Here is a 288,358-nt window from a genome sequence, read left to right as displayed (position 1 = left end):
TTTAATAATTATTATTTGTTTATTTTTTACAATAAATAATTTCTGTAACACATTTTAAATAAGGCTCTATATAGCATTTGTTAATGCATTAGGTATTATGTACTAACAAAGCTTTTTTACAGCATTTATTAATTTATTAAAATACTATTTCATTAAAATACTGTTCTTTATTTCATTATGTTAGTTCATAGTGCATTAACTAATGTTAACATATACAACTTTTAATGTAAAAAAATTTATTTGTAAATGTACAAAATAATATTAACCAATATTAATAAATGCTGTGAAAGTATTGTTCATTGTTATTTCATGTTAACTAATGTGTTGACTAATGTTAACAAATACAACCTTATTGTAAAGAGTTACCATAATTTCTTTAAATGGATGAGTTGAACCGCATATTTAAGGAGCCAAGCATCTTGCATTCATGAGACATTTCCTATTTAAAATAAATGGAAAGACACATTTCAAGTGGATACCTCATGGATTTGCTTCAGATAATGACACTTTGCAGAACTGAAATTTTGGCAAAGGCTGGCTACATTGAAGCTAAAATATAAAAGAGTATTAATTTTTTTTTTTTTTTTTTTTTGGTCACTACATCATTTCCATTTGTGTAATTTCATAGTTTCAAAGACTTTACTATTTTTCTGAAATGTGGAAAATAGAAAATAATTAAATATGAATTGGTGTCCAAACTTTTGACAAGTAGTTTTTTGTTTGTAAACTCCAATAATGAACTGTAATATTTTGCATTTTTTTGTATATGTGTCTGGGTGTGCAATTAGTCTACTTTGTATTATATGTTACATTAAAAACAAGAGCTTGCATTGGTTTGATGTTGATATAAATAATATCCACCCATCAATCAAATCAAGACATAGGCCTATAGCTTCTAAAGAGTGCTGTCAGATCTGAGTCTATTGTTTTAAGGACAAACAAAGTGCTATTATTCCCACTGGGCAACAGAGAGAACACACTGGGTTTTACAGCAAGAATAAGACACATTGTGGCATTTTATGATGGACCATCTTGTGCTACCTCAGTGAAGACAATGAACTATTGATCATTGAGAGTAGGGGGATGGATCTGTCACAACAGTGTCCACACCAACAGTCAATCCAAGTGAGGACGACACTTCAACGAACAGTTTAATTTTAAAGTGTGAAGGATGTCCACTAGAAACTGAACAAGTGTTGACAGAAAAGGTGGAGGTCATGAGGTCACAATGATTTCAGGAGGTCGAAAGTGTTTGCAAAAAACGTATTTGTGTGATCCAAAGAAGAGAGCTGAGCTTTATCTCATTTTAGACAAGGAGATGAAAAGGTCTATACTTCTCTACACAATAGCTGAACTTAATAGAAGACACTGGATTGAAACACTGATTAGTAAATATAAGATTTATATGTGTTCTTGGTCAGTGCAACTTACCCTTTTACCCATTGCGAGGTTAACAGCTTATATGTTGATTATGGACCAAGGATTACAGGACAACTTCTTGAAATGCTGTTAAATTAAGTGAAATTCACCACTGAACTTAGTAGTAAAAAAATCTAGGAAATAGTAAAGTAGCATAACCAGTGAGTCAGCCTTACTGTCAGACAAAGAACAACTCTTTGTAATGTTGAATTATCTCATGAGGTTATGCATTTAACATCTTTATTTTCATCATATACATTTAACAAAGAGTGGTAAAATTTCAAGACAGCTAGACAAATATGTAATGCCTTTCTGAATGCATTATTTGGCACTGACCCATGGTGACCTAAATCACATCTCTGTATTGATTAGATCTTGGAATGCCTGACATTGTTTCCCTTGGTTAAAAGGTCCTCCCTTCACCAACATCTTTATCAGGGAAAGCCTGAACTTGATGACAGCAGACCCGGTTCTACGGGGGTGCTTGAGGGTGCTAAGCACCCTCAATTGTAGACCAGGGCAAACTACTGCCCTTGGGTCGATTTATCATGAACATTTTTTATTAGATCTTTCATTTATCGGGCTTTGGGACCTTTTGCGCATCCACAAGCTTGTAATATGCTCAGGAATGTAGATAATAGATGCACCACCCCAATCAGAGATTTATAAATGCACAAATAGGAAATATTTCACCTTATGTCACACTTAATTTATGCAATATGGCAACCATTCATGCGAGTGCGTGCGCTTTCTCCTCTTCGAAAAAAAAAACCTTAGTGCTCAATAATGCAATATTCTGCTCAAAGAAAAGTGTGATGTAGCCACTCCGTGTCCATTCGTGAGGCTGCATGTGCTGCTTAGTGCGAAGTCTGCGAGCAAATCTTTTTAGTGATGAACTTTAGTAAAATCCCAATAGATCTTTGCATCATTCACACATGGAGGGGACATGTCAGCAAAACCAAGTGAGAGAGGAATGTGTTTGTTCTTTGTGAAATTATGAAGTCCCTCACACCTGTATGCGAATGTTACTCTGACAGTTATCATTTATCAGTGTCATGCAGCCTGTTTTATTCAGTTGTGTACTGAATGGGATGCCAAACAAACCATTGACATGACCCACATCATGACCCATAAGCATGTAAACAGGTTTGATAATGCTTTCAGAATAAAACAAGTAAACGGGTCCACTTTGCGGCCAACTTTAAAATAAGCTTTCAGAATCTATAATTTCAGAATATTTTATTTTATTATTAAACCAGACTCCTGATGTAGAGTGTTAAATTGAATACTAAATTACCATTGCATTGAAGGATGGTAAAATAAACAATTAATAATTATACTCGGTCTTTATTCAGTTTTACTAACACATGATAGAAAATTAGCAGCAAAACTTCAAGCAATCACAGAATGGTCCCATCAGTATGCACTTCAGAAAATTGTGCATCTTTCATACTTCTGGGCTTAAAAGATACAGCTATGCAGAAATTTGTATCTTCTCTCTTACATGTTCTACTTAACGGCTGATGTGCCCCCTGTACCAAAATAACTGCACACACACCTGCTCAATCGAATATGTAAGACTAATACTGTAAATTGGCAAGCAGATTTCCTTGAATCCCAGCAAACACAAAAATCTCTGCATTTTGTGAACACACACAGTACAGTACAGTACTGTGCAAAAGTCTTAGGCACATAAGATGTTTCACAAAAGCATTTGTCTTAAGATGGTTATTTATATCTTCAGCTTTAGTGTGTCAATAGGAAATATAAATGTTAGACTCCCAAACATTAGTTTTGCAAATAGAAAAGATTAGAATAGAAGAACAGGGAGCCCTGCCACAGATGTCATGGCTCCCACAAAACCCCCAACTGAACATCGAGTCAGTCTGAGATTACATGAAGAGACAGAAGCAATTGAGACAGCCTAAATAGATAGAAGAACTGTGGCAAGTTCTCCAAGAAGCTTGGAACATCCTTTCTGCCAACAACCAAGAAAAACTGTGTCCAGGTGTACCTAGGAGAATTGGTGCTGTGTTAAATGCAAAGGTGGTCACACCGAATATTGATTTAGCTTTTTTATGTTTACTGGACTTTGTATGACATTAAGTGATAAATGAAAACTATTTATGGCATTATTTTTGAAGACATCCTCACTATGCCAAATTTTTCACAAGTGCTTAAAACTTTTGCACAGTAATGTATGTCCTAATCTGCAGGTGCAGCATTTTGCTGTCATTTTCAGCGACAGATCATGTGAGAAAAAAATAAAAATAAAAACAAAATGAAGCAATAAATGTTTTGTACATGAAAAACTGTTCTTTACGTTGTTTTAGTAGAATTTAAACATGATTCAATCTATTAAAAAATGTGTAATTACGATACATCTCCACTTTATACAGAGCACCCCCACTATTTTCACAAGCACCCTCAGTGATTTTGATCTGGAACCAGGCCTGGATGACAGTCATGCATGACAGGTCAAAATGCAGATAACAAACGGCCCTCACCCTCTGACTGTGAATGTGTAGCCTGTGTTTGTGAGTGGCAACAGCAGCTGATGTCGTCTTTACATACACACATACCCTCAAACTATCACATGGCCAGAATAAACGCCCTCTGTTAGTTCACACTCCAACTTTAACCCTGATCTATGACCTCAGTGGCCAGGAATATGCCAAGTGACTAAGCTTGCTAAGAATAAAGCAAGCAGCATTAAAATACCTTGGTTTCTTTTTAGGTATCAGCTTCCTGTTCACTCGCATGATTGTTTAAAAGATGATCTTATCGTATTTTAAATAACTTTACAATAACAAAGCAGTGACAACCAAGTAAAAAATAATTGGAGATAATTTCCTAAAGGCATAATTACAGCTTTCTCCAGTGCATTCATGTGTTTGCTCTTAAAGTGATATCTGAGCTCATGGAAGTATTGGATTTAAGAATTGTATTACTCACTGGCATGCATAGATATCTATTATGAACACATTGCCTATCAGGAATTTACAGGCCAACAGATAAGAGAGTTGAATCACATGCACAATCTTACACCGACTACGCGTCACGTAAACACATAAAATGGCTTGTCTTTATCGAAGTAAGGTCATAAATGGCTTAAGTAAAAACCGTTCAGCACATGATTTTTGCCCATTAGCCTGCCCCAATTTCGGCTTGCATGTAAACATCTTTAACTATCAAGCCACTGAATATCAAAACCTCCTCCCTGTTTAACATCTCTATAAATGATTTTATCCAGTATCCCTGGCCTTGCTCTACATGACACTGAGTTCTGTTGTATTGTCTGATGTATACAGATGATTTAGTCCTGCTGTCTCCCACAGCAGAGGGTCTTCAGCAGAGCTTGTCCCTGCTGGAAGAGTACTGTCAGGAGTGGGCTCTTACAGTCAACCTGGACAAAACAGAGTCATGGTGTTCCAGAAGAAGGCCAGATATCAGGGAAACAAATACCAGTTCACCTACAGAGGAGAGGTCCTACAGCACAGCACCAGCTACAGTTATCTGGGCATTGAAATCGATGTATCTGGGGGGTTTGGTCTGGCTGTAAAAGCATTGAGTAAAAAGGCTCAGAGGGCATTTTATGCAATTAAATCACATTTCGGCCATATGAAATTACCAATTAAAACATGGATTCAATTATACAACTCAATCATTTAAGCAATTACATGGGTGTGAAATTTGGGGACCAGTCTTACATTTTCAAAATTGGGATAAAACTGCAGTAGAAACAATTCAGTTGTAATTTGCAAAGAATATTTTGGGGTACATAGAGGCACATCAAAGAACAGCTGCAGGTTCAGTTTACCTCTGCGTGTGTTGGAAAAAACATTTACAGCGACAGAAAAAAAACACCTCACTAACATTTTCAAGTAAATACTTTTTGTGCTCCCACACATTACGTAATCCATTTTGATTGACTCTTCTTAGTATCTGTAATTCAAACAGGAAGTTAGATGACAAAATTCAGAAGAGCGGAGCACGGAAAAGGGGAGGGGCTGAATAAGGTGAATATGTGGGTTGATATTGTGAGGGGGCTTTAGCAGATCTAAATGTTCCTCCTCAGTTTTCATAATTTGTAATACATTTTTTTTTTTTTTTTTTAAAAAGCCCAAAAATGATAAAATGATTATTGTTTTATTTTTAAAAATAAATTTGATAAAAAATGATTTCTTAGTTAAGAACAAGTTCTTATGAAGGAATTTATGAACAGACCTTAAAACTTGATAAGTAAATACAGTATAACCTGTGACTATTTTAATATAAATAAACACACAGTATTAAGGGTGTTTAAGTAACGTTACTTGCGATGAAATTGCTAGCTAAGCTGAAAATGGAAATAATTTTGGCCCCCCCGCCAAGTTTTCATCTGGATAATCTGGCCCACGCAAGAAAGCAGTTGAAGAGCCCAGAACTAATGACATATCGCTACATATTAAGATGGGATAGGAGAAAGTATTTCAAAATCGAAAAAAATTACATCAGCTCATTTTTGATAAGTATCTACCAATGATATATCTGTAAATGCAAAAACAAAATACCGCAGTCGATGCCCGCGAAAAACATTTTTACACTTGTAATTTTTATTGTTTTTTCTTCAAGATTACAGATTATTGCTCATCTACCATCACTTGCAATATTTAAACAGTTTTGACAACTCATCATTAGAGACTTTCTTATTCATAGTGAAGATTTACAACAATAAATACAGACATTGTAGTTCCTTAATGTCAATGCTCATTCTCAACAAGAGGTGCTGGTGTTGATTCCATATGCTCCATGTCGCCACATTGTTAACTGCGATACAGCAACGAAACCCAGGCCTCCAAAGGCATCCGTTTTTGCACACATGAGCCTCTTTAAACACACTAACATGCACACATTTATCCTTGCGCACCAGTTTAAACAAAAATTAAGACAATGGGTTTAACATTTAAACCAGATGTACACTAACTAGTGTGCTTCAGAACAGGGACTGTGTGTTAAAAGTTAGCAGATAAAGACAATGATTGAAAAAAAGATGAGGGATATTGTGGGGATATTGGGTGTCAATATATTTACATTAACACTAATGTAGACTCTGGACACAAACCTAACAACGTAATAAGAACAATAATTTAACACGCTTTGTGTTTGCAGAGAAAGTTTAAAATGCTGTAGACTAAGTTTAGGACATCTTGAGCAGACCAGGTAGTCTCGTGAAAAAATGCAACACTGATATATGCCTTTAGGGTTTTGTTAAAGGGATAGTTCACCCAAAAATGAAAATTATATCATTTACTCACTTTCATGCCATCTCAGACGTGTAGACGTGTTGGTCCATACGATGCAAGTGAATGGTAACCAGACCTGTCAAACTCCAAAACTCACATTAAGGCAGCATAAAAGTAATCTATACGACTTCAGTGGTTTATGTCTTCTGAAGCGATGCAATCACTTTGGGTGAGAAACAGATAAATATTGTAGTCCTTTTTTATTTTAAATCTCCACTTTAACTTTCAGAATTTGAAAATGTGAAAGTGAAAGTGGGGATTGATCATAAAAAAGTACTTAAGTATTCATCTGTTTCTCACCCACACCTATTATATCGCTTCTGAAGATATAGATTTAACAACTGGAATAATATGGATTAACTTTATGCTGTCTTTATGTGATTTATGGAGCTTGAAAGGTCTGGTCACCATTCACTGGCAATGTATGGACCAACAGAGCTGAGATATTCTTCTAAAAATCTTTGTCTTCTGCAGTAGAAAATCATACACACCTGGGACCGCATGAGGGTGAGAAAATAATGAGAGAATTTTCATTTATGGGTGAAATTTACCTTCAAGTTAAAATAAGTAGCCCATAGTTTGAAAGGGTGTCGGTAACTGTACTGTAATGTGTTATGCTACAAAGGGACCATGAGTGCTATCATAACTCAAAAGAACTTTGCTTTGCAGGCATTCCTTGGGCTAATTCACATTTTACCAACACGACAGAGAAATTCCTGAGCAAAGGAAAGTGACACCACATTAAAAAACAAATGGAGAGTCATTTTGATTCCCTTTATGACAAGCACAGACGACAAAGAGGGGATAAATATCTGCCATAGAGGCGTTTAGAAATATAGTAAAACAAAGGTCCCAATTTTATTATATTTGAATATCCCAGTAACAAAGGCAGCTTTTGCTCCACAGGCCTGCATAAAGCAAAACCACAGCACTTCCTTCAAGATCTTTCCTTCTAATCTCTAAAATGAGTACACAGTTGGTCTTGGCATTAGTTAACATGCACATATTTTTCCCATTGTGTTCCAGACTCAATCTGCGGAGGACCTGGAAAAAACTTGGTACCGGATTAATTGTACATTTGGTATCTCATTGATATAAGCTCTACTTCACAGTATATAAAACAAGGGTTTCAAGAAATGTAATATTACACTAGAGAATCATAACATTTCATTGCTTATTTTATAATGACAAAAGATTGGAGTTCATAAGAACAAAAATTAATGGCAGAAGATTAAAAAAAAAAAAAACATTTGTATAAATATCTTAATATACACCCCTGTGATTACACAGCATTGTTTCAGCAATAATGTGGATAGATTGAGAGCTTCAATTTCTAACAAGAATACTGGCATCATTTTAGCAGTTGAAAACAGTGTTGAAAGAGCAAGTTGCATTTGGGAGGAAGAGTTTTGTTGCTGATGCCTGAGCCAATGAGGCGATTAGTTTCCAGTCTGAGTGAACGGAGGAGATAAGCCCCGCCCCCGAATCGTTCACAATCCAGTTAAATGTCTGCTTTTATTTAGAACCAAGAGCATTTAGAATGCAAAATGTTAAAATTTGTTTGTAAAAATTAATACAAGTTTTAAAAAACAATCAGGAAAAGAATTTTGAATAGTGTGCTCAACTAAAAGAAAACAACAATTTGAACCCCTGCGCCCAACTGTTATTCTGTCCCACCCACCATTTCGTATAAAGGAAAAAAAACAAAAAAAACAAATCACATGTAGAAAATAAAAACAGGACCTGTGGCATGTCCATGACTGAATCATCAGGTATAATCACGCATTTTTAGTTTAGTTATTTTTTTTGTTTTTTTCTGCCACATCTTAATAAAGGTTAAACAATAAAAGATCTCTAAATGAATTGCGTACAACTGACACATGAAGCTAAGAAAAGATGAAACATTGAAATCTCCATGGAAACGTCGCTAAGTTGCACCACTGGCAGTAGCAGCTCGTTAAATGTTAGCCATGTTATTCTAGCGTAAAATAAATAAATACTGCCGTAGCACTAATTAGCCATGCCTTCACCCCCAACCAATCAGCTCAGAGCTTCTACTTCCCCTCCAAAGGCAGACTCTAACACAGGTCTAACTCGCCTTAGTCTGTATGGATTATGGAGTCTTGGTAATTTCTTTAGTCTTCGTTTCCCATCCGTGAATGGGTTTAGTACCTACAACAAAATATTACAACCATTTTTAAACAAAATATTAAAGACAGACTGAGGAGTTTTTTTTTTTAAACAACTTTAACGTGATGGTTTATCAAACAGCTTCTGACCTGTAGTAGTTTGGCTTAAAGGGTCCGTTCTTGTTCAGGCCGAGGTATTTGGCCTGTTCATCAGTCAGTTCAGTCAAGTGTGCATCAAATGTATGGAGATGAAGGCTAGCCACATATTCATCTGCAGAAACAACAGTTTAACATTTATTCTTTGCTTAGTGGACAACTACTCTTTTGCAGGGTATTACTACAAATCACACACCAGGAGAAAAGTCACACCACCTTGAAAAAGGTTAAATGTGCACAGAAACTACAGAATTTGCTCTTCACTGATGTCATTTATATTTCAAAAGGTCACATTTAAAAAGACAAAAGTGTGATTGTTCTATCTAATGGTACAAATAGTTGTAAAATAGTTTTTAAAAAAACAAACAGCAAAATAATTATTTGGATAGTGTGATCAACAAAGAAAAAAACTATTTGAACCCCTGCGCTCAACCGAGAACTAAAGAATTTGCACTTAACTGTTCATACAGATGTTATGCATAATTCAGAGATCACATTTAGAAGACAAAAGCTATCCTAAACAGTGTATTTGGAATATCTAAAAGTCTATGAGGATTCATTAATGTATAGTTGGTATAATTAGTCCCCCAAATTCATGTGGAAATTATCCAGTGCACTTTTTATCTAGCTTTAAATACAATACCATCCTGGAAAGTTAACTTCTGGCCTATTTAAAATTGCTTATAAATCTCTCATTATGCTATATTATTACCAAATATTGGATTAGATCATTTTGTCAACTTTTCTTTCAATTACCACAGGTTTTGTATTTCTATTTAGAACATACTAATCGTAGGCCTCCTTGACCTGAGCTTACGCACCTACTTTTGAGTGAAAAAAATCATTATTTGTGGATAATTTTGGCATTATTAAATAAAATATGAAAACGTGCTGTACTATATATCACACTAGTGTGCTTTAAATGTTTAATCAGGAAGTTTGTTTTAAAATGCTTTTATTTTGTACAAAATGGCACAAAGTCACACTTGTGGTGTTCCCGGTCAAAAATGACCGGCCACTGAAAATTGGGGAGATCAAAATAAGAAAATAAATTAAGTGTTCAGGAGCATGCTCATCCATTAGATGAGCACATATGTGCATGTGTGCTTGCAAACAAAGGCCTTGGACTTTCATTCACAAACACACATTCACAAACCACAAAAACCAACTCACCTGAACTTTCTTTGCCCCACAGTGACCCCTCTCCAGTAGAATCTTGGGTAATACTTTCTATGTAGCCCATATTTATAATGCATTGTAAAGCATTATACATGCATTATACTGTATTCATAATGTCTCGTAATACACCTTATAATAAGTTATTACTTCTCATAAATAATTAGAACTACAGTTATAATACATTATAAGACTTTCCCTATTCATAGTTATAATTTAGAGTATAATACACTATAACACAAGCAAAATCCAATTTTAACACAGCAGAAGTTAAGAGTTAATTGTATAAGTGCGGTATAGTGTAAACAGTCCAAAGGCTTTCTGACGTGATCATATTATATGGGGTATTTGCCTGCTTTAAGTTACAAAATCAATCTTCTTATAAACGGCCATAACATAAACTTGTAACATACAATACATTACAAGTCAAACATATACATTGGATGATTTTTATAAAATAAGCCTCCAAATAAGATGCACAAACATAATGTATTGAATAGTCCAGAATAGATTCAGAATCAATATACTTTTATTTATTATTCTTGGGTGTGTTTACACCCAAGATTGACTACATGTGTGATTAACATAAAAAAAAATGTTCTCAAGAGTTTCTGATGTATTTTAACCTTTTCAAGTGTTACATTTAATGTGTGTTATTTTGTATTTTGTGCATGTGTAATGTACAGGTGCATCTCAATAAATTAGAATGTCGTGGAAAAGTTCATTTATTTCAGTAATTCAACTCAAATTGTGAAACTTGTGTATTAAATAAATTCACTGCACACAGACTGAAGTAGTTTAAGTCTTTGGTTCTTTTAATTGTGATGATTTTGGCTCACATTTAACAAAAACCCACCAATTCACTATCTCAACAAATTAGAATATGGTGACATGCCAATGAGCTAATCAACTCAAAACACCTGCAAAGGTTTCCTGAGCCTTCAAAATGGTCTCTCAGTTTGGTTCACTAGGCTACACAATCATGGGGAAGACTGCTGATCTGACAGTTGTCCAGAAGACAATTATTGACACCCTTCACAAGGAGGGTAAGCCACAAACATTCATTGCCAAAGAAGGTGACTGTTCACAGAGTGCTGTATCCAAGCATGTTAACAGAAAGTTGAGTGGAAGGAAAAAGTGTGGAAGAAAAAGATGCACAACCAACCGAGAGAACCGCAGCCTTATGAGGATTGTCAAGCAAAATCGATTCAAGAATTTGGGTGAACTTCACAAGGAATGGACTGAGGCTGGGGTCAAGGCATCAAGAGCCACCACGTGTCAAGGAATTTGGCTACAGTTGTCGTATTCCTCTTGTTAAGCCACTCCTGAACCACAGACAACGTCAGAGGCGTCTTACCTGGGCTAAAGTCCTCTTTTCAGATGAGAGCAAGTTTTGTATTTCATTTGGAAACCAAGGTCCTAGAGTCTGGAGGAAGGGTGGAGAAGCTCATAGCCCAAGTTGCTTGAATGTGATGATTTGGGGTGCAATGTCATCTGCTGGTGTTGGTCCATTGTGTTTTTTGAAAACCAAAGTCACTGCACCCGTTTACCAAGAAATTTTGGAGCACTTCATGCTTCCTTCTGCTGACCAGCTTTTTAAAGATGCTGATTTCATTTTCCAGCAGGATTTGGCACCTGCCCACACTGCCAAAAGCACCAAAAGTTGGTTAAATGACCATGGTGTTGGTGTGCTTGACTGGCCAGCAAACTCACCAGACCTGAACCCCATAGAGAATCTATGGGGTATTGTCAAGAGGAAAATGAGAAACAATAGACCAAAAAAATGCAGGTGAGCTGAAGGCCACTGTCAAAGAAACAGTGGCAGTGCCACAAACTGATCACCTCCATGCCACGCTGAATTGAGGCAGTAATTAAAGCAAAAGGAGCCCCTACCAAGTATTGAGTACATATACGGTAAATGAACATACTTTCCAGAAGGCCAACAATTCACTAAAAATGTTTTTTTTATTGGTCTTATGATGTATTCTAATTTGTTGAGATAGTGAATTGGTGGGTTTTTGTTAAATGTGAGCCAAAATCATCACAATTAAAAGAACCAAAGACTTAAACTACTTCAGTCTGTGTGCACTGAATTTATTTAATACACAAGTTTCACAATCTGAGTTGAATTACTGAAATAAATGAACTTTTCCACGACATTCTAATTTATTGAGATGCACCTGTATATAATTTCCAGAATGACTTGTAATGTCTTATAACCACTGTTGTTTATAAGACATGGCTTTTGTCATTTTCCTTAAAAGCATACCTATTATATATATATTACAAATATATATAATGCATTATAACCTCTGGAGATAAAATTGGATGTTGCTTGTGTTATAATGCATTATACTCTAAGGTATAACTATGAATAGGTAAGTATTATAATGAATTATAATTGTGGTTACGATTATTTATGAGAAGTTATAACATATTATATGGTGTATTATTAGACATTACTAATGCGTTATAATGCATTTTAAATATGGGCTTCATAAAGTGTTACCAAATCTTTCTTTCATCGCACCTTTCAGACAAAATATTATGACAATGTGTTTTGGAATTTTCATGCTCTTACAAAGAAGCAGATCAATAGCTGCTTTTCCTCTATCGGGCCTTTGCAAGCCAGGGCTATCAACTGGCCAGCCGGCGCCAGTAGCTGGTGCCAATGTCACACTTCGCCCATTTCACAAGCAAGGGGAGCTCAAGCTGAGGTATCATGTTATCTAGTTATCTAGAATATTGAGTTTATATCGAATGTAAACATTTGCTAGCTAGCAAGATAAATTAGCGATAAAAACTCATCGACTATAACTGCCATGTCCTGTGTGGTCTCTCCACTAACAGCGGGACTATTTCCCAGCACACCATTTATTAAAGTTCACTGAACCATGGAAAGTCATTTCACTGGGCACTGCTTTGTCCATTGTGCATTTCAATGGATTTGTACTGTAACTGAATTTTATTTTATTTATTTTATGTACCGTTGTGCGCTGGATACACATCCTGACAAGTTCGGCAAAATTCCGCCTTTGACATTGTACCTGCCTTAATGCCCCGTTGGCCTTATTTGGCACAAGGGTAATCGGCAGGCCAAATGCCATTGGCCCCAAGAAACCCTCAAGCAGGCACGATAAAGCCCCAGAAGTGACAGTGGGAACGCAACTAGCCCTGGCACGCACTAGCACGCCCTCATTTGGCCTGATAGTGGAAACACGGCTAATGTTTACTAATATACCGAAGCTTTCCCACAGCTAAGGTATATAAATACTCATAGGGCCTTGCTCATCATTCACTCTGTGGCAGCACAATAGCCAAGCAGTTCTCTGTGCATGAGGCTCTTGATCATATCCTTGATCATGACACTAGACCACTTGCCCTGGTTCATTTCAAAATAAAAGTCTTGTTTTTTGTGATCTTCCCCATTCATTTTCAGTGGCCAGTCATTTTTGACCGGGAACACTACAAGTATGACTTTCTGGCATTTACAAAATAAAAGTGCATCAAAACAAACTTTCCTGTTAAAGCACAAACATTTCCTGTTATATAGTGTGATATATAGTACAGAATGTTTTCATATTTTATTTAATATTGCCAAAATTATCCACAAATAATGCTTTTTATTTTTGCTCAAAAAGTAGGTGCATAAGCTCATGTCAGTGAGGCCTACGATCAGCAAATTCCAAAAAGAAATACAAAACCTGTGCTAATTGAAAGAAAACAAGTTGACCAAAAAGATCTAATCCAATTTTTGGTGATAATATAGCATAATGATTTTAACAGGCTGGTCAATTTTGACCGGGAAGACATCCTGACAAGGAAAAAAGGTAAAAAAAAAAATGTAAACACAGCACAAGGGTTAAATATACAGTGCTGTGAAAGTATTTCTTCTATTTTTGTGTATTTTTCATACTAAATTATTTTAAAGCTTCAAACGAGATAACATAAAACAAAGGCAACCTCAGTAAATACAAAATATATATATTTTTTATTGAAGCTAAAAAGTTATCCAACTTCTATATCACCCATGTGAAAAACTAACTGCCCCCTTAAACTTAAAGCAACAACAACAACGAAGCGCTTCCGATAACTGGAGATCAGTCTTTCACAACGCAGTGGTGGAATTTTGATCCAATCTTCTTTGCAGAACTGCTTTAGTTCAGCCACATTGGAGGGTTTGAGCATGAACAGCCCGTTTAAGGTCCTGCCACAGCATCTCAATCGGGTTCAAGTCAGGACTTTGACTAGGCCACTCCAAAACTTTACTTTTGCTACTTTTGAGCCATTTAGAGGTAGACTTACTACTATGTTTTGGATCATTGACTTGCTGCATAATCCAGTTGCACTTGAGCTTTAAATCACAGACTGATGACCAGACGTTCTCCTTTAGGATTTTCAGGTAGAGAGCAGAATTCATGTTTTCCTCAATTACTGAAAGTCACACTAGCCCTGAAACAGCAAAGCATCCCCACACCATCACACTACCACCACCATGCTTGACCGTAGGTATGATATTCTTCTTGTGGAATTCTGTGTTTGATTTACGCCAGATGTAATGGGACCCCTGTCCTCCAAACAGTTCCACTTTCGACTCAGTCCATAGAACATTCTCCCAAAAGGTTTGAGGATCTTCAAGCTGTTTTAGTAAAATTCAGACGAGCTTTAATGTTCTTCTGGGTTAGCAGTGGTTTTCGCCTCGCCACTCTTCCGTGGATGGCATATTTGGCCAGTGTCTTTCTGATTGTGGAGTCATGAACAGTGACCTTTATTGATGCGAGAGAGGCCTGCAGTTCCTTGGATGCTGTCCTTGGCTTTTTTATGACTTTCTGGATGAGTCATCGCTGTGCTCTTGGAGGAATTTTGGAAGGTTGGCCACTTCTGGGAAGGTTCACTACTGTTCCGAGTTTTCTCCATTTGGAGATAATGGCTCTCGCTGTTGTTCTTTGGAGTCCCAGAGCCTTTGAAATAGCTTTGTAACCCTTCCCAGACTGACGTATTTCAATCATCTTTTTCCTCGTCATTTCTGGAATTTCTTTCAACCTTGGCATAGTGTGCTCTATTGGGTGAGACCTTTTAGCCAACTTCATGCTGCTGAAAAAGTTCTATTTAGGTGATGATTTGATTAAAGAGGGCTGGCAGTAATCAGGCCTGGGTGTGTCTAGTAGATTTGGGGATTTAGTAACTAAGGGGGCAAATACTTTTTGACACAGGCCCAGTTGGTATTGGATAACTTTTTTCCTTCAATAAATAACATTATCATTTAAAACCTGTATTTTGTGTTTACTCAGATTGCCTTTGTTTTATGTTAGATTTTGTTTGAACACAAAAAAAAAACAAAAAAAAATCAGGTGTTTGTAAAGGTGAACTGCAGGTTTGATAGGAAAAATCAAGAGGTATGGAGAGGAAAGTGACAGAATGATGCAGTCTGCAGAGAAAAGTGGCAGCCGTTTGTGACAGCATGACCTATTTTCAGCTGTCTCTCTCACCCCTCAGGGTCTGTGCAGGATCCCACAAGGATAAACTCTACACTGTGGCGCAGAAAACTAAAACTAAATATTTCAACAGGCTGTAGCCCACTGAAACCAAGCTTTCACGGTGCAGACTAAACCAATTACAGCAATTACATTCCTAGACAAATAGCCATGATATAACACAACATTTAAGGATTTGAGTGTGTTATTGTGTTTACTGCATGTGAAACTTGTCTTAGTGAAAGATAAGCACAAGAGAACTAGTTAAAAAATGTAAATGGTCTAAAATTCGTATGTTTAAATGAATAGGTTAATTTATTGCAGTTAATTATATAAAAAAAAAAAGATGCACATTTACTTACACCCCCTGATTCATACATAAATTCCATCATAAGGAATTTTCCTAAACAGCTGTTCAGTTAGCCGCGGTTGGAAATGGCCTTTTTTTTTTTTGTAAGTGTATGTGCACACATGAATTTATATAAATAGGGTCTATATCATACCCATTTTCTTGGGCAGCAGGTACACGTCCTGCTTGTAGCGGCCTTCAGGAGCATTGTACAGCTCTATCAGAGCCAGAGCCTGGGGGACAAAGAGCAAGAAATCAGTCACCATGACAACAGCAAGGCTGTGACACACACAAAATGCCTGGGGTTCATACACACTCGCTTAACAAACAGACAGAAAAAGCAACCCAGTCTCTGATAGGATCATTGAGTCAAATTGCACCCAAATAAAAGTATATATTATAATAATTGTTTTAAAAAAAAGGCTTGATCTTTCTTTCTTTTCTCACCTGGGTAGTAGCAGTGATGGACAGCACAAAGGTAGGAACAGTGGAGCAGCTCAGATTGAGAAGGCGACCCTGGAGAGAAATATATAGTCATTTTCATGTATATGCACCAATATAACAATACATTGTAATAAACAACAATATTTACATAAATATATTTTTACTAAAACACTTTAATATATGAAAAATGTCATCATCCTGAGACTTCTGTGAACGTTTTTGCCTCTTGACACAAAAGAATAATTGAATCAGAGTTTGATTCACTGAAATGGACCATTTGAACTGATTCACAGAAATGAATTAAACTTAACAACTCTAACACCATTTTTGTGACTGAAGTTTAAAATCAGTAACGCATTAAAAACATCTTAACACTCTCATACTTGTGAAACTAGTCTAATGACGTGGTCGTTAGAAAAATTAATTGCTTTAAAAAAAAATAAGTGCATTAAAATCCTTATCCAATAGGCACAATTTTGCTTAATTTTTTTACTTTGTTAATCCCCGAGGGGCAATTCAGTTCAAGAACAAAACAACAGACAAGACAAACAATAACTATACATTAAAACAAATTAGTGACGTGATTATGTGAAAATATGTACTTAAATTACAATACTTTCTATATTAAAGATCCGTATAATGGGTAAAATGGATAAATGGGTCAATATACACAATAGAATTGTAAATATGTGACCTTTCCAAAATTACACAATTCTCAATTCCAAATGACTATTACAAAGTTAAATTTAAATTCTTTTCAGTACAGTCTTCCTGATTTCCTGGCAAAATGAGAACCAGTATTGCCAGCAAAATTATCACAAATATACCCATTTATTATCCAAAGTTAGTTATTAAAAACATACAATAAAAACATACATAAAAACATATTTTTACTTCACTTTAATTGAGTTTCAACTTATTGCTATTCATTTTTTGATTCTTTCCTAATTTATGTAATTTTATATTAACTACATTGTAACTACAATGTAAATACAATGTAATTACATTTCAAGACATTAGTATGTACTTCGTACAGCAGAATTACCAGAACAGTCACATCTCTGATATTATTTTTTGAGAGCAATCTCTAACCTCTGCCAGCAGCACTATTCTCTTTCCATCTGGCCAGATTACATGGTCCACTTGCGACCTCACTCGCTCCCACGTCAGTTCAGGGGTCCGGAGACTGGCCTGAAACATTTGAAGATGCATTGAAGAACACACACACACACACAATCTAAAAACGTATGCACACTACTATTCAGTAAACAGTGACTATGTGCACTGTCATACTTCTTTTTACAGATACACACACACACACACACACACACACACACACACACACACACAAATTTGCTTTGACACTCTTAAAGACAGCTGGATAATTATGAGGTTTGCTCACCACGTCAATCTCAGTGTTGGAGTGGCCCATGTTGCAGACGATACAGCCGTTTTTCATGCGGTCCATGTACTCTCTTACCACCACGTTCTTATTGCCTAAGGACACCACAAACACAAATGAGAACCAGTGCACTGATATCAGTCCTCTAAAAGGCTTCTTGGTTTAGATGATTAGAGAAATATCAGACAGATATTGATATTGCCTTCTGGCCGATGCTTCAGAGCTCTGAGCACCAGAACCGTCAGGCACAGGAACAGTTTTTTCCCCTCAGGCTATCCATCTCATGAACAGTTAAAACTGCCCCACTGAGCAATAATTATGTGTAATTCACAGTCTAGTCTTTTTATATTTATCCAACACATCCAACCTCTTCTGCCATCACATTCCCTTGCAATGTATATATTTGTATTTAAATTTGCACTATGTATGTGTATGTGTCTGTGTGTGTATATGTGTGTGTGTGTGTATATATATATATATATATATATATATATATATATATATATATATATATATATATATATATGTCTTATTGTATATTCTATATATACTTTATTTTCTATTCAATATATTTTTTTTAAATTTGTAATTCTTTTTTATTATTATCTTTGTCTTGTTGCTGTTTTGTATTGTTGTACACCGGAAGCTCCTGTCACCAAGACAAATTCCTTGTATTTGTAAGCATACTTGGCAATAAAGCTCATTCTGATTTGAAACTGCTCTGAGAGCGCCACAAAATCAGGCAGTCATATCACTTATTCTCCATTCTCTCTCTTTTTTCCCCACTGAACAACTATAAATCAAATGTCCAAAGTAGTTACTTTATCATCAGTCAACAGTTATCACTCCAGATACAGTAAGTTTATCTGTACCAGCAAATAAACCTTCAAACAAAAACAAAACGTGATTTTTAAACAACCTGTCTTCTAGTTCTTTACTGCAATAGTGTATATGTGTTGAACACTGTTCTTGTAATATTCAGACACAATCAGAACTGTTATCAAACTGCATTTAATTGAAATTCAAGACAGACTGCAGCTCAGGAGAAACTCTGCAACAGGCATAATAATCTGACAAATGTATGAGTCTGAAATGTAATTGACATTAGGGAGAACAATCTATGCAAAAATCACTACAAATGTATTTCTGTGTGCTAAGCAGTTTACGGTCTCCTCATTGTGCAATGAATGTCAACTTCAAAGTCAACTAAAAAAGGAAAGTTTGTTAAGACAAACTTTAAACGTTGGCTTGACCAAAACTGCTTAAAAACAAAGCCATCAAGTCTAAGAGTTCACAGGCATTATGTAGTTTTAAGGTATTATGTTGCATAAGCTGTTGCATATCCACTGTAGTAGTTGCTAGGTTGTTCTGGATGGTTGGTAGGGATGCTGCTTGGGTGTTGCTCATGGTTGCTAGGCAGTTGCTTAAGTATTTAAGATTGCGATGGATCGATAGATGGATGGATTTAATTTTCATAATGTCAAAGCTTTCAAACTACATAATGCCTATAAAACTGTCAGACTGTTTGGATAGAACAACAGATGGATGGATGCTGGGTGGGTGGGTGGATTTAATTCTCATACTGTATAAGCTTTCAAACTACATAACGTCTATAATACTCTCAGACTGGATGGATGGACAGAACAATAGATGGATGGATGGATTTAATTTTCATACCGTCAAAGCTTTCAAACTACATAATGCCTATAAAGCTCTCAGAATGGATGGATGGATAAACAGATGGATGGATGGATAGAATAAGAGATGGATGGATGGATAGAACAAGAGATGGATGGATGGATAGATGAATGGATAGAACATCAGACGGATGGATGGACAGATGGAAGGCAGTGCATTCAGTCTTGTAAATATTGAAGTAAATTCACCTGTGCAGGTGATGACGATGTCAGCCTGTCTGATGACTTCGTTGAGTTTAACTAGCCTGAAGCCGTCCATGCTGTGTGGGAGGAAAAAAGAAAAAAAATGAATGAATGGTGTGGCATCAGAGGTAACAGAACTACTGACAAACGTTATCTGTAATGACATAATGCTGTTGTTGAGGAAATGCAGATTCAGTGAAAGTGGCAAAGGGCTCACCAGGCCTGTAGGGCACAGATAGGGTCAATCTCAGTGACGTAGACGATGGAGCCCATCGCTTTGAGAGCAGCAGAGCAGCCTTTCCCAACCTAATAACACACACAACAAATATGTAAAACACATATAGGTCCAACATGATTACACAAACAGTGTTCCACATCCAGATCGTTTGATTTCCCCAAATTCATATAAAACATTTTCCTGAAGTACAGAGACCTCTAGCGGTTGTATCTGGTATCTACCCAATAATGCAGTAATGCAGCAGTACAGTGGAGGTGTGGTCAACAAGAGTGATTGACAGTATCTCACTAATACTGTAGCAATATAATAAACAGCTATGAAAACAAAACCAGGGAAATAAAAAGGGTCCTAAAATGGGCAGAGCTTAGCAGCTCAGATGTTGTTTTAACTGGTCAGCCACAATGGGTCTACACTATTATGTGTTTTCAATTAAGTTTAATCAAAGGCTATTAAAGTTTCTCAGTGTCATTCTAGTGTAAGTTATTGTCCAGACTGCTGCAGAAGCAGCAAATAGACGGTGATGCCTTTATTTTGCCATCTCCAGTCAGGATGGACCAATGAACAGTTTATTACTACTACATAAGGTTTTCTTTAAAAATCATTTAATTAATTTTGCGTGGCCAGGTGTACAGATATATGTCTGACCGACACTCTTGTTAATCTGTGTCTATGTCCGAAATCTTCGTAATTGATATATTTAAACAGCTATACTTTTTGGTATACAGCTCCAGTAAGATCAAGACCGTTCTAGGATTTAAATGGCAAATGAAGCAAGACAACAGTTGTTAGAAAACAACTTTTACCGCCTAATGATCTCACCTCTCCATATCCACACACCACCACCTGCTTTCCACCGAACATCACGTCTGTGGTTCTCTTTAGACTAAAACACAAAACACGTTTAGTAAAAAAAATATTCAAAACTATATATACTATATAATTGAAAATCCGTTGCACTGGACTTCTACTTTATAGTCCATCAACCATATTGACTGTTGTTGGAAAAACTATTAAGTGTGTACAGTTTTCCTATGGATTTTTCAGGAAAAAGCCATTACGATTGACATACCCATCCAAGATGGACTCCCGGCAACAGTACAGGTTATCAAATTTCTGCTTGGTCACGGAGTCATTAACGTTCATTGCGGGCACACACAACTTGCCTGCCTTGGACAGCTGGTATAGCCTGGGAAAACAAATAATTACTATTATGAGATAAACTAAATAGTACAATTGATCTATGCTCACCATAACACGTACTGAAATAACTTTAAAGTTTACACCAGTCAATATGTACTATTTTAAACAGAACTTGCTTGTCTGAATATCATCACATGTGCCAATTCCACTACTTGCCACTAGATGGAGAAATGCTCATATGATATGGAAAAATAAGACCGATACCTCTAAATTATTGTCCAGCAATTACAGTCAATAAATGCAGAATATTGCACATTTTCAATTTAATGCAAAACAACTGAAGTGATCTTGACTGTTACAGAGAACAAATACAGCACTGGGGAAGGCATTAAATTTTTTTTTTAAACGTAATTCTATATCACTAACACCACCAAATGAAATTGCAGAAATAAACATTGTTTTCAAAACAGCTTTCTGAAAACACCCCCGCCTGCCATTGATCAAACAAAAAGATAGCACCGGCTACAACTCACACCATTGGTTGAGTCAATGTTGTGTCTGATGAGACGGGTCGCTCAAAACAGACAAAAAAATGTTCATAGGGCCTCAGAGACACAGTGTTTACAGTGTCTCTGCATATTAAGCTGTGATAGGAGGAAGTACTATTTTAACACAGAAAAAGTTAATACTTCAGTGTTAAAATTTCAGATTTCTCACCTGTGAACTCCAGTCACACTCTCCTCTACGATGCCTTTGATCTTCTTGAACATGTTGGGATATTTTTTATAAATCCAATGGGTCAAATCTCCTCCATCATCTAAAATCTACAAGACACAATATATAAGGATACTGAAAGGTCATAATATTTCGCTTAAATCAAGTCTATCAATGTAAAAGTAGAGGAAACAGGTCCGGTTTTGTTACCATGTTGGGTTGCCAGCCCTCCACATTAACACATCGATCAATACACCACCAGAAATCATCCTCTGACTCCCCCTTCCAGGCGAATACTGAGAAACCTGCCAGAGAGATTACAGAGGGGTTAACCAGGGAAAAAAATAAAGAGATGGAATGAGTGGATGAGAATGGGAACAAAGGAGACAGACGTACCTCCCTCAGCCAGGGCAGCTGCTACCTCGTTTTGGGTGGAGTAGATGTTACAGGCAGCCCACCTACACTGAGCGCCCAGAGCAGAGAGGGTTTCCATCAACACCTAGAAAAGAAAAAAAAAAGAAAAAAAAACACAAGCTTGACCATTTACTTCAGAAATATAAGGGTGCTTCTTCAACTTCGGGCACTTCCAGCACCGTGGAGAGTCTCGTTAACATTTTTCATCTCTAACTAGTTTAGTTAATTTGTCTACTAACAATATACAACAGTGTATGTACATGCATCACAGCAGATTCGTGTCATTTGTCATTTTTTCTGAAAGTCATAAAAACATACCACCACAATGTAATTTCCAGCACATCTCCAATTTTGTATTGTGTTCAATAGAATTCTGTGGTGGAAATGACGGTGATGGAAATTACATTTTTAACGTTCTTGAAATAAAATTGCTGATTCCTTTGCCTTGCTATGGCTAATTCCACAGATAACATTTTATGTATCGTAAAAACGCACAATTTTTGAAACATTTGGTAAAATTACAGCTTGATTGGATAGCTGCTCATGGGTGATATTTACCTTGATTTTTCTTTGTTTTCCACAAACATCACTTGTTTCATATTTCATCTCAAGCATGTTCTTCACTGACACTTTTGTCGACTTGGTTAACAAGTACACTAACTTGCTAAAACTTTATTAGGGGCAAACGTGGTGTGGGACAGACAAATAATTTTCAGATGATAAATGTTGAAATGTTATATGTTTATTTCAGATTATCTTAGATTATCATAGTTTTAAAGTTTAAACATAATAATTTTTATACTGGATTTTCATATTTTGATACTGAATGTCTGGGTCTAGGCACCAAAATAAATGATGAAGGCCTGGTGAAAAGCAAGACTGAAAGTCTGTTTTAATGTGATATATTTATATAACAAAAAGGATCTGTTAGTTTGAATTAAAATCAACCCCTGGGACCAGGAAAAACCCAAAGTTGAAGATGTCAGGAGACATTTATGCATGTTTGTGCGTACTTGAGAGGGTCACATTTCCTCCAAATTTCTCACAAATATAGTAAAACCTCTAAAACTGACTTGTGTGGTCCTCACCAGTAAACAAAGTTCATAAATAGGCTAAATAATGTCTTAATTATAATGTAAAAATGCAAAAAGGTTTCTGTTAGAGGTAGCATTAAGATGTTGGAATTATATAGTAATGTAATTAAATTAAATTTAGCTTAATTTAAGAATAACACATGAAGAGGAGGTACTCACAAGTATGTATGCATGCTTCAGTGTGTGTGTGTGTGTGTAGGACACTCACAGCGGTCTGTGCAGTGATGTGGGTGCAGCCCACAATTTTGGCTCCAGCCAATGGCTTCTCTCCCTGAGCTCTCTTCCTCAATGCCATGAGAGCAGGCATCTCTGCAGAGCACAAACACACACACACACACACACACACACACACACACACACACACACACACACATCATTAAAACATGCCTGTAATAACAAATGCCTGTTAACAAACAAATTTACATAGTGATTTTCTCTCGAAAGCCCATGAAAGAGTCATAAACCTCATAAACATAGAAAAGCAGGGTAACTTTGAGCTGAAAGTGGCATATAGGCAGGCTGACAGTGTATGAGTGTACAGTGAATTTATGGCTATGTGGTTATGAGGGGCTGAAGGGGCCGCCCTGCTGTCTCACAGTGCACATTGAACATATGGCCCCTCAGCAGCACAGGAAACCATCAAAACATGCCTCGCTCAATTTCACTCACACTTTTACTTAACACAAACAAACACCAGTGGCTCAATCTGTTGACATGCCTGCAGACAATGCAAAATCAGCTGACACACTCAAAAAGATTTATAGCTTGTTGGCTAAACAGGGCCCTTCTCACCTTGCTCTGCGATCTCGATCTCTCTGCGTCCGAAATCGGCCTGTTTGATGTTCTTGATGCAGAAATCTCCGTTGCCCTTGGAGTTCTTCTGCTGCTTGTCGCGGGGAGAGGTCTCATCATCAGAGCTGTCAGTATACGAGGCAGCTGGGGAATTTAATAAAAAAAATTTTTTTAAAAACATGTAAAACAAAGAGTGGTATGAATAGGGATATGTAAAACTACATATTTTAAAAATCAACTAGTTGGTGAGTTGCCAGAATGACTAGTCAACTAACTGGTCTTAAAGAAGCCCTGTATAATTATACTTGTTTTGGGGTCACCAGACCTCGATTATACACTTTTCTTAAGGGGAGTTCACAAAGGACATATTCTTGTGTTCAATAAAACTAGTAGTGCACCAATCAGGAAATGCGAGGCCGATACCGAACTAACATTATAATTAATAAAGGCTGTAAAAATGTATTGTTCATTCATGATACCCAATGCATTAACTAATATTAACGAATTGATCCTTTTTATAAAGTTACCAAAACTGCATTAAAATTACATTGAATGTGAATTGCTAACATTTATTTGTTTGGAAACAGTTATGAATAGTTCTTTTGTCAATATCAAAAGATCATTGTGACAGACTGGTAAGCAGTAAAAACCACGAGAGCATCACACACACAAAAATATATCCATTACAAGCTCTAAAACTGCTCCAGTGAGAAATCATTAATATCTATGATTTGTTTACTGTCTTTGGTGTTTTGCTTTAACACAAATCACGAACTATTAAGCAAATGCGTGAAGACCCATTTATGGTTAAAATGTAATTGCTGTGATTAGTGGTCATGTGACCATTAATCTGATTTAAATTGGGATCCTCACAGAATAGCACTGAGATGAGTGACTGATGAGATATTGAGAGCAACTGAAGAGCGTGCATGTTTGATTGACACCACGAGTGAGCATATCGAAGGAAGTGAAGCTGAAAGTGCTCATGATCTCTCAAACAGTCTCTATCGCTAAACACAACGTCTGATTGTCACGACTAACGTTACATCACATGTACTAAGATTTGTATACGCATGTTTATTTGTTGTTTAATTCGTTTTTATACCCGTTTGCAGTCTCTTTATCCTCTCCGTGCTCACAGTGCAGCGAGTCAGAATTACTACCGTAATGACTCTAGAAATTGGGCAACTTAATATTCATCCAGGTGTAATTCTTACACATTTTTAAAAACAAACCTGCAGATTCATCTGAATAACAGCATGTCTGAAAGTTTAAATTTGTGAATAATTAGAATTGCCAACAATTCACCCACCAGAGGCCACCCTGTCATGCATCAAGGGCTGAGAAAGTGCTCATTCATTACAGTAGCAGTGTATGTGTGATTCCCTGCGTGCTGCAAAAAAGATCGGCCCTGATTCTAGGCACAATCGGCTGATCGCCGATCACAGACTTAAAGGCCGTGACACACCAAGCCGACAGTCGGCCAATGTCGGGCCGTCATTGAACGTCTGTCGGCCTAGTTTTTGTGGTGTGTTTCGCACCGTTGATACCAGTCGGACCCCCGTTGGACCACCGTCGGCGGCTTTTCGGCCAATTGAACATGCTGAATCGGTGGCAGAGCCAGTCGGTGAGACAGATCAGTCTGATTGGCTGTTCAGCTTAGCGAACCAGTGCACGAGAAGAAAAACGGAAGTGACAAAAGCAAGCAAATGACGAAGTCAAGAGGGCACACACACAGAAGGCTCTTCTCATTTTAAATCTTCATCTCATCGGAGTATTCGTCTGTGGTGAACAAGATTGGTGTGAAAATGGTAAGCAAGCGCTGCTTTGTTTACAGTTTGTATATCCACAGTCCTAGCTCTCCCGGTTTCTCTTTTTGAATGACAAATACAGACTACTGCCACCTGCTGGTATGGAGAGTTATTTCCTCTTACGCAGGTGCAGAACATATGTGCTAGTTGGCCGTTGGGTTTAGTCTTTGCGGTATGTTCAAGAGCAACTTTTTGGCCCAGACGCAGGTGACGTGAGGTGACACGAGGTGACACCACAGTCGGCTTTTGTCGCCGCTAGTTCTTTGATGTCAGTTTGGTGTGCCATGGCCTTAAGATGAAGATTGGCCAATTTAGATTGGTGGCCGATCGATCAGTGCACCCCTAAATAAAACCTAGACAGAGTATAACTTAATTGAACAGAATGCAGCGGTTCTAAAAGTTGAAGTATTTTTAACTTGACACAATGTCTTAAAAAGCTGCAACAAACAAACCTCCTGCAGGAATGTAAATTTTCTGGCCCCTAGTGAGGTCTGTTCTGCTGTGTCAATGTAATCCTCTTAAAGAGGCCTGCCAGAGAACCTGCATGCACACAGGAAACCCTTTGTTCACATGACTCACCTGACCACTCTACATTAGAACCTTGATGTACTGTACTAACCTAGCCCACCTGACTCAAGTTTGACGGGGTGTTTGCAATGACCTCTAATGTCTCCTGTGCAATTCTTTCTTAAGAAATGTCACAAACATTTAAAGCCATCGAATGCAGAAGAATTAATTTTCAATTAATTTATTACAAGGCCTCTGGATTATTTAGTTTTTTACTTGGCTGTTTATTACAGTTTAGGTAGAAATGCTGTTTGAATACTTATTACTGAATGCTTATATGAAAATGAGCTAAAACTAAAAATATACATTACAAATATGCATATTGCAAATAGCAAAAATATAAGTGTTTCAGGATGATAGTTATTTGTCATTTATCTAGAGGCCAGACATTAATGTCTTATATTCTAGAGGAAAAACCCAAGTTAACTTTTGTTGAGAACCCATTTGTTATGCTGCGACTACAATTTGTTTTCATGATCTCTAGAAAGCTAGAGTCAAAATAAGATTGTATGGCCTCTGTGGGTTTCCATATGCAAGGCCGTAACAAGGTAATCTGGGCCTGCTGACTGTAAATTGCTCTGGGCCCCTTTCCTATTAAAACATTGTTTAGAATTTGTTATGGGGCCCCCTGGAACTTTGGACCCCTAGAATTGTTACCACCTTCCACCCCACTAGCTACAGCCCTGTCCATATGTACGGAAAAACTCATTTTTTGTAAATCAGTTAGGTGCTTCGATAAACTTGAAATCTCTTTACTGTTAAATCTGTATCATGTATTTAACCAGTGCTGTGTATTTCCATGCAAAAGATTTCCCCTACAACTTCATTTCCTTACTGAGAATCAATGAAAATATGGATGGACTCCAATTGAAACACTGCCTATTCCTTCAGCTGTGATTTAAGAAATCTCTAGCTTTTGTCAAAGCACTTTAAGTAAGCCTTTTGCATATTTTTTTTTTCATGACTCTGTGTGTTCACCGATGTTCCCAACTGCTGCACATACAATGCCATACCTGAGCTGTAGCTGTCTGTAGACGACTGTGAGATAGAGCGAGACAGAGATCTGCGGCCGATCTTGGTGGGACGTTTGTTGAACTCCTGCTTCTGGTCTGCAAACTGGATCTGCAGAGAAAAAGGGTGGAGAGAGAGAAGAACAGAGTGAGACACCTTAAAAAAGGTATTGTGCAGAGTTGAGATTGGATTACAAAAGAGCCCTTCTGTAAGCCCTTCAAAATAGCCAAATAATCTTTGAACTGTTCTACGATTGCCTGAGCTGTAATACTCAGAGATCATGTTCAACAGCCCTCCTACTACCAAGTGTCAAAATACCAAGAATTGAAAAGCCTTTAAGTATGTAAACAATGACCAGCTCAAACACAATGCTACTATTCACATATTAAACCAAATACAGCAAACTACGCAGGAATAAGCCTTCCGATGCTTTACTCAGAAAGTGAGATGGAAATCATTTAAAACCAAGATCCTGCACTCCGTAATCTTTAACTAAACTTGAACTGTTAGGTAGGAACTTCCTTTTTCCCCACAGATAAGGTGCGGTCAATTTAGGCTTTGAGCATGCAAAATGTGTTTGGACATTGCAACAAATATGGGCAAGAAGTTCTGCTGTAAATAAATAATAAAATAATAATAATAAATTCAAACTACTAAAACATACAATGAACCACACAGCTCTGAAGTTCGTTGTATTCAGCCAAGAGGTCAATCAGTGTTGTTCAGATTGTCGATTGGTCAAATGTTTTTAATATACAAATTTATAGCTCAGAATTCACCAAACTAGAAATTTAAAATGCAGTGGAAGACGGACATTCTTGGTATATGCTTGCATTTCTGCCATATCGCATAAAAATGCATATAGACAGAAGTGAATGAAGCACAAATTCAAGTGTCTGCGTTATCATAATGAAATCTACTACATCAGCATCCTTTGAGCGTTGTCACCCACTACAGTGCACCTATGCATACTGTAAGTCTCGATCAGCAGTGGAAACCATTTAGAGCTTGTTGTGAAGCAATCATAGATGTGCCGGTAAACTGCTGCAACAATTAATGGGACAGCAGCTGTTGCCAGCAATAAGGAACAGGCTGTGTAAACCGTGAGAGAATTACGGCATGGTGCCCTGCCGACGTTAACTGACGTGCCCCGCTGGGGGATTTGAGTCAACAGCAGGAATCAAATCTCACAGCTCCATCAATTCCATCATTTTAAAAGCACCACTCTTACATAATGCTGTGACATATCGGAGACCAATCAACCTCATTTCGAGTGATCGCAGCGATTAATCTTTGGGCTTTAGGTTTAAGCTATAAGAAGAGATGCTTTCAGCAACGTTGGATGGTTAGATTTTAGAACACACAATCACGCAGATGAGTGTATGGCCCTGACTCAGTCTCTCACAGACCTCGAATCACACAGGCGTGTCACTGCGCCCCGAGCTGAAAGAACTTGCGCGTGACTGTCACTCAGTGGGGTTTTGCAACAATAGCAGTACAGAGAGGCCTTGAATCATTTTGGGGAAGAAAACACCCACGGCCTCTGAACTTAAATCTGGCACCTCTTTATCTCTTATCGTTTGACACAAAAGGGCTGAAGGACTGAATGTTTCAATGTACAGGAAACACACACACACACACACACACACACACACACACACACGTTCTCACACCAGATATTGTATGTGTTCACAGAAACAAATGAATGATAAACTGATAAGAGAAACTTTGTGACACACTTAGATTCAGTAAGAAATGTGGTACAAAACCACAATAGCAAGATACACATCCAATTCTAGTGAGCTACCTTCTTAGGCATATTGGTTCCAAAGGTGTTTTTCCCCCATTCATTTCTTCCATTGGGATTTCATAAAATCCTTCATAAGAGTTCTAAGCCATGAACCAAACTAACCAGCTCTGAGGTGAATGAGAAGATTACAAATCTTGATTTGAAACAAAAAAGTATTTGAAATGGGACAAAAGGTACAAGACTTTGTACTTCATGACTTTAATGAAGGAATGAACAACAATCTCAAATTGTAATCAACATAAAAATATAGATTTTTATGTTTTAAGTTTACTGGACTTTATGACATTAATTGATAAATGAAAACTATTTATGGCATTATTCTTGAAGACATCCTCACTATGCAAAATTTTTCCCAAGTGCCTAAAACTTTTGCACAGTACTGTATATACAAGTGTAGTGTATGGAGAGTGTCAAAGTGCATCATGTAAGTGGGCTTTTGCTGCTGAGCTCATTTGCTGCGGTTTGTTGGTCCCCATTCTTTGATTGGTGAATTTTTCTCTGCATGGGTAGCGTAGTTCTACACCAGGAATTCTGCTAACATGTATGGCTTCAACTGATGCATACTGATGGCTTCAACAGAAGCATATACCATCAATTAACAACCTAACAGCTCACAGTAGGTCTTTCTTTAAAGGTTTATAAGTTATCATTAACAATCAATTCGCCTTTGGAAAAAACTAGACAGTTGCACTCTATATGAATAAAAATACGCAGTACACAAAAATAACACTGGATAAAATAGTCAATTGCAGTATACAATGCACATAATCATCATTCTTCCAGAGCTTTGCATCTGTGCTATGCTCATTAAGACACTGAACTTGCACCTTCCTTACAGATCTGACCTCATAGAGGTCAATGATGCTGGAAAGAGATTGTGTTGGAAAATCTATGGAAGGAACCCCTCTCTCTCTCTCTCTCTCTCTCTCTCTCTCTCTGCAGCCCCCTGTTAATCCATGCTGAGCACACAGATGGCTCGGGGTCTATTTTCATTCCAGAAGGTTAAGCATACAGCCCTCGGGAAAGCCTGGAGTGCATCTCAACAGCCAGGAGCCTGAAGACCACCCAATCGCGGTCTTCACTCTTACCTTCTTAACAGAGGGCTCAGAAATCACTCCATCCTTCTTTTCCTTCAGCATCACAGAGATGGAAGTGAAGAGTGGCAGAGGGAGAAACTGAGCTAAAAGGAGAACGGAACGCCGCAGGGCAACTGAACTTTAATTATACCAGCTTTACACGTGACCAGTTCGAACTGATCCCATGGCCCGTGTAGCACAATGCTGGACTGTTTTTCTTTGCGGCTTTATTGTCCATCTCTCTTTTAATTGTTAATTCTTTTGAGTCTGGAATGCTTCTGGTCAGTGTTGGCAAAATGTGTATGATTTAAGCTTTGAGGGTGGTGATTTGTGTCACATGTACAAGATAATGAAACATGCCAAGGACACATAGACATGCACACAGTTCACCAATGACCCTGACAAAGAGCGCTTTGTGCCTCATATTCCGAGACCTATGACCAGGAGACAGATCTCATGTACCAGTTAAGACAATTTACTCGAGTGTTCTAGAGTTCATTAACCCCACATTTATGGCCAACTTCAAGTTAAACTGCAAGTATGACACTGTTGGCTTCTCACTAGTAAAATGTGCCAAGACTTTGACTGTTATTTCAATATTGTAAAAGAGACATAATACTGATAAATGTTTTATGATGGCCCATACACTGTATGAAAATAGAGCCAAAAGAAAGAGTAAATGAGTTGGAGAGTCTCCACTTCTTGTCTATTCAAGCTCTGGAGTGTTGGTTTGAAAACTTCCTCCCAGTAGGACTGTACACTTTCCCCGTAGAACTGGATGATTATTTGATTCACTTAAAAAAAAAAATAAATAAAAAAATAAAAAAAAAAAATATAATAATAATAAATATTATTATTTCTCACCTAAAGAGCATTTTAAACAGGCGACAGAGCGCAACAGTGCCGGCACACTTTCAGCCACCTTTGTTCAGGAAATACATTTTCAAATTTCATTCATTTTTTCTATAGGGATTTCATAAAATCTTATCTAAAAGTTCTAATCCATGAACCAAGCCAACCAGCTCTGAGGTGAATCACAACATTACAAACTTTGATTTGATGCAAAAAAGTATTTAAAATCTGAAAAAAGACAAAAGGTACAAGATTGCGTAATTTACGTCTTTCATGAGGGAATGATGGAATTAACTGAAAATGATAGAAACTTTTCAAACTATTGATTTAGAGCTGTTGATTTTAAGTATAGAAACAATACATTCTAAGTTTTTTTGAAAATAAGCTGATATATATATGTATTAGTATTTTAAGAGTGTAGGGGAGACCATTTCCACAGCGCGTCATGGGAGCGAGCGGACACTGCAGAGCTCTTTTGGCGCACTTTGTTTGCCGCGATTCTCTGATTGTTGAATCTTTCTCATCAGGATCATGGTTGGTGTAGTTCATCAAAATTTGTTCAAAAACATTTTTAAACAATGAAATTGAAATAACTTGGAGAAGCTTAAGCAGAAGCATATACCATTGATTAACCACCTCGGAGCTCACAGTAAGTCCGTCTTTAAAAGGTTTATCTTTCAAATCAATTAGCCAAGCTTATGGAGAAAATGAATGGGGTTTTTACGTCCAGAACTCGGATACGGTTTCCTTCAAATGTCTGTGCCATTAAACTAGACATATTATTCACGAAGCTAGCTATAAACATATCAATGTTAATGAACTTGCTAAATTTTTTTTCAAAATGTTGCTCCGCCATGACAGTAGTTCATCTGAAAGAGAAAACTGACTGTAGGAGACGACAGTTCAAAATAATGCCGCAGGAACAACTCTTGTGGCAAGGCTGAGAATGCAACACGTACTTGAATTGCATAATTAATTGTGGTCTGGCAAATGATGCAAGAAATCCAGCTAGAAGCATTTGTGTTTACATACTTGCATGAAGAACGTTTTGGGCATAAAAATGCAGGTGCTTGTTTAATGAAGGCTGGTCAGGTGCGGTCAGGGACAGAAGATTACAGACCTGGGGTTGCTTACTTTGAACTGTCTTAGCAGACTTGGTCCTGTGCAAAGATGTGGCAGATGTACAAACACATACAAACTTCATTGTACTGTCTTGAAGTACATTGCACTCCTAATCATAGATGCCAGCACACTCTTAAGTTCACTGTAAGGACAGCAAGCTTATTTAGGGAAAAATAACAACTCCATAAATCGCACCAAAAATAGGGTAGTTCCCATATGGTTTTATGAATATCTAAGAAAAGCAGCAATGCATCTAAAAAATTCTGCAAACACACAGGTCATCGTCCAAAAAGGACTAGGTTTTAGATGAGGATAATCATATCTAGGCTGAGACAGAGACATGTGCCATTTTGTTCTCTTTCTTAACACTGAACATCGTGTCAGAAGAGAATTAGGTATTTTAATCTTCCAGAGGTAATATGAATTGATTTATCGTGGAGTTAACGGGGAAAACGAGAGGCGGTGGAACATGCTTTTACGTCAATGAAAGTTGGTGTACAGATGTAACAATGTTAAAGAAGTTTTAGGATGTGCTGTCCCAATTTGGAAGCACTCTTTATTACCTGTAAGCCTTTCTACTCGCCGCAGGAGTTTTCCTCGTTTATTCTGGTGAGTGTGTATATCGCACCAAACGCGTGTTTGAATGCCGCGCCGCAACAGCTGGCTGATCAAATCACAGACATGGAACAACAATACCCGGACTCAGTTATTTTTATATAAAAATAATGCCAGGGATGTGTGCTCTCCCCACTACTCTTCTCTCTCTACACCAACGACTGCATCGCCAAGGACCCCTCTGTCAAGCTCCTGAAGTTTTCAGATGACACCACTGTCATCGGCCTCACCCGAGGTGATGATGAGTCTGCATACAGAAGGGAGGTTAAACAGCTGGCTGTCTGGAGATGATTGTGGACTTTAGGAGGAACCCCCCAACACTGTCCCCCCTCACCATTCTAAACAGCACTGTAGCAGCAGTGGAGTCATTCAGGTTCCTGGGCACTACTATCTCACAGGACCTGAAGTGGGAGACCCACATTGACTCCATTGCGAAAAAGGCCCAGCAGAGGTTGTACTTCCTTCGCCAGTTGAAAGAATGTGCCGCTCTCAGGAGCTCAGTGAATTCCAGCGTGGTACTGTGATAGGATGCCACCTGTGCAACAAGTCCAGTCGTGAAATTTCCTCGCTACTAAATATTCCACAGTCAACTGTCAGTGGTATTATAACAAAGTGGAAGCGATTGGGAATGACAGCAACTCAGCCACGAAGTGGTAGGCCACGAAAAATGACAGAGCGTGGTCAGCGGATGCTGAGGCGCATAGTGCGCAGAGGTCGCCAACTTTCTGCAGAGTCAATCGCTACAGACCTCCAAAGTTCATGTGGCCTTCAGATTAGCTCAAGAACAGTGCGTAGAGAGCTTCATGGAATGGGTTTCCATGGCCGAGCAGCTGCATCCAAGCCATACATCACCAAGTGCAATGCAAAGCGTCGGATGCAGTGGTGTAAAGCACGCCGCCACTGGACTCTAGAGCAGTGGAGACGCGTTCTCTGGAGTGACGAATCACGCTTCTCCATCTGGCAATCTGATGGACGAGTCTGGGTTTGGTGGTTGCCAGGAGAACGGTACTTGTCTGACTGCATTGTGCCAACTGTGAAGTTTGGTGGAGGGGGGATTATGGTGTGGGGTTGTTTTTCAGGAGCTGGGCTTGGCCCCTTAGTTCCAGTGAAAGGATCTCTGAATGCTTCAGCATACCAAGAGATTTTGGACAATTCCATGCTCCCAACTTTGTGGGAACAGTTTGGGGATGGCCCCTTCCTGTTCCAACATGACTGCGCACCAGTGCACAAAGCAAGGTCCATAAAGACATGGATGAGCGAGTTTGGTGTGGAAGAACTTGACTGGCCTGCACAGAGTCCTGACCTCAACCCGATAGAGCACCTTTGGGATGAATTAGAGCGAAGACTGCGAGCCAGGCCTTCTCGTCCAACATCAGTGTCTGACCTCACAAATGCGCTTCTGGAAGAATGGTCAAAAATTCCCATAAACACACTCCTAAACCTTGTGGAAAGCCTTCCCAGAAAAGTTGAAGCTGTTATAGCTGCAAAGGGTGGGCCGACGTCATATTAAACCCTATGGATTAAGAATGGGATGTCACTTAAGTTCATATGCATCTAAAGGCAGATGAGCGAATACTTTTGGCAATATAGTGTATATATATATATATGTCTAATGTGTATTCTATATATACTTTTTTCTTTTCAACAATTATTTTTTATTCAATTTTAATTATTTTTTTAAAAGTCTTGTTGCTGTTTTTGTATTGTTGTGTACTGGAAGCTCCTGTCACCAAGACAAATTCCTTGTATGTGTAAGCATACTTGGCAATAAAGCTCATTCTGATTCTGATTTATGCATTAAAAAAAGATGCAAAAAGCTCAATTTCTGAGAATGACACAAAGGCCATATGTTATGTAGGAAAGATTCAGGCCACATGAGCAGCACATCCATGAAAAAGATGCCTTACTTAAAAGAGAGAAAGACAGACACTTGCAGCACATAAAGTGTATTTCAAAGCTCCTATTTAGAGCTGCAATGATTATAGAACACAAAAGGGTGAAATAATCACATTTCCTGTGAGCTGAGGTCTGTGTTCACAGCCCAGCTCTTGCATGTTTTTCACTTCAAGCTTCTGCATTGTGAACAAGCACATTTCAAGCTGCAGGGTGCAGATGACTTAATTAGTGATTTGATAAAAGGCTGACTCCTTTTGTGATGTTCCTCAAGGATAATCATTAGATTGTGTCTCTATTTCAAACCCTAATGAACTGACAACCAAGACCACGGTATGAAATTAGCATCAGCCACCCGCCAAATGCAGATATTTCATGCCACTGTGGCGGGCGACCTGTAGACATCTCAGAGTGACAAGAAAGGCTGTTAGACACAATGATGTGTGTTTGAAGAAGCACACTTGATTATATTTTGAAGAACAGATGACAGAAAAGCAGGCATCTGATTCGCTGTGTTCAGAGGATTATTGGCACATTATATATAATGAGGTCTCACTATTTCTTCCCCGTCAGTCATCTGGGAACAATTTGTAAGAATAGTGTCGTCTATGAGAATGCTGCAAATTATCTCATGACCATCTCAGAATGCAACAACATTTTGACTACAGGTGAATTCTCGTATGTGTCATAATTATATATATATATATATATATATATATATATATATATATATATATATATATATATTTTTACACACTGTGCCACTGTGGCTGGTGGGCAAAAAAGTTAATTTCATAACCTAAACAAGACTATAACTTTATTATAAAGGTGAATTAATGCAGTGATGTAGTAGTAATGTTGTTTTGTTATTAACAATAAAGCTGCACTTTGATCTATTTTGGCATTGAGCGTTGCCATAGTAACAAATCCTCAAGGGTTATTATAGTAATTCCGATGAGACATGAACACAGCATAAATATTAGGTTCCACTTCAGTTAGGATGGTACCTTGGGCCATGTTTATGGCGGGTATTAAGATGTGTTTTGGGCAATCTGTTTGAAATGGGACGACGCTAAAGGCAGTTGTAAATGGGGCCCAAAAAGTTGAGATTTGTCCACTTCAACCACTTTCGGAGGTAGCCGAAAACACGTGACCACATAAGGCTCATTGTGTAAATTATGACTATTAATATGACCACATATTATGACGGTTTACACCTAACGTGTGTGTCTCGCTTGTCCACTTGTGATCGGATCACCCAAAATTCATCAGTGTAAACAGGGTCTTAGAAGGTACATAGACAGTAGAAAACAAGTCAGCTACACACAGTTTGAAACAAAGCCGAGGACTGATCCATGACTGACTCTGTAGAACAATAATAATTTGAGTTCTGTTCCACACATTACTTTAACTGTACTGAATGTACATCACAGTAAAACATTCTATAACGTGCACCAACATAGAGTTATTAGGTCTGTCTCTCACTCTTGGAGCGGTCTACAGTGTTTACAGACAGCCACAGTATAATCGTTTCCCCGACTAGCATCTGCATTATCTTACTGTTTTATACATTATGGATGTGTGCTAATTTTGAAACAAATGAAAAATGAATAATGAAAGCAACGCTACACGAAGTGTCGGCTTACATCATCGGTTCCAATCCTGATGAGTTGTGGGTGCAGAACAGAGGTCAAAATAGAAACTGACTTATCCCTGACCCCGCAGCGACTCTTTTAGATTGCTGTCATGGTGATGAAAGCCACGGCTGGTGTGCCAGGGGGATTGTTTATTTAGGATGCAGTGGAGCAAGTTGGTAATTGTACTGGCATAATGGTGGCACTGGGCGGCAGTGTGTTCAAAGAAGCATCCAGAAAGGGTCTCATCTACTGCTTGGCTTAGATCTTGCAAAGTTCTTTTCTTATGGGCACAGCTACAGACAGGAGATGAGACTTGGCAAAGGAACAGTTTGCCTAAAAATGACATTTCTGTCATAATCACCCTCAAGTTGTAAACCTATAAGCCTTTATTTTCCCATGAAATATAGCTATTGTTAAAAACAATTCTAGTTATGCAGCTCTTGTTATATGACAGTTCATAGTCACCAGGGGCTGTTAAGGTCCAAAAATGACAAAACACCATAAAAGTAGTCCATATGACAAGTGCACTATACACTATATTAAGGCTAGGATATACTTTGTATTTCCGCATGCAGTTCCATCTCGCACTGTCAAACACTCAGCATTTCAAAGTATACCCTACTTTTGACTATGAGCCTATACAAACGCATTTGACACATGTGCACTATGACTATTTTGTGATAGACTCTTAGCACAGCAATGCAAAAGAATCTTCAAAATTTCTTCTTCTGTGTTCTATTGAAAAAATAAAAGCATACGGCTTGTGATCACCAAAATTGTCATTTTTAGGTGAACTATTACTTCAACCCTACATTAATAACTGCAATTAGTGTCTGCAGGCTAGAGCTGCAGGCTGGAGCTGTACAGCAACTCCAGAAAAAAATTATAAAAAAAAACACATTACCATCCAGCCGAGCTCAGAGATAATAAACAAGGACATTTCAAAGGGAAAATTCATGAGATATGATAGTTTGGAATTTACTCCAGGACAAAAGGTTCCACATGCGCAAAATTCTTACATAATCACGGTAAGAAACAAGGAAATGTTTCAGCAGGGATGTCATGACTGATGGACATGTTCAGTGCAGATCCCAAGCCAATAGGAGAGGAGAAACTAGCATTACTGCTGGCTTATAGCAGGTGAATGGAGAATAACTGCACAGGAAAGTAACAATGCTGAAAAAAAAAATGAAAAAAAGAAACAGGCTTCAGAATCGAGAAACCATACAAAAATAGCAGAGCATTCTTCCTCTGACTAGGCCAAAGCATAGAAAAATGTATCATGTGCCTGTGATGAGAGCTATTGCTTCTGTAATGGAGCCACTTGTGTCAGAAATCGAAAAAATTGATGGAAAGCTTTTCCTGCAGAAGTCAGCGATGAGGGCTATCTCTCCTGAGAAAAAACATGATGCTTTATGATTCACCTGTCATTTTTTTTTTATCCAGCAGGAAAATGATCCATGTCACACAGCTAGGTCAATCAAGACGTGGATGGAGGACCACTGGATAAAGACCCTGTTCATGGCCAGCCCAATCTCCAGACCTGAACCCCATTGAAAACCTCTGGAATGTGATCAAGAGGAAGATGGATGGCCACAAGCCATCAAATAAAGCTGAGCTGCTTGAATTTTTGTTATATAAAATATAAATAAAAAAAAAAAAATAATAAAATATATATATATATATATATATATATATATATATATATATATAACAATCTTTTTACATTTGTTAAAATATTGCCTTAGTCTTTCTCTACGGTCACCGGATGGCCCAGACACAGACTACAAGAGTGCAAATTGAATGAAATCCCAAATGCAGTTTTTTGTGCTACTCCAATCCTAATTGATAATTACCAGAAGAAAAAAAAGTGGTACACAATACAGGACTTTTTATTATAAAGAAGCCCGAAATACACTTAGGACTCTTATTTTGAAATGTCTGCGCTCCCAGTTGTGAGCTCACTGATGGCTGATTCATTGAGAAAGTGAATCTGATTCAAACTGCTAACCTGAGCTCCTGAGTTCAAACTCTGTTCTTTTCGAGTGATTCATGAAAAAGACCCAGTTCAAGAGTAATTTGTTCATGACGCTCTCGCTCTGGGTTTGTTGTTGTGTGCGGCGCAGCGAGGTCGTCATCACAACAGAACGGGTGTAAAGTGGCGCGAGACACACTGGTGCACGCTCTAAAGATGTATTCAATAACTCACAAGATGATATCTGACGAAACCACATATGAACACACAACTCGATTGTCGCAAATGGCAACTTAGTTTTATATTATTAATTTTTTTATCCCCTTTTCTCCCCAATTTGGAATGCCCAATTCCCACTACTTAGTAGGTCCTCATGGTGGCGCGGTTACTCACCTCAATCCGGGTAGGGGAGGACAAGTCTCAGTTGCCTCCGATTCTGAAACAGTCAATCCGCGCATCTCATCACGTGGCACGTTGTGCATGATACCGCGGAGACTCCCAGCTACTCTTCGCATTCCACACACAACTTACCACGTACCCCACTGAGAGCGAGAACCACTAATCGCGACCACGAGGAGGTTACCCCATGTGACTCTACCCTACCTAGCAACGGGACAATTTGGTTGCTTAGGAGACCTGACCAGAGTCACTCAGCACACCCTAGATTCGAACTTGCGACTACAGGTGTGGTAGTGATGAGCTACCCAGGCCCCCCTGTTTGTTATATTTAATGTAAAACCATAATTGAGGTTTCAATGTTCAATAGCAGCAGATATATTGAATAGTAAAAAAAAAAAACTTGTATCAAAAAGTTCTTTATAGCACTATTGAGGTTCTATATAGCACTTTCAAAGGAAGGTTCTTTATGGGACCTTTAAAAAAGGGTTCTATTTAGCTCCAAAAAGGGTTCTGCTATTGTTACAAGTCTAAGAACCCTTATCTGGTACTATTTTAAAAAAAAATTCGAGAGTAGGCTATAAAAACCTTCATTTGGTAAATATGAAATATATAGCATTGTAACGGATCCAAGTCTCCGTAATTTCAAAATAAGAGTCCACGGTGTGATTCGGGCTTATTTTTAAAAGTCCCATGTTATGTACTCAATATTCTTTTTTTCTGATTATTATTGGGATTTTGGTAAAACAAACTACATCTGGAATTGTATTCATTTTTGACTCTGTGGACTCATTTTAGAATCTGGCCTCAATGTTTGTGCCGACTAAGAAAATTTTTTAACATTCTATAAATCAATTTGAAAAACTACTGGCTGATTAATCGGTTATCGGCCTATTCCACCAACCTTAGTTATCGGTATATGCAAAATCCACTATCGGTCGACCTGAGAGAGAGAGAGAGAGAGAGAGAACCATCCAAAAGCACAAAAAGTCCAATCTATAGCTATATTGTCCAACCCACGTGTTAGCTCATAGTTTTGCAATAAATCTAAAGACGTAATTTTGCTTTCGGTGAGGGAGTTGCCGTCATGAACCACTGCGTCACAAAAAACAAGCTGAATGAACATGAGTCAATATTCCTTTTGTATAGGTTTCAACTGTTAAAAGCTTAGGACATTTAACTTAGGCTTTAATTTGACATACTCCGATATCTCTGTGCTCTCTCACTATAAAAAGTTCACAGATGGTTTCATTACAAGCCATAAAGGACGCTTACAGCGACATCACTTTTTATAGTCGGATCAGACAGGGTTTTGGGTATGATGAGTAGCGTGGGTAATGTGATACAAAACGGTGAGCCGCTCTGACTAATGATGGCAACAGAAATAAGAGAGCCTGGTGGAACAGACACTGAAGATCATCTCAGGACGCTTAACCTGAGAAAGAGCTTTCAAGCATACACATGGCTCAGCTAGTAAACCAAACAAATTAGCACTCCGCTTGAGTCAAAGTGGTAAGCATGGGCACATAGGAATATTCTTCAACCAAATATTTAATTAAAAGACACTGCATAGGATTAATGCATGAGTATTAAGATAGATTGATATATAGAATATTCATGATTTCAATGAGCTTTTAATTTTAATAAAGTTTCATAAAGCCTGTGAAATCTTGCAACTCACAAGTATGAGAGCATTTAGACATGAAGAGACTGTTTAATATAGTCTTTGATTTAAACTTCAGTTACAAAAGCGGTGCGGAGTTGGTAAGTTTGATTTATTTGTGAATCCGTTCAAACTGTCCTTTTCAATAAATCGATTTAAAACCCTCAATCTTCAATGCTTTATTGGCGTCATCACACAAAAATGTTCATGGACTCCAAGTGTCATTCTAGTGTTCACTTAGTGAAAAACAGTCTCGAAAATGTAATACATTTATTTTACTTCTTCCATTAAGCACTTTGAATCTCTCTTCCAACAATGGCTTCGCTGATTTAAAAACAGCAATCAACAACTTTAAGCCATTTTATGTCAAACACATTAAAAAGGCTGAAAAACAGAGATTAGGGCTGAATGATTAAATTGGAATAAAATGTCCGGTTTTACAATAACATCAATAATAATGATTTTTGTAGTAGTTATTGTTGTTGGTTGTTTCTAGTATTAAGTGGGCTGAGACCCTATCACAAAATGAACAAAAACAGATACACAGTGAACAGATACAATATGAAGGTGAAGTTAATTTATTACTTTTTCCCCCATCTACGTTTCACTGTATTTTGTATTTATTTAGTCTGATTCTTTTAAGAGGACTCAAGTGTGAATACCCTTTCTTAAACAATATTTCAATTGGCAGTAGAGCATGTTTGCTATTTGTTAGCTATATCGCCCACCTCTAACAGTTATACAAACATGATCCAAAATACAATAATGCAACTAAAGGGACTAATTAAACACTAGCAATTGTGTGACAAAGAACACTAGAAGGTGTGACAGGTAATTTGTTTCTTGCTCGGTTGACAGATCACATTGCAGGACATGTGCACTCAAGTGAAACATGTAACGTACCTGACAGATTTGATTACTATTTCTCGAAATTCAGCCCTTCCTTTTTTCTCTGTAACCTTCAGCAACAAAATAATAGGATTTTATTCCTACAAGGGCAATTTATCACTGGGCTTGGCAAGGAGTTTGACCTTTCCAACAATGAAGTGTTGAAAAGCACTCATGCAGTGCAAAGCATCTGAACTTTGATGTGTTTTTTTCCACTCTGAGGCACAGAGGTTCGCCGTATTTGAAGTGTCGGTTCAAACTTTGCCAGTATTGGTAAACAGAAGTCAATCCAATAGATTGTAATGGAAATTCAATGAATAGTTACCAGGCTCCATGCCAAGCTGTTTTAATTCTATTACAATTATTAATGAGTTTCTGTATCATGAGTAAAATGTCCAGATGTGTTACGGTTGGTGGTAAAATGTGTCCTGAAAATGTCACAATGCAAAAAATCTTTATGGTCCTAAATGTAGGCTATTTTATATATATACAGTGCATCTGGAAAGTATTCACAGTGCTTCACTTTTTCCACATTTTGTTATGTTACAGCCTTATTCCAAAATTGATTAAATTCATTATTTTCCTCAAAATTCTACAAACAATACCCCATAATGATAATGTGAAAGAAGTTTGTTTGAAATCTTTGCAAACTTATTAAAAATAAAATACGAAAAAAAAAAAAATCACATGTACATAAGTATTCTAAGCCTTTGCCATGACACTCAAAATTGAGCTCAGGTGCATCCTGTTTCCACTGATCATCCTTGAGATGTTTCTACAACTTGATTGGAGTCCACCTGTGGTAAATTCAGTTGATTGGACATGATATAATGTCTATATAAGGTTGCACAGTTAACAGTGCATGTCAGAGCACAAACCAAGCCATGAAGTCCAAGGAATTGTCTGTAGACCTCCGAGACAGGATTGTATTGAGGCACAGATCTGGGGAAGGGTACAGAAAAATTTCTGCAGCATTGAAGGTCCCAATGAGCACAGTGGCCTCAAGAAGTTTGGAACCACCAGGACTCTTCCTAGAGCTGGCCGCCTGGCCAAACTGAGCGATCGGGGGAGAAGGGCCTTAGTCAGGGAGGTGACCAAGAACCCGATGGTCACTCTGACAGAGCTCCAGCATTTCTCTGTGGAGAGAGGAGAAACTTCCAGAAGAACAAACATCTCTGCAGCACTCCACCAATCAGGCCTGTATGGTAGAGTGGCCAGACGGAAGCCACTCCTCAGTAAAAGGCACATGACAGGCCGCCTGGAGTTTGCCAAAAGGCACCTGAAGGACTCTCAGACCATGAGAAACAAAGATTGAACTCTTTGGCCTGAATGGCAAGCATTATGTCTGGAGGAAATCAGGCACCACTCATCACCTGGCCAATACCATCCCTACAGTGAAGCATGGTGGTGGCAGCATCATGCTGTGGGGATGTTTTTCAGCAGTAGAAACTGGGAGACTAGTCAGGATCGAGGGAAAGATGAATGCAGCAATGTACAGAGACATCCTTGATGAAAACCTGCTCCAGAGCACTCTGGACCTCAGACTGGGGCAAAGGTTCATCTTCCAACAGGACAACGACCCTAAGCACACAACCAAGATAACAAAGGAGTGGCTCCGGGACAACTCTGTGAATGTCCTTGAGTGGCCCAGCCAGAGCCTAGACTTGAACCCGATTGAACATCTCTGGAGAGACCTGAAAATGGCGGTGCACCGACACTCCCCATCCAACCTAATGGAGCTTGAGAGGTCCTGCAAAGAACAATGGGAGAAACTGCCCAAAAATAGGTGTGCCAAGCTTGTTGCATCATACTCAAAAAGATATGAGGCTGTAATTGGTGCCAAAGGTGCTTCAACAAAATATTGAGCAAAGGCTGTGAATACTTATGTACATGTGATTTTTTTCGTTTTTTATTTTTAATAAATTTGCAAAGATTTCAAACAAACTTCTTTCACGTTGTCATTATGGGGTATTGTTTGTAGAATTTTGAGGAAAATAATGAATTTAATCAATTTTGGAATAAGGCTGTAACATAACAAAATGTGGAAAAAGTGAAGCGCTGTGAATACTTTCCGGATGCACTGTATATATTTCACATTTGAGGTTAAATATCACCAGCACAGGGTCCTGGGTAGCTCAGTGGTAAAATACACTGGCTACCACCCCTGGAGTTCGCTAGTTCGAATCCCTGGGTGTGCCGAGTGACTCCAAATTGAAACCAAATTGACCCGGTTGCTAGGGAGGGTAGAGTCACATGGGGTAACCTCCTTGTGGTCGCTATAATGTGGTTCGTTCTCGGTGGGGCGCGTGGTGAGTTGAGCGCGGATGCCGCGGTGGATGACGTGAAGCCTCCACACGTGCTATGTCTCAGTGGCAATGCGCTCAACAAGCCACGTGATAAGATGCGCGGGCTGATGGTCTCAGACGCGGAGGAAACTGGGATTCGTCCTCCGCCATCCGGATTGAGGCGAATTACTACGTGACCATGAGGACTTAAAAGTGCACTGGGAATTGGGCATTCCAAACTGGGTGGAAAAAATAAATAAAAAAATATCACCAGCACAAATTAAATAAAAAATATTAAGGCATGTTTTCCATCACTGTTTTTCACCAAATGAACAAGGAAGAATTATATTTAATCATTTTCATTTATATGCACAAATATAATAACACATAAGCAGCAATATTTACCTAAATATTTTTACAAAATATACAACATTTTACTAAAAAACAAATTAATAAATGTGAGATGCCACACAAAGTCTTAAGAGAACAAATCACAAATTATTTGTCTAAACAGTTTGGAACATATTTAAGAAAATTAATCAAACTCACCAAATCTAAAAAGGCGGTCAAGCTGCCAAATTGCCAAATTCAAATTCTTTTTGGACAAGCCATTCAAACCATTGTTAAAAACCTAGTCCTGAGACAGGTGCCTTCCATAGCTTCAGCTGTACTAGAGGAGGAAAAAAATGCCAAAAAGTCAAAAACAGTGAACAAGATGTACTGCTTTTGGGCCTTCTGAACTGGTCTCTAAAAACCCCAGCAATCAAAGTTGTGGTTGCAACTGTGGACCCAAAAGGGTGGTTGCAGAGAACACACCCTCACAGACACAGCACTGTAATACAAACCAAACCCCCATAAAATGTGGGGCAATACACATGGACCCCATACTAAAAGCTGGTGTACATTAGGGCTGCAACTAACAATTATTTTGATAATCGATTAATCTAACAATTATTAGAATGATTATTCGACTATTCTGCGATTATTGCACCGATTAATCATTAGCTCTTAACCTATTATTTAGCTTGTGCCCCGACTTAAAAGGTTTTATTAAATTTGCTTACTAACAATAAAGAGGACAAAATCATCTTTTAAAAATACCTAAAAAAATACTGTTTAATTCAGTAAAGAAATTCACTGCAAATAATCCCATTGTTATCAAGTGTTTTTGTCTTGTTTTCCATTTAAAATTGTCTAAAAATCCTTAAAAAAAAAAAAAAAAAAAAAAAAAAAAAAACATTTACTTGAGAAGCAACATGTAAGATATTTAGACTTGCTTTAAGAGAATGTATCTTAAATATAAGTGTATTTTGTATATAAGTGTATTTTTTCACTTGGTTACACTTACACAGTAAAAACAAACTATACTTATATTCAAGATCTGTTCTCTAAAAGAACGCTCCCTCTCTCACTTTGTTCACTTCAATCCATCTTTAACTCACAAAAAAAACAAACTCTCTCTTATTAATAAAGCTGCGTATTGCCTATTTTCTTCACGATAAGAAATGCACAGTGACACATAAATTATGATTCAATAAGTCGTGAGCTATCACGTTATAATCTAGCTGCATTAAACGTGCACGCTCGAGGGATAAGCGTCCCAGTGACAGAGTGTACACCAGCCGGTTGCAGTTTCAATCTCTCCCCCTTAGATCGGGACATTTGCGCAACTCATAGAAGAGGCGCTGACCGCACAGAGAAATGCCAGTTTCGGAGTTTGTAGTGATTTACATGACCTGCTTCCTTATATCTGAACTTTAATAAAGCTACAACACATTAAATATAACTGCATTTAAGATGCAACACCGGGGAGTTTCCTTTAAAGAGCTCCGGCTCCACTAATTCCACAACGAGAATGCTTCTGTATTTACTTATTTTGTATTTTTGCATTATAATTCCCTCATACTTTGTGATCTACATCACCTGAAGCTGTTTGGAAAGTTTAGAGTGCATCTGGACTGTGAGCTGTGTAATTCTTCCTCTCCTCAATCAGGGACGAACTGCATTGCTGCTCTCATGCGTCATCAAAGTTTAATGTGATCTCATTTTACGTTAAATGAGATCAAACGACTATGACAATGAAAATTTTTGTAGACAATTTTTTATTGTCGACGTTGTCGATAACGTCGACTAATCGTTTCAGCCCTAGTGTACATTCAGCAGGTCTTAATGGGAGGCGATGGATATTTCTGTTTTGTATGTATGCCTTTGGTCTTACAGATGAATGCGTGAAGGAGAGCAGACTGTATACGACAGTCTGGAACACCAAGGTGGATCTTGAAAGGAGATCATATCAAAATAACAGGTTGCCCACTTGAAGGTCTTACATCCAGGCGTAAGCGACAGAGACCACCATCACTCAGAGTGTTCCCCCACCAGTATGAACCTGTTCATGCAAGCCCATTCTGGAAACGTCCCTGTTCTTTTGGCAGTGCTGTGCGCCAATCATTGTCTTGAGGTCTTTGGATAAAAGGCTTCCATTTATGTGCCAGATGGTGGTGTTCTGACTAAGCACAAAACAGAGTGTGAGTGCGATGTTCTCTCCGATCTCTTCATATTTGGGTTTACCACAGATGCCCAACATGTTCTTTCACAGTTTGCTTATTCAGTACATGTGACGGGAAAAGAAATCAACCCACAAGAGAAACATCTTCAATAAAAGAGCACTGCTGTGGGCTTAAGAGGCAATAAAAGGGGTAGACCAAAATGTTTATACATGTGGTAATTTACCAAACAGTTGCTGCATCCAGATTATTTGCCAGCCTTGTCATTGAATTAATTTTCCTCTGTAGAATTCCAAGAAAACTGCAAAGAGAATTAGGGATGTCCATGAGTTAAACTAATCGACTCGTTCTGCACCAGCTAGTTGACTATTAAAAACACTACTTGAATATCGTAAATTGATTTTTTTGTGTGCATTTTCCTGTTGTGAGCAACGCTGAATATCTGAGTTACAATTGAGTCCACTGGGGGGGCGCTGTGGATATATGTCATCGAGGTGTTGGATGAGATAAGATGATATGATGGCATTGGTGCTTTTGAAAGCAAATCTTATGCTGCATCTGAAAACATAAGCAGCTGATTGCTGCCTTTTCAGGTAATGGCTTAACCAACAGCATTTTTGAATGAATGGAACTCTTCAGGAAACTGGTCTCAGAACAGTTATAAAAGCAACTTATTTTCATCCTACCTCCATACCCAGCCTCCAAAGGCAGCTTTTATTAGTTTTCAGACCAAAAACTAGTTTTCGCTTCTTGTTGGAGTTATGCAAACCAACAGACGAGGATCTACTGTTATGATGTGAAGAAACTGTGAATCGGTACGAGAAACTCGGAAGATTATAAATACCAGTGTGTGTGTATGGGCGATAAATCTCTTTATACGGGCAGACCGCATTTGATAAAAAGCAAACTTGTTTTCTGAATAATAACATGTGAAATGATAAAAATGTGATGGCCTTAATGTAGACTCAGTTTATATATGTGCATTACCCTAATGCCGTCAGCATTGGTTTCAATGTTTCTAAGCTCAGGGTGAGCACAAATGTTTTTTTACTTGTACTTTTTTTATAAACTTAAATTTCACGTATACGAACTTGTATTTTAATTCACGAGTAACCGATCACTTGTTTTTTGTGGGTTAGAGTACTCGTCTACAAAATGCCCATCCCTAATGAGAATCAGGTGAACTTCAAGGTGCTATGAGAGGCCTTTGAAAAACATGAGATGTCTAAATCCATAATGAGTATGTTTGGATTTTCTCAGTGGCACAAACCATATTATCTGTTATCCCTGAATTTAATATTGTTGCCGCAACAAAATGGTTCACTCCATTTCTTTGTTGTTGGCCAAACAAAGAATGTATAAGATACATTTCACCATACAGGCACTATGCCCTTATTGTTATCTGTTGCATAAATACAGAGCAAGAGAAATAGGTGAAAGAGAAATAATTCAATAAGTCTATAATGGCTGAGATAACCATCTACCAGTCTGCTTTCTTCACCAACAACCATAAATGAAACAAATAGAGGTCCCCTCGACCACTGTCAGCAAACTGCATCAGTTTGAATTTGGTGAACACAAATACAGACACACACTTCCACTTTGAGCTAGTAAGATATTCTACTCATCCTGTTAAACTTATCCTAAATGGAGTGCATCATTAACTACAGCAGGTTTGGGAAAAACAAGTGTTCCACGACTTATTTTCTACACATGATCTTACAATATTATTATGATCTTAAATTAATTTTGTGTCTCTATCCGGTCAACATTGTGATTTAAGGCTATACAAACTAAAATACGTCAATTGCCTGTTTCACAACGGTTCATATAACAGTTAAGGCCAAACAGGATGGGGCTTGGGTGACTCTTTCCATGAGCACATGGAATATTGGGTGTAGCATAAGATAACTGAGATCCTATTGTGAAAAAAAAAAAAAAAAAAAAAAAAAAACATACATGGGCTCTCTAATTTTACTATGAGGTCAAATGAAAAGTAATGTTAACCCTTTGAGCTCAACTGCATATTTTGGCTGCCGCCTGCAATTTTTCACACCCAAATTTAAAAGCTTACCTTCATGAAGTGGACTAATTGCAAAATAATGTTCTCATTTTACAGAAACCCCCCAAATAAAAATAAAACAAAGATTCCAATAATTCAATCTTATGACGAACATTATTTTTTTCATCCTGTCTTTGAAAGCCTGTAATTCAGACTCTGCTCTATGCTCCTACAGAAAGTGTTCTTTAATTCCACTAGAAATTTTCCTCTATCACCTTTCATCATAAATGTACAGATCTATTTTAGAGCCATTTGAAAAACGCTTTAAAGTTCCTATGCATATTTCTACATCATAACCACAGGGTGGCGCTTATTTGCGAAGCAAAACCTTAATGGTTTTCGGGACACAAGTAATAACAGTAGTAATTACTGCAGTCTAATAGTCACATTGCAGACTGTATTAAACATAATTCAGCAAAACTTCAAAAGCTTTCCAAGTTGGAGCCTCCGCCTTGCTAATTTTGGGTTTGACAGCAGATGGTGGCACCATTTTTAGGATCATCAAAGTGTCTGATGCTCAGTCACTCTTGTTTCTCTGTGTGTCAGACTAAAAGCAGCTCAAGAGAGGGAGAGAGAGCACGAGAGAGATGAAAATGAGAAGGATCTTATTACTCTTTGCTTATTACAGACCTCAATTCCTAATTCATAAGAGTACAGCAAGACAGTCAGTGCCTGAAAGGCAAGACAACACTGCTGAACCCTAACAAGGCCCCCATCTCCTCTCTCAAGCTGATAATAGCAACAAAACACTGACAATAAAAGCCATCCACCATACAGCTACAAGGGATTCATTTTCCTGAACAAAAACACACAGATCTGGAGTTGGACAAAGGCAGAATCCACTTATATGAGCGCCGAGATGTGTGTACTGACGTTTTGAACATTTTCATTGTGAATGCTTACAAAATACTCAAAAGATTGCAATTATTCCAACCTCACTAGTTTATTATTCATCTAATTCAAGTTATGCTCTAAAATGAAGAATGCTTCAATCTGCAGTGATGTGGAAAAGGAAGAAACCTCGTTTAGCAGCTGTTGTAGGTTGGCCAATGGAGCTACTGGGGCACAAAATGAGCATATACGCTCAACAAGGCCCTTGGGCTGAAGTGCTAGGAAAGCAAAGCATTGCTACACTGATTTATCGACAAAGACAAGTGCTGCAGCATATAAGAGCAGTGCATGCAACCATTACAGTTCACCAAAAAAAGAAAATTATCTTAGAATTTTATCTTAATAATAATTAGTCTTCATTTACTCACTCTCATGTTAAATTATCTCTTTACCATTAAAAAGTTCATTAAACAGGGCCTGACACAGTGACTGGTGTTGGAACTAACAAATCCCAAGGTCAAAACCAATTTTTGTGGTATTTCACATTATGCCACAAATGCTGTCAATTGAGCTTAACTTTTATTGAACCCGGAATATTCCTTAAAGCTTGTTACCTGTATGCTGAGTCAGAGAAGCTGGAAATCTCAATGCAGTGATGGTTTTTCCCATGATGCACAGCACCACTGACACATAGCCTTAGGAGAAAGGATGACATCATTGCCTGTGATGGTCATTGACAGGCAAGCAGGAAATCAACAATCAGCTAATCAATCCACTCACAAAGTCAGCTCCAAAGAATTTTTCTAGGTCACTGGCCTGTTCAAACAATGAAACCACCCACTATTCTGTTGACGAATCACTCTGTCATTACTCGCTCAAACATTTTCAGACCAATAGTCACATGAACACTGCACGATCAGACTGACCACTCTGTCCAGAGCTCTCTCATCAGAGTTGTTTGGTAACAAACGTGTGACCTCTTTGAGGACAAAGTAACAGGCCACAGCAACTCAAAGTAGAAAGTATTTCCATCCGTTGACTAGATCAGAGGCATTAACTACAGTATTTGGGCTCCACTCCTTTGATCTACAGAGGTGGCAGTAGTACGGAAAATAAATGATGGACTGCAATTTAGGAATCTTAAACCCACTACAAAGAAAGCTTATGCTGGAAATTATATGTTTTTGTGGACAGACGTCTGCAAATAGATCTTTTACTGACCAAAATATATAATTAGGAACACTGTACTGTGCCATAAAAGGTCATTTTTAGGTTTGCCTCATTTCTGGCAAGCTCTTTAACTATTGAGCATGACATTGTAACTGTCCTCATAGGCAAAGACTATTAGGTCAAGTCAACTCATCCTGAGATCCCCGGATCAAATTTTTATTCTAGTGAAAGATAAACATAAATGAAGAAAGCCAAATTATTAAATGTAATGGATGAATATTTATTGAGTAATCCAGTATTGTTTAGTAAGGTCAAATGACAATTTCACCAATGATTTGAGCAAAACTACAAGTAAAAAAAAAAGAAAAACATTTGAAATGTGGCAGCATTATTATTTATACACAGAAATAAGTAGGTCTATTCATTTAATTGGTTGACTTCAGCACCCCTTGTTGGCATTACATTCCAATGGTGCAAATCCAAAAAAAGGGGGGGGGGGGGATTGTGTGCATGTTGTTTTTCCAAAGTTGGAGAGCTTTTAACTCCAGAAGTATTAAAGATAGGCTATCTTAATATCCTTTTAGATTCTGGTTCAGAACAAACATTCCTTTTTATATTATTCATTTTTAAGGCCTAATATGGTTCCCAGAGATATGAGGCTCTCAATGCGGCTTTATCCATAAATTGTTACATTTTACCCATTTTCAATGGTCGAAACCTATACCATGGGTCACATGGTATGAAGCTAGTTTTTCTAGTCCAGCAAAACAAAGTTTTGAAGTACAAATAACAAATAAAGTTCAAACGTTCAATAACGTTGAAACTAGAAATATACATTTATACCGAATACTCGCATAAAAACAATAGTCCTGTTTTTATTTCAATTTGAGACTAAAAGTCTGTGTAAAAATTAATTAAAGTTGCCACCTTTATTAGGTTATTTTTTGGACCTGTACATTTGCTTTAAAATCATGGGCGACAACTGTCATTTTGAACCCCACCTACAAATAATGGATTACGCAGTTAATACTGATCCATGGCATTTTGTATTTTATCATTTTTGTTCAACCTTTTTCAAAAAGAAGTTAACAAAATCCAAAATTTAGCCAGGGAAATTTCAGAAATTTAGTTGATTAAACATAGAATAACACTCTTCCAAGTAAATATCAAAACCAAAGCTGCAAAATACAGAGAAGACTGCAGAAAAGTCCAAATTAAAAATGGCTAATTCCGACGGTTATATGCTGACAAATGCAACAGTATTTTGCGAAGCTTGAGGCAAGCCAAACCACTAAAATATGGGTAATGGTCACGATGAAGCCATGCATTACAAAAGAGGTTTTTTGACTGGCAGAAAGGAAATGAAAGAATGAAGGGTGGCTTTTTCTTGCCCTTTTGTAAGACTTCATTGTGATGCAGCAGTTTTTGAACACAATGAAGGTTCTTTGTGAAGGGCTGGTGCAGGGATCTAAGTTGCAATCCTTCACTGTGAACATTGCATGTGCATCCCAGAGTTAACTAAATGAAAAACCTGAGGCCCCAAGTAGTACTTCTGCACGGAAAGGAAAGCAAGTTTGAGTTACACATTTTCATCTGTGCTCCATTTTTCTGTCATTATTTTCATTACTATACAGACATATGTCATTACGGACAGCGTGTTGCTCAAGCAAATTTAGAGACACAGGCTCTTGGTGCATTCAAGTCCTCCTGGGAAGTTCGTATATATGATGTCGGATATCGTAAATTGATGTGCGTTAAACTGATTTTAGTTGGAAAGAACAGACCTGTTTCGCAATTTCATATCTCTTTCACACTTTTCTACGTACTGGAGAAGACAGGAAGCTTTTTAGCACTAATGGCAAAACACAAAAAAAAGAGCAAAACCATGCATTAGGTGTGTAATTGATGCTTTATCCATTTTATCACTTGTTTCATTGTACAAGTCTGTCACTTCATCAACCAAATAAATTAGTCTTATTTTCTGGCAAGCTTTATCATTTTCTTCATTAAAAATACCCAAAATGCATAAAAACTAAACTACATATTCAAAACCTACAAGTTAAAATAAATTACTTCCAATAACAATTTACTTCACCATGATTCTTTTATTTATTTTTTTTTATTATTTTCCCCCAAATTTGGAATGGCCAATCCCCAATGCGCTCCAAGTCCTCGTGGTGGCGTAGTGACTCAATGCGGGTGGCAGAGGATGAAACTCAGTTGCCTCCGCATCTGAGACAGTCAATCCGTGCATCTTATCACATCGCTTGTTGAGTGCGTTACCGTGGAGACGTAGCGCGTGTGGAGGCCCACGCTATTCTCCGCGGCATCCATGCACAACTCACCACGTGCCCCACTGAGAGCGAGAACCACACTTTACACAGAAAAAAACACAATTATAGCGACCACGAGGAGGTTACCACATGTGACTCTACCCTCCCTAGCAACCGGGCCAATTTGGTTGCTTAAGAGACCTGGCTGGATTCGAACTCGCGACTCCAGGGGTGGTAGTCAGCATCAATATTCGCTGAGCTACCCAGGCCCCCTACTTCACCATGATATAAATCAACATGTCCCTTAATCGGAAAGCCTTGGTTCAAAATTCATTTTGAGTTTCCCCACTCGATATTACTTTGTGGTGCCATTTTGTGGTGTTCAACTCATAAAAATCAATCCGCCATGACTTGAATGCACCATCTGGTCCCCCGGAAACCAGAAAGTAATCGCATTTGCATAATCAGTGATGAGTGCGATTCTAAGGTTGCATTTTCGCTCTAAAATTACATTTGTATTCCACTGACAGTTATATTTAGGGCTGGTGTTTGGGTTAGGGCAAATGGTTAATAAAATGTGCAATCCTGTTGACTGTATTACATATTTTACAGCTACAAAACAGGTCACATTACAAATTGCTCTAGGCATCTCTCTGTGGCCATTTCACTTGCATACTGGAGCTCACACTTGCCCATACATTCAACCACAATTCTAGCTTCAGCAACTGGGGCAGTGTTTGGAATTTCGGCAAGCATACACCAATTTAAGAACTTTCAATACAACACATTAGAACAGTTACTGTATTTCTTTATCTGTCAAATGACAGAAAGTATCTTGAATTAGCCATCAATGTTTTTAAAATTCTGAAGTCAAACACATTCAGAAATCATTTACACCATTTCAAGGACCACAAACCAATCCAGTCATCATTTGTAAATGGAATGCCAATTTTGTCAATGGAAAAGCTGTTGTTCTGCACATTCCCAGCAAACTTCGGACCAGTGGATTAATCTTTCACTTGCACAGCTTGAATAAGTGATGCGAATTCACTCTTTCACTCAACATCAGGCAAATTCAAATGTATTCAGTAAGCAAATGTATAAACCACGGATTAAAATGTTCTTATTTCACAATCACTACAAAGCAAAGCTTAACATATACTACTGAATACATGACTTGCAGCAGCAGGAAAACATAACCAACTGGCAGGCACACAGCTTGGACCTGGTTATCTTGCTTCCTACAGGTTAGCTAAACCAGCCATGCAATCAGACAACAGCTGGCAGCCACCAACAGATTTGCCTGACTGATGCCTATTTTGACTGGTCTTTAGCCTTGCTATTATGAAGCTTAGTTGTGATAAACCATGACGAGCAAGTCACAGATTGCACTCCAATGGCTTATCAAGCCACGTTATGGAAACGGCAATCTCTTGAGCAGGTTCACTGGGAAATGGTAGCAACATATGGCAGCACACATTGCGCAATGTCCTAATGCTCAGTCTGAGGGAATAGTACAAACATTACATTTATGAAAAAAAAAAAAGAACGAGACAAATCTCAGCGAGAGGTCTGATACTAGGGCTGTCAAGATTATGACATTTGCCTGGCGATTAACTGTCAAATAATTGCGATTATGACGCTTAATTGTCTGATTTATGGCTGTGGCGATTATTTGTCTTGTTAAAGGCTTTCACGATTAATTGTCATAAACTATCATAGGTGTGCTTTGCTTCATACACAGTAAGAAGTCATTTTTGACATATTTAACTTAAAATATATAAATCAAATAATACAAATAGGCATAAACTATGATTTCCTTTTAAGGCTTTAAAAACTTATGATATAAAAAATAATGTTTTAAATATCAAAATATTCCTAAATACTTAAAATATGTCCCTTTTTGGTCAACATTAGTTTTGGTAAATTTTAAATTTTTACAATTTTACACTTGTTTTTTGAACTCATATTTTATCATTTTTTAAAATAAAAAAACTATAATTTATATATTTATATATATATAAAATATAAATGTGGTGCGGGTAAGTCTGCCTGACTGAAAGGGAAAACTCAGCTGTGCCCTTTAAAGTGATAGCTGGTCCTGGTGAAGTGCACCATTAGGGTTGCTGCCAAGGACATAGAGATGAGTGTTTGAGAGTGGGAGATGATGATTCAGGGAGGGCACTGTTTTCTGTTAGTGGTCAAGGTACCAGACGTGCAGTTCACTGTACTGATGATGAGTGCATCACCCCCTCAATGCTTCAGTTGGCATGACCACCATGTTCGATTGCTTGATTGTAGTGCCACTTTCCTTTAGAGCATAATCCAAGTGTACTTTGTTTGTCTGTTTGAGTCACACATGTTGTCCTTTTGCTTAAATTCTTCAACAACAAGTGGCATGAATAGAATATGGTGATACAGGCCTCCATAGTGCACGGCTTCAGACTGTGACCAAATTACCATTGCTGACAGATGGGAAAACTTTGAGTGGATATGAGTTTATCAAATTCATCTGTTGAGGAAATGTTAATAAGCGCATTTACATGCATGTTCTTACATCAACTATGCTCAAGCCAACAACATACTAGGTCATGTTAACGCCACGTTTTACTTTAACGGGGGAAGGTCATAGACGGTTTAAGCAAAAAACTAAAAAACATCAGCATACATGGATTTTTGTCCATTACCTTGATTTCTAGTTGCATGTAAACAACTTTACCGGCGTATCCAATGTTCTGGCCCGATTTTACTCCCAAGTCATAAGAAACAAAAAGAAGTATTGCTGTATAGAAATTGAAACCTTTTAAGAGCCATTAAGATCATTTACTATCATTAAGATGTTTTACATTGTGACATTATGTTCATGACAGTTCAGCCAATTCTCAAACGCAATGTGAAAGAGGATGATCGTTATGATATTCACATTAGCGCGACGTGAAAAATTATATATTATTTAAATTTTAATGGATAAATTAATTATAGTAGAAGCTGCCTTTCATATTCACAGGTTTAAATAAAAAAATACAGATGCACGATAGTGGAATTACCACCGATATTTCTGACAATTTGTCACGGTTTATTTGCTTGAGGCTGAGAATCTCTGACTACCTCCGTTTCTTTCCTTCAGGCAGGGATTCAGCATGTCTGACTATAAAAGATAAGCTAGTGTTGCAAACCAAGCAATTGTCATTCAGTGAGATTTTATTTATTTTTTTTTTTTTTTGAGGATTTATTATTATATCATTAATTATTGTGAGGCTTGTTTTAATCTGGATCATCTGCTGTAAGAAACAACCATTTCCCATATTCTGTTTATGGAACAGTAATACAGAATATGGAAAACTTATCTTTACTTAGAACAAAGGATCGTGATTAAAACAAGCCCAAACACAAAGTAACGGTGCATAGATCTTGAAATAATCCTCATAGAGTGGCGTGAAATGGCTAAAGACACTAGTTTGTGAGTGAAACTAATGTGCTTCTTGTATATGGCGAGTTGAGACTTTTCTAACATTACAACTCACAAATATTCAAACTGCATCATGTTTTTACCTTTTCCTGTTAATTGTGATTAGTGGTCGACCAACATGGGATTTTTAATGGCCGATATCCAGAGAGCATGGTGGCTGATACAATGACTATATATATCACACTATTTAATATAGTAAATAAGATAAACATAAAATTGCAAAAAAAAAAAATTCTTATATAGCACTATATTTACTAAAATTCACACAAAACTTTAACTTCATAAAAAAGATTGTTTTTTTGTTTTTGTTTTTTATAACTGGTAGACAGCAGTTTCTTCTGATTTCTGTTTAGTCATCAAATTTTTGCAATTTATTTGCACATGAAGAAATTGATTTATTAGGAAGAAGCAAATAACAGTACACACAGTAGTCCTGCAACCATGGATGGCATGTGCGCATTAGTAATCGCATTTTCTCAAGACAAAATCAATAAAAAAAAATCAATCAATCAATCATGCAAACATAGTGAATATGACATTTACTCATAGCGCACATGAAGCGCTTTTACTTTGAAGTTGCACCCACACGCTCATGCGGATCCAGCGCGAGCCGCAATCTACTAACAGTTTAAACGGCCTGGATCACCTGCTTGGATTGTCACAGACTGAACGTCATGATTTGTGAATCAGAGGAACTTTTGATCCTGATTCTGAAGTTTTGATTCTGGCTGATAGAATTATCCCCATTAGTAAACTAAGTTTTAGCTGCCAGATCCAGCCCAAGCCTAATTTGCTATCTGGGAAGCCTGCTACTCAGAGAATTGCGCTAATTTTACAATTCCCTTAACAGAAATAACAAAGTATCTAAAGAGGATCACCAGTTTCACATATGTGGGTATGTGTGTGACTATCGGGAGAAACACTGAGTTTTCATCTCATCCGTACTGTTTGTACTACGTGACTACACAGAAAATAAAGTGATTTCTGTATTACTACTTAACATTTTTCCTGGGATGACGAATATAAATACTCAGATGTTTATCGAGAGTGGGTAACTGAACTCTATTGTTCTTTAAACCGTCATGAAATCTAGTTTACATGAGGGAAGTATTGTGTGCCTGTCACTGTGTGATTAACTTGCCTCTCAAGATGTCTAAGTAAATGAGTGAGTATTTAAGTACAGTAATTTATGTTGAGTCATAAAAGACTTTTGCAGATTGTGTTGATAAAAAGGTTTATAGTGCATTTCAACATTATGTCCGCTGAGTTCAGCATATGCTGCGTGGTTGCGAGCACATTCACCGCCTCGTCTTGTCTCTCACCGCCTCGTCTTGTCTCTCACTCCGGCTGCAGCACGGAGCACCACTCTCACGCCCAGTTTAAATTGTAACCTGAAGACACAGGCTGCGTCAGAAAACTGGAAAATGCCTTTGGAGGCTGTATAAGAATGGATGAAGGTAGGATGAAATAAGGTGCTTTTTAAATTGTTAAGAGAGTTCCATTCATCTGAAAACACTATCGTCGTTATTGATTTTGTTGTTGCCATTGAAATCGCGTGTAAATAACGTCACAAAAAAAAAAAAAGAAAAAAGGGAGATACTAGATGACGTCACTAAAAGGATACTTCTATGAGTCGGAAAGCAAAGGAGGAAAAGTCTCCACGGTTGTTCCGCTCCTCGTAAGAGTTCTCATCTAGAAAGTTACTACGGGAAAAGTCCTGGGACTGTAGGTGGGAAAGGGCCAATCATGACCTCAGGCACATCTATGGCGGACTGTGTTGCACACCGGTCTATTATTGTAGTAACACGATGGCACGTAACAAAACTAACTGTGATTGGTCGTTTACATGTCTCAGACGCTTCACATGCAAGCAGGCGATTCTCGGCGCCCTCGCGACCTTAAGAAACAAATCGGCCAATGCCAATAATTTAAAAATTACGAATATCGGCCAATTTATAGGCCTCTGCAATATATCAGTCGACCACTAGTTGTGATCATATTTAAACATTTTGTTAATTATCAGTTATCGGTATCAGCCACAATGAGCTGTGAATCATCGTATCGGCCCAGAAATTCCATATTGGTGTATCCTATTAAAAAATAATTATAAAACTGCATCTTTTTAAGCATATTACATTAAAATAATTGACTGAGTTATTGTAATGAGATTAATTATTGAAAACAACGGGAATAGTAAAAGGAAACATCTTAACGTCGGTCTAACATTAGTAATTGAAAAACTGCCTCCTAAATGTTTCACTGGGTCATTTCAGAGCGCAGATAAACACAGGCAGGCTCAAACTTATAGATCTAGCTCTCTACTTCCATTCCACCATTAATCAAAGTCAACAAACTTCACACCATAGTGACAAATATTTTCCTGTCAACTGCTCTCACCGAGCGCAGGCTGAAATCTCAACGGACGTCATGTGAGCCATGAGGAACTTGGTAATGAGCGAACTGCTACTGATCAAATCACGGTATGTTCCACAGATCTCCTTGGCCTTAATTTCAAAGCAGAAATTTTAACACTCCCGTAAAAGAGAAATAGAGGAAAAAACATGGATTGAGGTCTAAAAATTAAAAGATACAAAACAAGAAGTAAAAATCCAATGATAAAACTAGCTGTATTGGTTTTCTACATACTTCGGAGTATCATAGTGGTGGTGGCTGTTGACATGATGAAAGAGACATTGATGTCATACAAGCTCTGACTCATGGAAGGCCTCTCGAACTCAGTGCCACTCACAAAGATAATGAGTTATGGGAACTTGGAAAGTTCAGGCAAACAGAACTCCACCATATCCCACCATATATCAGAAATATCAGCAAGATATCACTGATAAACATTGTCTCTTCATAGTGATGGATGGATAAAATCTGAAGATAGAAAAAAAAAAACCTCTAGGCTGTTTATGATAAACATGAGGCCTAGTTTCTGTGAAAAGCACAAACTAATTGGGAAATAACCTATATTTATATTGCTCTAAATAAAGAGTAAAACTACCAGTTTTCCTTGTGTTATTTGATAAATAAAACCACCCTATCACTCACCTTTAAAATTATTATGTACTCTACTGCATTATTAACATACACTACCAGTCAAAAGTTTGAACACACTTGACTGAATTTGTTTCTCATGATCTCATATAATATTTTGACCACAAGTTTTATGCTTAATTACTTGACTTAAGTTTGGTAGACAAATACAAAACTTTAAATATTAATTTAGTTTTGTTAAATGGATATGCTATGACCAGATAAAGAAGGAAAAGAAGCCAATAAGTCCCCAGCATACTGGAAACAATAATAAAAAAAAAAAAACAACATATCAAATATAAGATAGTTTTCATTATCTATGCATTTTCTGGTCACTAAATAATTCCTATATTCCATTTGTGCCATTTAATAGTTTTGATGACTTTACTATTCTTCTAATATGTAGTATATAGTAATGATAATGAACTCGTAGGTGTCCCCAAACATTTCTCTGGCAGTGTATAAATGCTAAATATTAGCTATTATAAGTAAACTATACCTGGAACATTCCTAGCATTGTAACATGCAAGTCATCTAAAGGGCTTCCCCTGCATTGTTTGCATCACACCATAAGCCTGTTAGGCATGAGCATCCTGGGAACAAAAGCTTAGTGACATAACCTCACAACAGTGCGAGGCATGTGCAAACCTCACATCTGATGCCAAAGTAACGGCAGCTCACTCGCTGCAATGGGAACAATGAAAGAGGAGCAGTGTGAACATCTATTAGCACCCCCAATTCCTCCTTACACCCTTAAAATCTCTCTACTCCACTAATTGCAAATTTCACACCAATGCCTGGAGGTCACAAAGGTCATAACAATCCTTAGTCGAACTACAGGCCATAAGCACCTACATATAGCTGCATCTGTGATGAGACAGAATGCATAGGCATGATACCAATAACTAAGATGGTGGATAAGGCGATAACCAATTAATTGGCTGATAGTTCAAACCGATATATCGGTCTACCTAGTAACAAGTTTCCACCCTCCCCCCTCCAGTTGCTCACTTCGCAGAATCAATACAGGTATGTTCAATCCAAACGCAATGGCCAGCGTTAGATGAAGTTTTGAAGCGTGTTTTCACACATTTTCTGGTGTCTTCTCAATTACTTTAGAAACAATTAGTTAAAGGGTTCACAGGCTGGACAGTGCAGATTCACTGACGTTTTACCAACACGTTAATTCGCATGGGATAAGAATAACAGGGGTTATTTTTAGAGCGTTTGATAGGTAAAAGACACTACTATCATTACCGGTGCGGGAACGCGTAGCCCGCAAAAAGTACATAAAATGACTGACATGAACGATTAGCACAGGATTACAATCAATGAGAAGATCTGGTAATTAGGCTGTTACATTCGCCCACGTCCCCATATAAAATAACCACGCCCAAATAGGGAACAAGTTTTTTTTAAGTAGCCTACAAGGCATTGTTTGTGCAGTTGTTATTTGCACCATGAAATATTAGTTTGTATGCCAATATGAAGAGGGATTTTTTTTGGTACCTGATGCAACAAGAATGTTGACAAAGAACTTCTGCCTAATTTCTTTCTATTTTATGCCGCTCTGCTCAAGGAGTGGAGCGATGACTTTTGAACTTGAGCGTTGGGGTCGAGCGATCGCACATAAGTGAATATAAGCGGAGCGACAACTAGCTCCACTCCGCTCACATGCTCTGGGCAAGTTTTAACAAACTCTTCCAGAACAGTGAACGTGCTTTATAAGTGGCTAAACAGACAAAAGATTATATTTTCTTATAAAACAGGGCGGTTACAGTCAGTCACAGTTAAAAATGGCATTTGCACTGAAAGCATCGATCCTTCATGACAGTTGCGTGGCATAACCGTATCTGTGCCAAGAGCATTTTTGGGATGGTGCCAACCCCACTTCGAGGATGTGTCCAGGTTCAATACAAGTCAAGCAAAATCGAAAGCATTTTTTTTGCATGATGTTGATTGCCAAAGAAAATAATTTCAACTCATCCCAATCATTTAAAAATCGCTGCTAGTGTAGGGACTTACACTGGAAGTGAATGGGGCCAGTCCATAAACATTAAAATACAAACTTTTAAAAAAGTATAGCCAAAAATGTAGCCTAACTATTATACGTGTTAACATTGTTTTAGTGTGATAAAACTGCTTACTAACCTTATCAGTAGGGCTGGGTATCGCCTGGCACTTCACAAGTTGAATATAAATATGGATACATGGATCTAAAGTATCGATACATATCATGAGAAAATGTATTGCGATATATCGGTACTTGATTGTGCCGACACAGCTCTATTTATCAGTGAAGTTAACATAACCAATATTACGCAATGCGGTGAACCCCATAAGCGATTCACGCTAAAATCCTGTAGAACAGAGATTTTATCACATATAGCCTAATGTTTGTCTTGTGGCTATACTTTTGAAACATTGTGCATTTCAACGTATATGGACTGGCCCCTTTCACTTCCATTGTAAGAGCCTTACTGTAACCACGATTTTTAAATAAACAAGGGACAAGTTGATATTATTTTCTGTGGCAATCAAAATTATGCTAAAAAATTCTTTCGACTGAGTTTAACTTGCAATGAACCCGGAATGTTCCTTTCAGATAATCTGAGCCACAAAGTTCATGGTCTGACACTGTCTAAATAAAAAGTCGAAAATACTGCTAGATTGCACTTATATCCAAGCCAATACATTTCCAATAATTACTTAGTTTATAACAAACCACTTACTCTAACTTGTGTAATATTGCTTAATGAATCTGATAAACAGTAAATATCTCCACCTTGAACTATGGACCATCTTGTATTCGGTTGCCACGATAAGATAGGAAAGATATTCTTTTACTAGAACACAGCCCGTGCCAAGACCTTCCGAGCAACGGCCAGGGCAGATAAGAGTCAGAGGCCAAGCCAAGAGAAACTCGGCAGAGTGATCCAGCAGGATGAAAATTCCCCTAAGCACCTGATCTGTCCCTGGCCACACACCGCTTATGATAGAGAGAAGTGTCAAAGGTGTCCGGGTCTTGGCTCAGGTTGAGTCTCATGCCAGGCGGATGCCAACTTGATTTATCCCTACTGAAACATCATAGTGGGGTGGAACAGACTTTTTAAAGTTCTACTGAAAGTGACAACCTAAAACACAACAGTTATAGAGAAATGAAACAAACAATTTTTTATAGAATCTAAGACACAAACATTTTGACATTGCTTTTGGAGAGGGAACAAAAACGGACATTTCAAACAGGGAAGATAAATCCATATATTTGCAGTGTTTCCCAATGACATGTTCTCAATCAAAGCAACCTAATCATACTGGATTAGTCACCCACAACCAGGGGCGTTCACTGTAACTGGAAATACAATCATTTAATTGCAATGTCCATCCATAGCTCATCACAACACTCAAATATAAAGACAAACCAACCTGCTGGCTTTTCACATTGCCTTTTCATCTTAAAACTCATATTACAAATGGCACTGCTGCACACTAAAAAAAAAAAAGCATCATGACTTTCATTAAGATCAATAACTAACAGTATGGCATTATATAATACTTAACCCATTAATGTACAAAGAATTGTCATTAATCTTTCATTTTAGAATGTACTACTGAACTGTTACGTTACTGACCTGAAGCATTGCATAATGTTAGTTAATAATGACTATTATAAAGTGTTAGTATTGCAACAAAGAGATGTTTCCAGCAAACTGTCGTTTGCCCCAGATGAAACGCATGCAGCGCCACGACACGCGCACTGCGGGTCTCTATCAATCATTAGAAACATGATCAAGATCGACGTATTCAGATACAAACCCTGGTGAAACCCTTGAGTCAGACTTCATCTGTGAGATCAAGACCGTTCATTTACAGCTGTTACGGTACTGAGGGACAGTTGTTAGGCCAGAATCATCGCCACACCGCGGCGGACGGACGCTACAAAACGAGCTCCATCACGGATCTCACGTACTGCCCTGTGTCGAATCACGTTACCTTTTTCATCCGCGGGGCCTCGGCCACTGTGCCGTCGCAGTTGATGAACGCCTCGCCGCCGTTCTGCTGCGGGTCCGACCGCTTCATTGCGGACGCCTGTGGCATTTTCACGGGGTTCGGTGCGGCGGCCACCGGGCTCGGCTCCCCCGCTGCGGCCGCCGAGGAGGATGATGATGATGATGAAGAAGAAGAGTTATTTTCACTCTTTTTCTCCTCTGCCTTGGGTGTCAGCGGAGAAATAGCGGGGCGAGAGTCTTTAACGGCCACGTCTTTTAATTCGACCTCAGCCATTTTCGCTGCCACAGCCTGGACTGACATCGCTGTGATCCACACGGGGCTTTTTTCCAATACAGTGAGAAGCGACACACGAGCGCATACGCACTGTCTGATGACGCTCCGCGCAAAGCATTGTGGGACGTGTAGTTCATCTTTAGTGGCGTGAGCTCGGATCATTATATGTTATCCGTATGGTGAATAATAATATTTTTTAAAATGTTAAAAAAATTATAATAATATAAAATACTTTATCTAGCATAATTAAGTATATTTAACTTTCAGAGGATAGATTTATTCAAAATCTTTCATGTAAATGACGTTTTTAATCCATGATAACAACATTGCCCTTACAATAAAGTACTATAGCAGTAATGGTATTCACCATGGCACTGACTTCAAAGGGTACCGTAATACTTTTTTGTGTTTTCTTGCTATTGAAGCCACTGTTAAATGTAGAGGACTTTTATGAAATCTATTCCAGATATAGCACATGAAAAAATTACAGCTGTGAACTATAAAATTGCATAATTACACTAAAGAGAATGAAATGGTACTAACTGTCCATGTGCCCGTTTAACCATTAAGATCCCTCTGCAGGGAACAGCAATAGCATCCTGTGGTTAAATCTGTGAATAGAGTCCAAGGTTTTGTTTGGAGCAAAACACAAGAACAATGTCAGGCATATATTATTTTAAAAACCAAAGACAAGACTCATTCCATTTCAAGTTTCATTTCAGACACAGAAAATACAAACAACATAATTTGTATATAACTTGCCATTCAAGATCAGTGTCACAAGCCCTCCAAAGTTTAAAGAGATGAAACATGAAAAGCCCTTCTTTTAAACACAGCAAGTAATTCAACATTACTACATCAATGGCTTCTTAAAACCTAAATTATACATTTATTCCTCATAAGGATAGTTATTGTAGAATTATGTTTATGGTTGCATGTCACTACATGTGTAACAGATGTTCACCTGTACAAGTGTTGAGTATGGATCGCCTGATGTCGAGCAACCACTACGGTGCAAAAAAACTAACATTTTCTACCATGTTTGCATTACAAATAAAACAAAATTCCTGCCGCATCCACCAAAACCCAGCTTGCCCTATTATAGTTTACTTATTTCCTATTAAAATGTACAGTAAATAGGCTATTATTTACATTCATATAAAACAACATTATTTCCATACATTCAAATAAAAAAGCAAAACTAAACTTGAAGCTTTTATGAAAATTAACTACAAAAACACTTTATAAAGTACAAAATCAAAGACCCATTTTGACACTGTTTGAAGGCATAAATACTTATGAAGTTTAAAAAAAATTCTTGTACATTTAAAAAAGACTTTTGTGCTCATCTGTATTTGCATTCAGGTTGCAAGTAATGATAATCCAGTCAATGCATCTCAAAACCATGCAATGTGACAAGAATGTAAATGGTAGAAAAATCAGTCTTTATCATATTCATAGAGTGTGTACAGTGTTGTCCTCTCAGTGGATAATTCTGATGACTTTAGTTGTGCCATGACAACCTCAGTCTCCAAAGATCCAGAGTATGTTCACTCCTGAAAGACCTAGATTCACTCTCCTGTTACAAAAAAAAAAAAAAAAAAAAAAAAAAAAAAATGGGAAAGATTTCATATTTCAATATAACACATACTTTCAAAGTCCAAAGAAGTGCGGGTAGACTCAAAGTAGAAAAAGCTATAGTGTTCATAACTAATCATTGAGATAACCACTTAAAAGCAGATCACAGATTGATATACACTCACCCGAGCATGCCAGATTCCTTGGTCTTAATAATGTAGAGAAACATGAGGATGGTATGGAACAAGTTATTTCTGCCCTGTGAAAACACAAATCGTTAGGTACACAAAGCAGAAGCATTACATAACTGTAATTTTGTTTGGAGAGTATCTAATGTACCTTGGGCAAGCTGTAGATGTGGCCCTGGTAAACCAGCTGATAATGAGGTGGGGTTGTGCTACTTTGATGAATGCAGAAAAGGTTCTCATTGGACATGTCTGTAACGTCAGAGTCATAGATTAAAGATACTGTACAATACTCTGTGCCAGCTGGTTTGGCTTTAGGACCCAGATTTTACATCAAGTGGTGATGGTGACCCAACATAGTACTAATATAATTATAGTCCAAAAGTAAAAATGTCCTTCAAACCATATTACCATGAATTGCATACGCCCAACATTATGCAAAATCCACCAGCTAAGAACCACTGCTCTATGCTATACTGTGTCTGACAATACCTGGTTTGTCTGGTGTCTGTATAAAATGCTGGGATGTAAAGGTTTTTCCGTCTGGATACTTAGGGTGTGGAGGGAGTCTTGAGTCCAGGTATGTACACAGCACATGCATCAGGATCTACAACAGAACAGGAAGTGAACTTATAAAGATGAAGTTACCGTGAGGTCACACAACAGGCAACTATGCCTCTCTTCAGTTCCAGCACATTTCGTTAGGGTTAGGGCCATGAAGATACAATTCGAACCTTTGCTTTGCTTGCGCTTGGGGTACACTTAATTATCCTCTGATAATTACGTTTTTTTAAAATTAAAGCGAGGGCATGCAAAGAAAAATGCGACTATATGAGAACAACCTTCGTTAGCACATTCATAGTGTCTCCAACTTCATATATTGCAATAATAATAATAATAATAATAATATTTAGGCTATTAAAAGCTTAATTTGGTAAATATTCAATATAGAGCACTGTAAAGTCTCCATCATTTCAAAATTAGAGTCCCCGGTGTGTTTCAGGCTTGTTTAATGTTAAAGAGTCCCAGGTTATGCAGCCAATCTTTTTTTTCTTCTGATTATTATTGGGATTTTGTTTGAAAAATAAGCTACATCTGGGATTTTATTCATGTTGGACTCTGGCCTCAACGTCCGTGCGACTAAGAAAATGTTCTAACATTGTAAGAATCGATTTTTTTAAAAACTATCTGCAAATTAATCGGTTAGCTGCCTTTTCCACCACCTTAGTTTTCGGTCAACCTCTAATTCTAACATGTTTAACACACTTCTAAAGCCTGAGAAATGTAGAATGTAAAAATAAAAACTACCATCACACAAGTAAAATGCATCTTTACTGCTTACATTTTGGGACACATACAGTAAATAATAATATCTGACTTATTTAATATATTCAAACATTGTACATATTGTACACAGTACTTACTGCATTCAAAATAAAAGCAAAGACATATTTGAGAGATATTAAATTATTTTTATGCACATATCCTTTCACAAACAGTATGCACTGCAGTGGTGGTGATGGGGTCCCGTTAGATCTCACATGGTGGTTTAAGATCATTGTTAGATCATATTTGGTCTCATATCCACAGCGGTTGTGCTTTGGAAATTTAAAACAACCGTTTGCGATCTTCTGAGATTGTACGATTCCTTCGCCATCACTAGCCATGGGGCAAATGGGTTTTATTAAAGCAGAGGCAAAAACAATGACGGTGATTCGTAAATATCATATTTTATGTAAAATCCTGAGTTTGTCCTGATTCACTGACCGTGATGGAAGCCCAAATCTTCAATATCTTTTGGAAATGGGTTGTTTCGATTCAACTAATGGCACTTTTGGGGCATTTTTAGTTCAATTTAAATGAAGTGCTCATAGACAGCAGTACTTTTCCAAAGACAGCAGGTCTTTTTCAGGGTGCCGAAGGACCTGGAAGTGCTGCCGCCAGGGGTTTGTTCGTAAACAGTAACATCATCTATAGGATTCTTGTGAAATGTAAAAATAAAAGCATTGCATCTATAATATTTGTACATATGCTCTCTAAACTGGTATACAAATGATGCACATTTTTGGAGGAACTCACAGCTGAGTCTGTCGGAAGGTCTGTGTCCCATTTCCGATTTTTAAGATCTCCACCTCCATTCCAGCGAAACGAGCTCATACAGCCACTGTGGGCCAATTCTGCAAGACAAGAAAATCAGGACACTTGTCATCAGGAAACTTCAAATAACATCATCTCTGAAAGACAATAAGAAGGGTTCATAAAATAGGACCACAGTAAAATATTTTCAGGGAATACAAAACTGTGTTCTCCGCTTACCCCTGATTCTCTCCACCAGATACTCTTGATTCGGTGTGATGTCCAGATATTGTACAATAGCATTGAGGGTGGGGATTGCAGAGGCTTTGACCACAGCAGCTTGTTTGAGACTGCTGATACTGGCCTCTTCATGACAAAAGAACAACAACTGTAAAAGCAGCTCAAACAAACATATTGTCAAATATCTAGGGAAGTAAAGAGAATTACCGCCAATCTGCAGCTCAGGGCAACCCATCCGCCTGAGTTGACTGTTAACAGAGTCCATCTCTCTTACCAGATGTTCGAGAATGGTGTCATTTATCCACTGGAATGGGTACGATGAGTAGAAAGCAATTTACTTTAAGGACTGTTATCTTAAAGCAAAATCTTCACAGATTTTTCTTTTTGAGGATAGAAAATAATATATTGTAGGATGAATAACCGAAGAAACTCTAAATATTAGGGCTGTGAAACACTTAAAAGTTGTCTGTGATTAACCGCGATTAATCACGGTACTTTAAAAACATTAAAATATAATAATAAATATATTTAATTTATACTTGTTCTCAAAGAACTTGCAAAATGTACATGTTAAAATTCAGTTTTTTGCAGATTGAGTTAATTAGATACATTTTTTTCAGGTAAATCTTTGATACAAGTATATGTATACATGCCATAAAATCAGTGGACATGCTGTAATTAAAAGTGTGGCTTCAGGTGTTTTCCAGTGGACTTTTTCAGATGGGGAGATTCAATTCATATCAAGCTTTAATGGCAAGATAAACTTAAGTGTACATTGCCAATGCATTATAAGACACTATACATACAGATATAAAACAAATTAAATGCTTAAGTTTATAATCTCAAAATTATTATTTTCTCTGGCTGCCTCGATCGCGCACATGCTGAGTCTCTCTCGGGCAGTTTCATTTTTGACATTGGTTCAGATGACACTAAGCATTTTTGCCGATGCAAAGAGATATGGTAGCTTGCCCTTATCTCTCCACCACTTGGCTCACCGCTTGCGGGTAAAGTATACATTCTCCATACAGTAAATCCACTCCCTTACTATGCCCGGGACATGCGTCACTTAATGAATAAGCGTGCACTGCTCCACACAATCAGTTTCTGTGCTAGGATGTGCAGTCGAGTCGAGCGTGTACTTCCTGGAAATTTATTTATGCCAATTTTAGCCACGGAAAGTGGGGAAAAACATAGGGAAGTTTCAGTTTCAGTTAATTTTTTTTACGCTTTACATTTCCCAGCCCTATTAAATATAAATCTAAACATAAAATAAATGTGCTCACGTTTCTCAGTTTAGCAGTCCAGCTGTCAATACTATCTTTTACCACACGACTGGTTGTGATTCTTGCCCACACCTGTAATAAAATGGAAATATCTGAAACAACAGGACATTTATAGAGGCCTTTATTTCAAAACACTTTAAGAACACAAAATCGTTAAAAAAGACGATTTAATGTCTTGCTAGTGATTTTATACATACTTCTTCAGCAGCTTGTTTGGAACCCAACTCTGTATCATCCTTATGGGCAGACGGGGCTTGTGAGCGGCAGGCTGGCTGGTACTGGAACTTCCTCAGGCTCTGTGCGTAATCCCCCACTGTACGACTGTAGTTCCAGAACGTTGGACTGTGTCTAGGAGATGCCGATTCTGGACTTCCTAAAAAGGAATCAAAATGCTTACAACTAAGGCTACTCCTTAGGACAGCTTGATGCAACTTACTTTCCTCATAAGACACTTACCTAGTTGGCTGCGGTGGCTTTTCTCCTCCTCTGAGCGTAAAAACTTCTCTAAAGTCTTCATGTCATCTATGTAGTCCTCCTTTCCTCCGGGGGAGCTGAAGACGGATGGGGATGTGCGGTAACGAGCACGGACGCTGGCGCCCTCCACCGGTCCGAGGTTACTTGGGTATGGAGAGGAATTCGGCGATGGACTATAGTTCAACACCTGCAGATGTTATAATTATTCATGAGGAAACATTTTGAGTGGGTGCTTGAATAGAATAAAAATATATAAAAGTACAAATTCAAGAAGCATTTCTGAGTTATCCGAGAAGCACAAACCTTGCCAAAGGCCATGGATGGGGAAAACGGTCCTCCTGCTGAGGACGGGCTGCTCAAAGGTGGACTGTACCCAGACACACAGCTGGGCGAAAATTTGGGGCTGGAGCTAGAAGGACGTGCAGGGCTAAAACAAAGCACATTTTGTCCCTGCAGAGGTGAGGACTGGACTGAGACAGGAGCTTCCTTCTTCTCTTGCTTCTGAGGTGGAGAGGCCTGAATCCCTAATAAGACAAAAAGGATGGATCTGTCTTACGGAACAGCCGATCAGTTCAATATAAATGTATGCAAGCATCAACATGATCTGTTGTCCTTGAGTAGCCTGGAAGATGCAAGATTGCAGTGAAATGTTTTTAATGTGTTACTTTGCAGGTGCCAACTAACTCACCTGAGCCAGTGAGCCCCAGAAGTCGATGCTGCTCTGGACTGACGGCGATCGTGGAAGGGGACATGGTGTACTTAAAATACTTCCAGAAGTCGAAAAGCGCATTAAGACTGAACAGGGAGGCCAGAGCGAGCTCTGTGCGACAAAATCACAATCAAAAGAGAAGTCATACAGTACAACTCTGTCCACTGCCACCTTTCAAGACATGACTGTCCATTTACTTACCGATATACCAGATGGGCCAGTAGGTTATGTTGTAGTATCTGCTAAGAAGCTTTCCAGACCTAAAAGTCAAAGTTACTTGGTTACGTTATAATCAAAGCTTAAACAAAGACTTTGAGCAACTGTCCAGGATTGTCCCCTGCAAAAGTTGCTCAAAGTTACGGCTTTTGAGCCATGCAAAGGGAACATTCATATGTAATACATACATGTATGAACTCACATTTCAGTATAGATCATCCCTGCCAATGACACATTCAGCACTGCCCAGGCCAGGACCACCTGCCGTGCCTTTTCCTCCCTCCTCATCCTCATGGTCTTGTCGATGAAAGAGGTCATGCATTCCTTTGATGGGGTCATATCTGCACTGCTCCTCTACCACCTTGCACACACCAGAAGCACTTATGATAAAACAAACAGCAGCAGCAGCAGCATTATTTATGACACAGGATGGAAATCCATGCAAATGATCATTCCACAGTGTTTCAGTGACTCAAATAAGAATGCAATGCTTTGCTGCATTTTCTGTCATAATGAAAAACTATTTTATCATTTAGTAGTTTCTTAATATTAATATCAATGTGAATCAGCTGGCATGTAAAGTTACACTATGACCCATGCATACATAAGGAAAACTTTACAGCGAGACAGCTGGATAACGCACTTAACTATAAACAAAACACGAAAGCATATATGTATTTGTTAGTTCTAATCCGCGCCTAAACACTATATAATTAAAAGTACAAAACATACTTCCTCGGTCTCAGTCATCCATAAACGCGGTAATCTCAGCGATGTGAAGCCAGACGAATATCAACAGAGTGAGAAGAACAACATTTCAAAATAAAAGCATCTCACGTGTCAGAGTCACTTACACAGCCAACGTGAGCCTACAATGACCCCCTCATTGCTCCATGGAGTTTATCATTTTAATAATTTTTCATAAAAAGTTCAAATTTGAAGTTTGCTCAGGAGAAAACATGGTGTCCTCACGTATGTTTCTTTAAGTATAAGCTTTGTCAGATACAGAGGGAGGTTGAGAAAGAGATACCAAGGTGAGCGGTTAAAGGGATTCTCCTCCCTGCCCAGTAGGTGGCAATATGCACAAATAAGGCAAATTACCAACACCAAAAGAAGAAGTAAAAGTGAAAGCTTTATAGTAAAAAAGGACTTAAATATTGATCTGTTTCTCACCCACACCTATCATATCACTTCTGAAGATATAGATCTAACCACTGAAGTCTTATGGATTACTTTTATGCTGCCTTTATGTGCTTTTTGGACCTTCAAAGTTCTGGCCACCATTCTCTTGCATTGTGAGGACCTACAGAGCTGAGATATTCTTCTAAAAATCTTCATATGTGTTCTGCAGAAGAAAGAAAGTCATACACATCTAGGATGGCATGATGGTGAGTATATGATGAGAGAATTTTAAGTTTGGGGTGAACTATTCCTTTAAAGAAATTTTGACCAGTCTACTCTTGTCTGTTAAAAATGCGACAGCCTTCTTGCAAACCCTCTTCAAAGCACAAGAGGTCAGTAAGACACCGTGCAACCCATTTTTCCAGTACGACGAATAAGAGCTGAGTCTTTTTTTATTATTATTATTTTATTTTTTTATTTACAGAGATGTTGATTCTTTCTCTTTTTTTAATTCAGTAAACTTTAACATAATTGTTTGTAAAATTACAAATATTAAAAACTATACAGAAAAATTCATATAAAACTTCTTATAAGACACACACACACACACACACACACACACACACACACACACACACGCAAATAAAAATAAAAATAAAAAAAACAATAAAAGAAAAAACAGGGGGAGGAAATGTATATTAAACAAGATTAATTAAGTAAAAAGATATCTTCTTTTGGGTAATCGATGAAGCCAAAAAGTATATTTTATAACACCAAACAATGTCTTGAACACTGAATGTTTTCATTAATACATTTCTGTACATTACGCCACAAAGTAACTGAACGAATGCAATGCCGAAATAAATGCATCGTTTCATGGTAGTCATTTCAGGAAACACAGTTTATGTTTATATCTTTTTTTAATTTTCCAGCACATCACTTTTCCATTCAAACAAGATTTCCAATATGATATAACCTCTCTTTCAAAAAGAGTGTGAATGGCACTGTTTTTTTTTTTTTTTTGTCTGAATGTTTTGTGACTTTGATGTGGCATTTTAGAGTTTAAATACCCAATTAAATCAAAATTGAAGTTTTGTGGCTTTTAGTCCATGTCTTTTATCTAAAATGCCCTCTATATGCCACTGTTAGGGTTGCCAACTTTCGGCACAGGTATGTGGGACGCTTCAGCATTTTGAGCATTTCGATAGACTATGGTCCCCCTCAAGCACCTCACCACTAAAATACTGGACAATGTAAAAATTCAGCCAAAATACAGGATGTCACGGCTAATAAGTCACAGTTGGCAAGTCTACAGTTTAAAAAATTAACTGTTAGCAGATATACAGTAGGCTACACATTTACAATGTACAGTAGTTCCCAGAAAAACAAACCTAATAAAAATGTATCACTCATCTTGCAAAAAGGTGCATTTACAAATTTTGGTCCAAAAAAGGCTCTCTAGCATGACATTTTCTCTTACCTCTAATACCAACAAATAGCAAATCAGTAGCAAATCATGGTTCATGTAATCACTGAAGCCTATTGGCTATTTTACAAAAAAATAAAATAAAAATAAACCATCTCAACTTCCAGTTTCATGGGCTCTTCAAAAAAAAAGTGAAGCAGGCCTTTAGGGAAACAAATGGTTACAGTCTGTAACCCAGTGCCGTTACAGGACATTGTCCTTAATGTCCCTTTGAAATCTGATAATGTGCCTGTACACTATTGCCCACTGCCTCAATGAGTTCTGCATGCATATGACTAATGAAATAGGACTAATCCATTATTGCAATATTCATGCAACCACTTTTCAAATTGTGAAAGCAATGCTTTTTTTGTGTACCAAACTTTTATATGTCAATCCTCAATTTTGTTACATCATCAATTCACTGCAGATACTGTGCTCTCTCCCCCTGTGAGGCACTCAGTCTCATCTGTAGTCTGTTATAGTGCAGTTAGGAGGGCGTGTGTGTGTGGGATGACATCATATGCGTCTTAGTCCTCCATAATTGGCCCGTTTCCTCCACCGGCACGGAACACAAGTGGAGCCAGACACAAGCTCACAGGGATTTTCCAGAAAGACGAGGGGCCCTGTTTTAGGGACGTTGAGGGGCCAGGCTGAAACGACTGTAAATGTCACAAATGAATGAAGGGCTTCAACCCAAAATGCAATCTGATCCAGAGTGCCTCTGGGCAGCACCGTTTGATCTGCCTCGCATTCCACCTCTGTTGCCTGAATTAGCCAAGACAACAGACATTACACAATCTCCATGTTATGACATTATCAAAACTATCTTCACATGCTGCTGTACTGTATTTTGTTAAAAACTCTGTTTTGGTGCTTTTTTCAGGTTTGGCTGGTGCTTCCCAGCAGTCATTTCAACTGATCTGCAGACAAGCGTTAATTCCACAATCAGAAGCTGATGTTTTTAAAATGGGCCTTTCAGAGTTAACATATACACTCTTAAGATCTTTGTTATTATGGGTCGCGTGGCGCCATGCGAGGTTCGGACGCGTGAAAGGTGAGCTCTGCGCACTTTGCTAGTTTTAATACTTTTTGTATCATAAACCGGTACACTCTGTTCCATAACTGTTCTATGAAGACAATATGTCAAAGAATTCAAAATCCTCTGGCTCTGGAGACATTAAAAGACACTTACGTGCTCAAGCTGAAGCCCCTGAACAGCAGGCTGAAAGCCCGGGACTCAATTTGTCCAGTGAGGTGAAAGAGATTCAGCGTCAACTGTTGAACATGACGACAATGCTGACGAAGGTCATTGCTGACTTGGAGGATCTTGCTGTAATACGGCGATAGATCACTGCCATGGAGATGAAATTCACTGAGTTGGTTACAAGAGTGGCAGATGTTGAGAAACGTATCAATTATCTGGGGTCAACGGAGAGGGAATTAGCTGCTAATCTGTTAGCGACCAAGGCGGTCTTGGAGCACATCTGGTAAAAGTTGGAAGACTTTGAGAATCGTAACTGGCAAAACAACGTCCGAATTGTTGGAATTCCTGAGGACGAAGAAGGCCGAGATATGGTGAAATTCCTAGACGAGCTCTTCCCGAGTCTGCTCGATAACAGGCCATAAGCTGGAAATCGAACGAGCTCACAGAGTTCCGGCTCGGAGATCAGCGGAGTGAGACAGGCCCCGATCAATTCTGGCCAAATTTCTGAGATCATCCGATAAAGATCTCGTGTTATGTGAGGCGAGGAGTAAAGGAAGGCTTTCTTGGAAGAACCACAGCATTTTCTTGTTCCCAGACTTTGCGAATTCTACAAGAGAGAAACGTGATCGATTCAAGGAATGCAAGAAACTCTTACATCAACGGAAGGTCGCTTTTGCACTGATGTTCCCGGCCAAATTGAGAATAGATACTAAGGATGGCCGCAAAATATTTACATGCCCACAGCAAGCAATATCCTTCATAAAGTCAATGACTGAGTAAGTTATTTGTAGTTCTCATGTTGCAGCCGAGTGGGCCTGACTCACTGAACATTCACTTGACTGTTCGATGAACTGAGCGCCTTTTTTGTTTCTTTTTGTGCTGGTTTCGCCTAGCAGCTGGAGTTTGTTTTGTGGAATAGCACTCCTTCAGGACAGTTTGTGGATGAATCTGCATGTTCTTTGTGCTTATGCTTCCTATTGGCTGGAGTTTGTTTTATAGATTATATTCTGTTGTGTAATTCTCTCTCACAAAATGTGTATAGAAACACTGGACTTGAGTAATCCGACAGCAAAGTTGTCGCGGGGGCTCTCATAGGCGTACATGGACTGTTTGAGTTTAGAGGAATGGACGCCGGTTGGTGCTGTCATGCGTGAGGTTAATGCGCACATTTGTCTTTTTTCTGTTTTTTTTTTTTGTTTTGTTTTGTTTGGGGGGAAGTTCGGGGTTTGATTGTTGCACTAATGTTGGAATGTGGTTGTTATAATTTTATTTTTGACACACAACCCCACTTTTTTTCTAATATGTCAAAATGTCAAATGTTAATATGAGTGGATTGTCTCTCTCCACGTGGAATGTGAATGGGTTGGGGCACCCCATAAAAAGAAGGAAGGTTATTTCTTTTCTTAAACGTAAGAAATATGATAAAGTGTTTCTTCAAGAAATGCATCTTTCCCCGCAGGAAACTGAAAAATTTGGGAAGATATGGGGTGTACATGTTTTCTTTAGTGCTGGCTCAAGTTAGATCAGGGGAGTCATTACATTGATAACTAAACATCTACAATTCAAATGTCTCAAACAGAGTAAATATAAGTTAGGAAGAGTCATTATTGTTTTAGCAGAAATTCAGGGGCTAAGGTTGATTTTGGCTAATATTTATGCACCTAACGCTGAGGATCAGGGCTTTTTTATAGATTTTGAAAGGGATGTTGCAAGCCGCTGGCACCCCTCATGATATAATATTGGGAGGAGACTTTAATCTTTTGATGGACTCAGTCCTTGATCATAGTGAAGCAAAAGTGAGCAAGCCCCCTAGAGCAACATTGACGCTTCACAGTGTAAAAAAGGAAAAAGGAATATATATATATATATATATATATATATGGATATAAATCATTTTCATATCCGTTCCGGAGTGGAACTTCAATAAATTGCCCTTGAAGGTCTCTACGTTGTTCTGTCTTTTCTGAGCGCTGAAGTAAATCAGTTATTGTTAATTCACACATTTAATTCCATTATTCATTTTATCTGACTCCAATTTTATATTAATCTGACTCCAATTTTAAGTTGACCTCTAATTTATATTTAAGCTCTAATTAATTTCTGATCATTCTTTTAATTCAACATTTTTAGGTTATTGATTACCCTAAATCCTCTTCTATTCATTGTTCTTTTGATCTTTGGAGACTTACGCCGGCCGTTATTAAATTACATAAACCTCCCGAAAATGGATAGCCAGTTCCGTTTTTAGTCAGTGGTTGTAGGGTTAACTAATATCGTCTGGTTTGGCTTTTCTCATAACCAGACGATATTGCCGCTTAGTCACGTACATACAACTTGCTAAGACGGGCGGTGAGCAGTGACAGAGTCTTTAAATGGCTTTCTCCTACCCGGTTGTCCTGAGTGGTTTCTCCTATATTAAAGCTCCAGTATGGTCTACCCTGGTCTATTGAAATTCAAATCCTACCCGGCTGTCCTAGGTGGTTGTCCTACCTGGTTGTCCTAGGTTGTTGTCCTACCTGGTTGTCCTGAGTGGTTTAAATTCAAACTGAGAGTCTTTAAATGGCTTCCTCCTATATTAAAACTCCAGTAACGATTTCAGAGGAATTCAGAATAAATCAAATAATAACAATTTATTTGTCAGGTAGGATATAAAACATTGTTGCAGAAATTCAAATCAAAGCCAATTTCATATGATCAGAATAAACAAGCATTACTAAAAATAAAAGACAAGTCAAAGAAACATACCTGACAAAACTACATGCAGCGGTACAGCATGGGAGATCTGCATACAGATTCCCAGAGCTTCGTGCCAACTTTCCTTAAATATCTAGACAGAATAAACATTGTGTACCAAATGGTATTATCCTATGGACAATGAGGATTTGGGGGTGAATGGGTTCTTGACTTCCTGGGGTTTAACCTTGTTAACATACAGGAGATAATTTCAATTGTAGGTCAAGGAGGGGGAGACACCTCCAGAATTATGCAGTATTTGGCAAAGACCTTATAACTTTGTTACCATTAGTTTTATCAACATGGGAGAGAGACCACTATACCAGTCGCACAGAGACCTCTTAAATGATATCAAACACATACAGTTGCATTCTTTGTTTTCATGTTATTTGTTACATTTTTTACATATAAATCTTGTGTCTTTGTATTGGTCCTGATCTGTTGAAGGGGAGAAGGGGGCGAGAGAAGAGGGGGCAGCAAGGCGATTTGCAATTTATCACACTGTGGTGATATTCAGGTGTAGATTTCAGCACAAAGCGATTTGCACTTTATCACATGTGGTGATATTCAGGTGTAGATTTCAGCTTTTGTGAGAGAGTTCTATGACGTTGATTCTCGCAGAGTTTTTTGACTTTTACCGGAAATGGCGCCTTTTGGTTGTAGACATTCTGGTGCCAGCCTTACAACAGGATGTGTAAAAATTTTGGTCTTACAGAAATTTGGAGACTTTTGCACTCATATATAGAACTGGTAGGGACTATACATTTTTTCATCAGTCCATAAGATTTATTCTAGAATATATATATATATATTTTAAAATATATATCTAAGTCCCTCGTTTCATTTGTTGTTGATTGTTCAATTGGAAACATTTTAGTCTCAGATCACGCCCTGGTGAGTTTAGAGGTGCTACCACATATGGAGAAAAATAAATCATATAGTTGGCGCTTTAATGTATCCCTTTTGCAAAATCTTGAATTCCAACAAATGCTAAAGGCTGAAATCAGTCTCTATATGGAGACCAACTGGTCCTCAATATCCTCTGTGGGCGTGGCTTGGGAGGCACTTAAGGCAGTTCTTAGGGGTTGGATCATACAGTAAGCCTCATTCATCAAAAAATCCAAAGCACAAAAACTCATGGAGTTGGAAGGGAATATTAAAAATCAAGGCCTTGCCTACAGGCAAGGCTCCGAGGCCAAATGGCTTTGCGGCTGAATATTTGAGATCTTATGCTACAGAACTGACTCCACTTTTGTTAGAAGTTTGTATGGAATCATTAAAGAATGGAAAGCTTCCACCAATCATGACACAAGCCTGTATCAGTCTGATTCTTAAAAAGGACAAAGATCCAAGCGAGTGTAAGAGTTACCGTCCAATTTCCCTGATCCAGCTAGACGTAAAAATATTGTCAAAAATTCTGGCTAACCGATTAAGTAAAGTTATGACATCTCTTATACATTTAGATCAGGTGGGGTTTATTAGATCTGATAACATCAGGCGTTTCATCAATATCATGTGGTCAGTGGCGAACGATCAGACTCTGGTCGCTGCCATCTCACTTGACGCCAAAAAGGTGTTTGATATGGTAGAATGGGATTATCTTTTTAAGATTTTGTAAATGAACGGGTTCAGGAATATCTTTATTGGATGGATTAAATTACTTTATAGACACCTGGTAGCAGCGGTACAAACAAATTTCAGATTATCTTACTCCAGATAGGGGCACCTGGCAGGGTTGCCGTCTTTCCCCATTATTGTTCTGTCTTGCCCTGGAACCATTAGCAGCCGCAATAAGAAGGGAAGATGATTTTCCAGGGGTGGTGGCGGGAGGTGAGGCACATAAGCTTTTGCTTTACGCAGATTATATATTATTATTCATCTCCAACCCCACTAGATCTATGCCTTGCCTCCATATAATTATTAATTCCTTTCCTAAATTCTCAGGATACATAGTCAATTGGTCTAAATCCGAAGCTTTGGCTCTGACAGCGTACTGCCCAGTAACGGCTTTCCAGCCGGGCGCCTTCCAGTGGCCCAAACAGGGCACTAAGTATTTGGGCATTTTATTCCCAGCAAATTTGTCTGATTTAGTTAGTTAATTTTGACCCCTTAATAAAAAGGTTTTCGAGCGATGTGGGCAGGTGGGCTTCATTACATTTACAGTATCTATGATTGGGAAGGTTAATGTTATTAAAATTAATTGTATTCCAAAATTACCATTACAATCTCTCCCTGTAGATGTCCCCCTCTCTTATTTCAAGCAATATGATAGCATAGCGAAGTCCTTCATTTGGAATGGTAAGCATCCTAGATTACATTTTAATAAGTTACATCGGCCGATTTACAAAGGTAGATACTCTGGGAGTGGTGATTACTGCTTTGGAAAAGGTCATGAGGCATCAGTGTATTACTCCCTGCTAATTCAGAGTCTGGGGGTCAGAGCTTTAACTTCTATCAAGAGATTATGGGAGAAAGATTTAAACTTGGTATTGGAGGAGGGAGTGTGGGCTAGGATTTTAAAAAAACGTCAAGTCTGCATCTAGAGATGCAAGGGTGTGCTTTATGCAATTCAAGATTTTACATAGATTCTATTGGACCCCCTCTAGATTGTATAGGCTTGGTATTAAAGACACACCCACCTGCTGGTGATGCCAATCAGAAGATGGAGACACAATCCATGTTTTTTGGGGGTGTGTTAAGATCCAAGAATTTTGGTTGCAGGATCACAGTTGTATGTGTGACGATTTGGGCACTCAAATTTTACTTTGCCCCAGACTCTGTATTCTGGGTGATGGGGCGGTCATAAATTTGGGGGATAAACACATAAAAAATTGGGTTCTGACCAGTATCATGATTGGCAGGCAAATTATTTTAAGGGGATGGAAGACGGAAGGAGCGCCCTCATTTCCAGACTGGTGTGCGGAGCTGGGGAGGGTGGCACTTTCAAGGAGGTGGCAACTAGAAGGCTTTGGTTTTGGGACTTGTTTGTTAGGAAATGAGGCAGTTATTTAGCGTGTTTGGGGGACTCTCTGGGAGGGGATGTGGAGGGAGAAGTTTAGTTTAATTATAGATGTTTATTATATTTTCTTTTGTCTGTGTGTGTGTGTGTGTGTGTGTGTGTGTGTGTGTGTGTGTGTGTGTGTGTGTGTGTGTGTGAGTGTGTGTGTGTGTGTGTATTATGATATGTGACCACAGGGGTGTTCGTTGGGGGTCAGGGTGGGGTTGGTGATTGGGGAGGGATATTAGTGGGGGTTAAATGTTCAATGTTGATTCGATGTATATGTGTTTTGTTTTTCTTTGTAGTGTATTTATGAATCAATAAACATTTTTATTGGAAAAAAATATTTGGCATTATGAGTAGAGTCTTTAGGGGGGGAGTGCTTTCAGAAATCTTTTGCAGACTATAAAGATTTGCATGATGGATTACTGAGGTCTGAACTACAATTAGATGATCAGTTGTCTTTACAGAGCTGTCAGACTAGTTGAAAGGCATGGACCTAATCTATGCACATTTTTCCTACAGAGTAGTCTTGCATGCCAACACTGTGATGATGAGACCAATCAAACACAGCTCTTACTATTGACTTAAATTCTTTTGCCAATAAAATGCACATGATTTCACATGTGTGTTATCACAGCAACACAGCACATTACCTCACTGTAGCAACATTTGCCAGTGTCTCTATCTGCATCTGTTGGTTTGTTAAGCAGATGGACACTGCATGGGCGGCAGTCACTGCAGTGATGTAATGCAGCTGACCATGTGAAAGAGCAGTCTGATATTTGCAAGTTTACTCCTAACCACTGTTATTACTAACATGTATGTTCTTTCAGAGAAATGTATAGACAGGTGCAGTGTAGCTGCAGCTGCTGATACTAGATGATCAACATTACTGTTAAATGTTACAACTAATCTGGTTTTGGAAAAAAACTGATGATACGGTGGCAAATAACGAACACAATGTAATTGTGTGTAAGTTTAAAAAAACAATTATTATGCTCTTTACTGTTATGTCATTAACTCTTGTCAAACAAAAAATTGTCTAATAAACAAAATCTGAATGGGACTGAATATGCCAACTCATCTAAAAAATAATGCAAGCATGCACATTGTGCTGTTTACCCAAATATCTGGGGCCATGTTGTCAGCTAAATTGTAAGCATGTATGTTTATACATTAAACTTGTTCTTGACCCAAATTTGGATGAGTGCGTCATTCTGCGTATTTGCACAGTTACTCTTCAAAATGCCCTGATTAATCACCTGATTCATCAACTCTCTTATGTTTTATAAGTAGTATTCCCTTCACTTTTATTTCCTACAATAGTGGGATTGCTCTTCAAACACAAAATGAAAGCCTTCCAACTTCCTCTAACTGATGCAGCTGAGCAGCTCCCACTGTGTTATAGAGTGTAATAAAAAATGCCTGGTGTTCACCCATGGAGACTAAATACTTCCTATCCTTGTTTAATGCGCAAACTCAACTATTAGTAAGTTGTCAGGGCAGGACTATCTGTTTGGCAGAAGTGGGGTTGTTCAGGAAACCGAACAGGTCCCATCATTATTTTCGCACTTCCATTCGGTGCAACTAGTGGTGCAGAAATTCACCTTTAAGGAAGAATTTGTGTAGACTAACACGATTGCTCTTGTGCCTTCAGTTTTCACGTCAAAACTAACAGATTTCAATTTTTTTAAAATCTTTTTTAGGTTATGTGAGGGTCTCATTAACACTGAATTGGAAACATTTTACCATGCCTTTATCATTTATTTTTTGGTACTTTCCAAATGTCTTATATGGACAGGTTTAACTGTTTTAGCCTAGTCCCAGATCCATTCAAGATTGACATCAAGTTTAAATTACTTCACTGGCAAACACTCAAATTCGATATTATAATCACCCATTGTGATTTTGAATTGGAATGCTTGCCAATTCGATCTAAGCCATGTATATATTTGTGAGCAGAGAATGCTGGTCAATGCACTGATATATTTCCTGATATGGAGCTTGTGTCCGGAACTGGAGAGAGAATTTGATCCCACAGGGGCCACCATAGTCCTGGGAAGTGCTGCCCAAAGATCATGGAGAGCATGACAACAAAAACCAACTTTTCTGCTATTCTTCCTTCATTTCCTCTTTTATTTGAGAAGGTCAATGCAGACTCGTTTTCACAGACTTTCAAGCAATGAAATTATTAACAATGGAAGAACATCTCTGCATCTCTTCACAGAATCAGTTGGTGGAAAGGGTCAAAAACCTCTGGCTTCACCCTTTGGAGAGGTCCAACGTGATTTTTCAAGGCGCATCAGTTGTCATTAGACTATCTGTGAAGATAAACTCAAGCAATTTGTGATGCTGTGTGGTAATGGATTCTCATCAACTCTGTGGAACACTTGCAAATTTTGTTGTAATTTTTTGTGTTGAGTTTCACCAGATAAGAAAGTGCTACCTAATGTGAATGAATATGGTATGGAGAGTTTCTCTGTGAACATGTGCAATGACATTTTTGATCTCTATGCCAAAAAACATCAGTATTTTTTATTGACCATGGGAAAATCAAACTGCCCATTTTGGTATGGGAAATCTATTCTGAGAGTGTGGGTCGGGCGCTGTGAAACCACCAGCACTCCCACTTTGAGCATACAGTTATTTTTCTTTATATTTTTGATTTTCCTAGTGAGACAAAAGCAAAACACGGTCACTACACCAACCATGAAACAGAAAATTGGCTTCAAAATTACTTGCTTTTAGTGTGGATGTTTTATATTCCTTTAATATTTATCAATTCTCCTCCCTGCCCAGTAGGTGGTGATATGCACGAAGAATGTGAGTTGCAAAAAAAAAAACAGAAAAAAGAAGAATGTAAAAGTGAAAGTGGGAATTAATCATAAAAAAGGACTTAAATATTGATCTGCTTCTCACCCACACGGATGTATTGCTGTTTGGGTGAAAATTTAACACCGCACAGTGGACATTTCACCTCGGAACCGCTAGTTTATGTGTTAGGAAACAATTAATATAATTTAGCAGAAATGTCACCACATTAATGTAATTTATGACAGATCATAGTCAGAGACAGTCATAGCTTATTTATTTATTTATTTACTTTTACAAAACGAGGAGTTACTGCGATTTGCGTGGTAGTATAGCAGACGCTCTGGAACAGTTTTAGACCCCAGTGTTGTTTCAGGCCTGTAGTGCAATAGTGTGTTCTTTTCTAGAATGTGCTTACCAGTGAATCTGATCTTCACTGTGGAAAACATGAATCCTTTGCAGTCTCTTACTAAATAAAGATCAAAACCCTATGAACATGGTCACCAGCTTCTCATATTTTTGCTGATCTTGTTTGTGTAATGCCATTTCTTGTTGAATGAATGATTATGTAATCCTCAGGAACAAAGCTTAATACCTCCAGCAATGTGAATTCGAATTAGCATGTGGCAAGTAATGAAACCTAACACAGTGGAGTAAAGGTAAATGAGAGAGTGTTCTAGAGGTCGGTGGGTAGTCAAACCTGTTTGAAAACAGTCATTATTTTTCCAGTTCCATTTGGCGATGCTATTGGCACAGAAATGATTTCACCTTTAATAAGATTTACCTTTAAAACAGTTTTAATGAGGGATCAGGATTCCCCTAACAAGTCCACATGTTTTAAAAGTCCTTTCAAATGGATGCCAACCATTGTTTTTAAGTCTGAACCGCTGTAACAATGTACACAGCCAATTCCGGCCTACTTACAGATTATGTCAATATGAAGAACTTTGAATATTCAGAGTTCAATTCAAGTTAAGCTTAATCAACAGCATATGTGGCATGCTGTTGATTACCACAAAAAGTAATCATGACTTGTCTTTCTTTTTCTTTTGAAAAAGCAAAAAAAAAGCAAAAATCTGGGTAATTGTGAGGCACTTATAATGGATGTGAATGGGGCCAATCCGTAAATGTTAAAATACTCACTGTTTCAAAAGAATAGCCACAAGACGTTAACAATATGTGTGCTAACATGATTTTAATGTGATAAAATCGCTTACTAACCTTTTTTGTGTATAGAGTAATATACAATTGTACAAATTTTTTGCTATACATTTTTGTGGTAATCAACATTATGCCACAAATGCTGTCGGTTGAGCTTAACTTGTATGGAACCAGGGGTATTCCTATAAAAAGCAGTCTTCCTTATTTGGTTTAAACAGCGCATAACTCTGATAATGCTCTACTATGCCTTCTTTTAACTGTTCTCTTTAAACTGGGAGTGGTGACTGGCCTCTTCTGGTTTGTGGTTGTCGTCAACACAGTCGAGTGATTCTGCACTGGAATTCAATAAAGCAATAAGCCAATCAGGAGAATTAGAAGCTAAAAGCCATAGCTGGTTCACAGAGGGCCCTTTATGCTAACAGAAGACTCAGGAGATCTCATCACCATCACACACAGACTGAGAAACATGTATCCTCTGCGTCAACCTAGGCTGTTTTGCATTGACCAATTTGATGTCTGTGACTAATCAGAGGTCTGCTTTGATCTGGGGGCTGTTTAGAAGAGTCAATGACTGGTGTTTTTTTGTCTTGGTGTTTTAATGTCAGTCTATGCTCCTGGTCACTTCCTTTTGCCATTCAGACAACTGCTGTTTACTGTGAGTCTAAATTCCAAAGTGCTGTATATGACCAATCAGCTTCTCTGCTACAATATTGGACCACACCCACATGGAAGGCTGTGACTAATCAAATCTTTCCAGCTGTACAGTATCCTTAACATCCAGAGGGGCTTCTGCTCAGAACTCAGAAATTGAACTTTACATGAGTGCATTCTGGATACACTAGTTTTATATTTGTTTGGTCTGGATAGAGTGTGAATGCTTATGTGGTCTAAAAGGCATTAAGTGTTTAAGTGCCATTAAAAAAATTACCAAAACACATACAGATGGCAAATGCACACTAGGGCTCTCTAACACACTCTGCAGTTTCAGCAGAAGATGTCTATATGTTTATGTGAGTTTCTACTGTTGAGATGTTCCTCTGTTTAGAGATATAAGGATGTGATCTCACTCTCCAAAAATCCAGCCTATGTGACTTTGCTTATGACTGAAGCCAGGCTTCCCTTTTATATAGGACACCACACCCAATTCCTTTCTCTTTCTCTCTTCCTCTCTCTCTCACATATCTCAAGCAGTGTAATATGTCTTCATACTCCAGATGGCTTTCTATAGTGGTCATACCCAATGAATACTTGTGATAAAGCGAGAATATACACTTATACTTTCATAAAACTTGGTGCAAAATGCACATTGCACAAGGCATCATTTTTACATTAAAATGATATTATAAACTATATATCATTATTATATTATCTTGAGCATTTACAAACACTGATTTCCAAGAAATATAGTGTTTACTGACCTCTGGCATTGCCCTAGAGAGCAATATACAACAAATTATTCTGTAAGCTCAGTCAAATGGCAATGATTCCTTGGCATTCACTGATTGTGATAGACTATTATTTGTATAAACAAACAATAATAACTGTTATTCTTTCGGTATTTCCCTGAACAGGATGGTTTGTTATGCAAAAACAAAAAATACATATAATGCCACACGCTTTCCATAGCTACATGTCATGTCACGTTTCAAGATACTCTCAACTTGTATGCGACCAGGTCTACACCAGTTTCTGAAAGAAGGGTGAGTTTTAAAATGTTATAAAAAATATTATAACTAATATATTATTATTATTTTTTACAATATTATGACTCTTTACACAAACATGATACTAATAGCTTAATGAATAATGCAATATTTCAGGGTCTCTGCATCTCCCTCTCTCTCTCTCTCTCTCTCTCTCGCTCTCTCTCTCTGGTCCAATGGCATGCAGGTATGCAGCCATCTTTGGATCAAGGTGATTTCATGCTTCTACACTTTTTCCCAGGCGGCTGAGCATTCCTTTACCTTTGTGCCACTTTTGAGTGTGATGTGGGTTGATTTGTTGTCATAAGACACACACACACACACACACACACACACACGTTAGCTCAGCTATCTAAATGGGGACATACCATAGGCTTCTATTGTTTTATAAAGCTAACTATTATTACTATAAACTTACCCACTCACAACCCACACCCTAAACCTTTTTCTAAATGAGGACGTCCCAAAATGTGCCAAAGGGAGGTTTCGTCTGATTTTGCTCATATTTTGGTACAAATTTGACCCCAAATTGTAGCTAAGTACACACACACAGACACACACACACACATGTTGGTGCAGCTATCATTATGAGGATTCTCCATAGACATAATGATTTTTTACTGTACAAATTATAGATTCTATCCCCTAACCCTACCCCTAAACCTAACCCTCACAAAAAACAATAAAACAACATTTAGTATGTTTTTTAAGCGATTTGAATTATGGGGACACTAGAAATGTCCTCATAAACCACATTTATATAATAATAACCTTGTAATTAACAGTTTGTAACCTAAAAAAAGTCCTAACCGCCAAAACAGCACAGACTGCCGAGGCATGGACTCTACAAGACCCCTGAAGGTGTCCTGTGACATCTGGCACCAAGACATTAGCAACAGATACTTCAAGTCCTGTAAGTTGCGAGGTGGAGCTGCCATGGATCGGACTTGTTGGCCCAGCACATTCCACAGACGCTCATTTGGATGGGGATCTGGGGAATTTGGAGGCCAGGGCAACACCTTGAACTCTTCATCATGTTCCTCAAACCATTCCCGAACAATGTGTGCTGTGTGGCAGGGCGAATTACCCTGCTGAAAGAGGCCACTGCCATCAGGGAATATCATTGCCATGAAGGGGTGTAACTGGTCTGCAACAATATTTAGGTAGGTGGCACGTGTGAAATATACATCCACATGAATGGCCGGACCCAGGGTTTCCCAGCAGAACATTGACCAGAGCATCACACTCCCTCATTTGTCATTCCTAATTTGTCGTCTTCCCACAGTGCATCCTGGTGCCATCACTTGCTGGTAAACGGCGCACACATACACGGCCGTCCACGTGATGTAAAAGAAAACGGGACTCATTGGACAACGTGACCTTCTTACACTGCTCCAAGGTCCAGTTCCGAGCAGTGTCTGTAGGTACTTTTGACAGTGGACCGGGGTCTTCATGAGCACTCTGACCGGTCTGCGGCTACACAGCCCTGTGTGTTGTAACACATTCCTCCCATAACCATCATTCAAATTTTCTGTGACTTGTGCCACAGTAGACCTTCTGTCGGTTCGGACCAGACAGGATAGCCTTCATTGCCCTTGTGCATCGATGAGCCTTGGGCGCCCAACACCCTGTCGCCGGTTTGTGGTTTGTCCCTTCTCGGACCACTGTCGGTATGTACTCACCACTGCTGAATGGGAGCACCTCACAAGCCTTGCCGTTTCAGAGATGCTCCTACCCAGTTTTCTGGCCATAACAATTTGGCCCTTGTCAAAGTTGCTCAGGTCTTTACTCTTGCATATGTCTCCTGGATTTCAACACTACGTTGACTACGAGAACTTGTTGTTTGCTTACCATCTAATCTACCCAGACCTTGACATGTGGCCTTGTTAGGAGATGATCAATGTTATTCGCTTCACCTATGAACGGTCATAATGTTTTAGCTCATCTGTGTATATACACACACTTTTATTATACAGTTATAAAGTCATTTTAATTGCATTGAAGCAAGAACTAACCAGATTCATTATACAGTAGGTTTAAAATAATTGTTCTACAAGAATCACTGATAGTGTCTGCGGCTGTTTTAGAGTTGCTCTTTTTAATACGGCTGATCTCTTTTTTCCCCCCCGCATTTAGGAATGTGAAAAATGTCCAGGAATCTCCCTTTTTAAAAATGGGTCAGTATGACAGTTAAAGTCTTCTATTGTATTGTAATGTTGCTGAATTAGTTCCGCAAGTTAATTAATTTAAAAGATGGATGCTTTTTTGGTTTGAATGAAATTCCTTAATGTGGAATTATGTGGAACTCCGCTGCTAGGCCAAAGCAATTTGTGACTCCATGCTAGTGCTTGTCAGATGAATATTTCAGTAATGTATCAACTGCATGTTAATTTGAGCCAATTGTGGCTATATGAGTTTGAAATATAAATTTTTTTGTACGTTAGTTTCAGTTTGTCCATAGCAGTGTTTCTCACTGTGCTGCAGCATACTAATTAAGGGGGTGGCCTAGCTCAGTTATTGAGTCCCCCTAGCTCCGTTGCTCGTATTGTCTTCCAAATACATGTTTTCAATGTTTATTATGCATACCTCCCGCTTTTTTGCATGGCTAACTCGTAAAATCGGCCCTCTAAAACACTTTCAGCAGTTCTTGTCATGTGGAGGGCAAAGCGCCGCTTGATGTTAGCGCTGAACAGAGCATTGGCGCCTCGACTCAACTCATGTAAAATGTGCTTTACAAGAAGAAGAAGAACATTCTTCTTCTTCTTCTTTCGGCTGCTCCCATTAGGGGTCGCCACAGTGGACCATCCGTGATCCACATATTTGACTTGGCACAGATTTTTTATGCCGGATGCCCTTCCTGACGCAACCCCCAGTGGTTGGGGGACTCGCAATCTCACCTACGGGACAATTTAGAGTCCCCAGTTCACTTGACGAAAGAACTTTATTGAAACTCCACATTATTATTATTAGGCTATTATTGTCATCTTTTCTGATAAAAGTCATGCTCAGCAGTTTAAATCTGTAGAAAAATGATACCGTAGATCTGCTTTGTGTTTATAATTCTTCTGACTGAAGTCAGTAGATTTGTAGTCATGCAAATTTTAATGAAGGAGATCGAAGGTAAGGACGTTATTGAAACTCACTATTATTAGACTATTATTGTTGTATTTTTGGATGAAAAATCATGCTCATACAGAAGGAAAACTATAGATCTGCTTTGTTCTTATAATGCTTGAATACTATAAATTCTCTTGGTAGATTTCGTTCTTGAACTACTCAAAATGATTCAATGACTCACTCATAGCACATAAGATGCTCAGTCGTCGCCACCTAGTGATATCTCCAGAAGTGGTCACTAAACTAATCATTTAATGAAACTAATCAAATTTGTGACACAGAAGCAAGTCACACCAAGCTTATTCTCCCCGGAAAAAACGTTCATGGACGAGTTTGCATCCCTGTAATTTGCTGTGGCACTGCACAAATTAATTTGCAAGAACAAGTCTACAAATTAGAAAAGAAGCAAATTTGTTGTTTTTTCATTACCCAATTGCCACCTGTGACCTCATTAATATACAGCCTACCTACTGTACGTGACTTGCGTTTTTTGCATAGCCGAATTTCAAACATTACAAGTAAACACACTACAAAGACGGACTGAAAACATGAACAAGTTCTTGAAAAGGAAAACTATCGATCATGGTTATGTGGGATATAGTGGTGTGCCGTGTTATTTTTTATTCGTAAAAAAGTGTGCCGTGGCAGAAAAAGGTTGGGAAACATTGGTCTATAGTTCTGTTACAGTACATTTATAGCAGTGCAATTTAACTAGACTATGTTTTCAGCTTCACAGTTTAAACCCAGTGATGACACACAGCCATTTCTCAATTACTGAGGGGATTTTTTCTTAAATGAAATGTGTCAGACAAGACACTTCTGCACCAATACAGTTCTATTCAAAGAGACGGTCAGTTCTGCTTCATTTACAGCACATAATTCATACCCCTTTTAAAAAGAAACACCAACTGTTAACATAAACATACAACACAAAAGCCACATTTTCATCTCTTAGAATAATGAACAATTGTAGTTTGAAGGTTAAAGTTATTTCACAATGGACTTTCACCTTCATCATCTGTCACAGACTGTTGCGACTAAATAATAAATGAATATTTGTAGGCATTAGCGTTGTGATTAGAGGCTATCATTTATACTGTGGTTTCATCTCTCTGGGCTGTTCACATATTCAATCTGTCAGTCGTTTTTCACTAATCAACATCTGCTGAGAATAAAAGACAGACATGGGTGCAGGTGGGGCATCAGAACATGTTTTTATCATATAGCATAACCTAGCATGTTAGTAAAGTCTTATATCCTGTAAAATTGTCCATTCAAGCTATTTTCTTGCAGTCTTATTGGCTATTCATATTTCACTGTTATGTAACCCAACAAGCCCAACCTGTCACTTCCCCTTTCTAAGGCCCTATACTCTATATACTGTCTTTGTGTCATTCAACTTTTGTGTGCCCTATTTTGCAAATTTTTGTAAGTGGTTTGGCAAAATAATTGTCAATGTAGAGTAGTTATTATGGAAAGTTCCACTGTAAATGACTCAAGACCATACTAACTCATTTACAGTAGGCCTATCACCAGTTTCAACAATGCATAATGTGCAAACACAACTTCTGCATTTAGTGGTATAGCATTTAGTTTACTATAAAAATACAGATCGCATAAAAAATAAAATAATAATTTTTAAAAATGAGTGAGCAACATAAGTTAACTGGACATGTGCATCTGCACGTGAGGGAAAATAAAAAAGTGGCATATAGCCTGTATGTCTTGCATGTATAAATCTATAACTAGGCCTATTTTTTTCCGGGACTTGTTTCATGGTGTACAGAATTGACTTTTGAAGGGGTGGTGGGTTGTGGTATATTAAATGATTGGCTAAAACACCATGCATATGCCATGAGTGGACAGGAAGGAGAGAATTTGAGCATTTCAGCAACGTGCACGAGGAGGAGGGACTGACATTGAGTTTGGGTGGTCATGCAGTCAGAGAGTGAATAATGCACTCAGATCAGCTTCATCTGTAGCCTATGTGTGAGTCTAGAAAGAAAGACATGACGGGCATTGCAGTCTCCGTGATCTAAAAGTGAAAGCTTTATCATTGCAAGTCAAGATAAAGCTGATGAGTTATATTGATGCCAAAGGCAAAACAATATCACCACCATCCTCTTTCAGAGTCACAACTTCATGCATCCGTCACTTTGTGGAGGTAATATTAGTAGATAAGGACGGGAAAATCCCAACATGGAACTTTTTTGCTTGGAGAAGGACTCAAACATGAGAGCTGAGAGGGATCCCAACATATTCTGCGATGAAAGAGTCTTGCAAAGTCTTTTAACAGTGGAGGACAGATATGTTCCGCAAAGACCCTATTTTGATTGCGTCCAGAAGGATATTCAGCCTTTTATGAGGCGGATGGTCGCAACATGGATGTTGGAGGTTTGTAGTTCAAGTTTTATTTCGGGAAAACGTTTGTTTGAACTGTTTTAGGACTACACAAAAACAAGAAATCACCAGGAAATGCAATGCTGATACCTCACTTCATGACTATGCAAGCTTTACATGTTAATTTAATAGTAAATACGTGCGTATTTTTCTAAAACACGTTCTCTGTTTAAAAGATGAGAGTCTGTGCATTGTTTACATGTGCAGATTGTGTTGTTTTTATGTCGTTTTGTAATTTTTAAACTATTTGCAGCCTGCCTGTAGATGCTCAGTGGTGCGAATGTGCAACTATGACGAGAATCCTCGATTTAAATGTATTATGGTTCATCAAAACTTCATATCAATTGTCGGATATTGTATAATTATGGCAGGTGGTGATCTATATGGTTGATATTTATGTTGTCACTGACCTCCAAAGAGGTCGATCATATTTTTTTTAACGTGACGAATCATCTAAGCAGTCATGTGTGGGCGTCATTCGGCACACCTTGAAATGAATGAAGATACCTTTATCACTGGAAAGTTCCTCTGTCTCATGAGAGAACTTAGAAATAACATGTAGTCACGTTACATGCAGTAATAACCTACATATAGTAATACATATTGCTATAGCTATAGCAATGATGCATGTATGACCTAAATCTTAGTAAAAGCACATACTGTAAAATAACTTATTTGTTATGCACATTGTAACTTGATTTTTACATTGAGTTAATTCTGTTTATGTCTCTATAGGTTTGTGAAGAGGAGAAATGTGAAGAGGATGTTTTCCCCTTGGCTATGAACTACCTAGACAGATTTTTAGCTGCAGTTCCCACGCAAAAAAGTTATTTGCAGCTCCTTGGGGCTGTGTGTCTCTTCCTGGCCTCAAAATTAAAAGCATGCCAGCCGCTGTCAGCCAGAAAGCTCTGCATGTACACAGACAACTCCTTTACATCTCAGCAACTGCTGGTAAGAACTCATGGGCATGCTGACTTCAAGAAGTCTTGGGCTGCAGTAATAGTATTTTATGCAAACTCCATATTTTACATTTCCCCTTGTTTTGAGCTGCTGAATAATCATATATTTTTTATTGGAGAAGATTGCAATGACGTGGTTATACTTGCCATTTTTGGTTGAAGGTTGACATGAAATGAGTAGAGGCATCTCGAGAAGTTCATTTTGCCCCCTAATGGTTGTTTCTCATGTTAAAACATTCTTCTGGTCTGAGTTGAGACATTCTTCTGATTTTGGCCTCTGTGGCTGGACTGAGATGACATGCTCTGTTGTCTCTAAACAGCGTGAGACTGGTTTTTAAGATGTGTGTTATACTGGATGTGTGTGTTAGATGTGTTAAAGGATCCCAGAGATGGGCAAGAACTTTGTAATTCCACATCAGACAGTCTCTTCTTATTCCAAATGAGATGGTAAAACACTGATGTACAGTTTTAACAACTATCAGAGGACGTTAGAAATCATGAAATGTATAGATGATTGTATTGCATCTAGGAAGAAGTGGAGGCGTCTTGCCATTTGTGCTGATTCAGTGTTGCTTTGTCAGGGACTGTCCTTTTCTGAAGAAGTTTTCAGTAACTTTAAGTAGTCTTTCACCCCCTGTTCAGTCACCAACACACACAAAAAGGTGTAGAACTTCTCACTTTGGGTTGTTTTTTTCCCCTTGTGTCTCTGTTCTTGAGCTTCTCAGAAAAGCAGCTACAGCAGGTGAAACTAAGCAAGCCGGGCACGTGCGGGGAAGGAAGTTGAGCGTGTGCAGAGAATGCAGCATCTGGTTGGTGGAGATCAAAGACAAGGGGCGGAGCTTTGCACGATAGTTTGATTGACTGCAGCTACGATGTCATGTCACTTGGGCTAGAAAGATCCATATTTAATGAGCAGCCTGTCTCATTTTGTCTCTAAACCTTCTTAGTCTGACAGAATCCTCTGAATTTACAAGTTAGAGAATGCATTGTGTGATGGAAAGACAGTGTCAGTAAAGCCTATTTATTTCTCATGTTTGTGCATTAGGGCAGTTCATGTCTTTCCATTATATGCATTTCATGTAATGCTTGTATATTACTTCTAATAGAGGTCGACTGTTATTGGATTTTGCCGATACTGTCAACAATGGTGGGAAAAGCCGATAACCGATTAACTGGCTGATTGTTTTACTGCAACTGGTGAATGACTGTTGTTGATTTTTTTTTTTTTTGCTGTTCCAAAAGCAGCTATTGGAGCTGATTAATTGGCAAAAACTATAAACTGGTCGACCCCTAGCTTCTACCACACAATATTGCAATTGTATAGTTCAGATACTAGGGGGCAAAAATCTAACTGAAGTCAGACATTTTCTCTATGATTAAGTCAAATGCACTTTCAATGACAAATCGTTTTTGTTATGAATTTCCCTGTATTAAAAAATGGTACAGTAATGTATCAGATGGTAATGCTATGGTACTTTGATATACAGTACCAGAAGTACAATGGTACTGAATAACTACCAAATTAATGTACCGTGATATTAACATGGTACTCCAAGTCACTTTAAAGAATACCTTGGTTTCAAAAAAACACGTTACTTTTTAATACATTTTGTTAGTTTAATCTTTTGCAAACTCAGGCCCATATGGAATTTGCCCCTGTAGAACTTTGCAGAAAGCTCCACAGATCTTTCACAAAGGCCCGTGTTTGTTTATTAAATATGTTTACTAATTTCATTATGATTTCAGCTACAAATAACAGTTAACTAATTTAACCATGTTTTAATCTATTCTGCTGAATCCCAAAGATTTCCCCCCAAAATCACAGAAAATGTGAAACCAATCCACACATTTTATGTCGGCCTGTACATAACTGAGAAAATGACCAAACCTATCTGCATCCTGTATAGTCAGTGCCAAAAAGGTGGTTTGTGAGTAATACAGTCGCTGTAATTTATATGTGACATACATGTCATACTGGAAGATGTATTAGGGAGGCCAGCAGGGGGTGCTCACCCTGTGGTCTGTGTGGGTCCTAATGCTCCAGTGTAGTGACGGAGACATTATACTGTAAAAAGGCACCGTCCTTTGGATGAGACGTTAAACCGAGGTCCTGACTCTCTGTGGTCATTAAAAATCCCAGGGCATTCTCGTAAAGACTAGGGGTGTAACCCCGGTGTCCTGGCCAAATTCCCCCAATGGCCCTTCTCAATCATGGCCTCCTAATAATCCCCATCCATTAACTGGCTCTATAACTGTACTCTCTCCTCTCCACCAATAGCTGGTATGTGGTAAGCGTACTGGCACACTATGGCTGCAGTCGCATCATCCAGGTGGATGCTGCACACTGGTGGTGGTTGAGGAGAGTCCCCTGTTCACTGTGTGAAGTGCTTTGAGTGTAGTGTCAGAAAAGTGCTATATAAATGTAATGTTCATTCATTCATTCATGTTCACATCTGTTTTTCTTTTTCTCTGTCCCTGTCCCGTATATGCACCTCGATCTCTCTCTGTTGGAGTGGGAGTTGGTGGTGCTAAGTAAATTGAAATGGAACATGGTTGCCATCACCCCTCTTGACTTTATCGAACACATCCTGCACAAACTGCCCTTACCCAAGGACAGACTCGCACTGATCCGCAAACACGCACAAACCTTCATCGCCCTCTGTGCAACAGGTAAGAGTGCAAGAAATCAAAGTGTTGCACACACACTAAACAACCCTACACATTTGAGTGACATAGTACACTGGCTGCATTCATCAGAGATGCACAGATTTAAGTGAAACTGAGAGACTCAAAAGGTTGTAAAATGTACATTTAATTTGGTTTAATTTTGATCTGTTTGTTAATTGAAAAGTAACCAGACAACCAAGCAGCAGTAAGGGGGTATTGTTTCGCTGAACCGACGATAACATGACCTGCTGGTTTCTATGAGGGTTTGACCATAGTGAGGGAAGTTCAGAAGATCTTTATACTAGTCTATATCTCTGTGTTGGGCATTTCTGTGTTCTTTATTTGCTAGAGGTGTAAATATCCTTCCTGTATGATCTAAATCAGTGGTTCTCAACCTTTTTGACTCCAAGGGCCCCCATTGTCCAAGACAATATTCGAAGGCCCCACAAACAGGCCAAGATTTTTCCTCTGGTACTTGTTTTTAGCATGTTTATTTATTTATTTAGCATTGTTAGATTAAAGCAAGTTTTATTATTATATTATAGCTTATTAACTTATTTTATATAATTTTAAGTCATCTTGAGGCCCATCTTGTGGGCTCCTGCCCCCTGGTTTATAACCATTGATATAAATAACTTTGTTCACAATGTCAGCTCTTTAAAAAATTTTCCTTAAAATGTATTGCAGTCACTTTGGTTATATAATGTGGTTGTCACTCTTGAAACTAACAGAATTGTGTATGAACAGAACCGTATTTGTTGCTTCAAGAGGCCTGACAACTGTATTCTGCTGCTGTGTGAAAGTAGCTGTTGTGATGCCTTGTTTTCTGTGTCTATATTAAAGTTTTGTATATCTAACTGGGTGTGTTTCTGTGGCCCTGCATCTGTTCAAGAGACTGAGGCCTGAACACAACCCAACCAAACAAGATGTTTTCGGGACTTTTTTTATTGTTGTCCTTGCTGTGGCAGTTACTCACGGGGTGTTTATTCAAGGCTGACTGTTGCATCCTCTGCATCTGAAAACACACTAACACCAACAAAGTAGATGAAATGAAGCTCTTCCTGCACGGAATAGTGGAGGTTTCCTCCCTGACTGAAAAGCAAGAGCCCATTCTCAGGATTTCAAGGCAGAGGGGAGTAGTGCATGGAACCTCAAAGCCCTCAGAGTGATGAAGGGAGGGAGGAAGGAGGAGTGGGAGGAGCAGGAAGGCTCTCCTTGCTTTTCATTCGCAGCTGCAGGAGGATTTAAGAGAGGTAGTGATGTTAAAACAGCTCTCCTGTCTGAAACTAGAGAGTGTGTGAACGTCAGGTTGAGGTCTGTGTGCAATTCAAAACAGATGTTAGAGGCAATAAGACCTCCCCCCTTTAGACAACATAGATTGTATTATCAGAATCGTTTCCTGAGAAGTTATTTCAAGATCTTTCACAGGTGAGTAATGTTCTAGCGACTTCTCTGAGCAAGTCACTGAGGATTTGGGATGTGTTTGGTTGTTTTTTTCCTTAGATCAGAGCTTCACCATGTTACCTCCCTCCATGATCGCCACAGGAAGTGTGGGGGCTGCAGTATCTGGCCTTCTGCCTGACCAGAGCGAACAAAGTCTGTGGAGGGACAATCTGATGGAGCTGCTGGCAAAAATCACCCACACTGAGGTGGTGAGTGTCAATGGTCCATCATAGCTACATACTGTAACAAAACAAAAACAAATCCAAAGAGTCTAAAATGAACTTTTTGCCACACCTACCAAATGAGGCTAAATTGAGAAAATTTACCAGCCATAAATATTTCTTTCTGGTCATAAAACTGTATTTTGCATAAAAAATACTTTGTTTCTATGATAACAGAATTATTTGACTTTTTTTCTAGAGATTGAAGAATATTGATTTTTTTACAACTAATATCGATTATTTCTAAGTTTACTTGTCCGATAACTGATATGCAGAACCGATATTTAATAATTGTTTTATTTGTGCTTTTTTGCACTTTTTTGCACAAAAATCAGCTAGTGTGTGCCAAGGCAAGTTGTGTTCCCACTGTCACTTCTGGGGCTTCATCGTGCCACCTCTGGGCTTTCTCTGGGCCAATGGCCTGTGGCCCGTTGATTACCCTTGGACCAAATTCGCCGAACTTGGCAGGTTGTGTATCCATTGCACAACGGTAGAGGTTCGGGAAAAATAATAAAATTGCGGGTACATTAAAAATCTGTTAAGATACTCAATGGACAAAGCGGTGCCCAAAGAGAAAACCTTGTAAATGTGGCCAGTAGCCGCAGTGTTGCGGTTAACATTAGCAAGCTAGCAAGATAAGTTGGCGTTGAAAACTCACCGATTTCCTTATGCCATTTAAGAGATTAAGAGAAAGTGGTTTAACACATCCGATTTCTCCCAGAGAATGCGGCTTAATGTGGCCTTGTAAACACATAAGCTGCATTCTAACAGGTTTTTGAGGAGTGTGCATGTGCGTGAACAGACCGAATAGCAAACGCATTGGATGGAGCCGAACAACAGGTCAACACAGTGGAAAGAATTCTCATAGTACAGTGGGAAAAACACATACACTATAACCTATACCCATTTATACACACTAATGTAAAATATCGTAGGTCCCACGCGTTCACGTGTATGTGCTTGTACATTGGGGGAATCCCGGAGTTTTATGTGAAAGGTAAACCCGACTATTAAAGCGCAATTCCTCTGCAGGTTGCGATAGAACGTTAAGGAAACAAACACAGCAACAACTCTGGAATATCTGGAAAGAAAGCAAAGCAACAATATAAAATAGTGATGGAGTCATGGAGAAATTACGTTGCTGTGGAGAAAGCTACTTACTGACCTAGCCGCATGTATACAGGAGTAAAGTGTATGTCGCTTATTCAGTGAGTATCAATTGGAACGCTACTTTTTTGCAATAACTGCTTTCTGGTGTCCATGTAAATGTAGTCACTCACTCTCACTCACAACAGAGATGGCTGATCATCAAAAGGGTATCAATCGTGGGACAAAAGTATGAACATGAGAAGAGTGAAGAAATATTTTTTTCAAACTTTTGAGAATGAGGTGAAACCAGGAGTTTCATCCAAAAACAGGACTGCTTAGAGACCTAATATAAAATCCCAGATGTTTATACTTATAAAGAATGTTTCGTGTTAAATCCAAATTAAACTCTATTTACAGTGTTGTGGCACGATGTTGATTACCATAGAAGATAATTTAGACTCATCCCTCATTTTCTAAAGAAAAAAAAATCACTTTCAGTAAGGCACATAATTAAAATAAATGGGTCCAATACACAAAACATTAACTACACACTGTTTCAGCCATAATACTTAAACATAATATGTGTTAACATGACACTAGTGTGATAAAATCACTTACTAACCATATCTAAAACCCTGTTTTATTTACATTTATGCATTTGGCAGACGCTTTTATCCAAAGCGACTTACAGTGCACTTATTACAGGGACAATCCCCCCGGAGCAACCTGGAGTTAAGTGCCTTGCTCAAGGACACAATGGTGGTGGCTGTGGGGATTGAACCAGCAACCTTCTGATACGAGTTCTGTGATTTAGCCCGCTACGCCACCACCACCATCACCATTTACTCGCCAAGTACATTTTTGCTTTCATTTGGCGTTTGGCAAGTGTTCAGTTAATTTTATTTGTTAAGTCAGACTGACAGGATAATCATGCAGTGGGCCAACAAGTTCTGTAAAGTTGGGAATCTTTTAGAAAATGGATCTAATTTGTCACTCTGCAAATCTGAATGCTTTTTTCCACTTTTTGCATGTTGAAGCTATTTGCATTTTGCCCGTGACAATCTGCGGACATGAATGAGTGGCAGAAATGGCGTTTGCAGGATATACACTCATGACTATATGGAAATGGAGAGAGATGTGTCATTTAATGAATGAGTAAGTAAGTGAATGTGTGTGTGTTTATTCACTGCAGCAACGGCAGTGCGTGTTTTCAGAGCTGCATTCTTGCGGCGAGACACAGGCCTCTCAACCACATCTGTGGATTAAAGCACTACTACACAGAAACACACACACTCACATTCTTACACAAACCTACTTTTATTGCTTTCGGGCTGTTTTTAAAGTCTCACAGTTAAACGTTTTGAATAAGACCCAGAGAGTAAACGCCCCATTTAAAAGCTTACGCACACACACTCACTCATAATGTTTAACACATTCTTTGTCTCTCCTCAATGTAATGTTAATATTTTTTCCATCTTAAGTCTTGGAAAAAAACACCACATGTCTCCGTTAGCAACCACTCCTTCCTGTGCCTGTACAGTAGTTGTCAGGACAAGAAGGCCTGTTGTGGCAGTCTCAATAGGTCCAGGGAGAGAACAGCCTGTCAGGTTTCAATTATCCCGAGAGAGACAGGAGTTTAAGAGCTGGCTTTAATACTAGATCATCCCGTCTGACCTCCCACATCACTGCAGAAAGTGAAAGACACAAGCTGTTAATGTCTTATTGTTTGAAATTATGGTATGTAGTTTTGTGTAGCCAGACTTTTGACTATCGGCATAAAGTCTGGTCAAGTTTGCAGTTTATTCTGGCCAATAATTGCCTACGTAGACAGGAAAGGTCTGTCTGACTGACATGAAATGTAACCATTAACAGTTCCTGCCATTTTGTGCCCATTATGCTGCCCCTCTACTGAATCTACAGCATGAAACACAGCACGACCAGTGTAGTCTGATTACTGAACGAATTACTCTTATGAGCCATTTTTTTTCCTTTTTCTCCCCAATTTGGCTTGCCCAATTCCCAGTGCACTCTAAGTCCTCGTGGTGGCGCAGTGAGGTGGCGGAGGACGAATCTCCGAGAGGCAACAGATTGACGTCTGAGACCGCCAATCCGCACATCTTATCACGTGGCTTGTTGAGCGTGTTACGGAGACATAGCGCGAGTGGAGGCTTCACACTATTCTCTGCGGCATCCACGCACAACTCACCATGTGCCCCACCGAGAACGAGAACCAAATTATAGCAACCACGAGGAGGTTACCCCATGTGACTCTACCCTCCCTAGCAACCAGGCAAATTTGGTTGATTAGGAGACCTGGCTGAAGTCACTCAGCACACCCTGGATTTGAACTCATGACTCCAGGGGTGGTAGTCAGCGTCTTTACTCGCTGAGCTACCCAGGCCCCCTTATGAGCCGGCTCTTTTGAATCTATTGCGCACAACACAGTGCGACCAGTGTAGTCCGATTCCCGAATGAATGACATTTATGAGCCGGTTCTTTTTATTCTACAGTGCAAAACACAGCGTGACCTGTGTAGTCCGATTCCTAAACTAATGATTTTTATCAGCCGGTTCTTTTGAATCTATACTGTGAAACACAGCACAATCAGTGTAATCCAGTTCCCGGAGGAATGACTCTCATGAACTGTTGCTCTCACGCTCTAGCATAAAGGCGCACAGGAGATCAACGGTCAGTGAACATTTTCACTAAATGATACATTAGATTTCAGTTGTTTCTCATCAAACCTTATCATATGCTTTCATAACAATCATGAGTCTCATGGAATACTTTATTAGACTTCTGAATTATACTTTTGTGTTCTTTTGAAGCTTGAAGAGGTGGTCACCATAAACTGCCATTTTATGACATCACTGAGCACAACATTTTTTCACAGTTTCTCCCTTTGTGTTAAGAAAAAGAAAGAAAGACATTTAGGGTTATAACAACACTGGGGTGAGCAAACAATGCCTGAATTTTCATTTTTGGGTGAACTATCCCTTTAAGAGGAATCAGATGTAGGAATCAATGTTATTTGGTCCCTCTCTGTTGTAGGACTGTCTGAAGTCATGTCAAGAGCAGATTGAGCAGTTGCTGGCCAATACCCTCAAAGAGAGTCAACATCAACAAGCACAGGACGGCGGCACCACCAAAAACGGGACACAGTCTCAGAACCTGTCCTGCACCCCTACAGATGTCCGCGATGTCAACCTATGATGTCACTTCCTGTCCATATCACCACACCTCCTTAACCTACAAATGACATATGATTATTTTATTTTGTTATTGTATTTAAGATTTATTTCAAAGCCACATTAGATGACTGAGACATGTCATGGTCATACATGCAGAATATTCAAAGCTTGGTGTTTTATAAAAGAGCAGCTGCTGCTGCTGCTGCCTCAAATCTGCTGGCAGTGGCATTTTACATACTTGAATTTAAATTGAATCGGCCACAAATCATAATTAAATAACGCAGTTTATTTTACATTATAAATTGTAATTAACAAAGAGCATACACTTGTATTGGCTATATAGCATACATCTGTATAGTTTATTATAAGGTTTATATAAAAATTATAATAATAATAATTATTATTATTATTACTGTAATGCTTTTTTTATTTTATTTTATATTTTTATTTTCAGTGGCTGTTTTTTAAACTTGGTAAAATGGGGTCCGAATGTATTCCCAGTACAGGCTATTTTAGAGGAAAGAAAGTGTTCATTCAGGTTCAATTTACTTATCATATAGATAATAATACCAGTCAGACTAGCAGATTATATATAACAGGATTTATTTACCAATGAATCTCATTGCATGCAATAAGCATAAATTATTCTTTAGTATGCCATGTTTCAGTCCATGCAAACTGACTGTAATAATTTCAGAAGCACACGGTGATTTCCGATGGACACTAAGTATGTAGTGAAGGTTGAGTAAAGGTGTTGTAGGCAAGGAAGAAAAGAGGTGGATTTTAGGATTTAAGATGGAACTGGAAAGTTTACACACGTGATTGTAAGAGTGACTGGTGCCGAGGACAGATTGACTGATGAACATGGTTCTGGAACATTAAGATCTGTAATCATTTATAGTTTATTTAGACTATGCTTTACAAATTTGGTTGCTGTTTGCTCATATTTTGCTCATATTATGTATAAACAGCAACACGTGGGATGGAAAAAATGCTGAAGGGATTTAATGTTGTTTAATATTATGAACGTTTTGAAATCCTTAGCAAAAAAAATACAAATGCACTTTCAGTACTCACCTCCCACTGGCTATCCGTGGCATACAAGAGGAGGGCAAATTATTTCTAAGGGCTTTTAATTTTTTTTTATTGCTTTTCTTTTAAGTTATTTTTGTTTTGGGGCTGGTTTCCCATATTAGGTGTGTTTGCGGGTTTTAGTTATAAATTTAGACCAATAAATTTAGACCAAAACTGATCTAACAGTCAGCTGCCATAGACATGGTGAAGTTTGAAATTATTATTATTATTTTTTTTTTTAGTTGTGTTGAATTCATGTCAGCATAGATAGGACATCATCAATTGTATTTCACTCTATTATTTTTTCTTTTCTTTTGTCAAAATATCAGTCATCTACTTGAACTTTTCTCATATACTATGCCAATAATCTTTCTCTGCCTTCATTAGTTCATTCTTGCACTTTCTTAGGAAATTGATTTCATAAGTCAGTTTGAATTTTACTAATGGACCTAAAAGTTACTCCGAGGTGTTTGAGAATGTTTACTTAAAGTATAAAACCAATGTGCCATTCAAACACAACCATACAAATGAACATGTTGGGGCTCCAAGTTTGAATGTGAGAGTTTTGTTCATTTTAGTCTTAAATGGTTTTCACACATTTGGCTCTCCAATCAGTTTGTGTTTGTGTGCTATCATACCAATTTTTAGGTTCTTTTATTTCTGTGTAAACCTGGTTTGAACTTGTGTTCAAGTGCTGCTAAAAGAAAAAGAAAAAAAAAAAGAAACAGCTATCGCATACCTTCATTTACTTTTCTGTGTTGCTGCTATATCATATACATTGTGTTTTTGTTTCTGCTGGAGATGGTGGTTGCATGTCTGTTTTCTGTTTGCATTTACACTGTCATTTATCTTCCTGGCAGATGGCATTTAACAAAGCGAACATATATAAAGTGCCTTGGCGGTTAATTGCAGATATTTGCATGAACAGTCTTGCCCCTTTTATGTTTGATGTTGTCTGACTTCTCTTTCTAGCTATTATATTAATGTGTGTTATGAAATGTCTTCATTGTTTTCAGCCAATGCACCTGTCCACTGTCATAATACCTCACAGTACTTTAATCAGGAAGTACATGGCAGAGCAGTAGGATTTTAAAAAAGCGGGGTTGGGGGGAATACTCTTTAACTAGTCTAACTAGTCTTTTTTTTTTTTTTACTGTACATGTTTTGCCTCCAGGTTAATCCTTTCATTGGCTTGTCAGATTCACTAACCAAAAAGCTGTTTTACTCCTTACTCCAGTCTGTGTTATCAGATGTTGGGTAGACTGGGGAAACACATCATTTCAATACAAAATATGTCTTATTATTTGTGTATAATGTTGAGGCAGCCACATGTTCATAGTGCCTTAAGAGGTCCATCTCCAGGCCCCAATATAACCAATCTAAAGTGTTCAGAAGCTTTTGAGCAATGATTTTCATCTTCATCTTTTTTTTTTTTTTTTTTTTTTTTTTTTTTTACTATACGTTTGAAAACTTACCTCATTTTGGCCTAATACAAATTCAGTTCAATAAATCTCAATTGAAATAAATTAGTGTTTGTTTGTTTGTTTGTTTTCGTATTGAAAAAAGAAAACGAGTTGTCATCTCTCTCTCTCATCAGTATTTCTAGATTACCTAAAAAAGTTGTCATTGGTAAGGAATACGCTATTATGTGGGTAAATTCAGCCGTTTTAACTGTAATACTTGCGAGAAGTCAAGAGACAAACAGGAAAGGAATGGTAAAAATAGATCGTGTACTGTACGTACAAGTCATTAATTTCTGATCATATATAGCAGTGCACAACTTCACTGCCCTCCTGTGGTGATTTTTATGAATTACACTCAGAATAAACTGGATTGGCAGAGATTGTTGTGGTGAATTTCCTTTTGCTTTACAGGTTACAGTTTTTAATTAGTGATTATACGTATTGTAATAAGATTATTAAAATGTAATATAATCAGCTTTTAGATGTAATCAACTCAAGAACACGCAAGTCAGTCCACCGGCGACCATTTTTGGAACGCTCCCGGGAAGTTATTTCATACAGCTCCAATCTATTTGAATAGGGAAATACCGAAATCTCCAAAATGGTTGATCGAGATTACGATCAAAGAACACATTTCAAATCGGCTGTAAAATTTGATAGCGCCGGAATAATAAATTGTGCTTCTTTGCCTCAAATTAAGCTAGAAATCGCACTTTTCCAGGCTTTTATTGCTAATGCGCATGCGCTTTCTCGAGTTGATTGACAGGCGAAGTCTGTATCTAAAAGATGATTGGCTCTTTTACCTTTAAGGCGGGACTTCCTTTCTACATCCGTTCACTGTTAGGGGTTCCAATTTCTCTCTTTCATTTTAATAGAAGTGGCCCGTCTCTGCTAAATACTCTAGGCCTGAGTTTAAGAAGCACAGTGTATGATACAATTATTGTCAGATTTTACTGCTGATTTAAAATATATTCTGTATTGTTTGGTTGTGTAATACGGAAGCTCTGAAACGCAAGGTAGGGGGAAAAAAAATAGTTTCAGTTCCTTCCTGAGCCTGTCTTAATTTTTTTTCTCTCTTCCTATAATGTTTTTTCTCTCTTCCAATTTTTTTTTTCTCTTCAAAAAAAAAAGAAAAAAAAAAAAAAAAGAATTCTCTCTTCCAAATTTTTTTTTTCTCTCTTAAAAACTGAAAATAACTGCAGTTGTTACACGACAACGAATGCCATATCAAATGTATGTAACCTGATTTTGTCTTGATTAAGGTTTGCAAACCCTTAAATAAATAATAAATGTATTATTCAGCAACAGAGAAAGCATTAAAAGCATTTCTTTTCTTTTTTTTCCACTGTTGTTTATTTTCATTTATTTATTTATTTTGCAGGGGCGTAGATTCCAGGGTTGGGGGGAGGTAAAAAAAATTTTTTCAAAACAAGCAAGTTTCATATATATCCACAGGCATAAATATGCATGAATTACAGTTGCGGCAGTGTACTTCCCACGAATCACCACAGGAGGGCGGCAAAACGCAATTACATCGTGTGACGTCGTTCATCCGCAGCACATTGACTCATGAACCAGGAAGAGCCGGTAACACATAACTGTATCATGCTGACATTTGCATTAACAATCGTTCGACAGTAAGTGAGTGCACGCATATTCTGTCTGCATGCACAAGAATGTTGATATTTCTTAATTTACTTGAGTGTTCACATGAGTGTTGTAGGGGCAGAGGATATGCACACTTTATCTGAGCATCAAATATGCTCATTAAGCACATCATCACATGTTTTCAGTAATGTTTTACGTTGCAAATACTCAACTCTGTGAAATCTCTCATGTTTTGTCTTTAGTCGATCCTAATAACCGCTACATAAGTACTGTATTTAGATGTCATGGCAAGTCATCTGTCCCCTCTAATGTGAGTTACTTTGTGCTCTGTTTCTTAGTGGTGAAACACAATATAACAGGGATAAGTTGCTTCAAGGTAAGTTAATGCACAAGTGCATGGGTAGGCTTTACCTTTAAGGTCAGTTCACCTTGGAAGTGTGTTGATGAAAGTTTTGTCCTAAATGTTTGTGTGTGTAGGTCAGGGCATTGACACACCGCTGTCAGACACAGGACATCAGCAGGCAGCAGCAGCTGGCCATTATCTCAGAGATCTGCATTTCACTAATGTCTTCGCCAGTAACCTGCAGAGAGCCGTTCAGGTGTGTGTTTGACCGTTACTATGTATGATTTTTCTCAAAACCCTTTTTTAGTGACATTTGACTGATATTTTGTTAATTGTTACCATTTATGTGGTTTTGAAATTTTCCTTTAATAGCCTCTCTTTTTTTTCTCCCTCTTAAGACGGCTGAAATAATTTTAAGAAACAACCTTCATTCTTCTGCTACTGAGGTGGTGTTGGATCCTTTACTCAGAGAGAGGGTGAGTGTCCACCAAACATCCATTGCTGTCTCGTCCTGTGTGCAGAATAGTGTGTTAATTTAACCCCCAGCTCTGTTTCTCTGTGATGTACTGTGCAGGGGTTTGGTGTAGCAGAGGGAAGACCAAAAGAAGATCTGAAGAACATGGCTAACGCAGCGGGTCAGGCCTGCCGAGACTACACCCCGCCAGGTGGTGAGACGCTGGAACAGGTAGGTCTTGTTTTCGACCTACACAAATAGGTTAAGTAAAATCTGCTATTGCTTAAATTGAAATGGAAAAGCATGTTTCTGTATGTGTGTATTCAGGTGAAGACACGCTTCAAGAAATTCCTCAAATCCTTGTATCAGCGCATGTTAGATGATCATGGCTCACCCAACCCATGTTCTGCATCCATTCCCGGACCATCAGAACCAGAACAGCCTGTGATTGCTGGACTAGCTAATGATGGAGTCCATGTAGTACCCGTCCATGCTCTGATTGTCAGTCATGGGGCGTTTATCCGTGTGTCCGTCCGCCACCTAGTGGAGGACCTGCAGTGTGCTGTGCCAGCAGGCCTGAAGATGAGCCAGATGTTCTCCCCATGCCCAAACACAGGCATCTGCAGGTTCATCATCACCCTGTGTAGAGAAGAGAGCAGCCCACGGGCCACCCACATCCAGTGTGTCTTTATCAACAGAAAAGACCACCTGAATGACATCAAAAACTCTGATTAACACAGTGTAATGAGGTTCATCAGAAGTAATTATCTAGTGTTCAGGTTTATACGATCTGGTGGCCAGTGTTTGTATTGATAAGGACTTGCCATGGGGAGGAAAGCACATTTATGTCTGTGTGATTTTTTTTTTAATGTATAAGTTATTAAAGTACAGTGATAGTTCATATGATGCCATGAAACTGTTATTCATCTCGTCAGCTTTCTGAATGCGAACAATCTTAAGTTCTCAGATATCTTTTTGATGTCCTCTGGAGTTTTATAAGCTCTTTATACTCACAGTACTGTTGTTTTAGCTTTTAAAACACTAAAGTATTAACACATGCTCATGTATATGTACAGTAATAAAGAGAATGAGTTAAATGTGAAGAAAAAACAGTAAGTCCATTTTGTAGTGTTTTTCGCATACTTAAAGGAATAGTTCACCCAAAAATGAAAATTCTCTCATTTACTCACCCTTATGACATTCCAGATGTGTATGACTGTCTTTCTTCAGCAGAACACGAAGATTTTTAGGAGAATATCTCAGCTCTTTTGGTCCATACAATGCAAGCGAATGGGTGCCAACAGCATAAAAGTCAGCATAAAAGTAATGCATATGACTCCAGTGGTTTAATCAATGTCTTTAGAAGCGATTTGATAGGTGTAGGTGAGAAACTGATTAATATTTGTCAATTTTTACTATAAATTCTCCTCCCTGCTCAGTCAATCTCCACTTTCACTTTCACATTCTTCTTGTGTTTTTGGTGATTCACATTCTTCATGCCTACGCCCCCTACTGGGCAGGGAGAAGAATTTGTAGCAAAAATGTATTAAATATTAATGTCATACCACTTCTGAAAACATGGATTTAACCACTGGAGTCATATGGATTACTTTTTTGCTGCCTTTATGTACTTTTTGGAGCGTAAACATTTTGGCACCCATTCACTTGCATTGTGAGGACCTGTAGATATTCTTATAAAAATCTTAATTTCTGAGAAGAAAGAAAGTCATACACATCTGGGATGGCATGAGGGTAAATACATAATGAGAGAATTTTCATTTTTGGGTGAATTATTCCTTTAACAGTTTGGAAGTGAATGGGGCTGGTCTTTAAACATTAAAATACAAAAATGTATAACCACAAGATGTAAACATTATAGTGTACATAATTAGCACACTGATATATTCAGCTCTGAAAAAAATTAAGATTCCATGGCAAGATTATCAGTTTCTCTGGATTTACTATTTATAGGTATGTGTTAGAGTAAAATTAAAATTTTTGTTTTATTCTATAAAGTACGGACAACATTTGTACCAAATTCCAAATAAAATATTGTTATTTAGAGTATTTATTTGCGGAAAATGACGCAGTGTTTTCAGACCTCGAAAAATGCAAAGAAAACAAGTTCATATTCATTTTTAAACAACATAATACTAATGTTTTAACTTAGGAAGAGTTCAGAAATCAATATTTGGTGGAATAACCCTGATTTTCAATCACAGCTTTCATGTGTCTTGGCATACTTTCTACCAGTCTTTCATATTGCTGTTGGGTGACTTTATGCCCTCCTGGCACAAAAATTCAAGCAGCTCGGCTATGTTTGATGGCTTGTGGCCATCCATCTTCCTCTTGATCACATTCCAGAGGTTTTCAATGGGGTTCAGGTCTGGAGATTGAGCTGGTCATGACAGGGTCTTGATCCGGTGGTCCTCCATCCACACCTTGATTAACCTGGTGTGGCAAGGAGGAGGGCAGGGTAGGGCCGTGAAGACGCCCCTAATCAGGCTAATCAAGCCGACGAGAGGGATAAAGGCCGCCGGAGGCAGCAGTTTGGGAGAGAGAGAGAGCTACGGGCAGCTGCCCTGTATGTGTTTGTGTTGTATGTCTTTTGCTTTAAGTTAATCATTAAATGTTTATTTATATTGTCACGCCGGTTCTCGCCTATTCTTTCCCTGTTACCCTGTTACACCTGGCTGTGTGGCATGGAGCATTGTCCTGTGGGGAAAACCAATCCTCAGAGTCGGGGAACATTGTCAGAGCAGAAGGAAGCAAGTTTTCTTCCAGGATAAACTTGTATGTGGCTTGATTCATGCGTCCTTCACAAAGACAAATCTGCCCGATTCCAGCCTTGCTGAAGCACCCTCAGATCATCACCGATACTCCACAAATTTTCACAGTGGGTGCGAGACACTGTGGCTTGAAGGCCTCTCCAGGTCTCCGACCAGGTGGAGGATCGGTGATGATTTTGACCAGCTGTCATTTTCTGCACATAAATGCTCTAAATGACAATATTTTTATTTGGAATTTGGGACAAATGTTGTCAGTACTTTATAGAATAAAACAAAATGTTAATTTTACTCAAACACATACCTATAAATAGTACATCCAGAGATAATTTTGCAGTGGTCTCTTCATTTTTCTCAGAGCGCTCTCTCTCTCTGTCTCTCTCTCTCTCTCTCTCTCTATATATATCAGTGTATTAGCATGATTTTATTTTGAGAAAATCACTTACTAACCTTATCTGTGTAAAGTTATGTCCAATATTACAACTTCATTGTCATGGCGAAGTAACAGCGGTAAACCATGTAATCTGGTAAATTGTGATTTTATCACACTAAAATCATGTTAAAGGATTAGTTCACCAAAAATGAAAATTCAGTCATTGTTTACTCACCTCTGTGTTGTTATAACCCTATATGACTAACCCTATAAGGCTGGGCATAGAAATGCATCAATTCTTCGACTACAATCTGTTCAGAAATGTTTATTAAATTCTATTCTCTGTTTTTTGTGCGGCTGTGCTGTATTCTGTTGTCACTATCGCTGTAGAGGACCTGTTTTTAGGTAAACAAGTTTTCACTTGAATGCCCAATGTCGCGAGGGGGCTGCGTGAACTGTTGCTCTCGTGCCCTATCATGAATGCGCAGAGGAGATCAATGGTCAGTGAACATTTTTACTAAATAATACATTCGATTTCGGTTTGTTTCTCACCAAACCTTATCATATGCTTTCATAACAATCATGAGTCTCATGGAATACTTTATTACACTTCTGAATAGGTGGTGGTTACTATAAACTGCCATTGTATGACATCACTGAGCACAACATTATTTTTTACAGTTTTTCCCTTTGTGTTAAAAAAGAGAAAGAATGTAATATAGGGTTATAACAACATAGGGGTGAGTAAACAATGACTGAATTTTCATGTTTGGGTGAACTATCCCTTTAACATGTTGTGGCTAAACTTTAGAAACAGCCTGAATTTTGTATGTACTAGCCCCTTTCACTTCCACTGTAAGTGCCTTAATGTAAACGCGGTTTTGGCTTTTTAAAAATAAACTAGCAATGAGTGGACTTTTTCTTTTAGCAATCAACATTATGCCACACGTGCTGCCGATTGAACCTGGAACGTTCCTTTTACTTTTTAGGGCCAGATGATTGGCATCTGGTGTTTTACCCAGTAGATGTCGCAGTGCTACTGACCTCTAGACCGTGGAGGAGCCAACCTGGTGATGGAGAGAAGAACACGACACGTCTTCGCTGACGCCCACTCTGACAGGAAACAATCACCAACTTTGGTCCCTTATTTTCTCCCTGCAGACCGGCGATGGAAACTTAGTGATCTTCTCAGGGTTGTCATTTTCCTGCCGGTAAGTGGGCGGCTGTTTGGTTGGGTTGGTCACGCAGGGGACCTGGACAGCTAAATGTTCTGACGTTCCGCAATCCAAGCAGACGATAGACTAGTCTGTGGCCGCGCATTCTTCAACTCCTACGGACGCACCGAAAATATCTGTACAGACAAATCACATATACATGTTCTAGCACACATACACAATGAAGGTGTCTACATTGCCAATATGTTTGTGATATATTGCATTGTGAGCACTTAATGTAATGGTGCTTCAGGTATGACTCTATATGTTATTGTACAAGATGGTTAATGGTGTACATCTTGGCTATAATTGCTTCTTTATACCGGGAACAGTTACTGCTAAATATGCTGGTACAAAATTAAATAAAACCAGGGGTTTTATTTAGTTTTCACGCGGTTTAGACACCCAAACAAAGTCACGTGCTCACAATATTTTGCTACGCTGCAGTCCCACTTTAAAACAAAACCTAAAATTTACACAAAATAGGAACTTTTCACGTGACGTTTATTTCAGAAAACTTTTGCATGCATTGTAAAGCATTGTGCAATAGACAAGAAAGCATTTATTTTTTTTTTTTTTTTTTTTTTGGAGAAAATATCTAGGTTACAATGGGTGATTTGATCTAATATTTAATCATTTTTAAGATGTTGCAGATGTAGTTAATGAGAATCCCTGAAATTATCACATTTATTTTAAGACAAGATGTTTTATAGAAAAGATGTTATGAAATGCCAAATGTGATTGAAATGAATAGAAGGAAGAAAAAAACAGTTAACACGTTTCTGTAGTGGTTATTTTGAAAAAGTATTATCTTAATTTGTTACTCAAAAAGCATCTTTCTATCTCAAAAGTATTTGCATAAGTTGACAAATTTCGCCCTATAACTATTGTCCCATTTACATATCACTATAAGCCCCTGGGGGCCTTTTACCCTGAGTGTGGGGTAAAAGGGGTCCCTCTCTTTTTATTTGTAATTTTTGTTTTTGTTTTTTGTTTTTGAAAAAGTTATTTTAATTAAAACAACCTTGAGTTATTATTTCTTTTCACAAAAATTATGTTGCTCCATCAATATTCAATAAAAATAAATAAATAAATAAATAATTAAAAAAAATATATATATATTTTTTTTTTTTTTTTTTTTCCTTTAGTCCCATTGTACCCTCTGAACATGTTTAACAGAGTAATCCAAAATAATTCTTTGGTACATAAACATTTAATTTCACACTTTAGTCTGTTTTGTCCCCAAAATCTGTGTTTTGTGAATCTGGTTTGTGGAAATGTCCGAACATAGGAACATTCTACAAATATGGGCTTAACTGATCTTTTCACCTTTAAGTTGAAATTGCAAAATTCCTGCATTAACACATCTTTTATATGAAAATAAAATTTATAGTTCTTAATTTGCGTTATTATGCATATTACAGCCGAATAGTCCAAAGTGAGCCCTGGGGCAGCAGAGCTACAGTACAGTCTAATGGGAAGGCGGTTTGATGACACAGCAAAGATCTCATTGGCCCTGTGAGATAAGCAGTCAATACAGTCTGTTAAGCACATTCATTAATCACACACATAGACCTGCTCACACACAGAAGGAAAACTAATGCAGCGTAAAGATACCACATCATCCTTATACTAATTATATCACAATCCAATTTTCCTTACTTCTTTGTTGGGATTATGGATTTGGGATGTTGGGTATTTAGAGAATGAATTTCTCAAAAACTGTCAAGTTCATGTTGTTAGATCATCTATCCTGATGAATGAATGTTAAATCATCCATGCTGACTGACAACGCCAGGAATGTTAGATCCAGTCTCCTATTAGACCTCTATCTCCTTCAGAAGATATCCAAATATCAGAGTTTTATCTGATATCAAAAACCCAGTCAACATCAACAGCTTTTTATGGTAACACTTCTACCAGTCCAAGAGCAGGCAGAGTCATCAGGGCAATATAACAGAAGGCAGAAGAAGAAGTGATGGTAAAAATGAGCAGAGTTTATTGAATAATCTTAGTTGTGTCTGTCTCAGTGCTCAGTCTGACTTCATCTGATCAGCTTAAGTTCAACAAGTGTTATTATACTAAGGAAAGACAATGGAAAATGACTGCTTCGCAACATTGTCCTGTGATGTCTAACTTGTGAAGACAATACAACACACAACATAAGATTAAACATAAATAATAATGCATAGAGCAAGAAACAATATAAAAATAAAAGTAATTAGTAAAATTGGTAACACTTTACAATAAGTTGTATTTGTTAACATCAGTTATTGAAATATTAACATGAACTACCAATAAAAAATGGTTGATGTTAATTTCTACATGTACTAATAAATTTGTTACATTAAAAATTCATGTTTTTAAATTAAAAGTTCATAAATGTACGTGTTAACATTAGTGGGAGTTATGCAATATACACTGACGTGAACTATCATTGAATAATAGTAAATTGATAAATAAACATTTATTATTTGGTTAATGTTGTAAAAATATATTTTTCATTAATAGTTCATGGGGTTGGATGGGGGCACAGTTGTCATGAAAATGATTGCAATGCATAAAATATTAATGGTCCCAAAAATAGGCTTCATTTTCTTTAAGTACATTCAATATTTATTAATTTATTTTGATTTTGACATAAAATATTTGACTTGGACATTGAAGGATCTAAAGATCTAAATAGAGATTTTTAATGGCAACCTGAGTGTTTGTGTGCAGCTTCAAGAGAGCAAACATCTGTGTTGTACTTTTGTATTACTTTGATATATTTCATTACTTATACTGTATACTTTTATTTTACTAATTTCTTTATATTCATTTGATATACTCAAACTTACTGTAACAATTTACAACAAGGTTCCATTTGTTAACATTAGTTAAAGGGATAGTTCACCCCAAAATAAAAATAAAAATCTTTCATTTACTCACCCCCTCATGCCATCCCAGATGTGAATGAATGACTTTCTTCTGTAGAACACAAAGAAGATTTATAGAAGAATATCTCAGCTCTGTTGGTCCATTCAATGCAAGTGAATGGTGGCCAGAAATCTGAAGGTCCAAAAAGCAGATAAAAGCAGCACAAAAGTCATTTGTCCTTTTTTAATATAAATCTCCACTTTCACTTTCAGATGTGAAAGTGAAACTAAACAGGCTCCACATATGACTTTCAGGTGTGAAAGTGGAGATTTATTGTAAACAAGGACTATTGTATATATGGCTTCTGAAAATATGGATTTAACCACTGTAGTCTTATGGATTACTTTTATGCTGCTTTATGTGCTTCGTCAACCTTCAGATTTCTGGCCATCATTCACTTGCATTGAAAGGACCTACAGAGCTGAGATAAGAAAGAATGTCATACACATCAGGAATGGCATGAGGGTGAGTAAATGATGAGGGAATGGGTCAACTATCCCATTAACAACAGTGAACAATACTTTTACAGCATTTATTAATCTTGGTTAATGATAATTTCAACATATAGTAAGTAAAAATAAAGAAATAAGTAAAATAATTTTTTGCAATTGAAACTTGATTCAGCACTTTTCATACTACTGTCTTAAGATGAATTGCTTGTATTATTCCTCTTTTGTCGCTTTGGATAAGAGCATCTTTAAATGAATAAATGTAAATGTAATATAGTAATGCATTTTTAAAATCAAAAGTTGTATATATTAACATTAGTTAATGAACTATGAATTAACATGAACTAACGATGAACAATTAACATTCAAAAAGATGAATACATTCTGTTAAAACTATATTGTTCATTGTTAGTTTATGATACCTAATTCATTTACTAATGTTAATGAATGGAACCTTATTGTAGTGTTAATGCTTCATTTTCTTCTTTTAATGGTTTTGGGGTGAAATGTGACCTGCAGATGTTTTCGTGAGATTTACCCAAATTACCTAAGGAACAGCCATTTCGTCTCTAAAACTGTATGAGCTATGTTAAACTCTGAGTATCTCAAATATCACAATAAGAAGGGTTGAAAAGGGCTGAAGGATGTAAGGTAACATCCTGTGTGATGACATGATCATGATGGAATACGTGGTGATGAAGATGTATATTTATAGAGTGACTTTAGAAGCGGTCATGCTAATGCTGATCTCCTCAAATTAACTTTTTCAGCTCATAATTAGAGGTGTTTCATTTGCGGTTACTGATTGTATTTCCTGTGCTCTCTATAAAAGGCCCTGAGGGCTGGACCGGCCTTTCGGAAATCCGGTTTTTGAGGGCTGTGGAACGCTCCGGTGCTCCTGTAACCCAGAAATGGCCTGAGGTCAGTTTTCCTCAGAACTAAACCACAGTGTGACCACACTGGACTGTGCCACAGACCTTGTGGGTAGAGAAAGCTCCGTGGTGCATCGTGTTCCGGAGTTTATTTTCCCTCGACTTCTGTACATAAACTGTTGCTTTCAAAGACTTTGTTTATGTAGAACACTGTTGGGCAGCCAGTGTGCTAATTGCCCAGAGAGACTGTGAAAACTGCATGTGTGTGTGTGTGTGTTCACGAGTGAAAGGGTAAAAAGGAAAGACAGGAGTCAAACTGCAACAGCCACATTATCCAGATATTTGTACACTTAAACCACATTTAAAAATGTTTGAATATCATTGCATTAGATTTGACATTTCTCAGATATTTGTCCTTAAAATAAATGCCAATTGGTTTGATAGTTTATTATCTAATGCAATGACATTCGTACATTTTTAAGTGTGGCTTAAGTGTTCAAACACTTTTAGGGGCCGCTATATGAGCAGACTTTATAGGTCTCTCTGCACACTAAACGTTAGATTCTGTGCGTTCCACTGGCAAAACACTATATATCTCAATATTTTGCAGACATTCATTCTTAAAGCAGCTGGCAGTGGAGCAGTGAGAGCAATTAGCTGTTGAATTAGATATTGTGTGTCAGTGCTGGGCAGATTAAATGCATCCTGAGGGATTGTGTGACAAATTAAGTTTCTAGGACAACACAGATTATGAATTAGAATCTCTAGATTTTGGTGTATGATTAAACAGCTTTCTAGAACACTTGATTCTGATTGGTCAATTGCAGCATTTTTTGGTCGAATATATTTGTATAATGGCCACAAAACTGTATAATTACTCATTGTCCCAGGCAACTGATTTCCTATTAAGTTGTACTAGTTTCATGTATCTCGTATCACTCTGTGGTCTCTTTAATAATTCTCAAATCAATATTTCATGTCCATTTATTTATTTATATGGAAAGTAGCAGTTGTAATTAGCAGGATTATGGTGCTACTGTTCACATAACTGTCGGCACCACTGACACCGTGATGACAGACAATGAGGTGATATAAACAGCATCAAAGGTCGGTGTGCCTCAAACACAGTTCAAATAGCCACATTGCTTTCTTGGACTGTAGTATGAAAGGCATTAGTCTCATTAGGAAGCTGGCCAGTTACTGTACTGTACATGTGCATGTGTGGGTCAGGTTTTTCTATCTTTATTGGTGCCAAATGTCCTCACAAGGATATTAAAACCTGAAATAATCTGCAAAACCTCCAGATGGTCCCCATGAAGAAAACGCCCTAATACAGGGACTAAACAATGTTTTGATTAAAATCTAAAAATGCAGAAAGGTTTCTGTAAAGAGGTAGGTGTAAGGTTTGGGTAAAGAAACTATAATTAGCTCAAGTCAACATTAGGGTGAGTCTATAGTCAATATAATTAGCTTTATGTAAAAAAAAAAAAAAAAAAAAAAAAGGAAGTGCACATTTAGATAGCCAAGTAAAAAATGTGTGAGAGCGGTGTTTCATTACATTGTTTATTATAATCCCTATGCTTACTCAGGCTTTGATGCTCAAGAACTGTGATTTTTACAGGATATACTGTATATTGCATATTTAACTTGGTGCTCCATAGTACAGTTACTTCAGTCTTCGTACACAGACACACACACTGGAATCAGCACTGCAGACAGAATTGATCAGAATCAAATGTATCTATTTAATGTGTTTACTCTTCCGTCATACCTTATGAATTGAATTATCTTAGATTCGCCTGCTTGGCTTTTCACGACTCACTTTTGCCAACCATGCAAACAAAAAGAATGGAAATATACTCTTACAGTATATTTTCTTACTCTTATCTGCTATATTTTAAAACCAAGAATATGCTGAAAATTGGACTGATGGATGACAGTTTACAGTTTTCTGAAAGTTCATGGAGTAATGAAGACTTTCTTTATTCCGAAAAGTCTTGCTAAGTGTTTAATATTTGTCTAGGACGTCTACAACAACAGTTTTTTTTTCTTCTTTCCGTAGGGTGTGATCTGTGCAGACACCATTCCAAAATGAGTGACAATGTCTCAGTGCTGCAATGCAGTAAATGAATAGCCATTGCACAAGACAGGCGACTTCCACTTTTACACCAGTAGAGGGCGATGACTGTAAAACCTCAACTTTTTAAAGGGGGTCATATCATGAGGAGTCTGGACCTTTTGATATAACTGAGCCTCATGTGCTGTGAAACTTCCTCCCCAGTCCAAAAAGAGCATTTATTGAAACTAATTTGCATAAATGACTGAATCTTAACTTTCAAGGCTTTCTGATGTCAGACAGAAGAATACATCAACACATGATTGTTCATGTTTACACTTCAAGAAGCCTATTGGCCTCAAGTCATGGTGAGGTAATAAGGATAATATATACACACTATATATGCACACACATAAACATTATCATTCCTAAAAACCAACAATAAATAGAGCTGCACAATTAATCAAATTAATAATCAAGAACACAATGATCATGAAAAATGTCAATTATAGCAGTCCATGTAGGTTTACTCATGTTGTGTCAAAAATTTCATTTTCGATATGTGTGCTATTGCAGTGGTTGAGCATTGTAACCAATCACAGACAAGTCTGTTGCTCGCCTCTGTGTGTAAATTATTCTAAATTGAAATAAAAGCTTTGTTCTTCACGCTTCTAAGAGGACCACTGTCAAGTTGACCATTCAGGCACTGCCTTTATGTACTGATTAATACAGCTATAAGCTAATTTAGAAACAGTTCTCGGCTTGTTTTCAATGTGTAGCCTACATAAAGAATATGACTTTGGTAGTTGATCCACCCAAAAAAAGTATTTTTAATCTAAATTGTAGGCTATTATTTGTAGGGATGGGTAAAAATATAGATTTTCCGATGCATCGCAATCTTCATTTGAACGATTTTGATATAAATTCTTAAATCCCAAGATTGATATTTTACTCTGTACAACACTCTACTACAATGAGAGGAAATCACTCACATTAGCAACCAAATTTCACGCTATGTGACTAAAATGTGTATATTTGGCTACTGGCTGATAAATGTTTACATTTCACTTATTAGTTATTGTGTAGTTTAGTGGTGGAGTATTCAAGATACTCGAGCATAAAGCATGACCCTTTCATTGTGTGTTGAAAAGTAAAAGTTGTTCCGTGTAATGTGTGTCCAAAAACGAGATCCACGCGACCCATTTGTCACTGAATAATGTCTCTTTTAGTACCCTTTCTGTTCTCTACAGTCAGTTGTTGATCAAAAACAACAAAAAATAAACATTTAATTCTAATCATGCATGGCACAGATAAAGCCATTCGAGTCTCTCGTTAACATGCGCTCATTTACAGACGCTCTTTACAGAAATGCTGGTTTTGGTAGAGATGGTAATGCTTTTAGCACATGTTAAAAAAAAAAAATCGATGTAAATACTTGTAAACAGGACAAATTATGCAATTAAACAATAAATATGTAACAAAAAATAGTATATCAAATATCTTATTTATTGATCGAATACATGGATTTGTTCATTTTTCAAAAGCCAAAATGTAATCAAAATGAAGAAAAACGAATAAAATATAATTTGTAAAATTTATATTTTCATAATGTACCTAGTTAGAAGGTCCCCTGTATAATTAACAGCATTAGCTGGGAGAGAATTTCTTTCATATGTAAGCAAAAGGGACATTATAACTGAAATATACCCATATGAATCGATATCAAAACGGAATCGAATCGCATCGCATCGAGAGCTTGTGAATCGGAATCGAATCGGGAAATCTGTATCAATATTCAGCCCTAATTATTTGAAATTAATCGCAATTACAATATAAAGGGAAATAATCAACAATTATGATTTTTGTCAATCATGCAGCCCTAATAATATGTGTATAGATATATATATTTAGTGATATAGTAAAACTAATATTATTCGTGCACATAAAAAAATAAAAGAATAAGTTGACCCTTTAAAGGGTATGTTCACTTCTGACTTTGATCCAGACATATTTTATTATCTTCTATGATGTCAGTTTTTGTCTCGATGGAATGCACTTTGTCTTTGCAACATATTTCAAACACAAGAGAGAGAATGGCTGCCTTAAAGATACAGTATATTAACTAATGCAACAGTAGCTGTTGTCTCTCCATAGCCTTTTTTTATGGCTATAGGGAATACACTTTCACATGGCTTTTTCAACACACTGAGAAAATGCTTGGGAAACCCTCTAATGAAGCTTTATGTCTCTAGAGGAACGTCGTGTTGCCTCTCTGCTTGCTTTAATGATGACTAATGAATGTATTCCCGTTACTGTGTCCGTAATTATACATTTATTATGTAAATGGTTGCTACTGCAGTGCTTATTGGCACAGGGACAGAATCTGTGTCCCCTTTCACCCTTTATGTTAGTGTGTGTGGCCCTTTATTAGACAAATTACCATGATCCACACACAGTACTGTCTTGTCTTCTGGTGCAGCAGTTGGTTCTGCCATTGCTGAAATGACAGAATGGAAAACAGGGATACACCCACCTTACACCAGCATCAGAGTCGAAACGCCGCTCTCGCCTGTAGGGAGTGAGAATGTGTAAAGTGGCGCACGGATGTCTAACAGAATGCCTTTCATTCCAGGGCTGGGTAGAGGGAGCTGGGTGTTGGTGTAGTGTTCTGGGGAATGCTGGAGGACTGCTGGGGTTGAGTCTTGCTGATTCAGCAGAAACCCGCTTCAGACAACGTCATACTGCTCTTCCTTCATCCCTTGTCAGACCAAAATACTCCAAAACAAAAATGCCCTCTGACTCCGTTCTCTTTAGTGACTTTTGCAGCCCAATTCTGTGCAAACAAGTTATCCTTACAAAGTTCTGTACATCCCTGAAGGTTTTATCCCAAAAGCAGGAGTGCTGCTGGTATTAATGGGTAGTGTGGTCATTCCTACTCTGCATTACATTTTCTTGTCACCATCATGTACTGTATGTCTTAATGTTGGATCAAAAAGCCTATTTCTGGATGGAAATCATATTATCACCAAATGTTTGATATCACATTATATTTGTTTTTATCACAATATTACAATGAAGGCAACATAATTTCACTACAAGGTTTGAGCAGACTTTTTTTTTTTTTTTTTTTGCTGTGTCTCTGGGTGCTTTTAACTGAAAGAAAAACTGATGATTGAATATTTTATGAGATATTTCAGGTATTTTTCTTGGTTCAGGTATAAGTTTTCTTGGTCTCATAGAATCACATTACTATAGCTACATTTTTGCGCAGTGATTTTTAAGTGGCTTGTTGTACATATCGTGGTGAAATCACAAGTAAAAGCGAAGATTAACAGTTCATAAACACTTTTCACCCTGTTCCTCACATAATGCTATCTCATGACATCTGAACACTTTTACTGCGCATGCTTTGTAAGATGACACATTTTAACGTTACATTACAAACCATACATTTACAAACTTGTTCGACCACGGTCAGTTTGCGTGGTAGCTTAACTGAGAGCGTTCTACACTGCATGTGAGTTGACAGGTGAGCCGAAAGTGTCATAAAAGCACCATAAAATGACGTGGTTGTTTCAGTAATATGTTTGCTTTTTGACAATATTGGTTAGGTTTAGATTTTTTTGTTGATTTAAAACTCTATAGAGCATTAACCTTCAAAGCCTCATCTGTTTTGGAGAACAGTAAACTTACTTTTAGCGCCACACAGTGGACATTTCACCTCCGCTGCTGCGAGATGAGTAAGGAAATGCATCATATTGCAAAAATGTTGCCACAGTCATGTAATTTTCATTAGATTCAGTCAATATTATTTTAATTTGTAACCGATTTGTAGAATTTTCCTATGCACTCAGTATCACTTTCTATCCTGTTAGTCTTTTGCATTGTCCCTTTAACCCTTCTATTGTCTTACGGTCATTTTTGACCCGGCACAGGTAAAGAATACATTATAAATACTGCATAGTTTTAGGTACTGGAACCAAGTCAAGTCATTTTTATTTGTGTAGTGCCTCTCACAACACACATTGTTTCAAAGCAGCTTTACAGAAAATCATGCATTAACAGAAAATTAAACTGTATATCTATAATGTCTTAGAGTCATCATTGTGTAGTTTGATAAAATACGATTGTGAATTTTGTTTCAAAAATAAGTGATTAAATAATAATTGTATTTAGAAACCCAGTGAGCAAGCCGAAGGCGACTGTGGCAAGGAACACAAAACTCCATAAGATGTTGGTTAATGGAGAAAAATAACCTTGGGAGAAACCTGACTCACTGTGGGGCCAGTTCCCCTCTGGCTAACATCATGAATATAATGCCAATATTACTGAATTATGTATAGTGCAAGTCATGGTTTAAAATTATTTAAGTAGTGTTAAGGGTCAGTGTTTAAACATAGATTTTGTAAGAACTGTAAGTTTAATGACTAATGTCTATGAAGTTCATCCTGGATTAACTGCAGAAGTTCACATAGATGCATTGTCCTTTGTTAGTTTGCTGATGAAGGGTTTTGTTGGCAATTAATTGATTGTCTATGTATTCCATTTTAAGAGTGTAATCCATCATTACACCGAGGTGATGCAGGCAGAGATCAGTGAGGTGCATCGCAGTTCAGCCGGCCGGTAATTTTGGTGAGGTCTATCTTAAGTCCAAGGTTCAGGCAATGACATATGAAGTATCCCATGTCTTATGGTTGGATTTGGCATCAGTTCATCCTCTGAAGTCCATCGTAATAGACTGAAGTGATGTTTGGCTGGCACCGGCTGCATTTAGTTTTCATCACTCAGAGACACGCAGCAGTGGAGTCCAACACGAAGCAGGAATGGAGCTGGATCCAGCCGGTTCTGGTGACCTCAGGAAAGGAGTTCTGAGGTTGAGACAGGGATACAAATAGAATAATATTAGCATAGATGCCATTCAATTTATTGCAGAGTTATAGATCATGATCATTGTTTCTGGTTCCAGCAGACTAAACTAAAGCAGCCTAATTGTGAGTTGAAGGATAAATTAGGTGTATGCCTGGCTAAACAGAAGAGTCTTTAGTCTAGACTTAAACTGAGTGAGTGTGTTTGCATCTCGAACGCTGTTAGGGAGACTATTCCATAGTTTAGGAGACAAATATGAAAAGGATCTACCTCCTTTTGTGGATTTTGATATTCTAGGAACTATTAACAGGCCAGAATTTTGCGATCGTAATGAACGTGATGGAATATAGCGTGGTAGAAGGTCACTTAAGTACTGCGGAGCTAGACCATTCAAAGCTTTGTACGTAGTTAACAGAATTTTAAAATTTATACAAAATTTAACAGGAAGCCAATGTAACGACGATAAAATGGGCTAATATGATCATATTTCTTGGTTCTAGTCAGCACTCTGGCTGCTGCATTTTGAACCAACTGAAGTTTATTTATTGATCATGCTGGACATCCTCCCATGCAGTAATGCATTACAATAATTTAGTCTTGAGGTCATGAACGCATGAATTAGTTTTTCGGCATCAGCAACAGAGAGCATGTGTCGTAATTTAGCAATATTTCTTAGGTGGAAGAATGCTGTTCTACAAACATTGGTAATTTGATTTTCAAAGGACAGATTGGTATAAAATATAACACCTAAGTCCTTCGCTGTTGAAGACGATGCAACAGTACATCCATCGAGAGTCTAAATAGGACCTAAACCATGCTAATGCAAGTCCACAAATGCCAACATAATTCTCTAGCCTATTCAAGAGAATGTCGTGATCTATCGTGTCGAAGGCAGCACTAAGATCTAAAAGCACTAGAAGTGAAATGCAGCCGCGATCAGATGATAAGAGCAAGTCATTTTTAACTCTGATAAGTGCAGGCTCTGTACTGTGATGGGGCCTAAATCCTGACTGAAATTGTTCATATGTACTATTTCTCTGTAGAAATGAACATAGTTGGGAGGACACAATTTTTCTAGTATTTTCGACATAAACGGGAGATTTGAAATTGGTCTATAATTAGCCAGTTCTCCAGGATCAAGTTGTGGCTTCTTAATAAGCAGTTTGTAACTGCCATTTTAAAGTTTCTTGGGACATGTCCTAAGGATAGCGAGGAGTTAATAATATTAAGAAGAGGTTCTGCGATTACAGGGAATACTTCTTTTTAAAGCTTACTTTGTATTGGATCTAACATACATGCTATGGCTTTTGATGTTCTATAGTTTTTGTTATCTCTTCATGACCTATGACAGCGAAGGATTGAAGTTACACGTGAGGAAAATTATGAGACACTGTTTTCTGAGGTACTGTGACAGATGATTGCATAATTCCAATTTTATTTCTGATTATTTCAATTTTATCAGTAAAGAAATTCTTGAAGTCATTACTATTGTGCTGTAACAGAATATCTGGTTCAGTTGAGGCTTTATTCCTAACCAGTTTAGCCACAGTATTGAATAAACACCTAGGATTGTTGTAGTTATTTTCTATGAGTTTGCTCAAATATGCTGACCTGGCAGCTTTTAGTGCCTGTCTGTAGCTACAGACACTATCCTTCCATGCACCTCGAAATATACTTCTAATTTTGTATTCTTCCACTTGCACTGCTCTCTTGAGAGCATGAGTAAGATCATTGGACCATGGTGCGGGGCTTTTTTCTATAATTTTTTAATTGGCGGGAGCGACACTATCAAGAGTGCTAGAGAAGACTGTATTTATATTTTCTGTTATTTCATCAAGTTCTTCTAGACTTTGGGGCTTACTGAGTGTATGAGATAGATCTGAAGATTATTAGTGAAGCTATCTTTAGTGGTCGAAAGAATAGTTCTACCTGAACGATAGTGTAGATTGAGTAATATCAGCTGATCGCAGCATACAAGAGACGAGGTAATGATCTGAGATGTCATCGCTCTGCGGAAGAATTTCTATAGTATCAACGTCAACTCCATGTGACAGAATTAAATCTAGTGTATGATTATGGCAATGAGTTGGTCTTGTCACATTTTGTCTGACTCCAAGAGAGTTGAGAACATTGATAAATGCTAATCCCAATGTGTCCTTTTCATTATCTATGTGAATGTTGAAGTCACCAATAATTAAAGATCTATCTTCATTAACTACAAGATCTGATAAAAAAATGAGCAAATTCACCAAGGAAATCAGATTAAAGCCCAGGTGATCTATATACTGTAGCAAGGGCAAAAGACGACAGAGTTTTTTATTTTATTTATGATGGTGTTCACATTAAATAATAAAAAAAAATATATCAGCCATATGGGTCTTTTGTGTGAGATTTTCTCCTGATTACCAGTCTTTAGTGGAGTCTGTCTAAATAGGAGCGCACAGAGGACAATCACTCACGGTCTGATATCACTCTGAGGAACAGTGACTCGTATAGCCTGATAAGTGGTGAGAGGCGAGATTTTAATTAAAATGACGATGCACTTTTCAGCTAACAAAAAAATAACCATACAGTATCAGACTGTTCTCAAACAGAGAAATAACAGCACAAAAAGCTTAAACAATGTGATTCCGATCTCTCTCAGCAAAAATAAATTGACCTTCATTTTTAGGGTGGACAGAAATTTTGCCTGAGTCATTGTGCTTTGAGTTTCGGCTGTGCTATAATAGTGTGTTCCTGCAGGGGTCAGATACACTGTCCTACTGAAAATCCCTCCTCTCCCGAGTTCCTGACAGCTCATGAACACACTGTGCTTTTAGTGCTGTTCTTGCAGCTCGGCCTGGCACACAAAATCCCCAACGGCAACTTTACCTCGGCAGAAACCACTTTACAGTCACTATTTTCTTTTTTTAACCAATGAAAACCACATAAAGAATATCAGCTACTATATGATGTTAATTTTTTTTTTTTTTTTTTTTTTAGAAACTAAATTTTTATAGCTGCAAAGCTCCTTTTTAGGAAAAATGCTAAGGTTATCCGACGGCTATAGTGCCAGTTTTCCATGTTTAATTATTGATCAGCTCTGTCAGCAAACTTAGGCCCTGACTCATATCCATCTCTGCCATTCCACTGGACACTTTCACATCCAGACTGCCAGCTTTATTTTCAACAAAGTGCCATCATGCAGATTCACAGATATACAGACCAGCTAGTCCTTGAATGTGCAGCATTTTTAAAACAAACCAAAAGCTGTATTTAGTACGGTTTTCTTCAGTAGGATGTGGATGGGTACCACGGCACAGCTGCTCTCCCGTAGAGAATGCCATTTGTGCGCCGTGTTAAATGTTAAACGTCCACTGATGCCCCTTGATGTCATGTGTGAGTAATTCTCTCCCGGATTTCATCGGCTCTACTCAGCTGTCATGTCTATGCCATCTAAACCCACGTTAATAAAAATCTAATTGAAAGGATTTGAAACCACGGTATATCCAGTTACGTGGTCTGTGACATCCCTGCCTTGCTCTGAGCCTCTTGGTATGACCATATCCTTCATAACAGTTATACTGATACCAAATGTGTAAGTAAGGCGAGATGGAGACGGACTACACAATGGACAAAACGTTGTGACCATGCCCATATCATTTGGATGTGTTTGTGTGATTATAATTGTTTGTGTGTATCCATGCTTGCTACATAAGCGAGCTATTTCTACCTAAACAAACCTAATGTTTTGGTGTAACCTAATGTTTTCAGGTTGACGCAGTGATGTTAAATAATATATTTAAATAATCAGCCAGTTTAGCCAAGTAGTACCAATTTGATTGCTTTTAACACTTTGACTCAGCTCAAACCTAGGACTTAAAATCCTCAGACTAATTTATTAATCAAAGCTTTTGCTTGTCCTCAGGGAAATAAGTGAGGAAGTCACAGGCCATTGAATCCAATCTGAGGTCAACTGAACTGATGTGCAGCAGATGTTATAGGGTGTGTCATAATCTGTCTAAACTTGAGAACTAATGACAGCTGAATAATGGAACTCTGACACATTTCTGCTTTGATCTGGTTTTGCTCTGTTATCGAACAGACATGTGGAAACCATGTGAATTATGCCGCTGGGTGGCTCTGCTGTTACATCGATGCAACCGGAATTATATGTGACGTTATATATTTATCTACATGAATATAGACGTAAAGGTTTGTGGCAGGCCCTGCACATTTCCTGTTGACATCGCTGATGTTGATAATTAGGACTCTAAATGCTTGGCTGCTGAGTTACGGGGTCTTTTGGTATTGACTTGAGGTTTCATTGCTGATTACACTGTCACTGTTTGGCAAGGTGTGTGATAACTTTTAAGAGCTGATGACTGAATGCAGGACAGCAGGCATCCCACTCAGCTACAAATGTCATGACTTTTAATTTTAATGCTTGGCAATGCATTTCTCTTTAGAGCAACCTGCTCAGGTGACTGACAGCAGTCACTCAACTTCAGTCTGTGCTAAACTGCTAATGTAGTATTGCAAATTAATTTTAAAGCGCATTATTTCAACAACCAACCTTGAAAACTGAGTTTTATCACATGATGATGCCTTGTTCCCTTCAGTTTACCAAACCACACTTTGGGTAAAATACCTCCAGGTGGGTTGTTGTAATAGTGTTATAGGGCAAAATTTGTCAACTTATGCAAATACTTTTTGAGTAACATATTACCATAATACTTAATCATAATAACCACTTCAGAAAAGGGTGCACTATTCACTGTTAATTTCAATTACATTTGGCATTTAATAACATCTCAAGTATTCTATAAACAAATGGATGAGCCAACTTTGAACATTCTTCATAACAAATCGGTTACCCCATTTAAGAAAAACTATGTGTTTTATGGGGGGCTTTAGCCCCTGCAAAAAAGGGCATTTTACCCCAAATACTATCCTTTCTCTTATTGGATATTGAAAATTTTTTGATTTAATCACCTTGAAAACCTTGAAAAGGCAAATAAGTAATTTGTCTCAATCAATGTGAAAATTTCAGAGATTCTCGTTAGCTTTATAAATATGCAGCATTTTAAAAGTTATTAAATGTTAGATTCAAATTACCTTAAAATCAACTTTTAGACATTGCACGCGATGACCTAATGGATCAGATCAATTTGTAGTGCATAGTGACAAACAGGTGTTTTAGAAAGTGCTGTGGTAGTTTTTGTTGCTAATAAGTATTTTTTATTTAAAATAAAATCAAAAGTGCCTTTTAGCCCTGTTGTACCCTACAGCTAAAAACATCTTGCTTTAAAACTTGCTTTTGCCGCCACTAATGGGATTCAACTCATTGCACCTTGATGACATGAATTGATTTGTAAAATACACTCACTGAGAAATTTATTATGAACACTATGGTCCTAATAAAGTGCCCAACATGGTCTTCTGCTGTTGTAGCCCATCCGCCTCAAGGTTCGATGTGTTGTGCATTCTGAGATGCTATTCTGCTCACTACAATTATACAGAGTGGTTATCCGAGTTACCATAGCCTTTCTGTCTGCTCAAACCAGTTTGACCAATCTCCGTTGACCTCTCTCATCAACAAGGCGTTTCTGTCTGCAGATCTGCCGCTTACTGGATGTTTTTAGTTTTTGGCACCGTTCTGAGTAAACTCTAGAGTCTGTTGTGTGTGAAAATCCCAGGAGATCAGCAGTTACAGAAATATTTAAACCAGCCCATCTGGCACCAACAATCATGCCACGGTCCAAATTACTGAGATCACATTTTTTCCCCATTCTGATGGTTGATGTGAACATTAACTGAAGCTCATGACCCGTATCTGCATGATTTCATGCATTGCACTGCTGCCACATGATTGGCTGATTAGATAATCACATGAATAAGTAGGTGTACAGGTGTTCCTGATAAAGTGCTCAGTTAGTGCAAATCAAAAAAAAAAACAAAAAAAAAAAACATTTTTTTTAAAAGATGTCTTGAAGTTTATGGTCACATTACTCAAATTTATTTTAAAAACAACCAAATGGAAATTAGTAGCTAATTGTTTCATGTGCACGGGGAGGCCTCAGGTGATGAACGTTATGTTTCTTTGGCGTGATTTTGGTCCTTAAAGGAATAGTTCATCCAAAAAAGAAAATTCTCATCATTCGCTCACCCTTATCCCATCTCAAACTCGTATGACTTTCTTCTGCGGAACACAAATGAAGATTTTTAGAAGAATATCTCAGATCTGTAGGTCCATACAATGCAAGTTAATTGTGACTGGACCTTTCAAGCTCCAAAAAGCATTTTAAGGCATCATAAAAGTAATCCATACGACTCCAGTGGTTAAATCTATGTCTTCACAAGCTATATGATAGGTGTGGGTGAGAAACAGATCAATATTTAAGTTCTATTTGTACTATAAATCTCCACTTTCACTTTCACATTCTGAAAGTGGAACTAGAGATACTTATTAAAAAGGGATTTAAATATTCATCTGTTTCTCACCCAAAGTAATTGCATCGATTCAGGAGACATATATTTTACCACTGGAGTCGTAAGGATTACTTTTATGCTGCATTTATGTGACTTTCAAAGGTCTGGCCACCATTCACTTGCATTGAAATGACCTACAGAGCTAAAATATTCTCCTAAAATCCTCGTTTGTGTTCAGCAGGAGAAAGAAAGTCATACACATCTGGGATGGCATGAGGGTGAGTAAATGGTTTTTGGGTGATCTGTCCCTTTAAATGTTTGTAGGGAAATATTAGTGCTGGAACTGGAATTCATTTCCCCTCACATCCCAAATGGGCAGGTAAACTGCTGAAATAATGTGATTAGCGCTTTCACAAAACCAAACAACAGCGCCTCCCCAACTGTTACTACACTCCGGTGTCAGTGTACTCTATGCGCACCTGGGGAACCGCGTAACGAGGCGCAGCATCTGCTGACGTCCGGGCATTACGCGCGGTCCGAGCATTCCCGTGTAGGTGCGTTTTCTCATCATCATCACCGCGACATTAAAAGCGGAAGCCTCCCGGAAGATAAGAACATCCCTCCGCCAATATTCTGGAATCGGCTCGTTGTGTAAACTTCCTATACAAACAGCCTGGGGTGTGACAGACAGGGGTGCCATTGCTCTCCGGTGACAACTGGACTGTTTTTACACCATCCTGCTAAATAAGGAAGCAGGGCTGTCAGACATATGACCACCGTCCCGATTTGGGCGCTGCCAGAGTGCCCATCGCATCCCATGATCTCGAACAAGCCGTCCAATAAGGCTCAGCATGCGACCCCCATTTCACATGTGGAGTGACAGCAGCGTCCCATCATCAGTTCAGCGGTGTTTGCGGCACGGGGCAGTTCTTCTGGTCGCTTGCAACTTTCTCTCTCTCTCTCTCCCTCTCTTTCTTTCTCCCCCCTCCCCTGATATGATGTCATGTAAGGATGAGGGTGCTTGCTAAAGTGAGATAGGGATTTTGGCGAGTGGCATTCTCCACGACCCGAAGCTTAGGAGCTACAAAACATGGTCACCACCTTCTCCACCACCACCACAAGTTGTGTCGCGCTCTCCCCCCGTTCTTCTGCTCCTTTCAGCTCGGGCCACCGACCCGAGGTCCTGACCTGCCTCGCTAAAATAAGCCTGCAACACCATGCCGAAGGAAGAAAAACAAGAAGAGTGGTATTTTTAGTGCCATTAATTTTGACCACGTGCCCCGAAGGTAAACCGGATGGCCATTGCGCAAAGGTTCCTCATCAGTATGTCCTGCGAGGCCAACGCGCAACACTGGCCAAGGACTGCTATTCTGCTCTTGGGATTGCTCATACTTGGGATCGTGTCCTCCAACCCGCTTCCAAGAATGACTAACAGTACAACTTTATTGGAGAAGCGATGGGAGAGCCTCTTCTCCCGCTCCATGCTGGGAATTTCTGGAGAGAAACCAGAGTCGAACTGGGAGAATGACTATTTGCTGGGCATCAAAAGAGTGCGGAGGTTGTACTGCAATGTAGGCATCGGGTTTCATCTTCAGGTCCTCCCTGACGGCAGGATAAACGGGGTTCATGTTGAGAACCAGTACAGTGAGTGCATCCATCCATCCATCCATCCATCCATCCAAAAATGACATGCAGTAATTAACGGCACATAATCTGAGCGGAGCGCTCCATTACAGCGAGCTTTATTCTTTATATGTAACACTTGTGTGCTCGCAGAGTCAAGTGTCTTTAAGGCAAAGACAAATCTATTAAAAAACACAGTATCCCTTAGTGCTAAATAACTGTCCTGGGCTTAAACATGTCATGAATTCTGGGACGGATATAGAAGCCAACTTATTTTTACACCGGCTCCTTCTGCGGCCCAGAAACGTTTAGAACATGCACGCCTGAAAGTGTGAGTGATGTTCATCATATGGTTGATGCGAATGAATAATAATGTTGTGCGCATCCACCTGCAGAGGTTCCACCCACCGCATGCCTTTTGTTCTGACGCTCGCTTTTTTGGAGCACTCAGGAGCCGCTTGATTTTGTGTAACGTGGTTTTTCTGTTTGATTAGGTCTCATTGAGATTTCCACTGTGGCCAGAGGAGAGGTTAGCCTGTACGGTGTGAAAAGCAAGCTGTTTGTCGCAATGAATAGCAGAGGAAGGTTGTACGGCACGGTAGGTGTGCGCAACTGTTTCCTTTCATTCCTGCCTCCTCTTAAGTCAGTGGCTGTGCATCCCTGAAGTCCAACATTGATTGTGTGTAAAACAGCTCTTGTTTCTCAAAATTGGTGGTCCTTTATTCATTTAAAAGCAATTAATGATCCATGCATTTTGCACGTGAGGCCGCTGCGCGACTAATAACAATGGCACTGCCGCACGTGCAGAGAGAGCATGGAAGTGCGCTGCATTTAATTATTCATACGTTATAATGATAATGCTCTCTGGTTTGTTGAACCAAGACATTTGCCACAGCTGTAATGCTATTGCAAATTATTATTAAATGCATTACTGGGTGCATTAGATTCCAGGCACAGTGCCAAAGACCAGCGGCTCAATTGCGAGCACGGGCAAAGGATTATTCGAATAACTCACATTAAGCCTATTAAACAAACGTCTCGGTCTGTTCCAGTATGCTAGGTCATCGATAATATTGGTAGTTTTATTTATCAGAAATAGTCGCATGTGCATTGGCACACAGTCACAGGTAATGTATAGTTGCTTACTTCAGAGCATCTATAATGTAGGCAAAAGTAATTCATAATCATGATTTAACTTATTTTTCAGTTTTTGTCACTCTTTTTATTTGTGCATTGTTTTTTAGTATTTCTCATTACTTATTGGTAATGTAACTATAAGTAATGAGAAATACAAAAAAAAACAATGTGTGCCTGGTTTGAACCCGATTGTATTTACACATAATTTATCAGTACTATTAGAAATTATTAGTAGTTTCATAATTAGCAGTATGCATAATTATTCACTGTATTATGTAGAAATTAACATGGACCTCTGTAATGTAAAATGTTACCCAAGGTATTAAAGGTATAGTATATAACTAATAAAGTTAGACATAGGAGTCTTGGCAGAAGTTTTAGGATAGGTGTGATAAGCGCAGTGCTACATTTATTGGTCCCTCGAGGCCTGTGGGCGGATGACAGCTCTATCCAAAAACTGCAGCGAGTTACAACATAATCTCCTGGAGAAGAACTGATAAAGTAGAAATACTTCAGAGCAAATAAAAATTAAGGACAGTCTAAAAGAAATCATAAATTAGATTTAATAAACCTGCTGAGAGATTATTAGGCCTTCAAGTTTTATAAGTCAGTGGTTTTGATGGTCAAGTGGAATTTGACAGATTTTTCCAAATTGGAAAGCAAAATGGGAAAGCACTAATTGCTGCATTGCATTGACTTTCCAGTGAATGCTGGTATTTACATATCCTCTCTGGTCCTCCTTTCAGGCTACCTTTAAAGATGAATGCAAGTTCAAGGAGACCCTTCTGCCAAATAACTACAATGCCTACGAGTCCTCTGTTTACAAGGGATTCTATGTCGCTCTCAGCAAACAAGGCCGAGTGAAGAGAGGCAACAAGGCCACCACGGCTATGACGGTCACCCACTTCCTCCCTCGAATATGAGCAGACTCTCGCAATAAGTCTTCATTTGCACTGGTCTCCCGAGAGATTTAAAAAATGACATATGGACATACAAGGAACTGCAAGAATGTCACCAAAGTAGTACTTATTCTTTTTTATATGTATATTTGGGCAGGTTAGCTTTTTATTAGAATCTCGGAATATGCTATCCATTGCTGCTTACGTATTTTATATATTATTCATTTTGGATGTGGAGGCTCACATAGCCTTTCTTTCTGTAGTCAGGTGCTTGCCAAGTATGAAACAGACTCTGGGGTGAATGACGGAAGTCCTTGGCTTTTTACCGTGAAATTACAGTTTTATTACCTCAAAGAGCTACCTATATGATTTCAAAGGGTGCATGAATGCTTGTTTATTTTTAGTTCTGAGCCGAGACAAGCATAATGAGACCTTGTTTTTTATGTTATTTTTTTTTATTTTTTATCTTTTAACTGTTTTTTTTTTTTATTTTTTTTTCTGTTTTCTCATGCTGTGGGATTTTGTGAGCACTTGATCTCTCTTGCATTCCCAAACGCCGCCCCTTTAACATGCATGCTCGGAACGCCCCAGGGCGTCAGAAATAGGGCTGATATGTTAGCCAGGGCCCCTCAGGGACTCTCCCACGAGGGCCCCGGGGAGGGGGGAGGGGGAGGGGTGTGCATCTCTGCTTTATTTTACTTTTCTCTAATTAGAGAATGCCGTGTCTCACTTTGAGCTCGTACGAGAGTGACTCATGGACACTAATCCAAAGGCTGCACTGTCATCTCTGTAGCTCAGCATCTTCTGTTGTCTATGAAGCGGATTGGAAATGAGGTGAAACATTATCTTTTCACCCTATACGAGCTTAGAGGCTGTAGGTTTTATTTGTTGACTAGACTTTCTTATGTTTTTGCAATTGAAATGAATCTTTTTGTAAAGAAAATAGAAAAAAAAAAAAAAACACTCAAAAAAAAGAAACGCAAGATAACTACAGGGGAACTGATGCAAGTGCACACTAAAAATGATTCTGCCCACAAACTTAGACATGGCTGGTTAAAATTTACTATTGCTTATCAAAAGGAGCGCTTGAAAAAGCTTTAAGCATCGCTGTGAATGAGAAAGTCTTCTAAACCAATGAAAATACTGTAAATACTGACTGTGCACTGATAAAGTCCAGTAGGCCGGAGCTTTATCGCTTGTTTCTAAAGGCAAAATGTGTTTCAGATTGCACTTTGCCATCAGCGATGGTATCTGATTCAAGGGAATACGTGCAGTATATTTGTTTATTTTTGCTTCTGGTGAAAGTGTGAGTGTGTGTGCACCTGTCCATGTGGATGTTTGTGTGTGAGTCCTGGTAGAGGGGGCAGTGTGTTGAGTGTCAGGGCTCTTTCCTGTTGCTGCAGAGGCACTGCAGTGGCACTCGGCTTTGCAGGCTGTGCAGCTGCTCTATGCAAATGTAATTACAGGGCAGATGCCGTGTGGCATCCAAACTGAGGGACAGTCACTGTTTTTTATGATTTCAGTCTGTGTGCCTTTGTTTGCATCAATCTCTGTCACCAAATGTTGCCCCACCCTGGAGAGACTTTTTCTTTAAAGGGAACTGGAAAGGAATGACGCTATTTTAGAAAGACTTATGGGACAACATAGCCTGGTTGTTTGTTCAATCCGTTTGAAGTATGTGGGTCCTAGGGGGTGGAATACCTGAGCAGAGGCCACGGGGTGGCATCTAAAAAAAAGCCGCAGTGCACAGAAACCTTGAAATTCCAGTAGAAGCACAGGGGTTCTTTCCGGTTTTCCATCCAACTTTAGTCCATGGTCGTAGCCATGCAAAGAGTTCAAGGAATAGTTCACTTAAAAATGAAAATTATATAATTATTTATTCACTCTCATGTCGTTCCAAACATGTTTACTGTTATTTTTCTGTGAAATCCAACAAGAGGATTTTTGAAGAATCTTCATACAGCACGTGACCAAGTCTGTCAAGCTCCCAAAATACAAAAACACCCTAAAAGTACCATAAAACTAGGCCATATGAATTGTGCAAAAACTTGTGAAAGCCATCCGATAGCTCTTTATTCACTGAAAATCTTCCCCTCTGCTGCAGGCCTCAAATCTCATTTGAACTGTTGCGTTTTTCAGCGTAGTCTTATGACAACTCGCAATGATTCAAACATCGATGACGAAATAAACGGTATTGTATGGCTTGTCTCGTGTGAAAAGATATTACTTTTTGAATCCGTTTCCATCTAGTATTATGATCACTAGTGATCCAATCACACGTGGTCAGGTGAGACACATCGCTGTTTACACCTGGTTACTTAAATGCGTCTCCAGTGACCACTTGGGTTCAGATTTGGAGGGGAGGGTCTCTGTTTCATGACAACATACATCAATTACTATGTCAGTGTGTTACTGCATGATATATAAAGTGCAACAAAGTCAGAAAAGACTAAGAAAGCATGGAAAAAATGATGTGCTGTTTCTCCCAGATGCGGTTGAAATGTAATATAAGCACAAACGCAACATGTCAAGCCGAATTATCCATTATTTTAGTGGATTACCTCTATTAAAGGAGCTTTAGGTGTACATGCTTGTCATCTGTGTTGATATCAGACACACTAAAGAAGATCTGTGAAGCTCCTGTGATGTGTATGTATCCGCTTTTTAAAATTTCTAAAATTTTCAGATCGGACAGTTATTTCCTTTTAAAGCTGCTCGTAAACTCTTGTTTTAGGGCAGCGGTTGATTGACAGGTGAGGGGTGGCGCTTCACTGCTGCTGGGACGCATACAGGATGGATTAGCATGTACTAGGGTTGGGCGATATATCGAATATTAACGAAATAATGAAATAATCGAGATAATTTTGCTGACTATGTAAAATTGACCAATATCGTGAATATCACGATGATTTTAACATGCTTTCATTTGGCCATTAAGTTTCATAAAGAGCGCATCAGTAGACTCAATTCACGATCCTTCAGGGCTGCACAATTAATCAAAATAACATAAAAACGCTACAAGATATTATACAAATCTTCAAATGTGGTACTGTATAACCGAAGAGGAGATTACAGCATTTCAGGAAATGCAGAACATTGTAAACTGTCAAATACTTTCTGTGTCGAAATAAAAGCCCCAGGTGGAGGTAAAGTAAACAGGGCAGAAATCTTTTACTTTTGTATAATGCAAATCTAATAATCAGAATAATAATTATATTATAATAATCATCCTGACGTGTCCCACAGTAATAATTTAGTATTATGCAATGTTCAACTGGGGTTTTAAAAATAAGTCATTGAAGTAGCTTTGCACAGTAAAAATTTTGAAGGTAAATAATGCTTTTTATTAAGCTACTATGTATCATTGTATATGAAATATAAATATAAAGTGCATATCAGTGACAATTATTGAATTTCATTCTCTCTTGTGTTTGTTTTTTAATGAAAAACTAATTATTATATTTTAATTTAATGTCTTTAAAATATTGAATCTACTTGGCTGCAGTGGCTGTTTGGATGAAACGAGGGTTCCTCTGATTAAAAAAAAAAAAACCAAACAAACAAACAAAAAAGCAAAAAAACACTTTTGAGCCATTTTAGAGCAAATACATAATTATAAAGATACTGTATATATCTAATATAGTAAATTAACTGAAAAATATAGAGATATAAGTTTTTAAGACATAACACCCAGCCCTAGCGTGTACCCTTCAAATGTGATGTGGACACATGCGAGTTTCTGTGATCCGATCACAAAACGTTTTAGACCCCGTTTAGACCTGTATTTAGGGCTGACCACATGTGATCGGATCACCCGAAACGCATCTTAATACTAGGTGGAAATGGGGTCTTAGACCAACCAACCAGTCAACAACCCAAATTTCAAACTGATACAATACAGGCATCAAATTTGAGCTAGCCTCCTATCCAATGCTTTATTGTAAGAAGGGAAGCATCTGTGAACAAATTCGGTTACTCATTCGATATTTATTTATGTAATACAAATAACTGAGGTATGCAAATAACCTGTTATATGCTTCCCTCGTCTCGTTCCAAACTCTGATGTTTTCTTTCTTCCATTGTACAGTGGGAAATTATTTTCCTATTAAAATCATGGTTTATGGCTTTATGGTTAGGTTTAAGTTTGTTAAATTCAGGAAATTTGAGTTTTGTTTGTTTTTCTCTATGAAAATAAAAGTCCTACGTTTTGTGCCAACTCAAATGATTTCGCTATCTCGTACTATTAGGATTTTTGTAGATTGTAGCCATTTTTTGTCCTTTTCGGAGCTTGACAGCTGTTGTCACTATGAACTGTTGTATGAAAAAGAGCTGCATGAAGGTTCTCCAAAAAAAATAAAACATTTGTCTTCCACAGAAAAACGAACAGCATACATGTTTGGAACGACATGAGGATGAATAAATAATGATAGAGATTTCATGTTTGTTTGAACTATTGTTTTAACCGAGGGGCAAAATGGTCTGGTCTGCATGCCATCCTGGATCTTGTTGCGTTTTCTTGTTATTCTCCAAATAAATTTTAGTGGAAGTCCAAGGCAGGTTTATAGTCTTTATTGTTATTGACTGCAGTTGTTGGTCTGGATTTTGTGCTCTCTCCTGCTCAGTTTTGCTTTTTCTGTGCAGTGTGCTAACAATTTTCTCAGTTTATCTTTTTTAACTTTGAGGGTCACCATGAATCCATAATCTTCTCACTTGATTGCTTCTATGTGTTGGGCTGGCTCTTTCCTTTATGAGTGAATATATCAGGATGGAATGACTTGATACTTTAAGGAGAAAAAGGTGAAATTATTTCTGGCCTCTGCCAAGCTGTTTGTTCTTTGGTCTTGATATGTGAAGAAATATTTCAGCATTTAGTAATTGCTTTTCCATTAGCAAATTTCTCATCAATAATCCTTTGGAGTTTTACTATAGTGCCATCAAGGGTAATATACAACTGATGTGCCTCAGAATTCATTGCACTGTGAGTACCAATGAGACTTAAACTCTCAGTAGGTATTTACCACCAACAATCACAGCTTTTCATAAATGAGTCTGTTTTAAGTAAGTAATTTAATTAGGAACCAAGAGTGATGGGTATAGTCCAAACCATTTGCAATAATATTTATTTAGATGAAGGGTGAGGAGAAGTGGAAAATCGAGTACATCTATTGATTTGGCAGATTTTTTTATCTAAAGCAACTTAATGTAGAGTCAAATGAGCTGAATCAGATGTTTCTTTACTGTTTGTGACAACATGATCCTTGTCTGTGAAGAATGAGTGATGTGCGTGAACATTCGGGAATCGGAGCCATCTCAAATGCTGATGGATGTCTTTTGGATTTATAACAACAGCTGTAAAAATGTTTATTGGGCATAGAATATAGACACCAGTTTCCTGGTAGAAGCTGGACCCTCAAGTTTATGAGAAAAACGTATGTGCGCATGCATGACTGCAGGCTTCAAGTATTGGAATCTTTGGAGCTATGATTGGCTTTTGAACGGCTTCCTTTTTTAGGAGTGTGGCATTAATCATTTAGTCACTTCTGGTCTATTTTTATTTCACTACCAAACTACGTACTTTTGGTTAAAACACAATTAAAAAGGAAATGACAGTGATATCCAACTTCAAATAGACTCATGCATTGAACCAGAACCACAGAGCACCTGATAACAACAAAAAAATTACTGATAAAAAAATAACAAATAGTTCTGATTTATTTATTAATACTCTGTTCATATCCTAAATATTTTCCTGAAGAATCATTTAATAATTAGCTGCAGTTGTTACTCTGCATGCCAGTAATGTTTGCGCAATCCAAGATTTTGTGGGTTGTGTGCTTTTCTCTCTGTTTGAAAGTTCTGCACTCTCTCTGAACACATGACTCACCCCCTGCCTTAGTTATGATTTCTTGCAATGATTTTGTGACAGTAGGAAACAAAAACAATCACTGATGCTATGTATGAAAACATATATTTGTTTTTTTATTTTTCTACGTATGTGCTGTGCACAGCAGTTTAATCATATTCCTGTTGTTAATAAAACATTGTCCTTTTTCTTTTCTTTTTTGTTTTTTTCTTTTATTTCACGTGTCTGTGTATTTGTTTCTCATTTTTTTGTTATGCTGAAAGTAGCAAGTATAGTGAGCAGTCTTGGTTGGACTCAAAGTGTGCCCAGAGCTGATTCTAGAACTTTTCTAGAAATAATTTTCACTCACAATCATGCTGTCAGGATGTCTCAATCATACAGGATCATTTATACAATATGAAACAGTTAAATAAACTACTTGCAACTAATTCATAACCTTCTTTCCTGTCATGATTTTTTAATTTAATTATTATTATTTATTTTTTTTACATTTTCACTTCTTTCACTAAGAGGTTAAAAGTTCATAAATCCATTCTCCTGTTTTACAGATAATAAACAGCAACCATATGACATCCATTAAACACAGTTATTTAATATTTCATTGTTTAATTAAGGAATATTACTATCAAACATTTACATTAATGTTCTTGTCAGACTTTCAAGTGCCTATATTGTGTTATCTAATCGGATATAATTAAAGGAATATTCCAGGTTCAATACAAGTTAGGCTCAATCGAAACCATTTGTGGCATAATGTTAATTATCACAAAAAATTGTATTGACTCATCCGTCCTTTTCTTTAAAAAAAAGCAAAACTAGGTTACAATGAGGCACTTACAATGGAAGTGAATGGGGCCAATTTTTGGGGGTTTAAATGCAGAAATGTGAAGCTTCTAATTTTATAAAAGCACTTACATTAATTCTGTCAAGACTCGTGTATTATTTAAGATGCAAAGTTGTTTAAATCATCATTTTTACAGTCATTTTAGGGTTTGTTGACATTACATCGTCATGGCAACAACGTTGTAAAATTGGCTATAACTTTACAACGAAAAGGTTAGTAAGCGAATATCACACTAAAATCATGTTAATACGAATATTGTTTATGTCTTGTGGCTATACTTTTAAAATGGTGAGTATTTTAGCGTTTCCAGATTGGCCCCATTGACTTCCATTGTAAGTGCCTCACTGTAACCCAGGTTTTTGCTTTTTTTTTAAAGAAAGTGAGGGGCAAGTCAAAATTTATTTTTTGGTAATCAACATTATGCCACAAATGCTGTAGATTGAGCTTAATTGTTATTGAACCTGGAATATTCCTTTAAGGAACAGTTTAGCATTCTTCAATATTATCTGCTTGGAGCTAGATTTCAGTGTTTTTGAAATCTAGATGAGCTTGATGATCACTTGATTCATCTGTTTAGTTTAATTTTACAACAAATTAATTACATTTGCAGTCATTGTACATTTAGTCGCTGTATAATTGAATATGAAAACAAGTTACAAAAATATACGTTTTAAAGACAACTAAATATTCTTTCATACATGTTCACCTAATTGAAATGATAAATGTATGTTATATAAAAATAAGTTATTTAAAGCAATTAAAAATATAAAATAAATATCACATTTAATAAATATTAAATGTGATATATATATATATATATATATATATATATATATATATATATATATATATACAGTTGAAGTCAGAAGTTTACATACACTTAGGTTGTCATTAAAGTCATTAAAACTCATTTTTTAACCATTCCACAACAAACTATAGTTTTGGCAAGTCATTTAGGACATCTGCTTTGTGCATGACACAAGTAATTTTTTCAACAATTATTTACAGACAGACTGTTTCACTTTTAACTGACTATATCACAGTTCCAGTGGGTCAGAAGTTTACATACACTGAGTTAACTGTGCATTTAAGCAGCTTGGAAAATTCCAGAAAATGATGTCAACCCTTTAGACAATTAGCTTCTGATAGGAGGTGTACTGAATTGGATGTATTTTAAGGCCTACCTTCAAACTCAGTGCCTCTTTGCTTGACATCATGGGAAAATCAAAATAAATCAGCCAAGACCTCAGAAAAAAAAATTGTGGACCTCCACAAGTCTGGTTCATTCTTGGGAGAATTTTCCAAACGCCCGAAGTTACCACGTTCATCTGTACAAACAATAGTACGCAAGTATAAACACCATGGGACCACGCAGCCATCATACCTCTCAGGAAGGAGACGCATTCTGTCTCCTAGAGATGAATGTAGTTTGGTGCGAAAAGTGCAAATCAATCCCAGAACAACAGCAAAGGACCTTGTGAAGATGCTGGAGGAAACAGGTAGACAAGTATCTATATCCACAGTAAAACGAGTCCTATATCGACATAACCTGAAAGCTCAGCAAGGAAGAATCCACTGCTCCAAAACTGCCATAAAAAAGCCAGACTACAGTTTGCAAGTGCCCATGGGGACAAAGATCTTACTTTATGGAGAAATGTCCTCCGGTCTGATGAAACAAAAATTTAACTTTTTGACCATAATGACCATCGTTATGTTTGGAGGAAAAAGGGTGAGGTTTGCAAGCCGAAGAACACCATCTCAACCGTGAAGCATGGGGGTGGCAGCATCATGTTGTGGGGGTGCTTTGCTGCAGGAGGGACTGGTGCACTTCACAAAATAGATGACATCATGAGAAAGGAAAATTATGTGGATATACTGAAGCAACATCTCAAGACATCAGCCATAAAGGAAGCTTGGTCACAAATGGATCTTCAAAATGGACAATGACCCCAAGCATACTTCCAAAGTTGTGACAAAATGGCTTAAGGACAATAAAGTCAAAGTACTGGAGTGGCCATCACAAAGCCCTGACCTCAATCCGATAGAACATTTGTAGGCAGAACTGAAAAAGCTTGTACGAGCAAGGAGGCCTACAAACCTGACTCAGTTACACCAGTTCTGTATGAAGGAATGGGCCAAAATTTTTATTTAGAAGTTTATTTGAAAGGGACAATGGATAGTCGATGACTGCCCCAGAATTAGCTACAGAGCAGAATTTCATCTGTAGTCCCTGGGCAGAAAAAAAATAAATTACAAAAGCATTATTAAAACATTAGTCAGTAGACAGCAGACAAAAACATAATACCCAAAGTAAAAATACAGTACTAATAACAATAATAAATAGCATTACATGATTAAATACATGAGCTACTAAATTAAAAACTGCTCAAAATTATGATTACAAATTACCGGATTACAAATTATTCAGTGTTAGCAAATTTGGCTTGTCTTTAAACATATTTTCAGATATAACTTAAATTGTGCAAGAGTAGGACATTGTCTTATGATAGTTGGTAACGTATTCCAAATATTGACAGCTCTTATAGAGAAAGCTGAACGACCAAAGGCTGAGGCTCTGTATTGCACTTCACAATCTCCTCTTAAAGAGCCTCTAGTTTGTCTTGTGTTTTCCAAGCGCAATGACACAAATTCTTTCAATGGTGTTGGAGCAAGGTTGTTAATAATTTTGTACATTAGGCAACAAATATTAAAATTAACACAATTATCAAAATTACAACAATTATACTTCGTAAATATATGACAATGATGATATGTATTTGTTTTTTTATCAAATACTTGTAATACCCGTTTGTATAAACTGTGTAAAGGTCTAAGGGTAGTTTTCCTGCTTATGATCACGATGTGATACAGTAAGAGAAATGAGAAAAAAATCATCGAATGTAAAAATACTTTAGTTCTGTCTGGAGGAATGGGCCAAAATTCCAGCAACTTATTGTGAGAAGCTTGTGGAAGGCTACCCAAAATGTTTGACCCAAGTTAAACAATTTAAAGGCAATGCTACCAAAAACTAACAAAGTGCATGTAAACTTCTAACCCACTGGGAATGTGATGAAAGAAATAAAAGCTGAAATGAATCATTCTCTCTACTATTATTCTGACATTTCACATTCTTAAAGTAGTGATCCTAACTGACCTAAGACAGGGAATGTTTTCTACAATTAAATGTCAGGAATTGTGAAAAACTGAGTTTAAATGTGTTTGGCTAAGGTGTATGTAAACTTCTGACTACAACTCTCTGTGTGTGTGTGTGTATATATATATATATATATATATATATAATTGTATATTACATAAAAATATATAATATATGAAGATGTTATATATTTGATATAATTTATTTACAAAATATTAAAGTTATATAAAAATAATAAAATAGTATGTAAGAATAAAGAATAAGTATATAGGATAAATAGTTTGCATAAAACAATAGAGTTCACACTGAATTTGCAATGTAAAATCAAATGCATAAACTACACACTTGTGAGTTAATTTATTATTATTATTATTATTATCATATTATTATTATGTTTAAAGTTATTGTACCTCTATTGTCCGAAATGTATGAGGCACATGCTCCCTCTGCTGGCCAACATGAGGAAGTTCAATATGTGTTCAGATGGAAGGACAACTGATCATGTAAACTAGTCCAATAATAATACTAATTATATTAGAGGGTCCTAAATATAAACTTGAGAAAACCAAATGGTTCCATAGGCAAAATAACCATTAAATAATGAACCGAGAGAGGTCTGTCTATTCCAAGTTGTTTTCTGTTCATGTGTGAAGTGTGGGCACAATAAAGTCACATTTATGCAAAATTGACAAAGATAAACTAATTATGGTTTACCGGTCAATTGCTTTCATAACAAACAGAAGGTGGGCATGATGAAGGTGCCCCCTCACATCCTCTGGCTCCGGGGGCGAGTCAGTGTTGCGTAAAGGATGGCAACGAGGAGTGGCACAGGATGAGTTTAAATAGCCGCGCTCGCAAACTTTAACACAACACAACTTCAGTTTTCCAAACTGATTTTTATGCGCGCTGTGAAGATGCGTTGCGCACTTTCCAACCTGCAAATGCTGCACTCCTCTCTTCTTGCATTGTGGCTCACAGCTCTCCAGGGATTCAGACCTGCGGATGCTGCTCCCAATCCTTCTCCTCTCCTGGGCTCCAACTGGGGGAACCCGCGGAGATTCATCCACCTCCAGACCACTTCAGACTTCAACAACTTCTACTTGGAGATCAGCCTGAACGGACACGTGCGTAAAACTACAAACCGAGGCTCCTACAGTGAGTATACAGTTTTTATTAAAAGGGAGGCTGATATTCAGGGGACAATAAATAATAATAATAAAAAATCTTCATATTTTATTTGTTTAATCCTGGTTGCATTATTTCAAACAGGTGTAATTTTATTAAAAGCGGAGAGCAGAGACCGTCTTGCAATATTTGGGGTCAAAAGTAACCGATTTTTGTGTATGGATGCAGGAGGAACTCTTTTCACATCTGTAAGTACCTATTCATCCGCTGTCAAAAATGAATTTGAGTTGAACTTAAAGGGATAGTTCACCCCAAAATAATAATTGTCTCATCACTTACTCACCTTTATCCCATCTCAAATATGACTTGTTTTTCTTCTGTGGAACACAAACGAAAGATATTTTTGAAGGATATATGATGTTTTTGTTCCATACAGTGCAAGTCAATGGGGTCCAAAAAGCTCCAAAAAGGACAAAAAGTCAGCATAACTGTAATCAATACGAACTGAGTGGTTTAAGATATGTCTTCTGAAGCGATAGGATCAGTTCTGGGTGAGAAACAGACCAAAATGTAACTCCTTATTCACTATATTTGTGAATGAGAGAAGCTCATTTGTTTTTTTGGGGGGGTGAACTATTCCTTCATATACATCAAGAGGGGATTATAAATAGTCAATCATTCTGTTGGGACACTCTTTACAAGTTACTGCGCAAATGCATATTGGCTAGTAAGCGTAAAATGAAAGTTCCACAACAGCTTTTTGTTTTTAGTGCTTGTTCACATATTTGAACCTTATTTTTCCTCCCAGACGGTCTGCAATAAAGAAGACTGTCTTTTTCATCACAAACTTTTGGAAAACCATCGTGACGTGTACTACTCCACCAAGCACAGCATGCTGCTAAACCTGGATGGGGCAAAACAGGTGTTTACAGCCGGCCAAAATCTCCCTCAGTCTTCTCTCTTCTTATCAGAGAAGAACACGGTTCCACTAGAGCGCCTACAGCACCGGGAGAGGAGAAACCGGCAGGTGAATCCATCAGACCCGCTGAATGCGCTCCAGAACGGAGAGGCATCAGACTCCAGAGCGGTTCAAGAGGACGATGGGGACTTTGACTTCGAACCATCCGAAGGTCGCAACAACTCCAGAGAAACCCTCATTTCCCCTTCCGATGATGACCCTTGGGATCTCCTTCATGAAATAAGCCCCAGCAGCCCTCGGATCTCAGGAATTGTCGGATAATGTTAATCATTCTCCATGGAGTGACTGTGGACCGTCGCTGGTTTAAGTTAAAGAGAGTGGCACCAGAATATTTTCCATCATAAGTAATAGCTTTTAAGGACTTATATATCTTCAGACTCTAGAATCTGCATCCCACAAAACCTGAACAACTCCTGAACAAATATAATTTTTTTTGTACATCTGAAAAACAATTTGAACAACTCGTATATATATATCAAATACATTTTACTGATGGATCCTGTAAACAAATATTGTTTTAATATAAAACATTTTTTTTTACATATTTATTATTTTTTTTCACCTGCCAGCCTAAATTTGTCACTGGTGCTGGACACCACCTGTGGACAACAATTGTCAACCAAAAAAGTATTTATTTATTGAATTACATATAAATGTTTATTTATGGTATTTATATGGATGCTTTGAGTGTTAGTTGTGCAGAAAAATGTTATATTACCCATTTTGCTTGTTTTAAATGATATATATAAATAAAAAAGGTTTCTTGTTTAAAGAAAATATGTTCTTTTATTTCTCATTCCATTGCCAGTGAACCCTAGTTCCATCTCTTTAGTTCATCACAGTGTTATCTGTGGGTGCTGCCCTGTTGTGGCTGAACTGGACTCTATGATTTGTTTAAAAGGAAACGGTCTCTTTAGCTGCTTTAACATTGACTTTCTCATCCCAGGCGCCTGTCATTAGAGGTGAATAATGAACACTGAGAATCAATCTGCAACATCAATCTGGTTTCCAAATTAAGAATAAACCTTTCCACATTCTGTTTTTGTTTCCCATCTCAAAGGCAACACTCTTTGGTTATTTTTGGAAAAAAGGAAGGGCCTCACACAGAACCAGCCTTTAAGTTATAGTATACCGGGACTTGCTTACAGGAAAGCTCTGAAGTAAAATAGGAGATAGAATATGATTTTGGAGCAACATGTTTTGAATTCATAATCATAATAATACTTTTTTGGTTGATCTCTCAGACATTTTGTTTAAAAAAAAATTGTGCCCAGATTGTACATAGACACTGCCATCAAGCCCAACTAAGATGTATGACACTATATAAGACTTATATATATTATTAGACTCGTTGCTAAACAAAGACATATACAGTATATGTATATATATATATCAAAATAAAAGAAAGAAAGAAACAACATACACTCACTAAAACTTTTTATATTCTTATAACTTTGGCAAAATCTTGACATAATATGTGTTATTATTTGTAATATGCTAACAACAGTTTTGGGTGTAATCCAATTACGAAGTAATTTGTTACTTTAATCTAATTACTTTCTAGTAAAACAAAATAGTGTAAAACTTTACATTTAAAATTCTTGTAATCAGATTACAGTTACTGACTCAATTAATGTAATTACTTTTAAGTACATAGGGTTATAGGGTTATGCTTATTTATAATATATTGTTTATGTAGAATACATGAATTATGGTCCCGTAACGAGTCATTGTGAAGGAGAAATGTGAGGTGCTGTGTGTATGACTTGTGTGTAACAATGAACAAGAAAGAAATATAAACATTATTTTGATTTTTTTAGTTGAAAAGTGTTTTAGAAAGTAATTTATATAGTAATAATGTGATTACTTTTTAATGAAGTAATTAGTAAAGTGATATGATTACGATTTTAGATAAATAATTAATAATTTGTAGTGGATTACTATTTTTAAGTAATTTACCCAACACTGGCTAACAAACAATTAAAGAGCTTGGGCCTATAGTCTTTATATATATATATATATAAAATTGTTTTTTTAATGCTTACATGTTCACTTTTATTTATTTATCTTCTAAAAATTAAATAAAATATTTGATAAATGAAATAAAAGTATTTGCTTACTGAATAAAACTTATTAAAAGTAATATAACTATAATGTAATATACAATTATTAACATAATGTATATAATCATGTAAAATAATTAAACGTATTTAGTTTTATTTAAACAAACAAACAAACAAACAAATAAACTTAATGCGCGTGACATAACCACAGAGTTCTAAATCCGCGAAGACTTCAATTGCTGAATCTTATCCGCAGATTCGACTTTTATCAAAACTTACAAAATCTGATCTTATCGAAAAGACACTCTGTAGAAGTTTCACCAACAATAAAGACAATATAAATAAAGAGGATAGAAATAATAAAAAAAATTATTGACAACTAATATATCGTTAAACCGAAGACGCGCTTTTGACGAATTGTAAATTCGTATATTTAAATTAATTTTCTCGTTTGTTTTCAGGCGGGTTGCTTGAGAGTGCAGCGGTTCACACAAAAACATGGACAGACAAACTCTGATGTCAAACTAGACCGTCTAACTGTCTATGATGCATTTTACAAACCGTTGTAGAGAAATAAATCTGTAGTTATCAGTGTTCAGGGGCATACAGTGAGATTTTATTCACTCTCTTTGACTGATCTGGAGAATGGACCGACCGTCCAGGTTCGTATTATGAACCTTTTCCTATATAAGTTCCTCACTTCAATGCAACATCTAAGCCTTAGATGGAAGTTGTCATATCACGTGGTCTTTGTGCTTGTTGCTGTATGCAGATGATGTTTATAATGTGTATGTTCTTGTTTCTGGCATATTTGTTTCAATATGTTCTGATATTTGTGTTGCACTGTGTTTTTTTAACTGTTTCTGTGTATCTGTCAGCAGAAATAAAAAAGCTGTTAACTACTCACATTACTCATATTTCCAAGATGAGGATGGTGAGAAATATAATTTACTTTCTGGATATGACTCTACACATGCTTAGAGCTTGGTAATGTTTACATAATTTTTTTTTCAGAATTAGTTGTGTACAGTTGTTGTTTTCTTGTTTTTGTTGCAGATGAGGATTTCGCATGTGTGAAACCTCCTCCCAAAAAAGCTCGGGTAGCCATCAAAGACCCTGATTCAGAGAGAAGCCAAAAGACTACAAGTGCATCTCAAAATCATGTTGTTGTTGATCTCACTGGGTCAGGAAACAGCAAGAGGTAACAATTTATTACTATTAATTCTTTGTTTCCATAATTTCTTACAGAAGAGCTTTACTGAAGAGCCATTGCATGTATTATTCTATAAAAACACCACTGAGTACTGAATGTGATTTTATATTTTAGGGTGTCTCTGGATGATAAACTGTATGAAAGAGATTTGGAGGCAGCTCTAACACTGTCATTGCTAGACTCCTCCAGAAAAGAAGAGGGAGAATGTGCCACCAGTACAGGTGTGTATTTACTGACATGGTCGAAATCTTTTGCCTAATAGCGAAAAGGCTGGGCTATACAGTTGAAGTCAGAAGTTTACATACACTTAGGTTGAAGTCATTAAAACAAATTTTTTAACCATTCCACAGATTTAATATTAGCAAAATATAGTTTTGGCAAGTCATTTTGGACACCTACTTTGTGCATGACACGAGTAATTTTTCCAACAGTTGTTTACAGACAGATTATTTCACTTTTAATCGACTATATCACAATTCCAGGGGTTAACTGTACCTTTAAGCAGCTTAGAAAATTCAAGAAAATTATGCCAAGCCTTTAGGCAATTAGTCAATTAGCTTCTGATAGGCTAATTGGAGTCAATTGGAGATGTACCCATGGATGTATTTTAAGACCTACCTTCAAACTCAGTGCCACTTTGCTTGACATCATGGGAAAATAAAAAGAAATCAGCCAAGACCTCAGAAAAAAAAAAAATTGTGGACCTCCACAAGTCTGGTTCATTCTTGGGGAGCAATTTCCACACGCCCGAAGGTACCGTGTTCATCTGTACAAACAATAGTATGCAAGTATAAACACAATGGGACCACGCATCCATCATACCGCTCAGGAAGGAGACAAATTCTGTCTCCTAGAATTGAACTTAGTTTGGTGCAAAAAGTGCAAATCAATCCCAGAACAACAGCAAAGGACCTTGTGAAGATGCTGAAGGAAACAGGTAGACAAGTATCTATATCCACAGTAAAACGAGTCCTGTATCGACATAACCTGAAAGGCTGCACAGCAAGGAAGAAGCCACTGCTCCAAAACGATTAAACGTCAGGAATTGTTAAAAACTGAGTTTAAATGTATTTGGCTAAGATGTATGTAAACTTCTGACTTCAACTGTATGTTGTTATAATTATTTTGTTTATTTGTTTTGTGCCCTGCAGATGATCATGTCAAGTCTGAGCCTCTTCAAAGTTCACCACCTACTCTAACTCACTGCAGTGCTGATGTCAAAAGTATAGGTAATAATGAATACTACTTTTCTTTTTTTATACTATGTGATAATACTAATTATTTAACTGTTTACTTAGAAATATTGTTTAAACAAATGTAGCCTTATCTGACATTTTCACATCAAAATACTTTTGTCAGTTGTTTTAATGAATGTCTCCTCTTTGACCTTATAGATGAAGGTCAGCCACATCTAGATTCCCCTCCTGTTCTGTCAAACTGTAGTGTTGATGGCAATAGTTTAGGTAATGTAGGTTTATTTAATTCTTAATCTGTCAGATATTAACATGAGAAAAGCATCTGTTATCAAAAAAGCCCCGTATTCTGATATTTTGAATGTATATGGTCATATTTTGAATTGTGCCTCTGTGTTTCAGGGTTGAATGTGATCAGCAGTATGCAAGCCTCCCTTCACAGTGTTCCCAAACAGATAAAAGCCTCTACGAAAGCCACAGAGCAGCAGAGAAAACCACTAAAGGGGGAGAAGGACAGTGGAGAAGATGAAGACTACCAGCCGCAAAACACGCCAGGTTCATTTTAGTAACACATAGACCTGGACTGGGACCATCATTGCAATAATGAAACCAGCAACTTTATCTACTACGTATTTCATGTAGTTTGTAGTACTACTGTTTTAGAGTTGTTCCTGTTACAGATTCAGAAAGCGATGCAGACTTCACCGAGAAAGATGAGAGTGAGGATGAGACGTTCACAGTGAAGAAGAAAAAGGAGAAGACTGTGAAACAAAAAACAGAAAAAAAGATCCCACAGGCAGCAAAAGACAAGAAAGAAACGAAGGAGAAAAGGCCAGTAAAAGCTTCTAAAGCAAAAGGCACAGGTAAAGTTTTGTCATGTGGCAATACTAGATGTTTCTAGTCTGAATTTGACATTCTTTTTAGTAATTCATTTTATTTTATTTTTTTACCCAATTTGGAATGCCTAATTCCCAGTGTGCTTTTAAGTCCTCGTGGTCGCGTAGTGATTCGCCTCAATTTGGGTGGCGGAGGACGAATCCCGGTTGCCTCCGCGTCTGAGACCATCAACCTGCGCATCTTATCATGTGGCTTGTTGAGCGCGTTGCCACGGAGACATAGTGCGTGTGGAGGCTTCACGCCATCCACCGTGGCATCTGCGCTCAACTTACCATGCACCCCACCAAGAACGAACCACATTATAGCAACCACGAGGAGGTTACCCCATGTGACTCTACCCTCCCTAGCAATCGGGCCAATTTGGTTGCTTAGGAGACTTGGCTGGAGTCACTCAGCACGCCCTGGGATTCGAACTAGCGAACTCCAGGGGTGGTAGCCAGCATCTTTTACCACAGAGCTACCCAGGCCCCCCGTAATTCATTTGTTTAATTGTTTTAAATGTTCAATTTGTACATGTTAGTTGATGAATTGCAATCTGGTTTTAATCTCTTTGACAGCCTCCAAACCACTGATTAGTCAGAGTCCAGCTGCTCCTGTGTCTGGACTAAAGAAGACCGCCACTACTTCATCTCTATCTAAACCTGCACTCTGCTCCAGTCCTGCAGGGGACAGACTGTCAAAGTGGAATCCACCTGGTGAGATTGATAGCTGAAATCAATGAATGTGCTCATGCAGCTCAGAACAATGATAAAAGAGAACTTTCCCATGATGTGTGACCCTTTTGTAACCTCTCTCTAACTCCATGTCCAGGTCTGGTTGGCAGGAGTCCTGGTGCATCTCAGAATGCAGTTGTGAAGTCTCCTGGACAGGGCCTGCGGTTAGGACTTTCCCGTCTTGCCAGAGTCAAACCCCTGCACTCTAATACTGCTGCTCACTAAACGCACTTGTTTTATAGACACAATGTAATTGTTAACTGCCCAGCAGTCTTATCGAGGGGATGCTTGGTAGTTTCCCCTCCCAAAGAGAATTTCTAGAAAGTCCATATTAAGATTATTTTTAAAGCTCTTTCATTCATAATTCTATTCATTACTACTTCTACTTTTTGTTGTAAGGTTTTTAAATGTGGTGTATTTATGTATTTTAGCCTTTTAAATATGCACTATGATAAACATTAAAGATTGAGGACATGCTCAAATTTGTACATGCTTGACTTGACAAAAAAAAAAAAAAAATGTATTTGGAAAGAGCTTTGTGTTTGCTCCTTATTGTAGTTAAGGTATTTACAGTGATGGTATTTACTGTTATACTTGCAGATTGTCTCCCTCTAGTGACCAGAGCTGTGGGAACAATTAATATTATTTTAATAACTAATTGTTTCAAAACATGATGATTGGCTGTCCTTGCTGTTTTGGTTACTTACAAGGTTTCTTATCTTACTAGAGATCACAGCGCTGTTCTCTGTAAAACTGTTATGGAGCAATGTGTATTGTGAAAAGTGCTTTGCAAATAACACTGATACTGCAAACCAGATCATCAACACTTTTTACAGAAAGCTTATGACAAATCTTTTTACATAGTATGAAATATTATTTAAGGAGGGGTTATTAACAAATAATATATTACCATATATAAACTCTCGAAAAGTTGATCTGTGCCTGAGGCCTAAAGAGTTATTTCCTTGATAATCATTGAAAAATGATGGGTTTTTGAAGGGCCATCAATAAACATTGCTTTGGGCAAATTCAAATGTTGATTCATGGCTGAAATCATAAAAACACACATGGCAAGAGAGATAGACACATTTGATAACTTTGTCACATCAATTAGATTTAGTAAATCTTGTAGATTATTTATATACTTCTATTCTACCCCAAATCCAGGATATCCACAATGGCGATGGACTGCAGTGTTTAAGATTGGCTACTCTTATTTAATGATAAAATTAGGGTGGTAAAATTGGAGCAGATGAGTATTTTATGTGAGTTTTAAAGGGATAGTTCACCCAAAAATGAAAATTCTCTCATCATTTACTCCCATGCCATCCCAGATGTGTATGACTTTATCCTGCAGAACACAAAGATTTTTAGAAGAATATTTCAGCTCTGTAAGTCCACACAATGCAAGTGAATGATGGCTTGAACTTTGAAGCTCCAAAAATCACATAAAGGCAGAATAAAATAATCCATATTACAAAACAGAAGACATAGCTTTAACCACTGGAGCCATTTGAATTACTTTTATTCTGCCTTTATGTGATTTTTGGAGCTTGAAAAGCTGGTCACCATTCACTTGCATTGTGAGGACCTACAGAGCTGAAATATATTTCTAAAAATCTTTGTGTTCTGCTGAAGAAAGAAAGTCATACACACCTGGGAAGGCATGAGGGTGAATAAATGATGAGAGAATTTTCATTTTTGGGTGAACTGTCCCTTTAAGAAGAAGAAAGTCTCTCCCAGTTCTTAGAACCATAACCCATACCAGGATTCAATGTCCTGGTGTTCCCCTCCCATGCAATGTTTAGAAAACTGGGTGGCACGACTTTCAGTTGATTTATAGGTAGTTGGTCTCTTAAAAAGAAATGTAATAGGAGACTTGTTTTCATGTAACTACAGATTCATCACTAGGCATAAAGAAAATACTTTATCCTTTTTGTCAATGAGTATGTTATATCGAAAAAGATAAACCAGTCTTAAACAATTAGCAAACATTTGTGGTGCCATCAATAGCCACAAGGGTAAATACCAATGACAGCCTCACGACGAAGGAAAACATCTTAATCTAACCACAGCAGTGTCCACACCTTCAATGTGCAGATCACAATGAGAGGACGCTGTGTGAAGGGTCTGTTTCCAGTCTTTACTGTCGCTATAGTGCTTCTCTATGTGATTTATGTCAAGAAGGAAATCCAAACCCAAGAGAAGCAGTTTTACCAAGTGCAGCAGAACTTTTCGATTCACAGCGCACTTCTCCTCAACAAGCTGGAGAAACTGGAGGCTCATGTTCACGCGATAGGTGAGTTACTAATGTCTGTTTAGTACATTTTGACTAAAGAAATTAAGTGTTGTTTCGTGTTATATTCCAAAGTCTCATATTCTGCTTTAAAATAATAACTTGCATATGCACAACATTGTGTGACATGAAATGTCAAAAAAAAAAAAAAAAAAAAAATTCCTAATACGTGTATTTTTTACGACCCCATATAAATTGAGACTGCATGCAATGTGTGTATTTTTTTTAATGAATCTGTCAAACTGTAGGACCATTTAAAAATGATTTATTTACTTAATTTATTCATTTGAGTACAAAAAAAAAAACAAAAAAAAAACATGATTTTAGGAAGAAAAAAAAAAAAATAAAATAAAATAAAACCAAGCGAGTACAACCTCCCCATTATTTATACCATGATCAGTGGACATATGTAAATGCTTTACACTGCAAGTAATGTTTGATTTTGCTGGTGTAACTATTCTCATTAGAATTAAAGATTCTAATTGAACACGTGATTGTGCAAACCCTGGAGTTTTATTGAATCTGAACTACTAATAAAAATACTTTACCTATAAAAAAATAAAATAAAAAAAAAATCTAATTTTTTAAACGACAAATGCAAATTCTTGCAGAAGGAAGAAATCTGAAAGTGAAAGGCGAGAAGCTGTTCCCAGACTCGCAGCTCTTCAGGCAATGGAATGTGGAGCTTTCTGAGGAAGACCAGAGAAAAGCTGAAGATCTCTTTCAGAAATACGGCTATAATGCCTTCCTCAGTGACCAAATCCCTCTGGACAGAGAGCTGCCAGAGACTCGAGACTACAGGTGTGTCTCGGTGGTTTATGTAAATGCTCAGATATTCAATACCTCTCTGTCTTGTGCAAAATGCACAAAAATGATTGAGCCATCTGTTTTCTATTTTGCATTTGCCATTCCTGTGTAGATGCATTGGACGTGAATACCCCCCTAATCTTCCCACCATCAGTGTGGTGTTGATTTACCTGGATGAGGCTCTGTCTGTCATTCAAAGAGCCATTTGCAGCATCATCAACAGAACTCCAGCCCACCTGCTCAAAGAGATCATACTGGTGGACGACCACAGCAAAAATGGTTTGTTTGTCTTAAAGTTTTGTCAGCATATCCTGCTTGGTGATTGTTTTATGGAATACTGCTAATCCAAATATTGACTGAAGGAATTAAATCTTAAAATGAAGCCTGTTCACCAGAGAGTGAACCTGACAGTCAGTAAACAGTTTGATGTATGTCTTAACATGTGCTGCCAAATAGCGGTTTAAGGGGATAGTTCACCCAAAAATGAAAATGCTCTCATCGTTTATTCACCCTCATGCCATCCCAGATATGTATGAATTTCTTTGTTCTGCTGAACACAAAAAAAGATTTTTAAAAGAATATTTCAGCTCTGTAGGTTCACACCATGCAAGTGAATGGTGACCAAAACTTTGAAGCTCCAAAAAGCATATTGAGGCAGCATAAAAGTAATCTATCAGACTCCAGTGGTTTAATATATGTCTTCTGAAGCAATCCAATCGATTTTGGGTAAGAACAGACCACAATACAACCCATTTTTCTCTAGGCATTTTAAGCTTGATTACACTAGAGACTGCAATGACAAGATGTACAGTGAAAAAGGAGTTATATTTTGTATTTTTCTGCGCCATTAATTTTGGATGTGTCTCTTCTACAGAAGATCTGAAGTCACAGCTGGATGTCTATGTCAGCTCCATTAATGAGAAGCACCAAGGCCTGGTGAAGATGGTGACACATTCAGAGCAGAGAGGCCTCACTCAGGCGAGAATCTCAGGGTGGAAGGTTGCCACCGGGGATGTGGTGGCAATTTTGGATGCCCACATTGAGGTCCATGTCAAATGGTGTGAAATACTCAATTGCATTTATCTGGAAAAACTGTATTTGCTCAACAAGATGCGATACTTACATTTTACATCAATATTGCATCATACTGTAGATGTAAACAAACACCTGTATGGAAGATGGATATAGTGCTTAAAATTTGTACACTTGTCGTTTTTAGGGCGGAGCCTCTGCTTGCCCATATCCAGGCTGATCGCACCTTGATCCTGAGTCCTGTGTTTGACAAAGTGAGTTTCCATGATTTGCAAGTGACAAACTATCCCGCCTCTGCCCATGGTTTTGACTGGGCTCTCTGGTGCATGTACGAGGTATTTCCACAGAAGTGGTATGACCGAAATGACCCGTCACAGCCAGGAAAGTGGGTGTGTTGTATATTCTTTTCCCCATTATTCTGTTCCTTGTATTCTACTCTGTTGAGAGTATTCTCTTGGGCTGTTCTCCAGGAGTCCCTCTGTAATGGGCATTCTCGTGGCTGATCGTCTGTTCTTCGGTGAGATTGGAACTCTGGATGGAGGGATGCAGGTGTATGGAGGAGAGAATGTTGAATTAGGCATACGGGTAAAACACATGGCTTTCATTATAATACCTTAAAAATAATATTCCAGATTATTTGTGGTGCTTAGGCACTATTACTATTGCTCATACAGTGCATTAAGAGTCTTTCTAAAACAATGCATGCTATTACTGTTCTAAGTGATCAAACTTAATATTTTCATCGGGCTGATGATAAAGCAGCTGAAAAAAATCCCATAGACAGGGACCCAAACCATCTAGAAACCACAATATCAGATTTGACGACGAGCTCTGTTGACTTGGGCCAGTAGCCAACCACCCTGAACGCCCTGGCAACCATCCACAACACTTAAGTGTCACTTCTGGCCACACATTTTGCATGAGCAATCACTATATATATATATATATATATATATATATATATATATATATATATATACACACACACACACACACACACACACACACACACACACACACACACACGGGTGGCCAGAAGTTTGCTCTTATGGAAAGAAATTGGTACTTTTATTCACCAAAGTGGCATTCAACTGATCACAATGTAGAGTCAGGACATTAATAATGTGAAAAATGACTATTACAATATGAAAACAAATTTCAGAACTTCTTAAACTACTTCAATGAGTTTTCATCAAAAAAAAATCCTCCACGTGCAGCAATGACAGCTTTGCAGATTTTTGGCATTCTATCAGTCAGTTTGTCCAGATACTCAGGTGACATTTCACCCCACGCTTCCTGTAGCACTTGCCATAGATGTGACTGTCTTGTCGGGCACTTCTCACGCACCTTACAGTCTAGCTGATCCCACAAAAGCTCAATGGGGTTAAGATCCATAACACTCGTTACCAATTATCTGTTGTCCAATGTCTGTGTTTCTTTGCCCACTCTAACCTTTTCTTTTTGTTTTTCTGTATCAAAAGTGGCTTTTTCTTTGCAATTCTTCCCATAAGGCCTGCACCCCTGAGTCTTCTCTTTACTGTTGTACATGAAACTGGTGTTGAGCGGGTAGAATTCAATGAAGCTGTCAGCTGAGGACATGTTAGGCGTCTATTTCTCAAACTAGAGACTCTGATGTACTTATCCTCTTGTTTAGTTGTACATCTGGCCTTCCACATCTCTTTCTGTCCTTGTTAGAGCCAGTTGTCCTTTGTCTTTGAAGACTGTAGTGTACACCTTTGTATGAAATCTTCAGTTTTTTGGCAATTTCAAGCATTGTATAGCCTTCATTCCTCAAAACAATGATTGACTGATGAGTTTCTAGAGAAAGCGGTTTCTTTTTTGCCATTTTTGATCTAATATTGACCTTAAGACATGCCAGTCTATTGCATACTGTGGCATCTCAAAAACAAACATAAAGACAATGTTAAGCTTTATTTAACGAACCAAATAGCTTTCAACTGTGTTTGATATAATGGCAAGTGTTTTTCTAGTACCAAATTAGCAATTTAGCATGATTACTCAAGGATAAGGTGTTGGAGTGATGGCTGCTGTCTAGATTTGATAAAAAAAATTACTTTTTTCAAATAGTGATGATGCTGTTTTTTGCATCAGTAATGTCCCGACTATACTTTATGATCAGTTGAATGCCATTTTGGTGAATTAAAGTACCAATTTCCTTCTGAAACAGCAAAATTTGTACATTATTCCAAACTTTTGGCCACCAGTGTGTGTGTGTGTGTGTATATATATATATATATATATATACACACTACTGTTCAAAGGTTTAGGGTCACTTACTCATTCTTTATTTTTTTTAATTTATTTTTTTCTCATATTTTAGAATAATAGTAAACTCATCAAAACTATGGAATAACATAAATGGAACTATGAGAATTATGTTGTGACTAAAAAAAATCCAAAATAAATCAAAACTGTGTTATATTTTCGCATCTTCAAAGTGGCCTCACTTTGCAGACATGTACTCTTGACATTTTCTCAAACAACTTCTTGAGGTATCACCCTGGGATGCTTTTTAAACAGTATTGAAGGAGTTCCCATCTATGTTGGGCACTTATTGGCTGCTTTTCTTAATTATTTGGTACAAGTCATCAATTTAAAAAAAAAAAAAAATTTAAATAACATTTTAGTTTTGTAATGAAATAAATTAATATGTTGGCACAATTATGTTTTTGTCTACAAAACTAATTTCAAACATTTAAGCATACGCCTTAAGATCAAAAGATTTTTAAGATCATGAGAAATATTTCAGTCAAGTGTTTCAAAACTTTTGAATGGTAGTGTGTGTGTATATATATATATATATATATATATATATATATATATATATATATATATATATATATATATATATATATATTATTATTAATATTATTATGATTATTATGATTATTATTATTATTATTTTTTTGTGAAAATAAGGGATGACTTGAAATTGTATGTGGCATTTCCCACAGATGCTGTCCATAAACATATTAATTATGATACAGCCACATTGCACCATGTTGACTTTGTCTTTGGTGTGGTTTGGTTCAGGTGTGGCTTTGTGGAGGAAGCATAGAGATTGTTCCCTGCTCTAAAGTTGCCCATATTGAAAGGGCGCACAAACCCTACATTCTCGACCTGAGCATTACAATGAAGAGAAATGCCCTCAGAGTGGCAGAAGTTTGGATGGATGAATACAAGAGAAATGTCAACATCGCATGGAATCTTCCCATTCAGGTAGATCTAATGAAAGAATGAACTTGGCAAATCCACTCATTGAATCTGAAAGATTCAGCCAACTGTATATCTGTATAACTGTAAAAATCCAGTATATCTGTTCTCATGTTCTCCTGCAGAACCATGGTATAGACATTGGAGATGTATCAGAGAGAATACAACTTAGAGAGAAGCTGAAATGCAAACCATTCAAATGGTATTTGGAAAATGTCTATCCTCAGTTACATCCCGCTGAAGATATAGTTGGTTATGGAGTGGTGAGTAATTTGACATGCTATGAAACAAATGTACATACGAATAAAAAGTAATGGTTTGCAATAATTTCCTTATTATGTCCTGACAAACAGCTGATTAATAATCTGCAAACAAGTTTATGCTTGGATCAGGGGCCAGTTGAAAGGAACACTCCCGTTTTATATCAATGTCATTTCTTATCCTCACAGGTAATAGAATTTTCTTTTCAATCTACTCATAGACATTTTATATTTGTGAAATGTTTACTAAACTTCAGTTTCATTTCTCAGTTATTTTACTATACAGACAAAGGTGAGATATTTGTTGGCCCCCTCGAGTCCAGTACATATAAACGGACCCGTTGTTTAAGTGATCCAGGCTCGAGGAGAGTCCCGGAGCTCTACTTGTGTTCAGATACTAAAAAGCTAAAGCAACACATGTACTGGGACTTCAAACAGGTGATTAAATCATGACATCCTGAAAATACTATTCATGTATTTTCATTGTTGCACTGGCATGATACAACACTATTAAATTAATGATCATTTTTAGGGTCAGGCTATACAGAACAGAAATACCAAACGCTGTCTGGAGATCAGCTCTGACCAAAATGGAAATTATGAGCTTTTTATTCAGGAGTGCAGCGGCCAGCACTGGAAGATACAGCATGTAATTGAGGAGTTCTAAAAGGCAGAAGGCCAATTGTTTATATAAGTGCTACTGATACTATGTTGAAGATAAGAAGAGAGAGCACATTTATCCAATTATTGCCATAGTTATTATTGCAATGTTTGAATTTGTAGTTAAAATGTGGTTCATAAACTGATGAAATCAGCTATATTATCAGAGTGTTAATGTCAAAGATGTACAAAAAATAGCCTATATCTGAACTCTATCCTTCAAACAAAAATTGCAGTATTGTAATTTTTGTAATAGCTGTTGGGTAAACAAAGCAACACATAAAAACCACACTGCGATACATTTAGATGTTATACATGTAATTTAATATTTTGTTATGAAACCACTTTGTTACTTTTCCATTTTTGCTATTTCTTTTTTCATAATAGGCTTTCTTATGTGTAACAGCCCACTATGGGGCATGTTCAACATTTATTAAAGGAATAGTTCACACAAATATGAAAATTCTCTCATCATTTACTCACCCTTATTCCATCCCGGATGTGTATGACTTTTTTTCTTCAGCAGAACACAAAAAAAGATTTTAGAAGAATTTCTTGGCCCTTTTGGTCCATACAATGCAAGTGAATGGGTGCCAATAATTTGAAGCTCCAAAAATCACATAGGGCAGCAGAAGAGATATGATAGCTGTGGGTGAGAAACAGATCAATATTTTAGTAAATTTTCGCTATAAATTCTCCTCCCTGCTTAGTCAATCTCCACTTTAACTTTCTCATTTCTTCCTCTTGTGTTTTTGGTGATTCACATTCTTTACTTAAATATTGATCTGTTAATGAAATAATCAAATTTCAATTTATCCAATAGGATCTCAATTTATTCTTAGTGATTACTTATCTGATTCCTTTAGGATTGGTTCAAAATTGTGAAAAATTCCTTCAAGATTTTTTGCATCATAAATGAACTCTCAAAACACAGATGGCTGCTTCACATGTTAACATTAAATGCCAAATTCATCTTTGCTAATCAAAGTTAAACCGAGAGATGGAAACTTAATTGAAAACTATTGTTGGAAAATTAAACTATTAAAACAACTATGCATAAACAGAATGTTCTTCACTGACAATAGAGTGCAACAGTGCCCGCCCACTTTTCAGCCAGCTGGGTTCCGGAAGTTCCTCATTCATTTCTTCCATAGACTTTTTATAAAATCTTTCATAAAAGTGTTGTAAGCCATGAACCAAACCTCCGAGGTGAATCACAACATCACAAACATTGTTTTGAGGCAAAAAAGTATTTGAAAATCGGACATAACGACAAAGGTACAAGGCTGTGTACTTACCGTCTTTCATGAGGGCACAAACCCATGAAGCATTGCAAATGCTGTCAATGAATAAAAAATGATGGGAATATATAAAACTATTGATTTTAGGTTGTTGATTATAAGTTTATTGCAAAATATTATGATATGTACAAATATGTAAGTAGTTTAAGGGTGAAGGGAGACCGACTTGATCATCATTCACAGTGCATCATGGGAGTGGGCGGTTGCTCCGAGGCACGATTCGCAGGTTTCGTTGGCTGCAGTTCTCTGATTGGTGGATCTTTCGCTGCTATACTATAGGTAATGTAGTTGTTAACATGAATTCCGCTATCAAACACGATTTTTAAACAGTAAATGTGAAATAATGCAGACGGATGGCTTCAACGGAAGCATATACCATTGATGAACAACCTCGTAGCTCACAGTAGGTCTGCCTTTAAATGTTTATAAGTTAACGTTGAAAATCAATTTGTCTATGGCATAAATTAATGGGACTTTGACTTCCGGAACCAGACTGTTGCACTGTATAACACTGTATAACATCTCTGAATGAAATAAAGAAAGACAAATGCTGATGTAAAACAAATTGATAAGAACAATTTGAAAGAATTGTCCCAAAACTTTCCAAAACCATGGGTAACGGAGAATTGTTTCATATGTATTATTAATATAACAAAATAATGTTTATACAGAGGCAGAAGTACTTGCAAATTCTAAGTAATGGTGAAGATGCCAGGGAAACTAGTTGTTGAAATAATTATCACATTTAGTGCACTGGTAATACACTGAGGTCTTGACCAAGACTTTAAGTGTTGAGACCCAGACCAAGACACTGAGTAACGAGACCCATATCCAGACCAATACTGCTTTTATATGATCTCAAGAGGTCTTGTGACCAAGACCACAAGATCAAGACTCCAGCTCTACCAGATGTAGTTTTGTTGGCGTTACTCCCAAAGACAAACTCTGCTTCGATCGGCACCATGTTGTTTTGTCACATGACTCTGTAAATCGAAAGTTTAACTCTTTACTGACAGCACAGAGTCTCTTGAACTGAGATCAGTTGGTTTTAATGAATTTAAATTATGCGTTGTGTATAGCGAAGCCGAAATACAACGTACACGCATGTGTACGCAGGGTTGCAGGAGTAGGCACAAATGCACTGAAATTCAAAGTTTTGTGCCTTAAAGTTCACAAAAGTCTGTTTTCCATTTTGCATAAGTGCTTACATGGCTGCATTCACCTTAATTAATCACCATTTGTCATTCTTGTGTAGATGCATTGGACATGAATACCCACCTAATCTCCCTACCATCAGTGTGGTGTTGACTTACCTGGATGAGGCTGTATCTGTCATTCAAAGAGCCATTTGCAGCATCATTAACAGAACTCCAGCCCACCTGCTCAAAGAGATCATACTGGTAGACGACCACAGCAAAAATGGTTTGTTTCTCTCAAAACCCAGCAGGCCCACCAAACCCTAGTCTCAGCCTCAGACGGCACATCACATAGAATTTTCAATTAATTTTGGATGTGTCTCTTCTACAGAAGATCTGAAGTCACAGCTGGATGTCTATGTCAGCTCCGTTAATGAGAAGCACCAAGGCCTGGTGAAGATGGTGACACATTCTGAGCAGAGAGGCCTCACTCAGGCGAGAATCTCAGGGTGGAAGGTTGCCACTGGGGATGTGGTGGCAATTTTGGATCCCCACATTGAGGTCCATGTCAAATCGTGTGAAATACTCAGTTGCATTTATCTGGAAAAACTGTATTTGCTCAACAAGATGCAATCCTTAAATTTTAAAACAAAATTGCATCATACTGTAGTTGTAAACAAGCACCTGTATGGATATAGACAAAATGAAAGAATATGGCTCTTGAAATGTGTACACTTTCTCAAGTACTCTCTCGTTTTTAGGGCGAAGCCTCTGCTTGCCCGTATCCAAGCTGATCGCACATTGATCCTGAGTCCTGTGTTTGACTAAGTGAATTTCCATGATTTGCAAGTGGTACACTGTACAGGTAAATACAAGTTGATCCAATTATAGAAAGCCAAATTTAGTCAGGAAGATTCTGCCAACCAGTAAAAATTCTAAAAGTAATTGCCAGGTCAAATCCAGTGATGATATCTGGATAATGTTTCTGCAGTCTAAAAGAGTTGATTTTTGTGTCATGAATGGGCCAATTCAGTCTTCTTCTAATGACATATTGATATGTTTTCAGTTGCTGCTTCAAAAACTCGACATTTCCCTCAAGGGTCTTTTTGGAGTGGAAAGAGCAGTGCGCTGGCCCTACCTATTAAACGACATAAGAGTCTGCATAGGGCCCTGTGACCACCAGAGGGCCCTCTACCATGAGATTAATAGACAAATAATTATTTGCACTAAGTGTAAATAGCTCTGGCCACAGAGATATAGTTTGAACTGTCCAATTGTTTTGATTTTATATTAGATTTATGATCAACAAAAACCCTGTGTACCTGTTCTCATGTTCCCCCGCAGAACCATGGGATAGACATCAGCGATTTGGCGATTTATTAGAGAGAAAACAACTGAGAGAGAGAACCTGAAATGCAAACCATTCAAATGGAATCTGGAAAATGTCTAACCTCAGTTACATCCTGTGAATGATACAGTTGCTCATGGAGTGGTAAGTGACTTGCAATTCACCATGCTGTGAAAAGCATTTACAAAGAAATATGGTATAATATCATGCTTTATTAACACATAAACGAAAACATGTAATTAATGATCTGCAAAGAAGTTTATGCTTGGATCAGGGGCCACTTGAAGGAAACACTCCCATTTTACATCCATTCATTTCAATCCCTCCCAGGTAATAGATTTCTGTGTATTGTGATTGATTGTATTTTTATGTTTAACAACCTAATTTCACTTCACACAGGTGTTTTACTATACAGCAAGAGGTGAGATATTTGTTGGCCCCCTTGAGTCCAGTTCATCCAAACCAACTAGTTGTCTAAGTGATCCAGGCTTGGGTAACATCCCGGAGCTGTAGTTGTGTTCAGATGCTAAAAAGCTAAAGCAACACATGGACTGGTACTTCAAACAGGTGAACAAACCATGACACATTGACTATTAGTACATGTCCAAATATTGTCACGATACCTTGGTACTAAACACCCTAAAAAGAAAAAAGTATCTGGTTCAAATACTTTTGAGAGTACACCTTTTTGTTTTTTTTCTCTTTTCAGGGTCAGGCTATACAGAACAGAGACACCAAACTCTATTTGGAGATCAGCGCTAACCAGAAAGGAAATAATAAATTTTTTATTCAGCAGTGCAGCGACCAGCATTGGAGGATACAGCATGTAAATAAGGACTTCTGAAATGCAGGAGGCAATTTTTTATATATATATATATATAAATAAATGTTGTTGACATGGAACTGACAGTAGTCCCAAAGCCTTTAAACAACAGGTTCCTCTGCCTGTCCTTGTGCATATAGTTGATTGTTATATTAATTGTTATATATATATATATATATACTGTATATGTGTATAAAATATTACAGTTCTGATATTACTAGGTCAAATCCAGTGATGATTTCTGGATATTGTTTCTGCATTTCAATGGCCTCTTGTATGGCCTGCTTCACTTGAGACACAATAAAAGACCTGTGTAAGATCCAGAAAATACACTATACTAATGAGCAAAATATGAATAAACTGTCAAAGATTTCTCCGTGAGGATGAAGACATGTGCTAGACAAGATAATTGATCTTTCTTTTGGATGAAAATGGCTCTGAAAATTAATACCCACTCTTAAATGTGTTGCTTGTTGTAGTAATTGATGTGTCCTCACTTTTGTAATCTCATAGGATGTATTTTGTATCTGTATTTTGAAGAACTACCGCAGGGCCATTTCTAAGCATATGCAAACTAGGCGGCCACCAACTGGGGGGTTGCCAATGAGGAAGCCCAGCCTGAGCGGAGTTGATTCCAAGCTTTGGAGTTGATTTTGGATTCCCAATGACTCGGAATCAAAGAATCGATTCTTTTCGGAATAAATTCTCAGTCCTTACAATTTGTCACCTGAAAGACAGAAAAAATTTGTTACAGACCCGAGACTCTTTGCTTACCTTTGGGCATTTTCTGCAGCAGTTTGTCGATGGGGCTTTTTTGGATGTTGTGCTGCACTTAGAAGAATTGATTGACTGGTGGGAATGGTGAAACGGCCATTTCTTTCCATTTTAGCTGGTGTAGAAGTAAGTCTAGTCACTGTTCTGCTTATGTGAGAGCTCCACTCTGCCCCCTACATGCTGGGAGAGCTCTTGTTTCAGCATCAGGTCCCTCTGATGGGAGTCTGGCATTGGAGTGCACTCTCTGATACACAGTAACATCAGCATGATCTGAGGAATGGCCTGCTTTAAGGTGTGCTTCATTGTCTGTTTGTAACCTGAAAGGACTAAAAATCTAAGGGGGTTTAGGGTGGGGAGAGGGAGTGAGAGACATTTAAAGATCTCTTGATTTTACAGATTATTTACAAATAAAAAAAAACATTCAGAATTAAAGAGAGAGAGAGAGAGAGAGAGAGAGAGAGAGAGACTGATATGTCTCAATAAGAGAGTAATGTACATCAAAATATTCCTTGATGGCATTAAAGCTGTTTTGTCATTTATTGGAATGATTTTGATGATTAAAGAATTGATTGTCTATTATTTTGGCTAAACAGAATCATGTATATTGCTATATATATATATAACTGTCAGGACACCAGTAAGATCTCCTTTCATTTCTTTGTAGGATATGAAAGATTCTATTTTAAGTTAACTTGCAACTGCATATGAGCTCTTATTTAAAACTAACCTTTGTAGAATTAATTTGACTAAGAAATATTATTATCAGCTTAATATGGTATCTGCATAGGACCACCCATTTTGGCCTTAACCCCAACCAACATAATTCACTTCACTAATAATCCAATTTGGACAAATTTAGCAGTAGGAAAACAGTAGTCCCAAGTTCCATCAGCCTATGATAAAAACAAACTTACCTTCAAGCCATCTATTTGAGCTGTTGTGTGTCTGCATGTCTGGTGATACAGTATTAACTCTGAGTTCCTCATTGCCCATGCTGATGATGTGATGACAACAGAGCATGTGACAGACAGTGGCTCATTCAAGAAGAGCCTTCTGCAAACCCTTCAATATAACATTCCCCAAATCAGTGACATTTATCAGTTCACTGCATACTATAGTACATCTGCACAACAGTCAATAAGGACACACTGGGAAAAGATCTGACCGATACTGTTTTCATTATATATTATTTTCAGATCAATTTAATCTTTGCAGTGTTAACAGATACATTGGTTCTGATATACAGGTCATGCTCTGCACAGGAAAGGACAACCAAAAAAGCTCTAAATGGTCAAATCTTTATCACCAAGGATGTTCAGAATGGGGCTGCCTTTTCCTCGCCCATCCACCAAATGGGTTTTAGAGTTGGTAAACCAAAACTAAGAAGAGCTCATGGAATTTCTCCATCAGTTTAAGACTCATTCGAGCTTTTCTGTAAACATAACCGTGTTTTATTACAACTGCAGTCAATATCAATACATGAGATGTAAAGGACTTGAGTTCCAGCAGCCAAACAAAACACTATCTTGGTCCTTTTTTACAGCAATAATGAATCACCACATACACATAATATTTTCTTAAATACAGACACGGAATGGAATTTTTAACATCAGAATAAAAATAAAAAAGTAGAACATCAAACAATGGCATTCCGCCAGAGTTCTAAAAGGTCCTCTATATGAGCGAAGATCAGTCCATGAACCTGCGGTTCTGGTTTGCCCCGAATAGGGCAACTCGGATTTCAGGCATCATCTGAAAAAGAATCAAAAAGGAAATCTAAATTTCTAGCTTATATTCACCAGACGGCTTTATGGTGAAATCTCAACTGACTCACACACTTAATGAAGCTAACGTTCAAATTCTAGAATGCTCAAAGGAATAATTCCGCAGTACCTGTTGCGCCATGAGGTCCAGTCTGCTCTCCAGAGTGTTGGACACCTTAATCTTTCCATTGGCATTATACATCTCAATACCTCCAGAGCTACACAGAGGAACAGTCACAGTCAACACACAAACTAAACCAGCAAAATCCATTAAAACAAACACACAATTAAAGGAATATTTTGAGTTCAATACAAGTTAAGCTCAATCAACAGAATTTGTGGCATAATGTTGATTACCGGTTATTTAAATCATCTTTATGTTCATTTTGCGGTTTTAGGGTTTAGGGTGTTACATCGTCATGGCAACGACGTGGTTAAAATTGGATACAACTTTACACAGAAAAGGTTAGTAAATTATTTTATCACACTAAAATAATGTTAACACACATACTGTTTACTTCTTGTGGCTATACATTTAAAACAGTGGGTAATTTAAAGTTAGATTAAAAAAAACAGACCCCAGATTTTTGCTTTTTTTTTTTTTTTAAAGAAAAGGGGAGACAAGTTTTGTGGTAATCAACATTATGCCACAAATGCTGTCGATTGAGCTCAACGTGTCTTGAACCTGGAATATTCCTTTAAAGAATTTATGTGCTAGTTCCCCAATGCACACACAGTATATACCTAATAAAGATTAAAAAAAAAAACAACAACAGATAAACAAAAATAAAAATACCGATAGCAAAGCTAATTGATTTGCTAACTTCAAATGAGTGGAACTGCACAGGAAATTAAGATACTCACATTTCTGGAGAGAGGAAGTTGTCTTGGTCAATGCGCACTTCAAGATTATCCTTCACTGATGCTTTGTAGATCGGGATGTTTTTCTGCACAGCAGCCTAATAAAAGGAAAACATTTGTTTTTTTTGTGCTTTCTGACCGATCCATAAATGTATATATCTACTATATGAATGAATATAAATGTAAATGTTTATTTCGATTAAGCATGTACAGACCTGTACAATACCAATGTCCTGTTTGCGGCAACGGATGTTCACTTTTGGCTCCAGGAGCTGGTAAAAACCCTGAAACATGCAGAAAGAACATCAGAGTTTGACAGCATTAAGCATTCCTTTTTTTTTTTTTTTTTGATTTCCTATTAAATACATGTTAAAATAATAATAATAATAATAATAATTATGTGCAAAGAACCATTTGCTCACCTGCAGGATAAGCCCATCCATCAGAGCAGCGTATCTGGATGGATCTCTGGCTACATTTGCTAGCCGTTGACGTGCATCATTTAGCAGACCCTAAAAAACACAATTAAATCAACTGCATGTGAAGTGGAAATGGACAACAGGAACAACTACACAAAGTTTAAGGTGCAATATGTGAACTAACCGAAATCATGTCATCGCGGGCCTTCAGGACCTTCAGTCTAGCTTGGTTCATTAGATTGGACATTTGGCTGTGGACGAGAATCAAAAAGTTCACAGTCAGCAACAATGACTACACAATTACTCAACTGCATTGAGTAACAGAGATTTTAAGGGAACGGGGAATTTTCACACACTCACATTTTCTTCTGCTGTTCGATCTGCTTTTCCTTCTTCTCATAATACTCCATTATTTTCAAACGCTGGGTCTGAACCAGCCGACCTTTCTCAATGTTGAACTCCTCTTCTGCCTGCAGAGGGAGTCACATATTACATTGGCTTTCATCAGCAGCTTCCCATGAGGTTTCCTATAGTATGCGTTAAACATAGTCTATTTACATTGAGCAATTCAAAGATAACTTTGTGTGTGATTTACCTTTGCATCAATCTCCTCTGCTTTTTCATTGGCCTCCTGCTCAATAAAAGCCATCATGTGCTTGATCTGGAGAGATATGGGAAAAAGAGAGAAAAATCCATCGTCAAAACACAAAACATCAATATATGTTACAGCGTTAAAATGTTTTAAGCGTTTGGTCAACTGTATCAAAAGTAAAGGCTGTTAAGTGTTATGCAAGATTTGGCAATGCTCTCAAACCAAAATGTCAGATTTTCTTTATTTACTGTAAAAAAAGAAAATGGGCTTCATATCCCTTTATCTGAACTTGTAGCCCCATCACAAGGATGTGGAATGTGTTTGCTTGGTGTGTGTGTGGGTGATTACTTGCTATACTTCAGGGACAAAATTGTCTCTGAGCCGAGCATAACAATAATAAAACAAAAATATATAGCCTACTATAGACATTTCTATTACTTTCTAATAAAATTGTATTAATTTACATGACTTTTCCCATTCATGATTTTGATTATAAAATAATAAAATCAACAGAAGTCTATGGTATGTCCTCATTTAGATAGCTAGTACGTAGATATACACTGGCGGCCAAAAGTTTGGAATAATGTACAGATTTTGCTCTTATGGAAAGAAATTGGTACTTTTATTCGCCAAAGTGGCATTCAACTGATCACAATGTGTAGTCAGGACATTAATATAATGGCAAATGATTTTCTAGTACCAAATGATCAATTTATCATGATTACCCAAGGATAAAGTGTTGGAGTGATGGCGGCTGGAAATGGGGCCTGTCTTGATTTGCTCAAAAATGATTTTTTTTTTTTTTTCAAATAGTGATGGTGCTGTTTTTTTACATCAGTAATGTCCTGACTATACATTGTGATCAGCTGAATGCCACTTTGGTGAATTAAAGTACCAATTTCATTCTGAAACAGCAAAATCTGTATATTATTCCAAACTTTTGGCCACCAGTGTACGTATATGTGTGTTTATGCATGTATGTATGTTAGAGTAGGTTCAAGGTATGTCATTAATCTACATCAAAAGTCTCACATCTTGATATTTTGCATCATCTGGAGAAGGTTTTCTTATTGATGCATGACTTGACAATTTTCACACTGCGTTGAGGCATTTGTTTTGTGCATACAGGAGCAGATAAATGTAATTTTATATTATTGTTTCTTAATACAGTGGTTCAGTTTTAATCTATTTACATCAATGGACTATTATTATACGGACTCATCTCGTGATTCAAGCGCGTGTCCCAATAAACATATGACGACCAACCTTGAAAGCATCACCCTCCCTGCACCACATTAAGATGCAATAGCCAGGTTCTTGTAAAGTAATGCATTTGCCAAAGCATTAACTGACTAATAATGATAGAGTATTGTGCTTTAATCAAGATTAACTAATGCATTTGAATGCGTTTTTACCTGTTTCTGGACGTCGGCATCGCTGAGCGCCATGACTGCAACTGAGAGATGAAGGTCGACCGCGACGACGTGGAGAGCTCTGTGTGTCAAACGGGTCTTTATAATAATTGTGAAAAGCCTAAAGATTTAAAAACACACAAATAATGACATGAAATAGGTCGATCGTGACAGACCCAGAGCCTAGAAAATAGACTGGAAGGATCAGCTGATTCTCAGTCAAAGATGACATAGACGTCACATGACGCTTGTTTCCTCTGCGGGAACCAATCAGATTTCAATGCGCTTCAAGCGTATGTGATATCTGTACTTATTTTGAACCTGTGACAAGGTAAATAATAATAGTAATAGTATTTCTTGCAACAAAAAATAAATAAATAAATAAATAAACAAATAAAATAAAATAAAATAAAACTGTAAATACAAAAATGATTTTGTTAAAGGGATAGTTCGACCAAAAATGAAAATTCTCTCATCATTTACCCTCATGTCATCCCAGATGTGTATGACTTTCTTTCTTCTGCAGAACACAAACAAAGATTTTTAGAGGACTGTCTCAGCTCTGTAGGTCCACACAATGCAAGTGAATGGTGGACAGAACTTTGAAGGTTCAAAAAGCACATAAAGGCATTTGACTCCAGTGGTTAAATCCATATATTCAGAAACGATATGATAGGAGTAGGTGGGAAAAAGATCAATATTTAAGTCCTGTTTTACTATAAATTCTCATCCCTGCCCAGTAGGTGGCGATATGCACAAAAAAAAAATGTGAATCACCAAAAACAAAAGAAGAATGTGAAAGTGCAAGTGGAGATTTATGCTAAAAAAGGACTTAAATATTGATCTGTTTCTCACTCACACCTATCATATCTCTTCTTAAGATATGGAATTAACCACTGGAGTCGTATGGATTACCTTTATGCTGCCTTAATGTGCTTTAGGACCTTTAAAGTTCTGGCCACCATTCACTTGCATTGTATGGACCTACAGAGCTGAAATATTTTTCAAATGTATTTGTTTGCTTTCAGCAGAATTAAAAAAAGTCATATGCATCTGGGCGAAAGTTTATACTCTTATACTTATACAAATATGTTTAAATATAATCCGTAATTCTGTATTTATTTAAAACAGATACAGAATAAGTATTTTAATTATCAGCTTTTTCCACTTGAAAGAAAGGGTTTACTGTATATCTACTGAATAGTACCACCACTGACTTATAGGTGGCACTCTTTCCAGATGATGCTACTCTGCAACTATAAAAGCTTGAGTTTAGTGTAAATAAATAAATAAATAAGCCTATATGTCAGTGTTCATGTTTATAATCAAATGTGCTGTATATCTACTGCACTCTTCCAGATCTTTTTTGACCCGCACAGAAAAGTTGTTAGAAAATTGCTCACAAAACAGAAGGGTTACACAAGTAAACACATGACTGGATGGCTGTCAAAGGAAACAGAGTCATAAACAATGTCACAGAAAGCAGATGAATGTGTCAAAATATTGAACTAACAGAGCAAAACTGCATAGACTAAGGAGAGATCTACTTTGTCATGTCACTATGATGCGTACATATGTAATAGACTGAGGGGTGGGGTTGTAGGGCACAGGGAAGAGAGGGGCTGGGTTGCATTTTGTTGCAGCAGTGCCCCTGAGCTCCAGTGACCCGTCCTCTGTCAAGGCTCCAGTTCTGCATTCATTTGCTGACTAAACCCTGTGCTCAGATAAGGTGAGATCTGTTTTCAATAGCTGCTCTTACTAAATGGCATATTCATTTAGTCTAGTGGTTCAGGCATAGTTTAAGACTGTGTTTATATTGTAGTCCATTGTCTCTTACAGCAGACTGAAGGACAGAGATATTTACTGTCTCCCAACTATAATCCTACACTATATAAAAAACGAAAAATTGGGCATTTATTTTGTTTGTTGCTTACCACTGAACATTGTATTGTCACTCAAATTAGCTAACTATTGTCATGTGTTGGAGTATGTGTAAAATTGCCTGTGTTGGTGCAGTCATATGAGAATATAAGATTGGACATTGTTTTTTCTCTTAAACAAGTGCTAGATGTGTTTTATATTGGGTTAGTAGTACAGTACAGTAGCATCATTTTGTTTGTTACTTGCTTCTAACAGGTTAAAAAGTTAACTAGATTAGCCAGCAAAAAGGCTTATGCTGTATCATCACAGTTCTCCATTGTCTATAACCTGTGCTATTATCGTCTGTTAGTCACCTTTTCCACTGGTTCACACACTAGCTTTCTGTTGTGGCTCTTTCAGAATAAAAGTTAAAACACTATACCATGTTTTTCATGTAAATCTGATCCCTTTAAGCACTTTGACCTTTGATCTTAGTGATGGGCTTTAGTCCAGTATTCACAATCTGACTGTTGACACTGCACATGCTTTCGCTGTGACGCTACTGTTCATCGTCCTAAAACAGAGTCCAATAATAAGACAAGCTCTAACTTGCACCACCACTTCTGTTTCCACAATGTTCATTCTGTTTACTGGGAGATGTGATTGGAAACCAAAATGTACAAACTAAGAAGAGCAATAATGAGTCTTCATGCACCCTTGATCTTTGGTCATAAAAGACTAAGTGTAGATGTGTCCATTCTCCTCTGTCATGTGAAATATCTGACATTTTCTGTTCATGGGAACAAATGGAGATATATATAGGTTGCACACTTAGATATGTTCGTACATGCCTATACATAGATCAGAATGTGGAAACAGATAAGGTTGTTTGAAATTCACATTTGATAAACACCAAAAATATTAAACGAGAAAAAAATTATTTGATTTAATCCATCAGAATGTGATTGGATCATGAAAAGTGGGCTTTACATGCCAGAATACAGCACAGCAATCTGGTTCCTGGAAGTATAAAATTCCATTCATTTTCTCCATAGAGGAATGAATTTCAACGATAACTGATTAGCCTTTAACCTTCTGAGACCCGAGCGTAACTGCTGTGTGCATTTTCCATTTCCCTTTTTGATTTGTAACTAGTAGCACCTAATAAACATGCAAAAAAAAAAAAAAAACATTCTAGAGCAAATAGTTTTCCTAAAAATTGATGGCAATATATGTGGACAGCAAGACTAAGTTGTAAAATGTAAAAAATACCAAGCTATAGAAAGTCAGATTTTTTTATTTTTTTTTATCAAATTGTTGTTATGTTTCTAGGAGTGTTTGGTTATTCATGTTTTTGAGACATTACATCATAAATGAGCATAATTAATTCTGATTCAAAATAATGGCCAGCATCATCCAATTACTGTCGACGATATTTAAAACTTACCACACGCCCCACTGAGAGTGAGAACCACTGATCGCGACCATGAGGAGGTTACTCCATGTGACTACCCTCTCTAGCAACCGGGCCAATTTGGTTGCTTAGGAGACCTGGCTGGAGTCACTCAGCACACCCTGGATCCAAACTCGCGACTCCAGGGGTGGTTGTATAAAAATCGCTAAAAATCGATGGTATATGCTTCTTTTGAAGCCATTAGTCTGTGTTATTTCATCTCCATTTTTTCTATAACTAAATACTTGTAATAAAATTATAATGTATTGTTTCTATACTTATAATCAACTGCTTAGATCAATAGTTTTATATTTTGTAGGTGTAGTTTGTTGTGATTCACCTCACCACAGAGCTGGTTGGTTTGGTTCATGGCTTAGAACTCTTTTATGAAGGATTTTATGAAATCCCAATGGAAAAAATTAATGTGAAGAATCCTTTTGGAACCAAGACAGCTGAAAAAGTGGACGGGCACTTTTGCACTCTATGGAGCCAGGTGGATGGAGGGCAGGGGTTTAAAGAATAAGAGGGCTTGATGATGTCAGACGAGAAGGAAAGTTGTTTCAGAGGCGGAGCAAGTTATTAAATTTTCATAAACTGATGAATCGTGTGCATTAACAAAGTAAAAATGGAGAGGGGCCCGGGTAGTTCAGCGAATACTGACGCTGACTACCACCCCTGGAGCCTTGAGTTTGAATCCAGGGTGTGCTCCAGCCATGTCTCCTAAGCAACCAAATTGGCCCAGGGAGGGTAGAATCACATGGGGTAACCTCCTCATGGTCACGATTAGTGGTTCTCGCTCTCAGTGGGGTGCGTGGTATGTTGTGCGTGGATTGCGGAGAGTAGCATGAGCCTCCACATGCTGGGAGTCTCCGCGGTGTCATGCACAACGAGCCATGTGGTAAGATGCGTGTATTGACTGTCTCAGAAGCAGAGGCAACTGAGACTTGTCCTCTGACACCCAGATTGAGGTGAGTAACCGCGCCACCACGAGGACCTACTGAGTAGTGGAAATTCCAAATTGGGAGAAAGGGAGATTAAAAAAAATTACAATAAATTTTAAAAAAAAGTAAAAAAGTTCCATTTTGTTTTTAGACTGACTTTCCACATTCTCAAAATTATCTCTTGGTACATCCATATTGATTCAACTGGCCAGTGGCAGTGACACTGAATTTATTTCCTCTTTATGTCTCTCATCTACAGGACTCACTGAAGAGTTTCCCACTATTCAGAATTACAGAGGGTAGCAAAAATATTCCACCCTGTCTGGGGATAAGCAGTCTGTGGGGCCCAACCCTTCCCAGGATCTAAACCCAAACCTGGAGGAGAGTATTGAGCCCACCCACTGGCAGCCCGACAATCTGGCTGAGTCCTGGGCATCTATTGGCGACATGGAGCCTGAGGTTCGAAGTCTTGAAACCAGTGAGATGGTCCTAGTTTTAGAGGATCAAAGTGAGACCCACTCCTCCACCTCTGACATCATTCACTTAGAGGCAGAGCTTCATGAAAGGGTGGAGACAGATAATGAGGAGGAGGCAGATCTTCAGAGCAGCGTGCTGAGCATGCTTGGCAGTGATAGAGAGCTGGCAGAGATGAGGGCAGAGATTGAAGCATCATTGGATATTATGTCTCCTGTAGAACATGATCTGAGGCCTCCAGAGACTGTGGAGCTTCTGGTGTGTGTGGAGGAGCCCACTGTGGAGGAGATCGAGATAGAGGAGGCTTCTTCTGAGCCAATTTTCCCTCACACCACTCTTCTGTCTGAGCCTTCAGATTTTACCCTCGCCTCTGTCCCTATTCCTGAAATCATTGCACAGGTCTTCGATCACCTTCCATCCGCACAAGAACTTCCTCAAACCCCTGCTACTACAGTTACAACCTCAGAGGAAGTTCACATCTCTGAATCAGAGTCTACTAATGCATCTGTGTCTCAAGACCGCACAACATCATCTTCAGAGGAAGTTCTTCCGAAGGCAGAGCCAAAGCCAGCGACCTCTGCCACTTCACCTTTCGAACTCCCTGTGTTGCTCGTTGGTGGCGCTGCCCTGGTGGCAGTAGTGGGAGTACTTACATATATATTGAGTAGAAAGTAGCAGGACTGTATTTCTCTTTGATAATTTTAACAATGAAAAACAATATTGTCTTATTGTGTACACATGCTTTGTGCTTCCTAACTGAAAAAATAAATCTTAAAAAATTAAATAAAAATAAAGTCCCTTTCAAGGCAAGTCAGTCCAGTCTGCTGTCTTTGGAATGCTCCAGGTCAGGCTGGACAGCTATTTTCTATGTAATCAAGCAGCATTAAAGTACAGCTCCTATCTAATTGAACAGGGAAAGACCAAAATTTCCTAACGATTGGTCAAAATTACAACCAAATAACCTATTAAAATCAGCAGTGCAATCTGACAACGATGTTATCATAAATTGCACTTCTTTAGCTCAGATTATGCTAAAAACACTATTTTTCAGGTGGTTCAGTGAATGAGCATGCACGTTCTCGAGTTGACTGACTAAAAGCCGATTGGCTCTTTTCACTCGTAAGGCGAAATTTCCTTTTCTACATCCGTTGACTGTTGGGCGTTTGAATAGAGCTGTTCAGCCGTGACGTCAGTTTGTAGGCGAACCTGGAAGTCTAATTCGCCATGGGGTCCCTCGGGATTTTCCTGTGGGTTTTTAAACGTATGCGTTAAATAAGGTCTATGGTAATATTACTTGGCGATACGTTGACATTGTGTTCTACAACAGAAACTACACACAGTCATACCTCAAACGTGAATTTTGAAGCAGGCGTGTTTAAAAAAAAAAAAAAAGTATGAAATTCAATACGGCTTTAAAATTCACGTTTGAGGTATGACTGTGTGTAATTTATTTTGTAGAACAAAGTGTCCACGGATCGTCAAGAAATGTTTACCGCAGACCTTATTTTACACATAAGGTTCAAAAACCCCATTATAAAAACTCACAGGAAAATCCAGAGGGACCCCATGGCGAATTCTCTATTTTTGGTATTCCTATGATTTCTCTTCACCAAGCGTCTCAGATCTTCCAAAAATGAGCATATCAAGGATGGCGAAGAAAGAGAAAATGAGTGTCGCAAGTGAGGTAAATATGATATTAGTAGATTTGCACCTTCATGACATTCAGTGATGCACATTAACTAACTGACCACTGTTACAACAAGGCAGTAATCATAAAGAATTCATATAAATTATATAAAATGCAAAGAAGAAAATGCTTCATAATTTTATTTTATAATAGTCTCACCTCTAAATATTTGGATCGTTTCGTAGAAATAAGTGCAAATGGCTTCATTCATATCACTGTGTATATGCTGAAATGTGATGCATCTTTTTTTTTCTTCAGATTGACGCATTGAGGAGCGCAAATTACACTGTAAAAACAACCTAGACGGCGGAGTTTAGACAGAGAAAAGAGCAACTCTCGGACCACGACAGGTGAGGATACATGATAAATATTAATCATTTTGCTGCAAAATCTACTGTAGAAACATGAAGCACAAGCAAAAGATACTGTAAGAGGCATATAAAACAAATGCGTATGCAGTGGCGGATTTAGGCATGGGCGGACATGGGGACCTGCCCGGTGGCGGCATATTGCCGGGGGTGGCACGTAAACCCCCGACCCCTCATTCGGCACCCCAACCCCCCGCGCTAACAAATTTTGGGGGTGCTGGGGGGGGGGTTCATACAAGCTAGAACTGCCACTGTGCGTATGACAGTGATAGAAAAGATACAAACAGTAGTAACACAAGACTTTTAATGTGCTGACAGACAGACCCTGGAATATGAAATGACCATACTGAATGAAAGAAAACAGAAATATGGTAAGTCTGACAATGTAAATTCAATGCATCGTGGCGTAGTGGGCTAAAGCAGTGAACTGGTAATCAGAAGGTTGTTGGTTCGATCCCCACAGCCACCACCATTGTGTCCTTGAGCAAGGCACTTAACTCCATGTTGCTCCGGGGGGATTGTCCCTGTAATAAGTGCACTGTAAGTTGCTTTGGATAAAAGCGTCTGCCAAATGCATAAATGCATCGATTACAGAATATATTTTGATTATAATTACTATAATATCCAATCTATTTTAAACTAATTTATTATTTAAAATACAGTTCTTTTCCTATTTTCAGTGGTTAAATTGTTATGAATTGCACCAAGATAATCTAACTGAATCAAATTGAACTGAATCATAATAAAGAATCAAATCACATAGTTGATGTACTTCACAGGCCTTGTGTATAATAGTGATTTTTACGATCTTTCAGAAAAAGACTTGCAGATGCTGAGAGGATAGAACAGGAAGAACATGATGGTGTCTGTTGCTCTGTTAGCCATCAGCGCTCTTTTCTACTACACATTCATATATTAAAGAGAATTATTATGCTAAACATATTGACTGAGAGTGAACTATGGAGGTTTGATATCCATTCCAGCTAAAAAAAATACATTTACATTTATGCATTTGGCAGACGCTTTTATCCAAAGCAACTTACATTGCCCTTATTACAGGGACAATCCCCCTTGAGCAACATGGAGTTAAGTGCCTTGCTCAAGGATACAATGGTGGTGGCTGTGGGGATCGAACCAGCAACCTTCTGCTTACCAGTTCAATATGACACTCTCCATTCTCTAGCTGGCAGTATTGGTTTGTTCAGAGGTTTGTCAGTGTCATTTTATGAATACACCATGCTATCTTTAGCTTGGCCATTATGTAAATTTCTTAAACACTGCTGTCTTTTTGCTGTGAAGCATCATATGCTTGTATCATCCATCAGAGAGAGTGACAGATCAGGCGTTTGACACCAATCTTTACGCAGATGTGTTTGAAAGTTCTTGTAAGTGCTACACTGAGGTCATAATGTATTGCATATAAGTCATCATTGCATTATCAATGTAAACATGTAAAGCAGAATTTTGAAAGTGAATTATTACCCTGAATGTAGGACACAACCCAATAATCACTCATTGACTTTTCAGCTCACTGTTTATTGCATTTCAACAGGACTAACATGCACAAAGGTGGGGTAGGGCAGAGGGTGTTTTTCCATCCAAAAATAAAATGTATCAAGAAAATTTTAAATTAAAATAATAATAATAATAATAATAAAAAAGACAGCCATTAATAAAATGCAATACTGTCCCAACAGGCTGCTGTTTGTCCCTTTGATATCCCTTGCAGTAAACAGAATTGGTACACTTTTTCAGTACAGTTAATTGCAATGCAACAGAACCCTACACAGCCAGTAATATTCAGTCCTATTGTAAGACTGATGATCAAGAAGTACCATGAAATACTGGAGTGAACCTGCTGCTGACAAAATCTAATCAATAGCATCTCCTTTGGACAACAGAGGAATGACATGCTTATATATCGTTACATAGGATTGACCACCGAGTAGCACATTTGACTATTGGCTCAGAGAGTGCCTATGTTCCTTGTGATGTAGACTGATATTTTTTTTTTTTTTTTACAAATGGGATTACTAACTAGCCATGTAGTATGCAAAGTAAACTTGAGACATAAATAAAATATACTCAACTTTTTATCTCAAAATAAAACTAAGGATATTCAAAAAAATCTGTCATTAAAATATTCTAAAATGCATATGTATTTTCATTAGTCACATGTTGCATGTAACTCACAATCAATAGATACGAAAAACGAATGAAATTAGGGCATTGATAAAAACAAAAACAGTGCATGAGACACTAGCTTCAACTGTAATACACTGATAATTGTTCATGTGTGACCACAGAAAAAGTTCTGTGATCAAAATATGACTAATACTTGAGTGATGATGATGACATATATCGGCCCAGTGATATTTACCACAGCAAAAAACATTTTCCACAGAAAACGTCACACTTTTGATTGGATTTCCCACGGAAAGCGAGCCAGGAAAAATGAATGCACATCTATCGTTAAGAGACCTGCAGATGCCTGTTCAAGAATGCATCTGCCATTACTCTTCATGTTTCATTTTATTTTTTAAATATATAGATCTGAAGTAACTGCGAACATTGAAATACAAACACACATACACACATGTACTTCGTCACGTTCACGGTTTGTGCTACAACAACAGACAGAGAGGAAGGGATAGAGAGCGAGAAAAAAGAGGGACTCTGGGCCCTGAATCTGATGAACAGAAGAGAGAGTACACACATCTTTTTCATCAGGGCTGCACATTAATTGTGACAACTGCAAAAGAAAAAAAGAAAAGGGTTTTCACATTTCTAGGCACACCACTGTTATCCTTCAAAACAAAAATAGCCTAATACCAGGGAAAAAATAGTGATTATGTTTGGAATAGCATACTGCTTCCAGGATTTCTGCAGAATATACACAGTGCTGGGTAGATTAACTCTGAATTGTAATCTGGGACTGATTAACATGTAATCCATTTGTACCCAGCACTGTATATATAGTACAGTATACTAGTATGCAACAGAGCACACTGCAAAGTGCTTGACCTGACCTTCTATTTCCAGTGTGAAATATGAATGAACTGTTAAATTGAACCTCACAGGAAACTGCATATGTGCTATAGGTGCAGTTAAACTTACACCGGCTGCTCATCTACATAAAGTCTTTGATACTGAGGTCAGCGAGAGGGTCTTTAGGAGGAGGAGGCTTCCTGGGACTCTGAGCCATTCCTGAAGACATCTGTGGAAGAGAAACACACAAGCAGGGACTGATAATTAAGAGTGCAAACACAGCTTTATTGGTTAATTGTCTACATAAAGGGGCTTTCACATGATTCATGGCAGTGCTGCCGAATACATTCAAGTTTATGGAGTGAAGCACCAGCGTTGCCCCTTAAACTTCAAATAATTTCAATTTTGACCCCGTTGCCGCTGATCTTTCGAAGTGTCAGCCAATGATTAACCGGATAGTTTGCATAGTCTTTACAATGATAGGTCCAACTTTTCAGCAAAGTGATTTTCACACGTTTTTACCTCACAAATGTCTTTTAGTGAAGAAAGCAACAAAATATTTATAAACTGTAAAACTTTATTTTTCTTTTATTGCATTTGCACTCCAATAGTCTGGTGGAAACATAGAAATTGAAGCGTCCTTGCATTGGCGCGGGCTGTTACGACAGTGTGGCTGTGCTTTTTTCGTGCGGATGACCAAGATTCGATTTCGTCTTTTGACCCACTTTTTCCCATCCTGTTTCCTGTCTCCACTATTAATATTTATTTAATACTACTTGATCCAGGTAAGAGTAGCCATGGTATTACTATAGTAATATTGTAGTAACCATGATTAAATGCAATTAACAATTGTGTTACTACAGTAATATGGTGTTAATATAGTAACCATGATTAATTTTGTGGTTACTATGATTTTACTACAAAATACCATTGTAATACTATGGTTAATGTAGTAAAACCATAGTTAATTAACATTGTTAATTTAAAGGGAAGTTAAGGATTGGTGTAGAGTGTCTGTGGGACTCTAAATGAACACAATAAACACACTGCAGTGAGGCAGTATACTGTATGTTAGTATTTAAATAGGAGTGCAAATAGCTTCTGCCTAAACATATACCGTATTGTTTCCGAGCATCCAGAGACTTCAGTTCTTGAGCAATTTTGAATTCACCAAGAACATCATAAGACATTAACATAAACAAGTCCCTTCTAAAATGAATGTATCGTAGCAATTGTTCAATGTTTACTGTGCACACCTCCTGCTTTCTTGCCAGGCGTAGTTAAATATTGTAAGTTAAATATTTATTAATAAAAAGACATTACAATATGACAAAACGTTCAATATATATCCATAAAGTTTGACAGTTTTATAATATCTCTTGATGCTTTGAGCTCTAAAAGACATCAGTGAGGTAAAAATCACTACTGTGTTAAGTTGGACCTGTCATTGCAAAGACAGACTGGGCATATATGCAAACTAGCCAGTAATCATTGGCTGACGCTTGGAATGGTCAGCAGCAATGGGGTCAAAGTTGAAAATATTTTAACTTTGTTTGGCGCCGGGGCAAATGCTCTGCTGCTTCACTCCATAGAGCTCAATGTAATTGGCAAAGCTGGCATGAGTTGAAGACCCTTAAGTGTTTAAATGAGTGCATCAGTGTGCCTATGTGGGTGAATCTCACAAAAATCTAATTTTCTTTACACAAAATATAAACTCAGCAAAAAAAGAAACGTCCCTTTTTCAGGACACTGTATTATAAAGATAATTTTGTAAAAATCCAAATAACTTTACAGATCTTTATTGTAAAGGGTTTAAACAATGTTTTCCATGCGTGTTCAATGAACCATAAACAATTAAAGAACATGCACCCGTGGAACGGTCGTTAAGACACTAACAGCTTACAGACGGTAGGCAATTAAGGTCACAGTTATAAAAACTTAGGACACTAAAGAGATCTTTCTACTGACTTTCTGCGTGAACGTGCCTTGGGCATGCTGCATGGAGGCATGAGGACTGCAGATGTGGCCAGGGCAATAAATTGCAATGTTCGTACTGTGAGACACCTAAGACAGGGAGACAGGAAGGACAGCTGATCATCCTTGGCAGACCACGTGTAACAACACCTGCACAGGATCAGTACATCCGAATATCACACCTGCGGGACAGGTACAGGATGGCAACAACAACTGCCTGAGCTACACCAGGAACGTACAATCCCTCCATCAATGCTCAGACTGTCCGCAATAGGCGGGACTGAGGGCTTGTAAGCCTGTTGTAAGGCAGGTCTTTACCGGCAACAACGTTGCCTATGGGCACAAACCCACCTCCGCCAGACCAGACAGGACTGGCAAAAAGTGCTCTTCACTGACGAGTTGTGGTTTTATCTCACCAGGGGTGATGGTCGGACTCGTGTTTATGTCGAAGGAATGAGCGTTACACTGAGGCCTGTACTCTGGAGCAGGATTGATTTTGGAGGTGGAGGGTCCGTCATGGTCTGGGGTGGTGTGTCACAGCATCATCGGACTGAGCTTGTTGTCATTGCAGGCAATCTCAACGCTGTGCATTACAGGGAAGACATCCTCCTACCTCATGTGGTACCCTTCCTGCAGGCTCATCCTGACATAACCCTCCAGCATGACAATGCCACCGGCTATACTGCTCGTTCTGTGCGTGATTTCCTGCAAGACAGGAATGTCAGTGTTCTACCATGGCCAGTGAAGAGCCTGGATCTGAATCCCATTGAGCATGTCTGGGACCTGTTGGATTGGAGGGTGAGGGCTAGGGCCATTCCCCCCAGAAATGTCCGGGAACTTGCAAGTGCCATGGTGGAAGAGTGGGGTAACATCTCACAGCAAGAACTGGCAAATCTGGTGTCATCCATGAGGAGGAGATGCACTGCAGTACTTAATGCAGCTGGTGGCCACACCAGATACTGACTGTTACTTTTGATTTTGACCCCCCATTTGTTCAGGGACACATTATTCCAATTCTGTTAGTCACATGTCAGTTGAAAGTGAAAAGACGTTTCTTTTTTTGCATAGTTTAGTTTCTATTTCTTTTTTTTTTTTTTTGGGGTGAAATATTACCTGTATTCACATGTGTTTGTGTGTGTGAGTGTATTTAATACCGGTTGTCCAGGGGCTCCTGCGGCAAGAAACTGTGGCCTCATCGGTGAGCCGGGCATCATAGGAGCAGTTCCAGACTGTGAGTGCAAGATAGACACAGTAAGACACAAACACATACAGTACGCCTACACAGACATACACATAAACACACACTCTTACCATGCAAAAAAGTGTTGGGGATCCCATGACACGAGAGACCCCACGAGGGGAAGTCTATTTGGGTGGGAGGGATCAGGGGGGCAAGACATTAGGACAGAACAACAACAGCACAACATCTGTATAATATGGCTCTACCACAGACAAACCACTCACACACACACACACACACACACACACACACACACACACACACACACAGAGAGGAATCTATGCGCTGGAATGCAGCATTTAAAAAGGATATGAACATTAAAGTTGTTTGATCTATGTTATGTGTGTTTTAATAAATAAGTTGGGCATGCATTTATATGGCTAGCGGTGTAGATAAGAGCTGCGAAGTGAGCAAATAAACTAGCTCTGGTCTAAAGCAAGAACTTCTGAATCATCCAATTTCTGAATGCCATTCATTTGTTCTTCTAAAAAATGGACATTTAAGGTCAATTTAGGGGTAGCTGGTGGCTCAGCAGTTAAGGCTCTGGGTTATTGATCAGAAGGTTGGGGGTTCAAGCCCCAGCACTGCCAAGATGCCACTGTTGGGCCCTTGAGCAAGGCCCTTGACCCTATCTGCTCCAGGGGCACCATATCATGGCTGACCCTGCACTCTGACCCCAGCTTAGCTGGGATATGTGAAAAAAAGAATTTCACTGTATATGTGCAAATGTGTGAAAAATAAATATAATTATTAATTAATTTTATGAATTCAAATACATAATTTACCTTAAAAATACATGACTTTCTTTCTTCTGAGGAAACCAAAAGCATTATGTTTATCTTGCTCTTTTACATACAATGAAAATAAATGGGGTCAAATGTTGTTGAGCTCCAAAAATAAAACATAAAAGCATCATAACAGTAGTTGCAATAGCTACTTATGTATTCCGTGGATGAAAGAAATTCATACAGATTTTGAAAAGCATGAGTAAAAGGGGTGAACATTTTTATTTATAACTATTCCTATAAAGTTTGATACTTCCATGTGTTTGTAACTCTAATTTTCTGGGACACCAGTGAAGTTCATTCAGTTGCAGTGTTAAAAATTTACAGTTTGACTTTTCAAACAACTCTAGTGAGAAAGCTCTGCATTTAGTCCTATCCATTGAGCTGATAGGAGCTAAAAAAAAAGATTTAGGGAGAAGAGGAAGCTTGTGATAGGCTCCACGCCATGCTGCTCAAAGCCATGCGGCTCCATCCACATGCTCCATGTCTACAGAACAACACAACATTTACCATGGTAACGCCCCAGCTAGGGGTGGGTACCTGCGCTTGCCAGTTCACCGCTCCAGCTGCTTCACCCCTAAGAAAGAGAGCAAGAAAGAGATAGAAATACAGGAGGAACAAATACACAATTTAATAATTTTTTGTCAAAGAGGGAAAAGAATACAGTGAAAGTGGGAGAAAGGAAGTTACTGTGTTCTTACGGTTTCTGGTTTCCCATTGTCAAATCTGAAAGCACATGAATACACATGTTAGATTCTGCAGATTACAGGCAATCTATCTCTAGACATTTGTGACCTCTATTTATTTTGGCTATGATTTGGGAGTTTATAGACCACCAAATCAGAACTTGATTAAATTGAAAGTGGATGTTCACGTACTGCTGGCCATGTTGGCCATGACTGAGTCCAGGTCTCCCATGGGTTTGACAGGTGAGGAGGCCCCGGCTGCCTGGGGGGCCATTGCTGGCATGAGCACATCACCAAATCCATCAAAGGCTTCAAAGGAGAGTATGAATTAAGAGACACACAATGAGCCAGAAAAGGCACATTTTGAGTAACACTGAGTAACCGAATGCTAACATCCCTCATCGCCATGGCAACAAAGGAAAGCATTGTCAAGATGACAGCAGGAAGAAAGAGAGCAAGATTACAGGCAAGTTATAAGACAACACACACAGACACACACAACATCACGCTTATTGCAATACAACTTTGGGACTCTATAATCACAACAAATCCACATTCATTTCACCATAAAATTATTAAGCATGAACGAAACACCTAAATAAAAAGTATACTACTCTACAGCTCTTAGCGAGTGCTGATATTTCAAATATCAGTATATTACACAAATATCAGGCCCAAAAAATATCTGGACATTAAAGCCACACTTACAATACAAGAGCTGCATTGCACTAGGAACAAATTATAAAAAGCAAGTGGCATCTGCATATTTCTTAAGAACTAAATTTACTTTAACACTTTTCAGATTATTTTTTGCAATGAACTTCAACCAACTGGAATAGAGATCGACTGATAATCGATTTTACCAACCAACCACCTATCCATCCATCCATTTATCCATCCATCCATCCATTCAATGGAAAAGCAGCCGGTGTAGAGCATCATAACTCACCAGTAGCACAGCAGGGAGCAAGCAATGACCCAAGAGCCAGATGGAGGGAGAGAGAGAGTAGGAAAATGAAGAAGAAAATGATAAAGGAACAGAAATGGGGAAAAAACATGTGAAAGAGAATATGATAAAAAAGAAGAGAGTGTCATCCCACAGAAGAAACAGATCAGATGAGCAGAATATGAGAGAGAGAGAGAGAGTGTGAATAAGAGAAAAGAAAGCAGAATTTAGTAAGCCATTGGGAAGAAGGCATTTTCAGTCCGTGTAGGGCAGAGATGAATGTAAATGGCACACATATGAGAAACAGATGGAAACAACACAGATCTCATTTCAACACGTGAATATCAGCACATCTGAGAAGCAACACACCCAGAAACTCAATATGCCAACAACAGCATACACACAACACTGAGCGGTGCTTCAACACCCATATAAACACACACATTCACGTATTTACTATGTTAAAATGACATATATACCCAGATAAATTTGTATTGTTCAGAGGTTGCACTTTCATATCTCAGGAGACTTAACTGAGCTCTCAGTTGTTTGATTTAGGTATCAAATTTGTCTCAGATGTTTCCCCAAAAATTCCTTAGATGAAAGAAAATATACACAAACGTGACATACAGTAAGTATGTAATGCTATAAAGCATTGCCCGGAAAATTTGGTCTTGGAAGAATTTGATGATAAATGTTTTAGTTCATATTGAAATATCTGACTATTGATTCTTTGATAATGACTTTGCTATCTTGGTAAATCCGAGCACACACTGTTGAGATCTCTTCTGAAACTCTAGCGAGATTACTGGGATGTTTTTCTCAGGGGGAAATCTGAGAAGCAGGAGGCTCAAGCAAAAATCTCAATTTTCTTTCCATTTAATCTCAATGATGTCTAGGAGAAACAACATATTCATCTCATTTGTGTTTTATTTCCCAACAGTCATGTAAAATAAAACCATTTCCATGCTGTGGACTATGATGAGACTGTTTTGAACACCGGACAGAAATCTGACCACAATAAACCAATGAAAAGTAGAAAATGATGTACAGAAAGATGGAGGTGGTCACAGAGGGGTGCAGATGATTTACCTGACATCAGATCTCCTCCTGGAGCCACTGAGGACGGAGCGGCTGGTTTGGCCTCAGCAGCACCCGCAGAGTCTGAAAGAACCCAGTCCAACCACGACCAGAGAAAACATCCATGCAGCATGAGGGTAAAAAAGTTTAGAGTGAGCCAAAGCCTTTATGTAGAGAGAAAAAGAGAGAGAGTTATCGCTCATAGGGATAAAAGGACACAAACCAGCACAAACACACACACACTCAAGATTAAAGTCTCTTTTCTTATTTTCTTTTATGTCAGATAACTCTACCATAACCTTTTTCTGATGCCCATCCACCATCAGACCAGCTTTATTTCACAATAACAGAATCCACTCAAACCATCTGAGCAACCAAGGACATCAAATCATGCAGACTGGGGTAGTTACCAACCCCCAAACAGGTCCAGAGTTGCCCCGTTGTCAGGCCAGCTCATGGGAGCAGATAGAGCAGGAGCAGGTGGGCGAAACACATCTGATGCAGACGGAGGAGTGTTTAGATGACTTTATACTTATCTTTACAACTACACGTGTAAAATAAACACTAAATATTTAGGAAAATGCTATCACACTGAAGTTGGGAGATGCATTGGTTTGTAGCACAGAACCACTAAAAGTAATTGTTTTCTCTTTATAGATGAAGAAATGTGAAATCAGATAAAGCCAAAGGGTAATAGAGGATATTAAAAAGGAATGAAGGAAAATGCTTAATATTCTCTAAGTATGGAAAATGTAACAAATGGATCTTGGAGATTTTTCAAGAGACAAACAGAGAGAGAATTAAGGGCCTCAAGGAGTGGGAGAAAGTGGAGTGAGTATGTTGGACAATTCCTTTGGCTGCCTCAGGAGAGAAGCATTTTTGGCTCACCTTGAATAGCCAAGGACAGAATGGAGGGGGGAAAAAAAAACAATGTACAAGCGACTGACAGAGTTAGAGGATGGATGCAGTGCAGCGTGTACCTGCTGAAAACAGGTCTAGACCAGGATTAGGGTCTGTTTTGGGAACAGATGAATCTGGCATGGGATCAAAAAAACCTACAGACAAGAATGCATATGCAGAGACAGATATACAGACATGTAATGTTACATAAAAGTCTAAGAGATGGGCAACACAAATCAAACCAATCAAACACAAGAAAAATAGTTCAAACTTAACCAAACCAAACCACCTGATGTGTAGTATGTTTAAGAATATATACAGTATATATACTCTACGCAAGAATGTGAATGCAAACACTTCTTGCTATTGAAACTCACATGTTATTTTTTGCCAATATGTTAGAACTATGGCTGTACAATTATTCAATAAAGTAATCAAGATTAGAATTACGGCTGCCATGATTAATTAATCGTGAAAACGGACGCTTACAGCATTCCATTTAAGTCTACCACAGCAAAGATTTCTATTTACAATGTGTTTTCGCAACGGTTGAGTGTTTTTATTATGTCCGTTGGGCAATAAAACAGCAATGGCGAATCAGAGATCCTTAAATTAGTCTCTAGTTCTAATGCAATCCTAATGCACAAGTTTTAAACATTCTGTTACCCAAGTGTTTGCTTTATGTTTAAACTCTTTTCGTGGTTGCGTTGGTGATAAGATGCGTGGATTGACTGTCTCAGAAGCGGAGGCAACTGAGACTTGTCCTCCGCCACCCAGATTGAGGTGAGTCACCACGAGGGCCTACTAAGCAGTGGGAACTGGGCATTCCAAATTGGGAGAAAAGGAGATGAAAAAAAAATACTATTATGAATTTTGTCATAATTGTGCAGCCCTAGTTAGAACGCAATTCACAACACAATGCAAGTGTGCATTGCTTTCTCAACGTTGCCAAAAGGGGTGCTACAGCAGTGCGTTGGAAAAAACATTCACGTCTATGTTTGCTCACTTGCGTAGAGCATGTTGATGGCTAAAGGGGGTTTACCAGTGAACAGGTCTGATGTCGGGGCTGGGGTAGAAGCTGGGGCTACAGTACTGGTGGTGGCAGGTGTCTGAACAGTAGGAGGCACCACTGAGTTAAAGAAGGAGTTACAGTCATCTACTGGTTGTATTGAGAATAGATCCAACTGAAGGGAGGTTTCAACAGCAGTACCAGCCGCTCGAGTGAAGGGATCTAGCAAAGAGGATGAGTGCTTAAAAACATCTTTCAGGCTCACTGTATGATATTATATATTATATAGAGTTGCCCAAATGACGTAACTTTAAAAGAGGGGGAAAGAGAAACAGAAAAAGAAAACAGACTAATCAATTCTAGACGGTTCACTGAGAGAAGTTAGAGTCAGTTCTGTCAGTAACCGTGAGCGTTGCGTCTATAATGAGTCGACATCTGCTTGTGTGCCCCAGAGAACAGAGCTTCAATGTTCAAAGACCATTGCCCTAGCAACACAGATGGCAATAGCCATGGCAACACCAATGCCAATTTAGAGAGAAAACTCAACAGAACAGAGGAACAACTTACCTAAGGAAGATACTTTAGTACAAGAGCCTGTACAAGAGGGACTATTTCCAGTAACCAGACTTTTGACTATCATCAGCATAATGTCTGGTCCACTTTGCACCACATGTAGTCAATGCAACACACACACACACACACATACACACACACACACACACACACACACACACTCACACACACATATGCATAGTGCCATCACCCACCGGTTGAAGCTGTGCCCTCGGAAGCAGGGGTGGATGTGGATGCTGCGGGCCCACCCTCTGCAGCAGAAGCTGATTCAGCTGCAGGGGCCGCAAACATATCTGGAGTACCGCACACGAGGGCCAGAGGATAGGAGTGGTACAGGAAGAAAAAGAAAAGAAGAAAAGGAAATAGAGAGATAGAGTAGATAACAGCATGGAGAGAGAAAGGACAAACTTCAGTGTCATGCAAAGAGTTTGAAAGTAATTTTGAATATTTAAAGCTATGTTTCATACTTTTTTGAAATAAGGATTTAATATCTTTAGGTCTTACTAAAAATACATTTAAATGACATTTAATACAGAAATAATTATGACCCTTTCTCTAATCGTCAACATAAAATAACATTCAAAACCCCTTTACTTCCATAATGTGACATGTTAGGGAGGGACTTCACTCTCGGACATCCCAACATATTCAAAAGGCAATGCCACTAATAGAGCGCAACAGTCTAGTTCCAGAAGTAAAAAATTCCATTCATTTTCTCCATAGCCAAATTTATTTTTATTTATTTTTAATGATATTTTTAAAACCTGTAAAGACAGACCAACTGTGAGCTCCGAGGTTGTAAATCGATGGTATATGCTTCTGTTGAAGCCATCAGTCCACGTTACTTCCACCTAATGTTTTAGAAATCGTGTTTAATAGCGGATTTCCTGGTAAAGAACTACACTACCCATGATGCTGAAGAGAAAGATCAACCAATCAGAAAATCATGGCAAACAAAGCACACCAAACCATCTCTGCAGTGACTGGCCACTTTAGTGTGAATGAGTCGGTCTCCATACACTCTCAAACTACAGTACTTATAAATATATAAATATTTTGCAATAAAATGTTATTTTTTTATGTCTATACTTATGATCAACAACTTTAAATTAGAGCTTAATCGCAAGCGATTTTTCTTAATCGCAATTAATGCATTTACCGTTAATACAGCACAAACCAGCATAAACACTTATCGGGATTTTCAGCCTCTGTAATGCACAATTTAATTACCACAGAAGCATGTCAAGTCTTAACTATCACTCTGCTTTTCCCGTGGAGTTCAAAACGGCACTGGACGCTGGCGTTGACACTCTGACGCGAATCATGAATGCAGCTTCACGATTGCTGTAAGAAAGCGGATAGTCACAGTCTATTGGCAGATTAATATTATGGAGGATGAGATTTTAAGAGATTTAATGCCCTTTGCAATGAATACTAAACCTATGTGGACTAAAGCCATTTTTACACAGCAAAGGTGGCACAGAAGCTGCATGTGAAATGGCAGTTAGGTGTATTTTCACAGAGCAGGAATAAATGCATTTACACAGCAGTTGTAAATGCATAAATCATTTTATTAGATGAATATTTTAAAAGTAAAATTATGAATATAGAAATATGAAATGAATGAAAATATGAATGAATACTCAACCTATGGGGACTAATTCTTTCAATAAGTCAACCTCCCACTTAGACTCTAGGAAACGTTTAATGTTACTTGAATTGATGATATTTTAGTGCAATTTTATCTTTATAATGTGGAAGGCTTTGTTTGGAAGATGTTAATAAAGCATTATATTGTTACATATTGTTTTTTTTTCTTGCCTAAGATGGAAATAAATGCATTTTGACAAGAAAATAATTATATATGGTATCAAATTTCAGCATTTACAAAATCTGCTATTAATCGCGATTAACTACAAAAAAATATGCATTTAATCGTGATTAAAAATTTTAATCAACTGACAGCCCTACTTTAAATCAATAGTTTTATATTTTTACATTGTTCATATTTAAATAAAATCATTATAATTTGATTAAGGATTGTAGTTGATTGCATTATTAAAAATGTTAAGTACACAGTCTTATACCTTTGTCACAGTCAGAGTTTGTAATGTTGCAATTCACCTTGGCGCTGGTTGGTTTGGTTCATGGCTTAGAATGCTTTAATGAAACATTTTATGAAATCCTTATGGAAAAAAATTAAATGGAAAAAATACTTCTGGAACTAAGATGGCTGAAAATGTGGATGGGCACTGTTGCGCTGTATTACCTTGTTGATAGGATCATAATAAGACCAGCAAACGTGTATTATGAAAGTAAAAAGGGTCAGTTTTGATTTCATGTTGATTTTAAACAGTTTGGCAAGCACTGATTTAAAAAAAAAAAACGTAGAAAATTTGATTAATCTTTCTGTGTAGATTACACATAAGAATAATAAATTGATTATCAATCATAAATGTAGTTTTAATAAATAAGACCTGATGAAACATTGAAGTGCACAAGAATGTCAAACAGAAAATACAAAAGTGTAACAGAAAAGGAATTGTGGTGCTCTATATTTCTACCATAGCAGGGCACAAAAAATGGATCAATGGTGACAGCAGACAAATGAAGCAGTACACACAGTGTAATGTTCATATTTTGATCTGAACTGTTACTGTGTGCTGGGATGTTTCTCTGTTTCAGAATGTGGCACAGCCTTTTCCCCCAGAAACATCTTCTTAAGGAAGAAATGTAAAAACGTCACTACTGACCTCCGAGGAGATCCGCTGAGCCGGAGGAAGCACCGGCAGCGGAAGGAGGAGGAGCCAAAGAAACGGCTGCCTCTGTAGCTGTGGTGGGCGTGGCTGAGGAGGCAGAGTCTACGGCAGGGGTTGAGTCAGGAAGGAGAGTCTCTGTAGTAAGGGAACCTATTTCTGCATAGCCACGCCCCCAGATGAACAAAATATACCGCAAAGTAAATAAACAGATAACCAGGAAAGAGAGAACCAAAGGAGAGGGCAAGAGCAGAAGAGAGACAGAAAGAAAGAGAGATTCTACTGAGCCAAGACAGAGGGATAGAAATGGATTCACATTCTAAATGGGTTTTAGGAGACTAGGTTGGATATACATCACACACAATTGTTATAACTTAATTTCAATTCGCCAGATGAACTGTAACAAGTGTTTAAAATGTTCAAGAAGGTGGATGAGACATTTAAGACATTAAAACAAATGTAAAAAAAAAAAAAAGTCTTCGGCACTTACCTGACCCCAGCAGATCTGTTGTATGAAGTCCATAACGAAGACAGGAAGAAAGAGAAAATGAGTACGTTTAATTACTGGTCGAAGGTAAGATGTTTAGCGTGTGTATGAAGGAGTGTGTTTGTCTGACTATTATGTTTTTTACCTCCCCAGGATGTGGGAGCAGCTGATGCGCCACCTGCAGAAGGTCCAGAGGAAGACAACGGGTCCAGATCCAGCAGAGAACTACAGAAAGACGGAGAACAAGGGACCATATGAAATAAAGTTGTAAGGTCAGATATTGGGATCTATTGTTCTGATTAGCAATAATTTAGTTGGTATCAGATAGGAAGTGAAGGGTGGTGAAACAGGTCACTCACTCAGTGGCAGTCTCAGCAGCGGATGCTGCCTCAGTGGGTGGCGGCTCCAGAGTGGGCACGGCAGCAGAGGATTTGGCGGGAGTGGAGGTTGGAGACACATTATTGGTGGGTGATCCCTAATACCAAATAGATGAAAACTGCATGATTGTGGTGGCATTTTTGCTAAATTATATTATGTGTTTCCTTACTCCAGTTCCGAGGTGAAATGTCCACTGTGTGGTGCTTAAAGGTAATTTTCTCCCAAACAGATGAGGTGTTTAAGGTTAAGGCTCTATCGAGTTTTAAATCAACAAAACCTACCTCCCATCCCTAAACCTAAACGATAGTGTCATAAAAAGCAAATGTGACATTAAAAATGCAATTGCTGAAGCAACCCATAATTTTGTGGTGCTTCTTTAACACTTTTGGCTCACATGCCGACTCGCGTGCTCGTCAGGACTAGTACCACAGTCCTTTGCATCGCAAGTGCAATGCTCTATCAGCTGAGCTACCTATCTAATCATACTAGAACAAGCTTGTAAATAGCTGATTATGTAACGCAAATGTTAAAATGTATCGCTTTACAAAACATGCAATATAGTAAATGTGTTTTGAAAAGTGTTTTCGTAAGATAGCATTGTGTGAGGAACATGGTGAAAAGTAAGTGTTTATGAATTGATAATCTGCCGTTTTACTCGTGATTTGTGTGAAAAGGAATAAAAGTTATTGTTGTTGTAGTACATCTAGTGTTAGTTTCACCAGGAAACTGCCGCGATATGTACAATGGGCCATGTAAATATAATTTAGCAAAAATGTATGTATAGTAACATCATTCTATGGAACCAGATTGATCTGAGTGTATGTGTTAAAAAAATTAATTAATGTAAAATAAATTCCTTACCTTTGTGGGTGACCTAGTGGAAACAATGGAGAGAAAATTAGACTAAAGTGAGCGATGATCTAATATTGGATAAACTTATGGATCAAATGTTGCTCTTTTAGACTTATTGGTTATTTATTTTTTTCTTAATGCCGTAATATTTATTGTTTTGCTCTTAATGGCTTAATGTTTTTAAGTATAAAAGGGATAGTTCACCCAAAAATTCAAATTCTCTCATCATTTACTCACCCTCATGCCATCCCAGATGTGTGACTTTTTTCTTCTGCTGAACACAAATGAAGATATTTAAAAGAACATTTTACTCTGTATGTCCATAAAATGCCAGTGAATGGGTGTGCCAAAAATTTTTACGCTCCAAAAAGCACGTAAAGGTAGCATAAAAAAAAGACTCCAGTGGTCTTGATATGTGTGGGTGAGAAACAGATCAATAATTAAGTCAATTCTTCTCCCTGCCCAATATGCATAAAGAATATGAATCACTAAAAACACAAGAAGAAGAATGTGAAAGTGAAAGTTAAAGTGGAGATTGACTGAGCAGGGAGGAGAACTTACAGTAATAATTGACTAAAATATTGATCTGTTTCTCACCCACACCTATCAAATTGCTTCTGAAGACATTGGTTTAGCCACTGGAGTCATATGGATTACTTTTATGCTGACCTATGTGATATCTGGAGCTTTAACATTTTGGCACCCATTCACTTGCATTGTATGGAACAAAAGAGCTGAGAAATTCTTCTAAAAGTCTTCATTTGTGGTCTGCTGAAGAAAGTAAGTTATACACATCCGAGATGGCATAAGGGTGAGTAAATGATGAGAGAATTGTAATTTTTAGGTGAACTATTTCTTTAACTTTGATAAATAAAAACAGACCCAAATGAGACCAATGTTGACATATAGTAAGTGTTATAAGAGCTATAAGATTAATGTGGATACAGAGCATAGCTCAGTTAATTTGATGAGAAATGTTTGAGTTCATATTGAAATCTGACTTCAATATGACATTATATTTGGTATCTTGGCAAAACTTGATATATCACAGGTTTGAGATCTCTTCTGAAAATTCTCAGAAGAAAAAGACCCCAGTAACCTCACACGTGACTCTTGAGAAACAGGATACTTAATCAAAAGTCTCTATTTGTTCTCTATTTAACTGTCTAGGATAAACAAATAAGGGTAACAATTTACCATAACTTTCATTAATTAATCATTAACAAACATTATTTAATGCTTAACAGATTATTAGTTAATGTGTATTCAGATAGAAATATGAGTTAGTTAGAAATATGAGATAATGTGCTTATTAATGTTTACTAATGAATTTAACTAACATTAACTAATGATCTGTTAAACATTATGTAATGTAAATTCAAATAATTAAAAATTTTATTAAGCTTTCATTCATATATGTCTTGCACTTTTTAACATCTACAAATGTTTTTTTTGTTTTTTTTTACAAATGTTATATAATGATTAACTGATTATTTGTTAATGTACATTTTAATGCTTATAAATGTTATTAAACTTTTTCATAAATGATTTATAAATGAGCTCACCCACTTTTTACATTTACAAATATTCTTAGAGATCATTAATATTTTTTACCCCTCACACACTATTCATGTTTACAAATTATTTATTAAAGGAGACCTATTATGTCCCTTTTTACAAGATGTAATATAAGTCTCAGGTGTCCCCAGAATGTGTCTGTGAAGTTTCAGCTCAAAATACCCCACGGATCATTTATTATACCGTGTTGTAAATGCCTCTTTTTGGGTGGAATCAAAAACACGCTGTTTTCGTGTGTCTCTCTTTAAATGCAAATGAGCTGCTGCTCCCCGCCACCTTTCCAGAACAGGGCTGTGCCTTTACAGCTCGTGCTTCGGATACTATAGCAACAACAAATCAGAACCAATATGACTGACACCATAAATACCAGAGTGTTTTTTAGCCATTTAGCAACGATGGATGAGCAACACCAAAATGTACTGTAATGACGTTAGCTATGCGCTATAACGAGACATGACATTTTAGGGGGTTGTCTTGCATCATGCGATTTGCAAACATTCACAAAATATAGAGTGCGATACTTACATCTTCAGGATATAAAGCTGGAACATGTACAGTTGGTACTGATCCATGCTTGAGAATCAAATATTTAGAAAAGCCTGCTTTATGTTGACCCTCATTCACAAAGCATTCCGGTGTAAAATGATTTGCTCAAACATACACAAATTTTGGTATGTTTTGGGGAACATTTTCTTCAAAAACAAAACTTGTCCACTGCGTCTTCAGTGGCTCTGATGCCGGGAGTACATGAAGACTCTTATGTTCACTTTTACAGCCTACAACAGAACACGTATGACGCTTATGAAGTTGAGACATTATTCTTCTCAATGTAGCTGCTCCAGCGTGGAAAAAAATGGCGGACTGTGTGTTGATCACTCAGGGGAGGATCTATGATAATAGGGTGGAGTCCGTCACCAGTCGTGGGTGAGGCCTGCTCTAAAGTGACGTCACTTTAGAACGGATACCAAAACCAGTCAGTTTTTGATTAATAGAAATATAAGAAAGAGGAGTGGGTGGACTTTTAACATTGTAGGGTGGTTGTGTACACACACTGCCGACTCACATTTATGTTCAAACACCATGTAAAAGTGAATTTTGCATAATAGGTCCCCTTTAAAGTCTAGCTAACTAGTGACCAAGGTCTGTAAAAGCCACACATTTACTGTTTGTTTGTTGATGTATGTAAGCCTGCTTTTATTATTTACAGATCTTTACAACTCATTTTTTAATTATTTGTTCATATTTTGCAGTACCCAATCTAAAGTTGCAACTATTCATACACTGTAAATGTTAATAAAGGTTTACTAATGATAATTTAGTACCTTTATGGTCAATGTATTTTGAGCTACTAACTTAAGCATGCATGTTTGTTAATGATTTATTAATGAAAGTTATTATATAGTGCTACACAAATAGGATATTAATGAGATCTCATTTGTGAATTTTCTTTCCTACGTGTAAAAAGAACATGATTGAAGCAAACAAACTCACCCTTCCCTGGATATCCAATGGTACAATGCAGGGAGAGTAAAAAAAATACATAAATCAAAATGGAAGTTCATATAACAGTTCTCAAAATGGCACACAGCACTACTTAGTTACTTATAAAGGGACACACTGTACACTAACTGTAAAGAAAGTCCCCATGGAGCAATATGTGGTTATGTGCCTTTTTCAAAAGCACAATAGTTATCAGGTTTTCTAACTAGTCTGGAACATTTGCTTTACAAGCCCAACATCTGAACAACTGCTGCTGCCACTCTGACATTTAATGAGATTCAGAGTGATTTCAGAGGTTTCGTACCCTTTCTTTCCCTCTAGACTGTTCATATGTGTCTCCAGAGATTCCAGGATACTGCTGGGAGCCTGAAGATATCAGAATCAAACACACACATATGATGAGCAGAGAAAAAGAATGTGAGGACAGCCCAAACACCATCAGAGCACAACTTATGTCAATATCTCTCAAAGTTCCACTGCAAATTTTAAGAGCAAACCACACAGAACTCATTTTTGAAAATGTTCCATCCAACCACTGCAAACTCTGAAACTTTGGCACTTCAGTACATTGCCTAAGCTTGTTTCTGACAGAAAAAAAAGCTAATTTTACACTGATGCTGAATGATAATATTGTGGTGTGACTTCACAATCATTTTAATATGTAGGAAACCCACAAAAAGGTTTATTATTATAACAATGATGATCCCTTTGAACATTTTAAAATGAAATAGGATCAGCTTGCCTCTGTTCACATAAAACACACTTATTAGGAGAGAATGGGCAAAATCTGATCTTAAATCAGTAGTCACTGTGATTCTGGGAGGTCTAAAACCATCAGCTCCAGGAAATTGTGTTTTGTAACTAACTAGCTCAGGCAGGAAGGGAGTCTGAACAAACAGGAAAAAGCAATGCACTGAGATGCAAACTGGGTCCCACATCAGTCACTATGGTTACCGGCTCTTCATTCTGTCTGTCTTTAAAGGGACAGTCTTCATTGTCTGAATCTGCCAGGTCAGCCACCACGCGGGGGTGCAGACACTGGGAATCCCCACAGGGAGGAGTTATGATAACAACAATCAGTTAGGAAAAATGTCTAATTAACTATTTGCTTAAAAAGATTCTAAAGCTATTAATTTCATGACGTCAACATAGAGTCCTCATCCTAATGTTAAAAAGAAGCTAATTATAAGGCGCAAATTAATATGCACAACTGAAAAGACTTGGAGACTTGGATATTAGAATACTAAGCTCAGATGTCCTGTGGTTGACTTACATAAGAGATGTCAGGAATGTCATTTTTATCCACTCCCACTTGCTGCAACAGAAACCGAAAAATGTATTCAGATTGAATTATATATAAACATACATAAAGGTTACATAAACATTTCAAACTAACTTCTTACTGCTTAAACTGATCAAAATCATTTTCTTAATAATGTGCAACATTTAAACTCTGTTTCTTACCTCTGCAATTTTCATGAACTCTGAGATCTTGGTCACTCGGGTCAGAAACTTCTTGTAAATTTCAAGTGAGTCCTTGCATTCAGACTTCTTCATTTTGAAATATTTCTCTGTGTAACCAGAAACATCTTTAATCATTTAAAGGAGAAATGAATTGTTCTAAATAAAGACATGCTGCAGTTGAGAGACGAAGATCTACAGTAAGTTGTTATAGCAACACATGCCTAATAAATTGATGATGCCATCATTGTAGGAGGCAAACAGCTTTATCAGATCCTTAAAAAGAAGCATGAATGCTGCGTTGATGATGCCGTTGTTCAAATCTTTAGGATGAACCTGCAGGAGAGAGAAGAAGAAACAGAATCACATGAAAAAAACAGGAAAAGCAGCATTTTAAACATTGTTATCATGACATTTACATTGTTAGAAAATGTATTTTGATTGTAACAACATTAATTCAGAAAACCAAAATGTAAGATAGATTTGAACCAGATGCTGACACTTTAGATCAAATGAATTCAATGAAAAATGATTGGAATAAACACAATGAAGTCAACCAAACTAGTAAATCGCTTAAATAACACGGACTAAATGCAAGACTGCTCAATTTTCAGAGTCTGCAAAATGTTCCAGAATGTGGGCGAATGTTACTCACGTCAAACTCCAGCAGTGTGTCCACTTGAGTCTGCAGGGCAGGCATGGCTTTCAGGAGCTTGTCAGGAGCCATAGTCCTCATCACACCCTCAGCTCTGAGCACACACACAGGACAGAGCGTTTCAAGGTGAGTGGGGAACTGTAAAATTCTTAAACACTCTTACTATGATAAAACAGTATTGAATTGGCATCTTGTAGTTGCCATCCTAAAAGATGGCATTTCCTTTGTGTTCTGTATGCTTTGCAACTCTGGGAGTAAAATTGTGATCTAAAGTGTCTCTAACCTTGGCTCTAATAACTCCTCAACTATCCAGATTGCACTCTAACACAAAATTTGAGAACTGTAAGCAACTGGTGTCTCAGTAGCCTAGTTTCCATCCACTTTTCATGCTATTCTGTTATCGACAAAGTGAAAATACGTAAAAAAAATTCTGCGAAATTTGCCGTCTTCTGCCCGTTTCCATTCAAATGGCCTTTTATTGATAAAAATGGTGTGCGTGATGACATCATGCCTAAAAAAACACTTTGTCGCATAAGTTTTGGTTTATCGCAAAAGAAATCTGCCCTGAAGCCGTTTCCATACAGAAATGCGTGTTTATCGCTAATTCGCCTCCCAGATGTCCCTAATTTTTTTCCTCCAAAGTTTTGGTAAAATGGGGAGAGTATTGAGACAATTCATTGAAATGATCCAGCTTACTGTCATTTTAATTTCACAAATAAACGCAATCAGAAGAGGAGGAATTGCAATCAAAAGAGAACAGTTGCCCTTCTGATAGGACTGTAATATTGGTCCTGACGTTGCGCCTATTGCAGGTTGCCACCCGAAAGAGAATCGTCATGGCCCTGTTCAAGCTGGTAACCTGCACCAAGTAGTTGGGGAAATTTTAGGTCTTAGTAAAAGGACCATCCATCGATGTGTATATGCTGTGGGCACAGCTATTAAAGAAAAATGTATGCAGTGTAATATCAGGGTTTACATCAGTATGATACATTCCTGATATTTAATAGGCTTTTTTGAACAATCATCTAATCTAAAGCATCGCCATCACAACTGCATTATGTCCTGCATATTTGTCCAGCAACTTTTAACGACCAACTGAACTCGATTATCATCACAAATTAATTTTAGCGCCATAATGCAATTTACATTTTCTGAAGAAGCTCCGCAAAAGCAAACCGAGGAAAAGAGGGTTAGATTTAAAATATTGAAAAGTTTTAAAAAATGTCATTCAGCCTACTTTATTAGTCTGCAGAACAGGGTACAACTAATTTAAGTTTGTGTAAAGTAAAGACATATATAGGTCTAAAAAATACATTTTTTTCGTTTGGTAATTATTATTATTTTTTTAATTTAATGCTTTTTTCGTTTGGTAATTTATTTTATTTAATACAGGTGCATCTCAATAAATTAGAATGTCGTGGAAAAGTTCATTTATTTCAGTAATTCAACTCAAATTGTGAAGCTCGTGTATTAAAGAAATTCAATGCACACAGACTGAAGTAGTTTAAGTCTTTGGTTCTTTTAATTGTGATGATTTTGGCTCACATTTAACAAAAACCCACCAATTCACTATCTCAAAAAATTAGAATACATCATAAGACCATTAAAAAAAAAACATTTTTAGTGAATTGTTGGCCTTCTGGAAAGTATGTTCATTTACTGTATATGTACTCAATACTTGGTAGGGGCTCCTTTTGCTTTAATTACTGCCTCAATTCGGCGTGGCATGGAGGTGATCAGTTTGTGGCACTGCTGAGGTGGTATGGAAGCCCAGGTTTCTTTGACAGTGGCCTTCAGCTCATCTGCATTTTTTGGTCTCTTGTTTCTCATTTTCCTCTTGACAATACCCCATAGATTCTCTATGGGGTTCAGGTCTGGTGAGTTTGCTGGCCAGTCAAGCACACCAACACCATGGTCATTTAACCAACTTTTGGTGCTTTTGGCAGTGTGGGCAGGTGCCAAATCCTGCTGGAAAATGCAGGTAAGATGCCTCTGACGTTGTCTGTGGTTCAGGAGTGGCTTAACAAGAGGAATACGACAACTGTAGCCAAATTCCTTGACATGTCTGTGTGTGGTGGCTCTTGATGCCTTGACCCCAGCCTCAGTCCATTCCTTGTGAAGTTCACCCAAATTCTTGAATCGATTTTGCTTGACAATCATAAGGCTGCAGTTCTCTCGGTTAGTTGTGCATCTTTTTCTTCCACACTTTTTCCTTCCACTCAACTTTCTGTTAACATGCTTGGATACAGCACTCTGTGAACAGCCAGCTTCTTTGGCAATGAATGTTTGTGGCTTACCCTCCTTGTGAAGGGTGTCAATGATTGTCTTCTGGACAACTGTCAGATCAGCAGTTTTCCCCATGATTGTGTAGCCTAGTGAACCAAACTGAGAGACCATTTTGAAGGCTCAGGAAACCTTTGCAGGTGTTTTGAGTTGATTAGCTGATTGGCATGTCACCATATTCTAATTTTTTGAGATAGTGAATTGGTGGGTTTTTGTTAAATGTGAGCCAAAATCATCACAATTAAAAGAACCAAAGACTTAAACTTCTTCAGTCTGTGTGCATTGAATATTTTTAATACACGAATTTCACAATTTGAGTTGAATTACTGAAATAAATGAACTTTTCCATGATATTCTAATTTATTGAGATGCACCTGTACAGGGAATTGTGCCGGCATTTTTTCAAAAGTAAACTAAGCAATAATTTTATAGAATTGGGCTACATGTTAGTGTTTCAAAAAAGCACACTGAAGCTTTTCTTCTAGTATTGTGTATTTATTTTTAATTTTAAACAACTTTGTGCACAGAAATTATATGTTTTTTGTATTGTGGGCTAATTCCGTGACTGCCGTCTATTATTTTGACTGATTTTAATAAATAAACGGATGTCTACTCGCGATTAAATTAATCACAAACTGGCCATTAATTTGTTCTCCGTGCGCTTGTCCATGTGCATGATACGAGATATTTGTGTTGGCACTCCTGGAAGTGTCATGTTTGCAGCATCGGGTCTATATGCCGTTGAGATCAATCCATAATCACGTACAATAAATTGGCTTTCAAGGATGTATACTGTCGTTATGATTAACACAGGCTAATGATTGGGGTAAACTCTGTCATGTGACACTACATTTTTGCGTTAATGCCAATTTTCTCAACAAAAAGTGTTTCCAAACCAGTTTTTCGCGACATTTGAAGTATCGACATAGAGTTTATGCGCTAGAGTTAAACGGAAAAATATTATGTCGAATTTTAGCGATAAATTGCGTTTCCATCAGCTTTATTTTGATGCGCTAAAACTTTTTTTGCAAAAAACCTCGGATGGAAACGTAGTTAGTGATGCCAAAATAAGAAACCCATCAGCCTTCTATTCCCGGAATCAATTAACGTACCCCTTCTTGACTCGAGTGAAGTCAAAGGCCATAGCGCGGTAAGCGTATGCCTTCTCATTCAGGTACCGCGCATATCGTCTGATAAATGTTGACATGTCATAGCCTTGGAGACAGAAAAGGAATAAACAGAAGTTTAGTTGCATTTAACAAGACAAAGAACACATTTAAGGTCATTACAAAGAGTAAGATTACATTAGTAGATAACTAAAAAAATGGTGAATGGTGCTTGCCAGTTTTACTTTCTACCAGATGGAAAATTCTTGACAATCAGCACAGTATGAGCTAGCATTCATGTCCATAACACAAGCTATGCAGAATAAGTGAAATACTTAAGAGTTAGGGGCTTATTCTTATACCTATCTTTCAATGAAGTGAAATTTAATTGAAGTTCATGTGTCTTAACCTCAAACTCAAATATGCACAAACTCACCATGGGAGCCTGTTTTGTCGATAAAGTTGCTGAGATTGAACAGAGAAGTCCTTGAGGCCAAATATTGGATGAATCTCTGTAGAGATTTAAACAGGACATATCTTAAAATATGTTTGATTTTGGTACTTTTCAAATGCTTTAAACTATAGTTTTAGCCATATCTCAGGTCCAGACTTTCAATATTAAATGAAAATCCATCGTAAAATTAAAATTATTACATGTGTAAAACTATGATAATATAAACAAATGGTGAAATAAAAATACAATTTATATATTTTTTTTGTAATAATGATTTCTATCCATTTTTTAAAAAATGACGACCAGTTCCACCACACCAAACAATTCTGCCCCAATAAAGTTTTTTTTTTTTTTTTTTTTTTTTAAAGTAAGTGTTTTACCAAGTTGACAAAAGTGTCAGAAAAGAGCATGCTTGAGATGAAATATGAGTCAAGTGATGTTTGAAGAAAACAAAGAAAATTTAAGGTTAATTTCACTCTGATCAGAAAATTTTAATTGGTCGTCATTTTCAATCAAGCTGTAGTTTTGCCAAATTATGCAAAAAGTGTGAAAATATTATTTAATTGTGTGTATTTAGAATACATAAAATGCATGAAATTAGCCTTAGTGAGACAGAGTCAAACATTTTATTAAAAAAAATTTTTTTTATGTACTTTCCATCACCATCATTTTCACCATAGAATTCTATTACACAATACAGAATTTGAGATGAGCTGGAAATGACACTGTGGTGGGAAATTTCAATGACTTTCAGAAAAATGACATAAATCTCCTATGGTGTATGAACTTACACTGTTAGACATTGTTAGTACACAAATAAATAAAAAACCTGTGAGAGTGTTACTGAGACTTTCTTTTCTAGCAGTGCACATTACTAAAAGTGCCCTACATTTAAGAGACTCCCATAAATGAATAAAAGAAGTAATATGACAGCTCACTTCATTCCCGTAGATGCAGATGTGGTGAGTTGTGGTTAGGGCTTTGAACACGACCACCCAGCTGGCGTTGGTGGATCTTTCGAAGAGTGTATCAGCCATCTGAGGGATGTTCACATTTGTCTCGTTGGTGGCTGAGATTAGATCTGCACACACAGAAACACACACACATGAACCACCACGTCTCTATGCACTGCAATGGGGATGGAGGACTTTTATACAAACAGCACTGAAAGATTTATGTTTATTGAACCAGCAGAAAGATTCTTAGGGGACATATTCATAACAGCTACTGCATTTAAGAAGCAAGAAGTGGCCACACAGAGATACAAATATGATTGTGCATTTTTCTAGCAGAGAACAACATACATTCAGGGGACTTCATGAGAAATTAAGTGAAGGAAATGTTTCTGCTGAAAGAGATTAAGGTCATATCAAGGTTGCTATGCTGCACACACATTTCGTACACACTTCAATTAAATCTACATAAAATTAACCACTTACAAGCCGTTCTAGTGGATGATGTACAGGATGTCATACTACAGTCCCAATCAAACACCAATGAATGTATTTGAAATAAACATGGATTTGTAGTTCCAAGTTATTCAGACACATTTCTATAAATCTATCTTTCTGTTTAGGTTATCTTGTAGCTGGTGTCTGCTTTCATAAAAACATAAGTGTGGAGTGTGAAACTAATCACACTTGGCAGATCTAAATATAGTCCTATTAAGAAATCAGCACCACTCAAGAGAACTGTAAAAATAAACCATTAGTGTAGCTTCTTTCTGACCCATTATGAATGTTTCCAACCTCAAACCACCAATATATGGAGCAAATAATAGCAAAAACAGACTGAGAAATCATTTCTGAGATCTGAAGTAACTGTACGAATCACACAAAAACATGTCCAGGACACATTTCACCTCAAAATCAAAAGAAAAATACAAATAAAAAATGAGAAATTATAGTTTGCTTGAAGAAAATGTATCCTTTTTTGGGACCATTAAAAAAAATTTAGCATGTTTAATTCCCAATATTCTTAATGGTGTCTCAATAGCAGGGACTAAAAAAATAAATGTTTTTCATTTCAGTTCATTCTGAGGAGAAACTGTATTTTTTTTCGTTCCGGTTCTGATGTTTTGCTGCCTCCTTTCCAATTAGTAACCGGTTTGAATGAAAATAAATAATGGTTAATAACGTTCTTTTTTTTTTTTAAAAAATGAAAGTACTCTGTGCTAAGGGTGGGTGATGTACAACCCCAATTCCGAAAAAGTTGGAACAGTATGAAAAATGCTAATAAAAACAATAATTAGTGATTTGCAAATTATAATCACACTTTGTTATATTGAATGCACTACAGCTACACATTATATGATGTTTTACCCTGTGAATTTTTTTTTTTTTTTTTTTTAAATGTACAGTAATTTCAAATCAGATGATTGCAACATGCTCCAAAAAAGTTGGTACAGTCGAGTGTTTACCACTGTGAAACATCACCATTTCTTCTAATAACACTTATTAAGCATTTGGGCACTGAAGACACAAGTTTAAATTTAGAAAGTGGAATTTCCCCATTCACCCATTATGCAGGTCTTCAGCTGCACAATTCTACGAGGTCTTCATTGCTTCAATTGGAGATGGTCAGGACTGCAGGCAAGCCAATCTAGTACCCGCACACTCTGCTTACACAGCCATGCACTTGTAATACGGGCAGTATGTGGTTTGAAGTTGTCTTGCTGGAAAATGCAGGGACGTCCCTGGAAAAGACCCTGGATGGCAGTATATGTTGCTCCAAAATTTGTACATATCTGTCTGCATTCATGGTGTTCTCACAGATGTGTGAGCTACCCATGCCATGGGCACTGACACACCCCTGGCCCATACAGACACTGGCTTTTGGACCTGATGCTAATAACAGATTGGATGGTCCTTTTCCTCTTTGGCCCGGATAACAAACTTTTTGAAATGTGGACTTTTCAGGCCAAAAAACACGTTTCCACTGTTCTACTTTCTTAAATTAGTCTTAACTTGCATCTGTGGATACAGCGGCAAATGGTGTTGTCTAACAAAGGTTTACTAAAGTTATCCCAAGCCCATGTTCATGATATCCATTACAGATGAATGATGTTTTTTAAGACAGTGATGTCTGAGGGATCAGAGATCACGCGCATTCAGAAGTGGTTTTCATCTTGCCCTGTACGCACCGAGATTTGACCAGATTCCTTGAAACTTTTAACTATATTGTGCACTGTAGAGGGTGAAATGCCCCAAATCCTTCCAATTTGTCTTTGGGGAATGTTGGGCCTCATGTATTGGGATAGAAGACAAAGGCAGGCCTAACACAGTCGTAAAAACCTAACTCAAGCCCCCACCTTCCAAGTCGTAAATCTTACTGATAAAAATCGCGCCAAAATCAAACAAAGGGAGTCCAAAACAGACTACAAATCCATGAAGCCTTGCTCACTAAAAGATCGAACTCTCAACTCCTATTGGATGAGGCACACAACAGAACGTCACCTCAAACCATGACATCATCAGGAGTTGAAATACCTCTGAAATGCTTTTGTGAGTTGCTTCCAGCGACTTTGCTTGCAGTGTGTAGACGCAGTTTCATCGCTGCTCTCACGTGCAACCTCATGGCACAAGGAAGTAATGTCTGTGGCCATACAATCTCCATCTCGCTGGACGAGTTGAGATTACTCTGTGTTCAACCGAACACTCTAACGGATCCGAAGGAGACCACCGAGCAATTCACATCTTCATCCGTTTGACTACAGAAGTGAAGAGATTAAAGATTTCTCTTCCATCTTCAATCAAGTCGACATTTCTGAGTTCTCCGCCAGCCCGCCGAGAATCAACAGCCGTACCGCCCACCGACAGAGTGAGGAAACGGCCTCCCGTCATCACCCGAGCCTCAAGGAACCGGGTTAGAGTTAAAGGACGGAGGAAAACACATTCTACCTGTGTCCTCATGCGATTCAAGTAAGAGGTTTACGTCTGGGCAGAGATAGAATATTATAGTGTGTTATTCTTGTGTTTCAAGGTTTTGCTTGTACAGTTTATGGACTGCCATGTCCGCTCATTATTAATACTCAGGGTATTAATTATCACAAGTTTATTTTGCTGTATTGTGGTCCAACCAAATTGGATTGTTGTGCAATTTCGCCATCGCGGGTGAGACCGGCAAACTGAGTTCATCCATTAAAGAGTCAAATAACGCGGAACTTTTACGAGCCGTCCACCACGTCTCTGAGTGATAAACTGACAGCTGTTTTCTCTCCCACTATCGCGAAATCGGCTTTAGGGCCGTCATCTCTCTCTCTCTCGTCCTAACCACACACCCACACCCACACACACGCACACACCTTATGTGTTATAGGATTATTTTATTTCCATTTCTAATCATATCACCGTTTAGTTTGTAGTTGTAAGTCGGACGTTTATTGACTGCATTGTATTAATTATTAATTGATATTACTGCATAAATAAACTTTGTTTATATTACAAAGAGAAGTGTTTTGGTTTGTTTTGCATACGCCTGTGTCATGCTGACGGGATGTCAGTGCTCGGATTCAAACCTTCATTCATTGTTTTTTCCGGAAAATCGATATTCTTCGGATGTCGATTTTCCTAAGAAAACAATCTAATATTGAGACTGTTTTACTATTTGGTTATTAGTCCCTGATTCCAGGGTGGTGCCCCGTCAATGTTAATCCTTATTAATATTCTATTGATTTTTGATAATTGATAATTATCTTTGATGATTGAATTTGAATGATCAATAAGCTAGTGTTAATTTTAATTAATGTTTCATCGATATTAACGATTATCTTTGATAATTGTTGATTTAAAGGATTAAAAAAACTAACACTGATTCTCATCAATGTTCTATTGATTTTAATAATTAATAATTATCTTTGATAATTATTAATTATTGCTAATAACCAAACTTGCTCCTAAACGTAGCGCACTACATTTACTGGAGCCCCATATGAGGTTTTAATGAGTTAGATTCAATTGATTAATTCAAATATTAATTAATAACTACAGAAATAATTATTAATTATTTCTGATAGTAACACTGATCTAAACAACAAGTAAAGCCCTACAAGAACATTGTTCTCAAAGTGCTGGATTATTTGCTGAAGCATCTTTTGGCAAATTGACAAGTCTTGAATGAGCCTTGCTGTTGAAGGAATAGGCTGTTTTTGGAGGCTCCTTATATATTATGACATGATTGCCTCACCTGTTTAACATCTCCTGTTTCACATCGCCTTGTTATTTCAACTTGTCAAATTGTTATTAATCTTAAATTGCCCCTGTCTCAACTTTTTTGGAGTGTGTTGCAATCATCTGATTTGAAATTACTGTACATTTAAAAAAACAACAAAAAAAAATATATACATATATATATATATATATATATATATATATATATATATATATTTTTTTTTTTTTTTTTTTTTTTTAAATGTACAGTAATTTCAAATCAGATGACTTCACATAATATGATGTTTTACCTTGTGAATTGTATACAATTCACAAGGTAAAACATCATATTATGTGTAGCTGTGGTGTTTTCAATATAGTAAAGGGTGAATATAATTGACAAATCACTCCTTTATGTTTTTATTGTAATTTTTTTTCGGAATTGGGGTTGTACCAGTTAGAGTGTTACCAGATCTCTCAAGAAAAAAAAAGGACCTGATCTGGAAAAACTTGCTCAAAATAAGGGACTTGCCTCAAACAAAATAAATGATAATAAGCCATTCAATTTGTTTTCCCCATGTGGGGGAATTATAGAAATCATAACAAGCAAAGTATACAGTAGCCTACATAAAATAACGTATTTTCAATAAATGTATTCTTAATATTAAATATATCCCCAAAAATATTTCAAATATTTCAAAAATACATCTGACCATCTAAATTCAATTAATAGCCTAACTCTCTCTCTCCTGCATGCATGTACACACAGCTGGCCGTGTTTGGACTAAACGTCATCTTATGTGGGCCAAATTATTTTATTTTAAACATGTAATAATTATTTAATAATTTAATAATTTGTTTTAATTACAGATCTGCATTTTGGTCAAAATCCAGCAGCATCGAATTTGTATCAGTATGTAACCAGTCCTGGTCGACCCGCTCAGAGCAGGATTTGAACCAGTGTCTCTGGCAGGAGTGAGGTTTACACACTTCACAGCTACCTACCAGCTGTCTACCGTTACACTCACCCTTTTAACCTCACTCCCATCTGGGTCATGGCACCACTGTAACTGGTTCTGCTTACCTGCTCTGAGTGGGATTTGAACCAGCGTCTCCGGCAGAGGAGGCAGGTGAGCTAACGAAGAGGCCACAGCCACTAGCGTCAGTCGCTAGTGCGCCACTTGAGACCAAGGGAGTGAGGTTTACACACTGCACAGCTACCTACCAGCCGGCTACCGTTACACTCACCCCCCTAAACCTGACTCCTATCCGCGTCATGGCACCACTGTAACCGGTCCTGCTCGACCCAATCCGAACAGGATTCAAACCGGTGTCTCCGGCATGGGAGGCGGGCATGCTAACGAGGAGGCTAAAAGATACAGCCCCTAGCGTCAGTCGCTAGTGCGCCACTTGAGACCAAGGGAGTGAGGTTTACACACTGCACAGCTACCTACCAGCTGGCTACCGTTACACTCACCCCCCTAAACCTGACTTCTATCTGCGTCATGGCACCACTGTAACCTGTCCTGCTCAACCCACTCTGAGCAGGATTCCAACTGGAATCTCCGGCAGGCGGGCACGCTAACAAAGAGGCTAAAAGCTACAGCCCCTAGTGTCAGTCACTAGTGCGCCTCTTGAGGCCAGGGGAGTGAGGTTTACACACTGCACAGTTACCTACTAGCTGGCTACCGTTACACTCACCTCCCTAAACCTCACTCCCATCCGGGTCACAGCACCACTGTAACCGGTCCTTCTTGACCTACTCCGAGCAGGATTCAAACCAGCATCTCCAGCATGGGAGGCAGGCACGCTAACAAAAAGGCTGAAGGCTACAGCTTCTAGGGTCAGCCACTAGTGCACCACTTGAGGCCAAGGGAGTGAGGTTTACACACTGCACAGCTACCTACCAGCTGGCTACATTACACTCACCCCCTTAAACCTCACTCCCATCCGGGTCACGGCACCACTGTAACCAGTCCTGCTCGACCCACTCCGAGCTGGATTCGAAAGGGTATCTCCGGCATGGGAGGCGGGCTTGCTAACCAGGAGGCTAACAGCCACAGACTCTAGCATCAGTTGCTAGTGCGTCACTTGAGACCAAGTGTGTGAGGTTTACACACAGCACTGCTACCTACCAGCTGGCTACCCTTACATTCACCCCCCTAAACCTCACTTCCATCCGTGTCATGGCACCACTTTAACAGGTCCTGCTTGACCAGCTCCGAGCGGAATTCAAACCAGCGGCTACAGCCTTTAGCATCAGTCGCTAGTGTGCCACTTAAGGCCAAGGGAGCCTTAAGCAATGTCAAATGCATCATAAGCCCCTTTCACACACAGATCCCGGGATCTTTCTGGGACTGCAAAATTTGTTCATTCACACTGCAAGAGCTTTCCCGTAATCTGTGCTCACATTCACACACATCCCGGGACCATCCCATAAAGTCAAGAGTGACATCAAGGTGTGACATCTAAGGTACAGCATCTTAAGTTTATTGATAACCATGTCTTTTCTCTGGAGAAGCCTGCTCTTTCATTCTTTTGTAAACAAATAAATTACATACGTTACAACTAAACTCACAGTTAATTTCATCGTCTGTGCAGATGGCGAGTATAGCTCTCTGGTCCCTGTATATGTGATTTGCATGATAGCCAATTTTATTGATTTTATTCCGACAGTTAGGCCTACTTTTATAAATAGCTCATAAGATCATTTTTGTTTTGTTTCATGTAAACTGTTTTTGTGATATTGGCTGCTGTCTACCAACTGAAATGCCACCTAAGAACAGGGTTGGGGAGTAATGGAATACATGTAACGGGATTACGTATTTAAAATACAAAATATTAGTAACTGTATTCCACTACAGTTACAATTGAAATCATTGGTAATTAGAATACAGTTACATTCAAAAAGTATTTTGATTACTGAAGAGATTGTGTAACCTTGTGTAAATGTTCAGCTTTACGCTAAGCTAAAATGCTATTTCTAGTCATTTTACATGCACATGTTACCAGGCACGATCATATTTATTTTTATCAAGAAAATTCAAGTTGGATCATAATTTCTTTTTTTCTAGTAAGACCTTTGATAATAGGGTAAAAAACATATTCTTGATAATAATTTTTGTATTGTTTTCCTGTAAAAATATCTAAAAATCATTAAAACAAGATCAATTAGATTGATCTAGTTTTAGAAACAACACTGCATAAGATATTTAGGTTTTTCAGAGAATGTATTTTTAACATGTGTATTTTGTCTTACTGCACTGGCTTTTTATAGTCAAAACAAGTGAAAAAAAATCTACCTGTGCTGAAGAAGTAATCCAAAGTATTTAGAATACATTACTGACCTTGAGTAATCTAACGGAATACGTTACAAATTACATTTTACAGCATGTATTCTGTAATCTGTAGTGGAATACATTTCAAAAGTAACCCTCACAACTCTGCCCAAGAACCATATAGATTGAAAGTTTTCACACAGAAGTCTGATATCCTGGGATCAGAGCCCAGTGTGAATGAGGTTATATTTAACAATGATTCAGTGAAGACTTGGAAACAACTGAGAAATGTACTTATTACATCAATATTTTTCCTTGTATCTGGATTAACCGTGCATGTATACATAGTAATTATATATAGTTGTCTAAAATGTCTTCAGCATGTCACGGAAGGCTACATCCACAACGTGCATTAGGGCAAAGAAATGCGTGATGCAACAGTTTCCTTCAGAATCAAACCACCTTTAGAAATTAGTACTATATTCATACAAATATATATTATATCATGTTGATTTTCTGTGCAACAATGAATTATCAACAATGGTGAATTATCATTATTTCATACAGTATGTGTGTACAAAAACATATACATGCTATTTCTTACTCAAGGTCGTGCTGTTGTTTCAGTGATTGACTTGATTTACATTTGACATTGCTGTTTGATGAAGAAACAACATGGAAGTAAACTATAGCAAGTACAACACATGAACAGTATATGACTATTGTCATTTGGGTGTACTACTGAAATTATGTAAGTTATGCATCTATTTAAACTCAATAAGAGCCTGAGAAGACACATCTGTGTAACGTGTACCTTATGTGTAGCTTATTTGTAGATTATGTGTTATGTGTAGCTCAATGTGCGTTTGACAGCCAGTTGCATCTCAGGAAATTTCAGTGTGAAAGTAATGAATCCTGTTCTAGATTTGTCCTGATTTGTTGCATTTTCTCTTTGATTTATGAAAAATAAAAGATTAAAATATGTTTTATTGTTATTTTCTAATTGCCTTGAAAATAATTTAAAAATCTGACACTATCTGGGCATTTTGTAGATCCATTTGTGATAGATATAAGTGCCGAGTCTCTAAAGACCCAAAAATGTAAGAGTGTTTGGTGAAATTTCCATGCATTTAAGTGTTAACACCATATAATGCTTATAATACATATAACGTGTTCAGGATGCCAATATGTTAGTCATGCCTGCCAGAGAGCGGACTGCAGGAGAGTTAAGAAGCCAAGATTAGTACAGATTAGAACACACAGATACAGTGTGTGTTGCCAGAAATAGTACACGATATGTTACTACTTAACAACACAAAATAGTGAGGTATATTGCACCGTTCACATGTCAGTATGTCTATATGTAGGCTTTGAATATTTGACCAGGTGTAGCTCACTGGGATTATGGAACTGCTCAGCACACCGTGATTCAAGTGACCAGATTAAAGATACACACATGCAGTGTCACATCACAGTGAGCACGACAAACTTTGCCAATCGAATGCTCTGGTTGTTGTTTCTGTTCTTCATGATGCAACAAAATAATACCTTGTAGTAATATAACAAGAACAATCTCTCCATCATTAGGTGAACATTTAACAATGTTTACATAAAAGACCTAAATCAAACGTTTAACCTAAACTTTGGAATATGTTCATGTCTGGATGACCAAAATGCAGATTTTGCTTACATTTTAGTTCACTTCAAAGCACATGGTGCTCTTTGAGAATGAAGACATGCTTATGCTCACTGATGCCATGTCATCATGATGTCACTCACTCCTCCCCCATCCCCAATAATCTACTTCAGTTTCCATGACAACCTCACCACCACCCCTCACACAAAATTCAACCATTAGACAAAACCACTTTCACATAAAACTTATTTTCTGTAATGAAATACGTTCAATGAAGATATTTCTTTAGAATGAACAATGTGCCTTTTTACACATCAACAACTCTAAACTGAACCAAGATGTGGATCAATAAATACATGGATTTTGGGAGCCCCTACTGAGTGAATTCAAAGTGTGCTTTGCTATATAAGTCTGGCACAACTTGAGTACAAAAACACATTTGATTCATCTCTATGGGTGACTCACAGGTGAAATAAATGGCGATATTATTAACACACAAAAGTCTTTGGATTCGTCTTCTGTTTGTATTCCAGCCTCCTCACCTTTGGCTTTGTAAATAATACATGCATGCTTTGGCTGATCGATTTATAATTCAGAAGGCCTTCTCCTGTAGGACACAAAGCTCAAAGTTAAAGCAAGACATGAAGATGCTTTTTAACCTATCTATACTGTCTGTTTTAAGGCAATCACTTTCTTTTAGCCTCTAGTCCTAAACCACACCACCCACATAGAGACCCTTCAGGGTTTTCCACTGTTATCCAGACTGTCAATTCTCCATAAAAGTAAATTCAGTCCTAACTAACACTCTGCTTTTAAGATTCTAACATAAGCAAGCACCCTAAAAAGCCAAGTTTTCCCACCTAGAATTGCTACTAGTACCAAACTAGTAACAACTGTGTTTCTTTTGTGTACAAAACTAACGCATTGCAAATCACAGGGCTAATTTCAAGGTAACTACAGCAACACAAGTCGGCCTGAATGTACCGAAGGCGCGCTCCTGTGGAGTGGTGCTGAACTGGACAGCTCCAGATATGATTGAGCCTGAAATGAGGGTCGGTACAGAAGCGTTTCACTTACAGTCCAGGTGCTTCTTCTTGGGCGCCATCACTTCGTGCGTGGTGGCTTTGCAAACGGTGCGAGCCACATCGGATCCGGTGAGCTGGTACTGCGCCGCGGCGATACGATCCGTCAGAGTCTGCCCCGACATTTTCTCCCCGTAGCGTCGACAACCACCTCACGAATCAACTTCACCGGGAAAAAGGGAAGGACAGACGAAATGTATAGGCTTTTCGCCGACAAAAATACCAGAGACGGAATCCAAACGGTCCCTTTAAAATAGCCAGCGCATTTCTCCTCTTGATTGCCAACAAAAAGATATATTTAGAAACACACTCAAAAATATGTTTTATTTTATTTTATTTTATTTTACAAGATTGGTCGATGCAGGCGTCTATGGGGTTGGTTTCAGCACCCTAGGTAATGCCCCTATTACGTAACACCCAAAGGCTGAGAAATATCGAGTATTTTCGGGTTCTCTTGAGGAATAAGTAGCCTGATCAATTTACCAGAGAAAACTGTCGCATTTGATTAGGATAAGTATTATAAAAGCCAATCTAGCCAAAAAAAAATTGTTTTGCGTTGAACCCAGTCTTTTTTATTTTTATTTTTTTTGCAATGAAATCAATCAATAAACCCTTTAAAACGAGCGGATGAGAAATTCAAACCATGTAGAAACGCACTAAAAGAAATCTCAGGGTTTTCCTGCAGGGTGTCCTCGTCGTTTAATCTACTATGAACAGGTTCGGGATCCCGGAGTCTGTATTTGGTCAAAGCCGCCCGTGTTTCCTTCCCGTCCGGTTGAATAATAATAATGGCGTGTCTGTTTTCAAGCTTTTCAAGGGCGCAATGTTGAAATGTTATTAGGTTAAGTGTTGTATTGCTTCGGTTTGGATTATTTAGTTATTATTATTATTATTTATTTATTTATTTTTTATTTTTTTAAAGTCCTAGCTTCACCAGGTCAGGTGACGCATAACGGGTTCTTAAAGGGAAGCGGCGTCACGCTGTCATTCACCTTTAAGGGGTCTATGCGCGTTCACGGTTCAGAGATAGAGCTCTCTATCGTGGTCTTTAAATGATATTAGTCAGAAGAAGTGCAAGCATATTGAATGATGCAAATGAAATGTCATTCTAATTTGTTGATTCCGATCCTCAGGTCTAGGTTTTCTATTAGTTCTATGATATTTGTAGAATTTCTTAGGTGTAGGACATTTCATGTGGTCTGTGAATATAAGCTCAATATTTATTTCAAATAGTGAATTTTTTGTAATTAGAAAACCTTGCAACAGAATGGTGAATCACCTTCTTGTGATTGAATGCGGGAACAGCATCTCCATAACTTCATCACTAGGTTGAGTCGCTTCAACACTAGGTGATTTGGCGTAAAACGTTTGCATGAACAGCATTGAGAAGTATTGCACTAGGAGCCAAGATGGCGTCGTGGAGGGTGGTCGTGCAGTTGTGTAATTCTGGCGGTGATGGTAGGAATGTGGTTAATCAGTTAACTGTTGAATTTCTTTTTTACACTTTGCTGTCCCCAACGTGAAAACTAAGCACTTTGCGTATGCTTTTTGTAAATGGGAAGAAAGAGATGTGTTTTGTTATGGAAGACGAGGTTGGCGCTGATGTTGAGCAAGTCTCTGACGATTGCTTGAGCAACAGGTATGCTGTGCTCGCTGGCCCTCCTGGGTCATCTAGTGTGAGTTATAATGACAAACTCTGCTTGGCGACACCCTTCCCAGTAACTCCCATAATAAGTCCTCCTTCTAAGAAGACTAAAAAAGAAGGCCGAAACAAGCGAGAACTTTTCAGACATTTTGAACGCTATTTAAGCATTATCCTCAAACCAAGACGCTACCTTCCAAAAGCTCATCTCCATCGAGAATTCTGCTGAAGCTAAAACAAAAGCTGTCGACAACATGTCCGTGGTGGTGCAGAAGCTTGTCTCTGACGTAAAGGAGCATTCGGAGAAGATGTGCAAAATGGCAAGTGAAATCCCAGAGCGTCGATCTTTGGACAAGGATGTCAGATCGCAGATTGAGTAGCTTGAGTGCTATAGTTAGCGTTGGTGTCTAAAACTGCATGGTGTTCCTGAAACCAAGAATGAAGATTTGTGTTGGATTGCTCTAAACATATTGAAGCACTCCCTTGGCCTCAACGATGCACTTGATGTTTTGCATCGAGTTGGGAGACGGAAGCAGGATGGTCCTCATCGAAGTATCATATTGAGATTCTCCACGCGATCACACCGAGACCTCATTTGGAAGGCTGCGAAGGATAACACTTACTTGAAATAAAATCATCTGCACATTTCAGAGGCCTTGATTCCTGCAGATGTTGCTGCGAGATCAAAATTATGGCCGATTGTGAAGAAGGCCTGTGAAGAGGGTAAGAATGCGTCCTTCTCGGGCCGTTTGTATGGTGTTAGAATTGTTTCTAATTCAGAGACAAATGGAAAGAGATCCACAAATAAATGTAAGGAGTTTCACAAAAGTAAAGTGAATTCACAAATAAATAAAATGAGATTTGAAAATAATTGTTTTTTTACAAATATATTTTTTAACTCACAAACACAACTCTGTCCAGCATTAATTTGTGAGTTGCGCGCATTTATTTGTGGATCGCTTGCTGGACATTTGTGAATTCTGAAACAGAGCTGCGGGCAATCCATAAATAGGTGGACTCCACCCATTGTCTACTCAAGCCAATCAGATAATGGCCACATTATCAGGGTGGGACCAGAGTCACAGCGCTCTCATGAGCATGGAATCAAACACTTTCCTGGACTTTCGGTTTCATCATATCACGTTGGTGGAATGACCTTCCCAACAACATCCATGAAGCTGACTCACTTTCTGTCTTCAAAAAATGGCTAAAAACACATCTTTTCTATGAGCACTCAACCAATCAAAAAAAATAAAAAAAAATTTATTGTTGCACTTTAATCTGTCTTGAATACTACTATTCTGATTCTAGTGAAACTTTGTAATACAGCACTTTTCGTACCACTGTCTCCTTAAGATGATTCGCTTATAATGTATTCCTCTTTTGTAAGTCGCTTTGGATAAAAGCGTCTGCCAAATGAATAAATGTAAATGTAATCATGCACTTACAAATATGCTCCAAGGCCACACATTTTTAAAGAAATGGACGTCATCAGAGGAATACTGTGACTCAGTGACGTGCACAGACCTTAGCAGGGGCAGGGGCGAATGGACATGGACAGAGTCTGAAGAGAAATCTGCCTTCAGTAGTTGTTGATTGATTTGGTTTCACATTATGTTAATGTGTGTGTGTGTGTGTGTGTGTGTATATATGTGTGTGTGTGTATATATATATATATATATATATATATATATATATAAAACGCTTAGTGTTATGGCAGACCAGTCCAATGTTACTCACAAGAAATAATTTGTTAACCCTGTAAAACAATGCTTGTTTCACTTATTTACTCAGGAAGTATATGGGCTGTGAGATACAGGAGGACAATAATAATAATAATAAAAGAGTTGCGAGGATACTGGAAAAAATGTTGCTCTCTTCTCCACACAAAAAGATGGATACAGTTGTGGGACTTTTGTGCTACTGGTGGTAAGACATCACAAAGCTCCAAGGCCCAATCTTGTTTGTGTAACATGTTCTTTTCTATACAATAATGGACTTGTTTTTAATGTGTAACTGTTATTTTTTCCAATCATTTGTGCAGAATGCTCTTACCCTTACTAGGAGTATCCGTCCCAGACAACTGATACAACACCATGACGTGGCAATGAGGATGTCCATGTACAACAAACTCGAGCAAAATGCAAGCACTCCAGTTGTAATGTTCAATTCCATTGTTTGTGTGTATAAATACATGTACTCAAATTTATTGTCTTTTGTAGTTACATGAATGACAACTTGTAATTTGTAACCAAAAAATCATACATTTTAGCCAACAGAATTTAAAGTGTTAAAAAAACAGACACTCTTTAAAACCTATTTACCTCAAAATGCCTTGATAGAACTCAATAAAAGATTTGTCAACTAAATGACAAAAAATATTTTGTCAAATGAGATGAGTCATCATTTATACTCATATTCATGTTGTTCCAAACCCAAACGACTGCCTTTCTTCTGTGGAAGGAATTCAAAATAAAATGTCAGGAATTATAATAGGGATCTGAAAAGGATGGCAATAACCAATGAGTCAATGATCACTGTCAGAACATGATGCTGTATTTTATGAAGGGACCCCGTAATAGTACCTCCTAAAACATTCACACAAAAGTGCTAAAATTTAAAATTCTAATAAATATAACTTTACAACTGCTTTTATTAAATACATTAACATAATATGAATCCAAATTATTGGCATTTGTACACTGTGTAATATAGGGTATTAATTTATGATATGTGCTCCTAAGATCATCTAATGATTCAAGTTTTAAGGCACTATCTGTACTGCTGATATTTTGTAGTGTCTAGTAGTGTGTCTGTTTGGATCTGCCATGTAACATTAAGAGTAAAGGTTTTGACAACACATACATACATTTTCCATTATGTAGCTAGGAGTTTCATTCAAGAAACTTAAATAGCAGACTCATACTGTCAGCCAGCTTAGCTATAATGCTAATGATCAGGACACTCTACAAATGAGCAATTTTCAGCTGTCGACATATAACAAGACACTACACATGTTTATAACTGAGAGAAAATTATACAAACCTAAAGTCACTGTATTCCTCTGATGGCGTCTGTTTCTTAGAGTTTGCAGCCTTTTTAACTTATCTGTATGTGCTTGATTCCATGCTCATGAGAGTGCTGTGACTCTGATCCTGCCCTGATAGTAAAACAGCATGACTGGTTGAAGATAGAACATGCTATGATTGGTCCGAGTAATGTGGCCGTTATCTGATTGGCTTGAGTAGACGATGGGTGGAGTCCACCTATTTGTGGATTGCCTGCAGCTCTGGCAAGAAATGTTTCAGAATTCACAAATGTCAGCTGCCATCCACACATGCACAGCAAGCGATCCACAAATAAATGCATGCGATTCACAAATGAATGCTGGACAGAGTTGTGTTTGTGCGTTGAAAAATATATTTGTAAATAAATGTTTTTAGTTTGCATATATATGTAAATCTCATTCTTTTTATTTGTGAATTCATTTCATTTTTGTGAAACTCCTTACATTTATTTGTGGATCTCATTCAATTTATTTTTGAACCAACTTTCTATTTGTGAATCTCTTTCCATTTGTCTCTGAATTAGAAGCAATTCTAACTCCATTGTTTGTGACAGATTAGAACTTTGGAGATGGAAGGGTAATGGCACTTGACATAATCAAAGGAACTACAACTGTTACTCTGCTGAAATGCTTCGACAACCACGCTGCCGTTTCATGTTCTAATGATGTCATTAGACATTATTGATTAATCACCGCCTGCCTTGTTCAAGGGAGAGAAGTTAACCTTTCTAAGCCAAAGTCGGTTTTTGTTTGGTTCATAAGCTGTTAGCTGTTTCTTGTTGCACTGCATTTAGTGTTTAATTGTTGTTTATGCATTCTTTTGAGTTTTCCTCTTTCAGTTTAAGAGATCCTATGAAAAGAAAAGCCTTATTTTTGTATTGTAAACGCAGTAATGTAAATTTTATTTAAGTTATATAAGTCATTCATGTGAATCAGAAACCAAATTTTGGAAAACTCAGTGGGGAAATTCACTCTGTATGAGTCACGGTTCTAATCGTTTGGCTGGTTCTTTAATTTTGATGCATAAATTCAGGGGTGACATTTTAGAATCTCTTTCATCAAATGAGGGTAGATGGACTGAAAATGTGGTATTCATACTCTGTAATGTTTACGGGCATTACCCACGCACATTGCATACATGTATGTATGTTTAAACAATTGGGATAACACTTATTAATATACAATCACTTTACTAATGCCTATTTGATTATAGCTGGAGACTTTAACGAAACTCCTGATGCACAAGATAGATTTCCCACAAGAACTGCTTCTAATTTGCATGATCACATTATTTAAGGCTGTGTGGTATAGTCTTTCACTAGTAGATCCTTGGCATTTTTTTCAACAAATCTGGATCTCTTAAAGCTAGAATTGATCTTTTTCTTATGTCTCATGCAACTTTGAAAGACGTTATTAATGTAAATCATGAATTTGCAACATTTATTGACCAAGTTCTTTTTTTTTTTTTTTTTTTGGATCTAAGACCATATAGAAAGTTAAACGGAACTAGGGGTTACTGGAAATGTAACAATTGTCTTTTGGAAGATGCCCCTTTTAATGATAGTGTAATCCAACTGGCTAAATCAATATTTAATAATACTGATAGGGATATAAGCTCTAACTGGATTTTTATTATTATTTAAAATTAGAGACCTTGCTGTAAACAAAAGTAAACAAATTAAACAGTAAAAAAACATTAAAGAATTGGAACTCATTCATAGATTAAGCTTGTTAATGCAAAAAGATGATCCCAATAAAGAATAGGAGGTAGAATTTTTTGACTGTCAATTGCAAATTGAAAACATGTACATGGAGATTGTTGGTGTTTTTATACAATCTAGAGCAAAATGGATTGAGAAGGGTGAAAGAAATAGTAAAAGTTTGCATCATTTATTTTATGAGTGCAAATATGTATACTCCCTTTGGGAGAATTTAAGTTTATTTGTCTCCTTTTATAAAATGTGATTTAAACTTTTTATTGAAAGACATATTTCTTGATTTTTCTGGCAGTAACCATGCTGTTGAACTTATTGTTAATTGCTTTGTTTTGCATTACAAATACTTTATTTATAAGAACAAATTTCTCAACACATTGCCTAGATTTGAAATCTTTCTAGCTGAAATTTCCCACATTGTAAAATCTCTTAAACCTTATTTTTCTTACTGATTGAGGTTTCTTGTTTGTATACTTTCCCCTTCTCTTTGCTTTTTACTCTATTTGTTTTACCAATGCAATGCTTTTTCCTTTTGTGTAATATACTAATAAAAATGAAAAAAAAAAAAAGTATTGCACTTCCAAATGCTGAAATATACACTGATCATTTAGGCGTTTAAACATGTCAACCATGCGACACACTTACTAAATTTCTACTCTTGCTGCTAAATTTTCTGCATAAAAAATTACACTTGGCAAATGAGGACTTTTATTTTTGATTTCTTTAGCTATACTGCGTACCGGAAATACATTAAGTGCAGTTTTTATTTTATTTTATCTAAACTCCATCTCTCTCTCCATATATATGGGAATCATTCATTACTTTTGAGAACTTGTGGTCTATTCTTATTGCACAAAGATCTTTTTGTCTCAGTCAAATCTTTTTCAGAACACCTGTAATAATTATTTTAAAATAGTTTTTAATGGTAATGTTTCAGTTATAATATTGTCATATTGAGATTATTGGATTCATCTATACCATACTTGAGTGTGTTCAGCATTTAAATCAAAATAATTTTAGTATATTTACATTTACATTTATTCATTTAGCAGATACTTTTATCCAAAGCTAAACGAGGAACACAACAAAAGCGATTCATGCTAAGGAGGCAGTAATATGAGAAGTGCCGTAATACAAAGTTGCAAATTGCTCAGAGAAGCACAAGAGAGGAAGGTGAGAGACAGCAGTAAAAGAATGGATTGAGATTTTTTTTAAGAAGGCAGACAGTTATTGCATTAGTATCTTGATTTGGGAATTGTGTTCTTTTAAATATCTTTTAAATGTAATTTAAAGTGTTTATTAAAATAATTCTAATTTGAGTTTAGTTTTTGAACTCATGTAAAAGCAGTGTCAGAAAAATATATTTTCTTTGTGTAAAGGAACTACATTTACGAAAGACTGTACTGATCTGCTAAAGCACTTCCTTGTCTGTGTACAGTTATTTTTCTCCCACTGTCTTCCCTGTGTCTGCATCATGGATTATGGGAAGTTGGAGGAGTTTGTGATGTTAGACACAAAGACGGTCCCAACTGCTGACCTGCAAACAGAGAACTCATCTGCTCCTGAGTCTGTGAGCACAGGTGAGATGCCACACATACATTGTTTAACTGTTAGGATTAAGTTAATAAGTTAAGAAAAAAAGGCTAGTTTTGGCCAAAAATAAATGCCTAGGACAACCTTGAGTTTTTCACAGGTAAGCACCACTCAAATTTTCTTCAGAAAATGTAAAAATCTAGTTGTAATTGCGATTCACTAATTCAGGTTTCTAAAATGCCTTCAATTCTCAGAAAAGGTTTGTTATGTCAGCTGTACACAGATGCCTTTATAGCTGAAGCATTTTTGACCGTATCTGCATGTTGTTCAAGAGAATTTCACAATTGTCATTTATTCCTTGGTATATTTTTGATCTGCAGAAAGCAAAACACACCAAAGTACATTTCATTACTATTGAGGGAACGTTTTCATATCAGAACTGTCTCATGCACCACCACACATGTTTGGGCTTTTGACATGTAGTTAAATGTTTGCCCAAAAATAAAGAATTCTAAAACTTCTAACCTAAAACTTGGTCTCCTCTGGATGTAGGAAGAGAATATAGTTATAGTAATGACCAACCTTGACAAGAAATACTACTGCCTGGCCAAAAACAAAAAGTCGTCGTTTGGATTTAAATAAGCAGATACTTAAGAGCCTATGATTGGATCATTATTGCAGTGATTAATATGTTTCAGCTGGCAACAATTTTTGAACCCTAACTGATGCAGTGTGTAGCTTCTCATTTCTTAAACAACCTTGTCGGAAGAAAAAAACGACTTAAATTAGCTAGGGAGCATAAAGATGTGGAGCAATGGAAAAAGGTCACGTGGTCTGATGAGTCCAGATTTACATTGGTAAAAAGGGAAGCGCATGTAGCAATGCGCCCGTCATGCATAGTGCCCACTGTACAAGCCTCTGGAGGCAGTGTTATGATCTAGGGTTGCTTCAATTGGTCAGGTCTTGGCTCAGAAACAATTTGCAGAAATAAAATGAAGTCAGCTGACTACCTGAATGACCAGGTTATCCCATCAATGGATTATTTTCTTCCCTGACAGCACGGGCATATTCCAGGATGACAATGCCAAGATTCAACGGGCTCAAATTGTGAAAGAGTGGTTCAGGGAGCATGCGGAATCATTTTTACACATGAAATGGCCACCACAGAGTCCTGACCTTAACCCCATTGAAAGTCTTTGGGATGTGCTGGGGAAGACTTTACGGAGTGGTTCGACTCTCCCGTCATCAATGCAAGACCTCGGCTAAAAAAGTAATGCAACACTGGATGGAAATTAATGATGTGACGTTGCATAAGGTTGTCAAAACAATGCCAGGACGAATGCGCACCGTAATCAAAGCTAAAGGCGGTCCAATTAAATATTAGAGTATGCAACTTTTTTTGGCCAGGCAGTGTACATTGATTATTAATGGTGTCTTTTTGATGGTTCATCACTCAGCACTCAACAGCTTTATTCGCTTTACATCTATTTAATCCCTTTCCTCACTTACTGCTGACCCTGTTGCCTCAGTGTGTCGGCAGGGATCATTTGTCTCTTTACTCCTGTCTTTCAGTTCCTGAAATATCCTACTACAGTGCTTGAAGCTTTGCTTCAGCTCCAGCAGGTCTCTTTGAACTTCTCCCAGGATGTCAAGTTTAGATAGCTTCCTGTCAATTGAGGCCAGATGTTCTTGATTTTTCTCTGAACATTCACAGTTTATTGGGATTGCATTGCTGCATTTCTTTGCTTTAGCCTCTTTCATAGCTTCCTGCCACACCATCTCAAAATAAGAATCTATGAATGCCTCCAGTTCCTCAATGTTGCTGTCACCCCATTGGTCAATTAAGTCCTGCAGGCTCCCTGATTGGACAAAATCCACAAAGGCTTTTTCTTTGGCAGTTTGGCCTGTGTAAGGTGTCCTCGTCTGATACTGTGGAAAGGACTGCTCACAAAACCTTCCCTCCTGTGATCTGTTCCTCAACATTCGTAATTCATTCCTGGGTTGCTCAGCTGGTGTAAAATTGAGCACAGCAAGAGGAGGTAATTCAGGCCTACTTGTTCTATTCACATCAGTCCCCCATGGTTCATTTGGGTGAAACCATTCAGAGGTGTTGAGCACTACTACCAGGCTTTGCTGATTGTTTCTCAGCAAGGAGTTCCTAGATAATCTGACATTTCTATAGGTCAGTTCTTGATTTTCACTGCGTGAAAGGCTGGAGTCTGTGTTGGTGATTCTCAAATCACAGGAAGAAGAAGGGAGCGGATGTCCAGAGAACCCAATCATTTGATGCTCTCCTGGAACGTCAGTATCACCTGTTACAAAAAGAATTATAAACACTGAAACGGAGTGTTGGGAATATTTTTTTTGAAATACCGGAACTGAGGGATTTTCATGACTTTCGGTTCCGTTAACAGTTCTCTAACGTGCATTAGAACAATGAGAAACGGTGTTTCTTGCACTATTCACTACTGGCACTGCAACATACTAGCTAAACATACTGGTTACCAGTATAGTCCAATTCCCAAACAAATTACTCTTATTAACTTACTGTTATTTTAAACCTACACGGAAATGCATCAGCGCTGGATGGTTGTTGATACTGGATAGCTGTTGATATGACATTGTGTAGTTAAAGATATACATTATTAGTTTGGTTGTAATTAGTGGTATTTTACAAAAAAATAATGTATTTAAATATTCTAAAAAGTCTGCGTAAACACAGCTTTTGCAAGAATCTGTTCTGTTAAAATATGAAATAATCTCATCATTTGGTGCATAAAAATCGCATTTCTTATTTCCAAATATTTCTTCCTCAAAAGTACTAAAATAATCGTTAATAGAACCATTAAGGAACCTGAATCTTTAAGAGCAATCGGAAACAGAATCATTAAATTACATATGATTCCCTTCCCTATACTGATACATCAAACATCATTACAACATTAAACATACATAATATTTATATTTATATAATAATGGATGAGATGCAATCCTAGTATCCTACTGTAAAATTGTGCAGAATAAGTTTGATAACCTACCATGATGGATGTTTGTAGAGCTGCTTAAAGGGGTTATTTGTTCTTCCCCAATCTGTATACTTCCATCTAACTGCAATTCACCATTTACCAAAGGTCGTTTAATGTTCTCCTGATTTTCTGTACTGTTTAGCATCTGTTCTAAAACCATTTCTTCAATCTTCTGCATCAGCTCTGCAACCTGAGTGCCATTGTCTTTGATTTTGTTGTTAAAAACATGATATCTGTTTTCACATTTCTCCATCAGCATTTGTAGTGCTTCTTCACGTTCAATATACTGTTCCACACTAACTTCACCGAGCCAGTCTCCATTTGTGAACAACACAATGGTGCAGCTCCATGCGTTCCCTCCCAGAGCACGCAGATGTTCATCAGCCGCTCTCAAGTTCTTTAACGTAAATGAGGAGCTGCCATTGACTACCAGCAGTAGGGTGCAGATCCCACTGGCCGACCCAGAAACCCAGTCCTTGAGATGTTGCCTGCTGAACTCTGTAGTATCTGGACACTCTGTGGTCCAGCCTGTTGTGTCCATAACTTCAACGTTTTTCTCATTGAATATAACAGTACCTCTCATGGGTTTTTGGCTGTCAGTCTCTAGTCCGTCATTACCCAAAATGCACCTGGCAGCAGAGGTCTTGCCAGAGTTTTTGCCACCCAGGAGAATGACTCGTATGGATGTGGGCAGCTGCACCTGTTCTGTTAAGAGGAAACGGAACAAATTGTTAAAAGTTGTCAAAACACATAAAATGTGTGATTACAATTGAATAGAAAGTCCTATAGGTTTATTCCTAGGTCAAATTAACCATTTTTTATTTTGTTAATACTTTTTTTGAAGAAAGATAAACATAAATGATGGAGTCAAAATGACAATTGTCATCTATGATTTTGGAGCAAAACTACAGGTGAAAATAACCTTGTGGTGGCAGCATTATTATTTTATTTTTACACAGATATAGGTAGGTGTATTACTAGATGACTTCAGCACCTCGAGTTGCATTACAGTATATGCCACTGGTGTAAGTAAAAATAATAATAATAATAAAAAAAAATATCTTAATATCCTTTTAGATTCTGGTTCTGAACAAACTTTACTTTTTGTATCTTCATCTTTAAGGCCCTATATGGTTAATTGAGGCTCCATCTGAAAAGTTTTAAATCTTACCCATTTTCAACACTCCAAAAAAATTATTTTAAGATTTATGCATTTTAATTTCATAACAAAATTCCATAAAATGTAATCTTTAACAAAATAACATTTTAAAACCCTAAATATTTTAAGTTTAATTACTTTACTTTTCATTACATTGGTCTGGTTTTCAGAGACCGTAAATCGCAAAGAGCCTAAACTGGGTGGGCTGGTTCCTACAGATACATTCATCTGACACTAGAGTATAAAGCACATTTACATTTTCACTAGTAACTCTGGATAAGTTTCAATGAAAGTGATTGTGAGGCTAACATTCTGCCTAACATCTCCTTTTGTGATCCCTAGAAGAATAAGAAGTCATATGGGCTTAACACCATGAGGGTGAGTAAATGATGACATAATTTTCATTTTTGGATGAACTATCCCTTTAACTTACCCTTGAAAGCCCTCAAGTTGTACCTTCGTCGTAGAACATTGTCCCACCGCAGTTTTACTCTGTTCTCCTCTTCTCTCTGTTTTCTCTCAATGTCTTTAAAAACACTCTTGTCTATGTTGATGTGGCTCACCCCATTTCCTGTTCTCATCTCCTCTATCTTCTCCAGTAGTGCTGTGATCTGGAACATATTCCCAAGACTCTTGTTGTTTAGAACATGATAGCGGTCTCCACATCTCTCCACAAGCCACTGAAGCGCCTTTCCTTCACTTTCAATGTGCTGATCGATGGTTGTGTCACCAAGCCAGTCTCCAAAGCTGAAGACCACTATAGTGTGATTCCAGATTTCCTTACTAATAAGTTCTACATGCTCTTGAATCGCTCTTCTGTAGGTCTCTGTGAATGACCTATCCACCCGCACCACCAAAAGGAAAGCATGGGGACCAGGTGGACACAAGTAAATGCTGTTGACTATTTCCTGTTTGTCAAAAGCTGAAGAATCCTGGGCAAAGTAGTTCATCCACCAACCAGGTGTGTCCACCACTGTCACATGCCTTCCTGCCACTATGCATGTTTCCATCATGCTTCGTGTGGTCCGTCTCTTTGCTGTAAACCTTTGGTCACTTCCTGCTGCTAGAATGCTTTTTCCTGTCGAGCTCTTCCCTGACCCCTTTGCTCCGAGCAGGACAAGTCTAAAGCTTTGGAGATGATATGAGTGCACTGAAGGAAGGAAGGGAAAGAACAATTTAATTACTACATTGTTAAAGTTTGTTTTGACAGACTTTTAAGTTGGCTTGAAAAAGCATTGTCTGAAAGTCTAAAATAGTTAAATAAGAAATGTAACAGCAAGAAAGAGAGAGAGTTTTAGAATAGTCTTGGCCCATTTGAACATTCCGTCAATGTAAGTCTATGGGAATTCCATAATTTAGATGGTTGACAAAAGTCATAAAACAGTCAGAAGATCTTTGCCAGGTTTGGTGGATGTAGCTTGAAAGCTGTAGGAGGATTTTCTTTTTGTAACATAAGTTGATGGATTAAAAAACATGAACTAACAACTTATTTTAGAATTGAGCTATTCATTTGTGAATGTATTAAATAAATTAATTGTTACAAACTCAGTATATTAGTTCACTGAAACTATACTGTTCTGGTAATAAAGTCATGAATCACGAAAACATGTCCGTCATATTTCTCCTTAAAAATGTTGAGATTTTAAAAGCAAAAAGAAGAGATATAATTTTTTGCATAAACAATTAAGACTATTTTTAAAGACTATTCAGATTTAGTTGCACTGTGACATTATTTTCATCACAACTTTCTCAAAACTTTCTGAAAATAAAAGACATGTTCTCGACAGGTTAAGTGCCTTAATGATCTTACCTTTCAGAGTAGCTCTCTGTTTGTGTATCCTTATCAATCTCTGGTGAGCCTTTAGCTCCACTTCTCTCCTCTTGTCCTCTATTTCCTGTAAAGTCTTGTGATCCATTTCAAAATGGGGATTTCCTGCCACCATTTTGTCAATTTTCACCATCATTTCCTTTATCTGGGTGGCATTGCATGTTCCCTGGATATCCAGCACATGAAACCTGCCACTGCACTTCTTTAGGAGCCACTGGAGGGGTTTACCTGATGCCTTAACATGTTCCTCAAATGATGTATCTCCTGAATGTTTTCCCTTCGTGAACAGCACCAGAGTGTGACTCCAAATTGTCTTTCCAAGGAGTTCCAGATGCTCTTCTACAGCTCTTCTCCGCTTTTCTATGAATGCAGAGTCTATTTTGACCACCAGGAGAAAAGCATTTGGCCCTGGGAGGCTTAGGAATACACTGCGTCTGATTTCTCTCCTAACCAGCTCAGGTGTGTCTTGTGCTGAGAAGTCACACCACCAGCCTGGGGTGTCCACCACAGTCAGCCTTCGCCCTTGAAATTCAGCTTTTCTTTTCATACACGTGGTCCGCTCACGGAGGACGAACTCTTCTCGGTTTAAGATGCTGTTTCCCACAAAGCTCTTTCCAGAATTTTGACCCCCAAGAAGGACAAGCCTCAACTTGATTGGATGTTGCATATCTCCTTCAAAAATGGACAAGTCTGATATACTTCAAGATTTAAGATCAGAAGACATGACATTATGCACAGCTCAGGTTAATATTCAACATGCAAATATTGACTTCTCCCAAAACACACAAAGTATGAAGAATCTGCATAAGCAGATTCACATGTGCATAAATGTGTCACATATCTAAACTTATTTAGACATACCAAATAGCTGTAAAAGATCAAAGTATTGACACAGAATACTTTTTAGGAACCAGTCCATGAAATGGATGTTCTTGTTTTTTTGTATTTTGTTTAAAAATTTAATTACATTGCAGGGACCTGGGTAGCTCAGCAAGTAAAGATGCTGACTACCACAGCTGGAGTCGCAAGTTGGAATCCACGGCATGCTGAGTGACTCCAGTCAGGCTTCCTAAGCAACCAGTTGGCCCGGTTGCTAGGGTGGAAAGAGTCATGTTGGGTTAACCTCCTCGTGGTCGCTATAATGTGGTTCTCACTCTTTGTGGGGTGCGTGGTGAGCTGTGCATGGATGCCATGGAGAATAGCGTGAGCCTCCACACGCACTAGGTCTCCGTGGTAACGCGCTCAACAAGCCACGTGATAAGATGCGCGGATTGATGGTCTCAGACGTGGAGGCAACTGAGATTCGTCCTCCACCACCCAGATTGAGGCGAGTCACTATGCCACCACGAGGACTTAGAACACATTGGGAATTGGGCATTCCAAATTGGTGGAGAAAATCCAAAAATAAAATACAAATGTATTTTCATTTATTGAATTTGTTACTGATGGGAGAACATTATAGAAATGTGTTACAATTCGGAAATTAAACTGTAGGAACTGGAGGTTACAAACAATGCTTGTTATTACCTCACAGTTTATAATAAGCAATAAAATGGTATATGAATGGTACGACTCGTTATTGTATAAATACAACTATCCATTTGTGTGGGATCTGAGGCCCTTTATTGTAGAACATATATGGTCATAACTGGACACCGTAAAGTGTAACTTATTAACTGTGGATTTGCTACACAAGTGAAGACATACACATTTTATGGATTTTTTTTATAGGGGCAGTACTCATTAGCCAGAGTTAGCCCTGTAGGCTAATTCTCATCTGTTGTCCCTAGCCAGTTCTTAAGACCTAACCTTAACCTAGATAAAATGATTTATCACAAGTAACTAATCATTATAAATGTTTTAGTTTACCTATAAACAAATCCTCAAACTTGATATGTTCTTGTCCCTACAACAGCCATTTCATTAAGTTATAGTAAACACAATATTTATCTTTAGGAACAAAGTTCAAGATAAACATATGACAACGAAATAACTTACTTGGATTCTGAGCTCCTTTAAAGGCCATAATGGGTCATGCAGGTGTTTTTATTCCAATTATCAAATCACAAATCACGTAAGACCTTAGCAGTGGTTCATACAGGATAATAAACAACCCTATTTCTCTTATTTATTTCAAAGATCATTATTGCAGTTTTCTTTCCAGTGGAAGCGGACAGCCCTGAGTGTAAAGCATACTCCGTGTTAGGTGTGTTTTGAAACAATGTATCTACCCATCCCGGGTCCAAAGTTTGCACTGCAATAAACCAGACCCTAAAGTGACTCTCCCTCAATCATACAGTTACTGCATGTCAATAAACAGAACAGAATAATACAGTATTTTTCTGTGGTGTGATTTGTTTCTGTTTACTCAGAACCCTAACCAAGATTTTTTTCATGGATCCCATAAGGGGCAAGACCTCATACAGTAAAACAAGACTGACATCCACTGATCAAAGAGCTCCTTGCACAAACACTATGCCAAAACATTCTTAGGTGAGATAACATGCAGATAAAGTGTGCATTAAGAATAATCAAAATACCCCACTCCAGTGCAATGCTGGACTTCCTAAACATCATGAGAAACTGCCAGACACACAAAAAAAAGGAACTAAAGAGAGGTTGGAGAATATTTTAAGACTCATATGGCAGCTTCACCTTTATTTCAGTGCTTTTTGTAATTACATCAATGACTCGAATAACGCAAATTGACCTTTTTTTTTTTTATTCAGTAAATAAAATTCTATACATTGAGTCCATTCTTTAGTTAATTTAATGCTGAATAGAGGCCTATAGGCCTAATGCTAAAAAAAAATAAAAATTAATTATGAAAAAAATGCATTTAAACGCACCCCTCCCCCTCGGAAATAAAACCTTAAAATAAACTAACATTAATAGCTACAAGTAAATTAATTAATAATAACAATACATAAATAAATAAACAATAAAGCGCAATAATCTGTTTGGATGTGCGTAATGAAAGTATTTCAAATCATAACGTAGATTTTACAAATCGTTGTTAATTTGAAAGTAAACACTGAAAGCGGATAATAGAAATATCTTCAGCTTTATTTATTTATATAAATAAGACAAATCTGAACAACACATTTAACCATGTTCCCCAGATAGTTAGTAGACGTTCAGTGATTTATTTTATTTAGCGGTGAGTGAACGGGTCGCGTTCTTTGGGATTTTTTTAGCCTACGCTATTCGGGGTAAAAAATGACAGCAATGGAATATCAGCCCGAAACAGAAGAGGTAAGCACAATAATTTTTATTAACAATTGTATTAATGGTAACACTTTACAATAAGGTTCCTTTGTTAACAATAGCCTATTAGTTAACAGTGAACTAAAAATGAACAATACATTTACAGCATTTAATATTGTTGGTTAATGTTAATTTCAACATATATCTATCTGTCTATCTATCTATCTATATATATATATATATATATATATATATATATATATATATATGTGTGTGTGTGTGTGTGTGTGTGTGTGTGTGTGTGTGTGTGTGTGTGTGTGTGTATATATATGTGTGTGTGTGTGTGTGTGTGTGTGTGTATATATATATATATATATATATATATATATATATATATATATATATATATATATATATAAAAGTTGTAAATGTTAACATTAATGCACTATGAACTAACAATGAACAATTTGTATTAATTAAACGATTAATAAATGCTTGTGTAATATGGGTAATGCCTAATGCCTTGAAATATGGGTAATGCCTTTTGAACATTCAAACGAAGATTTGCAAGCTGTTAATTTTCATGCCAATTACATGTTTATTTCTGTTATATATTTTTAAGATTATGGAAGAGATTCAAATGCAATCACTATGCAGTTTGTTTTTGTGCTTATGGTGCCTACAAAAGGAAATGCACTGTTGTGTATGGTCTATGTGCAAATATACTTATGCAAATGCTTTGTTTATTCTTTGTTTTTGTTTTATTTTTGCAGATTAGCTTGATAACTGTGCCTACCATGCACATCCAAAGTCTCTCATCTTCTCAGCTGAGTAGAAGAGAGGAACTCTGCTCCACCACCAAACATCTTATCAATGAGATCCTAACAACAGCTACAGCTGAAATAAATAAAGAAAGGATGTCTGTGGTCTGTGGTGGACATATAGATGAAACAGAAAATACTGTTTCTGAGAAGGCAGTAGATGATGTTAATTCAGTTTTCAGCATGTTGGAAACTGATACAAATTTTGAAATCAGTAGGTGTAAAAGAACAGATGAATGGTACCTTGAGCCAGTCGTACTTAGAGGAGATGCTGATTTGAAAATCTTTGAAACTGAGTCCAGTATTTGTATTCCTAAACAGCACCTAATCCACCATATTCACCCCTATTATTCCACCACTATCAACAATGCTTACAGGCACTGCACTGGTCATGTAACAGCTGAATATATGAACCGAGGCTATGACACATACATAGCTTTGAAAACAAAAGGGGAAAATGCAAGCCTCAAATGGAAGCCAATGAAGCATGCAAAGCATCCATATGTATCAGATGTTAAAACACAAAATCTAATGCCCAATCTAAGAAATGGTGTTTTGAAAATGGATCTGCTCCATCATTTTAGGGAGGAAAAGGAAGAGAACAAAGAAAAAGAAGCATGCAGTTTAAGCCATGATTCCGAACATCTCTTAGGTCAAATCAGCAGGTCCAGAGTAGATGCTTGGACAGACATCGGTAAAAAAGGTCTTGATGGATCAGAGTTGACTGGCCAGCTTTTGCCTCAAGAGATGATGAGAAGAATAGAGAAAGAGCAATGCAAGAGGATGAGTTGGGCCACAGGAATGCATAAGGAAACCAGAGAGAAGGGTAAAGAGAAGAGAAGAGAAAAGTCAGACGAAAAGGACCAAATGACTATGCAAAGGTTTTCGAAGAGACTGGACAAAAGTAGAATACAAAAGTGGGAGCGTTTTACTGACCCTCCCAGGCCTGAAAATACTCCTCCTGACTACTACAACTCAGGATTTTCTGCCAAACAAACATTTAAACTACTGTTTGGAGACATCAAGCCATTTGCTCGCACCAGCCAGAGAACACTGGAGCGCAGAAAACAGGTACGGGAGAGGGTCCGCAAAATCCACGAGTACAGAATGATGGGAACTGGCTGCAAAAATGAAAAGCAAGATGGCATGGCTGCATGGAGTGATAGAAACAATGCAGATCTTTTTGATTACACTGCAGAAGATTTGCACAAATGCAGAAAGCTTAGGATTAATTTAGGGACAAAAAGCAAAGAAAGGTGGAGTGAGGAGCACGAGAAGATGAGAATCACTGCAATGAGCTCACAGAATGAAGTTGTACCTCTGCAGGAGCGCAAAGGTGATGTGAGGAGTAGCAAAGTAATTAAATAAATAGTTCACCCAAAAATGAAAATTCTCTCATCGTTTACTCACCCTCATACCATCCACGATGTATATGACTTTCTTTCTTCTGCTGGACACAATTGAAAATTTTTAGAAGAATATTTCAGGTCTGTAGGTCCTCACCATACAAGTAAATGGATACCAACATTTTGAAGCTCCAAATGCACATAAAGGCATCATAAAAGTAATTAATATGACTCCAGTGGCTAAATCCATATTTTTGGATACTTATCATATGGCATCTGAAGATATAGATTTAACCACTGGAGCTGTATGGATTACTTTTATGCTGCCTTTATCTGCTTTTTGAAATTTCAAAATGTTGGTGTTTTCATTTTTGGGTAAACTATCCATTTAATTCAGCTTGAACATAAAAACTAAAACCTAAGATTATCTAAAACTTTAACACTATTATTTTGCTTCCTGCAAGCACTGGCATTTCCCAAAGGAAATTCTAATCTTGTTATTGTGAGTGTATCAAGACGTTAAGACTTTGCTTATTAAATTGTACTTTTATCTTTGCTGTCATTTGAAATTTTTTGTCATTGTCTTTTCATTGTTATGTTTCAGAGAGTTTGTCAGGGAAGATTGATCAGGCCAGCAACGTTCTAAAGCCAGTAGAAGAACTGTTTAAGCTTAAAAACACCAGAGAACAACAAACAATCAGCAATTCTGAGCCTCCTTCACAAGTGAGTGATGAAATGCAACATTACAAAGAGAAATACACAGATAACCTCACAGAGAAGGAGCCTGATCAAGTCCATGAGACAGGAGATCAATCAAATGAGGGAAGGCAACAAAAAGTCAGATGCATTGAAGACAGAAAGAGGCAGTATTTTTGTGGAGAGGCCTGGGAATGCAACATGAGAAGAAGTAACCGCAATCATGAGGGGAAAGACCGAGAGGAAATAAGGAATAGCCAATGGCATACGTTCCAGAGGAGTAAGTGTATGAACGAGTTTCAGTCAAACAAACGCCTAGGTGAAGTGAACAGAATGGACAGGAAAGGTGAGACAGGTTATCAATATTCCTGGTTTGATCAATATTTTGTCAGAGATGGCTGGACTCACTTTATGGACATAGACTGAATTAGTTTTGAGTCTGACTCATTAAAATCATGGATTTTTTATTTTATTTATTTTTTTACCATGTTGGTTTCTTTTAGGAACATCCCAGATAGCACACGTATATCTCTGAGATGTCTGTGTTAGGTCTTTTCATCCGGAAAGCATCGCATTCTAATTAACATCTGCTAAACATCTTAAAAAGATCAGATTTACAAACATTCTAAATCATAAATGTCTCAGACATCTGCTGAATGTCTCATTGACATCCAAGACATCCTTATTGACATATGTCTTATAGACGTATTGCAGATGAGCAAACAATAAAATCTTACAGATGTAAACACACATATAAAATAGATGTCTGGGAGATGTACATGTGCTATCAAGGTATGGTTTCATGGTAATACCATAGGTTATTTTGGACATGTACAATGGCAGTACCACGTTTGTACCATCATAGTACCATGGAAAGTATTCTTTGAGATACCTTGGGGTACCATGGTCTTACCATCTGAGACCATCACGTTTACCATGTACCTCCACAATACACGTTTTGGACACAGATATTGTACTTGTTCTTCTTAACTCTGTAACCCTTTTTGAGTATAAAAGGAAACATACTGGAGATAAATATTGGTTACGTGTCTACTTTTCAGCGAACTATTTGAATAATATTCTAATCATATAGGTATTTCACCTCCACGTGAAAAGGAAGTGGCTAAGTTTAATTACACATAACTTTCCATACTCCCCCCCCCCCCCCAACAAAATAATGTAATATAAATGATATCCACCCTTGTAGCCAGTCATACATGATTTCAAATCTGCCTGTGCTTGTTGGGAAAATATCATATCCACAAATCCAGGGTGATAGCATCTAAACCTAACTTTATTTTATTTCGCTCTGAGATAAAAGGTTTTGCTGATTCTCTGTGTAAACTTAAAAGAAACAAAAAAGCTTTTAAAACATCCCAGATATTCAATAAGATTATGAAGTCTATTATGAATAGAGATACAATATTGAGATAAGGTTTTTCTCCCTTTATTTTATTTATTTTTCCTTTGTGCCATCACTTTATGTCCCTCGTACATATATAAAAAATACAAATAATAAAAAATATATATATTTCAAATCTGGTCACATGTCTTTCCCGCTCTTCTTCGCGCCTTCTTCTCTCCGGAAGTTATCATCGCCCCGTTTACCCCTGGTGACTGTCACTTCCGTACGATCGTATTAAGCGACACGCCGCTAAGCGACATACACACACTAAAGTCCAAACCGCGCATACAACCCGGGATTTATCATACCAGAATGCATATCAAAACAGGTGAGGGGATTCTTTTGAGTATATATCGCTCGCTTTATAATTACCGGTTATTTTGTTGTTTAAAAATGGAAATATTTGAAATTGGAAGTTGTTTGTGCTGAAGCGGGATGAAATGTTCTCGGGCTTATGAAACTTTTGCTTTTGAATGTTTGGGGATCTTTTTACTGAATGTCAAAGTCCAAACACGACATTTATATGTTTTAATGGATCTGAAATTACAATGTTAAAGTGTTAGACTTAAACTGGTTGTCTATTATGCGGTTGTTATGGGCCCTAAACATCCAAACATAAGCGGCCTGCTGTTAGCTTTAGCCGTCTAAACAACTGTGCTCTTTCATTTCTAGAAGTGTTATTTTTTTAAATTCTATTTATTGTTTAAACAGTGAGTTAAAATTGAAAACGCGTTTATTTGGTTGTTCTTTCCGATGATCCTTGGAATATGTGCTAAACAGCACGTTTAAGTGTCGTTTGCAGACTAGGTTGGTGTGGTGCAGTAAACTACATCAAACCGAAAAGTAGAAGAGATTTTGAAACCAGTGATCAATTTTAGCCTATTTTTAATAAATGTTGCTTATGACAAGGGACAAATTTACAGATATAGCTACGTTTGTCCCATTAGGCCTCTCTGCGTCTGCAGATGGCAGTAAGGCCCCGACTAGAAATTTCCAGTTACATCTCGCTATAGCTGACTCGAGTAGCATTGGTTTGCATGGGGCATTTTTGTGCGTTCCTCCCATGCCCTGATTTTAAGATTAGGTCTAATTTTAGGTGTTTATTATGGTATATGATCTTATATTAGAAGAGTTCAAATTATTGGGATCACATGTGGATGCACAGACCTCAGAAATCAAGTTTAGCTTTTGGAAATCAAACTAAATATCACCTTAGAGCAGTATTCCTGCCATTGTTTGAGATATTTAAGTACTGATTCTATTTGCATCTGATTCCTTTGTCAGGTACTTGGGAGTCAAGCAATGCCGTGTGTGAGTCCGACCCCCTGTGTGATCCTGCCGTCCTAGTGTCACCCTCTAAACCCGAACCACAGATCCGAAACCGTCGCCTCTCCCCTGGCTCTGGCAGCTGTGGTGGGGGAGGAGGAGGCTGTACCTCTGTGGTGGAGAAACCATCTCGTCAATCCTCACCGAGCAACTCGGAAGGTTTTCTTAATGGGTCGGGCCACATCTACACCCCCAATCGGGACAGAGAGCGGCGCGCCCCAAATAAAGGAAGAAGCTTTCGGAAAGATGGGCCGAGACCAGGGCCTCGCACAGATGAGAGACCATCCAGAACCGGTCAGAACCAGACGCTAAAGGAAAGATGGGTAGAAAACAGTTTGTCTTTGCTTAAACCTCCTCCTGCTTTCCCCGTGAAGGACAGCCCTGCCAAGCTGCAGCCGACTGTCAGCTATGCTTCCAAGGTGAAGGCAGGGGGAGGTTCTGTCGGAGCAGCTGAGGAGCCCCCTGGCATCTGTGTCTTGCTGCAGAACCAGTGGGGACTGAGCTTCATCAGCGATGGCCCAGCGGCTGATGTGCCACAAGCCATTCCAGAGAAGTGTCCAGTTGTCCATCCGGTTGCTGGAGAGGTTACTGAAAAACCAGCCCAATCCTCTTCAGAGAGAGGCTCAGAGAGTTCAGAGGAACTGCTGCTCAGCTGTCGCCACCTGGAGGAAGCATTGGCGTATCACACACAAGGTAAGATGATTGTGGAAGATGTGCTCATGCAAGGCATTGTCATTGGTGTTTGTTTTTACTGTATTATATTGATCTATGCTTTCTGATGGGGCTGTGGTTGTTTTTGTTCTGCAGAATGGAAAGCAGTATTATGGAGACAAAAACAAGGTATATATTTCAAACTTTTTATTGGGAATGTGGACAGTTGATAAATGCTGAAATACTCACAAAAGTATGGAAACAAGATGTAAACGTGCGTTAACATGATTTGTGTGAAAATCACTTACTAGCTTGGTGAGTTTTGACACTGACTACCACCACTGGAGTCATGAGTTCGAATCCAGTGTGTGCTGAGTGACTCCAGCCAGGTCTCTTAAGCAACCAAATTGGCCCGGTTGCCAGGGAGGTTAGAGTCACATGAGGTAACCTCCTCATGGTCACTATAATGTGTGGTTCTCGCTCTCGGTGGGGTGAGTTGTGCTTGGATGCCGCGGAGAATAGCGTGGGCCTCCACATGCGCTACGTCTCCGCGGTAACACGCTCAACAAACCACGTGATAAGATGCGTGGATTGACGGTCTCAGATGCGGAGGCAACTGAGATTCGTCCTCCGCCACCCGGATTGAGGCGAGTCACTATGCCACCAGGAGGACTTAGAGCGCATTGGGAATTGGGCATTCCAAATTGGGGAGAAAATCAGAGAAAGAATCACTTAATAACCCTATTTGTGTAAAGTTTTCTAATTTTCTTGTCAAGGCAACAAAGTTATATTAATGAATATAATTACACCGATACTACACACATCTTGCGGCTATTCTCTTGAAATGGTGTATATTTTAAGGTTTATGTACTGGCCCCATTCACTTCTAATGTAAATGCCTCACTGTAACTAGGGGTGGGCGATATGACCAAAATCTTATATCACGATAATGATATATATCACGATATAGTAATTTATTTTTCTGGAAAACAAATAAAAATCGGTTGACATAATAACCATATTGTAATGCATATTTTTGAAAAATCTAGTCAGTAAAATAAATGCTTTTTAAATGAAAACTATTTTCTCTTTATTTAGAAATTGACAAAGTTAAAAATAAACACTTAGTTTTAAATCAACCTTACCATAATACTCAATTTCACATTATGCCACATTTCGGTCTGATATTTTGTTGACCAATATTATTATAAAGTTCCCTCAAGAAACTCAAGATCTTTTCAAAGCAAAGTAACAATATTACATCATTTTAGTAAAAAATACACAACGAAAATAACACGTCTTGAAGAAAATATATGTAAAATATATTAAACACTTGCAACAAAAAAGATTTTAAAAAAGACTGAATTAATGCAGAGCGCATCTTTTGGCTTTCATAATATTCTTGAGCGTGCTTCATTTTAAGGTGTTAAAACAGATTGTTTGTATTACCACAATAAGTGATTGTCACGCAATAGTTTGCAGATGAAATTTTTCTAATCTGTGTCAGTTTTTGTGAACCAGATGTCGCATCTGTTTTAATAACAAGCTCCCCATGAAATTTATCAAAAAAAAATTATCAAATGATGGAGACGAACAGATGTGCAGTGTAGTCAAGTGCACCTCTGCATGTTAGAGATGATCCAGGTGTCTGGATCACAGTGACGCTGTCCCGGCAATGTGTGTCAGTCAGATCATGGTGGACTTCTGCATCCTCCGCCGTGGAGCGCTCAGAACCAGCCCACAAAATCAGAATGGCAAAGAATCAGCCATGATTTTGTGGGCGTGTTTGCACCGTTTCCTGATCTGCATAATTCCTTTAGTGAATCTGGTGTTAAACCAGCACGCAAATTCATTCCCCGCTCAAGCCTGGTTTCAGACCTGATATGGTCACGCTGTGCACATGGATATTTTCATATTGCGATGTACACGATATAGCAAAATCTCTGTCGATTGACACTTTATATCGTCGCCATGATATATATCGCCCAGCCCTAACTGTAACTGCAATTGTTTTTAAATAAACAAGGGACGAGGCATTATTTTTGTGTGGAAATCAACAATATGCTACAAATTAGTGGTCGGCAGATAGTGGGTTTTGCCAATACCAATAACTAAGGTGGTGGGAAAGGCCGATAACCGATTAATCAGCCGAATGTTTTTAAAATCGATTTATAGAATGTCAGAAAAAAATCGTATTCTTCTTTGCTATGGCGGGCAAAGACAGAGTCCAAAATGAATAAAATCTCAGATTAAGTTTTTTTTGTTCAACCAAAATCCCAATAATAGCAGGAAAAAATGAAGATTTGGTGCATTACGTGGGACTTAAGTATAAACAAGCCCAAAATACACTGGGCACTCTTATTTTGAAATGACAAAATTATGAAAAAACTATCGGCAACTATCAACATAGATTTTTGCAGATCACCGATAGTTCCAAAAAGCAACCTATCGGCACCGATTAATCGGTAAAACCGATATATCGGTCTACCTCTACTACAAATGCTGTTAATTGAGCATAATTTGTATTGAACCTTGTATATTCTTTAAGAGAGGTTTTAGACTTTTTAATGTTGAGAATTTTACTAGCAAATGGACCTCAGTGAAAAAAAATAATTTATATTGGGCCCAAGCAAAACCTGTCTTGAGTTGAAAATACTATTTTTTTGAAACTCTAACAGATTCACTCTGTTTTTCAGATCCTGCAAAGGTTGTTTGGTACAATAACACCCTGGAGTCACCAGCCTAGCACACACTAACACAGCTCAACAAACACACACACACATACATGTCGCACTCAGGTTATCTTCCCCACAACGTTTATACTGAGACACTTTGGACTTTTCCCCCCTGAAGATAGATGTCTTGGACTTGTTGGTTGCCTTACAACAGAGTCTGCCTCTGCATACCTCTGTCATTTTAATGGTGGAGAATTGTCTCTTTTAAGAAAAGAAAAAAAAAAGCGTTACCAAGCTGCAATTTTATTTCAATGAACTGCAGTTTTACTGTTAAGAAATCTGTTTTATTCCTCCCTTGTTCCTACTTGTGCAGGTGGTTTAATGGAGCACTTTCTGACCTGTAGTTAAACATGTCTTGCCTCTCTCTAAAGACTGAGCTCATTTTTAGAACCAAATGCAGAATGTCTTTTCATCTGTCTTCCCTTCCTGAATAATCCCTTTCTTCCCTCGTAAATTGTTCTCATGAAGTTTACAGAGGTGCAGCTGGCACATTATGGCAGCACCTTTAAATGTCTTAGTGGTCTTCATGCTGTTTTTTTTAATATATATATATATATATATATATATATATATATATATTTCACCTAAATTGAATGTTGGTCGTAAGTCCTAATAGGAATCCATTGCTGTGGATGACCTAACTTTTTTTTTTTTTTTTGGAAACATACAAATTTACACTGGAAGATGTTCAGAGATTTAATCGAACAGTGTTGCATAATAAAAAAAATAAACTTTATAAAATTATTTGTCCTGTTTTTTTGTTTGTTTGAATGATCTAGCAAATTATATTGGAAACAAAGACAAACTAATTCGTATTTTAGTGAAAAACATTTATGCAATCATTTTTGTGATTTCAGTCTGATTAAAATTTTACGTCATTTGACGGATATAAATAAAAATAAAAAAAATAGAAAAGGAAAACCATTTGAAACTTACACCAACAGCTCAGGATAAAGCAATCAAAAAAACGTCACAGGTCACATTACCCTCTCCGTGAATGCCCAGAACAAAATGCATAAAACGACGTTAAAGCACCAATAACAGATCTTACATGTTAGCTGGGTTACTTTTCAAGGTAGGTACCATCAATTAGAACTAGTTATACTTGTACCTGTATACAATGACATTTTTGTTTGTTGGTTTAACTTAATTTAATTGTGGACATTGTTTCCACACAATGAAAATGAGTTTCTTTGATATGAAATTAAAATGTAGGCTCTACTCAAATACTTTGTTTAGTGAAAACTTAAATTAATTGAGTTTGCCTAACTTAGTATCCGTTCAAATAACTAATGAACTTTGTAGCTTTTTGCTAGCTAGCAACAAATACATTAGCATATTATGCATATCTTTCTGTACCGTATAACAAGTGAGGTGATGTTTAGAGTTAACAGATTACCAATCAGTCATTATTCTGATGATCCCTTAGTATTTGCTTCTTGAGAAAAGCAAGTATAAAAGAATATTAAATGCTAACAAGTCTCTTATTTGTTTCATTTTGCGTAGAAATTCATTAAAATAATACTAAATTAAAAAATGTACTCTCCCAATTCGGGGAGATTCAGTTGGTCTTCAAAAACTAGTTGTACTAGAGAAAAACTAGCATCTCTAGTACAACTATATGAATAATGTTGGAGCTGATTTATCAACTGTGCTGAATTACAGGGCTATCATATTTAACACAATTCAGACACAATATAGCTAGCTTTTTTGTTTATTTTTGCTCTGCCAATTAAAATAGTTCCAAAAGAAGCAAAAGCATTGTCTAGCATTAGATTTCTATGTAGCGAACTTGGACAAGCTTGGAGCGCTGCTTGTTCAATCATAGTAATGGACCGGATCTAACTGTTGAATAAAGACATTTTAAGCACTGTTAAAAGTAAAAAGTATTTGGTCACTGTGCATACAGCGGATGAGGCAAAAAGTCAGTAGGTTTTATTAAACAATTTTATACAAATACTCTTTTGTATTATTTTTCACTTAATGTCTGTACAACAAAAATACTAGACAAAGTAAAAACTGCCTTGACGATTTCAACTGGCATATGAAAATGTTTAGTTAAATCATTTAAGATCTATATATTGTTCAAGGCCTTATTAAAAACCTCATACTAAGGAAATTGACTGCATGTTATTCAGTGCCACTGAAAGCCGCAAATATCAGTCTCGCCATGTGACCTCCACTTCATCTGTTCTGTACCTGAGAGAGAAAAACAAACCAGACTGTTACTGAAAATGATCACATCACAGACAGGGCCAAGTAAGCAAAACAGCTGTCCTATCTATGGTTTGTATTTAATCATAATATGCAATGGAAAATGTCAACCAGTGGGCTAGTAATGATTAAAAAGTGATTGAAAGTGGTTGTGAAAATGTTTACCTTTGTGTAATCCAGGAATCTGGTAGCTCTGTGACGTCACCCGAGCGAAACATTTCCCAACCGGCCTGTGCAATCATTGCACCATTGTCTATACAAAACCTGCACAGATTCACAACAATTGACACTGACACAATGTCTAGAGAAAAAGTCATGAGAACAACATAGCATGTAGTGTCTGTGGTGGCCTGAACACTATCTACCAGTTCAAAAACATCTCCAGATTGTCTCTCTCACCTCTCATCTGTGGCAAAGAGTCGAGCACCTCTCTCTTTACACATGACTCCCATCATCTCCTGCAGACGCAGGTTACCTGCAAAACATCCCACAGTGTCATTCAGATGCTGACAAACACTGCAGCTAGCATAGAGACTAATGAAACTAATGTAATCTGTAAATTAAAAAAATAACTCACAGCCTACTCCTCCAACAATCAAAACTTCCTGAGAGCTGCAGTGAGCCATCGCTCTCTCTGTGATCTCCACCAGCATAGCAAACAGAGTCTCCTGCCAATCACAGTGTCTTTTTAGTTCCTTTTATGATCATGTTTGACATATAACAATTTTAAATGGAGGCATACTTACTTGTAGGGAGAAACACAGATCCTCAGGCGTGCACTGACCTGTACTCAACATTTTGTGAGCAGCTTCCTGCATTTCAACGTAACAGTTCATCCATCATTTTAAAAATGCATGATTCTACGCAAAGTACTCCCACACAGATTTTGTATTTTTCGGAACCCTCATAATTTTTAGTAGATATTCAAATAATAAAAAACAGATCATCTCCATCTCACCTCTATGTAGGACAAGATCCCAGAAAATGACACATCCATGCCCTTCACTGTATATGGCAGCTCTATGTACTCCGTGCCCCTGAAGAATGAACCATATGCTTTTAAACAAATCAGGCATTTGATTATTTTAAAATAAGTGTCCCGACCATACAGTATATTTTAGTAATTCACCTGGAGTGCGAACTTACTTCTTTGCCATCTGTTCAATGTTGTAACCAGGACTGGGATCATTTGATATCTGCGTATACAGGTCAAAACAATCTCAATCTCAAAAGCATGACTAAACATTTTTAAAGATGAAAACAAATAATCAAGGTGCATTTTTCAAACATGCACAATTGGAAACTTAGGAAACTTATAGGGACAGTTAACCCAAAAATGAAAATTCTCTCATCATTCACTCACCCTCATGCCATCCCAGATGTGCATGACTTTTTTCTTCTACTGAACACAAATGAAGATTTTTAGGAGAATATCTCAGCTCTGTAGGTCCATACAATTCAAGTCAACAGGCCCCAAAACTTTGAAGCTCGAAAAAGCACGTCAAGTCAGCATAAAAGTAATCAATACGACTCCAGTGGTTAAATTCATGTCTTCAAAAGCTATAAGATAGGTGTGGGTGAGAAACAGATCAATATGCAAGTCCTTTTTTACTATAAATTCTCCTCCCTGCCCAGTAGGTGGCGATATACAAGAAGAATGCAAATCGCCAAAAACAAAAAAAGAACTCTTAGGAGAGAAAAGCACTTAGGAGGGATGTTTGAAAGTGGAGATTTATAGTAAAAAAAGGACTTAAATATTGATCTGTTTTTCATCTGCACCTATCATATTGCTTCTGAATACATGGATTTAACCACCTGAGTCGTATGGGTTACTTTTGTGCTGCCTTTGTGTGCTTTTTGGAGCTTCAAAGTTTTGGACCCTGTTGACTTGCATTGTTTGGTCCTACAGAGCCATTTTTGGGTGAACTATTCCTTTAAGGTTCTGGACACATGCTGTTCAGTTCTTCAGTGTTTTTTTAAACACTTACCTTGATGACCCTGGCAAACCGGTCCAGGCAGTTTCCCACAGCAATGTCTATAGTTTCTCCAAATATCCTGTAACGTCGTTCAGAATATGCAATAACCTGAAATGTATGAAATTGTAGACACAGTATGATAATGCCAATGTAATTCTATGCTGGTGTTGATTGAGATAATCATATGCTATCAATAAGTCTATTATTTATAGTAAACTGACTTTGAAAAAGAAAAGTAGATCAACATCTTCTCTAAAACAGGTCTCTTTCATCTCTCACCTGAGTATTACCTCCACTCACATAAAGCACGGTGGGATTTTCAGCTCTGGTGATCAAGCGGCCCATCTCGATGTGCCCAATACAGTGATTCACGCCCAGCAGTGGCTTCCCCCACAACTGAGCGACTGTCCGGGCCACAATCGCCACTGTCACCAGAGGAGCTCCCATTCCAGGCCCTGTAAAAGATTGAATCCGAAAATAAGCATGATAAATTGAAGCACAGCATTTTGAACGGAATAGCTGGTTTCTAAAATTGAATTTCACCTTTGGTATACGCCACACAGTCAATATCTGCATGTTTGAGCCCGGCCTCATCTAGCGCCTCCCGGAGGACAGTGAGAATGACACTACGATGGTGTTTGGCGGTCTCACCAGGTAGGAACCCTGAGAAGATTGTTATTGAATCATTTAATCGGATAGAGAATGAGCTAAAAAAAATTATAAGTGATCACTTGTATGATACTGTCCAGGACTACTGATCAGCTCACCTTGGCCAGGTGGGGTGATATAAGTGCGTCTGGGGTTTGACAGGACTTCCCCATCTTTCACTATACCAATACCAATCTTATTAGCACTGCCCTCAAATCCAATCACCACAGTCATTTTTACTGTAGAAAAAATAAGAGAAAAAAAATATTGCACTTTAATTTACACTCAGTAATGTTTTGTTTATGTTGCACTGGTCAATATGACAGTTGTCTTACACTGACACCTAGGGGCAAGGATGAAGCATCATTCAAGGGCAACTGTTTTCTATTGCCAATGCCAATGTAGAAATTCACTATTCACAGTCATACATGAATTATTTAATCGATAAATTGAAGTGTTTAATGCTGCCTTCACGTGCTATCGGAATTATCATAAATATGAGTTTCCCACTCGGAAGCTGCACTTGAACGACCCCTCAAGTTGTAATTACAACAGGGAAACTCGGAGATAATTTTGATACCTGAGTTTCCGAGATGGGAGGAGTCATAAACTTTCAACATGGCGGAGAATATGGTTTCTTTAGTGAATGACAGGTTTTATTAATTTTCTAAACACAGCTAATTGTTAATGCTTGCACTTTCGGTCATATTCATTTATGTATATCAGCAACCATTTGATGCATTTTGTACATTTTTACACCGTGAAAATAGCTTGTATTTGACCACGATTCCATTATCGTCACCAGGCTAACCGAGTAGTATTATGCTGTCAAAATAAAAGTTCCTCAAAAAATATGTATGAATAAATCTGGTGTCGTCCATGTTTCCTGTTCTTTCTAAAAAAAATAAAAAATAAAATAAAATCACTCAACCATATACACAAGTGCAACAGTGGGTGAAAGTCTTGGGTGCAGTTCCGAGTAACATAGCAGTCATGACAGTGATGAGACATATACCAATTTACAATAAACATCAGATTTACACAACACAATTGACATATCTAATATACACATAATTACACACAACACAATATACAAATAATAATATACAAGGTACAGTTTACAATTCACACAATATAGAATACACAGCGCATGGCTTGGGTGGCTGGAGTCTCTGATGATCCTCCAAGCTTTTTTCACACACCGCCTGGTATATATGTCCTGGAGGGAGGGAAGCTCAACTCCGATGACGTGTCTGGAAGTTTGCACCACCCTTTGCAGGGCTTTGCGATTGAGGGCGGTGCTGTTGCCGTACCAGGCAGTGATGTAGCCAGTCAGAATGCTCTCTACAGTGCAGGTGTAGAACCGTGTGAGGATGTGGCAGTTCATTCCAAACTTCCTCAGTCGTCTCAGGAAGAAGAGGCACTGGTGAGCCTTCTTCACAATGGCCTCAGTGTGGACGGACCATGTGAGTTCCAATGTGATGGGGACACCGAGGAACTTGAAGCTGCTGACTCTCTCCACTGGTGCTCCATTGATGGTGATGGGACTGTGTTCTCTTTCTCTTCTCCTGAAGTCCGTTGTCTTACTGACGTTGAGGGAGAGGTTGTGCTCCTGACACCAGTGTGTCAGAATGTGCACCTCCTCTCTGTAGGCTGTTTCATAATTGTCAGTGATCAGACATACCACCGTCATATCATCAGCAAACTTAATGATGGCACTGCAGCTATGTGCTGCCACACAGTCGTGAGTACAGGGAATACAGGAGTGGGCTGAGAACACAGCCCTACGGGGCTCCAGGGTTGAGGGTCAGTGATGAGGAGATGTTGCTGCCCAATCTAACAACCTGGCATCTGCTTGACAGCAAGCTGTTTAAGCCCAGATCCCGGAGTTTCACACCAAGCTTGGAGGGCACGATGGTGTTGAATGCTGAGCTGCAACAAAGCACTTGAACACAACGTACTCGTAATTACCACTTCAGAAGTGGGAAGTAGAATAATTCCGACAGCACATGAAGGCAGCATAATAACAGGGCATTTACTGAGATTTAAGCAAGTATTCTTTGGCTGGTCATGTGATTCTAACATGGCAGCCCCCATGTGCAGACCCTCTCCATGTAAAATGAAACTGCTTTTATAAGGTTACTGATATGACTGGAGTCTTCATCTCATGTGAGGGGTCATGATTTAATAAAAATGTTTTTAAATTACAATTAATTTATCTAAGGGTAAAACCTTATTAACGAGGAAAGAAAAAAAAATACTGAGTGCACCTTTAAGTTTAGTTTTGCAAAATACAACATGCAATACCTTTTTAGTGCTGTTCTCGTTTGAACTTAGTTCTCGACTAAAATAATGAATCGTTTTATAAAATACTGTCCATTTTCTGATATCTATGGACTATTGCATGATATCATGTATTTTTAAATGTATTATTTTACAAAACTTTGTTGACATTTCCAATTTTAAGTCTTTCCAAAAATGAGAGTAAGAACACTAAACAGATGTTCTCTGTCTTCAATTGATGTGTTACAAAATGTGCTTTTATCATATAGTTTGGATGTACCTATTGATTAATTTAGTGGATAGTACCTATGAACAATTTTGCGACATGTCTTAACATGTGCGGCTGATAAAACAATTTGTTAATTATTAAGATTAATTAAAATGTCGCGACGATCATATCTAGGAATATTATTAATAATAACTATATTAATTATAGTTATTTTGCATTCTTTAATCGATCATGTTCCACAGTTCACACTTACCACTCTTGCACACTCGTTGGTTGCAGGACCATAACAATAGTTAAATTGGAATTGTAAAAATGCCTGGACGAAATAGTAAATATAATACACACAATTAACTTTTATAGACATATAAATATGTTTTAAACAGTACATTTTGACACAATTTGTATAATTACCTAATATAGTAATGCCTATAGTTTATGTAATACGTTTTTAAGAGTAATTTTAGTCAGGCAGTAACTCAGGCATCCCTTCGTGGGGAACCACGCGCCTGATGGACACTGGCTGCATGCATACTGCGCGCACACTGCACACTGTAGAAGCTGTGGCTGTGCACCCGTAAAGAGGAGCTTACACATAGTTTTGCATAGATTTGTTATTGTATACTCAACCAAAGATTAAAGTGCTCGGTAAGAGAGAGCTATTTTCTTACATTTAATATGAAAATTTATATTTAATGATTTTCCGTGCAGTCATTGTAAATATATCCATTTTAAAAACTATGCTCGCGAGCCATTAGTTCCTATTGTCTCATTCATTCAGGCCGCACGTATGTTACTTGCAGGCTGTATAGTCAGTTAGCTAATACATGTGCGTTTATTATTGCAGCATACTGCAAACGCATGTATTTTCGTTTATGCATGTAGTTTAATCACTTGTATGTGAGTTAAACACGTCTTTATGGCCTTTGTTTTGAGATGGTTGCATGACTACACACACTTACGCATTCCATTGCGCATGTCCTCTCTTGTAGGTTTACGTGTTTTATTTTTGCTGTCAGTCTTCTACGTGTGTGTGGTCTTAGAACAACTGTGAACATGCCCAAAAGAGCCAAGAAGAACGAGGCATCTGTGGATGGGGAGACTGACAATGGAACTGGTACAGTGTTTTCATAATGTCTAAGAAAAATGGACACATTTACAGATTGCATGAGATAACATTTGCTTTTTCTCACAGCACCTACAAAGAAAGAGAAAAAGGGGAAAGAACCAGAGGCCCCAATTCTGTATGAAGATCCCCCAGATAAGATGACCAGCAAGGATGGCCGTGCAGCCAACATGAAGATCACCTCATGGAATGTGGATGGCCTGCGTGCATGGGTGAAAAAGAACGGCCTTGATGTAAGAGATCAGATGATTTGTGCAAACATTGCACTGCATACTGCAAAAGTCTGCTTGATCCTCTTATTCGGGGCAGTGGTGGCTCAGCGGTTAAGGCTCTTGGTTACTGACCAGAAGGTTCAAGCCCCAGCACCGCCAAGATTCCACTGTTGGGCCCTTGAGCAAGGCCCTTGACCCTATCTGCTCCAGGGGCGCTGTATCATGGCTGACCCTGCATTTGATTTATGAAAACAAATACATTTCACTGTATATATATGTGCAAAAAATGTATGTATAATGTGTGACCAAAATAAAGGCTTCTATTCTATTATTGATGACATTTTTCATGAGTTGGATGATCCCTCATGAGCAGTCTAACCAGTCTGTGTGTGTTTAAGTAAGTCCACGCCAATCAGATTCTTGGAAGAGGTACAGAATAGACAGATTTAACCCTTTTCTCTTTGTTTTGTTGTCTGCTTGCAGTGGGTACGTCAGGAGGATCCAGACGTGCTGTGTCTGCAGGAAACTAAGTGTGCTGAGAAAGCCCTGCCAGCTGATATCAAGGACATGCCTGAGTATCCACACAAGTACTGGGCTGGATCAGAGGACAAGGAGGGTTACAGTGGGGTGGCAATGCTGTGCAAGACCGAACCACTCAATGTCACCTATGGTATTGGTAAGTATGGCTTATGTTTGTCTTTTTGCTGTTTTATTTATTTCAGTTGCTATCCTTAATTGTTTTGTTATTAGTGGTGCTTGCTGTAGACTTAAATAATATTCCAGGTTCAATACAAGTTAAGCTCAATTAAAAGCATTAGTGATATAATGCTGATTTCCACCAAAAATGATTACAGCACGTCTCTCCTAAATTAAATAAAAAATTGCAGTTACAATAAGGCACTTACAATGGAAGTGAATAGAGCCAGTGCATAAATGCTAAAACACACATCATTTCAAAAGTATAGCCACAAGATTCAAACAAATGGACTATGGATTATGGACTGGCCCCATTCACATCCAATATAAGTGCCTTACTGTAACTATGTTTTATTAATAAACAAGGGAGTCAGAATTATTTTGTGGTAATCAGTATTATGCCATAAATGCTGTTGATTGAGCTTAACTTGTTCTGAACCTTGACTTGCGTTGAAGGAGGGAAGTTAAGGACCAGAACATCGTACAAACTTTTGGGTGGGCTCTGGATTTTATGCAGTAAGCAACCATCCAGAACACACTAGCATCTGAATAGAAATGTCCTAAAAACCACTCTGAATGTCTTAGCAATGACATAGCATTCACCCTGACATCCACCCACAACACCCTAGCATTGTGGCGGTATTTTCATGGGCAAATCTACACTCACTGAGCACTTTATTAGGAACACCTGTACACCTACTTATTTATGCGATTATCTAATCAGCCAATCATGGAGCAGCAGTGCAATGCATAAAATCATGGGTCAGTAGCTTCAGTTAATGTTCACATCAACCATCAGAATGGGGAAAAAATTTTATCTCAGTGAGTGGCAGTTCTGCAGACAGAAACACCTTGTTGATGAGAGAGGTCAACACAGAATTGCCAGACTAGTTTGAGCTGACAGAAATGCTATGGTAACTCAGATAACAACTCTGTACAATTGTAGTGAGCAGAATAGCATCTCTGAATGCACAACATGTCAAACCTTGAGGCGGCTGGGCTACAACAGCAGAAGACCACGTCGGGAACTTTATTAGGACCATAGTGTTCCTAATAAAGTGCTGAGTGAGTGTATATCACTCGATATCTATACATTTACAAAATTATCTTTTCTTAAAGGTACAGTTTGTAAGATTCAGAAACCGTTGTTATTAATGACACCTGTGGCCGTTAAGTGAACTGCAGCCAGCTACCTGTTGCTCGTGCTCACGCTCATGCACACTCCATAGGGATGCTAGCGAGCGAGCATCCAAAACAATGACGTAACATACAAAGAGGCTGAACGTGATCTACCGACATCATGCTGACAGATGAGGTAGCATAATTAAAATTACACAGTTATGATTGTTTTACTACAAACTTTGAAACTAAACTAAAACTGCTTATCAGCTAACATAGCATACTGTTACACACATACAGCTACATACTACCGAACTATACCAGACAGTTTACTGTTGCACTGCACTGTTATGTTGCGCTATTGTTTTGTATGTCATATGTTGTACTATGAATAAGAAACCAGCGCATTTGCTTACATTTATCCTGTATACATGACTTTTAGTATAAAGAGAAGATCGTTGAAATTATTTGAAAGTTACGAAGCAAGGTAGCTTGCAATTTGTCAGCGTAAGCAGGCAAGATCAAGTTAGCTAAAATGACACAGATCAATACTTATGGCACTATATTTCACATGCTTTGCGGTTATGTAAGCTTACCTGTCCAATAAGAAGAACGGCAATTCAGGGTCGGTTTTGATCCCCAAAACCGAACGAAGGTCCCTCCAGGAGTCAAATGCCCTGCCGATGTTCACTCTAGTTTTCGCTCGACCACGATCATGTTCCCGCTTAGCCAGACGGGATTCAGTATATAAATGTTTTTTTGGCTTACTCTGAGGTTGTGTAGGAGTCTGGGAGCCGGACGTTTGCTGGATTCCATCTCTAAGATAACGTTACCTAGTGTTGCAGACTGTCTGTTGATGCTGTTGAATAGCGGAAGATAAGCTACTGTCTGAGGCAAGGCTCTCGGGAGCACGCATAAACGTCACATCCTTTGGATTTTCCCGGCAAAAGCGACCTGCTCCCTTCGCATGAAAATCAGTCTACAGGCTTTAATAGGCAACCTAGGAAGTCCGGGAAGGGCTCATTTTTTAAGTTGCGTTACAAGCCATTCACATATTTGCAAAAAAAAGGCAAATATTACATGAGAATTGTTACATATTGCACCTTTAAATAATCTTATTCTCCCTCAATATAGGTAAGGAGGAACATGATAAAGAGGGACGTGTGATCACTGCTGAGTTTCCAGCTTTCTTCCTGGTCACGGCATACGTGCCCAATGCCAGCCGTGGTTTGGTGAGGCTCGATTACCGCAAGAGCTGGGATGTAGATTTCCGGGCCTACTTGAGCGGCTTGGACCAGCGTAAGCCCGTGGTGCTGTGCGGTGATCTGAATGTGGCCCACCAAGAGATTGATCTTAAAAACCCCAAGGGTAACCGCAAGAACGCCGGCTTCACCCCTGAGGAACGAGATGGCTTCACTCAGCTTCTAGCGGCCGGTTTTACCGACAGTTTCCGGGAGCTGTATCCGGAACAAGCCAATGCCTACACCTTCTGGACCTACATGATGAACTCTCGGGCCAAGAATGTGGGCTGGCGTTTAGACTACTTTGTGCTGTCAGCCGCCTTGCTGCCGGGCCTGTGTGACAGCAAGATTCGAAACACTGCCATGGGGAGTGACCACTGCCCCATCACCCTGTATCTGGCCGTGTAGATCAGGTCTCATACATTATATCAGGGGCCACATGCACCCAAACTGCCTCTGCATCACTGTTTTATTACTTTGCTTAAACACAGTTTGCATAGACACAGAGTCCTAGCCCTAGATTAGCATTTTCTTGCTAAAAACACTGGTCCAGATAAACTGTAGACATGTGTGGAGCGGACAAGTATGTCATGGTTAATCAGTCAATTGGTTCTGTAGTTTTGATGCTTTTTCCCATCTGTTAATATTGCTCTCTTGAAATCCTCACCATAGTCAGAACAATAAAAGCGTTTGGCCCTTATATTTTGTGATGTTTTAGAAAAGCCCTACAGACTGTTATCTAAATGATAAACCCTGCAAAAACTGCTGTAATAAACATTGTTTGGATGCTAGCAAAATGTTTCCGAAGCTTGTAAAATACCTTCTCATGCTGATAAATTTGTACAAGTTTTTGGTGCTATTTTAACTTTTGACATTAATAATAAGTCCGACTTATTGCAGTTTAGTGGTGGTTAAATATTGTTATGTATGAAACAAAATAAAATAAAAAAACCTGTACTTTAAATGATTTTGAAGATGTTTTTGCTTTCTGTCTAACCATTTTTGAGGCTTTTAAATAAAGTGTAGTTTATAAAAAATGGTATCCATCAGATTCTTTTTTTGACACTTATTAAAAAGAATGTATTATAATGTATGTAACATAATACAATTATATATGGAAATTTCTATAGTGAATTTAAAATTCTCTTGTTATACTTTGCTCTAAAATTCATAATATATAATAACGGTTAAAAAAAAAAAAATCCTTAGCCAGTAATCAGAATGACAGGAAAAGCCATGTACACATCAAATATTACCATATTAATTGGTAAAAAAGTGTAGGACTCCTGTGTAATGGATCTGTTATATATAAGATATACAGTATACTTGTACTGTTTTAACAATGCAGTAATAATAAGGTTATTGTGGAGGATTGTTTTTATTTTAAAAAACGAAAGCAAAAAAAAAAAATCTGATTTTATCAACAAAATCTATAGAAAACAAGTGTGACATTGGGAGTACGAACTACTCGAAATCAGTGCCATAATGAAAGATAATAACTTTTTAATTAGATTAATTACACTTTTGAATAAACCATAAGTTATGACCAATGACAGACGTTGGTAACCTTGACTCATGAATATTAAATAGAATCCGCGATCGGAAGCTCCAAGAAGGTTACGTTGTTATGACTAACGTAATATTCATGAGCTAAATCGGAAATCCTCCGATACATCCTTCATAATAAAAGTCACCTCAATTTTAACCATGGGCACAAATCTTCTTTTTCCACTGTGGCTCTGAACCATCTGTCACAGACCAGTCTAGAATAATCCACATTAATGATAAGAACACGAGTAAACAAACGCGAGCGGAAAGAATCGGTGGACAGTTTGGTTTGTGAGGTGGCCTCGCAGTAGCAAAACCAGTATGATATGGTTTTGTACCACCAGAGGGAGAACTCAGTCAAAATACACTATAGACCAGACCAAAGCGGATTAGACCGGAACCTGCGTCGTCTAGTCTCGTGTTTACAAATGAACAAAAAGGTCAGGTGGAAAACACAGCGAAATCAGTAAATATTCTGACTGAAAGTCCCTTCCTTCTGAATTATGTTACTTGGATGGAGAAATTATTAATTTCGAGGTTCTTTAAACTTGACTGAAGTTGTAAAGAATGGACGCGCTGTGGACGAAGCCAATCGAAGGTGTGTAATTGCTTTTACCTGTCTATTTTTCTTTGTGGTAAAATGAAACACTGTGGTAAAATACAACACTACAAAACAAAATATAAAAATAATAGTAGCAATGTAGTAAATTCAGTCTGATCTGATTTCCACGATTATCGTGTATTATTCTAGAAGAGAACATTTTATTAGGTTTGAATTATTTGTGGCGCATCATATCACTTAAATGCATGCAACAGACATGGTATTTTTTTATTAGAGTATGCCTCTTGTTTAATAAGGATGTCATTCAACATGCAATATAGATGCTATTCCATAAATGTATAACCCAGACTATATTAACCTCAGTGCATATGCTGGCTCTCTCATTGATGCATGACTCTTTTTTTTAAAATTAAATATTTATTTTTTGTTTGTTTACCAGACCCCCTTTCATTGATGAGCTTCATGGTTCCTCCATTGAGGTTACTCTCTGCAGCCATGTGGCAGGTGACAGAACAGAGACAAGTGAAGCACTATGGGATGCTGGAGGAGTTTGTAACCATGGTGACGGAGGCTGTGCCTGAGCTCCTGAATTACCGTCAAAGAGCCCAGCTGATACTTGGATTAAGAGCAAGGGTAAGACATAGTACCAAATAACAAATAATTTAAGGGCCACCATGTAAAAACATAGCTTTTCTGTTTCTATAGAGAAAACTGGTTGCAGTTTAGTGTCTCTTATTTTGTATAGCTACTTCTGGAGTCGTGTCGTGTTAAAAATCAAGTCGATATGGACAATCTTCAGCCTCAGTTGGATCGAATCCGGGGTCCTCGTGTGAACACCACACTCAGTGAGGTATGAGAAGCAGAGCTGTCGTTGTGGACGGAAAACTGGGAATGTTGGCCCGTGGCCTGTGATGAGGGGGGCCCAGGCCCACCCATACAAATGTAGAATTTTAGCGATGGCCCTGATGAGAAGGTTGGGGGTGGTTTTTAGGACTGTATGGACATGGTTTTCACATGTTGTTTCTATCCACAGGTTGACAAAGACATTGAGGAATCTGAGACCCATTTTTTGGACCTTGTTCATACCATTATCAACAACCCTGTAGAGAGAGAGAACTTTTTCCAGGTTACCCACATATATACACATTCATAATACACTTTTTCCATGTTTCTGCCTTTATTCTGGTGTAATGAAATGCATTTACCAGTTTTCCATTCCTGTGTGCTTCATAGAATGTTTTCCCAGTGGAATACGGGCCAAAATTTGACAAAACAATTCATACACTTATGGAAGACTTCCTTTTACAGCTTGATCGGATGATATCAGTCCCAGATCTTTCACAGGTATGTTAGTAAATACAGTAACAAATTAATATTTTGTCAATTTTGACCTCAAAGCTAATAGATGTGGACTAAAAGACATAAAGGTTACATCAAGAATTCTAAAAACAAGTTATGCTTGGACATTCATGGTAAATATCTATCACTATTTATATGATTTTATTCCTCAGACGGTCTCGTGGCTCAGGGCTTGTCCCTCTCTTCTGGACAAGTGTCTTCAGTCAATTTCTGTCCCGAAGCAAATGAAGATCCTTCTTGAACACCAGAGAGCAAACGGACATCTTCTGGAAAATGGTAGTACTTTAAATGTAGTACAAATTTTTACGTTTTTGGTACGAAGACGATTGTTAAATGCATTAAAATAAAAGTTTACTCATTCTATTTACCCCATAATCATGCGAAAGATTTAATCATATGTGTGAATACACAATGCAGTTACATTGCAACTGTGCCTCAGGTGCATTCATTTGCATCTGTGTTCGTGATGTGAGTCAAACGGCCTGTACAATCTGAATTACAAAGGAACAGTTTCACTAACGAAACCCGAATCACAAAGGGACAGTTTCAAGGAAAACCATTTGTGGGCACTCCTTAGGGAGGTCCTAACTAGGTATGGGCAGCATGTTTAACTAGTTTATCTAGGTTTTTAAAATGTCAGCGAGACCACTGCAATACGTTTACTTCTGTTGCCCTTCGTCTAGCTGTTTTTGAACACAACCACACCTACTGTGTGAACGCCCCTAAGAAACATTTCTGATCAGGGTCTGGTGGGCCCTAATTATATGTGGCTTCCTTACTTATTAATTGTGTATTAGAAGAAATCAAGCACATTAGCGAGCCACCCAACATCTTCTAATTCGAATACTAAAAGATATAACACATTTTATTTATTTAACACATTTATCTCTCTGTTGCAGAGTCTCTTCCACTGGTTCGAGTCGTCATACCCAGCGAACACACAGAATCTGGTGACCCGTCTGAATTGGGAAACGATTTAGATGGTCTTGAAGATGATTGCCACAGTTCTATAACCTCATCTGATTTCCATATCTCTGGCTGGTCAGCTATGAAGGGAAAACTCAAGAAAGAGACAAATGAACTGATGGAGAGAGAGGATGAAGATGATGATGATGATGATGATAATAATGATGATGATGTTAATGATGATGATGATGAGGAATACTTGCCAACCAAAAGTGATAGGGGAACGCTTGCTCATTCTCGGAATCAAACAAGCATCAAAAAAACACTAGGGAAATCCAATAAAAGGAAAAGAGATGACAAAGACGTTGAAGTGTCCAGAGAATTCACGTTTATCAATCACTTGGGGGCGTATACAGGTGAGGTTACTATAACCAGTATTGGGGAAGCTACTTTGAAACTGTAGCTTACTAAGATATAAGCTACTCAGAATTTGACGTGATAGTTCACCAGAGAAATTTGAAATTCTGTCATCATGTAGTCAACCTCATGTCGTTCCAAACCGTGATCCACAGAAGAAAAAAGTAATTTGGGTTCGGAACAACATGAGGATCAGCAAATGATTACAGATTTTTCATTCTTGAATTTCACTAATGTAAGCAACAGAGCAGATTTTCATGTGTTTTTGCTTCATTTACGTAGACGAGGCTTCTTACCCCACCACCGAGGCTTCAAAAGTCCCTTGGACAGATGAAGAAACATTCAGTCTCATCGACATATGGGGGAAAGACAGTATCCAGCGGACTCTGAAAGACTGTGCCCACAACCGCCACATATTCAACCTCATTTCAAAGATGATGTCCGAGCGAGGGTTCGCCAGAACAGCAGAACAGTGTCACACCAGGATAAAACGCTTGAAAATGAGCTTTCGACAATGCCATGAAAGCAAGTGAGTTTACTAACTCATAAATACACTTTATGGGAACTTTGGGATAATTCACCCAAAAAAAAAAAAAAAATTTAGTCATCATTTATTCATCTTCATGTTGTTCCAAACCGTATGACTTTCATTCTTCTGTGGAACTTGGAAAGAGAGATGTCACTTGGGCCGGGAAATATTTTAACCAATAACATCGTATTCATTACTATTTCATGATCCAAAAAAGTCCTGATGGAAAAAAATCAAGTCCTTCCTTACATTCGTTTTCTCTCCTGTTGACGTGAAAAAAATGAACAACAATATGAGAAATTTGTGGGCCTTCAAGGCACGGTCCCATTTACCTTTGCATGGTGAAATTCCATGGGCGATCACTGAGCATGAAGTAATAAAGAAACTCGCCACTAAAATAATATCCTTGTCTATTGTGAATATTTAGTGTAGCTGATTACGAAGCTCCGCCCACACAGAGGTCACTGCCAAACCAAACAACTTCCTATCGGTCAACGTGGAGAATTTGAACTCCACGTGAAATCCGCGAGGGTAAATTCTTCGCCACCGGAAGGCCATCGCACGAAATTCACGATCGCGTGGATTCCCATTGAAATGACTGTATTTCGCCCTCAGAATTTCGTCATGCAAAGGTAAACGTGACAGTGCAGTTTAGATGGTTTCTATTAGTAACAAATAGCTCAAATTTACAAGAGATCTGACACATGACATATGGGAAACTTTGGATTGTGGGAAACCTTTAAAACTGAATTAGGAAGAAGCAGTAACTGAAGTGAATATGTGTTTGTTTGGCAGTATGAGAGGAAAAGTGCGACCCGAATGGAAGTTCTACAATCTGCTCGAGAAAATTCTCTGTGGTAAAGACTCCTTTACAAACCAGGAAGTCCGTATCAATGCTAAAGATGACACAATTTCAGACAAGTCCACAGGACAGCAGGAGGAAGAGGACACTACTGACCAGGAGTTTCTTGGTCATGCTGGACAGGAGGGTACTCTGATTTAGCATTTTTTGGATTTCTGGTTTCAGTTCCATTTTACTGTTGCTGAAGTCTAGCTGTTGACATTGGTCATTTTCAAGTAGGGTAACTTTGTATATTAAACTATAAATCAGTGTCTTTCTGTTATGTCCTCTCAAGACACTAGGAATGTTTCATGGACAGACCTAGAGACTCAAACCCTGATCAAGATCTGGGGAGAGGACAGAACCCAGCGAGAACTGAGAGGAGTCCACCAGAACGGACACATCTTCGCCATGATCTCCAAAAAGATGGCCGCTCACGGTTACATCCGAACGGCAGAACAGTGTCAGACTAGAATGAAGAGACTGAAGCAGTGTTTCAAACAGTGTTATGAGAATAACCTGTGAGTGCTTCACCATCTTTAATAGGGCATTGATTAAAAAGAAAGTTTAGATGATTTCCCTTTAAGATCAGACTAGATTAAACATATTAAGAGCACCCTTTGTAGTATATCAAATATGTAAAAAAAGCTGTTGTGTTGTTATTTTTCCCCAAAGCAGCAGCACGGAGGGCAAAGAGCAAGCTGAATTTAAATTCTATAAACAGATGGAGAAAATTATGAGTAATGAAGAGTCCAGTCACATGCTTTTGACAGAGGTCAAAGACGAAGAGTCGGACAGTGAATACCAGGTGTACACATACCAGGATATAGGTATGCATTTGTTTCCATAGTTCATGCAATCTATTAAAAGGGCTGTAAAAATGCATCAGTGCATCACAATACATCATTCTGACAACGAAAATTCAATGCAACGATAACTTGATTTAAAGACCCAATCAAACCGCTTTACGAGTGACGTATTTCCTATTGAACGTACAAGTGTAAAATGAGTCCTTAATATTTTTGGTTCTGTTTTTTTTTAGGAGTTCAACAGCTTATAGATTCTTTCAAAGCTATTAGACATTGACTAAAAGCTACAAAGTCCAGTTTTTTCTTTAATAATTAATTGAATTAATTTAATAACACTGTGTTGTGTGTTCATTTGTTATCCATAATATAAGTCTTGAACTAAAATTATATTAAAGAATATTGTACAAAATATACATTTTACTAAATAAACTGTACAAAAATAATTCACTCAGACGAACTGAGATGTGACAATTTCAGATTTTATGATGCATTACATCATTTAAATGAGAAATTGTAATCGAATTTTTGTCAGAGCAAATATTTACACCTCTACAATTTTCACGTAATACCTGCTTTCAACAAAAAGATAGAAGAGTTATACGCTTATTGACCACATGCAATGACCCAAATGTTCTTATAGAGTATGATTAAACATTGAGACATTGAAATGACACTGAAACTGAGCTTTTATATGTGCTCCTTTAATCACCACACACAGAAACAGCAGTGAACTGCACAGACGACAGGAAGAAGGTTGCATGGTCAGATGCAGAGACGTTGATTCTCCTGCAGTTATGGGGTGATGAGCAGGTCCAGCAGAACCTGCAGCGTTGCCCTCACAACGGCCACATCTACTCTGAGATCTCAGCCAAGCTGAACGCCCACGGCTACCCGCGCTCCGCTGAGCAGTGCCAAACCAGAATCAAACGGCTGAAGATCAGTTACCGGCAGTGCAGAGACCGCATCAGGCCAGTCACACACCCATTAAAACCTATTTATTGCACATTCAGTGGTTACTGTAAATTATTGCCTACAGTAATTTAGGCATAAAATAATAAACTAATATTCAATTTTGGTAAAACTTTACAATAAGGTTCCATTTATTAACGTTAGTTAACTACATTTGTTAACATGAACTAACAATGAAAACATTTTTACAGCATTTGTTAGTCTTGGTTGATGTTAATTTCAACATTTACTTGTACACTTTTAAAATTAAAAGTTGTATATGTCAACATAAGTTAATGCAATATGAACTAACATGAACTACCAATGAACAAGTGTGTTTTTATCAATTAGCATGAACAAAGATTAATAAATACTGTTTAAAAATATTGTTCATTGTTAGTTCATGATACCTCATGCATAATGTTAAATTTTTTTTTTAACTTATTGTAAAGTGTTAATTCAGTTTAAAATTATTGACAAAGATTAATGGCCAAAAATGTAATATTTAGCTGTGTCCCACATTTTGCACGCAACCCTGTTACCGAAACAAATCTAACATTCCATAAAACTGTGACACCAAGACGTAGCATCATTTGGACTTTGCTAAGATCTATGAGTAGATATAGTTTTATTATTATTATAAATTGCTAGAAAATTAAAAAATCATAGGTTAAAGTTGTATTTAGACTCATTAACATGGTTGCAAAAATTGCAACCTCAAAAAAAAAAATAAAAAAAAATAAACATTATTGGAAAATATAATTGCTCATATAATATTTAGTTTGACCACTTAGAATGACTACAGAAAATGTGTATAAGGAGAGCTTTTATAGTGTGAAGGCACTTACTGAATATTGCCAGAAAATGTAATATTATGTTTTAGAAATTGAAATAGGTTCTGCTTATGATTTCATTGTTTTTTTGTTTTTTTTTATCTCTGCAGTTCATCTGAAGCCGAACACGTAGATTTCAAATTCTATGATCTGATGGAAGACATTTTTCAAAAGAATTCTTCTCCCAAAGTGTCAGAAGTGCCAGATAATGAATCCTTTAGCACCATCAAATCAGGTGTTTTTATTATTTTAATATGACCAAAGTTTTTAACCATATTTTTAACCCTAAATTGTATAAGTATTATAACCCTAACTCCCTAACCCTAACCCTAGCCTATAGTTTTCTGTTTTGTGTAGACTTTTATTTTTGCAGATATTACTTTGTACTACCAGTACAGCAGTATCTCTACTAGCTGACACAGTATAAACCCTCATATTGCCCGACACTATTATGGACTGTCTACAGTCCCTTAAAATAAAGTTTTTCCTTCCTTCAGAATCTCAGGAGGCCTGCAGCAGTGTGGAGCAGACAGCATCGGGTTTCTGGTTAGACGCAGAAACCGAAGCTCTCATTGATGTGTGGGCAGAAGATGAGGTGCAGAACGCCCTGAGAGGCTCCGTCCATAACGGCCACGTATTTGCTGATATAGCAGAGAAACTGAACAGTCAGGGATTCCTTAAAACACCAGAGCAATGCAGACTGAAGATCAAGAACATGAGGAAGAATTTCCGGCAGTGTTACGAAAAGAAAAAGTGAGTTATTTTTGCTGGTTGACTTTACAAATAACTGGACAGTTTCATGAAAAGCTTTTTATTTGAGGTTTAGTAATGTCCTCAATATTGTTCTCATCTAGATGTGGCATAAAGGAAGTAGGTTTTAAGTTCTATGATAAACTGGAGCAGGTGTTGGGCGATGAGGACTTTTCCACGGATGACTTTGAAGAGAAAGATGATCAGGATGCAGGTATGTGACATCCATCCATCCACTTGATTTTCTTGTTTACTGATTCTCATCATCCTGACATTCTTCCTCAGAATCCCAGTGGGCAGGAGTTGTTGCAGTGACTGAATCGGGCAGGAAGATGCCCTGGTCACACCAGGAGACCCAGGCTCTGCTGGAGATCTGGGGTGAGGGACGTGTGCAGCACAGCCTCAAGAGCTCCCTGAAAAACAGGCACATCTACAGATACATTTCAAAGAAAATGGCAGCACTGGGTTTCAACAGAACGGGCGAACAGTGCCACTCACGGGTGAAAAGACTCAAAGCCCAGTTTTACTATGAAGGGTGAGTCAGAAACTCAGATGTGTCGCTTGTTTACAATTTTGGAACAATAAATACTGTTTATACTGTAAACATATTGCATACTGCACAAATAGTGTGTAGTTATGATGTAATCAGTGATTCTGAACATAGCCAGAGTTTGAAGTAAATATTTAGAAATATGTTTCTACTCCCTTATTTTTTCAGCAAGGAAGAGTGTAAATTCTACGACCGGATGGAACAGATTCTTTTAAAGGACACAAGCACTGACAAAACGTCTGATGAGCAGGACATCAGCGAGCTGGAATCCATAACTGATTCGGATTCAGGTATACTGGACAAAAGTTCATCTTAAGATTGGTCATGCCAATCATTTACACTTTCTTTTCCTTTTGATCTATTACAGAAATATAAAATGATCATCAAAATTGACCCTATTTACTTTCTAAATACACATTCCTGGTCTAATTGACAGTGATTAGTTGGTGCATGTTATTCCAAAGAAAACATTGTTATCTTTGTATTCTATTGTCAAAATTATTTTCAAAGTAATGTCAAACTTACTCCACCTCTGAAAAGGCTTTCCTTTTCAGCCGATATCATTGAATATCCTGTTTCCCTTAGAATTACATCACATTATGAAAGAAAAAAATGGGCTGCAGAAGCTTTTTCATGTTGACTTATAAGTGATAGTTCACAGGAAATGGGAGGTTGAGTAAATGATCACCATATTCCATATTTGGTTGAACTATCCCTGTGAATCTTCTTTTCTAACTTAGATCCCTAAATAAGTTCATCATGAAAGTCATTGAATATATTTTTGATCTGCAGAAACAGCATTTGGATGTTTAAAAATGTGTTTGCATGCCTAGAATCAGCAGCTCTCTCCAAACCTCCCTCTGGGGAAGGGCCGAAGCTGACATGGGGTGACGTTGAGACGCGGGCTCTCATATCCATCTGGGGGAGTGATAAGATCCAGGAGAAGCTGAAAGTCAGTGTCATACGCAGACCTATTTTTGAGCAGATCGCTCAGGCCATGGCTGATAAGGGCTTCAGCAGAACCGCAGAACAGTGTCGGACCAGGATCAAAAGACTGAAGGCCAGCTACCGCCAGTGTCTGGACAGTTACAGGTAAATGCAACAACAAAGACCTCAAATGTTGCTGTAATGCTCTTTAAAACTACAAGTCAAATATAAGAATTGTATATGTTTGACTTTCTACATATAGAAATAATGGGGAGAAGGTGTATTGGAAGTTCTTCAACCAGATAAAGAAAATATTTGAAAAGTATCCATATTTAGATGAGGCCGAAACCACCGTGACTCAAAAGCCAAAGACAGTTGGGAGGGAAACCGCCAGCACATCTGCAAATGCATAAAGCTCAGGTGAATATATTATTAATCGTAGTTGAAGAAATAATTCACCAAAATATGAAAATGATGTCACTATTTACTCATTCTCGTGTCATTCCAAACCTCCATTTGTTTTCCTGTATTTATTTTCCATGGATGAATGGTGACCTAAATTTCGGTCTGTTCCTCACAACAACAAAAATAAAACCTTGGAATATAGTGCTTGAGCCGTATTAACTACTTTTTATGATACTTCTGTGGTGTTTTTTGTCCTTATTGGAACTTGACAAATGTCAAGTGCTGCATAAAGATTCTTCAAAACATTTCTTTTGTTTTCCATGGAAAAAATAACAGCTTATGGATTTGGAGTGACCTTTAAAAAGGGTGAGTAGATGCTGACAGAATTGTCACTTTTGGTTGAATTGCCTATTTGAATTGCATTTTAAAGTAGATACTATAAAGTTTTGATGTTTACAAGAAATAACTGTTTACTTCATTAGTGATTAATCATATGTCATCTTATTGCAGTTTTCAGTCTAACTCCACCACAGAATCTCCTGTGGAGTGTGCATAAGACTGACTTTCTCCTCCATATCTGGCCTGAGAGGTACAAACGGGACCTGACATTGAGGTATTTTCTGTCACATGGCCTGTGGATGATGGAGCAAGGGGACACACAACCCCCTGACCAGCTGAGTGCAAAGGCACCGGTACATGATTTCTGCACATCTAAAAGACATTTGCCTACCAGTGCTGTTGTTTTGTGGCTTTAGTTGATCACACATTTTCACAGGGAACACTGAACTGTCTCAACTTCTTCCATGACTTTGAAGGCAGTATAATATTTGCATAGCAAGGTGTTATTTGGATTAGTCATTTCCTCAGAGACCAATCAGTGCTATTTCCTTTGTACTTTGTAACTGTAGTTTTTTTTTTTTTTTTTTTTTAACCATCTATTATGAAAAATGACAAAGATGGCATAAAATCTCATTTTTCTCAGACTGTTTTTTAAAGTCGTGGACTCAAAAATCAAGTAACAGGAATGTGAATAAGCTTAGTTCGATTTTGTTGCAAATTTTATGATAAAAAAAAAAAACAAAAAAAACACTGAAATATTTTATAACATAATGGGAACGTGTGAATTTAGCTAATCTTTATCTTCCTGGTTTAGACTGATTTTTCCTGGAGTGAATAATGTCTTCTAAAAACAACTTCCACTACTGAATTATTATTGTTTATTTTTATCGTAATGAGAAGCAATTTTAAGAGGAAAAGTCATGACCTGGAAATAAATGCAACACTAAAGATTTCCTTGTTACATAAATGCATTAGATATGAGTATATTTGATTTGCTAGATTTAGCAACAAAATATGTAGTTTACCAGTACACAGGATGACGCCAAATCTCATTAGCATAAGAGTGAGCACAATGTGTATGATCCAAATGTTGGATCCAAATTATGTAAATTAAGGTTTAAGCTCACATTCTGTCCACTTTCTCTGTGTAAAAAATACCTTGCCAAGTTGTGCATTGCACTGTAATTATGGAATAGTAGATAATACGATGGCTTAAAACAAGACATTTATAGCAATAAGCCACCTTTGTTTAGGAGACAAGATAATCAGAACTGAAATGTATCCATTAATTCTCTGGATGGGCAATTTTGTAACCTCCTTCCGAACTCGGAGAAAACGACAAAAATATGCCATAACCTTTCGTTAATTCTTCTGTACATAATTCACGATACTTTGTTGTATTGAGTGATTTTAATCACATATTGCTTTCAGCCATTTTACTGTGCAATAAACAATTATTTATTTGTATGTTGAAGTCATCCAGCATGATTGAAATACCATGATGCCTATTAATGCAACATATTTCAACAGGTTTAATGGTCATGTCATGTTTCAACTGCAGACTCCAATGTTCAGTCAAGGGCTTTTGGGTTCGAGTTTCTTACGGCCACGGGTTTGCTCAAAGCTCCTTCTGCGGTCTGTGCGCTCGCCCAGATGAATTCTCTCGTGCTTCTTAAGAGGACCAGCAAACTTGAAGCTCCTCCCACAGTGAGAGCACTGCCACGGCCGTTCACCTGTGTGGCTGAGCATGTGGTTCTTCAGGTGAGAAGAATGCTTGTAGGTCTTTCCACATCTCTCGCAGGTGAACGGGCGCTCACCTGTGTGCACACGCTCGTGTCTCTTCATGTTACCGATCTGAGAAAAGGCTTTTCCACATATTTTGCAGTGGAATGGCCGCTCTCCGGTATGTATGCGCAGATGGCACCTCAACATCTCTGGTCCTGCAAAGGTCTTTTGACAAAGACTGCATGGGATCTTGTCCCGGGGTTTTTCATGGTTGCGCTGGTGCTTCTTTAAGTCGAACATGTAGACGAAGGACTTGCCGCAGAGAGAACACAGGTACTGCCGCTCACCTGCGTGATAACCTTTGTGTCTTCTGAGAAGGCTGGCGTAGATGAAACTTTTCCCGCACAGGTTACACTGGTATGAGCGCTCCATGGAATGGTGTCGGACGTGGATGGACAGCTTGAATGCTGTCGGAAACCTCTTGTCACAGTGAGGGCACTGGTGGAGGTTCTCCGAGGTGTGGCATTCGCGATGAATCTTCAGATATGAGCCCTGGGAGAAGCTCTTGCCGCAGACGGTGCAGTTGTACGGTTTTTCGCCCGTGTGCACGCGGATGTGCTTGATGAGGTCTGCTTTTTTGCGGAAGGTCTTGATGCACTGCGTGCATTTGAAAGGTCTGGCTAGCGAGTGTGTTTTGATGTGATTGGTCAAGAAGCTGAGACACCGGAAGCTTTTACCACAGTCTGAACACTGGAATGGACGCTCGCCTGTGTGAGTGCGCATGTGATTGCGCAGCAGGCACTCGAAACGAAACTCTTTGTGACATTCGGGACACGTGTGTCGTTTCTCCTCTTGCATTGTCTGTGATTCAGAAGCTGCGGCAGCTGTCTTTTTGGAAACAGCAACTTGTGGTGGGCTGCTCTTTCTGTGGATGATGGACTTTACAGATGGTGGTCTTTCTATGACGGGAACATAGATCATTTCCTCCCTCACAATCTCAACAGGATTCGGAGGCAAAACTGGTAGAGAGATGCCCTTTCCAGTTAATTCTGAGATCCACTGCTCTAAGCTGACTTGCCTCACACCAGATGCTTCAATCATATCTGGTTGTTCTAGGAACTGCAGCTGAGTCGTCTCCTCTACCTCATTTTCAAACTCTGATACAACCACAGCAGAACCATCTGCAGTGAGGTAGATTTGCTGGACTTCACAGATCTCTGAATCCTTCTCTTCACAAATTGTCTCTTCTTGTTCTAAGACTTCCTCTGTTTCTTCAGTGCTGGCTACTGCTGTAAACTCCTCGCTGTCTGCTACATCCTCTTCAGTATAACTGTGAGCAGGGCTCATTATAGTAATGGCCGCTTGTTCAGTTTCTGATTCGTTCTCGGTGCCACTAGATTCAACGATAATTGTCTCTTGTGCGATGGAAGTGGTTGGTAAACTTTCCTCATGTTCAATGGTAACGGCAGGCGAGATTGTCTCTTGTGCAACTGGTTGAGGCAAACCAACCACTTCAGCTGTAGAAGGAATGGACACTGTACGACAAAAAAAAAAAAAAAAAAAAAAAAAAAAAAAAAAAGGGAAATGCTAAAATTATTCCAATAATGGCTTGGCAGAAACATCATTTTAACAAATCAAACTTTTCTATATATATTGGTGAATCTCATGCAAACATTATGCCCAGGTCACATTTCTGCCTAAAATCAAAACCAAATATTAAGATTTTGGTAAAAAGAAAATGAAGTGAACTGTTAAGATTTTTTTTTGTTTTGTTTTTTTGCATTGTAACTCATTTCATGACTATTAAGCACATTTCCCACCAAAATTCCCATAACCGTCATTTATTTGGGTTTTTTTTTTTTTTTTTTTTAACATTTACACTACTCTGATTTTTATTACTGAAATGCAATTTTTATGTATTACAAAATAATAATAAAAAATACTGTAATATTGACTTTTTTTAATTTAAGATAGTAAAACAAATACCACCATGATACAGTAAATATTTTTAAATTTAAAGAATATAGAATTTTTTTCACATAACTACACAATGTGAAGGCTTTTTTTTTTTATTAAAGTTTCATGAAAATTACATTACAATGCAAAAACTCTACGTAGATGGTTCTAAATTATGACCCTGGATGTAAATATGGTTTTGTAATTAAGCTCACTTTCACTGATAAATCTTTGAGAGTGCTCATTATTTCTCACAAGGAGTTGTCTGATTTTGAAGTGTTGAAGCACATCCTTGATCTCAACTGGATCTGATAGTGGCTGCACAATCTCCTCCATCATAGACAGGCCACCACAAAGCCTTGAAGCCGTCTGAGGAAAAACACAATGGCCCAGTCAAATGGACAAGGGTTACCCACTCTGCTTCTGTAAACAGACCATTTCCTTGTTGAAAAATGTTCATATGATGAACAATGCATTTAACAGCCTTTCACTAGGGAGGACAACCCACCTCTTTAAGGTTGGGAACAGGTAGCAGATCTTCCACTCGAGACAGGAACTCCCATGCCAGGCTTTGCATCACTGCATCGTATCCTGATCCATATTCTATAGGAAAGACATGCTGAAAACAGAGAACCCGGGGTGAAACACTTTCTAAGATTACATTTCTGAGCGAGAGAGAGACCACAAAAGACATGAAAGAGGCAAACAGATATAAATGTCTAACCTGAATGAAATTCTCTTTCTTTTCTGTGTCCTCTAAGATGCTGTGCACCATTCTAACAAATTTGTTATTGATGATCTCACTTTCCACATCTTTACACTGCAATAAATTGAAAGTGGTAAAAAGAGGTTACTTATGTAAAAGAGATGGAATTATTGTATATGGTTGCTGCTAAAAATAACACTTGCTTTGTGTGTGAAATTTCGAAGTGAATCCAGATGTGCCTGAATGATCCAGAGGTCTGGTGGTTTATCTTTCAGACAGAGCTCCAAGATCACCTAAAACATTGGCAGAATTTGATCCATGTTGTCTCTGAATTCAAACTGATTCAATGTTGAGCATGTAAGCTAATGTAAACATAAATATCCATCATAACACTCATTTTCTTACATTAGGTAATTTAAATATGAATACTGAATAAGCTGTTGGCTGTTCATGTTGTTCAACTCAACTGAGGTTTACCTTTTTCCTCAGGTGAAAGATCAGTTTATTAACCAGACTTCGACTCATGATGTCTGGAATAGTCTCTGTTACCAGCACCACAAACTGCTCCAGCTTCCCATATTGTGTCACATTACGACGCTGAATCACCTGCCATAAAAACGCCGACATCAGCCGGAGAGGTGGCACAACCAGACGCAGGGCAGAGAGAGGTAGAGCAGGGATTGCTTGGGGTTGGGGAAGAGGAAAATATGGATGGTGCAGGTAAATATTAATACAAATACAAGTTAATTTGATCAGAAAGCCTTCTACTTGATGTTTCACTTAGATGTTAAACTTAATTATAATTGTGGGGTAAAGTCCTGATACTTCTAAGAACTCTTATATTAAGCAAGGAATAACTTAATAAAAATAAAAGAGACAGACAGACACAGACACACTCCTGTTCTGATTCTGGAGTACACTGAATGAATGCCTACATGTTTTATAGATTGCATCTTATTAATAATTTATGTGTGGAAGGGGGGTTTAGCTGTCTGTGAGGCAGGGATCAAGTTTAGAAACTTTATTACATGCCTTTTGTCTAACTTTAGAAGAAGGGGTTAATTGATGTATGCCTGTGATGAAGTTGGTAACTGTAAATCCTACAAAACTCAAATCAAAAATACAAATTTTGCATTGCACATAAATCTTAAAGGGTATTCTGAAAAACTCTCACCATAACTTAAATCTTAGTTGTAATGACAAAACTAATTTTACTGAATAAAATCCATTTATAATGCAATAAGAACAAAAAAAAAAAAAAAAAAAAAAAAAACCTAGTTTTGGGAACTCCTAGCACTATTCAGCATAGACACTTCAATATTTCGAAAAATAACACTTATTGTCACATCATAGCTACAGTCATGAGACAGATGAAAAAAAAGAGGACTTTATTTTCAAGGCCTCTATTAAAATAATAACAAACACGTGTTTGAGTTGTATGGTGCGTCAGTAACTTTAACAGGATTGGTTTTGCTAGCTTCACTCTCTTAGCATTTAGCTGACAAGCTAAACAACTTACCCGCCTCGCGACTCTCTACGTTAAAGAGTTCCATTATTTACGGTTAAAATAAGTCTGTATGTTTGTCTCTGTTAAACTTTAACGATTCACATCACTGAATTAAACAGTTACACCTCGCTGGCGAACGGTTGTCGTGAAGTTGACCGAAGCAACGAACAACAACATTCAACCGGAAGCAGGTTGTTCGCGCCTTTTGGGAATTTTGAAATAATGGCTGCACTCGGCGGCCTCTTGAGGTCTGGCGGAGAACGGACGCAATGTCCAGTGAGTTCACGCTGTAACATTTAAAACAAAATGTGTTTAACTTGTTTGAAGAAGACATGGCATTTACAGATGACAAATTCCAAAGCAAAGCCCAACTTTGACCAACAAGGAATTCATTCAAGTGTAAGTACCATCAAACAGTTCGACAGCAAATCCTTTACATGGCACACACTGTTTACTCAAGTGAATATTTCTTAGGGTGGGTGTATTTTTGTAATATATGCACAAACAGTGTCTCACAATAATAATAATAATAATAATAATAATAAAAGCTATTTTACATTTCAGACAAAGTTCATTGACTTTCTGTGACAACATGCCCCAGTCGCGTAATTATGGGAACCTATCATGAAACAACCTGTTATCGGCTTTTCAGCTAAATAAAAAATATTAAATACAACCAATAAATTCCATATATTTACATAAAGTTTAAGCTGCAACTATGTATTTTGTCGGGCTGTCTATTTTAGTACTTGTTTGCTTCTATGCTTTAGTTAGAAAATAAAGTTTAACCCTATAAAGCAGTAAGAAAATTATATATATTTTATATATATATATATACACACACACACACACACACACACACACTGGCGGCCAGAAGTTTGGAATAATGTACAGATTTTGCTGTTTCGGAAGGAAATTGGTACTTTAATTCACCAAAGTGGCATTCAGCTGATCATAAAATATAGTCAGTACATTACTGATGTTAAAAAACAGCACCATCACTATTTGAAAAAAGTCATTTTTGATCAAATCTAGACAGGCCCCATTTCCAGCAGCCATCACTCCAACATCTTATCCTTGAGTAATCATGCTAAATTGCTAATTTTGTACTAGAAAATCACTTGCCATTATATCAAACACAGCTGAAAGCTATTAGGATTTTTTGATGAGAACTGTTTGAAGTAGTTTAAGAAGTTCTGGACATTGTTTTCAAATTGTAATAGTAATTTTTCACATTATTAATGTCATGACTATACATTGTGATCAATTGAATGCCACTTTGGTGAATAAAAGTACCAATTTCTTTCCATAAGAGCAAAATCTGTACATTATTCCAAACTTTTGGCTGCCTGCGTGTATGTGTGTGTGTGTGTGTGTGTGTGTGTATGTATATATATATATTAGTAAATGGAGCTGTTTTTAACCTATATAAAAACAATGTTTTTAATGTGATTTTTGTTTCTGTTTTTGTATCATTTGATGCATGTGGCTTGATTATGTATAAAGATCATTATCCTCCTGAGACCCAGCAATTCATTGTTGTGTAGGACTTTTGTTATTTAAGTTTCTCTTAGCCCATACATGCCACAGAAGTAAATCTTGGATTATTTTAAGAGGACACCCTGGGCTTTTCAGACATATTAAATGTTTGTGAGTTTGGCCATGACAACAACAACTCCTTGGTCTACTGAAATGTATGACATAACAAATTCAGCACATCAAATAAACTATGAATAAAATCTTTTTATTTTTGTTCAGAAAAATATCATATACTTTTTATGCACCAAACACTATATTAACGGTTAAAAAAGTTAAATTGTAAAACCTTTTTTTTTTTTTTTTTGGCTGGGTTTTATGAGGTTAATTAAGTAAGATGACATCATAATAGCTTGTAATGTAAAACAATGAGATCTTTATAATGACAGAGTAGGCTGCATATATAAAAGTACATATAAATATCAGTTCCCACTTTAAATATATCTTATAAAATTAGAAGTCAGTATTTTCAAAATTAAGTGTTTTTATTGCGGTGAGCATGAATGGAATGATGATGGTGAGATATACCTCAAAAGCTTGTTGTATCATATTTGATGCAAGCATTTAGTTTTCTTTTAAATAAAGTTTAAAAAAATATCAGTAACAATAGTAATGTTATTATTACTTTAACGTTATCAAAATCAGCAAAGATTTCACAGCAAAAAGACGTGCATCACAAAATAAAGGCTGCCATTTTTGACATGATATTACAAGGTCTTCTACTTCTAGAAGAGTATAGAAACTTTAATCAGGAATGTTAAAAAGGAGTTCAATCAAATGCATTTTTACCTCTTTGTTTTATAAATTAATTACAAAAGAAAATGTCGATTAGTTGCAGAGTTCAGATTTCAGATAATATGATTGGCAACATTTCGAATGAGTCATAAAACACATACAGTTATAATAAAAAGACACATTTGCTGTGACTTTTGTACTCTTCATACTTATTGCAATTGTGCATGAATGCACAAAGAGTCTACTAACAACCACTATACTGTGTCTCTCTCACCATTTTCATTCTGGTCCCATCTCTCATCCTTGCCTGTCTTACTCTCTTTTTATTGACAGATGTCTTTTTCTGAGAAGCACCTCTGTTCATAACACAGTTAATTAGTGGAAGAGACAATAAAGGGTTCTGTGGAAGGAAGGAATAATAGGGTGAAGGGGAATGAGGAGAGGAGGGAGGGAGTGGGGCACATTTCCTAACATCCTAGCCGTTTCTATCATCTGTCGAGGGAGATACTGCTCTATTCATAGATTTTATAGTTATGGATCATAATCATGGGGCATTTCCTATGTGTGTGTATGTGTGCATGCGCTATATCTGACTGTAATATATAAGGTTTATTGAGCCAGTGTTTGACAGTGTATATTATAAACAGATAACTTTTTCTCTCAAGGTAAGTTAAAGTATGAAGATAAAGAATTAGCTGTCCCTCATTTAGAAGGAGAAAAAATAATTACAAAACAGATCAAATCTTAAATCCATAAGAGAGGAGTTAATATTGACTGAGATGAAGTTTTCTCAGCCTACCTGGGTGTGGCCTGTTAATGGTAAAGACTTTGTATTTTGCTCTTTTAAGCCTACATGTTTTGGATGAACTAGTAAACTAAATGTGGACGACAAGACAAAAAAGTGAAGGTATGTAAATTTGTACTTGTATTCTTCTAAAGCAAAACCAACAACAGAAAAAGAGCCTTGTTGTATAACAGAGTATGTTCAGAAAACATATGCATTCATATATGAATACTGTATGTTGTTATATGAATATAACAGTATGCTTCTAGTTAACATATCTGTTGTCTGCTCCACAACCGATAGGAACATGTTATAATCAATGTGATGTACACACCACAGAGCTGTAAGTGAAATATCTCTACACATGTCCTTGAATACAGACACATACATAGCCCTGCATGACTGAGTAATGCTGAATATCTTATAAAATTTAATCTAAAAAGTAATCAATACCTGTGTTGTAGAAATATTACATTAATAATGGCTTATTAAGGCCACATATCGATCAGTACAGACATTTATGATCCTGACTTGTGGATACTGCACCAGTAGAGGGAGATCTGGAGAAGGGTGGGCTAACAGTAATCTAGCCATATAACCACTAAACATCGTCAGAGACGCAGTATAGTCAGCCAGCCTTTGCAGAAGCATGAAGCATTTGTGATCAAGAGAGTGTAAGAAATTTTTGAAATAAACAGCGGAATACTGCAGGGAATCTGCAGACGAAGATAAGGGTGTCACGCGTTCATCCGCTAAATACGATTTATGGTGAAATTAGGGTGTGAAGAGGCAGAGAGGTGGGTTGATGACCAGCCATAAAACACTGGCGAGATGAGGAAAGACGTAAACAACAGAGGAGAAACAAAAGAAGCTTGGAAAAGGGAGGAGGAAAAGAGAGAGTGAAACAGGAGGTAGATAAAGACCATGAGCTCTGCGCCACCGTATGACTCCCTGCCAGCTCGGCCAAGCCCCTGTTGTGCAAAGGAGTGGGAAAGAGAGCTGCACGGTGCTCAACGACTGTCCTCGCCACTACGGCCAGCTCTGCCAACGCTGCCTTCAGTCTCTCGACGGCCCTCTGCACTCCCTGGATATTTGCTTTCACCCTCCCAAGAGTACATTGACCAACAGCAACGACTTTCATTGTCGTTGTGCTCGGAGGCTTCGCTGGCACCCCCTGTTCCTGCAGTGGGTGCTGCTCCACCGTGCTGCCGGGCGGTGGGAGTCATGCCCTTACTGCGTCTTGCACTCCTGATTTTCAGCTTCCTCTTTTGGGCAGCAGGGCTTGCGATCTTCACCCTTGGGGTATGGGCACAAGCTTCGTTAGCCGACTACATGCTACTGTCAGCTAACCGCTACCCCAATGCGCCCTTCATCTTGTTAGGCACAGGGGCTGCTGTGACCGTCTGGGGCTTTTTAGGATGCTTGGGCGTTGCTGCCAACCTGCCGTTCCTCCTGCGGGCTTATGGCTTCTTCCAGTTGGCTACACTATTGGGTGGTCTGGCTGCAGGTCTCTCAGGGCTCTTCTACAGGGAGGAAATTGCAGAAGGGTTCCGTAGTGGCCTGCAGAAAGCTGTATTGGACTATGGAGAAGATGAGGGCTGTGCAGATGCGCTGGACAGCCTTCAGAGGGCACTAGAGTGCTGTGGTGCTGAGGGTTGGCGAGACTGGCTGATGTCTGATTGGGCCATTCAGGATGCTGTTTACTTAATGGGAAGTTCTGGAAATTACTCCTTTGCCGTTTCGTTACCAGATAGTTGCTGTATAAGGCGCAAAGGCTGCCGCAACAGACCATTGCCAGAGAACGAACGTGGGAACATACAGCCTGCAGGGATTCACGCCCACGGTTGTTTCCGCAAAGTCTTCAGCTTTGTCAATGAGAACGTCTTTCACATTGCTGCAACAGTTTTAGGTCTTGCTTTCACCCAGGTGGCAGGTATAGCCCTTGCATGTCTGCTTGCCAATCGTCTTGCACCTAGGCTACGAAGACGAGCTCACTGAAATTTAAAGCACCATGAATCAAAAGGCCACTGACAAAATTATGTCCTCTCCCTGTGTTTTCGCATTGCATTTTCAGGTCCAAGGAATGCCTACTTAGTCCATATTTGGACAACAGAGCTTAGGGCTTTAAAATTGTAGACCTTGAGCTGTAGTTGTCAACCAAAAACTTTCTTCAAAAAGCATGGAAGGTACAGTTAAGCATGTTACATCGAGAACTCTGATTTTTATTATTTTTTTTCTGGAGGGGACCAGACGGTGTTTTTGAACAAATGCAACAAAATGTCAGAAATAATACATTTAAATGTGAATTGTAAATATTTAAGTAGAGTGTAATATAAACCTTTGTGGATGGTCTTATGTATATATAGCTTGCATGATTTCAGAGTGACTTATGTGTTTGTCTTGTAGAGTAACGTAAAGTAAAAACTATGTTAATAATATACAACAATGCCAGTTTTAATTGATCAAACCCAGAGTTCTGTGATGCTGTAGATAAGCAAGTGGTATCCCTTGTTACTGTATGATTCTTGTATACAAAGTGCTTCAATATGCATTCTGTATTTTTTTTTCTATCAGTGGCATAAGGCTTCTAAATGAATTTTCCCTGAAATGCTTTATTTGTACATTCATTATACAAATATTGACAATTAAAAGAATGAAAAAAGACACAAATGTATTGTTCTTAAAAACGACCTGCATAAGAGGGATCTTGGACACAACAGGGAAGGCAGAGTTTGCCACCAAAGATACTTGATTCATATCAGTAGTTTTCTCTAACCCTTTCTCTGTGTAATGATATGTGTATAATGAGTTGTTGGTGCAACAATACAAGTTTAGTGCAAGTATTTAAACCCTTATTTGTATTTGTATTGTGTGCTAGTTATTGGTGCTACCCAAAGTAGATTGGATTAGTGGCAGACAAGTGAAGATTAGCAACATTTTGGATGAGCCACAGTATTTTCCTGTTTTTTTTTTTTTTTTTTTTGGTCAGTTTAATGGGTCTTGACCTAAAGCTCTGTGAAAAAATTAATTTGAATTAACTCTTTAAACTTAAGGAATGGAAATCAGTAGCCTGCACGAGCCTTAATCAATTAGTTTGTCAAGATTACAGGGATCAATGCATCAGTCAACATTCAAATAATGATCTTTAGAGGACAGTCCTTATGAACATGAACAATTAAAATATATTATAAAATATTGTTGCACTACTCCTTATTTTCCTTACTGGTAAGCATGTTTGGCTTTAAATATACCCTAAATCCCTTAAAGGGATAGTTGTAACATTCCGCCTAACATATCCTTTCATGTTTGATTTCAGGGCTTGAACAACTGAGCAGCCAAAATGCTGACCCATCCCATATCCTAACAAAGACTTGACAGTATAAAATAAGAGTAGCCATTCAGAGACAAGTGAGATAAAGAATTGCACTTGTTTAAAAGCTTTCTTTGAAAAGCACCAACTTTAAAAGTATGAGGTGTAAGATTTCTCTTCTTAAAACTACTGAGCTGCTGAGGTTTTTCAGTACTTTTTGCAGAATAAAAAGCAATAAGCACTAAATAAAAGTGTTTATCAACAGACATGACAGGCAACTTTGCACAGACACATTGAGTTGATCCCTATAAATATACGGTTACATTTGAACGCATACATGCCTGTCAGTAACTGCCTTTGCAGACACTATCCACTTTTTAACCCATAATGCACAGCTGCATCTGATTGGATGTTAGAAGTATTCTACAATTGGTTGTACATTAACTTTGCCTGCTACAGTTGATTTATCTTTTGATTTCCCAAACTAGCTGACTGCACCTTAATCTGGATTCTCAAGCAAGTCTATTTATGAAGGGTTGTATTTCTTTATCACAGCCCCAGCAACAATTATAAGCATGTGATAAATCTTTGAGACAGTCAGTGCTGTCTGCCACCTTAATGACCTGACACAGTTAGGTGGATTGATAGCCATCTAAATAACTCATCCAGCCATTCAGTCCAAATCAGCCTGCAAACTGAGAGATCCCCTCAGATGAAATCTTATTTTGAAATTAATTGATTACAGTTGTAAAATTGTAGATGGTACACAGTAACTAGATAGATGGATAGTTAGATAATGCACTGTGCCTCAGTTCACAAATGCTATACACAAAGAATTTACATAAAAACAAATTTTTTTCTTTTGTTTTTGACATTATTAGAATGAAACTGAGTGCATCTTTTATGTGTGGTTATTTAAACAGTGTCTAGATAATTGTCTTAAGTAGATTTAACTTTCATTATGTATAAGGAGCACCACTTTTAACCCATATCAATAGATGTGTTTATTTTCCCATTTTAATTTAAAGTACCTTCCTATGGATAAGTTGGGAAAATATTTCACTAAAACCCGTCATCTCATAATGCACACTAAGTTATGCACCAAAAATTTCAAACTTTCCATGTGCGTTGTAATTTTGTGGCCTTTGTTGCTAGCAATGTTTTAAACCTCAGTGTCTGTGCTATTGGCAGTCTGAATGGCGTAAAGTACTTTGCTTCATCATTCCAGAGTCCATGTGCAGTAAGGCCATCTCTGCCTTCTTCAGAGAGGTTGTAACAATATGTTGAGCAAAAAAATAAAAATTAGATATTGTTAGTGGTGCTTGCATCACTATTACTGTTGCTCATGCTTTTAAGTAGACAGTTTATTCAAGATGCTTTAATGATAACTCAAATTGTGTGACTTGTTGAGGAGAGTTTTTTCAAGTGATCAGAGTTAATATTTTGCTTAGCCGACCATAAAATGAAAAAATCTGTAGACTTCTTGCAACCACTTAGTAGTAACACTCTAGCATCCACAGACTAAAAAACACTCAAAAAACCTTAGCTTTGTGGTGGCAACTTTTGGATGGGCAAGCTACCCATATTTTCTTGTGTATGAAAAAATGTAAAAATCTAGCTGTATTTACAATGGCATTGACAAAAATCACAATTATATTCGAGATAATACTTCAATTTTAAAGCACATCATTATAAAATTTTGTTATGCTTTAATTCTACTCTTTTTTTTAATAATGTCTTTACAAAAATACATATATATATATATATATATATATATATATATATATATATATATATATATATGTATATATATATATTGTTTTTTATTTTTTTTTTTATTTTTTTTTTTATGCAAAGTGATGGTGAGGACTGCCAAACTGCTTGCCCCATGGCAAGTTGTGGGATTTTGAAATGGAGTTGTAATAACAGACAACATGAGCATTCTGGCCCAGAATTTCTGGGACTTAGAATAGACTATGGCCCATTCGGCTTCATGGAAAGGTCTGTCCAGTGACAATGATATGATAGCATATGGTGCAAAACACTACTGAATTGCTTATAATTTCAACACATTCTAACTGATTCTTCCAAGAGTATCGTAAATCATTTTGTAATTTTGACAAACACCTCACCTTTGCCTCACTTACTGCATATCTTGGTTAATTAGCAGAATTAGCAAAATAATGATGTACGACATAAGATAACCAGTATGCAAGGTGGCCGATTATACGGCAAGTGACCGTTCCACTGTTCCAGGCTATCTTTAGTTTTGAGCCCTGCCACATTGCTTAAGGGAAGCTGTCCACATGTTTTGTACACTGTAATTCACTTTGTATAACAAGCACTTGCCAAATAGCATATAAAAACGAATCCCTCATGCAAATATACTGTCTTTATTTAATGATCACTTTTGACATGGGTGGAGCCATGATGGATGGCTCTTATGGAAACCATTCTATTCCAGTTCAAACAGAGAATGGAAATGGTGAAGGTACCCATACAAATTGGAAAATAATTGTAACTTTATTTTTTAAAGTACAAAACAACATGTTCTGAGATAAGTTGTATCAAATTTGTACATATGCCATCCTATGTTATACGTCCTATTATTTGATTGTCTATTTATACTCTTGCCTTGTTTTATATTCTGTGTCTCACTGTAATGTTCTGTGTGCACTTGTTTCTCCTGTCACCAAAAAACATTCCTTTTGTACATGAGAACACTTGCCAATAAAGCTGATTCTGATTCTAAATTTCTCATCTAATGTTTCTACCCCTGCTCCATTGCCAGGTGCAGACATAACAAGCACATTTTGTCTGCTGAGTGCTGTGTCCTGCCCTGTAGGTGAGCAAGCAAAGAGCGACAACATAGGCTTAGTGGTGGAACTGATATTAGAAAAGTGCATCTCGCTGGAGGAACTGAAGGTGGCCAACCAACCTTCCATGGAGCCAAGGTGAGGGGCCCTGCACTCTCTCTGGGTCTTATGCAGAATTTCATATATCATAATAATAATAAACAATTTTGATGATGTATTCTTCATCAATTTAATAAAACATTTGGTCATGCGTACCTTTGCAATATGAAATAGTTATCCACACTGGGTTAAATGCAAATGATCAGATATGGCAGAATGAAACTAATAACTTTTTAATTGTAATATTAGAATCTATCGCTATAAGCAGTAACCAGTATTAAATTTGACTGTTTTCTTCTCTTGCTGTCAGCACATTGCAAGAAAAGCAAATCAGGGGAATTGGTATGTTCACGGAATGAATTTGCATTGTTTTGCCTGAAGCGACCTTTTAAACAGAACTGAACACTGAAGCATAACAAATCAGGTATTAAAAACAGGCATGTCAACTTGAGGAAGTTATTGGAGTGCACATGGAGTGTTTTCTAGATTCCTTAGTAAAAATGTGAATGTTAGCACTTTATGGATCCAAAACCCTTCAAATTAATATTTATCCACCATTATTTCAAATGGATATTCACTTTGTCATATTTTTTACTTTGGCACTATTGAATTAAGTGTACTTTAGAATTCTTTCCCCAAATCAATTGGATACTCTCAGTGTTTCCCACAAGATTTTGTGAGACAGTGGTGGATGGACCTCGGACCTTCATGGCCCATAAGAAATTTTTTTACATTTTTAAGTTAAATGCATCAATCTGGTGCACATTCATTGAGAGCAAAATTAAGAGGCTAGATCTATGAAGAACGTTGTGCTCTTGAAAGCAGTTTTGTGCTCTAGTAGTAATTTAATCATAAATGGTGACCACATGGCAAAAAAGTCACACCCACAAAGCATGGTAAACGAGTTTAACGCAGTTCACAAATGGTCAAAACACAAAATCGACTAGAGCATGCATTTGAGCCAGGGCTGGACATTTGGTACAATTGGTCATTCACTTGTCTGAGTAAAAAAGTAACTTGTCTGGAGAGAAATATGGTTACATGCTCAAGTAACATGTCAAAGTTTATGTTGTATATTTTTCTAAAATTATGACCGATGGCCAACATAATAGTGTACCTATACAATCAACTCAGTTCTCTGTGACAGAAATGTAAACTGCACTGGGTAGGGGAGGAGGCTATTGTCATATGATAATTATTTTATGTCACGTATGGTAGTCAAACAAAGGAAAGCCTCCATCGCCATCATTTACAGCAGGGGTGCTCACACTTCTATGGAATGAGATCTACGTTTTCATCATGTTATTGCAGCAAGATCTACCATGTACAATAAAGGCTGTACATTATCACAGTACCAAAATTTCAGTAGTCGATAGTTCTCAATACCAGCTCAACCATTTATCAAAACCACAACAAATAATAACACTTACTAATATGTTAATTATGGAAGAATGGTTTCAAGTTCTTAAGTAATTATTAAAGACTAGTAAACAGTCAGTAATAAAAGAGCAATAGAAACAGAAAATTCAGTGCTTTTTTTAACAGCAGTATCAAGTATTCAAGTAAACATTCAGAATGAAATGCAACATAAAACTACTACTGGTCTTCACTGTATGATTATAATACATTAATACTTTTTAAAGCTACTAAAGTTACCCAGTCAAGAGCAGTGAGTGGTTTCTCATTTTCTTGTTATGGTTGTTTGATTATTATACTGACACACTAGATGGCAGCAGATCTTCTAGCTTACATTTATACTTAAAATTCTGACATTTTAATACAAATCCGCTTTTTTCTCCGCTGTTTACATTCACGTTAGACATCACTCTCTGTGTTTACATGAATACCTCACCAAGACGGGCATTTTGGCAGAATTTTGAAATGTATTTGACCATTCAGGTGCGCATTAGTGCGAGCATTTTAGGAACACATGCACATGTTCAGCACACACACATACGCCACCTGTCAATCAAACAGGGCGCAGCTGTTACTAGATCACTTACGAATTATACAATTATGTGCTTTTGATTACTTTCAACAGAATAAGAATATGAACTTTTCTAATAAGTGACACAGCCTGTAAGGGGGAAGTCACCCACTGGCCCAAGGATGGTATCCAATGGCGTGGCTGAAGGTCTCCTGCGTGTTCTGTCTTATCGTGCGTGACATTAAATAATACTTTGATTATTTGATTTGAGTTCCATGTTTTTTATTAATCTTATCATTAATTCTTTTCTTTATTTCATCTGACTCCAATTATGAAAAACCTCGTTGATGTATCTATGCTCTGAATTTAGTAATTCTCTCTTCTAGACTGCATTTGTTACTTCAATGTTATTTGGGTCCTGTGCTGGTCAGACACAGGTCCTTTAACTACAAATTCATCAGTTTCAGATATTAGTAAGTTTTAGACTAAGTCCTTATAGGTTCTCGGCTTTATCCGTTTAGTCTTATTTGGCTAAGTTCTATAATAGATTCTCGGTTTACCGTTTAACCCCAGTCAATTAAGTCCTGTTTTACAGGTTCTCGGTCCTACATTTAGTATTCCCATTTAATTCTACTTGGCTAAGATCTATTACAGATTCTCGGTTTACCGTTTAGCCTCTTACATACTTAACTAATGGGTTACTTCTGAAGTAGCTTAATTAAGCCAACTCTGACCATAGATTTGTAGTTAACAAGAAATATACTAGAAAACAGTCCTTCAGAATGAATCATAATAACAATTTATTTACCAGGTAATAGTAATATATTCAAACAATCCAATTAAAATAATAAATCAAACTCAAAGCTATCAGTGAACCAAGCATAATAATATAATTAAAGTTGTATTCCATTCAAACATTTACCAAACATAAGAAATACAAATTGCAATCACCTGGTAGTGAAAAAACTACATGCAAACGACGAAGCATGGGAGAGCTGATTTACAGATTCCTTCAAACATTTATCAATAATAAGGAATACCTGGTAGAGAAAAAACTACATGCAAACGACGAAGCATGGAAGATCTGATTTGCAGATTCCCCGAGCTTCTCTGCCATCCTTCCTTAAGTACCAAACGATTCCATTGTTATTTCAGATGTGTGTGTTTGATGTTATTTAGGATTTGGTTTACAATTTAGGGAGTTGTAAATCCACCTTTGATTGAGTAGGTTGTTTGATGTTTACAAAGAATACACCTAATCTGCATACAGCATCTGGTCTCTGTGTGAGACTTGGGTGGGGCATGCCCCGGATAGAATACTGTATTTTATTAAGTTCTTAAATCTTACTTGTGATTTGACTTTGCTGAAAGGGAATGAGACCATTTTACCAGTTGCACTGAGACCTTTTGAATGATACCAAACATGTATGATCAGAAAACCTTTTACATTACAGAACAGGATAAGTCATAACTTAGTTTTTAGTGTCCTTAAAGTGACCTAAGGTGAGAGAGAGAGAGAGCAGATGTGAGTGTGATTTGTGTTTTATGGTCCCCAATCAGTGGGGTGTGTTTTCTCAGGTGGAGATGCTCCTCTGTGTGAGAGTTTTATGACGTTGGTTCTCGCAGAGTTCTTTGACTTTCCCGGAAGTGATGCAGATAATTTTTGTGACAGTCTTACAAGCCCTAGGCTATCACAAATACAGCCGGTTATTTTTTTGTTATTGACGTTTTAATCAGTCTGATTGTCTGGTCGGTCAAGTAAAATTCTCTTTCACTTGCCCCTTCAAAATGGTTTGAACAACATTCAAAGTAGTCCATTAGTGTGAGACAAATATTCCACATTAGGGAAACCTCACTGATATCCAAGTCAAATACAAAGTTTAAAGATTTATTTGGCTTTCAAACAATATTTAGATATAAAGGTGGGCCATAGAAGCTGGGAGGGGCCATGGGTAAGTCGATGTATCTTTGGGCAACAGCACCCTGAATACCCAAAACACAACTGTTTGAGTACTAGCACTTTGAGGCAGGAGCACAGCTGGACAGTTGCATTTCAAAAGGTGAAAAAAAAAAAAAAAAAAGATCTTTCTTTTTAATATACAAAAAAGTTATCAAAATATATGTGAATGGAACAAAATTGTCTCTGATCATTTAACATCTTTTTCACAATTTCAGGTTTTCAAGTTGCAGTGTGCAGGCTCAACATGCATTTTAAATATATCTTTGCTGGTCTTTTAATTTGGAATAATCCTTTTTAATTTTCAAGCTGCTACAGAGAATCTATTAATGTATACTTAATAGTTTTTTAAAATTAGGTTATATAAAACAACTTTTGTTAAAGGAATGGAATCTGAATCATTGCATAATGATAACAATGACTAAATTTACTAATATGTAATACGTTAAACAGTCTTATTTTTAGAGTTAATGTGGATTATTTTAATAAGGGTTATGTTAGAACACTTTGTGTTATAATTTCATCAAATGAACAAGGATTTTTCCCTAACAAATCCATTTATTGTCATTATTTTTTCAGTCTCTTTTCTAGAAATATGCTGTATTCCACGTGGCTTGTTCTGCTTTTGAGTAAGACACTACATTAACACAGCTTTGCAAAACATTTTGTCATACATAATACCTAAGGTATGTGAGTCTCTCTGATTTTCATTATTGCTCTAATGCACAGTTTTGAGTAATGCCCCTCCAAACACAGCTGCTTCAGTCAGACTGGTGAATGGCAGTAACTCTTGCTCTGGAAGAGTGGAGATTTTCTATAATGAAGAGTGGGGAACAGTGTGTCATGATGAATGGGATTTGAATGATGTTGAAGTGGTGTGTAGAGAGATGGGCTGTGGAAGGGCTACAGAGCCCAAGAAAGATGCATATTTTGGGCAGGGCTCAGGACCAGCATGGATGAATAAGGCTAAATGTATTAACACTGAATTCACACTGAAACAGTGTGGATCAGACAAGTTGGAATACTTTAGTTGTGGACACAACAAAGATGCTGGAGTCATTTGTGAAGGTAAGTACGAAACATTTTACACAAATTGACAGCATGTTTGTAACAGTCATGTGTGCCCAATATGGGTTGATGGGAGTGTGTGTGTGTGTGTGTGTATAATATGCTTGTTATTAGCAAATGGCTTTCAAGACATGTATTTAAAAGTTTTTTTTTTCTTCTTTTTTTTTTTCTCAGCTTCTGTGCACAACACGGTACGATTTACTGCCATCTGTTGGTCAAAAAATGAAGCGCACCTAGTGAGCTGTTGTTTTCCATTACTGCAGCTGAATCAATAGCATTTTATTTGGTTTAATGAAAACAATTCTCAACGCTGTTATGTCGTTTTGTGTTTTTTAATAAAGTAATTGGTTACAAATGAACCAAGTGAATGACCAAGGCTCAAATCTAAAATACAGTGACCCCGGAGTGCACAACACAACAAAAAAACAAACAAAAGCTGATAACACAACAGAAATAGGTTTATTTCAATCATCATAAACACAATGGAAATTAGCCACAACACAGAAAAAAACCCAGCAGAAAAGTAAGCCACAACACAACGGAAATAGGCCACAACACTGAAATTTAGGCACGACGCAACAAAATCAACAGAAAATAAATATTTATGATAATGTACCTTTTGGCCAGAAGCTTCTGTCAGAAGTATAATAGACTAAAATGTATATACAATGAGTGTGTGTGTGTCTATATATAATATATATAAGCACACCAAAGCAGAAGATATAACATAATTGTCTTAAGACAAATGTTTTGTGAAATAGCTAATGTGCTATAAGACTTTTGCACTGTAGTGTATATTTGTGTGTGTGTGTGTGTGTGTGTGTGTGTGTGTGTGTGTGTGTGTATATATATATATATATATATATATATATATATATATATATATATATATATATATACACACACACACATACAGTACATGTACACACAGACACAAACACACAATATGTTTAAGATACATATGTCTTATTTTCTTATTTGTGTCTTATTTTATTTACATGGGCTTTAGCCAAAACTCGGCTGGTGAATGGCATCAACTCTTGTTCTGGACGAGTGGAGGTCCTCTATAATGGTCAGTGGGGAACAGTGTGTGATAATGACTGGGATCTATCAGATGCTGCAGTGGTGTGTAGAGAGATGGGCTGTGGAGAAGTTATAGAGGCAAAGACTGGATCTTATTTTGGAGGTTCATCTACAGCATGGATGGATTATGTAAACTGTGTTGGAAATGAATCAACACTGAGCACCTGTCGGTCTCATTCTCCAGTGACAGGCTGTAGCCAGTCAAATCTTGCTGGAGTCTTCTGTCACTGTAAGTTACTAACTTAAATTTCAACAGTTTCTGCACATAAGCCATTATCAGGTCTCTGTATGATTGTATATACTGAATGAATGCCCAAAAATACTTGGACACCTCAGCAATAAGTTTAAGCCAAACTTACAAATGTACGATTGTCAGTACATTAACTAATAAAAATATAAATCCAAGTGGAATTTATTTTAAAGTATGGAAGCCCAAGCCCACTTTTAAAGCAAAAGATTTTGTTAAAAGATAATTGTTGGTTTGGAACAAAATGAGGTCAGAATTTTGGGGTGAACTATCCCGAATCATAATGTGATGAGGACTCTTGTGTGAGTTTGTGAACTCCTCTGACTTGGTACATTTACTGAAAGACCTTGTGATAAGTGTAGGAGTACTTGCAAAATAGGGTTTAGAAGAAGTGCTTAAAGTTAGAACAATACCTTAAATAGCTTATGTTTTTACATATCAAATGTCTTACTGCAAATTTGTTTTTTTCCTCTGTGTGACCATTAGCTCTTATCAGGTTGGTGAATGGCAGCAACTCTTGTTCTGGGAGAGTGGAGGTTTTTTATAATGGTCAGTGGGGAACAGTGTGTCATGATGACTGGGATGCTACAGATGCTGAAGTGGTGTGTAGAGAGATAGGCTGTGGTTATAATGCCGCAGTAGCAAAAAAAGATGCGTATTTTGGCCAGGGCTCAGGGCCAGTGTGGTTGAGTAATTTACAATGTGGCACTGAATCTTCAGTGAGAAAATGTAAATCAAGTGGATGGGGAAATAATGGCTGTGGACATGAAAAGGATGCTGGAGTTATTTGTGAACGTGAGTGAAAAATGTATAAATAAATTGAAACCTAATATCATGATTAAAGGTAAACTACAGAATTCTGGGTTCTCTATCGACATCTGTGGTCAAAACATAAAATTGCAAGTTGCTTGCGGAGGAACATTGTTTTGTTCTTTAAGTCAGTTGTGCATTGGCACTGCTCATTTGCGCAAATTAATCTGATGGTTTGAGGTACACCCAGTGTCGCCTGTGGTCACCATATCAGAGCAGAGATCCAAAAAGACATATTTATCTGAAAAATATGTCATCTGAGCAAGTAAGAAGCATATCTGCAGACGGACCATCTTTTCTTGGTTACGGACATTACAAACGCGCAAGGACGAATGACAGAAGCCTGAAATTTTACGCCAAATCAACCCGATAGCTCTAAATGCAAAATCATTGTTGTAGGCTTACCATAGTGACTCGAGGTATAGGGCAATGCTCTTTTTTACGTACTGGCTCAATAATGGTAATATGTTCATTTTTAACGAAAGATTATGCAAGAAATCCTCTGTAGTGTACCTTTAAAAAAAGCTCATGGGCATGTTATGCATCAAATACCCATTTATTTCCAACAAAATTATCAACCTTTCTTTAACCCTCTATCCCTGCCTCTTCATTTATGTTCATTAGCTCACATTAGACTGGTTAATGGCATCAACTCTTGTTCTGGACGAGTGGAGGTTCTTCATGATGGTCAGTGGGGAACAGTGTGTGATGATGGCTGGGATCTATCAGATGCTGCAGTGGTGTGTAAAGAGATGGGCTGTGGAGATGTTATAGAGGCAAAGAGTGGAGATTATTATAGAGTGGGCTCAGGGTTAGTATGGATGAATGATGTAAAGTGTGATGGGAGTGAGTCTACACTAATGAGCTGTACTTCAGCTGGGTGGATTAAACACTCCTGCACTCATAACCAGGATGTTGGAGTCAGCTGCAGAAGTGAGTATCATAAAAATCACTACCAATCAAATGTTTGGATATACTTTACTGAATTTGTGTCTCAGAGCCTAAAGACTTGTGCTTTAATGCTTGACTAATTTTGTAGACAAATATAAATTGTTCATACATGTATTTTTACACAAAACTTAAATTTCAACTAATGTGTTTTTTATAGATGAGTTAGACCAGATAGTGAAAGAAAAGCAGTCAAGTGGTCAGCGTACATGAGAACTCCTTCGATATTGTTTAAAAATCATCTCAGGATGCACCTCATGAAGTTGGTTGATAGGATGCCCAGAGTATGCAGAGCATTAATCTAGTCAAAATGAGGGTACTTGGAAGAAGCTAAAATATCATTTTTAGAAACCACGCATTTACCATTCTTCCATTATGTTATGGCTTAGTTTTGCTGACTTCACTGTTATTTAAAAAAAAAAAAAAAAAAAAAAAAAAAATGTTGTAAATAATATTATAGAATGAGTAGGTGTGTCCAAACTTTTGATGGGTAGGCATCACTGAGACTAGTGACTTATGCATGTGTTTAGGGAGTGTATATAATAAGTTTGTTAGAAACATTTTTTTTCTCCCTGCATTTTCCTTTAGTGATAAAAGTAGTTAATGGCCCCAGTAGATGTTCTGGAACAGTGCAGATTCTTCATGATGGTCAGTGGGGAACAGTGTGTCATGATAACTGGGACAAAACTGATGCATCTGTGGTTTGTAGAGAGCTGGGATGTAGCAGTCACGTGGAGGCAAAGCTAAATGCTTATTTTGGGCCGGGTGAGGGACAGACATGGATGAATAAAGTTCAGTGCACTGGGAAAGAGAGCTCACTTACAAGCTGTATGTTCGGTGGATGGGGACATTACCCCTGTGGCCATGAACGTGATGCTGGAATCACATGCGAAGGTAAAGCCTGTTAATGCTTTACAAGGAGTTAACAACAGGTTTTTGTCACTTTTTTTGTCATGTCAAATGACCAAAGGATTGCAGTGGTGGGATTCTCATTTTGGTTAAATATCTTGAACATTTCATGAATCTGGAGCATTTATTTAATTGAATATGGTTGTACTGTAGATGTTATGAGTGTTTAAATAGATTTTGAAATTTTATTTCTCCCCTTTTCTCCCCAATTTGGAATGCCCAATTCCCAATGCGCTCTAAGTCCTCGTGGTGGCGTAGTGACTCGCCTCAATCCGGGTGGTGGAGGACGAATCTCAGTTGCCAACGCATCTGAGACCATCAATCCGAGCATCTTATCACGTGACTTGTTGAGCGCGTTACCACGGAGACATAACGTGTGTGGAGGCCCACGCTATTCTCCAAGCATCCATGCGCTCCTCCGAGAGCGAGAACCACATTATAGCGACCACGAGGAGGTTACCCCATGTGACTTTACCCTCCCTAGCAACTGGGCCAATTTGGTTGCTTAGGAGACCTGGCTGGAGTCACTCAGCAAGCCCTGGATTCGAACTCGCGACTCCAGGGGTGGTAGTCAGCGTCAATACTCGCTGAGATACCCAGGCCCTCATATAAATATAATTTTAAATAACTTGTATGTTTTTTTTAAAGCCTATGTGAAGACAAAATGTATGTTTTCAAAGTCCTCTTTATCAATCTTTTTCTAAGATTGGTATGATGCCTTCAGCTGTATTTTTTAAACATATTCAAAGCCTTAAAGAAGCGCATCACATTTAGCATCCTTGTCAAAATCACATCTCCTTTCACATGACCTCGACTGCATTTCGACTGCCTTTATTCCATGCTTTAGGACCTCAGAGAACTCTGTGAGCTCAAGAGAGGCAAATGAGATGCTGGTGTTTTGTTTTTGTTCTGTACATAATTTACACTGCCTTCATTGCCTCCTTGAAGAAAGCACCCCAATGACATCACACAATTTCTCTTACAGAAGTGAGTGTTAAATTGCAGTTTAGGATTGAGGTGAAGCCTAACCCTGGAGTTGACCCAAATAGTGCTGATGGGAAGATCATTTTGGAAAAGGTGAGAGCAGCAGAAAGAGTAACAGTGAAATGCACTCTGTACTCTGAACTCCAGCTTTTATGTCACATGGTTTACGTTGATATCAGGTGTGTTTTCTGTTTACTGTATGGCCATTAAATCTCATAGATAAAGAAGAAACTACAAGCAGATGGAAATTTTACCTTCAGCTGGAAAACTCAGCCCGATGGAAAAATCTTCCGCATAAAAGAGAAAATTGCACCTTGACAAGTTTGTGAATTTGCAGTTTTAATATGTTACTTGTTTATTAGCTTGCTAATTTATATGATTACTCCCTCAATAGTAACTGATAACAATTTTTAACAATGTTTTTTTTTTTTTTTTTTTTTTTTTTTTTTACAGGTTGTTTCTGAATACAGGAGAGTAACCATAGCAATTCCATCATTTGGGATCCACATAAAAAGATTAAAAGTTTTCTATATATTTTTAATAATTATCTATCCAGTGGGATTGTTTCAGTTAAATAAATGTTAAATAGATGTTACATATTTTAAACGTGGTAAGCCTATAGCACAGCCATAGGTAAATGTCATGTCAATTTTACATATCCTTTGTGCAGTCACACCCCTCTGTAGTCACACTCATAGATTTAAAGAACATGTTTTAATTTAGCTGTAAACTAACCCTTAGATTAAGTTGTAATTGTTTTCATTACTGCTTCTTATGAATTTTAATTTTATCTGAACTATATATTTATGATATATTATAAATTGTGTTATTGAAATTCAATTACATTCCACTGTCTTATGAATACATCACATATATGAAGACATATTTTGTTTGGTTTCAGTATTGTGAGCAAGTACACAATAGGACTGCACTCCATCACACAGATACATGGCACTGGTTCATTGAGAGGAGATGCCGCAGACAACATACTTCATAAGTTTTCTGTATATAAACCGAAAATTAAGTTACATTAATGAAATTACAGAGGGATCAGTGGTCAAATATATTGAAGGCTAAATGCAAAGCTACCCATTTAGAAAAGCAAATGAACAAGAATTCAAGATGCCACTTGAATAATATTTAACAGTATAACAGTAATAATTAAGAACAGTAAATATTTAAATATAAATGTATTCGAATATAATTGCAAATTATACTCATATATTTTTCTCAAACATGGAATTAAATAGTATGATGACACATTGGTATAATTAAAAAAAATTCTTTAACAAGCTATATAATTTGCATTCTGGGCTGTATTCAAATCAACATATGAATATAGCCTATATGAATTTAAGTTTCATGACATCTAGTACTTGAATATACAGTATATTAAGTGATTATTTTAAGCATAATTCATTGTTTAATGTAATATGTAACATGAAATGTAAATTAATAATACATTTAAATATATTTGTCAACTTTCAATCACTTAATAATACTAAAAAGTTTAAGGAATTAAAAATTTCCATTCCTTGGCTACCACAGCTGTAGTTTACAGGGATCTAAATCAAGAAACACACACTTGCAGGCCAGGGTGCCTTGCTGTGTGGGTTATCATTAAAGGATTTAATTGGTCATGATAACGGTGTATATGCACATGAAATATTGAGCATTCTGACATTTTGAAACAACTGGATCAAATAAAAAAGACGAATAACATCGCAGACTCATGAGAAAGACTTCTTTTGTGCTGATTCTTACTTCATAATAAATATAATTAGTTCTAAAACCAAGGACCAAAGTATAAAATATGTTTGGGTAAAAAGAAAAAGAAGGCTTTTATGTTTATAAAAACAATGCAAAAAGACAAAAACAAATCCTGGATTTTGTTAGGAAAGAGAACTGAGGTTGAGCTTCCATGCTAACTGCTTAGCTATGAACCCTCCCACAAGTTGAGCCCACCACAACACTTTATCATGTTCTTGAAGGTGCATTTAATAATTATAATAATAATTGTATTTATTTATCACACATTATACATATACAGTGAAATTCTTTTTTTTCACATATCCCAGCTAATCTGGGGTCAGAGTGCAGGGTCAGCCATGATATGGCGCCCCTGGAGCAGATAGGGTCAAGGGCCTTGCTCAAGGGCCCAACAGTGGCATCTTGAACCCCCAACCTTCTGATCAGTAACACAGAGCCTTAACTGCTGAGCCACCACTGCCTGTATTTAAATGTGTCTCACATCTGTATGAGCATTACATCACCCAACCTATAGAGTAATAATAAAAAAAAAAAAAAGAGT

At 37.7% G+C, this 288,358-nt stretch overlaps 19 protein-coding genes and 1 long non-coding RNA gene across 28 annotated transcripts; 13 read left to right on the top strand and 7 right to left on the bottom strand.

Moving 5' to 3' along the window:
* Positions 1-5,994: 5,994 nt before the first annotated feature.
* LOC127435028 (putative adenosylhomocysteinase 3) lies at positions 5,995-63,561 on the bottom strand. The gene is made up of 17 exons (XM_051688144.1): positions 63,049-63,561; positions 27,498-27,606; positions 24,107-24,250; positions 23,523-23,623; positions 22,203-22,305; positions 22,017-22,111; positions 21,810-21,916; positions 21,022-21,138; positions 20,772-20,835; positions 19,932-20,020; positions 19,721-19,791; positions 17,835-17,929; positions 17,525-17,623; positions 16,436-16,504; positions 16,143-16,221; positions 8,984-9,104; positions 5,995-8,876 (listed from the first exon to the last, which is right to left on the bottom strand). Exons 1-17 carry the CDS (start codon positions 63,499-63,501, stop codon positions 8,870-8,872), a joined length of 1,923 nt encoding a protein of 640 aa, XP_051544104.1. The 5' UTR covers positions 63,502-63,561; the 3' UTR covers positions 5,995-8,869.
* A 473-nt stretch (positions 63,562-64,034) lies between these two features.
* On the bottom strand, positions 64,035-70,905 carry LOC127435029 (transmembrane protein 209-like). 2 transcript variants are annotated; one of them, XM_051688146.1, is made up of 15 exons: positions 70,836-70,905; positions 70,306-70,464; positions 70,089-70,147; positions 69,867-69,998; positions 69,482-69,702; positions 69,161-69,365; positions 68,902-69,077; positions 68,705-68,776; positions 67,626-67,722; positions 67,419-67,544; positions 67,182-67,279; positions 65,595-65,709; positions 65,257-65,354; positions 65,103-65,176; positions 64,035-64,918 (listed from the first exon to the last, which is right to left on the bottom strand). In XM_051688146.1, exons 2-15 carry the CDS (start codon positions 70,440-70,442, stop codon positions 64,864-64,866), a joined length of 1,665 nt encoding a protein of 554 aa, XP_051544106.1. In that variant the 5' UTR covers positions 70,443-70,464; positions 70,836-70,905; the 3' UTR covers positions 64,035-64,863. The 2 variants fall into 2 exon arrangements, with proteins under 2 accessions (XP_051544106.1, XP_051544105.1); XM_051688145.1 differs by having other exon boundaries at positions 70,306-70,483; positions 70,836-70,884.
* A 19,414-nt stretch (positions 70,906-90,319) lies between these two features.
* Positions 90,320-102,234, top strand: LOC127435055 (G1/S-specific cyclin-D2-like). Its single transcript, XM_051688201.1, has 5 exons — positions 90,320-90,817; positions 91,559-91,775; positions 94,294-94,452; positions 95,953-96,101; positions 100,254-102,234. Exons 1-5 carry the CDS (start codon positions 90,623-90,625, stop codon positions 100,413-100,415), a joined length of 882 nt encoding a protein of 293 aa, XP_051544161.1. The 5' UTR covers positions 90,320-90,622; the 3' UTR covers positions 100,416-102,234.
* A 1,742-nt stretch (positions 102,235-103,976) lies between these two features.
* On the top strand, positions 103,977-107,420 carry LOC127435056 (fructose-2,6-bisphosphatase TIGAR B-like). The gene is made up of 6 exons (XM_051688202.1): positions 103,977-104,567; positions 104,877-104,914; positions 105,016-105,137; positions 105,280-105,357; positions 105,456-105,566; positions 105,663-107,420. The coding sequence occupies exons 1-6, from the start codon at positions 104,500-104,502 to the stop codon at positions 106,068-106,070; spliced, it is 825 nt and encodes a 274-aa protein (XP_051544162.1). The 5' UTR covers positions 103,977-104,499; the 3' UTR covers positions 106,071-107,420.
* A 21,156-nt stretch (positions 107,421-128,576) lies between these two features.
* Positions 128,577-131,452, top strand: LOC127435132 (fibroblast growth factor 6-like). Its single transcript, XM_051688345.1, has 3 exons — positions 128,577-128,925; positions 129,399-129,502; positions 130,788-131,452. Exons 1-3 carry the CDS (start codon positions 128,577-128,579, stop codon positions 130,962-130,964), a joined length of 630 nt encoding a protein of 209 aa, XP_051544305.1. The 3' UTR covers positions 130,965-131,452.
* Positions 131,453-141,715: 10,263 nt separating this feature from the next.
* On the top strand, positions 141,716-143,399 carry LOC127435040 (fibroblast growth factor 23-like). Its single transcript, XM_051688172.1, has 3 exons — positions 141,716-141,956; positions 142,071-142,174; positions 142,735-143,399. The coding sequence occupies exons 1-3, from the start codon at positions 141,716-141,718 to the stop codon at positions 143,164-143,166; spliced, it is 777 nt and encodes a 258-aa protein (XP_051544132.1). The 3' UTR covers positions 143,167-143,399.
* Positions 143,400-145,429: 2,030 nt separating this feature from the next.
* Positions 145,430-149,995, top strand: LOC127435039 (RAD51-associated protein 1-like). Of its 2 annotated transcripts, none has more exons than XM_051688170.1 (10): positions 145,430-145,630; positions 145,847-145,902; positions 146,025-146,169; positions 146,296-146,402; positions 147,333-147,410; positions 147,576-147,644; positions 147,777-147,929; positions 148,055-148,237; positions 148,829-148,966; positions 149,082-149,995. In XM_051688170.1, the coding sequence occupies exons 1-10, from the start codon at positions 145,614-145,616 to the stop codon at positions 149,207-149,209; spliced, it is 1,074 nt and encodes a 357-aa protein (XP_051544130.1). In that variant the 5' UTR covers positions 145,430-145,613; the 3' UTR covers positions 149,210-149,995. The 2 variants fall into 2 exon arrangements, with proteins under 2 accessions (XP_051544130.1, XP_051544131.1); XM_051688171.1 differs by having other exon boundaries at positions 145,850-145,902; positions 149,082-149,994.
* A 1,095-nt stretch (positions 149,996-151,090) lies between these two features.
* On the top strand, positions 151,091-159,894 carry LOC127435118 (probable polypeptide N-acetylgalactosaminyltransferase 8). Of its 2 annotated transcripts, none has more exons than XM_051688326.1 (11): positions 151,091-151,283; positions 151,892-152,081; positions 152,200-152,366; positions 152,962-153,145; positions 153,307-153,504; positions 153,590-153,704; positions 156,174-156,359; positions 156,479-156,616; positions 156,707-156,802; positions 156,884-157,051; positions 159,830-159,894. In XM_051688326.1, the coding sequence occupies exons 1-11, from the start codon at positions 151,091-151,093 to the stop codon at positions 159,842-159,844; spliced, it is 1,650 nt and encodes a 549-aa protein (XP_051544286.1). In that variant the 3' UTR covers positions 159,845-159,894. The 2 variants fall into 2 exon arrangements, with proteins under 2 accessions (XP_051544286.1, XP_051544285.1); XM_051688325.1 differs by lacking the exon at positions 159,830-159,894 and adding an exon at positions 157,146-157,605.
* A 1,144-nt stretch (positions 159,895-161,038) lies between these two features.
* LOC127435119 (uncharacterized) lies at positions 161,039-161,950 on the top strand. The gene is made up of 3 exons (XR_007896132.1): positions 161,039-161,202; positions 161,458-161,625; positions 161,768-161,950. It is a non-coding gene; the product is annotated as an uncharacterized LOC127435119 (long non-coding RNA).
* A 1,875-nt stretch (positions 161,951-163,825) lies between these two features.
* LOC127435034 (V-type proton ATPase subunit E 1-like) lies at positions 163,826-167,938 on the bottom strand. Its single transcript, XM_051688157.1, has 9 exons — positions 167,706-167,938; positions 166,294-166,359; positions 166,059-166,168; positions 165,883-165,949; positions 165,702-165,791; positions 165,495-165,563; positions 165,283-165,377; positions 164,549-164,636; positions 163,826-164,407 (listed from the first exon to the last, which is right to left on the bottom strand). The coding sequence occupies exons 1-9, from the start codon at positions 167,736-167,738 to the stop codon at positions 164,345-164,347; spliced, it is 681 nt and encodes a 226-aa protein (XP_051544117.1). The 5' UTR covers positions 167,739-167,938; the 3' UTR covers positions 163,826-164,344.
* A 1,363-nt stretch (positions 167,939-169,301) lies between these two features.
* On the top strand, positions 169,302-173,233 carry LOC127435127 (uncharacterized). The gene is made up of 2 exons (XM_051688338.1): positions 169,302-169,431; positions 172,216-173,233. Exon 2 carries the CDS (start codon positions 172,404-172,406, stop codon positions 173,103-173,105), a length of 702 nt encoding a protein of 233 aa, XP_051544298.1. The 5' UTR covers positions 169,302-169,431; positions 172,216-172,403; the 3' UTR covers positions 173,106-173,233.
* Positions 173,234-176,005: 2,772 nt separating this feature from the next.
* Positions 176,006-211,822, bottom strand: LOC127435367 (clathrin coat assembly protein AP180-like). The gene is made up of 24 exons (XM_051688790.1): positions 211,315-211,822; positions 201,115-201,257; positions 200,159-200,234; positions 199,729-199,831; positions 196,334-196,427; positions 195,903-196,014; positions 195,682-195,788; positions 195,491-195,532; positions 194,522-194,583; positions 194,209-194,214; positions 191,149-191,161; positions 190,269-190,384; positions 190,055-190,134; positions 189,913-189,927; positions 189,420-189,581; positions 186,861-186,959; positions 184,197-184,268; positions 182,351-182,467; positions 182,174-182,198; positions 181,983-182,049; positions 180,759-180,812; positions 180,602-180,676; positions 177,603-177,702; positions 176,006-177,237 (listed from the first exon to the last, which is right to left on the bottom strand). The coding sequence occupies exons 1-23, from the start codon at positions 211,442-211,444 to the stop codon at positions 177,616-177,618; spliced, it is 1,857 nt and encodes a 618-aa protein (XP_051544750.1). The 5' UTR covers positions 211,445-211,822; the 3' UTR covers positions 176,006-177,237; positions 177,603-177,615.
* Positions 211,823-219,600: 7,778 nt separating this feature from the next.
* Positions 219,601-227,390, bottom strand: si:ch211-214j24.15 (GTPase IMAP family member 8). The gene is made up of 5 exons (XM_051688329.1): positions 227,288-227,390; positions 225,272-225,961; positions 223,895-224,611; positions 222,315-223,007; positions 219,601-221,588 (listed from the first exon to the last, which is right to left on the bottom strand). Exons 1-5 carry the CDS (start codon positions 227,313-227,315, stop codon positions 220,765-220,767), a joined length of 2,952 nt encoding a protein of 983 aa, XP_051544289.1. The 5' UTR covers positions 227,316-227,390; the 3' UTR covers positions 219,601-220,764.
* Positions 227,391-232,981: 5,591 nt separating this feature from the next.
* On the top strand, positions 232,982-238,201 carry LOC127435303 (uncharacterized). Its single transcript, XM_051688672.1, has 4 exons — positions 232,982-233,092; positions 234,049-234,783; positions 234,898-234,930; positions 237,438-238,201. Exons 1-4 carry the CDS (start codon positions 233,077-233,079, stop codon positions 237,485-237,487), a joined length of 834 nt encoding a protein of 277 aa, XP_051544632.1. The 5' UTR covers positions 232,982-233,076; the 3' UTR covers positions 237,488-238,201.
* A 106-nt stretch (positions 238,202-238,307) lies between these two features.
* LOC127435378 (tRNA N6-adenosine threonylcarbamoyltransferase) lies at positions 238,308-245,125 on the bottom strand. The gene is made up of 12 exons (XM_051688801.1): positions 245,080-245,125; positions 242,434-242,553; positions 242,210-242,329; positions 241,946-242,121; positions 241,679-241,774; positions 240,837-240,886; positions 240,649-240,727; positions 240,437-240,502; positions 240,268-240,358; positions 240,090-240,165; positions 239,856-239,954; positions 238,308-239,675 (listed from the first exon to the last, which is right to left on the bottom strand). Exons 2-12 carry the CDS (start codon positions 242,546-242,548, stop codon positions 239,636-239,638), a joined length of 1,008 nt encoding a protein of 335 aa, XP_051544761.1. The 5' UTR covers positions 242,549-242,553; positions 245,080-245,125; the 3' UTR covers positions 238,308-239,635.
* Positions 245,126-245,322: 197 nt separating this feature from the next.
* Positions 245,323-250,244, top strand: LOC127434874 (DNA-(apurinic or apyrimidinic site) endonuclease). Of its 2 annotated transcripts, none has more exons than XM_051687909.1 (5): positions 245,323-245,471; positions 245,843-245,940; positions 246,019-246,182; positions 246,645-246,837; positions 249,111-250,244. In XM_051687909.1, the coding sequence occupies exons 2-5, from the start codon at positions 245,880-245,882 to the stop codon at positions 249,623-249,625; spliced, it is 933 nt and encodes a 310-aa protein (XP_051543869.1). In that variant the 5' UTR covers positions 245,323-245,471; positions 245,843-245,879; the 3' UTR covers positions 249,626-250,244. The 2 variants fall into 2 exon arrangements, with proteins under 2 accessions (XP_051543869.1, XP_051543868.1); XM_051687908.1 differs by having other exon boundaries at positions 245,335-245,471; positions 245,816-245,940.
* Positions 250,245-250,960: 716 nt separating this feature from the next.
* On the top strand, positions 250,961-262,407 carry LOC127434867 (uncharacterized). Of its 4 annotated transcripts, XM_051687897.1 has the most exons (21): positions 250,961-251,363; positions 251,767-251,960; positions 252,073-252,177; positions 252,361-252,453; positions 252,561-252,671; positions 252,839-252,962; positions 253,586-254,008; positions 254,292-254,538; positions 255,334-255,527; positions 255,675-255,900; positions 256,055-256,209; positions 256,907-257,156; positions 258,080-258,204; positions 258,467-258,722; positions 258,824-258,933; positions 259,005-259,254; positions 259,438-259,559; positions 260,103-260,361; positions 260,459-260,616; positions 260,938-260,967; positions 261,112-262,407. In XM_051687897.1, the coding sequence occupies exons 1-19, from the start codon at positions 251,333-251,335 to the stop codon at positions 260,607-260,609; spliced, it is 3,426 nt and encodes a 1,141-aa protein (XP_051543857.1). In that variant the 5' UTR covers positions 250,961-251,332; the 3' UTR covers positions 260,610-260,616; positions 260,938-260,967; positions 261,112-262,407. The 4 variants fall into 4 exon arrangements, with proteins under 4 accessions (XP_051543857.1, XP_051543858.1, XP_051543856.1 ...); XM_051687898.1 differs by lacking the exon at positions 260,938-260,967 and having other exon boundaries at positions 256,058-256,209; XM_051687896.1 differs by lacking the exon at positions 260,938-260,967.
* Positions 261,129-267,690, bottom strand: LOC127434869 (zinc finger protein 502-like). Its single transcript, XM_051687901.1, has 7 exons — positions 266,847-267,690; positions 265,805-266,010; positions 265,531-265,620; positions 265,346-265,441; positions 265,130-265,240; positions 264,837-264,990; positions 261,129-264,200 (listed from the first exon to the last, which is right to left on the bottom strand). Exons 1-7 carry the CDS (start codon positions 266,878-266,880, stop codon positions 262,516-262,518), a joined length of 2,376 nt encoding a protein of 791 aa, XP_051543861.1. The 5' UTR covers positions 266,881-267,690; the 3' UTR covers positions 261,129-262,515.
* Positions 265,951-272,659, top strand: LOC127434872 (tetraspanin-7-like). 2 transcript variants are annotated; one of them, XM_051687905.1, is made up of 2 exons: positions 265,951-266,047; positions 269,439-272,659. In XM_051687905.1, the coding sequence occupies exon 2, from the start codon at positions 270,814-270,816 to the stop codon at positions 271,885-271,887; it is 1,074 nt and encodes a 357-aa protein (XP_051543865.1). In that variant the 5' UTR covers positions 265,951-266,047; positions 269,439-270,813; the 3' UTR covers positions 271,888-272,659. The 2 variants fall into 2 exon arrangements, with proteins under 2 accessions (XP_051543865.1, XP_051543866.1); XM_051687906.1 differs by having other exon boundaries at positions 266,025-266,047; positions 269,954-272,659.
* Positions 272,660-276,006: 3,347 nt separating this feature from the next.
* LOC127434873 (scavenger receptor cysteine-rich type 1 protein M130-like) lies at positions 276,007-286,838 on the top strand. The gene is made up of 7 exons (XM_051687907.1): positions 276,007-276,153; positions 282,076-282,378; positions 283,831-284,139; positions 284,743-285,048; positions 286,049-286,140; positions 286,267-286,368; positions 286,501-286,838. Exons 2-6 carry the CDS (start codon positions 282,204-282,206, stop codon positions 286,363-286,365), a joined length of 981 nt encoding a protein of 326 aa, XP_051543867.1. The 5' UTR covers positions 276,007-276,153; positions 282,076-282,203; the 3' UTR covers positions 286,366-286,368; positions 286,501-286,838.
* The last annotated feature ends 1,520 nt before the right edge of the window (positions 286,839-288,358 follow it).

Source organism: Myxocyprinus asiaticus, chromosome 45 (assembly GCF_019703515.2).
Source record: "Myxocyprinus asiaticus isolate MX2 ecotype Aquarium Trade chromosome 45, UBuf_Myxa_2, whole genome shotgun sequence".
In the NCBI taxonomy this organism is placed as follows: Eukaryota; Metazoa; Chordata; class Actinopteri; order Cypriniformes; family Catostomidae; genus Myxocyprinus; species Myxocyprinus asiaticus.
This window is presented reverse-complemented; position numbering and strand designations above follow the sequence as displayed.

Coding starts and splice junctions, on each gene's coding strand:
- LOC127435028 (XM_051688144.1), bottom strand. CDS start 63,501: ATGATCCGAGCTCACGCCACTAAAGATGAACTACACGTCCCACAATGC. Junction 21,917..22,016: donor AGGGCTGGCAACCCAACATG/GTAACAAAACCG, acceptor TGTGTCTTGTAG/ATTTTAGATGATGGAGGAGA. Junction 16,505..17,524: donor GAATAGTGCTGCTGGCAGAG/GTTAGAGATTGC, acceptor ATTTCTCTCCAG/GGTCGCCTTCTCAATCTGAG.
- LOC127435029 (XM_051688146.1), bottom strand. CDS start 70,442: ATGACCCCATCAAAGGAATGCATGACCTCTTTCATCGACAAGACCATG. Junction 68,777..68,901: donor CCAAACAAGCTGCTGAAGAA/GTATGTATAAAA, acceptor ATTTTATTACAG/GTGTGGGCAAGAATCACAAC. Junction 65,177..65,256: donor ACATCTACAGCTTGCCCAAG/GTACATTAGATA, acceptor GTGTTTTCACAG/GGCAGAAATAACTTGTTCCA.
- LOC127435055 (XM_051688201.1), top strand. CDS start 90,623: ATGGAACTTTTTTGCTTGGAGAAGGACTCAAACATGAGAGCTGAGAGG. Junction 90,818..91,558: donor TCGCAACATGGATGTTGGAG/GTTTGTAGTTCA, acceptor ATGTCTCTATAG/GTTTGTGAAGAGGAGAAATG. Junction 91,776..94,293: donor TACATCTCAGCAACTGCTGG/TAAGAACTCATG, acceptor TCTCTCTGTTGG/AGTGGGAGTTGGTGGTGCTA.
- LOC127435056 (XM_051688202.1), top strand. CDS start 104,500: ATGAACCAGGAAGAGCCGGTAACACATAACTGTATCATGCTGACATTT. Junction 104,568..104,876: donor GCATTAACAATCGTTCGACA/GTAAGTGAGTGC, acceptor TCTGTTTCTTAG/TGGTGAAACACAATATAACA. Junction 105,138..105,279: donor ACCTGCAGAGAGCCGTTCAG/GTGTGTGTTTGA, acceptor CTCCCTCTTAAG/ACGGCTGAAATAATTTTAAG.
- LOC127435132 (XM_051688345.1), top strand. CDS start 128,577: ATGGCCATTGCGCAAAGGTTCCTCATCAGTATGTCCTGCGAGGCCAAC. Junction 128,926..129,398: donor TCATGTTGAGAACCAGTACA/GTGAGTGCATCC, acceptor CTGTTTGATTAG/GTCTCATTGAGATTTCCACT. Junction 129,503..130,787: donor GAGGAAGGTTGTACGGCACG/GTAGGTGTGCGC, acceptor TCCTCCTTTCAG/GCTACCTTTAAAGATGAATG.
- LOC127435040 (XM_051688172.1), top strand. CDS start 141,716: ATGCGTTGCGCACTTTCCAACCTGCAAATGCTGCACTCCTCTCTTCTT. Junction 141,957..142,070: donor TACAAACCGAGGCTCCTACA/GTGAGTATACAG, acceptor TATTTCAAACAG/GTGTAATTTTATTAAAAGCG. Junction 142,175..142,734: donor GAGGAACTCTTTTCACATCT/GTAAGTACCTAT, acceptor TTTTCCTCCCAG/ACGGTCTGCAATAAAGAAGA.
- LOC127435039 (XM_051688170.1), top strand. Junction 147,411..147,575: donor TGCTGATGTCAAAAGTATAG/GTAATAATGAAT, acceptor TTGACCTTATAG/ATGAAGGTCAGCCACATCTA. Junction 147,930..148,054: donor CCAGCCGCAAAACACGCCAG/GTTCATTTTAGT, acceptor TTCCTGTTACAG/ATTCAGAAAGCGATGCAGAC.
- LOC127435118 (XM_051688325.1), top strand. CDS start 151,091: ATGAGAGGACGCTGTGTGAAGGGTCTGTTTCCAGTCTTTACTGTCGCT. Junction 152,367..152,961: donor GGACGACCACAGCAAAAATG/GTTTGTTTGTCT, acceptor TCTCTTCTACAG/AAGATCTGAAGTCACAGCTG. Junction 153,146..153,306: donor ATTGAGGTCCATGTCAAATG/GTGTGAAATACT, acceptor TGTCGTTTTTAG/GGCGGAGCCTCTGCTTGCCC.
- LOC127435034 (XM_051688157.1), bottom strand. CDS start 167,738: ATGGCGCTCAGCGATGCCGACGTCCAGAAACAG. Junction 166,360..167,705: donor ATGCCGACGTCCAGAAACAG/GTAAAAACGCAT, acceptor ATATCTCTCCAG/ATCAAGCACATGATGGCTTT. Junction 165,564..165,701: donor TGGATGGGCTTATCCTGCAG/GTGAGCAAATGG, acceptor TGCATGTTTCAG/GGTTTTTACCAGCTCCTGGA.
- LOC127435127 (XM_051688338.1), top strand. CDS start 172,404: ATGGAGCCTGAGGTTCGAAGTCTTGAAACCAGTGAGATGGTCCTAGTT.
- LOC127435367 (XM_051688790.1), bottom strand. CDS start 211,444: ATGTCGGGGCAGACTCTGACGGATCGTATCGCCGCGGCGCAGTACCAG. Junction 201,258..211,314: donor CAAGAAGAAGCACCTGGACT/GTAAGTGAAACG, acceptor CTGTGTGTGCAG/ATCTAATCTCAGCCACCAAC. Junction 196,428..199,728: donor TTCACTCGAGTCAAGAAGGG/GTACGTTAATTG, acceptor GTGTGTGCTCAG/AGCTGAGGGTGTGATGAGGA.
- si:ch211-214j24.15 (XM_051688329.1), bottom strand. CDS start 227,315: ATGGCCTTTAAAGGAGCTCAGAATCCAA. Junction 225,962..227,287: donor TAAAGGAGCTCAGAATCCAA/GTAAGTTATTTC, acceptor CCATTTTTGAAG/GAGATATGCAACATCCAATC. Junction 221,589..222,314: donor CTCTACAAACATCCATCATG/GTAGGTTATCAA, acceptor TTTTTGTAACAG/GTGATACTGACGTTCCAGGA.
- LOC127435303 (XM_051688672.1), top strand. Junction 234,784..234,897: donor ATTGGCGTATCACACACAAG/GTAAGATGATTG, acceptor TTTGTTCTGCAG/AATGGAAAGCAGTATTATGG. Junction 234,931..237,437: donor ATTATGGAGACAAAAACAAG/GTATATATTTCA, acceptor TCTGTTTTTCAG/ATCCTGCAAAGGTTGTTTGG.
- LOC127435378 (XM_051688801.1), bottom strand. CDS start 242,548: ATGACTGTGGTGATTGGATTTGAGGGCAGTGCTAATAAGATTGGTATT. Junction 240,728..240,836: donor ATTGAACAGATGGCAAAGAA/GTAAGTTCGCAC, acceptor TTCATTCTTCAG/GGGCACGGAGTACATAGAGC. Junction 240,503..240,648: donor GGATCTTGTCCTACATAGAG/GTGAGATGGAGA, acceptor GTTGAAATGCAG/GAAGCTGCTCACAAAATGTT.
- LOC127434874 (XM_051687909.1), top strand. CDS start 245,880: ATGCCCAAAAGAGCCAAGAAGAACGAGGCATCTGTGGATGGGGAGACT. Junction 245,941..246,018: donor GGAGACTGACAATGGAACTG/GTACAGTGTTTT, acceptor TTTTTCTCACAG/CACCTACAAAGAAAGAGAAA. Junction 246,183..246,644: donor TGAAAAAGAACGGCCTTGAT/GTAAGAGATCAG, acceptor GTCTGCTTGCAG/TGGGTACGTCAGGAGGATCC.
- LOC127434867 (XM_051687896.1), top strand. CDS start 251,333: ATGGACGCGCTGTGGACGAAGCCAATCGAAG. Junction 256,210..256,906: donor GTACACATACCAGGATATAG/GTATGCATTTGT, acceptor CACCACACACAG/AAACAGCAGTGAACTGCACA. Junction 258,205..258,466: donor CTTTAGCACCATCAAATCAG/GTGTTTTTATTA, acceptor TCCTTCCTTCAG/AATCTCAGGAGGCCTGCAGC.
- LOC127434869 (XM_051687901.1), bottom strand. CDS start 266,880: ATGGAACTCTTTAACGTAGAGAGTCGCGAGGCGG. Junction 265,621..265,804: donor TCTTTCACCTGAGGAAAAAG/GTAAACCTCAGT, acceptor CCAATGTTTTAG/GTGATCTTGGAGCTCTGTCT. Junction 265,241..265,345: donor AGAAAGAGAATTTCATTCAG/GTTAGACATTTA, acceptor CTCTGTTTTCAG/CATGTCTTTCCTATAGAATA.
- LOC127434872 (XM_051687905.1), top strand. CDS start 270,814: ATGAGCTCTGCGCCACCGTATGACTCCCTGCCAGCTCGGCCAAGCCCC.
- LOC127434873 (XM_051687907.1), top strand. CDS start 282,204: ATGGGCTGTGGAGAAGTTATAGAGGCAAAGACTGGATCTTATTTTGGA. Junction 285,049..286,048: donor TGCTGGAATCACATGCGAAG/GTAAAGCCTGTT, acceptor TTTCTCTTACAG/AAGTGAGTGTTAAATTGCAG. Junction 286,141..286,266: donor GGAAGATCATTTTGGAAAAG/GTGAGAGCAGCA, acceptor TAAATCTCATAG/ATAAAGAAGAAACTACAAGC.